The sequence below is a fragment of the Lepidochelys olivacea genome (genome assembly GCF_965140295.1).
Source record: "Lepidochelys olivacea isolate rLepOli2 genome assembly, chromosome: 7".
In the NCBI taxonomy this organism is placed as follows: Eukaryota; Metazoa; Chordata; order Testudines; family Cheloniidae; genus Lepidochelys; species Lepidochelys olivacea.
The window spans coordinates 21615975-21904332 of record NC_140417.1 but is presented as its reverse complement, the minus strand read 5'-3'; the positions used below and the strand labels follow the sequence as shown (position 1 = coordinate 21904332).

The 288358-nt window shown below is 43.1% G+C and overlaps 3 protein-coding genes and 1 long non-coding RNA gene across 5 annotated transcripts; all 4 read left to right on the top strand.

Annotated features, from left to right (window-relative positions):
* Nucleotides 1-88914: 88914 nt before the first annotated feature.
* On the top strand, nucleotides 88915-130201 carry LOC311524111. Its single transcript, XR_014712487.1, has 3 exons — nucleotides 88915-89084; nucleotides 128467-128599; nucleotides 129062-130201. It is a non-coding gene; the product is annotated as an uncharacterized lncRNA (long non-coding RNA).
* Nucleotides 130202-150204: 20003 nt separating this feature from the next.
* Nucleotides 150205-180678, top strand: TXNRD3 (thioredoxin reductase 3). 2 transcript variants are annotated; one of them, XM_084633479.1, is made up of 16 exons: nucleotides 150205-150433; nucleotides 157225-157285; nucleotides 159024-159133; nucleotides 159743-159859; nucleotides 161675-161747; nucleotides 162950-163069; nucleotides 163603-163745; nucleotides 167312-167427; nucleotides 167540-167765; nucleotides 168037-168129; nucleotides 168658-168734; nucleotides 170045-170201; nucleotides 170408-170515; nucleotides 175797-175892; nucleotides 178810-178944; nucleotides 179306-180678. In XM_084633479.1, exons 1-16 carry the CDS (start codon nucleotides 150311-150313, stop codon nucleotides 179366-179368), a joined length of 1818 nt encoding a protein of 605 aa, XP_084489605.1. In that variant the 5' UTR covers nucleotides 150205-150310; the 3' UTR covers nucleotides 179369-180678. The 2 variants fall into 2 exon arrangements, with proteins under 2 accessions (XP_084489605.1, XP_084489606.1); XM_084633480.1 differs by lacking the exon at nucleotides 150205-150433 and adding an exon at nucleotides 154409-154429.
* Nucleotides 180679-191602: 10924 nt separating this feature from the next.
* On the top strand, nucleotides 191603-285405 carry LOC311523331 (uncharacterized protein C3orf22 homolog). The gene is made up of 33 exons (XM_084633201.1): nucleotides 191603-191726; nucleotides 198669-198734; nucleotides 199419-199519; nucleotides 200233-200319; nucleotides 202555-202664; nucleotides 203727-203849; nucleotides 204718-204794; nucleotides 206889-207106; nucleotides 208418-208583; nucleotides 210012-210218; nucleotides 210903-211064; nucleotides 225666-225746; nucleotides 228761-228923; nucleotides 230871-230945; nucleotides 232528-232680; nucleotides 233395-233503; nucleotides 240317-240422; nucleotides 241878-242083; nucleotides 242858-242946; nucleotides 245391-245465; nucleotides 246184-246316; nucleotides 247224-247372; nucleotides 250187-250355; nucleotides 251549-251610; nucleotides 252336-252428; nucleotides 253042-253102; nucleotides 258483-258514; nucleotides 262126-262148; nucleotides 265733-265807; nucleotides 266915-267057; nucleotides 279894-280038; nucleotides 282038-282184; nucleotides 284248-285405. The coding sequence occupies exons 6-33, from the start codon at nucleotides 203769-203771 to the stop codon at nucleotides 284435-284437; spliced, it is 3390 nt and encodes a 1129-aa protein (XP_084489327.1). The 5' UTR covers nucleotides 191603-191726; nucleotides 198669-198734; nucleotides 199419-199519; nucleotides 200233-200319; nucleotides 202555-202664; nucleotides 203727-203768; the 3' UTR covers nucleotides 284438-285405.
* Nucleotides 214880-216571, top strand: LOC311524200 (uncharacterized protein; the record flags this gene model as incomplete). Its single annotated transcript, XM_084635082.1, has 2 exons — nucleotides 214880-215462; nucleotides 216051-216571. 2 exons carry the CDS (start codon nucleotides 214880-214882, stop codon nucleotides 216569-216571), a joined length of 1104 nt encoding a protein of 367 aa, XP_084491208.1.
* Nucleotides 285406-288358: the final 2953 nt, after the last annotated feature.

Here is a 288358-nt window from a genome sequence, read left to right as displayed (position 1 = left end):
AATGATGAGAAAGTAACAGAGCTGGCTGAGGACACTGCTGATATTATTGGATGGCACCAATTGTACCATATGGTCCTTCTATTCCATTCTCTTCCACCGCTGAGTGAACTGCTATAAGAGACCCTCACCTTGCAAGTACTGTGCCACATTCCTTGTTGAGGATGTTGCCCTTGAATACAGCCAGTTTAGGAGTAAAGCTGCCCCAGCCACTTTTTACGTTGTTAAACAAAATTGTGCTCGGATGAAATCTCATCCATCAGGCTTATTCACTGGAACAAAGCAAGAAAGCCACTACTCGAGGCAGAAGTTAATTCTGTGATAACAAAGCTGGAAAGTGCTTGGCCATCTTGTCTAGGCTTTGACATACCAATGTAAACTTTCTCCACCTTCTTCAGTGCCACTCCAGTAACTGTGACATGCTCGCAGGTCTGCTATAACAGCTCTTCTCCAAAAGTTGCAGTGTCAATCAGCTCTCTCATCAGTGCTTTCCATCTGCCTGTCCCTCTAGGGCAGCAATTGGCAGGATTGTGGTATGGACAGAATTGCTGAGCTAAGTGGATAGTCTGCTTGAAGGAAAGGAACACTGGGTGGATTGATGACCATTCATGCCCCTACTGAAAGACTGATAGGTCTACTGTACTGTAATCCTTCTAATGAAATCTGAAGGCTGTGCCCACAGAGAAGAAGCTGAATGAAGGGAATGGTGCTGATCTACTGGGTGGAGATGTGAGGCTGGAGTGAAGGATAGTTAGCAAGTATCATGAATAACAATGGCCAAATGTTTTGTTAGCCACAATTTCAACTGAAAAGGCTATGGTATGCAAATCACCATGCAAATCAGGCTGGCAAAGGCCAAACAAGCACCAAGAGTTGCCAAAGGGTTTGACAACAGCTGAAGCAACAGATGCGCCATGCCAAACAGTGCCAGAAAGGAGGCAGACAAATGGTCCTGGAGGCGGCTTCACCCTCCGTGAAGTAGAACGTGGAACTGGCCATTTGGCAGCACTTTGGTCTGGGCTCCGCGTGGGTCGCTGGACTTGATTTGCAGGGCTCATCTGCATTATGTGCACCCACAATGTGTTTTTTTCCTAATAGACCAGAACCTAAAAACGTGTCAGCATGAAGCCCAGAAAAAAGTGTCCTAATCCTAACTTACTGGGAGACAGTAATGGGTATAGCTGTGACATGTAAATTGGATGAAAATTGTATCATAAAAAGCTATGGAATGCAATTATTTATACTCTATAAATTATATAAAAAACAGAAAGGGAGACTTCATAAACAGGGTGAAAGGGTTACTTTTTCATTTATGCTTGAATAGCCATCGCTTCCTCTCGTCTGGAGCAGTGAGGGTACTTCAAAAGGTTCAAACCTTTGCGCAAGGCACACTGGGTCTAAAACCAGGGTTTGCAGGTTCCCGGGGTGGTACCCACCTCCATGCTGTCATCTAACAGCTTTGGTAAGAGAAACACTCAGCACGTTATGAGTCCTCGGGGCTCACCCAGATCCCACAGGATATGCCACCCCTGGAAGTCCTGATTGATGGGCCATTCCCAATTCCTTATTGGGCCATACATCCTATTTAAACCTGGGGAGGATACAGGAAGTTTGTTCAGCTAAGCAGAACCTGAGCTAGCTGCTGCTACAAACCTTGCTTTCTTGTGCTGCTCCTGGTTCCTGAGCTTCACTTCGCCTCATGGCTCTGACACCCAGTTACCGATTCGGCCTGGTCCTCTGTTTCTGACTCCTGGTTCCTGACTCTGGCACTCGTCTCCTGGCTCCAAGACCTGGTTTCTGACTTGGCCTTGTTTCCACCTCTGAGTTCTGATTCCTGACCCCCAGATTGAGAAACAACTCAGATTCCTGACATCTGGCCTGAGTTTTAGTGAGTAGGCTGGCCACCCTTGGCTTGGCTCAGATGTGTAAACTGCAATGACCTAGAAATTGTGTTGAAGTGGAAGTTGGACTTGCTGAATTTCACATGCCCCTGGAGCTCAGCTCTGAGTGATGGTGAACCAAGCACTGAGGGAATTTAGGATGAGATTTGACTGAGCCTGGGCCAAGCTTTGAGCACTTCTGGGATTTGAGGAAGGATTGTCTTCTGGAACTAAAACATCAGTGTTCTGTTTCCAGCTCTGCCTCAGGCTCCTTGTGTCTGTGGGCAAGTCATTTAATCACAAAAGAAATGGGATACTTACTGCCTCCTACCTTCCAGAGGGGTTGGGAAGTTGTAAGAATAAATTACATAATGTGTCTGAGGTGCTCAGGTACTACTGTGATGGGGACTATATAAGTACCTAGATTAGAGAGGGTGGAAAAATTGGAATTTCCATACTGTAAGAAATTCTGATATTTCAACATTTTGTTGTCATCCCGAATCAGGCCAAAAAAAATCAAAATATCTTTTTTTGATAGAATGGAAAGTTCAAAAACATTCAGTTAGGACAGTGATTCCCAAACTTGTTCCGCCGCTTGTGCCAGTTTGTTTACCTGCCGAGTCTGCAGGTTTGGCCAATCGCGGCTCCCAGTGGCCGCAGTTCGCTGCTCCAGGCCAATGGGGGCCGCTGGAAGCAGCGGCCAGTACGTCCCTCGGCCCGCGCCGCTTCCAGCAGCTCCCATTGGCCTGGAGCAGCAAACCACTGCCACTGGAAGGACGCAGCAGGTAAACAAACTGGCCCGGCCCACCAGGGGCTTTCCCCGCACAAGCGGCGGAACAAGTTTGGGAACCACTGAATTAGGAAATGTCAAAATGTTTCGTTTTGGTTCGGTTTGATGATGAACAGCATCTACCTGAGCTACCACAATGCCTCACGGGAGCAGTAGTTCATGTACCTCATCCCCCATTACCTTTTATGAGCTGGCCTCTCCTGTCGGACTACATCTCCCATGATGCAGCACAGTCATGGGATTCTCATGATACATTGTGGTGGTTCAGCCACAGGTAAGAACATGGTGCATCCAGGGAGTTGTATTTCAGCTACAGAGCCTGAACTATGCAGTATGAGGCACCTGAACCTCAACTCCCATGAGACACTGCAGCACTTCAGCCACAATTCATTGTTGAACTTCTTGATTTTGTTCCACAAAACAAAAGGTTTTGGTTTGGGTCGACCTGACCCACAGCAAAATAATCCATTTCAATTTTCCCAACGAAATATTGAAGCATTCAGCAATATCAAAAATTTCCCATTTCTATTTTGCAGATGCCACATTTTCCATTGCAAAAACATATTGATGTAAAATTCCCAGCCAATACTACCAGATAGATAGGGCCTAATTCCCATTTAGGCTAACACCCCTTAAGTGTGTGTAGATTACAGTACTAACTGCTTGACTTTGGCATGAACCTAAGCTGGTTTACAATTTCATATAAAACATGAAATGTGGGACTTTCCCTGATTGTGACTCTAAAGCGGGCAAAATTTGCTAATTCAGATGAGTGTCCTTTGACTCTGTGGATTAGTCCGAATTCCAAAAATTGAAGCAAAATACACAGCATGTAAACCCACAGGAATTAAAATTCAAAAGTTTTGATCAAAACTCCAGCAAACCAAAATTGCCCAGGCATCATGGCGAGGCCCAGGCAAAACTGGGGCATAATGATAATTGCATTTTCTTTTGAACCTTCAAAGAAGGCTGAAGTTTGACAAATGTGATGGGTTCATATTACTGGAACTATTTCTCTCTTCCATGGGGAAAAAGGAGTTGGGGCCGCTATATTATATTTCAGATGAGAGTGGAACCAATCCTCCCCCTCCAGAATGCACTTGCCCAGCTGTGGTGCAGCACAGGGGAAGGCAAGGAATTGCTTCCTCTCCTTTGGAGCACATTTCCAGAGCAAGCTGCTTTTAAGACATTAGTCTCATCTGCAGGCTCACCCCAATAAGAGACGTAGACACTGGTCTTTGTGGTTCACAGCTGGGGTTTTATTTTCCTTGCCCACAGTTCAGAATCTCCAGCAAATGCCTGAGTAAGGGATAATAATTCATCCCATCTTCAAGAGCACTAATTTATAAAGCTGGCAGTTCTGCTTTGGAGCTCTTGAGGCTTTCACCGCCCTACCAACCTGAAAAAAGAGAGACCCCCTCTAATCCCTTCTCACTCCAGTGGCTGTGCCAAGAGCAACGTCAGCATCTCTGATTATCATCACATCTGTATCTTCCACAGCTGACACGCTGACTTTTCCTCCCCCCACAAAGTAGCCAAGATAGGGGAGGGGCAGCGCTTCAAAATTCCCTTTGAAATCTTGCCTTTGAGGCATGGATTTATCAAAGCAATGAAACATGCTGTCTGTGTGTGTGTATGCACCATCCTTCACTAGATCAAAGAGGAGAACAAGAGGCAGTTCCAAAGGGGCAACTTTGCTACACACACACACTTATTCACTTTTCCTCCTCTCAGAAACTAATGTAGTTCTGCCATGGCTGCTTCATATCTTGTTAAACTCTCTGCTGCTATGAGGGAGTGCACAATCCTTCATTCCAGCTGCACAATCTGTCTCGTCTAGTCAAGGGATTGAACAAGTGAAGCATAGTACTGATTCCTTCTATCCACCAAATGCTAACAAGACCATCATAACCTGTGGCAGCCGTTGGCTTGTAAATGCACCAGTAAAGTGCCAGGTGCTCCTACAATATGATGTTTGCTCCTTGGCCAAAAGGGAAAAAGGATGCATGTATTCTGAATGAGTGACAACTGATCAAACAGGCTTTCTCCTGCTTTGCACTAACTTAGCACCTTTAATCTTGCTGCCAAAGCCCTATACACATATTCAGTTACTAAGCCGCACAATACCCCTGTGACATATTTCAGGATGATTATCCCCATTTTACAGATGGGGGAACTGAGTCGCTCAATATCAGGGTGACAAAATGAAACCATGGCAGAGCTGGGGGTAGAAAAGTCCTTCCTGACCCCAAATATGGTGATCAGCTAAACCCCAAGCATGTGGGCAAGACTCACCAGCCAGACACCCAGGAAAGAATTCTCTGTAGTAACTCAGATCCCACCCCATCTAACATCCCATCACAGGCCATTGGGCATATCTACCACAAGTAGTTGAAGATCAATTAATTGCCAAAATTAGGCTATCCCATCATATCATCTCCTCCATAAACTTATCAAGTATTGTCTTGAAGCCAGATATGTCTCTTGCCCCAACTGCTTCCCTTGGAAGGATGTTCCAGAAGTTTAATTGCTTCTATCCTGGGCGAAGGGGGGCCATGATGCCCACCAGCTTCCACCAGATTTCACTCAACTCCAGCATAACATTATTCTAAATTATTTAATGACATTTTTCACCAAGCTCACTCATCCTATGGATTTGCTTAGTTGCGATTGGTCACATCAGTCAGGTGGTTTTGTTTCTTTTCCTGGAACAAGTGAATGTAACTCTTCTAAGAACATTTCTGGTGGGAATACCCATGGAAAGGGAATATAAAAGTCTGCTCCTGCAAGTATTCAAACCCATGAGCTTCACGTTTACTTTCCACGAGCATTCGTGCTAGTGAAACTCGGCTCTGAACGCTCACTGAAAGAGACTATAAAAGGGGGAGGAGTGAACACGGCCAATGCGAGTGATTAACTGTTTTCAATAGATAGTCTGAGAATGTTTTTGCAACATTACTCCAATTCTAGCTGTCAGGCTTTGGATGAAACCTTGTGAAGTGGGCCAGAAAAAGATCTATGGACCACTTATCCTCAAATCAGGACTTACATAGGGTGTGTAGGACTGTGCTGCCACTTTGCACTAGGGTGACCAGAAGTCCCGATTTTATAGGGACAGTCCTGATTTTTGGGTCTCTTTTTTTTTATATATAGGCTCCTGTTACCCCCACCCCCTCCCCCATCCCGATTTTTCACATTTGCTGTCTGGTCACCCTACCTTTTGCACAGAGGTGAGTTCCACCTTTATTGAATTAATGTCTGCAAAGAGCTGTGAGAACCTTGGGTGAACCTTTACTTCTACCAAGTATCAATTAGTAATATATGGGCGCTCCGCCTGGATGTGTGACCCCCAGAGTGTCACCAACAGGTGTGAGAGGATCATGACAACCCTCCACTTCTCCTATTACTATGTGGGAGCGGGTCCTGGCTAATGGGAGGAGGCCCCTGTGCATGCCTCAGTGTGCTAGAAAAGGGGGTCCTGGTAGGGGAAAGGTTGAGAACCACTGCATTATTTATTATATAATAATGTACAAATGTATTTGTTTCCTTTTAGGACCCAATGTTTTAAATCTCCCTAGTGTTCTTTTACTTAGTTTCTTTTGAGCCTATTATCCTCCAAAAAACACACCTATCTGAGAATGCTCTTCTTCTCTTCACTCCTCATTTTTCTTCCAGAGCTTGGACATCTTTCGTTAAACTTACTGCACCTCTCCTCAGACCTAGGTTTCCTAACTAAGATTATTTATTGATGGTCTTTTTTTTTTTCCCCTCCATGTCCCATCAATTAACTGGAGAGTGTATTGATCAGCAATTGTGTCAGGTTCCCAAAAGCTTTCTGGGAAATGCTACTGCTGCTTCGAGTGATTGTATACACTCTCCTTCTGATTCACAGAGCAGAGCTAAGGAGCAGTTTCACTCAAACGAGGCTTAAATGAGCTGTGCACTCACCATTTACCCTTAGGAGGGTATTCTTTGCAGTGCCTGCTAGCTATGTATTTGACATTAAAAAGAAAAGAGAAAACCCAGAACCCTAACAATTTAATTCCCACTAAACCAAAAGAAATGTTAAATTAGGGTCTGTGGCAAATGCTTCCCTATAGCATTAGACTATCTGGGTGCAAATTTGTTTCTGGTAAATCAAGATTACAGTCGGGAAAGTGATTTGTATTATGGCTTCATTTTGGTCATCCTCCATGAAAGGCTCCCTAAATTAAACTTGCGTTCTCAGCATTCTGCGTGGCACAACTGCTAGCGTAATCCCAGCTGGGTCTCCCAAGTGCTTGCACAGCTCTTTAGGATCTAAATATGGGATTTATTTGCTTAAAGGTATCAGCTATTGATTAATAAGGCCTTTTTTCCCCACCCTTTCCCTTCACCTAGATGATGGATAATTTTGTGATATCCAGCCATGAAATTCCAACGCTGCAAGGTGTTCATGTAGGGCTGTTAAAGCTCTGTCTATGTGCGCGTGTGTGCACTCACCTCCTTTCCCATGCTGAATAGCTATTGATTTTAGTTAAGGAGTAACTGTGTCATTTCTGTGGCCTTTAGGATGATTTACATTGCCTTACAACTGATAAGACATCTCCAGCTCAAGAGCTACAGTATCCGTTTAATTGACAAACACTAGCATGTATATTAAAAAGAAGCTAAAGTGAGTGGAAGTGGAGACAGCTGCATTAACCTATCAGCAAGCGGTAGGCACTATATGTTATACTGGGTAAGAGAGTCACTTTATTTATTTGAATATGGTAAATATTTTACAAGTACATTGCTCCTGTTATGAAGTTAAAATCTCTCCCCTGTTTATATCTTCTGACAAATTCACACCAGGAAAGGACATCAGGCAGATGGTCGCCAGCTGTGATCTCCTCACATCTTGCACTCTGTGCAGGGTTGGGCAAGGTGAATAGTTGAATGGGAGATCCCCAAGGGAAGTAAGATGCTGTAAGGAATGGTGTTGGCTATAAGTGTCACTCTTCTTACTGAGTGAATAACGAGGCAATGCTCCGGCCTGACATCAGGAGGTGCTGTGCTGCCTTTTGGATGGGAAGCAAAAGGCATGACCACTTGTGGTTATTAATGATCCCCTTTCAGTGGGACTGTTAATAGTGTACGGTTCCATTCAATGTAAATGTGCAGAACTGGGCCCTTAGCAACTTTTGTAAAATAAAAAAAAAATTAAAAAAAGCAGCTTTGGGTGTCATTTGCATGAAACATGCTATTGCTGACGTAAATCATTTTTCGTTAAGGCGTAGGTTGTGGCTTAGACTACACGGCAGTGCAAGGGTGTGAGAGGAATAAGATGTCCTCTAAGTGCATTACACAGAAGATGGGACAGGGTGTGTAGGAAAAATGTAGCCTATGTGATGCTTGTTTGTGTTATATAGATATGCATCGAAATGTAAGTTGGGCTGAAAATGTATTGCCTAAAAATAGGCTTGACAATAGTCAAGCAAGGCCTGATAAAACTATGAGACAAGTGAAGTGAGACAGCTCAGAGGCAAGTTAGAGCTACTTTAGAGCATACGCCCAGGTTATGTTGTAAACATGTTCAGTTCTCGCTGGTTTTAAAAAGAGTTTTAGATGAAATATGAATGTTTTAGAGGAATGCGATCTCTAGTGATAGTTATTGGAATGGCATGTACACAGGTGCTAATTAATGATGTTTAATATTAAATAGCCAATGTTTTTAATTATGGTAGATATGGTAAGAGGCAGGCTTAATGCTAATTAATTGTAGGGGGTTATTGTGAATAAGTATAAAAAGGACAGTATGCTGATTTTAGAGAGGTGTGCCCATCCACCATCAGGGTACCCTTAGAAATAGGATTATATACCCATCCTTCTCATGCAGGGACTGATCACCCCTAGATACATCATTCCATCTTAGAATGTGAGTATCAATGCAGTGTATGGTTCTATAGGAATGCCTGTTTGCTTAACTAGCTATTTGATTTTAAATAAAGTCTTTAATTCTATCACTCGTGTCATTCACAGTCCTCCACTGAATTAAATTATGTGTAACTGCCCTGGGTGTAAAGAGCCTTAAAGAATCCATTTTGTTTTTTATTCCTTATCTTTAAATTACTAATTGGGAACACATCAGTCAAAGATTCCAGGAAGCAGGTGCTCCATACCTGCTCATTCCCCTCCCAGAGCAGGTGGGCAAGGGAGTGGGGAGAGAAAGAGAATGGATATCACTTTGGCTTTCCCCTCCCTGCTCGAAGACAATGATTGGCACTGCTGAACTGGCAAAGATGGTGGCATAATTTGCTGTTGCTTTAGGCCAGTAGGACAGGACTGTACTGCAGAGCAAGGAGGGAAGGGAGCAGTGGAGAATTTTGACACAGAGATGTGTCTCTAAGGCACACTGCCTGCCTGGGCTGCTCATGGGGTGGTGCAGTTTATGCATTACCCCTTGCTCAGAAATAGCCCTGGTTTTGTAAACCTATCATAATAATAAAAAGCTTGTTGATGAGACTTGTTTTTATAATGCCCTCCCACGTGGATGCCCATGTTTTTTACTGCTCACAGTTGTTATATCCTGTAGATCTTTACACTGTAGATTTTTTTTCTTAATATTTGTACATTTACCTACACTACTTGCAGCATCAGTTTGAAGCCGTGCGTGTTGAGTCTCTTACAGTAGTTGTTGTATGCATGTACCCATACGGATTATGCATGCACCAGATCTTTTTCACAATTTCCTTGCTGTGCCTGGCACTAGTTCAGGTGAGTTGAATGGGAAAGCAATGGCTTTCTCCCATCACATCACACTACATGAAAATCTTCATTGGGTTGGTGGTGTTCCAGCATATCATACTAGTGTTGGGTTTTTTCTAATCTGTTAGCTCAGGGGTTCTCAAACTGGGGATCGGGATCCCTCAGGGGGTTGTGAGCTGTCAGCCTCCACCCCAAACCCTGCTTGCCTCCAGCATTTATAATGGTGTTAAATATATTTAAAAGTGTGTTTAATGTATTAGGGGGATCGCACTCAGAGGCTTGCTGTGTGAAAGGGATTGCCAATCAAAAAGTTTGAGACCCACTGGCTCAACAGATTATTAGTCAGTTAATGCCTCCATGTATCACAGAGGATCTTTTTATTAGGGTTATTCTTACAGGGTGGCTGGCCCTTTAAAGGGAGATGGATCTCACCTGACTTGTGACACTGCCAACTCTCCTCCTTAGGTGGAGATAATGTGACTGAGTCATGTGACTCAATCCGAGCTCCAGGATAGACAAGGGAAAAACCTGGGTAATGAGATATTGGGACTGGGACTTCAGAAGAGATCCAGAAGGCTCCTGCAGGAGACCCTGAGATATGAGAGAGCAACATCTGAAGAAAAAAGTCCCAAGCTAGGTAGGGCTGGGACTGGCCTGCCAAGGTAGGAAAGACTCCAGCAAGGAAGGCCTGGGTGTGTATTGATGAAGAGTGTGGAAGGATGAATATATAAATTTTAAAATGTATGATGTTGGAGGACCTTATTTTGGAACTGTTTGTGGTTAGATGCCAGCCTGAATCTGGGTGTTATTGGCTCTGAGAAAACCTTTGTGAAATTACTGAGGAGCCCTGAAGAGAGGAAAACAGAGGCAGGGATACTCTCGGGTCACCCTATGCCATAAAGGGGTGCTCCAGAAGTGGTGGCTCTGTTACGTAAATTCCTTTGCATGAGAGGAGTCAGTGTGTGAATTCTCTAGCCACTTACATGGCACCTTCTGTAACTACACTTCTTGTTCTGCCAATTCCCTTGAATCCTGACCTGCAGCGCCCCTTTCTGCTCCAGCCCTGGTGACCTCCATGCTGATTTAGAAAAGCACCTGATTCCAGATCTCAACACATCCTTCTGTTCCAGACCTGAATCTATTCTTAGCAGACACTGCCGGGGAGCAGCGATTTTGTAATGTGAGCAAACATGCACTCTGGACTATGTGGAGATGCCAAACTAATGTGGGGTTTTCTGATCTGAGGTTTTTGTTTGGGCTGGCCTAGATACAGGAATCAACCACAAATCTTGGGCTGGGAACCAGGTTCAGATTGAATTTCCCAAACTATAGTTTTCTTCAGATAGCAAAAGGTCCATACCATGGTTTTGTAAGTCACAACAGATGAGTTAGAGTACGCTCATAATGAGCCCATTTAAAATTTCAGACTCAAGAACAAATGCGTATCCACATTAATTCTTTAATGTGAAGAAACGATTTTATTTCCTCTTAGCATCCCCGCATGTGTGGTGAAAAACATTTCCTCCCCATCACTCATCCTAAGGAGCATATTTGCCTAAAGCAGTTGTGAAGGAAAGTGATGTAATGAAATCACCCTCAATAGCCAGGCTGGGAATTCATCAAAAGATCCAGTGATCTTCTTAAAAACGTATCATTGCCTGTTGAACTGTGGAGCCTAATGGAAGTAAAATTGGTCGACAAAGTCAGTTTTATTGTCCCAGAGTTATGGACTTCAGTGTATTTCCAATACCCTGGTAAACGAAGCTCTGAACCTGTCTCTTGTTCAATTCAAAGCATTTAATAACTGCATAAAAAAACTAGGCTGTTGAAATTTATATCCATAAGTTGTCATCTCTGCCTTATTTTCAGTTTTCCTGTGAAGTTATTAAAACATTATGTGATTGTACTATATTTACAGAACAGTGGGAAATGAGGTGTGAATCTGACTGAAAGCACAATGAGTCTGATAAGATCTAGATAGCAGCAAATACTACTAACATCTAAAGGGGAATACATATATATTCCATACTTGTGTGTGGCTCTTCTCCTCCCAGCTCCCATAAATATTAATGGGAACTGCAGGCATCAAAATCTGCTCAACAAGTTGAACTTAAAACCTCTAATGTTTTTGAATTGCTGCCTGTTCTTTTTCTGCATGTGGCATTATGGAAGATTGAAATATTGGTGCGAACTTGATGGTGATGTTATTCAGCTCACAAGTATTGAGTCCATTAGCATTCTCCCAAGCCTATTAACAGATACAAGTGACTGTATAGAATTCTCTTTTCTTCCAATATAGCATCCATCACTGTGGTAGCTGAACAATGGGACATCTGGCCTGTTCCCCAGTTGGCAATAGAGTTAACTGAAGAGCAAACTATACCTTTTGTAAGAGGGACATTAAGGCCTGGATCTACAAAGGTGTTGCAATGCTGAGTGCCACAGCACCTAAAAGTTAGGTGTCTAGAAAATTACAGGGACGCCACTGTCATCCCGAAAGCCTGGGTTAGGCACCAGGGCTCCCTACACAATGAATGTGGAGAGAGAGGCACCTAAGGATGTGATCCACAAAAGCCAGCATGCTAAATGAGGAACCATCTAAGCTAGCCAACGGGAGATGCCAAGGACAGGAGTGTGCACTAAGCCCCGTCCCTCTCTCAGAGATCAGCGCGTTCTGGGCTGCAGGGATGCACCTATCTTTTCTTAGCAATCCACAAATGGGAACCTGTCTCCTGGAGTCAGGCAGCTCAAAATCCTGTTCAAGTCATTTTTCCCCCTGCTCTGGCAGAGAGGGGAATTGAATCCGGGTTTCCCACATCCCAGGCTAGTGATCTAATTGATGGGCTAAAAGCTATAAACACCTATCTTCCCCTGGTTTATGAATTGTGCTGGGGTTTAGGCAGGAGATAGGCATCCAGACGCCTAAAAGGAAGCAGAAGTGTGCATGCTCAGAGGCGGAAACAGGTACCTAGGGAACTTTTATCCTAGAAACTTAGGTGCCAAGTAAGATAGGTTCCTACAGGATCCCACAGGAGTTGTGTGTATCACACAGAAGCTGAAACTGGGACATAGGTGCCTAAGGCTGTGGTTTAGGTACCTAAATGGCTGTGTGGATCTGGGCCTAAGTGCTTAGACTGTACATTCTTTGGGGGACAGGGACCATCTTTTTGTTCTGTGTTTGTGTAACACTGACAGACCCTGTTCGTCGGTGGGCAGGATCAAACCTGGGACCTCTGGAGCTAAACGCATGAGCCTCTACTGCATGAGCTAAAAGCCAAATGGTCCTTAGCTGAGGCTGTAGAGCAGATTCATTAATCCCGGGGTGGCCAACCTGAGCCTGAGAAGGAGCCAGAATTTACCAATGTACATTGCCACAGTAATACGTCAGCAGCCCCCCATCAGTCCCCACCCCCGCCTCCCAGCACCTCCCGTCCACTAGCAGCCCTGCCGATCAGCGCCTCCTCCTCCCTCCCCACACATCCCGATCAGCTGTTTCGTGGCATGCAGGAGGCTCTGGGGGAAAGGGGGAGGAGTGAGGGCATGGCAGGCTCAGGGGAGGGGGCGGGAAGGGGTGGAGCGTGGGCAGGGCCTGTGGCAGAGCCAGGGGTTGAACAGGGACAACCCCCGGCACACTGGAAAGTCGGTGCCTGTAGCTCCAGCCCCGGAGTCGGTGCCTAGACAAGGAGCCGCGTATTAACTTCTGAGGAGCCGCACGTGGCCCTGGAGCCCCAGGTTGACCCCACCCCTGCACTAATCTCTAAGTGATTTCACTGCCACTCGAGGGGACAGAGCATCACACCGAGGAGTTGTGTGGGTTACATTTGCACAGCACCTAGCCTCCTGGGGTCCTGCTCCGTGACTTGGGGTCCTAGGCAATACTGCAACACAAGTCATAAATAATCATAAAGGTACCCAGTGCTGATACCACACACTCTTCTGTGTCCTCTGCCTGTGTGTCTGGACTTCTAGTGCAGCCATCGCTCTGATAGGTAGGGTCCATATGGTGCCTATGCATGGTAAAATGTCTGACTGACAAAAACACTGGCTCACACCAGCTGAGGAACTGGCCCATCAAATTTATGTCACACCAATGTATCTTATATGAAACATATGTTTAAAATATATTTCTGAGACAGTAGGTACTAAAAGTAATACAAAGCCTTGCAGGAAATATGTAAATGAAGCATTTCTGACACCGTCACATATGTTTTTCATGCACTTGTGCAATCTCGTGGGAGTCATAGATCACAAATATTGAATGAGCTTTACAGACATGCTCAGCCCCGGCCTAACTCTGCTGCCACTGCAGTCAACGGTCCTATAGACTTTAATGGGAGCAAAGCCAGGTCAAGGCCAAGCACTTGTGAAATTCCTACCCGTTGGCGGCTTTGGAACTGGCAAGTGTTTGTTTGTGTCCTTCATCTCGGGCAGCCTAGTTTCACATGCTAGTTTCAGTGACAAATGAAATCAAGTTGACTGATTTCAGCCTAATTCCTGTCCCTGTGCCTAGCATACCATACTCTCTGCTCAACGCAGCATGATTGGCAGTTTCTGCTCAGGCCAGGCCACAGGATTGCAGGGCGGCCTGTGGGCTCAGGGCTGGAATAACAGGGGTTGTTGAAAGGCAGGGCTGAGGAATGCTTGCAGAGCTGTGTCCCAGTGCCAGGGCTGAAAGAAGAGGAGCGTTACGGGTCGGGAATGAAGTGCCTTGGCAGATCTCTGTGGGGAATCCCTGTAAAACATCGGCCTGAGTGGTGCCCGGCTAAAATCCATGCTGTTAGTCTCCTCTCTCTTCTGAGCACTAAATTCACTCCTAAAACACTTTTAATTAAAAAGAAAAAAAGAGGTATGGGAAAATATATGGGGATATTTTGCCCCTGTAGGTGCACCCCACCGCCATGAACTCCAGGTGTTACATCTAAAAAGCTTTTCAAAGGCAGAGGCTGAGTGCCCAGGCACAAAGCGGTGAACACGTTCCAGTTGTGGCAGTCAATGCATTTCTTATGTTTTGAGGGATCTTTTCCCACTGCTAATTTTTCTTTGATGAGAAGCAGGGGGCCCAGTATGTAGCTCTCTGCATGGACTGTATTGAATGGACAGGACAGATCTGCAGTCCCATTTGCTGGCACTGGAAAGAAACTCCAAGGTTTAGTTACATTAGGAGTATTTAAGATGCCCCTGAGAGTCCCTCTTATATTCAGCTTTATTCCTGCTGATTCTGACTGTACAATGCTAGAGCAGAAGCCCAGGCCCAGCATGGTGGTAGGAGAGGGGTTTCATTATTTTCATTCTTAATTTTCATTTCGGCCTGGTTGGTAATGTGTTTTGCTGTTGCTAGTAGGAGGGGAGGGAGTGAGGAGGAGAGATGTTGCTTAGTAGATTTAACTGCATTTATCTGCATTCTTTAGGAGCGAATTTTGTGCTAGTGAAGGATGTCAGATTGACAATCCACCAAGATGAAGCCCCTTTATGAATCTACATAGCAGGATCAGTGTGCAGAAATTTGAGTTGTTTGGACACTGGCCCTAAGGAGCCTCAGTCTTAATTACAGGGATAAGAGGGGGGCTCAGTCTCCATGGCCTATTCAGTCCTTAGCCTGTCTGCTGAGAATGCCAAGAAGGGGCCCAACAAATGCTTGATGAAGGTTCCTGTCTTATGGGAAATTCTCCATTCGGCACTGGGCTGAGACCACCCGCCCATTCCACACAGGTCACCAAAGAGTCTTCAAGGTGGCAGTGGTCACTTGTGGTCATTACCCTGCTGGCTGAGTGCAAACCTGTGATCCAGTGGTGAAAGGGCTTGGTCATTGTGATGGGGTGTCCCAGGCATTTGCAGCTTTCTACCAGAGGCCCCACTGCCTTTTGGAAGAGAAGAACAGTGAGTATGGACCCCAAAGGATTGCCTAGAGAGGCCTCCCAGGATCAACTGCTGGCAGATCCAGCGAGGCTTGGTCCTCCAGCGGCTAGAAGGTCCGGGAGCAGGCAGAGGCCAATCAGGACCCAGCAGGTCAGATCAAAAGGACTGTCTGCTTCACTCAAGGAGCCAGTTCTGGACAAGGCTCTGTCAGGGAAAGGCATCTCTGTCTTAACCCAAGAAACTGTGCCTGCTCAGGGGCTTAACTCGGGCAGTATTTTAGTTGGATCAGCAAAAGACAATTGTTTTATGTTGGGATTTTAAATTCCCCGGTGACCATTTTGAGTTAATTATTAATTTATTTTTTGTTAAATTAAGGAGAGTCAGATCTGTGGGATGCCCTGGTTGAGGTAAGACCTGATTATATTACCAACCCTGCTGCCATTGGTAACATCACGTTTTGCTGCTCTGAGTGGATAGCAGGAAATAAAAGCATTGACATTAAGGTATGGGTGAACTGTTTCAGGAAAATTCCAAATTTGCCCATCCGGGAGCCATGTAAATATTCCCCACAGAGTTAACTTGTGGGGCACAGCTCCAGATACACAAACCAGAAGGAAAGGAATACTTGTGGCACCTTAGAGACTAACAAATTTAGGTTTGTTTTTCATTTCCGGAGCAGAGTACCTATTTTCTTATTGGGTTGGATTATCCTTGAACAGTTCGTTGAACCATTCTCTGTGATTTGGTTATCACAAAATAATAACTTAAATACAGAACATGCCTTTCACTCCAAAGCACTTTGCAGACTGTATACTTACTGCAGCAATCACTTCACCCACTCCAGCAGCTCCGATAGTGCTGGGACAGGAGAGTGGCAGCTGGCATACCGCACATCTTTGGGCAGGGGAGAGTAATTTTGGCCAAGAACACCAGTAAAACCCTCTTCTTAGATACAGGGCTTCTCAGTCTGTGCAGAGCAGAAAGGGCTTTAGTTGTTAAGAGCCCATACACATATAACTAAGTTTACCAGCCCAGAAGAATGAGGAGCTGTCTCAGAACTGTCTGGAGATGAGCTTACGCTGTTACAGAATCTTTGTGTTTAAAATGTGGGGGTCACCGCACTAGCTCATCCCCTCTGGGGATGGCTGGAGACATAATCTATTTGTACATTTTCAATTTAATACAGCATGTTACTGCATATATATATGTGCCGAACTGATATAGTAACAATCCATTCATTATTCTGGAAACATAAGGCAGATTTAGTGCTTTGCTGCAATTTGCTGATCCTCTACTTTTCAATCCATTTGAACCTGTTTCCCTTCAGGTTAAATATCTTTTGAGCAGTGTTGGCTCTGGAGGTTTTGATGACCTAAGCAAAGTTTGGAGGTCATTTAAACAGCGTAAGTGGTGAAGACTGAGCAAAGTTCCAGTAGCTATTGAACAGAGTCCATAAGCTGCTCATAGTTGTGTCTCGTGGACATCTGGTTTGCTTCCTTAATTGGAAGTGCTGGCCTGGCTTTTCAGGATTTTAGCAAAATATGCTACTCAACAGCATCAGTTATATCAGACTTAAAGCATGGATAGTGTAACAATAAAAGATAATATAACTGTTAATATTTTAACTTTACAGCTCAGAATGGTATATGGCACTTATGCTGGCTGGGAAGACATTCTAAAGGCTATTAATCTTCATGCTTCAGGGCATAAAACTGATCATGGGCTGGGCGACAGGAAAAAGTTCCCTTCTTTCCTCTAAAAAGTTTGAGGTACACCGAATCTAATGCTGGCATTAGGTGCACTGGGAGATATGGACAGAATCATATTCTTGATGATGCTTTCCAGGACTTTCCATAAGGACTGACAGGCAAGTTGATCTTGCAAGGAAATGTTCTGTAGGGGAAACTTCGAGATTCTTTGCTTTAATGGAGAGCAGGTTACTGCATGTTATGCGGTCATACTTGGCAGAGAGGTAGAGGCTAGGGAAGTGTTAAGTTATAGTGTAAATTGAGTTTATTGCTGAGTATTTTATGGCAGAGTATTTTGGCAGCCTTTTGTGATGAGCCTCTGCCACAAACACTTTTTGCATTTGGAACTAGGTCAAACAGTTAATCTGCGTGTCTGCAGGGAAACGCACTGTACTGTAGCAGCTCCTACTATCGGAGGGTAAACGTACCTCCATATTCACACTAAATGCCGCTTTCTGGTTGTCTGTAAAAGATTGAGCCTGATTCAGCTTTCACTTTCTCTGTGACACTATAGGCAATGGATTTACTCCAGTGTAAAATGGTTGTAAAAATGGGAGAAGAATGACTGACTCAAAAGGTCCTATGTCAAAAGAAAGTTTCATCAAGTTATTTTCTTTGTGTAGTGAAGCACATGGGTTTAACCACCTATTTAAAGCATCTTGGTAGCTAAGCACTTGAGCCAGATTCCAACACCCTCACCTGAGTTAAGCACAGGGGTGAAAGTAAGGGGGTATGGGCTGGTACGGTGTACCGGTAAAAGGTAATCCCTGCGTAAGATTTCTAGCTTTGCAGTGATATGGGCAGAATCCACTCTTATGATTCAAGAAAAAATAGGATTGAATAATGTATTACTGGGTACAAACATGCTTTCTGACATGCACAAAATACCGCTGTCCACTAGATCTGGGGCCACGAAAAAGATCATTCCACATGGGACCTTCCTTTCTGCGTTGTTTGCTTTTTTTCTGTAGAATGAGCAAGAATTATCTATTAGGGTAGAACAAGTATATCTGACACTATCCCTTCTCTGTAATGTCAGTAGTGGAAGGGAGGGAAAAGAGGGAATTAGCGAACTTTCAGTCCTTTCCATTTTCTTTTTTTATGTTCCAATAGCAGTCCCCGTTGAAAAGAATGGGACTGGTGTTTGTATGTGGTGAGGAGTGGAGTTATTTGTCTAAGCTACAGACTGACGGGTTAATTATATGCCTAAATCAGCCTTGGTATTCAAATACTTTCCTAGATAGCTTTGGAATGCTAAGCCTTTGTAGTTTTTTGGGTTTTTTTAAATTAGCATTGATCATTGGCTGTACCAATTAATGCAATTACTTGGTGCAAAATAAGGCATCCTATCAGATCTGTATCATACTCTAGCCCTCTCAGAAAAACTGTTTGGGCAGAACAGCCTGGAGAAGGGGATTAGCCAAAGAAAACATTTCTGTTAAAATAAATTACCATTTTTTCTGAAGAAATTGTACATGGCCTGCATGCAGAGTCCTAACCCATGTCCTTTTCAATAGGAACTAAATCGTATTAATAACCAGGCTGTCATATTAACTATCTTTGGGTTTTATTTTAAAAACACAAGGGAAATAAATGTTAAAATCTAGGAAATTGGCTCAATATTGGATCTTCCTCTTGGAATACAACTAATATTGTAAGTTACATTGGCAGTTATGGGAGGGGGATGCTGTATCTATCGGTCTGTTTTTTCCCCAATTAATTTCAGTGACCAGTGAAGCTTACAGGCATTAAGTCAGTTTCACAGCTAGTGGACATAATGATAATCAGAGATGTGCACTGAGCAGAGCCTCTAATCTGTACTACAACACCAAGCGCTGAAGGGCAGAAGTGGGACTTGAACTTCCAGATCTGAATGTGGCCCCTATCGTTTTGGTTCTTAAATTGGAACCAAAATAGGAAGGGGCCCTATTTTCCAGATCCACTTTGGGTATGAAAGTTGGTGGAAACATCAACAGACCAGCTGGTGAGAGTTGGCTGTCGAATTTGAACCGGAACCTTTGCTCTGGATCAGCCTGAAACACAATCCTAGTTCTGATTCTGATCTAGATCCAAATATCACCTCCCTGACCTGTCTTGTGTTTTATGGTTAGAGGGCTCCGATGAGATTTTCTGATGATCTTATGCTGTGCTTTCTCTTTGTACCCACAGCCATTAAGTCTGAAAAAGCAGCAAAAGATACCATCTCACTGGCCCTTAGTGGGGCAGATCTTTATCCCCTCCTCTATACTCTTACAGAGTCTCCACTGTGACCATATGAGGAAGATAATCCATCTTGGTAATGAAAAACAGACTTCCTCTGAGAGTGCTCAGAAAATGCAGTGGAACAAAAGCTGGAAGAAAAGACTTCTTAGAGCAGATTTACAGCAGTGCCCGGTTAGGGAGAAGGAACTACCCAAACTCACCTCCGGTGTTTTACGGGCTCTGGATCTGTGAGTTATAGCAAGCAGGGATATGACAATGCTAGATCAGGCTGGATTGTGCCTAGTGCACAGATAAAATATTTCCCTGGCATGTCTCTGCCGCTATACCACACACAAATAGGAGTGCTCCTCTGGCACAATAAACAGGTGCAAAACTCTTCTTTTTCTGTGCCCCACAGGAAAGAACATAATACTCACTTCTGCTGTTACTAGGCTATTACTGGTAAGGACCTGGCATCTTTACTTGACTTTGCCAGTGACAATGCACTTTGCTGCAATTTTTCCCTTGGGTGGTATGGCTGTATGACATGCTTATCCCTATATACAGAATGCACGAGAGAGAGATGCATTGAGCTTGAAAGGGGCCAGTGCCAAAAGTGGAGCTAATGGCGTTACATGAAGTCTGCAGTTGTAGGTCATGTTGTCCAGGGAAATGTCACACAATTTACCTCCAAGAAAGAAATCTGACTCTTTAGTGGGAAGGGAAGGATTTGGGGGTGTGTATACAGGGTGTAGCAGGGTGAGCACCCACTCCAGCCCTGAAGGGGTTGGAAAAGCCCTACAGAGGGCTGGGGAAAGGGAGCAAAACCTTGGCTGATTGGGGAAAGTGGTGGCAGCTGGGGGCCATGCCCCAGTCAGGGCCCAGCTGGCTCTATAAAGGCTTTGAGCCAGAAGTTCCAGTAGAGATTCTCTCTAGCTTGGAGAGAAAGGGACCTGGCTGTAAGGGCTGAGAAAGTATCCAGATTGGGAGCAGGGCTGGGGAAGGCCAAGGGAGCCGGGGAGCTTGGGCCTAGGAAAGCCCCAGGCTGCAGGCCTAGGAAGGCCTATTAGGTACGGAGGTTGCAGGGGCAGCCACGGGTAGGCAGAGGCAGCAGGTCCAAACCCCCTTGCCTGTGATGAGTGGCTTATACTGTAGTCTGCCCCAGGGAGCGGGGGCTAGTTGGTGACTGGCAGTAGCCTAAGACTGAGGCGAGCTGGGGATAGTGGGTGGGGGTTCCCCTGGGAGGGGGAGACCCAGAACTGTGGGGGTACTGCCAGGGGGCAGCACCCAAGGCAAGGGCACTGGGGTCTGGGAGGGACATGGGGGGCCAGGGAGGTGAGACACCAGCCTGAAGAAGGCACTCCGGAGGCTGGATACTAATTCCCTGAGATGACCAGCAGAAGGTGCTGCTTGGTGAGTCTGCACCCCATGACACAGGCATACAGACAGCAATTCAACTCCTGTCTGTGTGGTGGTCATAAGTGGCACAGATGGTCAAGGTCCTAGAGGAGAGAGAATGGAAACCACCATTGATGCACATGGGAGCATTAATGCGAAACAGAAAGGGAGTGGGATTGATTCAGCTGAGCTAGAAATCTTTTGAATTGTCTGACAGGAGATGCAACACCTTGTACTGATCCATACACTGATCAGTTCTCACCCCAAGAACTGTAAGCTGGGATTTTCAAAAGCACCAGCTGCCCAAAGCCCATGGAAATTCAGTGGGGGTGAGTGTTTAATTCCTCTGAAAGCCCCAGGCATAAAGTGTTAAAACCTGCAAGGCTGGAACTTGGGATCATGGGGGTTCAGGCCCACTGACATCAACTCATTGCCACAGGAGGCTTAGGCAGGGCTTGGCAGGAAGTACCACCCAGCAGAACCTGATTGGTGGCCCCTCACAGCCCCCTGATGACCGATACCAGTACTTAAACCAGGAAGCCATGAAAGGGAGCTGTCTGAGCAACAATATAGACAGCCTGACGGTCTCTGCTCCAGGCACTGCTTGTGATGGACCCTCCACTCTGGCTTCTTTTTTGTTCTCAACTTTGCTATTTGATTGCCATCTGCAACCTGGTGCACAGCCCTGATCAGTTGGTAACCTGACCCTGCCTTTTATTTTATTTAAGGTGAATTTTGTAATGTTGTAGTACGCCCCTGTCGGTTCGGCTCTGGCGGCTACAGTTTCAAGCTCAACAGAGTGAAAGTCACCTCTGTTATTTGCTTTGGATTTAGGCCATGTCTATACTTACAAACTTAGAGCATCTCCCGCTGACATAGCACTGTGCACACGAGTGCTTATGTTACAAAATTTATGTCTTTCAGGGAGGTGTTTATTCACACCTGTCAAGGTTCCTCCCCCACTCTCAACTCTAGGGTACAGATGTGGGGACCTGCATGAAAAACCTCCTAAGCTTATCTTTACCAGCTTAGGTCAAAACTTCCCCAAGGTACAAAATATTCCATCCGTCGTCCTTGGATTGGCCGCTACCACCACCAAACTAATACCGGTTACTGGGGAAGAGCTGTTTGGACGCGTCTTTCCTCCCAAAATACTTCCCAAAACCTTGCACCCCACTTCCTGGACAAGGTTTGGTAAAAAGCCTCACCAATTTGCCTAGGTGACTACAGACCCAGACCCTTGGATCTTAAGAACAATGAACAATCCTCCCAACACTTGCACCCCCCCTTTCCTGGGAAATGTTGGATAAAAAAGCCTCACCAATTTGCATAGGTGACCACAGACCCAAACCCTTGGATCTGAGAACAATGAAAAAGCATTCAGTTTTCTTACAAGAAGACTTTTAATAAAAATAGAAGTAAATAGAAATAAAGAAATCCCCCCTGTAAAATCAGGATGGTAGATATCTTACAGGGTAATTAGATTCAAAAACATAGAGAACCCCTCTAGGCAAAACCTTAAGTTACAAAAAAGATACACAGACAGAAATAGTTATTCTATTCAGCACAATTCTTTTCTCAGCCATTTAAAGAAATCATAATCTAACACATGCCTAGCTAGATTACTTACTAAAAGTTCTAAGACTCCATTCCTGGTCTATCCCCGGCAGAAAACCAGCATATAGACAGACACACAGACCCTTTGTTTCTCTCCCTCCTCCCAACTTTTGAAAGTATCTTGTCTCCTCATTGGTCATTTTGGTCAGGTGCCAGCGAGGTTACCTTTAGCTTCTTAACCCTTTACAGGTGAGAGGAGCTTTCCCCTGGCCAGGAGGGATTTCAAAGGGGTTTACCCTTCCCTTTATATTTATGACAACACCCCTGAATGACAAACGTTTTGCCAACATAAGTGCTAGTATAGACATGGCCTTAGAGTATCTAGGAACACAAAAAGACCAAGGATAGGGACTACACATACATTTACAAGTACAAGGTCTAGTCTGTTTTAGTAACTATTAAAGTTACAATTAATGTTATGATTACCCACGCATATAGAAAACCTATAAAGACCTATGCACAAGTTACAAATATAGATATCCTTCACAATATTCTTAAGGTTTGATGGATACCTTGCCAATTGATCATCAGTAGATTCCTGCTTGAGTTTTCTCACAAGGACCTCATTTTACCCAATCTGGGAGCCCTCTTTTATCTTGTGATTCTGACTACACCTAACACTCTGCATTTTTCCTTATTAGTATTGTGATCCCCAAGAATATTGGGGTACACTGTTTTTCATAGGTTAGTTATAGTTCCTTTTATTCTCATTAGTATTTACAAACAACGTATACCCTATGGTTAGGGCATGTGTTAGAACAATGGGACTACGGGGTATCACACCACAGAGACGCTAACCCCGGAACCAATCCCTGTAACAAACCCCGTTGCCTTCTCTGTCCCCATATCTACTCTAGCAACATCATCATAGGACCCAACCACACCAGCCATACCATCAGGGGCTCATTCACCTGCACATCTAATAATGTGATATATGCCATCATGTGTCAGCAGTGCCCCTCTGCCATGTACAGTGGCCAAACCGGACAGTCTCTACATAAAAGGATAAATGGACACAAATCAGACATCAGGAATGGTAACATACAAAAGCCAGTAGGAGAACACCTTAATCTCCCTGGACATTCAATTACAGATTTAAAAGTAGCCATTCTTCAACCAAAAACCTGCAAAAACTGACTTCAAAGAGAAACTGCAGAGCTACAATTCATTTGCTAACTTAACACCATCAATTTGGGCTTGAATAGAGACTGGGAGTGGCTGGCTCACTACAAAAGCAATTTTCCCTCTCTTGGTATTGACACCTCCTCATCAATTATTGGGAGTGGACCACATCCACCCTGCCTGAATTGGCCTTCAACATTGGTTATCTCTTCATGTGCCAATATACATTTATGCCTGTATCTGTAATTTTCACTCCATGCATCTGAAGAAGTGGGTTTTTTACCCATGAAAGCTTATGCCCAAATAAACCTGTCTAGTCTGTAAGGTGCCACCAGACTCCTTGTTTTTGTGGATACAGACTAACACGACTACCCCTCTGATACTTGTAGTTAAAATTACTCTTAGGGTTAGTTTTTTGCAATGCCACCCATTGGCACATCTTTTTTCGTAATTTTGTGGCATTGGGACATTCTTTGGTCACTTACTTATGTCAAGCATTTCTTAAGCCTATGGCCTAGTATGTCTAAGCTGATATTTTACAGACCTCAGCCTGTAGGTTTTGCATTTCAGCATTACTTACTTAAGGTATACTTATCCCTTCTGATTACTGATCAATCTGATACTTCTATAATCCTACAATTTAACTCTATTCCACATACAGTGATTATATATGACATGACATATTAGTTAATCATAATATCACACAACAAATAAATGACAAAATGAACTAATTGTCTACACTCCTGATGCCTGATTCTTGATTTGCCTTTCAGCCTGTCTTGGACTCTAACCTACCGGTAACCTGACCCTGCCTGACTCATGCTCTGACCACTAGGTATGACCACCCTTGTCCCGGTTATGACATATGGTCTCTAAAAACAGAGATCTAGATTTAATGGCTAGGAACTCTTCATCCTCTTGACCAGGTTTTACTACCCCCATTTGGGAGTCAGTTGCTGAAGTGCATGTCACCATCGGGCTAGGGTTGCCAATCTCCATACCTGTATTACAAAATAAAAAAGAGTTAAAAGTAGGTCACATATCCCAGTAGTGCAAACTCTTCCTTCTGAGGTGCATCAAGGCATTATTTCATGTGTTCTTAAGCCAAGGGCCAACGATCCCAGCACATGCTGAGCATCAGTGGTCAATCTTCCTTTTTATCTCTTTGTGTGAATTTTGAGAACCCAGGAGTACAGTGTATTCAGAACACAGCAGTGGCAACAGGCAGAAGAGTCTAAGCAGAGATACTAGTGACCCTGAGCTAATGTGGTGGTCAGTTTCAGTAGCAAATTTCATTTGTCACTGAAACAAGTATATGTGTAAAGCAAGAGAATGTTGTCTTTGCCTATAGCACTGAGAGCAGCGACACTATGGCGAGGATATGCAGATATTAGGACAGGGGTTCTCAGACTTTTGTACGGGTGACCCCTTTCACACTGCAAGCCTCTGAGTGCGACCCCACCCTTATATATTTATATATTTAACACCATTATAAATGCTGGAGGCAAAGCAGGGTTTCGGGTGGAGGCTGACAGCTAGCGACCTTCCATGTAATAACCTTGCGACCCTCTGAGGGGTCCCGACCCCCAGTTTGAGAACCCCTGTATTAGGAGCTCAGGAAATATAATATTGGGATTTGTTTTCGCTATTTTAAAAAGTGTGTTTTTACATCAAGGTAACTATACCCTACCTAGGGCTTAGCTAGCCTATTTTACCTTATTGTAAAACAAAAGTGCTTGTCTTTTCTTGGGTTTTTAATTCAGTGCAGCTCATGTCCTTTAGTTACCTCGGAGTAAAAATGCACCTTTCATTAACAGTGAAGACAAGGCCAAAAATGGATTTACTTTGTATAGTGAGATTAACCAGAAGCTTTACAGACAATAGATGTGCAGTGATCTTTGTATGTCAGAAGATACAAGAAAATCACAAGGCTCACTTGATCGTTTTTTGAGACCAGAGGCAAGGACACCAGAGAAATTACTTGTGTCCTTTCCTTGAAGAAATGAGTTCCTCATCTCATATTCTTACACACACAAAGAGGGTAGATGAGTGCTACAAGCTAGGACTTACCCTTGTCCTCAATCTTGACATCCCAGCCAATTGCTTTGAAAGTTACTAGGGCCGCAGGATGTCCCTTGCCTGAGGCATGGAAACCTGATCACTATCTATGTTGATTTGCTGTACATTTACAGTGCAGTACTGAAACTGGCAGGATTACTACATCATTTAATGACAGTGCTGGTTTTGAGAATTTAATCAAAAGAGAAGGCACGTTTTGTTTACTGCTTCAAACAGTAGCTAATGAATAGCTCTGGCTGGTTGAAAATTTTCCATCAAAACCCTTTTTAAACTGAAAATTGTTCTACTGACTAAACAGAAGTTTCATAGACATTTGTCTGATTTTTTATTATTATTTTTTTTTGCAAACCATTTCAATTTTTCAAATCCAAAACCTGAGAGTCAAAAATATTTCTTCAAAATTGCCCAGTTTTGGAGTTTAAGATTTTTGAGTGAAAGTCCGAATTTTCTGACCATCTCTACTAATGATACTTCGCTCTCATCAAATAGTTTCTATCCACAGATCCCAAGATGTGTTGATAAGTGTTGTTATCTCTTTTTTACAGATGGGGAAACTGAGGCACAGAGACCAAATATCTCACAGCAGGTCAGTGGCAGAGATGGGAATAGAATCTAGGTCTCTGGCTTCCCAGTCAAGGATGGTGTCCACTAGACTATGCTACGAGGCAAAAACCTTCAGCCAGCCTATGCTGTATCATTCCTCCCATTCACAAATACAGTAGATACTGTGGCAGTGATTGTTAGCACACTGGCATGTAATGTTTGTGCTATACATAGGGAATTATACCCAGAGCTCACATTAATGCTTGCAAGAGCTGTGTTCTTATTTTCCCAGATACAGTATCACATTGATCATTTACCATTTGTGTGTGTCTTTATGTGTCAGCCTAGGTGGCGAATGGATAACCCTGAATGGGAGTTCCTTTACTGATCTACTTATACAGCACGGGCACTGAAAGCACCAGCTTTCATTCACCACCCTACTTAAGTGCCTTAATCCAGACAGAGTGGATAGTTCTCTTTCCAGGTCCATTCATTCTTAGCCTTTCTCTGAGACTGACAATGAGCATGCTAATTAGTGATAAGTGTGATGATGCTTTTGAGTCAGAGATGAAACCTCCCTGCCTGCTATGTACTGGGCAGAGATCATGAACTCATTTCATAGGGGTTCCTTGAGTTGGGCAATCATGCAAACAAAAGTTCTGAGTGAGCAGGCATTTTGCATTGTGATAAAACATGCTCCTGAACAGTCTGTTCTGCCGCAGTGCTCCCGTGCTGTGGGAAGGATGGGACTGCAATTTCTAGGAGTATTTCCAGCAAACTTCGAGTTTTTTTGAAAATACATCATAAAGTTTAGGGCCTGTTTATTTTTTTAATTAGGTGCCCTACTTTGTGCCCTAATTTTCACTTGCAATTGCTGATCGCATGTACAACAGGTAGCATGTGCAAATGAATCCAATTAATCATGCAAAATAAGTAACCCAGTTTGCATATGCAAGTGCGTGCAGAAATTAGGCATACCTCTTTCATTAATGAGGGGTGAAATCCTGACTCCTATTGAAATCAGTGGCAAAACTCCCATTGACTTCAACAAAGCCTTCATTTCACCCAAAGTCTTTAATTTTTTTTGCATGCTCTGCTATTAGATTGTAGATTTTTCTGACCATGTAAAAATGTTCTCCAAAGAAGATAAATGAACACAGTGCCCACCCCATAACTCAAAGGTAAACGTTCACTGACATCCAAGCAGTTTGAGTGGGATTCTCCTCTTACTTCTCTGATAGGCCAGCTCTACTGCAGGTGTAGAACACCTGGCAGGATTCTCCTAGTGAATGCACACTGAAGAAGGAGGGAGGCATATGCTTATAGCTCCCCACCTCTTTATATTATAGAAAGCATTGAGAATGGAATGTAGCCCATAAGATTATAGCAATAGCATTCCTGGCTAATTGAATTTCTCCATTACAGGCAATAAATGTTGGATTATTTATTTTACATTATAACTGCCTTTCCCACAACCCCCCACATACCCCTCTCCATCTCTCTCTGTGGTAGGGAAAGGAGCATATGATAAGTGTGATAGAATACAGTTGAATATTAATCTCTTCTGTTCAGTCAGCACATGCATTTATTTACAAGGATGATTTGCTAGTTTTGTTTGAATACACATACATATTTAATAGCAAGGTTTATTATTCAAAAAGTCATCAAATTAACTCTTTTAAAAGATTCCAATACTATTGGCAAGAAATGCATTTTGTTTCTTTGTAAATGCACTGCTTGCTCAGACATTCATTTCTTAGGAAATCCAGTACTTTTCCAAATGCAGAGACACTGGTGATGAGCAACTGTCATTCTCGCATTAGCAAGCAAAACCCAAGCTTGATCTTCCTCCGGCAGATTAGGGAAAGAGATAAAAATGAGACTAAAACCTCAAATGTCTGTTCCACTAGGTTCAAGGCATTCTTTCTGTTTTAGTTCCGCACTCTGCCTCTTTAATTCCCACTGGCTCAAATGCCAATTTTCTGCTATGCTGGCATGACTGCCGAAGAATTGCTTCTGTTAATAAACTGCACAAAATAGCTGAGCAATTAGGCAATTAAACTGTTTTAAATTTAATTTAAAATGCTGGCATTTTGCTAGGAGCTTTTGGGGTTTTTTTTTTCCGCCTTCTCCTTTCCTTTTTATTGTTGCTAGGTGGAAGGCAAGTCAAAACAGTAGAAATGCAGTGGGGCTAGGGAAAGGACTCTTCTGTGATCAGAATTCACCCTCACTTTCATTCCAGACCTGCACAGGGTTGATTGTTAGGGGGAGCACATTTTGTTGCTTGCAGCATATTGGAACAAGTCATTTTTTCCCAAACATTTAACACATAAACAAGCTTAATCTGATTTCTGTCCTGATCCCATATGGGAATCAGGGCATGTAAGAATATGATTGCAGAAGCTGCCTACCTGATCTCCGCTGCTAATGCCAATTAAAGTGGGAAGGAAAGCACAGATAGTATTACGCATGGGCTTGAGCCACCTGCCATGCTCATCCTCATGAGTTCCCATTATCTTAAAGGGGTTTCCCCAGGATCCATGAGATATATGCGAATTTATCTACCCAGTAGTGAAATAGTTTCCTTTTTGACTGTATAGGATACCTCTCCTCTTGCCTTTTATACAAATGTTTTCTTTTGTTTTTGATCATTGACATGAGAGATGGAAAGGCTTCCTTCACCGTGCCCCTTCCAGTACAGCTCTGTCCTGACCTGCCATGTTTCCTCCTCTTCTTTCCAACCCTAGGCCCTTATTCAGCTCTGCCAGTGCAGCTCATTTGGGACCCAGAGTACACACTGCTATTCCAGTCTTGGGCTGCCTTATGGTTCTGCCACGGTGAAGCCATCTTGCAGCACCCCTGCTATTTCTGTGCTGACCTCCATACAGCTCTGCCATTGTACCTCAATTCAGAGGCACAGCCCTATCCATGACTAGTGCAGCCCTGGGTCCCTACACAGTGCTGTCTATGCACCCCAGTTTTGATCCGCACAGAGGTGATGTGTGGGTGGGATGCAGGGTCACATGCCCCCCACCCACCATATTTCAGCCAGGGTTTATATGTGCTGCCCTGAATTGTACTGCATAGTACCAGAACCTTTAAATTGTGCTCCCCATTATCAACAATTACGCATCATCTCTGCAGCCACACCTCCTTCTATTCTTGTCCTGGACTCAAATCAAGTTGCACCACTGCACTTCAATCCTGCACTGCAACTTCCAGCACAATTACTTTCCTATGCTCCAAAAATGCTCTTCCAAGATGCCTCAGTCCTGGTCTACTGCATATTTTGTTATTTCGACCCGTGGTCTACCCATCCACCGCTCTGCCAATGTACCTCATCTGACCCTTAGCACCATCTACTGTTCCGTTCATAGGTCACTGCAGAGCAAACAGTTATCTATATAATTTTCACAGGCTTTTAATCTCATTTCTTACTACAGTTACTGGAAGGAATGTAACTTTCTCCCTAGTGCCCTTCTAGACTTTCCCACACTGAAGACTAGTTAATCAAGCTAGCTACACTCAGCTGAATGATGCCATAGCAAAGCAAAAAAAAGCACACCTTGCAGCGTTGATGTGGCTGGCTGCCTCTTCTGAGACAAAACCGAGAAGTTCATATTTCCATGGCCACAAAATGGCTATTTTTAGTGAAACAGTCATTTTAGTTATTTTCCCCAGTCTTTAAAAAAAAAAAAAATCATTCGAAAATGTTGCAAATCACATATTTGTTGCAAAATTCTAAATGAAACTTCTTCCTGCTGTGCTAACTTGAGAATATCAACATTTATAATATTCATGTCATCATTATAATCAGTGACACATTATCATTGCAACTTAATACACCATAGGAAACAATCCTATGCTGGCTGAGGCATATATACGATGATCTAATCAGTTTTCCATATGATGGTATGATTAATCTAGATTTCCTGTTCCGCACAATGAACTCATCTGTTACCTTCAGAATAGTCTTGGTGTAAACTAATCCCAGGAAAGTTGCATGCTTCATATCTGGCTACTACCTAATAAAGAACTATTAGTAAAATATGCTCCTGTGATGATTGTTAATTAGAGCTGGTCAGAAATTTTCAGATTTGGATGGAATGTTCGTCAGTGGGAAAACGCCTATCTGTCGAAAGCTAAATATTTTGCAGAAACAAGTCAATTTCAACAAACTTCAAAATTTCTGGTTTTCTTCTGATTTGGAATGAAACAAATTTCTAAATCTCAGAATTTCCTGTGAAATGGAAATCTGGTTCCTGCCCAGCTTTAATTAGCAGTCACCAGAGGAGTAATATAGTGCTTTGCATGTGTATATCACATGCCCTCTGAGATTCTCAAGAATCAAAGAGACTAGTGAAAGAACAGACTGCTTAGATCAGGGGTAGTCAGTAGGAGGACCACAGGCCAAACCCAGACCGCCAGATGCTTTTGAACAGACCCTGAAACCTTTTTATTTACTTATCATCGTTGTTATTTTTAAATGATTTTCTCTGGAGTCTGGACCTTGACTATACCTTGACCAAGAACTTTGGATCTTGACAAAAAAATAATTGAGTACCGCTGGCATAGATCTTCTAGTCCATGTTCCCGGCAGTGCAGAGTTATTCCAGTAGATATCAAATTATTTGTATTTAGCACTTTCAGGGCCTGATTTTCAAAATGTATATGCAATTGCTGCCCTAATTCAGCCTATGGTTACTCCAGTATGTCTGCATATTGTGTATGGGAGGGCATAAGATGGCCCGTTTTGCACTTTAGCATTTGCAGTTTACCTGGGTGGCCTTTCATGTGTGCAATGTGCCTTTTCCCCCTCTACCCTTTGTCTGTCTTGTCCATTTAGATGGCAAGCTCTTCAGAGCAGAGACTGTGACTATGCATTGGTACAGTGCCTAAAACAATGGGGCACTGATTTCAGGTTAGGCCTCCAGCTGCTAAGATAATACTAAGAACAATAATATTACATCTTTAAGCCATCTGTCTTTTTAACACGTGACATCCTTCCCAGTAAGAAAGAGATATTAATCACATGCCCTAATATCAAGTAGATGGCATGTAACTCCAGATCATCCTTTGAGTGCCATAGCTATCCTATCTGACACAATCCTGCCATAGAGAGACATAATTATTATAATAAGCTAGCTAGTGGGTTTGTGCATCACTGCACAACTGTGGATGGACTTAAAACTGCTCAGCTGTGTATCATAGTCCTTATATTACAGACAGCTACTGGGGATTCTTCATTATCTCATATGGTAGGGACTTCTGCTTTCAGAACAAGAGGATCCAGATTTTATCTTCGTTACTGTTATGAAGTTCTCAATGACTGTGATGTACAGCATAGCGACAACCATGAAGTCCCAGGAAGTCATGCATTTATTATAGTACTTATAAACTCCAAAAGAGCTCACATTGAAATGTGAGATAAACATGCAGATAAAAAAAGTCACAGTGGCACCGATTGTCAAAATGACTTCACCAATAAATATACAATCACTTTATAATACATTAAATTTGTATATTTTAAACCCTCTAATTGATAAAGGCATGTAAGCATTAAATTAGCATATAGCGAGACAACTATAGCAAGCTACACGTCTATTAACATACATGTCAATCAGTATTTTACCAATTAATGGCTATCTAATTATCTTGCTATAACAAGCTTGTTAAATGCCAATTAAGCTGCAAGATGTTTGAATGCATTAATAAGAATGTAATTACACAGTTATTGGTGACATAATTTTCACTTCATTAACTGGCAACTTATATACTTATTAAACTCAATAAGGCCTCTTTTTTAACATTCCATTGATCACGAATCAGGATACAATAGCTGGCTTGTTAATTCCAAATGAGATGGCTATAATTATTGAGAACATTTGTTTGAAAAGCTTCAGGTCTCAAATGTTATGAATAAACAATAACTAAAAAAGGAAGACTGAAGGTGTAACTATGCACAATGCCATAGGCGCCAACTTCTCCTGGTGCCGGTGGGTGCTCGACTGCCTCCACCCCTGCCCCACCCCCATTCCAACCCCTTCCCCAAAGTCCCTGTCCTGGCCCCGCCTCTTCCCCACCTCCTCCCCGAGCGCGCCGCGTTCCTGCTCCTCCCCCTCCCTCCCACAGCTTGTTACACCACGAAACAGCTGTTTCGCTGCGGCAAGCACTGGGAGGAGAAGCGGGGATGCGGCGCACTCAGGGGAGGAGGCGGAGGTGAGCTGGGGTGGGGCGGGGAGCTTGGCTGCCAGTGGGTGAAGAGCACCCACCAATTTTTCCCCATGGGTGCTTCAGCCCCGGTGCACCCACAGTGTCGGTGCCTGTGCACAATGCACAATAATATGTTTGATTAGAGATGCCTGGTCCTCTTTGAAATGATTGTACAGTGGGCGAGCGGTGCCGGGCTTGTTACTCAGGTGGACCACAGTCTTTATTCACAGAACAGCATAAATGGCGGCCCGTCAAGTTTCCCACACCAGGCATTGTCCCCTGCCAGTGTGCCTCACCTTTTCTACAAATGGACACCAGGGCTAAGAGGAGAGTCCAGTCTCTACAGCCCATTCACTTCTTGGCCTCTCTGCTCAGGCTGCTAATAAGGGGAAGGAAGGATGGTCTAGTGCAGAGGCTTTCAACTTGAGGATCACAACACACCAGGGAGTTATGAACAGGGGTCGTGCCTCCCTGCCCTTCCTGTATTGCTAAGTGGGAGAGGGATCCCAGCTATATAGCAGGGGGAGTGAGGGGTGGGTCCTGAATGAACGAGTGGGTTGCAGCTTAGAAACAGTTGAGAACCTTGGGTTTAATGAATAGGTTGCTGAACTGGGACTCAGGAGACCTTGGATTCATTCCCACCTCCGTCTACTGTGAGACCTTGGACAAGTCAGCTCATCTCCCCTGTGCCTCAGTTCTCCATCTGTAACATGGGGATAATGTTCCCTATCTCACAGGGGTGTTGTCGAAGATAAAACCCATTGATGATGGTGACGTGTTCAGACACTATGCCAGTGAGGGCTGTATGAATTCACAGGTAGGGGCTCATTGTAGAGCTGATATGAGAGCTATCCAAAGCTGGCCTTGAGGAATGGGATTGAGATCTCCACTTCACATCACAGCCACCAGAGGGTAATGACATGCTTAATAAACACTGGGCTTTTGTGTACCCTGAATCCTCTATTTATGAATAGCCCAAAAAAGCACCAGAGATATTTCTAACACCAGAGGAAGCTATTTAATGAAATTAGTGTACGTGAGCCATTGCAAGTATATAAATAGTTCGATGTAAATCTTTTTCCTCCTCCTCAAGTTTCTGTAAATTACTTGGTTCATACCGTATCTACTCTATTTAAACTGAAGAAAGCAAGTGATTATTAGGTACTGAATTAGGCACTGTATTGAGTTATGTATTCAACTGACTCAGCCTTCCTACTCAATGACTTAATGAGCATTTGGTGGCTTCAACACCTATTCATTATCCTTGATAAATGCCTCTCTGATCCTAACACAGTACACAGTATGTCCCAATAAAAGTCCCCTGAGTTATATGCTTGGGACTGTATCTATGGCTATTATATGTACACCTGGAAACTCCTGTACCACGCAGTCTTTAATGGAATCTTGCAGGGAATATAGCATAGACTCCAGGAGACAACAATGTACAAAGCCTCTCAGCAAAAAGGTCCCACCTCAGCAAAGCACATGCTTAAGTGCCACTGGCTTTAATAGTTAAAGTTAAGCATGTGCTTAAATGCTTTGCTGAATTTGGGTCAAAGGCACTTCCTCATCTTTTCCCAGGATATAACATCCCCCTAAAGAACCCTCTTCTAAAGTTTTTCTTTCTTTATCTCCTCAGATACCAGCAAGGTTTGCAGAGCTTCTTTGCTGCATGCTCCATCTCTTAAGAGGGAAGCATATTGTTCCTATATTTGACAAGCCAGATGGGCAAGCACATATGTGTATCTCAGAGTAACATCACCTTCTATTGATTTTCACTGATCTAGTCGCATTGGAATGTGATTTGTTGGTTTAAAGAACTGTTTTCAGTGGATATTTGTCAGGTTCTTCCTCTCCCCCATTTTCATCTCCTTGGGAGAGACAAGGTTTTGTATGAAAACACTAAGCAGCTTTCCTTTTCCTCTATTAAAAAAAAACCTCCTCACCCACATACAGCTTTTGTTTTTCTCCTAGAGAACTATATGAAATTTCACTACGGAGGTGCATTAATAAATAGCAGTGACTACTGTAATGATTTGTCTGTCGTACTGAAATTCCTGGCAGCAAAATCATGACCTGCTCCCCACAGGTATCAAAGTCACTAATTACCCGTCATGCACACAAGATCGGCTGACAGTGTGTTGTTCAGTCATGGAGAGTCTCTTTCAAGTTCCTGCACTATTTTCTTTGTTACGTTGATGGTGGTTATGCATTCTTCTTCTATTTCCTTTCAGTCATCGGGCTGTATATTGCACCATGCTGGCCGGCAATGCTGCAGACCCCATCAAAGTTGAGGAACCTGCAAACTCAGCAGCAGCAGCAGACCCCAGTGACTTCTGGAAATTATTTGGTACTAGAGCATAGATGAACCCCTAGACGTCCACATTCTGCTGCTGCCCACCATGTTCAGTGAAGCTAAAGAGCCTGGACCTGGACTTGGCCACTTCCTCTCAGTCACACTGTAGGGATGGATGCCCAAAGCCAGGCTCTTCCTGACCTTCTGCTTCCCCAAGTGAGTAGAGGTTCCAAACAAAAGCTTATTACCAGCTACTTTCTTCATGGCTAGTCTAGACTGAGTTGGATTTGTAGGGTTCAGTTCAGGTGGGCTAGAGGTAGAGATGAGGCCTAGCTTCTAAATTCAGATCCAGCTCTGGATCCAAAGGTCACTAGCTGACCAGATCTGAGGTTCTGATTTGGGTCCATCGTTATCTGAGATTTACAGCTGACTCATTCTGTAAGCCCTTTTGATTCCAGGGTGGTATTTGGCCAGGTGTGTGGGTGTGTGTGGTGCTCCTTGTTCTGACAGTAGAATTCCAACGCTGTTTGGAATCTCTCCCTCCACCCTCACACACAGCCTAGTCAATGCTGAACTTCCAGAGAGAACATGGAATTCCCAAGCAGGCTCAAACTCCCTTTAGACCCTGTGCATCCTCAGCAGGTAGTACAGGGAGCTCAAAAGGAGGAGCTTCCTCATTTCTTAAAACTCAATCTTGAAAATCTCTTCCACTTCCTTCTCTCTACTCTGTCAAGAATTCTGGAGAACAACCCCCCACCCCCATATGGTTTGGAAACCTAGAGATTAGATGCTTTGGACCTGATATGCTCTATCTGAAGCCACACTACATTTTGGGAGTGTTCAGACCTGGACCTGAACTTAGTGACTTGGGCCCATCTCTAAGCAACTCATTTTGCAATAGGAAGGAAAATATCAGTGCAATGGCTCAGGGACTATACCACTGGATCCATTCTTCTGCTGCTGCTCAATCTTAGCCCTCCCAAGGAAGCTGGGTAGAGTTGAGTCATGTATCATTTAACAGTTTCCTTGTTTCCAATCCAGTTTGACACCGTAGCTTCTCTGCATACATTTGCTGTGAGTGCAGAAAGTGAAGGTCAAGAAAGGTAGGTAATTTTTTTTATTATAAATTAACTGAATGATTTATCTGTGTACAAATTTATGAATATACAATGCCATATATGTGACCAGCATCTACCTGGCCCTATTTCCCATACTTTGTATGCCCCACCTATAGGATGTGCAGCTAGGTAAATATTATGATTTCATTGCCTGCTGTCTGCAGAAGACAGCTGCCATTTGTAAGGTAGAAGGAATGCAGCATGTCACCAGGAAGATGTACACACTGTGCTCTCTCACCGCCACTTCACTTTAGTTCTTTCTTGTTTTGATGTTTTCCCTTCATCAAAAATAAAAGCCGTTCAGGGCAAAGGTACATAGTTTCCCTCTGTATGTGGGGGAAAAAAATAACATTGCCTCTGCATTTAAATCAGTGTGGAATAAAAGGCTTGGCCCTGGCCAGGTGCAGCTACAGCATATAAGGGGGAATAGTTATTGAAATATTGGGAAGCAGTGTTGTTTGTAGGTCTGTGACAAAAGGAGATATATATAAATTAATAATAATTAAAAAACTTTCTAACTGTCAGAGTGGTTAAGCTCTGGAATAAATTGCCTAGGGAGGTTGTGGAATCTCCATCATTGGAGATTTTTAAGAGCAGGTTGGACAAACACCTGTCAGGGATGGTCTAGATAATACTTAGTCCTGCCATGAGTGCAGAGCACTTGAGGTCTCATCCAGTCCTATGATTAATTTGCTAACCTAGGACAGGTGTAATCAAGCATCTCATTCCCCACCCCCAAGTTCATCCAGCTTCTCCCAGGTCCATATTGACCAGAGCCAGCTCCCTTGTCACACCTCAAGCCATAACTACTTTCCTGCTTCCATTTCCATTCAGACCAGAAGCCAGTTTCCTCTCTAACACACTTAACAGTGGTTGCCACAACTTAAAAACCACCATATCCATTTTTGCTTCTCAAAATAAAAGCAATGTACATTGGTCATGGGGTGAGAAAACTGCAAACAAAAATAAATGTTACAAAGACCATAAGCACAGATAAACTAATCACTATGAAAAGCCTGGCTAGCTAGGCTCAGAAATCAGATACATAGGGGACTAGCCACCTTAACAATCTGAATACCAAAATCTCTTCCTTAGCAAACCCAATTCACAAAGACACTAAAGTTACTGGTATGTCTTCCTCTAACCTGAAGCATCTAGCTTTGACTACTGTTGGAAATAGAATACCCAACTAGATGAACCATTAGTCTGCTCTAGAGTGGCAATTTCCATGTTGCATATAGAAGATCCACAAATGCATGGTGCTCTGGGGCTGTGAAGGAACTTAGATACTATGATATTGAGCACCATACAAGAGCTAGACAGACAGAAAAAAGAAATGAGGGAAACAACATCTTCTCTTTTTGACACCATTGTCTGTTTTCAGTCCTCTTCTGTCAGGGGTGACCTGGCACTGTGATTTTTATCTGTGTGTATGTAAAACATTTGTGAAAAGCCAAGAGAATTCCATTATGTTTAAGCTTCTTAAAACTGTGGATCATTTAAGGTTATTACATTTCTGCTTTGGGTTATTTTTGTTTAATTCAAACTCTGCAGTGGCTGAGAGCCGATTTCTCTTTAAACAATCACTTCAGTGCCTTATTGCCATAGTAATCTTATGTATCTACAAAATATGCAGCGTGTGAGAGTAATATAGGCCTCCACACAAATAAATAAATAACACACACACACACATATAGCCCCCCTCAACATCTTTCTGGGGGCAGTCTGTTTTCTATGAATTAAGGAAATGTCTTTTTTTCTGTGTAAGGTGAATGTTATTGAAAGGTGTTGTCGAGCACCAACAAATTAACTCTTTCTGTATTCTTGGACTTAAACCAAGGAACACATTTGCAGTGGCACAGCTCCCCATTTTGGGGGCACGGTTTGAACCCACAAAAAGTTCACCTGACAAAGTGGGGCTCAGGTAAAACCTTATCCCTACACAAGATCCCCTTTGATGTGCTCCACCTAAGGACAGGAAGTAACATATTTATCCCTAGTCCTTGTAAACTGTTCCACATGGATAGCACCATTGATTAAATTACCCACCTGAGCAAGGTGAGCTGGATTTGGCCTGTAATTTTGCCCCGGCCCATAGGAGAATACAGATTGGTAACTACTGGACTAGTTGTGCTAAAGCCTGAATTCCTGTCAGGAAGGGTGTGTGAGGATACCAGTCTGATAGAATCCAGTCTGACCAGCTGTAGGAAACACTGCAAAATCTTCCTCTTCAAAAAGGCCATTCCGCCATTAGAATGACAGTCACAACATTGCCATCCCCTTCCACCTAAAAACCCAAACCACTAAACCAAACTAATAATAATCATCCTAATTAATAATACAAAGTTGAAATGAATTAACCTTAGAAATAAATTAATATTTTTTAAAACCGCATCCCTACCCCACATAGAGTTTTTACTTTAAAAAAGGGAGGAGCGCCAGAAATTCCATGAAGTGCACTGGATACTTCACTGTCACTATTGTTTTAAGTGGAAAGTGCTCAGATCCTACAGGAATGGGCAGCGGAATACAACCCTAAGATAGGTCAGTCTTTTTGCCCAACAGAACTACTGAGAGAGCCTGCTAAATGTGCACAACTATGGCACTGTATACAAATGTCATCCAATAACAAGGTTGCTATTTGAGATCTGGAAACCTGCCCCAGGACTGAGAAAGATGGACCAGAGGGTGCCAACTAGTTGTCAAATGGTAACAGTCTTCTATTGCTGCCTATGTATGCAACCTAGCAAGGAGTCTTAACATGACTTTGAATGGAGTTTGGTGCCTAGCCTGCTTAGGCACTTTTGTAAATTCTACTAGGCATCTATTTACATCTGGGTGCCTATATGCCTTTGTAAATCTGGCCCAAGATGACTAGCACATCTCCCAAGAGAAAAGATAACCACACACATATCACCACCTACACATAAGCACACTCTCAAAAATGAAAGCAAAGTACCATTTAGCTTAGAAGGAATGGCTCATATTCTCATTCTTATGCAATCTTTACTCAGGCAAAACCTTACTGTTGTCTGTGACAGTTTTGCCTAAGGACTGAGTAAAAATTGAGTGTGGACTTCAAAATTTGGCCCAGGGATATTGATGATCTTGCAATTATGTAGCTCCCTTCATCCCAATGGGTCCCAAAACTTATGTTAGGTAGGAGAGCCAGAATTTACTGGGGGGTTGTCTGTAAAGCTTATTTGAAGTGAGCTCAGATTTAGCTTGTGCACAAGAGTCTCTTCCCTGATTGACACATATTTTATTTAGAAATTTGATTTTCTCTAGGTTTGATTTCGCATGGGTGCATGGGCATGTGTTTCTTGTTTCTCCATCATTATAAGGAGGGTCAAGGGAGCCATGAAAAAAGGATTTGGGGTTCAGTAGATGTGTGTGTGTGTGTGTGTATGTGTGGTTATTTAGAATCTAATCCAAAGCTCACTGAAGTCATTTGAAAGATTCTCATTGACTTCAAGCCGTGAGTCCCTTGGAAGGTGTGCTCATCATCTTGCTGAGTTTGGATAACTTCCTGGATCGGTGAGACTCCTAAATAATCCTGTGCAAAAACACAGCAGTTTGGGTTAATGATGGAGTTTGCAGCAAAGTCATAAAACTGTCTTTCTTCTAATACAATTCCTTGGTCAGTAGTAGAAGACAGTGACTCTTTCTGTGGTGGTTTCCCATCATCACATGACGGTTTTGGGGTTTGTTCCCATGAATTCATAGTGGCTGAATTCCACTTTGAACTTAAGGTAAATCATCAAACCTCCAGGGAAAACTATACCCGAATCATCATCATCAGTTCTGCTGCTTTTAGATTTCGTTACACAAGGTTTGCACAGCTCTGTCAGGATCATGATAATTCAGCTTCTCGTTACCAGAGCATGTCTTTATTCCTGTAATTCTACATCTGTTTCTTCTGGCCTCTCTTCTATCTGAGGAAGGTAAATGACTGCTGGCTGTGAAACCATATAAATACCTCTGTGTGTGTGTGTGTGTGTGTGTGTGTGTGTGCATATCTTCAAATTAAAGAGGAAGTGAGAAAGTTTAATTGTGCCCCCCGTTCTGTGTTCCTCCTCACAGATTGATGAAACTGTGGTAGGGGTAAATTGCAAGTACATTTTAATTCTGCCTCATATAAGCTTATCACAAGCTTGGTAGCTCATTATGTCCTCTGTTTTTTCTCCAGAGATGCTATAGAAATACAACAGTGTAACTAACACTTTTCCTCATTTAGAACCACAGGTGGTGGGAGTATGTGTGAGCTGATTGTCTTTACTAGGTAATTATAGGTTTGTGCCTATTCCCATTGTCTCTGCAGGGTACTTGAACAGTACATGTGGTTGAGTCTTTTCAGGGCGGTTATAAGGTGGATTAACATGGAATATTGTCTTGCTAGAAAATGGTACACATTGATACACCTATGATCTCATTGTGTCGATGGGATGGTTGTGGCTGGGGCATGGTTAACCTCATCTATCTATAGAACGGTTGCTGTACTTCTGTGATCTGAAGTAGAATGATTGTAGGTATAGCCTAGAGGTAGACGGAGTGTAGGTGGATCTCATATATCTATAGGTTGGCTGTAGACTCATCAATGACCCCTTTTTTCTGTGCAGAATAGGTATGTGGGTTTTATCATACATCTAAAGTGTAGTTGTAGATACATATAAGTTCATGAGTGTATGGGGAATGGTATATCTATATATCAGTGTACTCCTGGCATTTTCCATCTAATTTAATTAACTTTCTTGTGTACTGAATTTGTTTTTCCAATATAAAAATGTCTGAGGATTCTGTATGGTGATGAATTATCGGTGTGAAGGTGACTGGATTGACATTTCCTCTGGTTTAATGCACATTCCAAGTCCATTTAAAGATGTAAATATTATTATGCTTTGATTTCAACTTCTGATTCTTCCAGACGTTTGTGGCTGATAAGCCAGTCTCCCTTCAGGTTCTGCCTACTTTCATCAGTGTGTATTATGTTTATCAGACAGAAATCAATGTACAGCAGGAATGGATCGTGCATAGAACATCCAGCAGAAGCATCAGTATGTTAACTTTATGTTAATACAGCACATTAATGTTAACCTTTGAAAAGCACACTAGCTGAAGTTGACTCTGCTGCTGACAGAGCAGATCTTTTCTGCATTTCTCTTTCCCTTTTCTAAGTAGGTCAGGATAATTGCATGAAGACCTGGGATCCTATCTTTCTCCCATTAAAGTCAATGACATATCTCACATTGACTTCAGCAGGAGCAGGGACGAAGGCCCCAATTCAGCACCTAAGTATATGGCTAAAGTTAAGCATGTGCTTAAGTCCCATTGAAGCCAATGAAACTTAACCACACTTGAAGTTACTCTTAAGTTTAGCTGCTTTGCTGAACAGGGATGGGATTACATTTGAAGTGACCCAAATTCCGGCTTCCTAAGAGTCCTATTCACCTGCTGCCTGTTTGCTACCTGAAGTCATAATTTTCCCCGTGTGACATCACAATCATTTCCATGGCAACCAGACATGATGTTGTAGCTGAAGATAACAGCTTCATGCGAGGAATGGAGAAGCCACAGGACTAGATGGGATCATGAGAAATAAGAGCAGTGTTTAATTTGTGCCAAGGCTTGCCAGGGCTGAGCCCCGGCACCTCTAGGCTTAGGCAGTTCATAGCCCCGGCACTGCTGGACTTGCCACGTCAGATATGAAAGTAGAACAATTGCTTGAGCCCTGGCACCTCTTTTGTTACAAATGAAGCACTGAATAAGAGTCCTGTTATCGCTTCTCCAGTTGTTCCTGCTTATTCAAAATGGCCAAATGCCATGGAGAGCAGAGCTATCAGTGTAGACACCTGAGCTGTGGTGTTGCAATTTGTTGGGCCCTGAGCAATAAAGCTACCATTAGGGCTCCCAAAATCACAGGTCCTCCCCCCGCTGGAGCTGCTGCTGGAGGTAAGAAATGAACATATATGATGGATGCTACTTTGGGGCCCTCAGAATAGTGAGGACTCTGACTCCAGTCCTCCTTCTCAAGCTATGAGCTGCTGAGGCTGAATGAGATCTGCAAAAGCATGGGTTTCAACTTATGCATTTGTGCTTAAGCTTGGCCCTGTGATTACTGACAAGGCCTGGGTGTTGTTGCTGAGCTTGGCTATGTTGTACTGGTATGTTAAATGGCAGAGATGGTCAAAAGTTAAAGTTGGGGGTCTGAAAACACCTGTACTATGGTTGTATTGGAAATCTGAATCTGGATCCACATTTTGCCAACAGCTTTTATCTGTGTACGGGGATGGCGCACAAACACAGATCCAGACACCCCAAAGTGTCCAGAATCCAGGTGCATATCCAAATATTGCTACTTAGGCCCCTCTATTAAATATGGAAACCTGATCAGTGGCTAATAGATTGAGTTAACCAGTAGGGAAGAAACAGCTGTACTAAATGTTGCCCACACAGATTACTAGGACTGTCAAGTGATTTTTAAAAAAAATAATTGTGATTAATTGCACTGTTAAACAATAATAGAATACCATTTGTTTAAATATTTTTGGATGTTTTCTACATTTTCAAATACCGGAATATTGATTTCAGTTACAATACAGAATACAAAGAGTACAGTGCTCACTTTGTTTTTGCTTACAAAAAAGTAAAAAAGTACAAAAAGAACAAAAGTAAAAAAACAAAAGAATAGTATTTTTCAATTCACCTAATACAAGTACTGTAGTGCAATCTCTTTATCATGAAAGTTGAACTTACAAATGTAGAATTATGTAAACAAACAAACAGAAAAACCTGCATTCAAAAATAAAACAATGTAAAGTTTTAGAGCCTGCAAGTCCACTCAGTCTTAATTCTTGTTCAGCCAATCACTCAGACAAAGAAGTTTGTTTACATTTACAGGAGAAATGCTGCCCGCTTCTTGTTTTCAATGTCACCTGAAAGTGAGAACAGGCGTTCTCATGAGTCTGTTGTAGCTAGTATCACAAAATATTTACGTGCCAGGTGTGCTAAAGATTCATATGTCCCTTCATGCTTCAGCCACCATTCCAGAGGACATGCGTCCATGCTATGACTGGTTCTGCTGGATAACAATCCAAAGCAGTGCGGACCAACGCATGTTCATTTTCCTTATCTGAGTCAGATGCCACCAGCAGAAGGTTGATTTTCTTTTTTTGGTGATTCGTGTTCTGTAGTTTCCGCATCAGTGTTGCTCTTTTAAGACTTCTGAAAGCATGCTCCACACCTCGTCCCTCTCAGATTTTGAAAGGCACTTCATATTCTAACCCTTGGGTCGAGTGCTGTAGCTATCTTTAGAAATCTCGCATTGGTACCTTCTTTGCGTTTTTTGTCAAATCTGCTGTGAAAATGTTCTTAAAATGAATATGTGCTGGGTCATCATCCGAGATTGCTATAACATGAAATATATGGCAGAATGAAGGTAAAACAGAGCAGGGGACATACAATTCTCGCGAAGGAGTTCAGTCACAAATTTAATTAATGTATTATTTTTTGTAATGAGCGTCATCAGCATGGAAGCATGTCCTCTGGAATGGTGGCTGAAGCATGAAGGGGCATACAAATGCTTAGCATATCTGTCATGCAAATACCTTGCAATGCTGGATATAAAAGTGCCATGCAAATGCCTGTTCTCACTTTCTGGTGACATTGTAAATAAAAAGTTGGCAGCATTATCTCCTGTAAATGTAAACAAACTTGTTTGTCTTAGCGATTGGCTGAACAAGAAGTAGAACTGAGTGGAGTTGGAGGTTCTGAAGTTTTACATTGTTTTGTTTTTGAGTGCAGTTATGTAACAAAAAAAAATCTACGTTTGTAAGTTGCACTTTCGCAACAAAGAGATTACGCTACAGTACTTGTATGAGGGGAATTGAAAAATACTTTTCTTTTATCATTTTTACAGTGCAAATATTTGTGATAAAGAATATGCACTTTGACTTCAATTACAGCACAGAATACAATATATATGAAAATGTAGAAAAACAGCCCAATATTTAATAAATTTCAATTGGTATTTTGTTGTTTAACAGTGTGGTTAATCACGATTAATATTTTTAATCATAATTCGTTTTTTTTAATTAATCGCTTGAGAAATTACCACTTTGGGTTATTTGTAATGTTTAATCTTGCTCTCTCTCCATCTCCCCTTATACCCAACTCCCTCAGGAGTGGCTTCTGGGCTGATCTCCAGGCTGTCTTGGGACCAGCATTGACTAACATGAGGCTCTGGTTTGGGCAAAATCTTACTCTGCTCTCAGCCAACTGCCTAAAATTCAGTCATAATTGTGAGCTCAGCTTTGTCTTTCCCATCTGAAGAAACCTTGGTAGAAAGAATATCTGAGACTCAAAAGCTTTTATATGACTAAGACCTGTTCCTAAGAGGCTCTGAGCAGCCCCAACTTCTGTTCAAGTCAAAGGGACTTGCAGGAGACTCCCAGACTAATGATGGGCTCATGAACAATATTTAGATGCAAAGGACATTTAGTATCTCTACAGCACATGGAATAACATGAAAATGCATTTAACTATTCAGAATATGTATAAGAAAGAAATGTTTTACCTCTTACCTTTGCAAAGCAGTCCCTGGGAGCCTATCTGCAGGAGACCCATAAAACGTAATGAACATCAAACAATGAAAATCCAGGCGAGGTTTTGACAAGGTAAGGCTATGTGCCTGCAAATGAACAAGCAGAGGCAGGATTTGGAATCTTCATAGAGATGGTTAAAAAGGCCTGAGAGGCTGCCTGGCTCGGGGGGGACTGGCACTGACCTAAGGCCGTTCATCTCCACATCACCAGACCAAAAGGGTCCTAGACTGAGAGTGACTGAAAATCACCACCTTCTGATGGCTGTTAATGGGCTAGGCGAAATGAGCAGGGGATCTCAGTTCAGTCCCTCCAAATAATTTGCATCCTTGTCTATACTGGTTAATTACAGTATAATCAAGAGAAGCCAAGGGCTGAATGGGACATGGGGACAGAACTCCTCCTTTCATTGCTAGATATCATCACAGCAGGACAGGGCCGAGCCAGGTTAGTAAGCGAAGGTATGCGTGGGAAGCTTGGAGCTGCTGACCATGCTGTACTTGTTGTATGGTTAAATAGAGAACTTCACTTTACAATGCTGATTAGATTCTGCCCCTGTATGAAGTCAGCAGGGTGTAGCTGGCAAAATTTGGCCATATTCTGCCATTTGCATTTGGATGATAAATCATGCAAAAAAGACACAAAGAACCACTATCTTCTTTCTTTTCTTCATAGTAATGTAGGAATTGCCATACCTAATCAAACACATGGTCTATCTAGTCCTCTGTCCTATCTCCAGCAGTGGCTAGTATGTGATAGACTGGTCTTATAACTATTTTCTTCTCTTCTGTATGGGCTTATGTGCCTTTTTTCCCTATATATATATACTCCTTTTTAAATATAACCATAAAAACACACACACGGGAAGGTGCCCTTGAGAAATATTAAAGGTCTGCAATATAATTAGTTTGAATATGGAACTTTATGTACATTTGGAAAGAGTTCACAAGATGTAAGCAAAATGTTGTAATATTAAAGTAAGAATTACTGGCCTACTTTTTTTTTTTTTAAAGAAAAATGCAACTTCATTTGCAAGTGCAAAAATGCACATATTTTTGTGTGAATAACTTGCACATGCAATTACAAAAAACATGCATGCAAATTAGACCTGAAAATAATAACTTCCGTATAAGAGAGAGGTATTTTCATCTACAGATCTCAAATGCACAGTTCAAGATAGCACATACTTAACTTTAAGCATATCGTTAAATCCATGTGAACCAGGTGCTTAAGTGCTTTCTTGAACCAGGGCCTAAAAAGAAAACATGGCAACATTTTTATTGGTCTTAAATTTTGTTTAAAAAATTGTTTAAAAAAGATTTTCTCAAAATCTAAATACGGGTCCAAATTTGAGCTGACAGTACTCCTCTAATGTCAGTAAGAGTTTTGCATGAAAATGAGTTGCAGAACTGGACTCTGTGTGTGTCTGTCTGTGTGTTGTTCCTCATTAGTTCTTGGACCTGTATCTGGATGCATAGGGATAATCTTAGGACAATTCTTTAGCCTGCTTTTATGCATTTAACAATTAAATGGCATATGAATATGCTTTCCAAAGACATATGTGTTTTTGTGTCTGTGCATGTGTTATTATATTTAAAATATCTGGGAGAAAAATGGAGGGGTTTTCCACAAACATTTTCAATTGAAAAAACAATTTGGGGGTTTTTTTGGTTTTCCAACAAAAAGTCCATTTTTTTTTTTTTTTTTTTTTGTGGTAAGCAGACACTTTCCATGAAAATGTTCATTTAGTTGAAATCCCAATTTTTCATTGAAAACCACATGGAGGGGCGGCCATGCCAAATTTGAGTGAGTGGCATTGTGGCTTGGAGCATAGGGTAGCAATGCAGGGGAGCATTTAGGTGGAACAGGAGGAGAGGGCAGTTGTCCCACCCCCGCTGTGCTTCATCCTAGCTCAAGCCAGGCTAACCTATCTTCTGCCATAACATACGTGTCCCTACTTCCAGCTCCCAAGCCATGTGTAAACTGGGTTCACCTCCAAGAGTTACAACTTTAAGAAGAAGAAGTAATCACACCATTACCCTTTTTAGTGTTTTTTTTTTCTTCAGCCTTCTCTGTTCGTTTATCATACATGTGGTCTAATTAAAGCTTCCTGCAGGACATTTCATCCAGAATAAATAATGACATTGCTTAGAAGGGCTCTAGATTACTTTTTCTTCTCTTCCAGCAGTGCTGAAAGGGAGGTTGCTGTTTAAAAACTGCCTGGGCAGAAGAGACAGTTTTATAATTGCATTTGCAGCCTTCTTTGTATCCTTTTGTATTATCTGCATGTACAGGGATAAACTGGACAGGCCTGTTGGAAAGCAGCCAGGCGGAATTGTCAGAGTGGGAGAGAGGAGATTGAAAGTGAAATAGAAAAAGGAAATTAAAAAAATATGAAGAGGTAGCTCTCAGAATAACAGCCCTAGGAAGTAGAGTTAACCACAGGATAACAATTCTGTTTCAAAGCAACTGGCCTGGGATGTAGGAGATCCAGATTCAAGTCCTTGCTCAGTCTGACTCAGAGCAGAGGTTTTCATCCCAGATCATTCTGCATGTCTACATTGCAATTAAAAACCTGCTGCTGCTCTCTACCAGCTGACTTGGGCTCCAGGGGCTAAGGGGCTGTTTAATTGCAGTGTAGATGTTCGGACCGGAGTCTGTGATCTAGGACCCTGCAATGTGGGAGGGTCCCAGAGCTCAAGCCAGAAAGTCTACACTACAATTAAACAGCCCTGCAAGCCTGAGTCAGCTGGCCCAGGCCAGCTGCGGGTGTCTAATGGCAGTATAGACATAGCTGGGATTTGAGCTTGGGTCTTCCACAGGCCAGTGCCCTAACCACCAGGCTATCAAGTGTGTGAGTCTCTGTCTCTCTTCCCAGCCCCCTTTCTCAGCATAACAGCCTATGTCATCAAAATGTCATTTTCTGGCCAACTCTACTAGGGAGCTAGCTGACCGTTAGATAGTCCAAGTCGGACAAACTTTCCTTTGCACGCCTTCTTCAGAAACACCTACAAACTCACGGTCAGTCAGCCTTTATGACCAGAATAAAAAAAGAACCCCCAAAGCTCTGGCATAGGTCTATGTCTGAGCCTGTTGTTTGTGTTGAGGGAGTGTGAGAACAACTGGAACGAGAGGAGAAAAGTAAATGGGATTCATGAAGAAACTTCAGGGAGAAACCTGTCTCCTTTGCCTGTTGTAGGTTACACATCTTACGGTAGTTTATTAAGGAGAAGGCAATTTCTGTTGTTAACGCATGTCTCAGTGTTCCCCTAATTTACAGGGTGAGCCATTCACCCTCTATTTACTGAACTTCAGCTCTTGCCTTTAGGCAGGTATCACAGGAGAAATTTCACACTGAATTCAGTCACAAGATCCCTGCTTGGGCAAAATTTCTACTGGGTCGGATCTTGAAGTCTTTGTGTTTAAGGCTGTGAGACCATTTTTTTTTTTTTTTTTTTTTTTGGTTAAAAAGTGGTGGCCACAGTTTGTCAAAGTTGTGGTTTTGGTCCGGGGCAGCTGTGCTCCACTTCCCATCCTGCCCGCCCGCCCCTCCCAGGGCCCTCAATAGGGGGTTGTCATCGCAGCCTGGAGCAGGCAGGCTGGGCCTCCCTACCCCAGCAGTGGTGCGGACTCCCCTTTTCAAGTCCCCCCCTGCACACTGCAGCTCCCTGCTGGGCTGGGTTGTCAGGGGCTCATTTCGGCGCTGCCAGCCCTTGGATACTGGTGCAAGGAGCAGCCTCTCTGCAACTGGCTTCGTGTGATTCTGTTCCCTGCCTTCCCCCCAGGACCAGGAACAGTCTTTCCTCAACAAGGAGAACAGCCTAGCTTGAGTTGATGTGAGGCATGGGGGTGGAGTCAGATCATGGCCCATGCACAATTCCTATAGATTTCAATGGAGTTAGGCATGTAGCAGGCCTTAGAATACTGTAGTCAGCCTCCTTTATGTTTCCTTACTTCTCTTGTGTAAGGCACAGGCACTGCTGTTTATTACTCCGTTTTATCATCTAACCTGACTAATTCTCCTGAATTAAGGAGAATTAAGGAGGAGTTCCTAGTTTTCTTAGTAGGTAAAGGATAATTAATACGGAATGCACTGGTCGTTAGCTGCAGTAACAATTGGTAGCCAAGGGATTCCTGGCCTGTTAAGCTGTAATCATTTCTGGTTTAATAGCTGCAGAAGCACGTAGGAGAAGTCTAACACAGGGTCAATAAGGTACAGTTCTGAGTAGGGGATGGAGGAGTGATGTACATCCCCAGGGGAGAAGAGAAGGCACAATCTATCCTAGGTTGCTCAATCAATGAACTACCCCTTCAGAAGGTACAGAGTGTACTTGCCTCTGTAGCCAGCTGGGCCTAAACCTGGGTATTGGGGTATGTATTGGTCCTCTTACACCCATTCTAAGATGGGCCTAATGCATCCTGTCGTATGTAGCCAGCATGGTCTCTTGATTATTCCCAGGTTGATAGCAAACCTAGAGCGTAAGTTGAAGAGTGCAGAACTTCAGGGAGGCTTTTTGTTATCGGCAGACCCCTCTCCAAAGGCTTGGCAGAGACATGGGTGATGCATTGTCCAGTGTTGCAGCCCTGGGTACTGCCAACAGGCTCTCCTCCCCTTGTTTAAAGTGCAGTGCTCTGCGGTGCATTGAAAGCCCCAATAACACTGAGCACTTGACACATTCTCAGCTCTGTACAGACATTACCTAATCAATCCTCGAAATCCCACGCTGAGGGGAGCGAGTAAATATTCCTGGGCCCAGTTCACTCCCACTGTACAAGCCAGGCTACAGGCCCACGGTTGCATTAAGTCACACACATTAAGTCACAATGTCACAAGCTTCCCACCACCCCTGCTCCACTGGGGAGGGGGCCTTGCAATGCATCTGAAGTGCATTTCCCAGAGGGATCCTCATGTATAAATAAAGCTGGCCTCTCCCAACAAAACCTCCAGGTACAACCACCATCTGCCTCCCGCTGGAGATCACTGGGATGCAAGGGACGTATATTCCACATCCCTAACTATGCCCCTGGTGATGAATCTTGTCCATCATCTATATTTGCCAGAGATGGAGACTGACCTAGAGAGGTTCAGTGACTTCTCCAGCGTCACAGAGTGAGTCAGTAGCAGAACTGGGAACAAACCCCAGCAGCTCCTGTATGTATTTCAGTCCAGTGTTCCGCTCACTAGACCATGCTTAATATGCTCATTACATATAATTCCTTGGCATTCCATATGCCCAAGCCAGACCTTTCCAGATTCCCATTTAGTCGCCCCTTTATTTTTCATTCTCCGCTTGCATATTGGGACATTACGTATGGCACCATTCAAAGGGGCTTTGTTGGGAAATAAGCACTGTTGGGTAGGGTGACCAGATAGCAAGTGTGAAAAATTGGGACGGGGGGTGGGGGGTATATAGGAGCCCATATAAAAAAAGCCCCAAATATCAGGACTGTCCCTATAAAATTGGTACATCTGGTCACCCTACTATTGGGCCACACCTGACTCCCTGCCTGCAGTATGGCTATAAATGCTGCAGAGTGCTGCTTCTTAGATCAGCTTCTCTCTCCCTCCCTCCCTCCCTCCCTCGCTACGTGATCCTGCTCCTGTGCGCTAATGAGACAGGTGCACAAAAGAGGGTGGTTTTGCAATCGCTTCGGAGATAGTAGCCTGCACAGTACCACAAAGGAGGTTAAGTGAGGATTCACCACCAAGCTTATATAAACAGTATTGCCCTTGAAGTCCATCATTTCCCCACTGTGCTTTGTAAAGATCTCTTTCTGACTCTATATTACAAATGTTCTATTGATGGCAGCCATATTAACAGTCATACTCGTAGCGTGGAATGGCTTTGTGTAGCCTAAAGTCATTAGGTTTGCCTTCATGGATCAAGGATCATTAGCAATGAGAAACATTTAAATGATTGCTTGGTTAATTTCTCTCTAAACAGGGTCTGCAACCTTCTAGCATGACAGAGAGGATGTTTGTGGAGCTAAAGTGTACATGTTTCGTGTTACGTAAGGGGGTGGCACATGAGTACCAGTGGGTTCTGGAGGGGGGGATTCTTGCTCCTCAGGTCAGAAAAGGGTGGGAGGGTCACAGAGTTGTCACTCAGCCTCAGACACAGTGGGAAGAGGATAGAGTGGCTTCCAAGAAATCACTTGCTCCTCCACTGGCTGTTCATGCGAATATTGAGATATACTGGGCCCACTGGTGGTAGCTGTGAGGATGCATCTCTAAAGAAAATGGATCCATGAAGCCATATAATCAAATAATGATAAAGGCCTATTCAATCATCTAGTCCATCCCATGGTGGCCAGCGCAGGACTGTTCCTACAGTGTTGCCCAGAGTGTTGCCCAGTCTAGTTTTAAATGAGTCAGATCATGGGGCTCCTGTTTCTGCATTTTCTTTGATATTTTCCTAAACAGATTTTTACTGATTTTTTTCTTTTGTGTGTGTATATGTGCATTGATTACCCAAATAGATAAGTGCATGAAATGCAAAAAAGAAATCAGGGAAGCTCCCCCTCCACCTACAGAGTCTGCATAAAAGCCTCATAGGGAGAATAATGAAAAGGCGTACTTGTGGCACCTTAGAGACTAACCAATTTTTTTGAGCATAAGCTTTCATGAGCTACAGCTCACTTCATCAGATGCATACTGTGGAAAGTACAGAAGACGTTTTTATACACACAAACCATGAAAAAATGGGTGATTATCACTACAAAAGGTTTTCTCTCCCCCCACCCCACTCTCCTGCTGGTAATAGCTTACGTAAAGTGATCACTCTCCTTACAATGTGTATGATAATCAAGGTGGGCCATTTCCAGCACAAATCCAGGTTTTCTCCCCCCCCCCAACACACACACAAACCCACTCTCCTGTTGGTAATAACTTATCTAAAGTGATGACTCTCCTTACAATAAGAAAAGGAGGACTTGTGGCACCTTAGAGACTAACCAATTTATTAGAGCATGAGCTTTCGTGAGCTACAGCTCACTTCCTCAGATGCATATCGTGGAAACTGCAGCAGGCTTTATATATACACAGAGAATATGAAACAATACCTATTCCCACCCCACTGTCCTGCTGGTAATAGCTTATCTAAAGTGATTTCCAGCACAAATCCAGGTTTTCTCACCCTCCACCCCACCCCCCATAACACGGCTGTTACTCTGAAACCTCTCCTTACAATGTATGTGATAATCAAGGTGGGCCATTTCCAGCACAAATCCAGGGTTTAACAAGAATTTCTGGGGGAGGGGGGGGGGTAGGAAAAAAGAAGGGGAAATAGGTTACCTTGCATAATGACTTAGCCACTCCCAGTCTCTATTCAAGTCTAAGTTAATTGTATCCAATTTGCAAATGAATTCCAATTCAGCAGTCTCTCGCTGGAGTCTGGATTTGAAGTTTTTCTGTTGTAATATCGCAACTTTCATGTCTGTAATCGCGTGACCAGAGAGATTGAAGTGTTCTCCGACTGGTTTATGAATGTTATAATTCTTGACATCTGATTTGTGTCCATTTATTCTTTTACGTAGAGACTGTCCAGTTTGACCAATGTACATGGCAGAGGGGCATTGCTGGCAAATGATGGCATATATCACATTGGTGGATGTGCAGGTGAACGAGCCTCTGATAGTGTGGCTGATGTTATTAGGCCCTGTGATGGTGTCCCCTGAATAGATATGTGGGCACAGTTGGCAACGGGCTTTGTTGCAAGGATAGGTTCCTGGGTTAGTGGTTCTGTTGTGTGGTATGTGGTTGCTGGTGAGTATAATGAAATAAGCCAGGATAGTAAAGAGAGGAACAATCAGGAATCGAGCAAAATGGAAAGGAAAAACAACAATATAAACAAGAATGAAAATGGTATTTCAGCCACGGTGCTACTGAGCAGATCACAGGCTCAAAGCCAAATCTGTGGTTTGCAGATGGGAGAAAAGATCATTAAAGATCACACACACACAATCTAAGTAGTCCTGTTCCAGGTCCTTTGAAACGAAAGCAAACATAATCTGGTTGACCTCATTCTCGGCAGTTTAATACAGAACTTTTAAGAGTCATGGTGTCCACTAATGTTGGTTTGCTTGGCTGCAAGCTCCGGCAATCTTTAGTTCTCTGCAGGGGTTCTACTTCCCGGCAGTTATCTCAGCAAAGGCTGGTTTGAAACATTCATTTCAAAATACAGCCCTGCAGCAGTCTGCTCAAATACATACCAAGATCGTGGCCAGATCTATGCATTATGTTCACTGGGGTGGTGCTAAAGGGTGCTGTCCCTGATTGTCCCAGTCCAGTTGTTTCTTGGAAATACTATTCATTTCAAACGTGTCCCTTTTTTTCTCTATGTGAACCAGCCCCATTTGCCAAGAATGTTTGCTAGTCATAAAGGGCTCAATCATGGTTTTGCCATAAACCCAGTGTAAGGAGCAGCACAGCTCTGCTATCCCAGGCACAGATCAGGAGTCAGATTTTGGCTGAGAGTCGTAATCAGCTTCCCTGTCTGCTGCTGCTACGGGCGAGGAAGTGCCGTGCGTCAGCCCCTCTACCTGGTGTAGCGTAAGTCCCCCAGTGTGCTGGCACAGCTGTGCTGACTGGTTCATTGTGATGCAGAGCCAAGGCCGCACCCATTCTTCACTCCTTCTTGCTCGCACCCAACCCATGTGTGCGGGAGGGAAAGAAGCATCTCCACAGAGTCTGCTGTCCACCTCTGAGTTGCTACCCACAGTATCATAGACACCGACCCCATGGGTTCTCTGGGGCTCAAGCACCCAGGGGAAAAAAAAAGGGAGTGCTCAGCACCCACCAGTCACAGCTGTTCTGCGGGGCCCCAAGGTTTCGGGTCCCATGGTTTGGGGTTTTGAGTACAGAGACCTCAGCCTGTTTAGTTCCATGGCGAACACACCAGAAAACTCATGCCAAAATTTGGAAATGTATTGATTGGGTTACACAGCAGAACAACTCAGCTCGGGGTAGACCGGTTAGATCCCAATTATTTCAATAGCTCCATCGGCCTGGACTGATTGATTGTGGAAAATATAAGCTCCACTGCCTGCTTTTCCAGGGCCATCAGCAGTTTTGGTGCTGCTGTGTTGCCCAACAATCTGAGGTTTCCCTGGCATGACCCACAAATGCCTTTACATGCAATTCTGCTTTTAAAATAAGTAAAAAAAGGACAAGTTTTCCTCAGGTGCCGACAGATGCTAATAAAATCTTTAATTAATTCAGATTCTGATGGGCTCACATTTCTCTCCCTCGCTTACAACTTCAATCAGATTTTTGTGGCTCTGCTTTCATGCCACTTCACGCTGCAGTTCTGATTTATCTAGAACTGTGCTACATGGGCATATTGGCAGGAAAGACTCAGATAAAAGAAGAAATCATGAGGGAAATCATTAATGCAGAATGTATTTAAAAAAAAAACTAAACCAAAAGGTCCCATGCTAATATGAATCCCCCAGGAATGCCTTAAATTACAGACAATTTGCTTGATTGGACTGCATGGGTCCTAAGTATCAGAGAGAGACAAATCGCTCTTAACAAATGTTAAATCAAATAAGATAGACAAGAAATCTTGATAATGTGAAATGAATTTTGTAAAATTAAGACATCTGCAGAATGTTCCATCCATAATAAAGCAATAATCTCCCTGAAATGGGGCCTGTCTCATTATCCAGTTTGATGACTGGTTTGAGTGATCTTATCTAATAAACGAGTTAACTCTAAAGCAGTAAATGGTATTTTTCTTTCCAGACACCAATGGGTGGTAGGAAATACATCTATCTATATTTGTCCATCTCTCTAGTGGCCAATCTCCCATTCATTCTCTGTCACCTGCATCCAAGTTGATCCCACTGGAAGATGGGATCCCAAGGGAAGAACCTTGCTGCTCAGTGATCACCAGGTAGAGATTACATTTTTGGGATTACATTTGCTAGGAAGAGGCTCAAGGCAGTTTCCCTCTTGGCTCTAGAGCTGCCAAGCTTCAGGCAGGGGCTGGATGAGATTTTCTCTGTGCTGGGGAGAGACTGCACAAGGATGAAGGGAAATTTTTCTTTTCTCTCCTCCTTAGCTCTCACTCCTCCTCTCCTGCCCTTTCTCCCATACTTGCACTACTTGTGCCAGAGAAGAGCACCTAACCTCCCTGCCCTTGTGCTGTTTTCACCCCCAACCCATCAACACCCTTTGATCTGCCAGATGCACTTGTCAAGTCAAGAGCCAAGCAGAGAATGAACGAATTGAGTCAAAGGTCTTTTCTCACCACACTGGCCAGGTGTTTTGGCACCATGTAGAGGGTTGGTGAGATGAGCAGACTGCACTCCTACCACATAAGCAGGATCAGGGAGGGGCAAATGAAAAGGGCAGGGTTTAGTTCCCCTCCCATACTGCTCCCCACTGGAGTTCTACCCGAGATTAATTTGTCCTGGAATCTCGTCTCCAGCCCTGTTCCTGTACATCCCTGATCAATCCATTTTTGCTAAACTAGGAGGGAAACATCTACCCATTTAAATTTTCTTTAAAAAAAGGAAGAGTGAGTGGATTCAGTGCTTATGAGAGCGAGGGTCTCCTAGCGCTGCTTCCCCCATGTGGTTCTTGCCTGTGCACCTCAGTCCTGACCTGCCCATTAAAGCGACATCTATAAAGCCACCAGTTCTGAGGGGATTATTTTTATAATAAGCTCTTGTCAGTAGTTCCTTGTGGCAAAGAGGATGTAATTGAAAGAAAGAAACCACTCACAGTGCAGGCTATTCAAACACACCAAGGATCATGTATCATAATGCACCTTAAACTGATTTGCTGTGAGTTACTGCGAGGTAATATACCCCGTGTCAGGTACTGCGGTATAGCTGCAGGTCACAGAGCATTGCCTACTGCACAAACAAGGCTGGATGGCTTGGAGCAATGTTATAATTGAACATATATTGTGGATTATTACTCTGTGTGATATGCAGTGTGGACCTGGGACTGTCTCTAGATCATATTGCATCAGAACTAAGTTGGAAACTGTTTTTAAGCCACCATTCAAATGCAAAACAGAAGTAAAATTCTATTCTAATAATGATAATAAAGCAACACATATCCAGGGCGAACAAGTGTGTTGGGCACTGCAATTCTGTCTGTGATCTCTCATAAAGTTAGACAGTTCCATCAATGGGGGAAGTAAACACCCTAGATAATTAAAGGTGAGTTCGGAACAGCAACCCTTCAATTCCCCCTAGGCTTTATTAATATAATTGATTTTGGAACATTAATAAGGGTATTTGTCAGCCTTAAGGAACTGGAAACTGAGGGTGAGTGAGAAGGCTGGGGGAGAAGCTAGTAGCTAGCTCTCAGCCACAAATTCATGGCCGGGGGAGGGGGAGAAGTGTCTGCTACAAAGAATTGATTAGTTGTGTCAAGAGATTAACTTTGGTCTTACACAGGAATTAAAAATATGTTTTTTGAAAAAGAGCAAAAACATGATGGGTGCCGGAGAAGTTACAGAGCAAGGAGCTCCAAATGCCACATGGCTCTTCTTATAATTTTTGCATAAATAGTTTCCCCTGTGCTTCCATTTCATGATTTAGCATTCCTGAACCAAGATCAAAGGCGAGACCCTGGCAGGTCTCAGTGGAAGAAAGTTACCCTGAAGGTCTCTGCCAAGGTGGCATAGAACTGATAGACTAGGCTTATAATCAACTCTCTGAACGTAGAGGAAAATTTTACTGATCCGTGAGTTTCAGGGCTGAAAGAAGGAGCTCATCAATATGGAAGGTTTTCTTTCTTTCAGATTAAGAGGCTCACACTGTTCTTTAGAAAATTTAAAATGCTGAAATCCTGATTTAGCCTAGGAGAGCACAGTTGTTTACAAACCATCAAGAGAACAAAAATTATATGCATCTTCCTAAAAAAATATTGTGTCTGGATAATGCCATGTTACCTGGCAAAAGTACAAGTATGAAATTACATTTCAGATACAAGCTAGGCCTTATAGGGATGCTTGATGACTTCCAAAGGATTTGTCTTGAACTACAGTGAGTAAATATGTGTCTGCAGCTTCGCTCAAAATTAAAATGAGTAGGATTTCTACATTAGGCCCCAATCTTGTAAATAGCTACATAAATTACTTTATGCAGAGGTCTCGTTCCATTGACCCCAATAAGACTACTCATGAGAATAAAGTTATCCATATACATGAGATTTGCAGTACCAGGGCCTTAAAGATCATCATACTGTTTCTCAAAGAACTGACATCCCCATTCTATATCCCTTTTCATACGAAGGGCCAGACTCTGTTGACCGCTGTAGCTTAACTTTTCAGAATATGAGGCTTCAGGTCTTTGTTTTTAAACTGATGGATGTTTGGGGGGAATGAGTAATTAGTTGGGAGTGAGACATGCATTTTTGTGTAGCTATACTGGGCATCTGACAGCCCCCTGGCAGACAGTACTGTACTTAAAGAGATCACCAATTCAACTTGGAAACACCTTAGCCAGTAAACATACTACTGAAATATTTCATAGGCCATGAATGTGAGCTTAGTAAAATGCTACACCCAAAGTTGCCGTCTTCTGGATTAGGATATCAAATTTCTGTACTCCGCACACTGCCCAAATCCAGCTGGGCATCGGGGGGTCCTGCTGGGTAGATCCATGAAAGATGAATGTAAAATGGCAAAAGAGCTGAGGTGAATGATAGTGGTTCAATCCCTTGTTTGAGAGAGAGAGAGACCACTCCTGTACAGTGATGCTTTTTCCAGAGTTAATGCAAGTAAATGGACCAAGGAGAGTCCTTATGGGAATGATGCTCCATTGGGGCACTGCTCCTGGACCTCTGCCATTTTACTCTTTGTGCACCCCAATGCCACCATCTTCAAACATCCTACACCAGCACAACCAGCCCTCTGAACCTATGTAGAACTTACTGAGCACTGGCCAAAGGCAGTTCCTCTGTGGCCGTATGAGTGTCTTCCACTCTCACAGGGGCTGTGTGTTCTCCTAACCCACAATTCCTTCTGTGCTGCCAAAACACTAACAAATCCATGGCTGTGAAGAAATGTCATGTTTGTCACTATGCTGCATGACTACTGGGAACTTCACTGCAATGGAAGAGACAGAACCTCAGGCTTCCAGCTGCAAAAGCACCAGCCCCTGTTGCTGTAGAGAAAGAACTACCTTAGGTAGATGTTAGCAATGTAGGACTTTAGAGGTGACAGACCATTCAAGAGTTCTTCTTCAGCTTCGTAGAGGACAATGGTGTACAGAGACACACCCACAAACCAGTTTGTGTCAATACTATGTTCACACGCAGATCATCAAATGTGTAATTTGTAAGAAAGAAAGAAAGAAAGAAAGAAAGAAAGAAAGAAAGAAAGAAAGAAAGAAAGAAAGAACACAACCAGGAAGGGATGAATGGATGGACAGATGGATGGACAATGATTATAATGCATAGGTAGTTATAATAAAGAGAGAATGATTGAGAGAAAGAGAATGAGGTATTTCTCTCTCTCTCTCTTCTCAAAAGAGAAATTCTTACACATACATAAATCATCTAGCTCCAGGATGGGAGCAAAGACAAGTTTCCATAGCAACAACATCTATGCTGTAAAGCAGAGCTGCCCTTTGTTATGTATCTCTGTGATATTTCTCTCAGACATGTCATTGGCAATTACCCACAGAAGCAGAGCTCAAATTGTACCATAGCCCAGCGGATCCACCTTACGTTATTTTCTGTAATTAATGAGATTATTGAATTTCCACGCTAATAAAGCGTGGCAAGGAGTCTGAAAACAACTTCTCTTTGAACCCATTTGGAACAACTCCTTTGTGTTATGTACCCTTCACCTTTGAGTAGACCCTTTAAAAATTATTTAAAAATAACAAAGCTTTGTGCAAAGCTCTCCTGCGCTGTTATGAGTCAGCGCGGTATAACGACTTTGATGTCTCTGTGTTGCCAGGAGGTGAAGACCTGTGTAAATGTTCGTGAAAGCAGTTCCCAAGCTATTCATCTTTGATAACATTGTTTCTTGATGAATGCTAGAGCTTCACTTAGCTGCCTGTGTATCATTTTTTGACAGGTCTCCATCTATTCTTGTGTTGCCTGCCTGTGGAAAGCACTCTTTATATACAGAAGAGTCACTCGTATAAATCGTTCCCTTCTGAAGCTTTTTTTCAATGACGTTTCTGTTTAATATTGGCTCCATCCTCCCCTGGACAAGAGCAGATTACAGCTTCTTGTGGAAGGTGGAGGGATTTAGTAGTGCCTAAGTGTAGTGTTGCATTGGGAAGCCCAGCTAAGGTCCTTCACAAATCAGGATACCACTTGTGCACTGAACTGCAATGATTGTGTGCACATGTCGTAAGACTGTTGAGGGACTTATGGTTGATGTGTTCACAAAAGGGCTTTTTTTTTTTTTTTGTTCCAAAAGAGGTAAATCTTCAGGGGATGTGGGATGATCTTGTAGTTAACACACAGGACTAGAAGCCAAGAGACCACCTGGGTTCTGATTGTGGTTCTACTTCAGACTTTATGCTTGAGCTTGGGCAAATCATTTCACTTCTGTCTTAATTCTGCCATCTGTAAAATGAGCTTTGGAACACAAGAGCCTTGTGAAGCTAAATCTGTGTTGGTCTGTAAACTATTTGTGATCTGCCAGTGGAAGGTGCTATATAAATACAAAAATCTTATGCCTGCATATTGGAGAGCATTTGGAGAATCATTACATCATCTTGCAGTTGGTTTTTTCCTACACTAATGCTGTCTCTGGTCTTTTATAGTCTCTTCCTGCTACTCATCCCCTCTTAAGGTTTCTAACTTGCACCTGTTTCCATGGCTTATGGAAGCATTTTGAGAGCCTCAGATGACAGGCACTTTATAAATGGAGAGTATTGCTGTGAATTTTGGAACGTCCTTTTTTTGTTTTCTATCTTTCCACTTTATTATAATAATCACCATTATTTATTAATAAGGTGCTGACTCTGTGCTCGACACCCATACAACACCATTCAGTTCCCTGTCCTTCAAGAACCTGACTTTCAGAATAGCCAACAACGGTTCAGACCCAAAGTGCAATGGGCAGGTGGGGAGTTTCTATCTCAGAGCACAGTAAGTTGGGTTGTTATTGATCGGTGCGTGATGGCCTTTTTTTCTTAGTTGTTTGCAGTCTTGTTGTAGTGCTGTTGGTCCCAGGATATTAGAGAGACAAGGTGGGTGAGGTGAATCTTTTATTAGATCAACTTCTGTTGGTGGAAGGTACAAGCTTTCAAACTACACAGAGCTCTTCTGTTTGGGGAAAGAAATCAGACTGCCTGAGGGCATGTCAACACTGCAATGCAAACCTGTACTTGAGCTTGGGTTCAAGCTAACCCCCACTCATGTCTTCACCGCAATTATGCTAACCCAGACCTTGGACCCAGGGTCCAAGGACCCTGCAGGGCTGGAAGGTCCGAGCTCAAATCAAACTGGGACCCAGAGTCTGAGCCCTATTGCTTTACAATGTAGCCATGGCTCCGCTTGACTTGGGTCCTTGGAGTCATCTGGAAGTATCCCACAATTCCATGGGACAACCTCCTTAGTCCTCTCTATCCCAACGATCTGCAATCCCACTCCATTTTAAACAGAAGCCCACCCACTTTGGCAAACAGCAGCTGCTCTGTTCTGATCACTTATCTGCAAGCCCAATGTCAGAAATTCTCCTGGGCTTGCAATGGGGAGCAAACAGATCAAGCCTTTTGCAAAGCAAGCTCCTTCCTGGTAACATGCAGGGTGGGCAGTAAAGTTTTCCCACAGTGGCCACATTTGGGGGCGGGGAGTGCTAGAGACTCTAGGATATGGTTACAGTGGCTCAGGTCTGCACACTGGCGTGTGGATGCCAGAGCCCTAGATTCAAGCACAGGTTAGAAAAGTTTTAACAGAGGGTTTAAATAGTGTAGATGCTCAAGCCCAGGGTTCCCTAGCACTGGTCAGTTGACTCGAGTCCCACTAACCCTGGACTTACATTGCCTTGTGGAGATACCCTGAGCTTGATACAAGATGGGACAGATAGTTAAGCTTAAGGCCTGGTCTACACGACACAGTTAGGTCATCACAAGGCAGCTTATGTCGACTTAGCTGTGGAAGTGTCTTTGCTTAAATTTGGCTCCCGCTGACGTAAGTGCCTCTCTGTGCTGATTTAGGCCCCGTCTACACTGGCAAGTTTGTGCGCAGTAAAGCAGCTTTGAGCGCTGTAACTCCCGAGCTGCACACGCTGCCAAGCCACTGAGTGTGCAGACACTGCGCAGATGCAGCGCTCTAAAAAAACCACCCCGACGAGAGGCGCAGAGCTTTCTGCGCCAGGGCTACAGCGCTGCGGTGCCAGTGGAGACACCCTGGGCGGTTACAGGGCTGCGATTGGCCTCCGGGAGCTGTCCCACAATGCCTGTTCTCGCCTCTCTGGCCATCAGTTTGAACTCTACTGCCCTGCCCTCAGGTGACCAACTGTCAGCCCCACCCCATACATTCCCTTGCAAATTTGAAAGCCCCCTTCCTGTTTGCTCGGTGATGCGTGCAGTGGTCTCAGCGCATCTTTCCAGGTGGCCATGCTGGCTCCACGCACCAGGCGATCCCCCGCTTGGAGCAGTGCTGAGCTGCTGGACCTCATTGGCATTTGGGGAGAGGAGGCCGTCACAGCTGCGCTCCAGCCATCAGAATTATGGTAGCTACGGACAGATTTCCAGATGCATGATAGAAAGGGGTTATGACCAGGATAAACTGCAGTGCAGGGTCAAAGTGAAGGAGCTGCGGAACGCCCACCACAAGTCGTGGGAGGCAAACCGCCGCTCCGGTGCTGCACCCACGAGCTGCTGGTTCTACGAAGAGCTGGACACGATACTTGATGGCGACCCTACCTCTACTGCGAAGGACCCTGTGGATACTTTGTTGACTTGCGTGACAGTCAAGAGTGGACTGAGCCAGGAGGAGGCAATCTTGGATGAAGACGGGGAGGGGAACCCAGAGGCAGAGCATGACTCAGAGGCCAGAGATGCATGCAGTCAGGAATCATAGAATCATAGAATATCAGGGTTGGAAGGGACCCCAGAAGGTCATCTAGTCCAACCCCCTGCTCGAAGCAGGACCAATTCCCAGTTAAATCATCCCAGCCAGGGCTTTGTCAAGCCTGACCTTAAAAACTTCTAAGGAAGGAGATTCTACCACCTCCCTAGGTAACGCTAGGAGCTCTTTTCTACCCCAGAGGAGCCTAGCCAGTAACAGCAGTCGGAGCTTGGCGAAGCGCAAACAGGAGAGGAGGCCCCTGGTAAGTGGATCTGATTTTAGGAATTGCTGAAGCAAGTTGTTGGGGGCAGGAGGGTTGCCGAAAGCAGGCTTGTCTCCCACCTCATGCCCAGTCTAAGCAGCAGAACAGGCTGTTGATTGACTCCCTCACTTCACGGGAATCTCCCACAAAGATCTCCAGGAAACTCTCGTGGAGATACTGGGCAATCCGTTCCCGCAGATTCCTCAGCAGAGTTGCTTTGTTTCTTGCCCCATTAACAATAACTTTCCTGTGCCATCACAGGGGAGGGAAGACCATTGCTGCACACAGGCTAGCCACATAAGCGTCAGGGTGGAAGCCTCAGGCTTGGAGAAGACCCTCCCTTGATTCCCTGCTCACCCTCAGCAGCGAGATATCTTCCATAATGATCATCTCTTGAGGAAAGTGGGGGGACAGGAATGATTATCAAGCTCACCCTACAGTGCTGGCTCTCCCCAACTGCCCAAGAACCACGTGCCCAGTGTACAGCAGGGTCCTGAAACAGTGATTTACCCTGCCCCTGAGGCTACTCACCATTGTGGGGGTCTTGTGGCTCATGTGTGCTTGCCTGGGATTAGCCAGTTAGTGACAGGTGTGAGAGTACAGGCTATGTTTTAAACCACTGAAACAGTGTTGTCTGTGTGCAAACAATACTGCTTCTGTAAAATGTTGCATTTAAGCTTCACAGAGATGACCTTGGGAGCACAGCCTCCCTCTTTGTTATCGGCAGCAGAACGGCTGTGCAGAATTAGGAAGTGTCCAAGAAGAACTAAGGAGGACTTTATGTGTGAGGTTATGCTGCACTCCACCGCCGAGAAAAAAGAATTGAAGGAGTGGTGGGACAGTGAGAAGAAGGACCGAAAAGAGAACACGGCACACCTGAAAGAAGCCAGTGGCTCTTAACAGTTATGGAGCGCCAAGTGGACATGCTCCAGGTGATACTAGCTCTTCAAACCGAGCAGCTCTGCGGCCACCCTCTCCTGCAGCCACTGTCACAAAACTCTTTCCCATGCACCCCACACACACACCACCAACACACTGTTATCAACCTCCTGGCTCCACTGTCTACCCGCAGCATTCCACTCCTCCCTCCTCACAGTCCAGCAGTGTGGACTCCCATGACCCACTGCACTCAACACTCATCCCTCTGCAGTTTGGCCCTGCTGAAGTCCATCACCCGCTGCATTGTACTCCAAAGGAGAAGGTTGGGTATGATCCCTGGACATACACAAATCTATAGCAGTCCTGGGACCCCTTCTCCTCTTGAGACCTTCCCTTCCCGCATCACCCTCCCTGCTGATGATTTTTTTGTTTGACTCTCTCCTCTGGTTGTTGTCTTTCAATAAAAGAATTGTGTTTGTTTGAAAGCAATCTTTATTCTATTAAGTGAAAGCAAAAAAAGCACTACAAAGCAACATACAATTATGTTAAGGGCCCTTCTTGCATCATGTGCACCAATCACCTCCTAGCATTACAAGCACTGCAATCCCGAGCATAGCAACAAATATTAGTGGCTTTCAGCTTCAAATTGCTGCCTCAAAGCATTCCTGATCCTTACGGCCCCGCGCAGTGCCCCTCTAATAGCCCTGGTCTCTGGCTGTTCAAACTCAGCCTCCAGGTCCTGAGCCTCTGCGGTCCAGCCCTGAGTGAAGCTTTCACCCTTCCCTTCACAAATACTATGGAGCGTACAGCATGCAGCTATAAGCATAGGAATATTGTTATCGGCCATGTCCAGCTTCCCATACAGGCATCGCCAGCAGGCTTTTAAACAGCCAAATGCACACTCCACAGTCATTCTGCACTTGCTCAGCCTATTGGTGAACTGCTTCTTGCTTGGTATCAAGTTGCCCTGTGTATGGCTTCATGAGCCACGGCATTAAGGGGTAGGCAGGGTCTCCCAGGATCACAATGGGCATTTTGACTTCCCCTACAGTGATCTTCTGGTCATGGAAGAAAGTGCCTGCTTGCAACTTCTTCAACAGGCCAGTGTTCCGAAACATGCATGTGTCATGCACCTGTCCGGACCAGCCTGCGTTAATGTCTGTGAAATGCCCACAGTGATCCACAAGCACCTGGAGAACCACTGAGAAATACCCCTTGTGATTTATGTACTTGGTGGCGAGGTGGTCTGGTGACAGAATTGGAATGTGCATGCCATCAATCACCCCTCCGCAGTTAGTGAAGCCCATTTGTGCAAAGCCATCCACAATGTCATGCATGTTGCCCAGAGTCACAGTCTTTTGGAGCAGGTTGCAATTAATGGCCCTGCACACTTCTATCAACACGACTCCAACGATCAACTTTCCCACTCCGAACTGGTTAGCGACCGATCAGTAGCAGTCTGGAATAGCCAACTTCCACAGTGCAATCACCATGCGCTTGTCCAACGGCAGGGCAGTTCTCATTCTCGTGTCCTTGCACCGCAGGGCTGGGGTGAGCTCATCACACAGTTCCATGAATGTGGCTTTCCTCATGCAAAAGTTCTGCAGCCACTGCTCATCATCCCAGACATGCATCACAATGTGATCCCACCATTCAGTGCTTGTTTCTCCGAGCCCAAAAGCAGCATTCCACTGTGGTCAGCACTTCCGTGAATGCCACAAGCAATCTTGTGTCATAGCTACTACGCATGGCGAGATGAACGTCACACTCCTCTTGACTTTGTAGTTTAAGGAATAACTCCACGGCCACTCGTGACGTGTTCGTCAGTGCAAGCAGCATACTGGTCAATAGTTCGGGATTCATTCCTACAGCCCAAAAGAGACAGGGCAGGGTGCGCAGTACACAAACCATTGAAAGATGGCGCCAAATGTGGACGGAAGCACAGGGATTGCTGGGATGTGAAGCAATGCATCACGACAGGACCCAGGATGTCCCATGACCCCTTCCACCTTCCCACAAGTCTTAGTGACAAAAGAGAAGGAGTTGCTCTGTGGGATAGCTGCCCAGAGTGCACTGCTCTGAATAGCCCCACAAGTGTTAACACGATATTGGGCAGGCAGCTGTCAGTGTGAACACACAACAGCGGTTTTCCTTTGGCACTCTCTGAGCAGCACTGTAACTTTGCAAGTATAGACGTGCCTTTAGTAACACTACCTCCCTGAGCGGCGTAGAGTCATGGTTGATGTAATTAGGTCAATGCAGTGTCAGTGTAGACACTGCATTGCTTTTATCAACTGTTACTGGCCTCCAGGAGCCATCCATAATGCCCCACACTGACAATACAATTGGTACAAGTCCACCGACACAAGGAGCCAGGTGTGCACACACACAAAAATGTGATTTAATAACTGTGTAGATATGGCCTAAGGGATAACAAACATTGTAGAAGGCCACTTGTGAGGAAGTGGCCCATAAGAGTTAGATTGTTATGCAAAACCGATTGAAGTGAACCATTAAGGGTTAGCAGGCAGGTGTGTATTACAGATTGTTGTAATGAGCCATGAAACCAGTGCTATGGTTTTTAGTGTCTAGCTATGAATTTAAGTTCCCAGGCTCATCTTTTGAAGGTGTTGTGTAGTTTTCCTTTGAGGATGAGTACTGAAAGATCAGATATGGAATTATCATTTTGTGAAAAGTGTTCACACATGAGTAATATGGTGTTCTTGTCTTTTATTATTTTTCTGTGTGAGTTAATTTGAGAATATGGTGATTGTCTGGTTTTATCCACACAGTTCTTACTGAGGCAGTTAATGCACTGAATGAGGTACACCACATGTTGTAATAGGCAAGTGTAGGACCCATGAATCTTGAAAGATGAATTGTGGGAGATATTTATCATCCAGTAAAAGATATTACCTTACATACCTTGTCTTTTTTCTCAGGTGAGTTATCATTAGTAGGCTTCCCATGAGTACTTTCTTACCACATTTTTGACAAAATTTCAAATTTTCTGAAATTTTCTAACCAGCTCTACAAGTAACTTTGCAGGATTGGGCAGTGTGGCCTAATATATATATACTACCAGTCTGGGACACAGGAGATATGGGTACTATTCCCAACTCAGCCACTAGACTGCTGGATGATCTTGGGCAAGTCATGGCTTCGCCCTGTGCCTCAGTTTCCCCATCTGTAAATGGGGATAATGATATTGTCTCCTCTGTGAAGCACTTTGAAATCTATTGATGAAAAGTTCTGTAAGAACTAGATATTATATTATTTACTTGTGCTTTTTATTTTAGCATCTACTCTCATTCTTCTCTTCCTTCTTAATTCCCCTCATTTGCTTTCTCTTTCTTTCTTTCCTCTTTAAGATCCATCTCCTTCTGATAGCTAAGCAATGTAGTACTAGTTACACTCCTATCTCCAGATTTGTTTTTCTGTCATTAAAATTTCAGAATGGTATACAGTACAGTCAAACCAAATTGCATAGCTGTCTTTTCTTCTCTCAGTTTTCTCAGCTAGCTCACTTCCTCACAGTGATCAGATATTTTTGCACTGCACTTTGTGATTTCTCTTTCTGCAGTTGCTCATTATAGTTCCATCTAATTATGTATTGAACTGCTTAAGTGATAATCTGGCCATCAACAAACTGCTGTTTTTATCCTTCAGCCAGGTATGCCTTGTTGGAATTACTGGCAAATATCCAGATCAGGGGCACCAATGCCCTTTTCTTTAAAGTTGAGCTGAAATGTTGAGTTCTGCTGCTTGAGAGTTGTATAGTTGGATTTCAGCTGATATGACACAACTTGCTGGGAAATTACATCTTCTAGCATACACGATCTCAGAAATGTAGCATATTGCTTCCAAAAGAAGTTCCCATTCTTATGAAATGTCATTTTAATACTCCTAAAGAATTGGCAAAATTCATCCTTGTTGAAACTCTATTAGGGAGGGATTTGATATCAAATATTTTGGGACTTGTTTCTAATTAATGTACCTGAGATTAATAAAAGTAATGGTTATCAATTTAGCAACCATAGTTGGAGATGCAAGCATCAAACATGGAAATGGAGCAAAGCCTTACCACATATCATGTCACCTGAGTCAATGCTCCCCTGAGGCTGGGAAAATCCCCATTATGCAGTACCTAAAGCCCAGATGTTGTGGGGAAAAAGTTCTTCACAATGGGGCAGAATTCTGAGCTAAGGAGACGGACTTTAGTTAGAGATTTGTTAGGTGAAGACTGATTTTTTACCTGTGATAAAAGTCTGTGGTACCCAATAGCTACTTTATAAAAACCCTGAATTGGATGGATAGCTGGATAACATCTAACACTAAGGAACTCTGAAGGAAAAGATCAGCCAGTAACAAGGCTTCTGCCTTTATTAGCATAAAGATGGAGCCAGGGAACTGTGTAGCCTGAAGAACATAAAGGGACAATCTGGATACCTGCTGACATCCAGCCTTGTGAAAGGGCTCATTTTTTCCAGTTAAATAGTGGGAGGAAAGCGTGATCCATAGACTGTCAGGTAACAGGGAATGAAAAAAGTCTGGAAGCAGTCTGATGGGTCTCTTTTCAGCTCTGTGACTCATCCTCTCCCACTGTCCACTACCCACCAGTTAAACATGAGATCATAACGTGTGTCTACGCTGGCTATCGGAAGAAACACTGATTAAATATTGTCCTTGTGAGTTTATCAAGGAGCCATGTATGTGTAAATCGATTTAATGGTTGTAACTATTAATACTGTGGATAAGTGGAATTTGCAAGTGCATGAGAACTTTTTCCAGGTATGAAATTGTAAAATACTGTAGCAAATCTGTGGCAGCAGGTCTGTAACGGTGCGGGACTCACCCCTGTGGCACCTCCTGCTGGTCTCTCCGGGAATTAGTTCTTCCAGCCTCCGGAGCGCCCTCTGCAGGCCGGTGTCTCGCTTCCGCTGGCCCCCATGTCCCTCCCAGACCCCAGTGCCCCTTTCCCTGGGGTGCTGCCCCCTGGCAGTGCCCCACAATCTCAGGGTCTCCCCCTCCCAGGGGAACCCCCAACCCCCTATCCCCACCTCGCCTCAGTATATAGCTACTGCCCAGTCACCATCTAGACCCCGTTCACTGGGGCAGACTGCAGTATATAAGCCACTCATCCCAGGTAAGGGGGGTTTGGACCTGCTGCCTCTGCCTACCTGTGGGCTGCCCCCTGCAACCTCAGTACCCTTTTTGGCCTTACACTAGGCCTGCAGCCTGCAGGGGGTTCCAGGCCGGAGCTCCCCAGCTCCTCTGGCCTTCCCCCAGCCCTGCTCCACCTTAGGTACCCAGGTACACTCCCCAGCAGCCAGGCCCTTCTCCCTCTAAAGGCAGAGAGAGAGTGTCTGCTCCTGGCCCACTGCCCTCTTATAAGGGCCAGCTGAGCCCTTATTGGGGCGTGGCCACAGCTGAGCCTGCTTCCCCCAAGCAGCCTGGGAACCGCTTGCTCCCAGCCACAGCCCTCTCCTGGGCTGTTTTAAGCCCTTTAAGGCCAGGGCGGGGGACCACCCCGCTACAAGGTCATATAGACCGTGGCCCCACTAAGTCGTGGGACCTCCTGGTCAACCTCCTCCTGGCCCTGGCTAAAGTGGCCATCTATAAAACCAGGGTGAGGAGGTTGGCCGATGGAGTCTCCTGCGACTGCGGGGCCTATTTCCGATCCTCTGTCCGTTCACGCCTCCGGGCAGAGTTCCTCTGGGCGGCGTCCACCAACTCCCTTGACGCCTTTGAGGAGCGGTGGGCGCTGTCCGGGGTTCTCTGCTCGGTGTCCCCATCCGGTTCCCTTCGTTTGACCCTTTGACCGCACTCCCGTCCCTGTTTTTCATGAGTTGTCCCCCGTAATCATTTGGCTCTCCAAGCCCTGTGGATCTCCCCCTTAGGCTGGGGGGGGATCCTTTCATAGTGGACAAGCTCCGCCCACCCACTTCCTGGATCCCAATAGGACAAGGTCATATAGACATCCCAGCCAGCAGTTAAGGGGGAGAGACCTCATGAGCTCCTGGTCTTCAGCTAGCAGAAGTTCTCCATTAGTTTTTGGCATATAAGGGATAATATCCTTTAAATTAGGCAGCCTCTAGATGCTGGTTTATTAGCTTATAAGATAAATCAGTAAAACAATAATATTAGCCAAAATGAAAACAAGCCTTCTAACAAGGTAGGGTTCATCATGAAGCCTTTGGTGAGAGGAGCCTGAGACTGCAAATCGTTTCCTCTTGTCTGCCCACACCTAGACTAATTCCTGCAACTAAAGCTGTGTGGAGGATGGAAATTATCTGTCACAGGATTTTGAGATTTAAAAAAAAAATTGTTCAGATTAGCAAGCCCCAACATTTTAAAATTCTCCATGAAAAAAATGGCTTAGGGCCACGCGAAAGCATTCATCTTGACAAAATCGAAATATTTTGTTTCTATTTCAATTTTTTTAAACATGTGTTATCGTGTAATGTATTGTGTAATACTAAATTTAAAAGTTTCAAAATCAAAAATCATCGCAAAATGTTTCATTCCAAAAATATCAAAACGGGATGTTTCTATATCGTTGGAGAGTCTCCTTCCCCCCCCCCCCCTTGTTTTTTTTTAAACCCAAATGAAACTTTTGGTGAAATCAACGTGATTTTTGCGACGCTTTTCAATCTTGACAGAACTGCATTGACCCATGGAAAATGATTCCATCAAAGGTTTTCTCACCAGCTCTACCTTCAGTTCTACGTCAGGCTTTTACAGTCTTAACCATTCCCTTTGCTCTCATCAGACATTGCTTCAATTGGAGGAAAACACATACAGATGGCAACCTTCCGCAACCCCCTTCTTCACAGAGCTACATAAACTTTTCCATTTATACCTACAACTCTCTTGGAGCAAAACCCTGGGATAAAAAAGAATCTCCTTTTGGAAGCAGCTAAGGATTCAGTCCCTTTCTAACCTAATAGCTAGGGTTCTCTCCATGTCATGCCTAACGTTCTCTGAACCCTTTCACCTCTCCTCTCCTCTTATTAGAGCTGGGCAGAAAACAGTGATGAAAATTAGGGGGATTCCAGACATTTTTGTGGGTTTTTTTCTTTCAATTGTCAAACCCCTCTTAGAATTCCAGCCCAGGAGAATGAAGTAAAGCTGTGTTGAAAGAAAGAGAGCAAGTGAGAAAGAATTTGACTAGGACAATAAGATAACAGAGCTCCCACTCATGGTGTTTTTGTGGATACAGCAAGTTAAGGGATGTTCATCTCATGCACGATTCTTCCTGCTTGTGACTAATACCGTTAGTTCCACACTGCTTCTCAATGAATATTTCTTACATTGCTGCGTCTCCTTAAGAAAGTTAAAGGTACGATGCTAATGGGTAATCAGCCAGCCTTTCCCAGCCAGGTTCTCTAAACCCTGGTCTACATTAGGACTTTAGGTTGAATTTAGCAGCATTAAATCGATGTAAACCTGCACCCGTCCACACGATGAAGCCCTTTATTTCAACTTAAAGGGCTCTTAAAATCGATTTCCTTACTCCACCCCTGACAAGTGGATTAGCGCTTAAATTGGCCTTGCCGGGTCGAATTTGGGGTATTGTGGACACAATTCGACAGTATTGGCCTCCGGGAGCTATCCCAGAGTGCTCCATTGTGACCGCTCTGGACAGCACTCTCAACTCAGATGCACTGGCCAGGTAGACAGGAAAAGAACTGCGAACTTTTGAATCTCATTTCCTGTTTGGCCAGCGTGGCAAGCTGCAGATGACCATGCAGAGCTCATCAGCAGAGGTGACCATGATGGAGTCCCAGAATCGCAAAAGAGCTGCAGCATGGACTGAATGGGAGGTACGGGATCTGATCGCTGTATGGGGAGAGGAATCCGTGCTATCAGAACTTCATTCCAGTTTTCGAAATGCCAAAACCTTTGTCAAAATCTCCCAGGGCATGAAGGACAGAGGCCATAACAGGGACCTGAACCAGTGCCGCATGAAACTTAAGGAGCTGAGGCAAGCCTACCAGAAAACCAGAGAGGCGAATGGCCGCTCCGGGTCAGAGCCCCAAACATGCCACTTCTGTGAAGAGCTGCATGCCATTTTAGGGGGTTCAGCCACCACTACCCCAGCCATGTTGTTTGACTCCTTCAACGGAGATGGAGGCAACACGGAAGCAGGTTTTGGGGACGAAGAAGATGATGATGATGATGAGGTTGTAGATAGCTCACAGCAAGCAAGCGGAGAAACCGCTTTTCCCGATAGCCAGGAACTGTTTCTCACCCTGCACCTGGAGCCAGTACCCCCCGAACCCACCCAAGGCTGCCTCCTGGACCCAGCAGGCGGAGAAGGGACCTCTGGTGAGTGTACCTTTTAAAATACTATACATGGTTTAAAAGCAAGCATGTGAAAGGATTACTTTGCCCTGGCATTTGCGGCTCTCCTGGATGTACTCCCAAAGCAAAAGGTTTCTGGGGAGGGCAGCCTTATTGTGTCCTTCATGGTAGGACACTTTACCACTCCAGGCCAGTAACACGTTCTCGGGAATCATTGTACAACAAAGCATTGTAGTGTATGTTTGCTGGCATTCAAACAACATCCGTTCTTTATCTCTCTGTGTTATCCTCAGGAGAGTGAGATATCATTCATGGTCACCTGGTTGAAATAGGGTGCTTTTCTTCAGGGGACACTCAGAGGAGCCCGTTCCTACTGGGCTGTTTGCCTGTGGCTGAACAGAAATGTTCCCCGTTGTTAGCCATGGGGAGGAGGGAGGGTTGAGGGGGTAGCCACGTGGTGGGGGGAGGCAAAATGCGACCTTGTAACGAAAGTACATGTGCTATGTATGTAATGTTAATAGCAAGGTTTACCCTGAAAGAGTGTAGCCACTGTTTTATAAAATGTGTCTCTTTAAATACCGCTGTCCCTTTTTTTTTCTCCACCAGCTGCATGTGTTTAATGATCACAGGATCTTCTCCTTCCCAGAGGCTAGTAAAGATTAGAAAGAAAAAAAAACGCACTCATGATGAAATGTTCTCTGAGCTCATGCTGTCCTCCCACACTGACAGAGCACAGACAAATGCGTGGAGGCAAATAATGTCAGAGTGCAGGAAAGCACAAAATGACCGGGAGGAGAGGTGGTGGGCTGAAGAGAGTAAGTGGTGGGCTGAAGACAGGGCTGAAGCTCAGATGTGGCAGCAGCGTGATGAGAGGAGGCAGAATTCAATGCTGAGGCTGCTGCAGGACCAAACCAGTATGCTCCAGTGTATGGTTGAGCTGCAGCAAAGGCAGCTGGAGCACAGACTGCCACTACAGCCCCTGTGTAACCAACCACCCTCCTCCCCAAGTTCCATAGCCTCCACACCCAGACGCCCAAGAACGCGGTGGGGGGGGGCCACTGGCCAACCAGCCACTCCACCACAGAGGATTGCCCAAAAAAAAGAAGACTGGCATTCAATAAATTTTAAAGTTGTAAACTTTTAAAGTGCTGTGTGGCATTTTCCTTCCCTCCTCCACCACCCCTCCTGGGCTACCTTGGTAGTCATCCCCCTATTTGTGTGATGAATGAATAAAGAATGCATGAATGTGAAGCAACAATGGCTTTATTGCCTCTGCAAGAAATGATCGAAGGGAGGAAGGGAGGGTGGTTAGCTTACAGGGAAGTAGAGTGAACCAAGGGGTGGGGGGTTTCATCAATCAGAAACAAAGAGAACTTTCACACCGTAGCCTGGCCAGTCATGAAACTGGTTTTCAAAGCTTCTCTGATGCGTGCCACGCCCTCCTGTGCTCTTCTAACCGCCCTGGTGTCTGGCTGCATGTAACCAGCAGCCAGGCGATTTGCCTCAACCTCCCACCCCGCCATAAACGTCTCCCCCTTACTCTCACAGATATTGTGGAGCACACAGCAAGCAATAATAGCAGTGGGAATATTGGTTTCGCTGAGGTCTAAGCGAGTCAGTAAACTGCGCCAGCGCGCCTTTAAACGTCCAAATGCACATTCTACCACCATTCTGCACTTGCTCAGCCTATAGTTGAACAGCTCCTGACCACTGTCCAGGCTGCCTGTGTACGGCTTCATGAGCCATGGCATTAAGGGGTAGGCTGGGTCCCCAAGGATACATATAGACATTTCAACATCCCCAACAGTTATTTTCTGGTCTGGGAATAAAGTCCCTTCCTGCAGCTTTTGAAACAGACCAGAGTTTCTGAAGATGCGAGCGTCATGTACCTTTCCCGGCCAACCCACGTTGATGTTGGTGAAACGTCCCTTGTGATCCACCAGTGCTTGCAGCACTATTGAAAAGTACCCCTTGCGGTTTACGTACTCACCAGCTTGGTGCTCCGGTGCCAAGATAGGGATATGGGTTCCGTCTATGGCCCCACCACAGTTAGGGAATCCCATTGCAGCAAAGCCATCCACTATGACCTGCACATTTCCCAGGGTCACTACCCTTGATATCAGCAGATCTTTGATTGCGTGGGCTACTTGCATCATAGCAGCCCCCACAGTAGATTTGACCACTCCAAATTGATTCCCAGCTGACCGGTAGCTGTCTGGCGTTGCAAGCTTCCACAGGGCTATCACCACTCGCTTCTCAACTGTGAGGGCTGCTCTCATCTTGGTATTCATGCGCTTCAGGGCAGGGGAAAGCAAGTCACAAAGTTCCATGAAAGTGCCCTTACGCATGCGAAAGTTTCGCAGTCACTGGGAATCGTCCCAGACCTGCAACACCACCAGTCTGCTTGTTTCCCATTGGCAGGGCCCATGCTTTCAGAGAAATCTGTGTCCATGTCCTGATCACTCACGTGGCCGCGCTGACGTCGCCTCCTCGCCCAGTATCGCTCTGCCAGGTTCTGGTGCTGCATATACTGCTGGATAATGCGTGTGGTGTTTAATGTGCTCCTAATTGCCAAAGTGAGCTGAGCGGCCTCCATGCTTGCCTTGATATGGTGTCTGCACAGAAAAAAGGCGCGGAACAATTGTCTGCCATTGCTCTGACGGAGGGAGGGGCGACTGACGACACGGCTTACAGGGTTGGCTTCAGGGAGCTAAAATCAACAAAGGGGGTGGCTTTACATCAAGGAGTATTTCAGGCAGGACTTCACGGAGGGTTCCAATAAGAAATGGTGCATCTAAGTTATTGTTCTTATTGGAACAAGGAGGTTAGTCTGGCCTCTGATTGATACATGGCTAGCTGTACCTCGCTGCACCTTCTCTGTGAGTGACTGCAGTGTGACCTAGAGGAATGAGTCCCCTAGACGGGGGAGGGGCTGGAAGCAAATGAGTACAAAACAAATCTGGTCTATTTCTTGTTTTGATCCACTCTATCTATCTTCTACATCTTTGGCTGGCAGCAGACGGTGCAGAAGGACTGCATGCCATCCACATCTCATGGCTGCCCGGCAGAAGATGGTACAATACGACTGCTAGCCATCCTCATCTCTTGCCTGCCCGGCAGAAGATGGTACAGTACGACTGCTAGCAATCCGTATCGCCTGCCTGCTCACCATAAGATGGTTCAATAGGACTGACTGCAGGACTAAAGAGAATGACCTGGTCAAGTCACTCCAAATTTAGTCCCTGCGCCCATGTCTGTCCAGGCGCTCCCGGCCGACGTGGCCAGGAGCACCTCGGACATGACGATGATGGCTACCAATCGTATTGCACCGTCTGCTGCCACAAGGCAATGGGTTGCTGCTACTGTGTAGCAATGCAGTACCGCGTCTGCCAGCACCCAGGAGACATACAGTGACGGTTAGCTGAGCGGGCTCCATGCTTGCCGTGGTATGGCGTCTGCACAGGTAACTCAGGAAAAAAGGTGCGAAACGATTGCTTTCACAGAGGGAGGGAGGGAAGGGGGGCCTGACGATACGTACCCAGAACCACCCGCGACAATGTTTTAGCTCCATCAGGCATTGGGATCTCAACCCAGAATTCCAATGGGCAGCAGAGACTGCGGGAACTGTGGGATAGCCACCCACCGTGCAATGCTCCGGAAGTCGATGCTTGCCTCGGTACTGTGGAAGCACTCCGCCGAGTTAATGCACTTAATGCACTTAGAGCATTTTCTGTGGGGACACACACACTCGAATATATAAAACCGATTTCTAAAAAAAGACTTTTATAAATTCGACCTAATTCCGTAGTGTAGACATACCCTTAGGCAGAAGCAGCTCTGTCCTGCTCCCTGCCTGGCTGCCAGGGAGAGCAGCTGAACATGCAGGGGAAGGCACAGGGAGAGAAGGACAGAGCCAGGTAATGTGGGGCGGGGAGAACACGACAGCCCTGGGCTGGGCGGAGGGGCAGGGGGGTGTCACTGGGCAGAGGAGACAGGAGGCATAGTCTCATGTCCTCCCCTTTAGATTGTTCCCCTTTCATATGGGGAGGCACCAGTTGTCTATGATTATAGTTTGCAGTTGATTTACCACCTCTGTGTATTTCAGGGAAAAGTCTTCTTGGCAGTGACATCTATGCACTCCTGTAACATTGTATAAATAATACAAATCATTAAAAATACGGTAGGCTGGTCAGTAGGCTGAAGTGGTGGAAGCACTATTGCTTGGGATATGTAAAACTTGACAGGACAAAACACTAAATGATCTTCTATAAGGTACAATCTTGTATTGAGAAGGGAGGCAGACTGAATAGTCTAATGAGTCTTTTTCATCTCTGATTTCTATAATTATACTGTACAACCTGGGTGCAGCTGTAAAATATTGCCACTATGTATTGCCGTGACAACTTGTGCCATTTTAATTGGGCTAATAATGAAAGTCAAATTCTGCCATCAGAGGTAATAATGATGAAGATGATGAGGATGTTACAAAGCTCTTGTATAGCACTTGTCATCTAAGCACTTTACAAAGGAGGTCAGTGTCATTAAACCCATTTTACAGATCGGGAAACTGAGGCACTGGGCAGGGACATGACCTGCTCAAGGTCACACAGCAATGTTCACACTCAGCTCCCATTGAAGGTAAAGGGGGCTTCATGGACATATCTGGGGGCCCTTCCTGTCCTAGGAATAGCTATTCTACTTATCTGTTGTATAACATACCAACATGACAATTAGCTTTTCCTTATAAATATGTCAAGGAAATGTTAACCTAAGCTGATGTGGAGGATCAAGAAGAGGATAACTGAACGGTTTTGAGTTGTTGTTTTCTTTTAATATAGGTGCAGATAAGGATATTCCTTGGTATTGAGTAATCTCCCTTTACTGGATTTATTTTACAGTAATTTCACCAGCATGTAGTTTCTTTATCAAAATATTGAAGTTTGGGTCCACTCTGCAAATACAGGCAGTAAGCAACACCACCTGCAGCAGACCTCTGCAAAAGATGCCACAACTTTCAGGCAGCCGACTCCCCCACATCACACTGACTGATTCCATATTGCATGGGGCTAAGATACAGTGTGAAGATTTCTTTTTGAGTTGAATTCCCCTTTTGGTTAGTAAATAATGTGTGAACCAATCCTGATTATCTTCAGATGCATGGGTTCTAACCCCTATCAGAATCACAAACAGGCCTAGGGGATTCACTCCACCCACCTCCCTATTCTTTTTGGCTAGATAGGAGGGGTGGGGGCTCTAAAACTATTTTCTTTTGCAACATGAGATCATGGTATGGAAATGGTTGAGAACCAAACCAGAATGATGTAGAAATGGTTCTCATGTGTCTGTTATCTGAAAACACTTGCCAGATAGCATGAACGTACAATTGTCTGACCAAGCATTGTTCACAAATGGTTTACCTCTTTTGTTTCCATTCATTATTTGTGTTATGTGGTTGGTCACCTGAATCACACAGTATTGCTTCTGCTCTCTGATTGGATGATGGAAGTGCTTAAAAGGAGACTAGCTAACCATGAATACTGCAGCACACATATACCCAGTGTAGATTGTTAGGTGAATAATAATTCCTGCTAAAATATATGACATTTTTGGCATTCATTATTATTATCGTGCAATTGCTGAATTCTCATGAATAAAAAATAACATGACCCAGAATATTACAACAAACCAAACTGAGCCCTTTTATTTGTAAAACACAATCATGAATCAGGGCGGGGTTTTTGATTGGTTGGTTTGCTTGGGTTGTTTTAGAAATCAATCTGCTCTAATAATATGTCCCACAGAAATCTTTTCTCCTCCCCCCGCCCCCCCCGGCCTTTCTTCTCCAGTGTGAGTCACTGCAGCGTTCTAGAATTTGATGTGTGCTTTAGCTGTAATTCTTTCCTTACAATTTTATATTCTGGAGATTAGGGCAGCATGTCCAATATGATTTAGGTCACAAGTCTGATTGCCACATTTCTAGTCCCAATGTATTGAGAGACAGGCCTCCTGGAAACTGACCTTTTCATTGCATGCACCTAGGCCTTGATGCTGCACAGCACAAGCGTGGAGAGTGGTTCAGATAAGTGCATGGGAAAAGTGTTGAGCAGGACAAGGAGTGCAAGGGAACTTGATCCTGCAATACTGAGAGGACTGCTGGGCAGCCAGCTACCAAACCATTCCTGCCTACTAGCCAGTGTGAGGCTTAAGAGCAGAGAATGTCGCTAAAGTTCTAATTAGCTCAACAGGATGGTATTTAAGACCATGTCCCCAAAACTCACTCTTTCTTCACCCACGCCCTTCATCTCTTTACTTGAGACTCCACAGACTAAGAGAGGCATGGTCAGTGTGCTTGAAGCTAACTACCACTCACATCAGAAGATTAACCTGAGCACTTAACCTTGTTTGCACCCATGCAAAGCCTCTGCTCACAACCTTGCCCTCCCTCCTGTCCCATATTCCAGGACTTGCAGGATCAAAGCCTTTAATAAATAAGAAGAATGGTGGATAGGGCTCAGTAGGGTACTGGGATTCAAGAGACTTAGATTTGATTCCTGAGTCAGCCGCAGACTGCCTGTCTGACCTTGGGGAAGTTGCTTGATCTGCCCTGTGCTTCAGGTCCCCATTCATACAATGGGCGTAATAATAGCTCTCTTCCTGACAGGAGTGTAGTGGGGATTCAATCCCCTAATGATTGTGAGGTACTCAGATTCTATGGCAGGGGTGGCCAACCTGTGGCTCTGGAGCCAGGTGCGGCTCTTCAGAAGTTAATATGCGGCTCCTTGTATAGGCACCGAGTCCGGGGCTTGAGCTATAGGCGCCAACTTTCCAATGTGCCGGGAGGTGCTCACTGCTCTACCCCTGGCTCTGCCACAGGCCCTGCCCCTACTCCATCCCTTTCTGCCCCCTCCCCTGAGCCTGCAGTGCCCTCACTCCTCCACCCCCATCCCCCAAGCTTCCTGCACCCCATAAAACAGCTGATAGGGAGGTGTGGGGAGGGAGGGAGGGAGAGGTGCTGATCGGCAGGGCTGCCAGTGGGCAGGAGGTGCTGTGAGCGGGGTGGGGGAGCTGATGGGGGTGGGGCTGCTGACGTATTACTGTGGCTCTTTGGCAATGTACATTGGTAAATTCTGGCTCCTTCTCAGGCTCAGGTTGGCCCCCCCTGTTCTATGGTGATAAGAGCCATATCAGTATTTAAGCGGGTATAGTGGATATAAGTATGTAGTTTTATGTAGTTCTGGCCACCAACCCATCCAGGCCTTTGTTAGATTCTCGGCAGTGCAGATTTACTGTAGCAGCTGTATGAGCAAAGCAAGAACAAGAGCAAACTTGTAGTCTGCTTGTAGGGGGAAGAGGAGACATCTGACAAAAATTTCACCGCAGCTGTAGTCCTTTCATAGCGTTAATGCACAGACAAAGGATGCACAAGCCTCGAAGCTATTCAGCTCTTTGGGGCAGGGACCATCTTTTCATTATATCTGGGAGCAATGCATAGCACAAGGTGACTGACATCCTCTAGTGCACTGCCTTAAAAATAATTTATGCCACCCCAGTGGCTCCTTCGGTGCTCTAACCCTGCACTGAACTCCTAAGCTGCGACTCTCCTGTCTTTAACTTCTTCGAGGGATGAGCCTGAACCTTTACGGAAGGCACTTGTGCTGCTTTAGCTATTGGAATAAAGATCCCTTGAACATGTGTAAAGCTTGAATAGACGGCTGGGCGTGGTAAAGCATTTCAGACCTTCACTCAGCCCCTCCCCATGCTTAATTATCTTCAAACTGACATTGCAGGCTAGTACTGATATTGTTGCGTGTATTTGGCATTGTCAGAGTCTCTCTCTCTGCTCCTATTTGATCATTTCTGCATCATCTTTGCAACTTCCTAGTGAAAGAACCCGACAGCATAAGAGTCCACATCCAACTGTTAACATATTTATTATGCCTTTTCTATTTATTGAATCCCCCAGCTCCTTCATGTTGATGTCCCCATATGGGGTTTCACTGTGCAGCCACCTGTGTTTTGTTTGCAGTTGGTGATAATAAAGTTGTTGGGGTTTTTAGAACATAATCTTAATCAAAGAACAAGAGGTAGATCCAGTGCCACTTGGCTCTGGTTCGGCTCTAGCAAAAGCTGCATGTGAATGTAGGCTGCACAGACTGATTTTATCTCCCCTGCACTGTTTCCCACCATTACTTGGAGTGGAACCCTCCTGAAGTGTGCACAGTGATCAACACAGATTCATTGATCATCACTGGTACAAATGGTAGCTGCTCTTTGTTGAATAGTAAACAACATATTTAGTGGCTCTGCAGAGGGGAGGCTGGGTGAATAATGGATCAGTCACTAGTATGTCTCTCTGGGGGCACAGGTGCAAATTAAACTTCCTCAGGTTAGCAGGGGCCCAATTCCCCAAACTACCACACATAGCTGAAAAGAAGGCACAGTTTTATAAGCATGAGGATAATTAACCATTTGAAAAGGGCTATGGTGGAGTCACCATCACTTGAAATCTTTAAATCAAAATTGGATGGCTCTTTAACAGATATCCTCTAGTTCATTCAGACATTATGGGCTAGCTACAGGAATTATTGGGTAAAATTCTATGGCCTGTGTTATGCAGGAAGTCAGACTAAATGATCATAACGGTACCTTCAGGCCTTAAAGTGTATGAATCTATGAAAAATGTCTATCTCATAATTTACTTGATATAGAGACTGAGCTATTGCTTATTAGAGCTGTTTGGAAAATGAGGTTTTTTTTCCATGGGAAATTTAGACTTCATTGAAAAACTGAAAATCTGTTTAGCTTAGCAAAAAGAAGATTGAGAAGTGACTTGATTGCAGTGTATAAGTCCCTTTCTGGGGAGAAAATAGTAGGTACTAAAGCTACCCGAGAAAGGCATAACAAGGACCAATGGTTGGAAGCTGAAGCCAGACACCTTCAAATTAGCAATAAGGCACAAATTTTTAAGAGTGACGGTAATTAACCACTGGAACAAACTACTAAAGGAAAGTGGATGGATTCTCTTTTTCTTGAGGTCTTCAAATCAAGACGGGGCACATTTCTGGAAGATGCACTTTAATCAGAGACAAGTTACTGGTCTGTGGCCACTGGCAAAGCAACGGAGGGAGAGACTGACACTGCTTCTGCCAAACTCAATACAAGGGAAACTGAGTAAAATGTAATGTGATATACAGGAGGTCAGACTAGAAGATTTGGTAGTCCCTTCAAACTCTTTGAAAGTACACCTCACCTCTCAATAGAAAACAAGGAGGTTTCCGGTCAAGAGTTTCAAAAAGGGGTATGATTTGGGGTACCTCCATTTTTAGATGTCCAGCTTAAGACACCATCAAGGGACCTGATTTTTAGAAAGGGCTGAGACACCCGCCTCTGAAAATGAGACCCTTTTAAGGTATCTGTGGTTGCACTCCGCCCCCCGCCTTAACGAATCACTGTTGCAAATCTTGACAGTAGTTTCCCTAAGTGCCGGTGTCTCAGTGTGCACAAACGTACAGATTCAAACACACCTGGTACACACAACATGGTGCTACCAGCAAGGAGTACGCCCTCCTCTGAAGCATCAGGAAATGACCCCTACCGGATGCTGCATCCTGGACTTCCTGGAGCAGTGGTCCAATCCACTATAGGAAATGTTATGTTCTACGTACTATTCCCCCAAACACTCACACAAGCACTTCCTTAGACAGGGTTTCCATGGAAATGACAAAGTTACAGTGAAAAATACCTCTGTTCATTTTGCTTAAAAGTAGGTCAGTCTACAGGACAAAAAGACAGAGCACTGTTAAAAAGAGCTGATATGTGCTGTTTCAGCCTGTGTCAAGCGTTTCTCTTCTCCATACATAACCAACTTTCTTCCTGAAGGTTAGGCTACAGGAACATGCCATTCCAAGAGGCATCTGCTTCAGGGTCATCCAGTCCAGATGCCCAGAAATGTTTATCCTACTGGGGATACTTCTTATCGATCTACATATCTATGGTTTTTATCTATGCCTGTAGCAGGGATATCTAAGCATTTGTGCCACATATTCATAGACATTCCTAGTGCCACAAGAGACCACATTTCTCTTAACAATTGGAATAACACTGGGGATTTATTTGGCCTAAGGAGATTTGCTCTAGTAAGATTAAGGTGTGTAGCATTTTTCCGCATTTTACAGAGCAGGACTCAGCAGACACTTAAAGGGATAGTACCCTGGCCCCAGGGGATTAGCAGCTGTGATCCCATTAGAAATTGCATTGTGAGTTCAGACTATGCGTCTTATTCAAGTCCAGTGTAAATTGGTGCATCTTCACTGGTGTTACCATCACTCAATCCAGGTGTGGAGTTGGTCCTGTATATCTAATCACTTTGGGCCAGATTTATCCATGCTGCTAATCTAGGGCTTTCACTGGAATTATGCCTGCAATGTCTTTAGCCCATCTTGTCTTAAATACTCCTACTAAATCAATTAGTGGGAGTTACAGACAATAGCCTCATGAGTCCTAGACCTCTAGACACACAGGGCTGGCTTTTTAAAGTGATTTAGGCATTGCTTGGTTGAGTGGAGCAGTGCCTAACCCCGACACAACCTGCTGCTTGGTGGAATTTTTAGCTCTGAGTTAGGCAGCTCCATGCTACCGAGGCTCTCCATGGAGTGCATGGGATACTTAAGTGCCTAAGAAAGGGATTTGCAGAAGCCAGACAGCTGAACTGGGAGCCACCTGAGCTTGCCAGACATGAAGTGCTGAGGAAAGGGGTGGGGAGAGGAAAGGGGCTTTAGGCACCTAAGAGAGTGACTTGGTGCACCACGCTGATGGGCCAGAAAGAGGCTCTTCCCTCTGCTCGGGGTCCTCAGCCATGAACCCTCTCCTGGAGTTAAGCACCTAAACCAGGTCAGCTGTTTAGATAGCCCATGCCCTAGCTCAGTGGTTCTCAACCAGGGATATACCATTCGTGTACCCCTGGGGGTATGCATTTGTCTTCCAGGGAGCATCCAAACTCACCTAGATCAGGTTTCAGAGTAGCAGCCGTGTTAGTCTGTATCCGCAAAAAGAAAAGGAGGACTTGTGGCACCTTAGAGACTAACCAATTTATTTGAGCATAAGCTTTCGTGAGCTACAGCTCACTTCATTGGATGCATCAGCTTGAGCCCTGGGTGGCAGGGCTCAAGCTTCAGACAAGGCTCACAAGTGACAAACAGGCTCAAGTATCACCCTGAAATGTAAGTACAATATTTATATTCCAATTGATTTAGTTTATAGTTGTATGGTAAAAATGAGAAAGTCAGCACTTTGTCAGTAACAGTGCACTGTGACACTTTTCTATTTTATGTCTGATTTTGTAAGCAAGTAGTTTTTAAGTGAGGCAAAACTTGGGGTACACAAGACAAATCAGACTCCTGAAAGGGGTACAGTAATCTGGAAAAGTTGAGAACCCCTGTCCTAGCTAATGTGCTCTCATCTCTCTCTCTCTCTCTGTTTCTCTCCTGCTCATGTTTGAGTTCTCTTTCATACTCATTCTTCATTTCCCTGCACCCTCAGCAGCCCCCACCCCCATGTACACTCCCACCAGTCAGTATCCAGCTCTCTTGCTGCAGAGGGTCTGCCAGGTATCAAGTCTTAGGCATGCTCAGATCCCACCTACAGGATTGGGCCCTGCCTAGCGTGAGACTCCTGCTTTGGGGCCTCCGGGGCTTCGGCTTGAGCTCGGGCTCTGAGCAGCTCATTAACTGGGCAGAAGCAGCAGCGCTTAGGCTGTTTTGAAAATGCTGACTGGGGAAAATTAGACATTTAGGGACTTAGGCACCTGAGGGGGTTGGGCTGTGCCTAAACTGCAGCTTTGAAAATGTCAGCAAGGCCTATATGGTGGATTTAGGCACCTATCTGCCTGTTTAGGTGCCTAAATCCCTTTACAAATTTGTTCCACAAACACCACAGGCCATTTAACTACCAGTCTGCCCCCAAGATGCCTAGGTACCAGAATATGTTTCACTGCAATTTTTCAGACTTCAGGCGATTACCCAGGGCAAGTGACACTGCCTATTAACAACACATCTTCCACACTCAGGAACTATTACAGTAGTTTTTTCTGTTTCTTAGCAACAAGGCCAGCAGGAAGCCCTAAACATCGTTCTCAACAAGCTCTGCTTGTTCAGACTATGCACTCATCACTGTATTGCAAACAGTGAATGATCCCCCAGTAGATTATTCATGGGGGGAAATCGAATGGTCCCCAAGTTTCATCAGGGACTTTAATAGCATATTTGTTAGGCAATCAAATATTTGCAGGTGTGGGGAGACATGGATTAGCGATGGCTCTAAATGCTCAGACTAGTCTGAAGTCCTTGTCTGTCTATATTCCACAGGGCTCTCTAATGGGTTTTTATTGATCAGTGTATGGTTACCATGCACCTGAGGAGAATCCCCATTTTCACAGCTCTGTCCACCAGGCCCTGCTTGCAGGAATATAAATTCCCAATTAATTCCTGGCATTTCAGTGCCGTGACATATTATTAGACTGAGTCGCGGTGGTATTACACTAGCACATAAAGGCCCTGATCAAGATCAAGGCCCCACTGTGCTAGGCATTGTCCATATACGGAATGAGAGACCGTCCAGGCCCTGAAACACTAACGACAAAACAGATAAGGGTGTGGGGAGGCACATAGTGGGGAAATGACCCACACAGCAGATCAGCGTGGAGTTAGGGGTGGAACCCAGCTCCCCAAGCTCCCAGTCCCGTGCTAAAGTCAACATGTTGTAATGCTGCTCCACCACGCTCGATCTTTATGCCCTGATGCAATGTCAGCACGGGATGATGTTGTGACAACAACTTTAGCCCAGAGGACAAATTCTGAAAAAAAGGTAAAACTCTTCCTGGATGAATCAAAGAACTTTTCCTAAGTCACAGCCCTGAGAGATGCTAAGCACCTGCAACTCCCATTGATGAAGCTGATTCTGATCTTCCCTACGGTGGTGTAAATCAGGAGCAACACCACTCTGGGCAATGGACTTATACCAGCATAAAACATGTGCATGTAAAATCAGAATGATGACCTCAGGATTTAAAGGGAACGTTAGCTTGAATTCTTTGGGGGCTTCCAATTTTGAATTAATTTTTTTTAAGAGCAGGCTTGCATAGATAATTAGTGATTTTTTCCCCCCCCAAGTCCAATTGCCACATTTATTTTCTTGGCAAGAGGATGTGCTGAAAGACTGTCCTCCTCCAGACTGAGAGATTTTCATTCCATCCACTCAATGGTGATATGTTCTTTAAAGGGTTATGGGTAGCCCTGGCTGCTAACCAATCATTTCCTTTTATGGCTTTGAAGGAAACAAAGCCATGTGACAAATGGGAAAGTTGAACACTGAAAGTTTCCAAGACACATTGAGTAAGAAGTGCCAATAATCAGAAATGTACAAAGCTACAAATCTGAGGGGTGGGCAGTGGAATGTGACCATCTGCCAATGTTGGAAAAGAATAAATACCAAAGAGAGATAACAGGAACTGTTTAGGATGATCTAAGGGGGCAACGAGTAGCAGTGTAATGACATAAGAAAATGAACATGTAGGCTGAATATTTGGAAGCATTTCCTAAAAGTAGGACTTCATAGCCCTTACCTGTTACTTGGTCCTTATTCAGGCAAACTCCAACTGAGTTTGCTGTTTGCTTAAGTTAGAACAAAGTAAAGACCTTGTTTTACCCATGTGAGATTGGATGGTGCCCAGACACCACAGAGATAGGTATATTACATATGGGGGCTTGATTCTGATCTGATGCTGGTTAACACTGGTGTAATTCCATTGACTTCAGTGGAGTTACTCTGGTTTGGTTTACACAGGTATGGATGAGAGAAAAAGAAGGCCTGTGATGTTTAAATATATCTATTGCATCAATGTATCCCAAGAAAAGAGGTGGAATCTCCTTCACTTTTGTTTATTTAATTTATTTATAAATTACTGGACCTCTAAGAATACATATGATCATAGAACCACCCACAGCATAACAAAACGACCAGTATCAATCATAAACTTTCCCCCTCAGAACATCACCCAGCCACTCCAGCCCAAGTACAAAGACAAACCTTACACCAGGCTCTGTACTCAGAGTTGTTGGGGTCTGTTGAATCAACAGGAGAAAGTGAGTTCCGGAGCTGAAGACTCTCAGGTGACTCTAGTCCCTTCACCTTCAGATCTAGTGACGGTCAGCAGAAAAGCCGAGTTGACCTCCACCTTTGGGGTGGTCCAGAGGGACAGAGAGCGTTTCTAGCAGCCAAGTTCTAAACCATGCAGAGCTGCATAAAGCAAAGTCAACACCTTGAATCACATTTGGGAGCAGATTGGAAGCTGGTGCAATCTACAAAGAACAAGTGGGTATATGTTCCATTTGCCTCAGATCACTAAGGGCCTTACTCCCATTGAGTTGTCATTATTTACAGGAGTAGTCCCATTGACTTGAGTGGGCTATTTTCATAAGCACTATGCAACGGAGTAAGATTTGCAGAACTGGCCCCACTCAAGCAACCACCTTCTAGTTTTAAATTATATAAATGTGTGAGTCATTTAAAACTAACCTAGATAGAGCGCTAGAAAATATACCATAGGGACAGGCAGAGAAGAGAAGCGGCTTTTCCACCTCTAAGCTGTTTATTCATTAAATGAGACGCTAGGAAGTTCTGATGAAGTTTACATCCTGAGGCTGAACTCTGGACAGTCCCTGAACAGTAAGTGACAGTGAAGTTAGAATCAGGCAACAGCTGTATTTTGAGCTTGTCGCAGTACTTTGGAAATGTCTGCGTTCTTTATCAACATCAATAACCAGTGAAGGCAAGATACAATTTTGCTGCAGTTGCCATAGATTGGTGTAGCTCATGTGTATTTAATTTTATTTTACATTTTGGCTGCTTCACATACAGTGTAATGGTGGGTGTCACAGCTGGTTAATATTCAGTGGATAGCTTCAAAGCTATTGGAACCCAATGTTCTCCATGTCACACAATTTCAGAGACAATCAATAAACAGACTGCAAAAAACCAAAACTCACAGGTCTGTATCTGTAATGAGAATCTGGCCTCAGTGTTCACAAGCAGAGTCTTCAGGCCTATGGCTGTTGTTTGGATGTGGGATAGGAAGTCATGAAGATCCAGTTCAGACTAAAATAAGAACCAGCCTAAACATTACCCATAAACTTGAACCTGAACTATGAACAATTACTGTGGGCAGAAAACAGATAGTTAAGCTCTAGATTGTTTTGTTCATTTTCACACATCTGGGTTGTGGCTGGAAGTGCTGAAATTAGGGTCTGAAACCAGGAGATGTCTTGCCTCTGTCAAGGTCTGGAAGCCATCCAAACGGCATGCTCAACCCTCCTGAGCCCTGAACCTTTTGAAATTTACCTGTGCTGATTTATTTCTCAGCTCCCAACAAGCAAGTAACATGCCCCAACATCTTCCCACTCCAGTGATCCCTTCATTGAATTTAATCCCCATATATTGTATTTTATGTATTTATTTTGATTTATACAAATGCTAAGACTGGACACCTATCCTTATGTTCTAGGCGTCCTTGGCATGTCTTAAAAATACATCACAAATAATAACACAAAAGAATGTAGCAGTATAATTCAATATAAACCTTCTCCAGCAAGCCTGACGAACAAGCAATGTATAGTTTCACAGATAGAAGGAAGTTACTTTATTAGCAATTACTCGGCAATTTAAAAAGAAAAAAATATTCAGGACTGAGAAGCTTATTCCTTTAGGGCCACATTTTCAAAAAGACAGAAGCCTAGAGTAGGTCAAAATGTGTGAATGGATACCATAGTTGGGTGTGAAAATCTGGTAAATGCATCTGGAAATTGTAAATTAGGCACCTCATTAGCGGTTTACATGCACACTGACCCACTATGCATGAGCAACTGTGGTAACTGCATACACAATCACAACAGCAGTTTGGCACACTCTGACCTCTAACCTTTGTAAATTTGACTCTCAGTGTTTTGCAACAGAAAAGCTTCAAAAACAGACTCCAAGGAGAAACTGCTGAGCTTGAATTAATATGCAAACTAGATACCATTAACTTGGGTTTGACTAGAGACTGGGAGTGCCTGGGTGATTACACATATTGAATCTATTTCCCCATGTTAAGTATCCTCACACCTTCTTGTCAACTGTCTAAATGGGCCATCTTGATTATCACTACGAAAGTTTTTTTCTCCTGCTGATAAAAGCTCATCTTAATTAGCCTCTTACAGTTTGTATGACAACTTCCGCCTTCTCTGCCTGTATATATATTTTTCTTCTTACTATATGTTCCTTTCTGTGCATCCAATGAAGTGAGCTGTAGCCCAAGAAAGCTTATGCTCTAATAAATTGGTCAGTCTCTAAGGTGCCACAAGTCCTCCTGTTCTTCTTTCAGTGCTGTGCTGTTAACAGCAGTGCCTCACCACAGTGTGGTACTAACCTGTATCACCTCCTTCTACACCACATACCAGTGACAGTCATCCCATAGTTCATCAACAAGCAGCTTGTCTGAGCTCTTCACTACCAAGTACTGAGTGTGCTTCTTGTCCCTCTTCTAAAGTTCTTTTGAGAGCACGTGGCATTCTGGGACCACGGGTCCTTCTATTTAATGCAGTGCACACGTGACTCCCCTCCACTGGATACACTGAGTAGCCCAGTCTCCCTCTGATACTAATAGAAGTGAGGTGTGTTTATTGTCAGAAGAACACCACCCTGAAAGCTGAATCAGGTCTAATGTAGAGCATGATGCACTAACTTGGGAGATATGAACTTCTAACATGGCTCAGCAAGTAATACAAATAGGTCCATGACCCAAAATTAGGATCTGGATCTACATCCCAAACACTGCAAAGCATGCAGTTGTTTACAGCCAAGGATTCTGTTCAAGCCAATCTCCATTCAATAGCTTCCTCCTCCTCTGATACCACTGCTGCAGTTTCTATGTCAGCAGTGAGTGTTTATTACCTTTTGCTCTGTAGGGCTGTTTTTAGTTTTCTTACATTTCCAATTATACCTCACAGTTGTCATTGATCTGTTTTTGTTAGCATGAAAATCAGAGCTGTGAGCTGTATAATTTAAGATTCTGCATTCACTAACCCTCTTTTTTGGTTTTAAGATAGACTATTTAAATGGATCTTTATTAAATAATATGACCAGAGCTATCAATCCTCATGCTTCATAGTGTAAACTGATCAGTTGCTGGGCCAGGAAGTAATTGCCTTGGGACTCCCTTGCTAAGGTTCTGCGCAATTAGGTATGTTATGGGAGTTTAACTCCTCCCTCTCTGCATAAGGCACTGGCTATTGTCAGAGACAGAATATTGGACTTTTAATGGATCATGGGTTCATCATGATACCACAGGATACTGGACTAGATGGATCATTAGTCTGTTTTGCTATGGCAATGCCTATCTTCTTATCAACTGCAATTTTTTAGTCTGTACTCTTAGTTTTATTTGTAGGCCAGCTCCTCAGCTGGTGTAAATCAGCAGAGCTGTAGTGACTTCAACAGATGTATGTTGATTTATATAGGGCCAGATCATCAGATGATATAAATCAGCATACCTCCATTGACTTGCATGGAGCTGTGCTGATATACATCAGCTGAAGATCTGGCCCTGTGTCATGTTGCCCCTTTCTAAGTAGAGGGAGCCAGAACTGGTACATAATGTGTAGGTGCAGGAGGGAATAGTCTCATCCCATTTGTGTAATTGTAGAACATCTCTGTTGACTTTCTGTGGAGTTACTGCAGCTTTACTCCAGATCAGAATCTGGTCCAAGGCTCTAAAGAAGCTCTCACTCCAGGATTATCTGCTTTCCCTAGACTTCTCTTCTCTTGCTGCTGCTGTATGTATCCTAGCTTCTTAAATTGACTTTTCACATTGTCTAAACATATTTAGACAAAAGACTTCACTAGTGCTCGAAAGTTGCTTTCAACATCCTCCTACTCTTGTTCAGATCTATTCTCTTCTGCTTTCATGTACTTATCATATTTAAGAATTCTGTGTAAATGAGCATTAGTGAATCAATTTTAAATTATTTTTCTATGAGCAATTTCAGCTGCGAGTTGCTTGCTTATGTGAATCTAAATGACATGGGTGGGGAAGGGATAAATTGTGCCTTTGCTGTGATCATTTTAAGTGCTGGAGCCAGGTACTGAGGAAGGGTTGAGTTGCCCTCCTGTCACTGCACGGAGAAGAGATTGCACAGTGCTGCGAAATTCGCGGAAAGTCACATGATCAGGTAGCATCTGAGAGGAACAGTGCTTCTCTCTCTCTGCTGCCTTGGCATGCTTACCTCCCAGTTCAGTCACTGCGGAACATGGCAACTGTGCAAACTCAACCGCCTAATTTGGACATGGAAAGGGGCCAGCAACATTAACAGCTGCCAGAGGGCAAACGCCAGTGGAAGGCACTAGCTGATTGATGTGAAGCGGTGAGTGTGTGTGTGTGTGTGTTGTGGGAGGAGGGTTAGTAATGACTACGTGAGGTGGGTAAGCCTGTGTAGGAAGGGTAACGATAGTCTGCAAGATGCAGTAACAACTAGGGTGTGACTGGCAAAAGCCTAACAGTTCTGTACTCAGCACCTGCACCAACAAATTTATCCTTTTGCTATGCAAGGTTTATTTTAAACTCCAGTTTAATCAAGAAACAGTTATTCAGCTTTGCAATAAAAAGTGACTCTCCATAGAGAGCTTTGTTCTTTTCCTTTTCCTGAGTGGTGATCTGGAAAGAGGAACTCTGCCATGAAAGATTATAATCACTAATTAAAACACAAGAGTACCAAAGGCCTGCTCCATCTCCCATCAGAGTCAACGGGAGCCTTTCCATTGCCCAAAAATGGAGCTGGAGCTCACCTGAAGTGGCTGGATTGCTAGCAGTATGGCGTATTGAAAACTGTTAAAATTGTGGTCTATCACTTTAATTTTTAAGGGTTTACTTGGTCTTGTAGGCAGGGGGCTCTGTAGGGAAGCCTGACCTGGACCTGGCATCAGTCAGTCTGCAGACAGACAGCCCAGGGTAAGGTGAGTTGAGTTGTGCATCTCAGGGAGCAGCCATTTTTGTCTCTCTCTGTTTTAGGATCTTGTGTGTTATCCTTCTGAATTCTATGAAATAAAGTAGTGTTACACTGTAATGTCCCAGAAAGAGTATTTTATATTGTTTGTCTAATTTCTCTGTTTATATGCTGCGAAACATAATAGGTAGGGATAAGGGAGCCTGAAGCAGCCTTAATCATGACTCTGAAAATCTTCAGGAAGGAGGATGTGAGTGCCTTTGCAAGCTTTGTGTCTGTTTTCAGTTTTGTCTTCTGGTTAGAGCAGGTGACTCAGAGTCAGGACCCTTGAATTCTATTGTAAACTCTGGAAAGGAGTGAAGTCTAGTGGTTACAGCAGGGGACTGGGTGTCAGTACTACTTTTTGAGTTCTATCCCTGAGTCTCCCATTGATTTCCAGTGATGTTTAGGCCACTCTCTTGGGACCCACTACTCGTCCCCCTGAAAGCAATCAGAACTGTGGCATTGAATTCAGTGGGACCAGGATTAGGTTTTATGTCTTTTCACAAGTTATTTTTCCCTTCTGCAAAATGAGGATCATAATGCTTAACTACCTCTCAAGAGCCTTGTAAAACCTAGTCAATTAGTTAATGTCTGAGATCCTTGATGGAAATGCAGACATGTGAAACGTCACTAAATACCTGCCTTATTGGCACTACAACGTTAAGGTGGCAAACTTAAAAATATTTGGGAAATGCAAAAGTTACTGTTCTCACATTGCACATACCACACACACTCCGATTCTGTTTGTCACCTTTTGTCCTCAGTTAGCTATGATTATGAATAATAATATTGTATTGATTACTTACGTAGTTGCACGTGGCTCCTTACTGAACGCATAAGGGCAGACTGCATGTCAGGAAGAGCTTACAATGTAAGGGCCAGGGTATGGCCTTGATTTTTGTTAGGCAGAACCCCTCATTGATTTCACTGGGAAGTATGCTTGGTGTCTTTACGACTTACAATCTGCTCTGTCTCGAAGATGCATTTCTGGCAGCAGGAGCAATGGCATGCAGAATAGAGACTCAAAGCCAGAAGTCTCAGGTCCCATCCTCACAAGGACTCCTCCTATCTCCAGCTGTCTCAGTGACGCCTGAGCTGCTCCCCTTTTGGTAAAAAGAAAAGGAGTACTTGTGGCACCTTAGAGACTAACCAATTTATTTGAGCATGAGCTTTCGTGAGCTATAGCTCACTTCATCGGATGCTGTAGCTCACGAAAGCTCATGCTCAAATAAATTGGTTAGTCTCTAAGGTGCCACAAGTACTCCTTTTCTTTTTCCGAATACAGACTAACACAGCTGTTACTCTGTCCCCTTTTGGTGATGCACAGAGTGGCTGCAGCAGAAGTAATGTTGGTAAGCAGATTCAGTTGCTGGGGACTGTGCTATTGCAGGCTGCCTCTTCAAGGTCCCCAGCACAATAAGGCACCCATGGGTATCCTTACTGAGTATAACCTCCAGCCTGCGAGTCTACCAGGGTGTAGCCACAGAAGTGATGATGAGTTTCGAACTGACTAGAACACCCCTGGAAATAGCACCGCCCTCTTCCATGAGACATTATACTGTGAGGGAGAAAATATCACATGCTCAGGGCACAAGGTGTTGGGCAGATGTAGCTGTGTGTGCTGAGGGCAGGTTTGTCTTTGCTTGGGCAATGGGATACTGGTGTCAGGGGAGTTCCCAGGAAGGAATGGGGAGGCCAGCTGTGAAGTAACAAGAACTGAAGGAAAAAATCAAAATCAAGGAAGCAAATCACATGAGAGAAAGCACAGGCCATAGTCACAAGGCATATAGTCCAAAGGAGGAGGAGCAGATATCTCCAGTGTAGCCCTATAACAAGGTAGTTTGCCCATGGGCTAGAGAGCCTGGGGCTAAGCCACCCCTGATTACAGGATGATCCCCACCTGTGAACAATCAGGTGATTCCTGAATAAAAGGAGCCAGGTTTAAGGGCTGACAGGATACAGCTGGTGACAGAACTGGAGGGAAGAGATTGCAAGAAGCAAGAAATCGCCTGCATGGCCCTGAGACAGAATTCAGGAGAGTCAGAACGGAAAAGGAAGCTCAGAGCAGGGAGGCTTGAGAGAGACTATGATCAAACAGGAAAGAGACTGAGCGACTAAGAGGGGAGGTAGATAAGAAGTGATCCAGGGAAACCTGCCCTATGGGGAAAGGAGCTGACCTAGCTGTGCAGTATAAGGCCCTGGGCAGAACCCAGGATAGAGGGTAGGACTACCAGCCCAAGCAGGAGGCTGCAGGCTGAACCTGGAAGACAGGCTGAGGAACAGCCCCAGAAAGGAAGAAGGATTTTTTTTTTTTTTTTTTGCATTAAGACATTCTGGGGACTCTAGTTTGGGACATGGTGACCCAAAAGGGGTGGGCTGGAGATGGTGACCTGACCAGATGGCTGAGTTACTGGAAGAGAAACCACCACTGTGGCCGTGTGACTGGTGGTAAGGGGTTCTAGCCCTGTGAGAGCTGCAATGTCACACCTGTCCAGAAAGGGGTGCCTAGGGGTGAGTGGACTCCGTCATGAGCCCAGACAGAAAGAATCCCATAAAGCAAAGCCAAGCTAAGCACACTTGTCCACAATGATCCTCAAGTATCAGATGAATAATAATAATAAAAAATCCTGCAATTTGCTTCAAATCGTTCAAGTTTCTTTTCACACCCTTTGCTTTTCTCCCAAGCTACCATGTTCCCCTCATTTCGTTTCCTTATTTCAGGATTTGGATCCTTTGTTTTGCAGCATGTCTGCTCCAAGTAGTCACAAGTCAGGATCAAACTGAGCCTGCTAAGAGTTGCCTGTGTGAGAGGGCCCCTGGAAGGAATGCTAGGGTGTTCTTCACACTAAAGGCCTTGCCCAAGAGAATTATGGGGAGTTGGATAAAAACCAAACTGTGAATTATGCCTCACCTTCTGTGATACCAACCATAAAACATCCCTAATTATAGCCAGCCCATTTTATCCACTATTGCAGGGCATGCGATGGAGGGTGTGAGATATGCCAAGAGCAAATGCCAGCTCACAGAAGCTTAGCAAAGCTCCTACCAGCTCAACCAAGGGAAGGTTCTTTTTGTCTGACCTGGAAAAGCCACTTTCAGTGGACCATGCAGATCTTGGTTTGAATCTCAGCTGAGATAATGGGCCAGTTTCACAGCTGGTACATGCTTTGGGAGAATTGCACCAGCTTATGCAGGCAGCAAATTTGGCTCAATTTGTGTAGGGCACACATACAAATGTATGTCCATCAGATGTAGCAGGGCTGCTACTTGGGTAAGTTCACCCCACAGACGTATCACTTTCTTGTCCATTCCAGAGGTGTGGGTATGTCTGTGTGTGTGCTTGCACCTGATGGCTCCACTGCTCACACCTGCTAGCTTCCTATCCTGGGGTCCCTCTGCCCAGCCACCCTAATGATCTCACAGCAAGCAGTGCACACAAATGCTATAGCAGTGCAGGAGTGACAGTGCCTGGAGACTATGGCATCCCTGAGAGCCCACCATCTGCTTTTAACTAACTGAACTATATAACACAGTTGTACAATGGCAAACAACACTGCAGTCCACTGGCTAGTGTGCCACTGCCCTCTACTGGAGAGAATCAGAAATCCTCAATTGTGTGTCATAGGCCCTACACCCTTACTAATAAAGATTCTCCCTCTTGAGGAAGTGGGTTACTACAGCAACAAAGGGGTTTACGCTATGGTGCTATGGCAGCTCAGCTGCAGTGCCCCAGCTATACTGCTGTAGTGAAGACATAGTCTTAGTCTTTGGTTCTCACACAATGACCAAAAGTAACTTCCATGTGATATCTGTCCAGTGGAGGGAAGGGAGAGGAAGGGGATCCCTAATGATGACATCACCAAAGTGGCCATCAGAACTGGCACTAACTGGCCATCACAGCAGAGCAGCCAAGCACTGAATAGGCCATAGAACAGGAACTGCTGACCCCCCATACAGGGGGATCCTTCCCCAGGGGCAGAGCAGTGTAGAAGGTTGCATTGCTGCCCTTTGTGCAGGACCTGTTTATCAAATGTTGCAAATAGAGGATTCTGCAGTTACTGCAAAGACGCAATTTCAGCCTCCAGACCTGTCCATCTAGCACTAAACTGACATGAAGAGAAAGATGGGAGGTGGTGGGGGGAGAAAAAAAAATAAAGAATCTTCAGATTGTTGAAAAAAGGAGTCCACTGAAAAGACTATCAAGGGTTTGGTTTAAACACACTAAAGTCTGGAAATTCACAGCTAAGCTCCAAGCATCCAATAATCAGACACAGTTGGATAGTGTGAAGGGTGATGGCCAGCTGTGAGCAGATCCTGGGTGCCTGTTATTTTGCTGTGAATTTCCATCCTTTTTGGAGAGTTTAAATCAGAACTTTAATGGCTTTTTGGTGGTGTTCTAGTTTGGTGAATAGTTTCCCGTTGTATCTGCTTATTCAGTGAAATAGCAAGGAAGCGCTGTTACAGTTGAAGATGACAGGAGGCTACAGAAGGCTATCTCAGCTGCATTTGCACAGCAGAAGCCTTTAAAAATCATTGTGCTATGAAGGAGACATTTCCATATTTCATGGCTATTTTTGCCTGGTGCCTAAAGCTGATGATACAGGGAAGAAAAAAAAAAAGATCTGAATGAAAAATAAATAAATAAAAGCCCTTTTGCTTTTCCTTTCTTCCTAACAGTTTACATCCCAACCATGTCGCTCAGCAAACCCGACAAAGCAAAGTGGGTTATGCCTGTAAAACGAGAGGGATTAGGGCTGTGCTAAGGATATCTCTCCTTAGTATTTGAGTAAGGGAAATAGAAATCTGTTCTCAGCTGGAGTTTAAACCCCCTCTTCTCTTTTGCTACCCTGCTGCACCCTAACCAGGTCTCATAAGCCAGCTAGAATCAATAGGGAAAAGGAGGTCAGAGGGATTGTGAGCCATTGATTATCAATGTGTGTTTCCATGCAGAACTCCTGCTGACCTCCTGTGAGAAGATCAGCTTTAGAGCAATTAACCCTTTCCCTGGCTGCAATTCTGCACCTGCTCTACTCCTCTTACCCATTAGTGTCTGTCCTAATGTCTGCTGCATTCAGCTGGGATACCTGATTAATGGCAGTAACACAGCACGCACAAAAATGTCAGTAATGTGTAAGCGACGGCTGTTAAGCATTGTGTAGTGTGGTCCAAAGGAGAGTATAACTAAGAGTAACAAGGGGAGACTGAGCAAAGGAAACTAGGAGCTGAATATCAGGAAAAGTTTCCCTAGGGTGAGATTGATTCGGAAGTGGAACAGCCTCCCAAGAGAAGCCGAGAGAGCCTCATTTGGCTACTCAATTAAATGCAGACTGGACAAAGCACAGTAAAAATCATGGGAGTGAGCAATGGACGAAAGCCTGGGTTTTCTGAGGGTGGATACTCCGAACTTCCAAAATCAGGCTCCGTAAGGCATCTCAACTGGGGCACCCAAAATCATTAGTCACTTTCAGAAATCTTGGCCTGTACTTTCCCATCCCTAACATCTATGTGTCTGTGAGGGCCCGAAAAGCCAGATATTTACTTTCATGTCATTTATATTATTATTGCTAACTGCTATTTGTTAAGCACCAACAACATATTTGGATCTGCTCAAGACACACCAAAGAGAGGCAGTTCATGTCCGAGGGAGCTTACAGTCTGAAACCGAGACACCGAGAAGTCAGGATATGCTGAGAGACTGAGAGAAAGGAGCATATTTATTTCTTATTAACTCACTTCTTCTGGGCATCACAGAAGAGAAATTTTTAGGGGTGATTTGAATGAGACCACGGTGGTGGCTTGGTGGGCTGGGATTGGAAGGTCATTTCATGGGTGAGAAAACATATGGAGATGTGAGTGGGAGAAGGACACCACTGATTAATGAGAACAGTGGCTGGCCCTGCCACGAAAAACCCATGACTATCAAGAAGGAGGCGGGTGGTGGTGGTCGGGGACTCTCTCCTCAGGGGAACTGAATCATCTATCTGCTGCCCTGACCGGGAAAACCGAGAAGTCTGCTGCTTGCCAGGAGCTAGGATTCATGATGTGACGGAGAGACTGCCGAGACTCATCAAGCCCTCGGATTGCTACCCCTTCCTGCTTCTCCACGTGGGCACCAGTGATACTGCCAAGAATGACCTTGAGCGGATCACTGCAGACTACGTGGCTCTGGGAAGAAGGATAAAGGCATTTGAGGTGCAAGTGGTGTTCTCATCCATCCTCCCCGTGGAAGGAAAAGGCCTGGGTAGAGACCGTCGAATCGTGGAAGTCAACGAATGGCTACACAGGTGGTGTTGGAGAGAAGGCTTTGGATTCTTTGACCATGGGATGGTGTTCCAAGAAGATGGGCTCCACCTAACAAAGGAGGGAAGAGCATCTTCACAAGCAGGCTGGCTTACCTAGTGAGGAGGGCTTTAAACTAGGTTCACCGGGGGAAGGAGACCAAAGCCCTGAGGTAAGTGGGGAAGTGGGATACCAGGAGGAAGCACAAGCAGGAGCGCGCCAGAGGGGAGGGCTCCTGCCTCATACTGAGAAAGAGGGACGATCAGCGAGTTATCTCAAGTGCCTATACACTAATGCAAGAAGCCTGGGAGACAAGCAGGGAGAAATGGAAGTCCTGGCACAGTCAAGGAATTATGATGTGATTGGAATAACACAGACTGGGTGGGATAACTCACATGACTGGAGTACTGTCATGGATGGATATAAACTGTTCAGGAAGGACAGGCAGGTCAGAAAAGGTGGGGGAGTTGCACTGTATGTAAAGGAGCAGTATGACTGCTCAGAGCTCAAGTATGAAACTGCAGAAAAACCTGAGAGTCTCTGGATTAAGTTTAGAAGTGTGAGCAACAAGGATGATGTCGTGGTGGGAGTTTGCTATAGACCACCGGACCAGGGGGATGAGGTGGACGAGGCTTTCTTCCAGCAACTCACGGAAGTTACTAGATCGCAGGCCCTGGTTCTCATGGGAGACTTCAATCACCCTGATATCTGCTGGGAGAGCAATACAGCGGTGCACAGACAATCCAGGAAGTTTTTGGAAAGTGTAGGGGACAATTTTCTGGTGCAAGTGCTGGAGGAACCAACTAGGGGCAGAGCTCTTCCTGACCTGCTGCTCACAAACCGGGAAGAATTAGTAGGGGAAGCAAAAGTGGATGGGAACCTGGGCGGCAGTGACCATGAGATGGTCGAGTTCAGGATCCTGACACAAGAAAGAAAGGAGAGCAGCTGAATACAGACCCTGGACTTCAGAAAAGCAGACTTTGACTCCCTCAGGGAACTGATGGGCAGGATCCCCTGGGAGAATAACATGAGGGGGGAAGGAGTCCAGGAGAGCTGGCTGTATTTTAAAGAATCCTTATTGAGGTTACAGGGACAAACCATCCCGATGTGTAGAAAGAATAGTAAATATGGCAGGCTACCAGCTTGGCTTAACAGTGAAATCCTTGCTGATCTTAAACACAAAAAAGAAGCTTACAAGAAGTGGAAGATTGGACAAATGACCAGGGATGAGTATAAAAATATTGCTTGGGCATGCAGGAGTGAAATCGGGAAGGCCAAATCACACCTGGAGTTGCAGCTAGCAAGAGATGTTAAGAGTAACAAGAAGGGTTTCTTCAGGTATGTTAACAACAAGAAGAAAGTCAAGGAAAGTGTGGGCCCCTTACTGAATGAGGGAGGCAACCTAGTGACAGAGGATGTGGAAAAAGCTAATGTACTCAATGCTTTTTTTGCCTCTGTCTTCACGAACAAGGTCAGCTCCCAGACTACTGCACTGGGCAGCACAGCATGGGGAGGAGGTGACCAGCCCTCTGTGGAGAAAGAAGTGGTTCAGGACTATTTAGAAAAGCTGGACGAGCACAAGTCCACGGGGCCAGATGTGCTGCATCCGAGAGTGCTAAAGGAGTTGGCGGATGCGATTGCAGAGCCATTGGCCATTATCTTTGAAAACTCATGGTGATCGGGGGAAGTCCCGGACGACTGGAAAAAGGCTAATGTAGTGCCCATCTTTAAAAAAGGGAAGAAGGAGGATCCTGGGAACTACAGGCCAGTCAGCCTCACTTCAGTCCCTGGAAAAATCATGGAGCAGGTCCTCAAGGAGTCAATTCTGAAGCACTTAGAGGAGAGGAAAGTGATCAGGAACAGTCAGCATGGATTCACCAAGGGCAAGTCATGCCTGACTAATCTAATTGCCTTCTATGACAATATAACTGACTCTGTAGATGAGAAAGCAGTGGATGTATTGTTCTTTGACTTTAGCAAAGCTTTTGACACGGTCTTCCACAGTATTCTTGCCAGCAAGTTAAAGAAGTATGGGCTGGATGAATGGACTATAAGGTGGATAGAAAGTTGGCTAGATTGTCGGGCTCAACACGTAGTGATCAATGGCTCCATGTCTAGTTGGCAGCTGGTGTCAAGTGGAGTGCCCCAGGGGTCGGTCCTGGGGCCGGTTTTGTTCAATATCTTCATAAATGATCTGGAGGATGGTGTGGATTGCACCCTCAGCAAGTTTGCAGATGACACTAAACTGGGAGGAGAGGTAGATACACTGGAGGGTAGGGATAGGATACAGAGGGACCTAGACAAATTAGAGGATTGGGCCAAAAGAAATCTGATGAGGTTCAACAAGGACAAGTGCAGAGATGGAAGAATCCCATGCACAGCTACAGACTAGGGACCGAATGGCTAGGCAACAGTTCTGCAGAAAAGGACCTAAGGGTTACAATGGACGAGAAGCTGGATATGAGTCAACAGAGTGCACTTGTTGCCAAGAAGGCCAATGGCATTTTGGGATGTATAAGTAGGGGCATTGCTAGCAGATAGAGGGACATGATCGTTCCCCTCTATTCGACATTGGTGAGGCCTCATCTGGAGTACTGTGTCCAGTTTTGGGCCCCACACTACAAAAAGGATGTGGAAAAATTGGAAAACGTCCAGCAGAGGGCAACAAAAATGATTAGGGGACTGGAACACATGACTTATGAGGAGAGGCTGAGGGAACTGGGATTGTTTAGTCTGCGGAAGAGAAGAATGAGTGGGGATTTGATAGCTGCTTTCAACTACCTGAAAGGGGGTTCCAAAGAGGATGGATTTAGACTGTTCTCAGTGATAGCAGATGACAGAACAAGGAGTAATGGCCTCAAGTTGCAGTGGGGGAGGTTTAGGTTGGATATTAGGAAAATCTTTTTCACTAGGAGGGTGGTGAAACACTGGAATGTGTTACCTAGGGAGGTGGTGGAATCTCCTTCCCTAGAAGTTTTTAAAGTCAGGCTTGACAAAGCCCTGGCTGGGATGATTTAGTTGGGATTGGTCCTGCTTTGAGCAGGGGGTTGGACTAGATGACCTCCTGAGGTCCCTTCCAACCCTGATATTCTATGATTCTAAGTACTGCTGTAGCAGGTGTTTGATACCCATTAGATCACTGACCCATGTTTTCTACTGGGTGAGACTTCTGAGGGCAACCTCGCTGATGTCACTTCACCAAGGGCATGGCTTTTGTGACATGATATTCTAGAGCCTCTCTAAATGCTCTCTCTAGGAAAGGCCTAATGAGGCCCCTGAAACGTGGCATTTCAGGCCCTTGACCTGCCTTTAACAGCAGTTAATTGGGTTTGCTTTTTACTGGATCAGCAGACTTGATCACAGCAAAGAGACCTGCAGTACACTAAGGCACCATTACCCATTACTAAAGGATTAAAGTGTAACTGGGCTGCTGTTGTTATGGTGACCACAGGGAGTCCCAAAATGGTTAAGGGACTTCCAATGGAGACACAGGATTTCAGACGAAGACTCAGGCATCACATTAAAGACATGTTGGATACTGAGAACTCAGACATGTCTAGGCTGCAACATGGAGGAAGGACAGCCTTGAGGCTAAAGCACAGAGCAGGTGTCCGGAAATCTGCATTCTATCCCTGGCTCAGCCTTTGGCTCGGGGCAAGTCACTGAATCTCTCTCTTTCTCACTTTTCCTATCTGTAAATAGGACAATACCACATGCCTGACAGGGATATTGTGAGGGTTAATGTTTGTAATGAGTTTTGCAGTCATTGGCTGCGAAATGCCATGGAAGCGCTCCATATCATTATTATGGAATCATTCTTTGCATATGACCAACAAACTGTAATGAGCATTTCACTTTGGCATTTACAGGAAGGTAGCTCCAGGCAATGTACATTAAGTGGAAATTTCAGGATGAGCCAAATGGTTCCAGTAAAACACCACCTGAGCCAAGCTCTCTCCCTAAACTTGGAACAAACATCAAGCCTGTTTGACTGCGTTTTTGGAGGACAGGTTGTGTTATTTTTTAATCCCATGTGTTTCTTGGTTCTGACCAGGCCTGGAAGCCCTGAAAAAAAACACATGCCAAGCTAATGTCAATCTGACCCAAACCAGGATGCACAAAGAGGGGACAGTTCTCTTCAGATTTCCAGAATGAATAAATTCATATGAGAGCTGGGAGCAATTCTGGAAATAAACCCCAGAATTAGAGATTGGTCACAAACCCAATCTGCTGAAACATTGGCAAAAGTTAACGACCCTCTCCAGGACTGGGATTGGGTTTTGAGGGAATATAAAGCCGGGTTTTGATTTGGGATGGAAACCATATAAAACGTACATTGGTTTTGGCAGCATATGGGTTAGAGTTTGGGCGGGGGGGGTCCCCAAACTCAAAGGAAAACTCAGGTAGCAAGAATCCACATAAATCAAAACTGCACAGATCCATACAGAGTCCTTAGATCCAAAATGAGGATGATGTGGATGTGTTTAACCCAGATACATGTTGCCAATGTGAGATAAGACTCCAAATTTCTGGCTGTTTATCTGAATTAAACTGAGTCACCAAATCTTTCCCTTCCCTTCAAGGCCCACAGTAGTTTGGAGCTTTCACCCTGCTACAAGAGGAAAACTTTAAAATTAGGTCGTAGCTCTGAACTCCTAGTAGAGACATTCAGGTCATTGCTATTGTTACCAGAAAAAAATCTGAAACCATAATCAGGACACAGTGAACACTTCAGAGGAGATATTTCCCCACCACTTCTCTGGCCCTAGTTGTGGTATAAAGTTTAATCAGGTTAGCCAGGTTTTCTCTCCTGATTTCACAGCCTCCATTCAGCACACCAGATTATAAACTTTCAACATGTAATTGAACCTGACTCAAGAAGCCAATTGTATTACAGTGAGCTTTAAAAGGGGGAATGGTAAGGGCTAAAGTTTTCATTCAACGAATGCAATTTCTATGCGCAGAAATCAATTCCATTGACATCAGTTGAGCTTTAATGCTGAATTAAAGAGCTGCCAGGTTTCCCCATGGGGCTTTTACAGTCCGGGTTTTATGAATTCATTAAAATGCACACACAAACTTTTAGGTAAATAGCATTACGCTGTAATAAGGGCTACAGATCGACACTATTCCTCCGAGAGAAGATCTAATTTGAGTTGCCTAGTTGGCAAAATTGTTTTCCATTGCTCTGCATCTATTAGCGGAGGGTGTCATATTTTCCCTTGTTCCTGTTCTGCTTTCTCTCTGTTGGCTCAGCAGGGAGTTTTGTAGTGTTTTGAGAGTTCGTAGTGTTTACTAACACTAGAGGAGGGCACGGTACTTTAGAAAGCAGGCAACAAACTGAGGAGCCATTGGGCTTAGGGCATGTAAGGTACACAGTGCAGCCCATCTCCGATCCACCCAACAGATCTGGGTTGGAGGTTCAAAATGTTCAGTGGACATGGGAACATGGTGGACATTTGCACAGCTACAAAATTTATAACCCCAACGAACTGCAGTTAGGATTCACTCAATCCCAGGTTGAAGGAGTTATGGGGCAATCCACTTGGCGCTGATGAAGGCATCTATGTTAAGAAAAAAGAAAAGGAGTACTTGTGGCACCTAAAGACTCAAATAAACTTGTTAGTCTCTACGGAGCCACAAGTCCTCCTTTTCTTTTTGTGAATACAGACTAACACGGCTGCTACTCTGAAACCTATGTTAAGAAAGTGAAGGTGCCATAGCTTTTGGAGAGGCCAGGGGGAGTAGACAGGGTGGGTTCTCTTTGGATGTTGGAGTTTACTGAATTCAAGCCTCCCAGCAAAACCTTAGGCCACCCCTTTCCAAACAGAATAGCAGGGACTGCGAGGACCTGAGCTGAGGCAAGTTCAAAGGTGAGTTAACGGAATGTGCTAGACTAATACTTTGCACTTTAGCAGCTCCTCCTATCAGTTAATCTCAAAACAATTGCCAGGCCTTAGAGAGGTGAAGTTACAACACAGTGACTCAGGAGAAGAGCAGATAATGAGCCCTGGAAGACCTGAATGCCATTCTCTGGGTGTAACCAGTAAAGGACACTGCATTGATCCCCATTTTTAAAAGTGTCCCCCTGGCTGCATTCACTACTGACAGCGGGCACAGTTAGACGACTGACTATCAGTCTGCACCTGCAGGCCAGTAACTAGACAGCCAGAGTGCTCAGAGACTACGATGGGTGCAAAGTTGCAGGAACAAAATTAACCAAGTTATTTGAGCATAAGCTTTCGTGAGCTACAGCTCACTTCATCGGATGCATTCATCGGATGCATTTCCACTGAATGCATCTGATGAAGTGAGCTGTAGCTCACGAAAGCTTATGCTCAAATAAATTGGTTAGTCTCTAAGGTGCCACAAGTCCTCCTTTTCTTTTTGCGAATACAGACGAACACGGCTGCTACTCAGGAACAAAATTGGAAGCCAGGTTTAGTACCTTTGAAAAATGTGACTTTATTGTCCCCAAAGCTGTAGAGAGGGTATTTGAATGGGTCAGCATCATCTCAGCTTGGATGCCGCTGTGCTACTGTGTCCCATCCATTCACATGCAGCATGGAGGCCCAGGAGACAAAACCCTCTGTCCACAGAACAAGTGAAGCACAGGCAATGGGAGTGCAAGTTTCCTGCATGAAGCTGCCTTGCTGACATGTGTTGGCACATGGAGGGATTCCCTTTTGGGATGAGAGAGGCTCAGTCCTTGGCATCTCTCCAGAGACCAAGGAAAAAAGATGAAAGATCCAGTGAATGTCAATTGCAATAGTGAGCTTTTGTGAGACGGACACTCATCCACTAAGGGCTGGACTGAGAAATCCAATGGCACATTTCACGCAGTTCACTAAGCAGTTGGCAGATGGTAGCAATTTTCAGTCACTACCAGCCTATCTCAGACTAGAATCAGTGACCTAAAGATGAATGATTCCATATGCGATTGCCAGCCCTGGTCTCTCATCCCTTGGGTTGGTAGGACCTGGGGAACAGTGGAAGCAGCACATCTTATCCTTGAAAGACCAGGCACAGTGGGAATGCCTAGAACTACTCAAGAGTGATCTCTCTGGCTTATTAAGGAATACCATTAATGGGCTCTGAAGAGACTCCAGTTCAATCCTCCTCTTTGCTGGATGTGGGGGCCTTGAGCACAGGACTCTGAAGTGCAGAATTTCCTCCAGGGCAAAAAAACCAGACAACATGGCTGCCCTCAATGACTGCTTGGTAATGATACCGAACAGTTTAAAGATACCTGTTAAGATCTACATCTTGTTGTGCAAAAAGCTTATGCATCTCCTGGGCTTCCTTCACCTGACCCGCTGTGTATTAAAATAGCCAACAGATCATAATGCAATAGAAGCAAGGTAGGCACAGTGTGGCCGTATTTTTGCTCCCTTCTGAGTGTGTTGCATTGACAAAGCTGCTGGTAACTATTCATATGGGGCTGCCTGAAAGGCACCTCGAAGCAGAACAGTATCATTGCCTTTTGCTGGAAAATTATTTACTATTAAATAAACAGCATTTTCCATTTTTTTGAAAAAGCATATTTTTTTCCACTAGGGTTTACACGCCATCAGGAAAAAAATGCAGTACAAATTCCTGATGAGTCAGCCTACATATTAGAAGCTTTTCTTCTCTCTTTTTTTTTTTTCCAGTGGATCATGCTGAGCCTTCCGAGATGAAAAGACAAGCTATCATCTCTTTACACTTAGAGAACTCCCAGGAGCAAATGAGGAGGAAGATAATTAGACCAAATGTTGATACAATAAACCCCAATGGAATGCAAACCAGGAAGAAAGTGTTGCATTTGCCCAAATCCCAAAATGTTGATAGCATCCTGGTGGGAAATGCCATCAGAGCAATATGATCATTCCCCTCCCCCAGTCATTGCTGGGACCCCTTTTTGTCCTGTAAATTAACCCAAGTGAGCAGACTTTGGATCCTAGTTGGTGGGACTGTGTCTCATGCAGCTGGGATCTGTCTCCTGAATGAATAACAGTTTGAGAAAAGGTTCAGCTTCCCCAGCCCCTCCTTCTAAGGTCAAGAAGCAAAACTCATTTGAAATACCAATTGCTGCAGCAGGATACAAATCCTTCCTTGGACCAAGTGCACTGGCTGTGGATTGCAGGAACTGCCAAAAGACAGGTGCTGAATCAACGTTACTGGGCCCACATGGTTAGCATGCCAGGAGATGTCAATTTCAACTGTAAAGTTTTCCTAAGAGAAAACGTTAGGCATTTGACAGTGCACATATAACATGTAAAATAGACAGAACACAGCACCTTATTAAGAAGATCTGGTACAAAAATTCATCTGGACCAAAACCAGGACATAAGAACAGCCATGCTGGGCCAGACAAAAGGTCCATCTAGCCCAGTATCCTGTCTTCTGACGGTGGCCAATGCCAGGTGCCCCAGAGGGAATGAACAGAACAGGTAATCATCATGTGATCCATTCCCTGTTGCTCATTCCCAGTTTCTGGCAAACAGAGGCTAGGGACACCATCCCTGCCCAGTCCTGTCCTAATCCCATTCCAACAGTGGGCCTTCAGAAATTGAACCCAGTAGGTGCATAAAAAGCTGAGTAAATATTCATGCTGTGGGTTGATACAAACCTCCATTCATTTTTCTTAACTACCCCAGAACTTCTTGTGTCTGCAATGAACTATGGTAGTCAATCCACTGTGTGTTTTTCCAAAAGGTCTGACTGTAGTGGACAGGGGGAAATGCTGTCTGAAAAATCTGGGACAGTCCTGAATAACGATGCAACCAGTGGCCCAAAGGTTTAATTTTCCTTTTCCGGGGTGTAACTATTACAGCTGTTTCCATTCCCCCTGGCATAGGGTATCTTTAGAAGTGCCATACCAGTGCTGTTCAGTTGTTTTCTTGTGGAACACTAGCGACACCCAGTGGCCAAGTCTTTTTGTCTCTCAGGGTGAGCACTGAAGGATCAGGGAAGAACAGCCTGTGGGAGAAAACTGATTTCACTTTCCAGCCTAATCTAGTTCTATAGCAGGTCTTGCGAAAACAGAGGTTGATTTGAAGGACTGGGAAGATGATTCAGATCAAATGACAACTCACCCTGAACCTTCACCCGGAACTCAAACCAAACCCAAACCTTTTTAAGATTCAATGCAGTTTACCTATCTTCCCCTCAACACACTACCTTTACTTTTCACTGCACAGCTCATCACTAACTGGATCTGGCCAAAATGCCATGAGAGGAGCTGTTCTTTCAACACCTCTGGCCTGGCCAAAAGCAGGAAATACAGAATATCTCCTCAAGAAAATCTGTGCATGTGATATTTCCAGTTATGTATTGCAGATCCAGGGTGGGGATAGTTTGGATGAGGGTTACAGAAGCATCTTCAACTTGTGGAAGTCAATCCAAGCTACAAAGAGGACCAAGTCACATTTGGATCCAGTTCCAGATCCCAATTTCAAACACTCCAGAACTCAGATCCAGGGGTTTTCTTTGGCCAATTATAAACACGGAGAATAGAATAGCTAGATACAGGATCCAGGTTAGGATTCCAAACCACTCTCACCCAAAGTTCAGGACGGTTTGGATGTAAGATTTTGGTTTGGGTCCATTTCTAATCTGACCCAAACCTAGCCTCCAAGCCTTTTCGCAGTCTCTCATCATTGGTTATTGTGAGTTTGGTTTTTAACTTTCTCAGTGATTGGGGGTTAAAATTGTACTTACTGTGCAGCTCTTTACATTCCTGAGGACTTTCTTCCCATTAGAAACTCACATTTCTTAGGTAGGTCAAGCTTGGGGGTCTAAACTCCTTGACTGAGAGCCTTTTAGTATAATGATTTCATATCCCTTGTACATTAACATTTAAAGTTATTAAATGAACTCAGTGTTCTGCATGTTCATCAAATCCGATACTGCTTAATTGTGAGGATGCAATATGTTAAACATTTTGAATGGCTATCACAGGTGGTGGGGAAGAATACCTTGGTTAAAAAAAAAATTTTTAAAAAGATGGCGAATCCTACCCTGCAATCATATAATAGCTGTATTGTTTGTCTGGATCAAGTATTGCTTTGTGCAAAATGTCAATGCCTGGGTGCTTGTATCTGAGCAATCCAGAGAGGAATTAGCTAGAAAATCATCCTTCTGTCACTGAATTTCCAAATGACAGAAAAAGCTAGTGCAATGAGCTCCACTGTAGACTTGCCAACTCCTTCAATTTCAGCAGCAGGCCACCAGTTTTCACATTCAGTCAGTGCCCACAGCCCAGTTAGATGTCTGTGATTTTAGCTTTTCCTCCTGGAGGAGGGAAAGCGACTAATTTCTGGATGGGAGATCGGGGTGGGGTGGGGAGAGAGAAGACCTCACAAAAGCACAGCTGCATTTAAATAAATACCCAAACTTTGGGCTTCTAAACGTTCTGACATTCTCCTATCGCTCCTCTTGATTGGATAATTTTAGATCTTTTCATACCTGCCAACATCCTCAAGGGAAAAAAAAGATAGCAAATTTGCATACATTTGCACATATTTGCATACATTCAAGCATATACTCTCAGCAGCATGTGCCTTCCCATTAAAAAGTTATTCTGCACTAAACCCTACTGTCAAACCACTGCTAACTCCCATACTGAGCACTGAGCCCAGCATTGGAAAGAAACAATAGATTGCTCAAGCTGACTTGTACCTGCCAAAAATCTATGGTCAGCGAGGAAAACCAGTAGACCCAGCAGGTCTTATTTTTAGGCATGTGCTAGTAACTGCTCAAAATAGAGCTTAGGATGCACACAGAGCCACGCACACACATACAGAACTGGTTTCAAATACATGTCCAAAGTTGCAGGCATCCTTCAGACCTTCTAACATGGGCACTAACTCTATATCCATTGGATTGCCGTCTCCTCAGATTTGTCTGAATTGCTCCTGATGTTCACCATGCCACCAGGACTTCACTCGCCATTGTATAAATTCCTTGTGGGGAAATGCGAATGTCTGAAATGTCAAGTCCTTAACCTCCTCCCACAACCAAATTTAAGCAGGCAGCACCTAAGCAGCCATGGAATCCCAAAGGATTTGAGTCTGCCAGGAATTTTCCAAGCCAACGCCCTAAGCAGAACTCAAGTCATCCAGCCCCCAAGGTGGGTGATGATTTTACAGCCTGATCCAAAGCCAGTTGAAGTCAATGGTTGTCCTTCTAAAGGGCTTTGGGTCAGGCCTTTATTTTCTTAGGAATCTTTGTTTAAAAACAAAACAAAAACACTGTTTCTAGCCTTTCTTGTTGTAAACATAACCTTCCAAAGGTAAATAGCTGCAGTAATTAGGTTTATTGAATATATAGTGCTGGGGAATGTGCAATTCATGACATTTTCAATGAGAATGTATTAACTTACACTTTTGATATCCCTTGTTAAAATGTGAAATTAGCTAATTTGTAGGCACTAGATGCACATGCTAACTTTGTCTGCACATAGCAAATGAATTTAAAATAACAACACTTTCTCATTGAATTTTGAGTGGTTTTTGCTAAAAATCGGGGGTGGCATAAAGAAAGCAGATGGTTTGGGTGTATTTTGGTAGCGAAAATCTGAGAGCTCCTATCACTGTTGCTTTGAAATTGTCCATAAAGTGATTTTCCCATTCATCATTTTGTGTCCATATGTGTGGTACCCAGCTCCTTGTGGACTTGTAATTAATTGAACTAGGTACTTTGGGCCAGATCCTCAGCTGCCTTGAAGTCAATAAAACTATGCTGATTTACACCAGCTGAGGTTCTGGCCCCGAGACACAGTATTGTGTAAAGAATGGCTTTATTGTACATGGTGGTCTGCTTGGAATGGTGACTTCCTCAAGTGCTTTGTCCCAGCATGCACTCCTTCTCATGCAGATAGTAGGGTAGCTTTTCAGGGACTGGCGAGGAATGGAAATGGAACATCCTTCCAGGACATTACTCTTTAGGAAAGTCCATTTTCTTTTAACATGGTCAGTATCATTACTGCACATGTTTCCTCACAATCACAAGCCTTCCCCTTGGCTTTGCAAATATTTTTAGGAAGGGCTAAATCTAAGATGCCATCTTTCAAAAAATGGGGTCTTCCTATGGTTCTGCTTGCAGGCTAGGGGGTTCTGAGGGAAGCCATGTGACCTGGGTCATCTGAATCAGTCAGAGACAGACAGTCTGAAAAGAGCCAGCTTCAAGCAAGGTGGGATGAATTGCATCTCACTGCCTTAGGGAGCAGCCTGTTTTGTCTCTCTCTGTTTTGGAGTTCTTGTGGTGTTTTGAATTCTAAGAAATAAAGTAGTATTACGTTGCAACTTTCCAGCAAGGGTATTTTATGTTTTTATCTAATTTCTCTGCTTGTTTTCTGGGAAACATAGTACTCCCTTTTAATATTCCATTTGATTTCTAAGTGGATGCCTCCTGTTGGTGCCCCTACTTGCATTCCAAAAGGTCTCTCTCACTCTCATATCCAGCTTCATCTTCCTAAGCATCCCTCCCTAGTCCTCTTCTGCTTACAACCAGCAAAGGATAGGCAGTTGCACTGCAGTTCAGCCTCAGGATAGGCAGGATTGGTAAAAGCTACCCTTAATGTGGATCAAACACAGTCTGACCTTTTCCTGTGACTATAAATAGTCTCCCAGATTATTTGTGTGTCCGCTTCCTACCCACCTTCATATGATACGAGCCTTCAGCAGCCCTCAGCACACTTCCACAATAATATACACACACACCTTTCCAGAGAGCAAGCATTTCCTCCACAGAGAGCTACCAGGTTGTGGGTACATCTGTCATCTTGCTTCTACTCTAATGTCATACAAAGAATAAGAGCATCAGGAAAAAGAAAATAGAAACCTTTTCTAGTGAGGCCAGACTTGCCGGTCATGCCTATGGTAACTAGTGCAAGAATTAAGATGAAGAACTTCAAGCATGATTTTTTTTTTTTAAAGAAAACCATTCTGGAAGACAGATTAAAGCACCATACCACTTTGTAATAGTATTTGTAGTGCAGATAAAGTGTTTATACTTTAATTTCTAGCACCAAGAACAAAATAAGGAAGTGGGCTGGGATTGTATTTTTTTTTCCTTTTAAAAACTGCTACAAAAATTGTTTGTACTGAAGGAAAACAACTCAAAGTGGAGTTAGAAAAACAACTTAAGTGGGAAAGTTATCAGCTTCACAAGTGTAACCTGTTTGTTTGATACCTGGTGCTTGAAGAAGATACAAAGCCAGTCTGCTAAAGATCACTGTGTTTTAAGTTTAATTAAGTAATGAATCAATGTTTGCAAAATGCTTTGAGATTCTCGGGCGATGGGTGTTAATAGACATGCCAAAATATTGTTAGTATGAAAAAATCTTGAATTTACTAACCCCTTCATGTCTTTCTGAAAGCATGAGTTGTTTTTCAGGCCAGATCCACAGCCCACTGAAAGCAATTAAAAGACAACTTCAACATGTTTTAGATCAGGGCCTTTGGACATGATTCAGAAAGGGACTTATATGCATGCTTGCCTTCAAGTATGTAAGTTGTCCCACTGAAGTCAATGGGAATATTCTGAGGCTTGAAGTTAGGCACGTGCTTAAGTACCTTGCTGAATAGGGGCTTTAGAGAATAGATTATGATATTTATATTATTCACAGATTCATAGAGTTTTAAGCCAGGAGGGACCATTAGATCATCCAGTTCAGTGGTTTTCAACCTTTTTTCATTTGCAGACCCCTAAAATATTCTGAATGGAGGTATGGACCCCTTTGGAAATCTTAGACATACTCTGCAGACCCCCAGTGGTCTGCAGACCACAGGTTGAAAACCACTGATCACTACATAAGAGGCCATTAAATTTCACCGTGTTATCCTTTTATTGAGACCCGTAGTTTATGTCTGGCTATCTTCCAGAAAGGCAATCAGTCTTGAGCTAAAAACATTAAGAGATGGGCACCCCACAATGGTCTCAATGTTTAATCACCTTCATCGTTAAAAATTTGGGCCTTATTTCTAATCTGAATGTTAGGCTTCAGCTTCCAGCCATTGGCCTTTGTTATGACTTTTTTTCCCTTCTGAGGCAGTTATCAGCTGCAGTGTCACTGGCTAAGGTAATATCACAAAAGTTATTTTCAAGTTTCCTTTGAGAAATTGATCACCAGCTGGAATCAGGAATTTTTTTATTATTATTATTAAATCCAGGTGCAGTACAAACCTATCCAGAGACGTGCTCTGTGCCCTAAAGATCTTGCAACATAGACAAAAGCAGTCACGTGAAGGAACAGGAGAGGTCAAAGATTACAAAACAGAAGACAACTGGCACACATCTCCTTTGCTCTGTTTTATTGCTCTTTGAATTGAGGAGGCTGGAGCTACTCAGCACCTTGCAGGATCTGGGCCTTTGTGCCTAAGCAAGATTTGCCCTGGCTGGCACTGCTGTGTAATGGAAAAGTCTTTCCAGCTACATTTGATGCTTAGGATTTGGCCTTCAATGACTGGGTTAGGTATATAGTTTATAGATGGAAAGACCTCTGCAAGATGAAGCTGGTTTAACGTTAAGGAGATGCACAGTAACATGCTTCCATACTAGGGCGGGGCCCTATTGGTTCAGATAAATGGACAGTCCTCCTGAGGCTTCACACAGGTTTGGCAGCAAACTTGATCCAAACCTTTGTGCAAGGTTCTGAACTTTTCAAAACCTGTTTTACAGGAGTTTGGAGTGGAATGAGTGGAAGCTGCAGGAGCTCAGAGATTTTTATTTGCTAAAAGCCCAGTTCCGCTCCTCTTAGGGCAACGGAGATTCCCACTGATTTCAGTAGCAGTTGGATCGTGCCCTCCCAGTGTTGTCTTTTTTGCACAACCTGTTAGCTTCACTTTGCAGTGCACTAAGCCAGGAGGCTGAATGGAGGGCTCTCCGAGAAGACTGAGGACCCCCACCTCCAGATAAATGTACAGTACATAAGAAGCCAGCAACACAAGCCACTCCATGATTTCGCTGCCCATGCTTTCCCACAAAAGCCTCCTAGAGCTAGTGCCTATCCTTAGCAGAATCTCATAGCCTCAATGCTGATGCTTCGTTTGTTTTACTGTTGGCTTGGTAACAGCTGCTGTTACTGTTGGAGGTGGCATAAGGGCAAAAGCAGTGCTTATCACTTTAGAGCTCTTCATGAAAGCCTCGCCATGTCTTTGGCAGTCTGGCAGAGTTTAATAACAGCAAGGCTCTCCCTAGAGCAATGTTCCAGCGCTCCTCCAGGGTTGTGCTCTTGTATGTTACAGTTCAGGCCTTCTACATTATTAGCATAACAAAAGCCTGTGAGGCAGAGGCCGGGACTATTCTGTATTATTGCAGCGGCCAAAGGATCTGCGGGGAATAGGCTCTGGAAACAATCAAACTTTGGCATAATAAATAATGATGATAAACATTTTTGCAACAACTTTTCTCTCTGGCTGTCAAACCCAAACATTTTTACAGACACTTATTAATCAAAGCTTACAACCCCTGTCCCCCACCCTGGTGAGAGAAGCAGTAGAAATGGGCCCAAACCAAACCCCCACAGCTTAACGCACTCTCTGTCTTGGGTGGGAGAGGGATTTGGAAGACAAGCCTGAATCTATATCCAAATTTTACAGCTGTCTCCTAGTTGTGTAATGGAACAAACCAACCTCCCTGAATAGTCTTGAATTTGGAGGGTGCAAGAAATCCAGATGGAGACCCCAGCTTTACAGCTCAGGCTAATCTCTAGTCAGCAACTATCCCATTTTACAGACAGGGAAACTGAGGCATGGAAAGGGATTAAGGATGAACAGATTCCATTTTATTCTACCGTAGTTGTACACAGTCTGCTAAGTTTGGTTTCATCTGTAGAGTGAGCAGTGATAACTCTCAGCCATGCAGGGAGTAGATCGGTTGACTAAGTACAGGCCATTTCTCCATAGTCAGTTTTAACTTCACTTTCAAGGCAGTATCCAGCCCTTGAGCCATGTATGAAACTCCCAGTCTCGTTGTAAGGAAATGTCTAGTGTGTTGTGCAGCACTTCCCCCTGCTGAAGTCAAATCAGAACTGCTTACATGTGCCCTATACTGCAAGCAGCTAATAAAGATTATCCTGAAGCCGATGTGGAAGGAGCCTGTGCTTTTGGAGTGAGAGTAGCTGGATTCTATCCTATTTGCCTCATGAAGTCCCAAGTGGCCAAGATATGCAGTATAGCGATAACCATGAAATCCTTGGTGGGCACAAATTTGTTATAGCATTAATGGCAGGTGCATGTACCGATCCATGACAGCTTAAGGCCTGTTAAGTTTCACCATAAAAACACGATTGCAAAACAACAACAGCATGAAAACCAAATTACTTCACTGGGCCTGACATCAATGGGAGTTGGGGACTTCACTCCCACAGGCCCCTTTGAAAACTTCAGCCTCAATCTTGGGGTGCTGAGACAAACTGCACAGAGCACAAAATGCCCACACTTCAGCACAAAATGCCCACGAGGGTGAAAGAGGTGATCCCACTACTGACTACAAGTATGAAGCCATAGAGGAGATACCTCAAAGAGTTGCCCCTCCCGACAGTTCTTGTTGGAGAAGGGCAAAGTGGGGTCCTGGGGCTTACAAGCCTAAACCATATGATTCCTTGTTGATTTCAGCTGATAGGAACACTTTGTTAGAGGGATGGGGAGTGGTTCCGTTCTTTTTGTTTCTTTTTCATGATAATTAGGGTTGTTGATTAAGTGCAGTTAACTAACACGATTAACTCAAAAAATTAATCATGATTACAAAAATTAATCGTGATTAATTGCACTTTTAATCGCACTATTAAACAATAGAGTACCAATTGCCATTTGTTAAATATTTTGTACGTTTTTCTACATTTTCAAATATATTCATTTCAATTACAGCATAGAATACAAAGTGTACAGTGCTCACTTTATATTATTTTTATTACAAATATTTTCATTGTAAAAATGATAAACAAAAGAAATAGTATTTTTCAATTCACTTCATACGAGTGCCACAGTGCAATCTCTTTATCATGAAAGCACAACTTTTGTTACATAACTGCACTCAAAAATAAAACAAAGTAAAACTTTAGAGTCTATAAGTCCACTCAGTCCTACATCTTGTTCAGCCAATTGCTGAGAGAAACAAGTTTGTTTACATTTATGGGAGATAATGCTTCCTGCTTCTTATTTACAATGTCACCTGAAAGTGAACAGCATGGCACTGTTGTAGCCGGCGTTGCAAGATATTTATGAGCCAGATGTGCTAAAGATTCATATGTCCCTTCAGTCTTCATCTACCGTTCCAGAGGACATGCGTCCATGCTGATGATGGGTTCTGCTCGATAATGATCGAAAGCAGTGCGGACCGACACATGTTCATTTTCATCAGTAAAAAGAAAAGGAGTACTTGTGACTCCTTTTCTTTTTGCAGATACAGACTAACACGGCTGCTACTCTGAAACCTGAAATTTTCATCAGTGCGATTAATCACGATTAATTGCTATTAATTTTTTAATTGCTTGACCGCCCTAATTATAATCATAACTAAGCACAGTTTTTCAGACTTTTCTTTTAAATTCTCCCTCCCTGCCCTCTGCTCCATGAATCCCTCAACCTGCCACCGTAATACGCTCGTAAGGAAAAGTAATTGTGGGAACTCTTGGCCTTTCTTCCCCATCCTGCGTTCTGAAGGACAGGACTATCTGCATGCTGCCATTCATCCCATCAGCCACTGCTCCGGGTAAGCACAATTTGCTGCATGCTGATAGCTACACGTTGACACTTAACGGGACAGCTACGTGCTCCAGTCTGACAAGGAGCGATCACTCTTGCATTAAAAGAAGAAGGAGATAGGGAGGGGAGTGGAAAGGAGGTAGAAGAGAGGGAAAAGGGAGTGGTTAGCTGTTCTGAAGTTGCCCCGTAATCTGAGTGTCAGGACTAAAATGTTAGGTCAGTTGTTTTGATTGAATGTCAGAAGAAATTATATGCCAGGGACTCATGCCGTGTACTTTACTGACAAAGAGAACTAATGGGAAAATACTCCAAAATGACAGATTTTGGTGCCAACTCTCTTTTACTGCTGCATCAGACAAGCACAGGAAATGTCACTGCATTTTATATATATATGTATATATATAAAGCATTTAAACATTTAATAAAAATTCCAAAGTACATTCAAACCCAACTGAAAGGAAAGCAGTCCCTGCAGTCGAATTGCAGAAGCTGACAAGTCCATAAAAAAAATTAGATTTATTCTCCCAGCAAGATCACTTCATGATCTTTTCTCTGGGGTCTGCATCTGTAGCAGAAGAACAGCATTGATAATTTGCTCAATCACATGACTGGATGTAATACACTTCTTTAACCTTCTAACATTTTGCTGTTCATGTGGAGTACCCACGTCTTACTTATTGCTGATCAAATTATGCAGGGGACTCAAAGCCCTGATAAGATGTTTTAAATACATATGCATCAAAAATACATCTTTGTAATCCATGTAGCAGAAAATCATTATCACAGTCTCATATGCATATTTGGATTTGTTTTCTCAGCCTTGGAAGGCAGCACTGAAAGATCCAAGCATAGAAGAGCTAGAGAATTTTCCTCAGGTGGCATCACATAAATCATCAGTTTCTGATTTACGGATTATATTTTTCCTTCCAGATCTGTTTTATCTTATCTTCCAAAATACAGAGTAATTATATTAACTCCTCCATGGCCAAGATCTGTTCTGAGTCATTCAGTCATTGTTTCTCAGCTTGTGAGGAAAGGGAGAGTTCTGGTGGGGCAGATGGTCCTGTGCTCACGATGCTGGATGAGGACACAGGGAACCTGGGTGCTGTTCCTGATTCTGCTTGAAACATCCTGCATGACCTTGGGCAGGTCACTTACACTAAAACTTTCAGAAGTGCCTAAAGGCCATTGAGACTGTCACTTTTGAAAATGGGACTAAGACTCCTAAATCACATGGGCAGGTTTGAAAATTTTACCCTAAATCATTCTCTGCCTCAGATTCCCACCTGTCACACTGGGATAATAATACTTCCTTTGTCTATCTTGTTCATTTGAAGTGTAAGCTCTCAGGGCAGGGACTGTCTTTTACTGTGTGCTTGGACAACAGCTAGCACAAAGGGGCCTCGATCTCCTCTATGCACTAAAGCGGTGGACGTGGAAGACTCAGGGTTTGGAACCTGGAGACAAAGGACTAATTTTCGAAAACTAGTGATTTTGAGAGCCTCTATTTTTGGGTGCCCAACTTGACACAACTTAAAGAGGTCTGATTTTGAGAGGGCAGCTCCTCAGCACTTTCTGAGAAGCAGGCCCCATCTAGGTGACTCAAACTGGGCACCAAGAATCACTAGTTAAATTTGAAAATTAAGGCCAAAGCTCTATACTTCTAGGTCCCCTGTTCAAATCTGGGTTGGGCTGCTCATGACCTGAACGTTCAAATCTGATGGTTGTTCAGTGCAGTGGTTCTCAACCAGGGGTCCGGGGCACCCTGCTGGGCCACAAGTTGGTTTCAGGGGGTTTGCCAATCAGGGCTAGCATTAGGCTTACTGGGGCCCAGGGCAGAAAGCCCGGGGCCCTGAGTCACACCATCCAGGCTGAAGCCGAAGCCTGAGCAATGTAGCTTTGTAGGGTCCCTGTGGCGTGGGGCCCCGGGCAACTGCCCTGCTTGCTACCCCCTAACACCGTCCGTGGTTTTTATATGCAGAAAAACAGTTGTTGTGACACAGGTGGGCTGTGAAGTTTTTATAGCCTTTTGGGGGGGACTTCAGAAAGAAAAAGGTTGAGAGCCCTTGGTTTAGTGGCTTCTATGAAATGAGCTGATGACTCTTGGTCCAGTTGCTAGTGGACTCATCACAAAAACGCCACACAAGAAACACATACCAGTGCATGCCACGTGCAATTGGCTATGAAACCACTGCGATACTGTTGAACAAATGACGTTACATGAAAATAAATTGTGTTCTATTGTGCTCAAAGCGGGAACCAGAAACAAACTCACGCAAAGGATTCTACTTCCCAGGCTGGTGGAGGCTGAGAGCACAGAGGGAAATGAAACAGGCACAGGTTTCAGAGGATAAAGCTAGGTAGGGCTGTTCATGAGACTCCTAAAACATCCCTGCTTGATGGTTTGTAGATTGACATAGACAATGGCCTCCAGGGAAGGAGAGGAGGGGAAATTAATTACATTGCCAAAGTCAAACCAGAGCAAAAGTGAGGGGGGCAGTGTATGCAAAGCCAAATGAACCTATTTCAAGCTGGAATTTTACAGCAATTAATAGCACCATGCCCTGATAAAGGTTACCTTGTCATAGCTAACAGTATGTGATTTCCCCTGCCCTCCCCCCCGACCCATTACCTATAGCTATATTGTTTGTCAGGAATGAACTTTAATAAGCTGATGCTGTCAGAACTCATCACCACAGTGGCTATGTGCATGGTACAGTGGGTACATGGGAAAGATGTGCTTTGATTTCCCTATGCAATGCTCAGGACTTTTCTCTTTTCCAATTTGGATCATGCCTGCCAGCCACGCGATAAAGCTTAAAACAGGGCAAGACCCCTCCTCCAACACCGCAGGTGTGAGCATCTTTAGAAACATGGCACTTTCCTGGGAGTCTTCTTGTCTTCTTATAGCAATGGTTCAGGCAAGGGAAGGTGACGTGGTTTGGTTTCATTCGGGGCAGGGGGATGAGAGCCTAGGCACAGGTTTGAGTCCTAGCTCGGCTGATGACTTGCTACGAAACCTTAAGTGAGCCTATTAGGGCCTAATTTTTCCTAACTGCAGACATGCAATTAGATGGACAAAAAAATGTTCATACAATTGTGTAAATAGTTTGCACAGTTACTGTGCTTGAGCGCACCAATAGACATGTGTGTGTGCACGTCAGTTGGGTATGTGTGCAAACTAGCCTCACTGTGCCCCTAGATATGTGTTCATAATTGTGCATGCAAATTAATCAAAATTAGGCCCTCAATCCCTATCTGTCTCAATTTCCCCATCTCTAAAACAGATACATTCTTACCCACCTCGCAGGATTAGTTTGAGAATCATTCCATGCTTGTAAAGAGTTCTGAGAACTTTGGCTGGAAGGTACCATAGGCACAAAGATTATCATTAAACTAACCAACTATGCTGTCGGATTTACTCAACACTCTCTGGCTGGGACAGTGTGCTGTGCCTCCAAGAAGTGGAGCTCACACTGGCCCAACTTAGGGGATGGCTTTAAGCCATCTATGCACCCTCCAGATTCTGGATCAGTCGGGGTTCACAACAGCAGCCAGCATAATTCGGGCAGTTGGTCTAAACTACAGCAGCTCTGTAGCCCACAGCCAACCAGACTGGCCACAGCAGCATGCACAGCAGTCCTGCCCCCAGCCTGTCCGTTCTAAGCCTCCTTCACAGGTCCTATGCCTGGGCTTGTGAGGTAGCCCACACCAGCACCAGGCAGCTTGTGTTTGAGATAGAACCCTACAGTGGCCCTACAGATGGGGAGAATCCCTCCCTCTCTCTTTCCTCTCCTGGCATCACAATGCCTTTGAGGAGCACTGAACATATCCTGTTTGCAAAAAAGAGTGAAAAATAGCATCTTAAGGAGAAAACATGCTAAGCATCTTAGAGACTAACCAATTTATTTGAGCATAAGCTTTCGTGAGCTGCATCCAATGAAGTGAGCTGTAGCTCACGAAAGCTTATGCTCAAATAAATTGGTTAGTCTCTAAGGTGCCACAAGTCCTCCTTTTCTTTTTGCGAATACAGACTAACACGGCTGCTACTCTGAAACCATGCTAAGCATGGATTTTTAGAGCAATTGGCAATAACTGTGTGTTTACATCCATAGGCAAAGCCATCATCTGACATGATTGATAAATTCCAGGGCACTGAACTTACTAAGTTATTCACGTGGGGAAAGCAATGCAGATTCAATAGCTTCCTTGGTGTGGAAAAAGACCACACGCCTGAGCCAGAATAGAAAAGTGCAGTGGCAGAGTACATGCGTCCTCAAATGTGCCTCCTTATAAGACTCTATCCCAGCCTCTAGCAATGATCTTTAATGATGTCCATTCTGAATTTCCCCTTCCAATTACATCTGGCTGAACAATGGATTTTCCAGTTCTGGTCAAACTCTCATCCCCCCACCCCACCCCAGATTTTCAGCAAATCTAAAAATTGAAAACGTTTCCAGCTGGGTTGAAACCAAATGTCTCATTTTGGCACTGCTGAAACATTTTGATTATTTTATTTTATTTTTGTCTTGGTCGACACTATTTGGCGAACTCAGCATGAAGTCACAAATAGTTTTGGGTGGATCGTTGCTGCATTTTCTCAACAAATAATCTATTTGCCAAAAAAAAAAAATTTGCCCAGCTCTACTTCTACTTAACAGGGCATAGGGGAAGAACCATTCACAGAAATCTTCAGACAGACCCAAGTTCACAAGTGCTAATTCCCCCAGATAAGCTTCTGGGCTCAGAAAGTCTGAATACAAATGTTTGCAGTACTGGTTCAGCCCTTTTCCACAACCCCCCAATATTAGGACCATATTCTCTGTGAGTTCAGGTTGCCACCAAGAGGCTCAGCAAACTGTTGGATCAGCCCTAAAAATGTCCCCTTTCTACTGCCTTCCCACTACTCCAGATATTCATAGACGGCTGATCCTGCAATGAGCTGAGTGCCCTCAACTGCCATTCACTTCCCTCTGGGTTAAGGGTGCTCAGCACTTTCTAAGTTTGGAAGCCACTCTGAGACAAAGCTTTATATTAGCTGGCTAAGTTACAGCAATAGGAAATGACAGGCAAGGGATGCAGGAAGGACTTTCACATTGCCACAATAGCACATGTGATAGCAGAAACATCTGGAGGGGGTTATTTATTGTCTCCAACTTCGCAATCACAGTACATACAATTACTGTTTGACAAGGACTGGTCACATGACCAACATCTGGAAATGTACTTGGGTCTTCAAATGAGTACAGCTTCACTGCCATTATTATCGGCTTCTGCTGAAATCAGCAGTAAACTGTAGTTAATAAAGGAAAGCCAGCTTTTATGGGCTAGAAAGACAGTAAATATATGCAAAATGGTTTGTTGAATCTAGCAGTGGGGTGCCATAAGAGGCTTCATAAACCAGAGTTAAAGTTTCACATCATTCTTCTAGTCTTGGGCATGGTACAGAATAACTCTCCAGGCACTTCTTGCTGGTACAGTTTGGCCATATACACAATCACAACATCTCTGTCTGCATTTAGTTCACCATTGCTACTAACCCTAGAGCTGGACCAATGATGTGCTTCAGATAGTTGAGTGATGGGCTCAGAATAAAATTTTGACAAATACTCATTTAACTGTTTAAATGAATTTGTTTGGGCTGTCTTAATGCCCCTTTTGCATTTACTTTCTACATGCATCTGAGTTCTGAGAAAGATTTTGCTGGTAAACATATACAGAGAGTGGATGAGTATGAGATTGGCAGAGATCAAATTGAAATTTGCATGCCCAAGTATTCACATCAGAAGTGCATTTACTTGTCCAACCAGATAACAGAAACAATACCATGTTATTTACCCAACCAATCACAGCTAAACAACTGATCTTGAATTTCAAATATTCACAGTTAATCCCTGGGTAAAAAATTAGAAAAGAGCTTCATTGAACAAACTCAAACAACAAATGAACTGGAAGAATGTGCAATATCTTCTGCCAGCTAATCCACCATCTGGAAAAAGAGGCTAAATTCATCACATAAATGATTGTATGTGCTCAGCTCCGAACAGATCTTTTCAAACATACTGTTTAGGGTACCAGTGTGGGAACCTTATATAAACTACTGTGACACCCTTAGTGCATGTCAGCTAATATAACAAACTATGGTAAAATGAGGGTTACCCAATGGGAATGCAGTAAATCTGGAGCAAACCTTCTGCAGTGGAAACAGATGGCATTGAATATTAATGTGCCTAACCCCTAGTGTCCAGAAACAGCAATGCGGCTCAGGCTCATTCAGGACTGCAGTCTCAGAACATGGAGCCACTGCATGACCACTGCAGTCCCATCCTGCTTCTGACAGTAAAAGATGCTTAATGATGGAACATCTGGCACTGGATAAGTGTCACTCTATTAAAGCAGCTGTACCCCACATAGTTAGCAAAAGGAACACTGTGAAAGCTTTGAACATAATAGACATCAATATCACGCAAGAGGAGCAAATAGAACTCATCATTTAGTTCCACCATGAGGAAGGACAGTCCAGTGGCTAGAGCACTAGCCTGAGAGACTGGGGTTCAATTCCCTACTGTGCCTCAGACCTTAGGCAAGTCACTTAGCCTCTCTTTGTCTCAGTTCCTCATCCATACAATGGGGATAATAGAATTTTCCTAACTCCTATGTCTGTTGTCAGGATAAACATGTTAGAGATCATGAGGCACTTGGTTAGTACAGTCATGGGGGGCTTGTATATCTTAGATAGAGACTCACAGTGTACTAATTTCAATTGGTTGCTTCTTGTTAATGCTGGGAATCCACTGTTTTCTAGTAGTTTGAACAACAGGTTGTAAGACAGGATTTGTCCATAGACATATATTGAATCACTAGTAGAGCCCTGATGAGAAGCCGGGATTTCCTGACATCTAACTCCAAGTTTGTTCTTCTAGAGCACTCAGACTCTTATTGTTAACTATATAGACCTCTTGGACTTGGGGGAGTCATTTAAAACAACCCAGCTCATTCTATGTTTTCAATTGATTCGCTGGGGGCAGGAATGTAACGGGCATGTGTGTTTCATAAGCTGTGAAATATTGTAAAGGCAACCACGTTTTTGTTCAGAGCAAGGTGTGGGGAAAGAGGCTGTGCTAAAATGATGCAAAGTTTCACTGTAAATCAGATCCAGAAATCCATGCAAATCATCCTCTTCTCAGCTACGGTCAGTGTGGGGGTGAAATACACAAACCCCTGGGACATGTTACTTCATATGTCTGAGTGTGCTTTACATGGATGCCTGTAACGTGGCTTTGATGTTTAGTTTGCAGGCACTACTGCACGTCAGTCCTGCTTTATCTGATAGTGGTGTTCCGATTCTAAAATGCCATGGCTGAGAGAACGCTCTTCATAAGACTTTTTTACTGTACAGTAACTGCTGTCTTGGATATCATCCCTGAACACAGACACAGACTCTGGCGCACATAGAAGTATAAATTCAGCACCTGGTAACTCTGATATTTTGGGCTTTGGGGATCTGATAAGAAACATAAATGTGATTCACTTAAGCTCTTGCAATGTAGCAATTTGGGAAATTCCCAGGTTCCAAATTGGGGAGTTGGATGTCCATGCAAAGGGATGGATTAAGGGATTGATCCTGCATGGAGCTGAGTACTCTCAATGCAGCAGACTTCAGGGGGAGTTAGGCACTGAGCACCTCACTATGGGAGCTCAGCTGTTGGATGATTGAACCCTATGAGAGACTACAGATCAGCCAAAGGGCAAGGCAAATGACATTAAAGCAGCCAAAACAATGGTGGGTAACCTACAGACTTGACCCTGTGCTAGCACAGTGGTTTCTTTAGCTGAACAGGCCGAACAATCACCTGAAGACCTGAGATTTAATCCCACCTTATATTGCTATTAATTCAGTTAAATTGTAATGGGCAGGAATGCCTGTGTATTTAATGAGGTGCATGTACCCATCACTGCTATATACCACCATAGAAAAACACCACACTAAGAGCTGGGCTCTCTGTCCAGAAGTTTGGAGACGAGGGCTAAAGTTAGGTCAAGCGTATTGAGAGCAGTGTGTAAGTAACTGAGCAAAATATACATATTTTTCTGATGCCTTGCAAGAGTAGAACTTTTTAGTCCCAAATTGGCTAAGCAGGCTTGGCATTCCAGGGACTGTAGTGTTCAGCAGAGAACTAGTGCAGAAGTCCTATCGGAAGCGTAGCAGTGACTAACAACCAGAAAGCCACATCCCAATGGAAAGGAAATCCACATTGCCTCTAACACCTGCAGTCCTGAGCATACTCCACTTTGTGGTATTGGAGTACATTTGTTAACTATACACACGGTAGCAGAGGCCGTCAGAGAAAGCCAGCATCCATATGGCATGTGTGGCAAATTGCCGGCACTACTATGATGGGTCTCATGCTTTCTCTTTTGCGGGGGGGAGGAGGGGTGGTTTTCAGGGCACCCTTTCGTGCCCCTGAACTGGGGTATTAACTGCCCCACTAGTGTCCTAGAGGAGAGGAGTGGAGAGGGAGGGACCCAGGCCCACCCTCTACTCCAGGTCCCAGCCCAGGGGGCCTAGGGATAGCGGTAAACCACTAGAACTAGCGGTTCCTTCCCCTGAGCTACTTCCCTCTCCTGCCTTTCAGCTTGTGGGGCTTCCTGATCTCCCTCTGCACAAACCAGGTGTCCCTTTACCTAGGGTCTTGGACTTCTTAGCCCACCACAGCACTTCTCCAAACTCTCCTCTGCTTCCCTCCAAACTGCTCTCTGCTCTAACACCAATCCACTCTACTTCAACTCTTCTAAACTGCTCTCTGCTCCAACACCAATCCACTCTGCTTCAACTCCTCTTGTCTGATTGAAGCAGGGGTTTTTTATTATGTGACTGGCTTCAGGTGCTTTAACTGGCTTCAGGTGCTTTAATTAATTTATAGCAAACTTTCTTCCCGGTACAGAGAATAAGGCTCCCTTCTAACACTCTCCTGCTGTCCTATCACACGTGGGTATACATCCCCCCCACCCCCAAACCGCTCACCCCGCAGCCGTGCCCATCTTGTCGGGCACTCTCAGGAGAGGAATAATCGGTGACACTGGGCGTGGCACTAGGTAACTCAAGGGGGTGGAAGACCACGAGTGTCGAGGAAGCCCCCCGGCTCTGGGCCCAGGCTAGCCTGAACACTTCTCCCTCCTGAAGGCTGCTGTGTTATACCTTGCATTTGCCTTTGTTTTGTTGCATAGTTTTGCTTTATCCTTTTTGGTGATTCTTTGTAAGTGTTACACAAATAAAATTCTTTTCGGCTTCAAAAAAAAAAAAAAAACCGCTCTCCTGCTGCCCTCTGGCCGTGCTGTATCACACATGTCACATCTAAAGAGACCTCCCTGGAATAGCCATGGGCTCACCATGGGCATTCCCCAACAGGCCAGTCTTCAATTGCTCTTCTCTGGATAGAGACTTTAGAGGTGGGGGCAGAGTTTAAGAATCCAAAGGCAGATCCAGATTTGAACTTTGCAGCTGATCCCTATAATGAGCTAACGTGCTCTGAACACCCACCTACACCTCACACAATGAACTTCAGAGGGTTAGAAAACAGTTCTAGATCCAAGGCAACTTCAAAACAGTCTATGGGTATCTGGACAAGGGGAAGCTATCTGAGATCAAAGGTCCCTTTAATCTAGTAGTCAAAGGCATAACAAGACATAATGGCTGGAAGCTAAATTTAAAAACATTCAAACGGGAATAAAGGTGCAAATCCTTAACAGTGAGGGTAATTGTCCACTGGAACAGCTTACCAAGGAAAGTAGTAAACTCATTGTCACTTGATGTATCTAAATCAAAACTGTTCACATCCACAGCAGGAAAGAAGAATTCCCTTCACTGCAGCAGGAATTACTGGATTAAATTCTATGGCCTATCCTATGCAGGAGGTAAGATTTGATTAGGAGAGTGGTCCCATCTAGCCTCAAAATCTATGAATCTTTACTGGCTTCCATGGCTCCTCTTTGAGACACTGCTCCAGCTGATGGAAAAGATCTGGAAGCACATGTGGAGAACAAAAGAATGTGGGTGTCCATTCCTGAGTAGAAACAAGGAGCTCCCTTTTGAAGGAGTAGACAGACAAAGAACCAAGAATGTTGTTGGGGTAAGTGGGTGGGGAGCCATGGTTGCTAAATTCCTCCTTGCTCAGAGCACAAATGCACATAGGCCCAGTCCCAGCCCTGTCAGGGAAACAAAATAATCTCGTGAGATCTGAAAGTAAGCAAGACCAATTAATGCACAAAATGACTCTGGCTAGCAGAATTCCTTAGCAGTACTTGGAAACCATTCAGAACTGTCTGACTTCCACAGTACTGTGCGGTTTGCCAAAATACCAAAACCAATGGCCCAACTCCCTGGCCAAAGAACAACCAAGTTGTTTCTGCCATCACCAGCAGAGGGCACACAGAACAGGAAGCAGCTATGAGATCTGTAGCATTGGAAAGGGGCTGCACTGTGTTAGTAATGAAGGATGAGGCTGGGCCATCAGCACCCATACAGTGGAAGACTCAGATCTGTTTTCAAGGCCAAATTCCATGACAGCACAATTTCTTTCAAGACCCATTAGGCAGGAGGAGTCTCTGTTGTTATTCCAAGGATCTCTTTGGGTTGCTCCTGTGAAAGCTTCATTGGCTTGGCAATGACTCACTAAATTATTTAATCTTTCTTACTCACTTCATAAAGAAAGGAATGAGGCAGCCGACTTATTTTTTCTCTTTTTATTTGGTGGGTGTCGTTCCCTTTCTCTCCTCCCCTCCCCCATCCCCGACAGTCACAATAGCATGGGACTTGAGCGCATCAATTTCTGCTTGATCAAGTGCAACCAGGTGCTGTATCACCATTCAGTGTGTGACATCAATGGGGAAATGCAACTGGGAGTGTGAAATCCTTTACGCAGTAGATGAGTCATTTGCTGTTATTTTGGATAGGATCAAAATGTGAGCTGATGAGATGTTGAGATAACTTTATAAGCTGCAATTTTTTTTCCTTTAGAAGATTTTCAAAGTATTTGCGGGAAGCGACGGAGGGGTGCTTATGTCAGATGACTATAGCACTCTTGCATGTTTCATTTTATGACGTCCCAAGAATTGATATCCGTCTCTTGGCTCCAGGCCTATTGCACTGCACTCATGTCTGTGCTTACCCCTCCAGAGGTGTTGATTTGGCATAAATTGAGAGCAGTTGTTATCCACTGTAATAGCATTCACAAGTGTTTACTGTGAACAAAGCGTTACTGGCCCAAAATTTTATGTTATGGCTTGTAATATGTGGCTGGTATGTTTGCAGTTTTCTGCATGCAATCACTTGCATATGCAAATAATAGAATTTACATATGCCAAAAATTTTCAAAAGCAGGAGGCTGACATCGGTCTCCTAAGTAGAGCTGGGTGATATTTTTCGTCCAAAATGTTGTTTGGGGGTAAAAAATGCAGATGTAGCACCACCAAAACACAGTGCCAATTCATGTCAGTTGTGCCAAATTGTTTATGTTTAATTTTGTTTTTACTTCTCAAATCACCAAAATTAAAAAAAAAAAAAAATTTCAGTTTGACCCAACTCAATTTTTTTCAGCATTGCCAATGAACAAAATACTCCATTCTTCACACAGCTCTACTCCTAAGTCCTTTTTAGGCACTTAAATAAGTGGCCTGATTTTCAAAAGTGCTGAGCCCTCAGCATTTCCAATGCAAAATGAAGAACTGGATTTCACATTCGCCTGCCAAAGTATGAAGGTGATCAGACCTGGGAGCTTTGTTCAGCTTAGCACAGAAATAGGGGCAGCTGTGAGATTTGAATCCAGATCCAGGTTAAGATTCCAAACTCCCACCCACCAAAGTTTAGGGGTGTTTCTTCCAGAGTTTTGGTTTAGCCTTTCTCTAATATACAGATGCACAAATGTAGCATAGGTACTTTCACTAGAAAACTAGATCAACTCCGCAATGTCACTAAGGCGTGTGAAAAATCCACATCTCTGAGCGATGTAGATTAGCCAACCTAAGTCCCTGTGTAGACAGTGCTAAACGGACAGAAGAATTCTTCCGTCGACCTAGCTACTGCCTCTCAGGGAGGTAGATTACCTATGCCAATGGGAGAACCCCTCCTCATCTAAAACTTTAGACAATTGGCTAAGTGAAACTAGTAGGTGGCCTATTCTCCTTTCCCAGGATCATCAGGCATATTGTAAGTTACTACCAGACAAGATGGACCGGTGGTATGATCTGGTGTGGCCAGAGGCAGGGTATTGTACACTGGTATGTTCCCAGATGGCAGCTCCTAAGGTTAAGGCTACGTTTTAGTCATGGCTATTTTTAGTAAAAGTCATGGACAGGTCACGGGCAGTAAACAAAAATTAACAGCCCGTGACCTGTCCATGATTTGTACTATATACCCCTGATTAAAACTTGTGGGGGGCGACCCAGGGGTGCTGCGAGTGCTGGGGGGGCAGCAGGTGCTCAGGGTGGCCCAAGGGTGCCACGGGTGCTCATGGGGGGAGCAGCCTGGGACCCCCACTGGTGCCTGGGTGGGCAAGCAGCGGCGCGTGGCCCAGAACCCCCACTAGTGCTGGGGGGGTGGGCGGCGGCGCGTGGCCCACGACCCCTGCTGGTGCTGGGGGAAGGGTTGCCGGGGCTGGCAGGCTCCCTATCTGGCTCCACGCACTGCCTCCACCCTGAGCACCGGCTCCGCACTCCCACTGGCCGGGAACCGCAACCAATGGGAGCTGCTGAGGCAGTGCCTGCGGGCAGAGGCAGCGCACGGAGCCGTCTGCTAGGAGCTGATAGAGGGGGATGTCACTGCTTCTGGGGAGCCCCCCAGGTAAGCACCACCCAGAGCCCTCACCCCCTCCCACACCCCACCGCCTGCTGCACCCCACCCCCTGCCCTGCGCCCCCTCCCACACCCAAATTCCTGCTGTTGCTGGGGCATGGGGGGGTGCAGTGGCCCGAGTCTGCCCCAGCAGCTACCGGTGCAGCTGGCCCAGGGGCTGCCTGTGCTGCTCAGGAGGCCCCCGGGCCAGCCGTACTGGCCACTGCAGAAGTCCTGGAGGTCCCGGAAAGTCCCGGAATGCGTGACCTCCATGAGAAACTCGCAGCCTTACCTATGATCCATCCTATTCAGAGGTGAACTCCTTGCTGTGCATATTCCTCCCTGGTTTCCTCCTTTCTCCTCTCTCAAGTAGATTACAACCTCATAGAATGGGGTGCCTGTCCTAACATCCCTTTGCTTAAGAGCTATATTAGGTATTATAAGCTATATAAGAACTAGGTATTATTAATTATTATTATAATTCAGTTTGTCTAAACTTGCTTGCAGTAACTATGGCCCTTTAATAATGTATCTTGTTCACCACTGGCAGTGACGCCATGCATTTCTCTGTTACAGATGTTGTGGGATATTTATGATGAATGAGCTTCCAAGAGCTCAGATATTTAATTTGTAACTACCGTGGTTATTGATGATTAAAATCCTCTTGTCTTTGCAGTGTTACTTATTCAGATATTAAGAGAAAGTGCTTCCCATCCGATTATGTTAAGCTATGATACACAATGCGATTCCAGGGAAACTGCTGAGAAAGAATTTGAATGTGGCCACATATAGATATAGAGAGACACACACAGAGAAGACAGAGAGAGAGAGAGAAATATATATATATATATATATATACACACACATACAGCTGCAAGAACTATAACTAAAATTTATATAACTAAAATTTACAAACAAACAAACAAACAAACCTGTTATACACTACAATTGCTTCATGAATTTATAACATATGGCAGCAAAGCACTATAAAAACTGTAAACTATAAAGAGGGTTACACAGTTCCGTTCATTTATCAGTTACAATGAGTAATTTGTGCACCAGGCAGGAAAAAGAAAACCCACACAGTTGGAGAGTGCATATGTGTTTCTGAGGTTCACAGTAGAGAGCCTTTTATAAAGCATACACATGATTTGAATTCCAAATTGAAAGCACTGAGCGGCAATGTGCAGGGTAGTATTGTATAATGGTACGTCCAGAAAGCAGTGATTGGAGCCTAGGTCAGCTCAGGATGGGAGGACTTCAGAAGGGTCATAAGTTCAGTTCAGTGACGCATAAGTTTGGAAGCTGATGTGAACTAGCTTGAAACTTGAGTCTGCAAATAAAAAATCTCTCTCAACAGACTCTTCAGTACTGTGGGTCACTGTGAAGGAAGGGGGTGGGGAGCCTTGTGGTTAAGACACAGCCCTGAGGGAGAGCAGACCTAGAATCTATTTCCAGTTCTGCAAGTGACTTGCTGCATGACCTAGGACAAGTCACTTCATCCCTCTGTGTCCCCAATCTCCCCAGCTGTTCAATGAAGACAATAAAACTGAGTCACTGCACAGGTCAGTGGGGAGACTCCATTTATGAATGGTGCGATGAGGTATACAAATCCCACACTGGACAACATGGGGTTGAAGAGCTCATATGGGCTCAGCTGGCTCTGCCCTGTTACACCTGTGAGAAATGTCAGGATTGGAGGGAGGAGCTTAAGAGGGAGACCCCAGCTCAGTGGATGCTAGACCAGAGAGGAGAGCAGACTTTCAGCACTCAGCTCCTGAAAAGAGGGCTGGCTGAAGGCAGGAGCTCCCCAGCCAAACTCTGTCCGACAGCCCCTCCCAAAGGAAAGGGAGTGCCAGACGCTGACTCACCTCAAGCGGAGGAGGCCATTTCCCACAATTACTGGTGATTTCAGTTTATTTGGACTCATTCCCCTTGTTTTTGTTTGTTGACTACACCGGAAGGGGAGAGACTTTAAAGTGACCTGGCCAGAGGGCCAAGTCAGAGGAAGACGCAGACCACTTCAGGCCCAAAGCAACAATCGGCAGGAGGTACGTGACAGGCTATCCCATGCCTGGCCACAAGGATGCATTAACAGTAAGTCAATCCCTTCACAATAGCTTGTGGTGAGTTTTACTCTAATCCCTGTATTAAATACAGATTATATAAAAGGCAATTGTGAATTAAAGGACTATATTTCTGTTAAGGGGTTCTGGCCAGTTTAGCCTCTGTCATGGTTTATTATGAAACCACCAGAAACGTCTGGATGGAAATACAGCCCCAAATTCACAATAGCCTGTTTCTGATTTGATTTTTTTTTAATTTCTTTATTTATTGGAATGCATGTTTCTGAAGCATATAACACCAGCCATGTGCTATATCTGGAAAACAGATTATTTTTCCCAGCAGGGAAAGCAAATGCATAATCTTTGTCCCCACCACCATGTCCCAGTGCAAATGGTTCAGATCTTTTTGTTTCAGCAAATGCCTTGTGGAGCACTCGAGCTGGGTTTAGGCCCTAGGGTCATTGCTAAGCAGTTTCTCTTTCATCCCCTTTAGCATCAGCAGACGCAGCTTGAAACGTGTGTACAAGGCACTGCTTTACAGCATCCCTTATTCACCAGCACCTTGGAGACTCCAGTTCATTGAAAGTAATAAAACCAGATCATCAAAAAGAATTCTTTTGAACAGGCTTTGGGCTCTGCTGTGCTACTCGGTTACGGATATTCATCTTCCTGGAAACTGCTGTTTGATACAGCACAGCAGCATGAAAGCACCAGCCACCTCCCTGGTGCATTAACCTCTCAAGTGTTGCAATCACACTCCCTGAATAGCAAAATATCTATCATTTTATAATTGCTTTAGGGTGAAGCAGACCTCATTCTTCAGGACATAAGCACATTGCACATGGGTCAAGGGAATCCCTGTCACACCCCAATGGCCCACCCCTCAGGGGGTCCCCTGGAGGAGGCAGATCAGCATTGTATATGCATTGTATATTGCTAACGCTGTTGCAAGCATCGCAGGGCAATTTGGGAAGGGTCAAAGGTGTGAGTGGGGAGTGGAAGATTCTTTTGCAGGCTACGAGAGGCCAAAGGGGGAAGGAGAAAGAGAGCAGAGAACTCAACATTGCAGCTAGCAAGCTCAGTCCGACGATAAGACGCTGGCCCCAGTCCAAGGTCACGGCGCTAGAGAAAAAGTCTGAAGCTGCGTTTATCTCTCACCCAGCCACAGCCAGCCATGAAAAAAGAAAAAGTACACTGAACCAGGACTGCAGAAATGGAAAACACCGGTGAGACGTCAAGTGGGGGAGCAGAGTTTTGCGTCCCTGGAGCCGTTTGTGTTTTGGGAAAGCAGAGAAGACCACAGAAAGCCGATTTGGACTGGCACAAAGAGGACTAGGAACAGAGGTCGTGGAATGGAACACCCCCAAAGGAACCCAGGACTTCAAACCCTCCAGAGAGCTGGAGCAATTCGGAGATCAGCAGCAGACCCCGGATGACCCATGCGCACAGGACAGAACTCCCGTCCACCCTTCCCCCTCTTCTTTTTACGTTACACCCAGGCCTGGCCAGCCTCGGGTAGTGAGTGTGTGAGTATGAAAGTAGGTTAGAAGTTGGGGCACTAACGCTTTCTTCCTTCCTCTGAGTGACGTGGGGAGCACCCATCACTCTCCACTGTTATTTTATTATTTTATCAATAAAGCTTTAAAACTTAGACACTTGGTGTGTTCTGTCATCTCCTCCCTTAACAATCCTGTGGCCTCAGCCTGATCACCTGATGCCTCAGGCAGATTGGTAACAGAAATCTGTCACATCTCCACCCCCACCCCACTCCAGGAATGCAGCCTTACACAATTGCCCATGCAGAAAACTGGAGGAGAGATCTAACTGAACCATCCAACCTTGGCAACAGCTAGAGACAGGATCCCAAAGGGGATGGAAAATTTGTCCTTTCCCATAAGGTGACTCACAGGGTTACCATGTGTATAGGAACTGTCCCAAACAGAAACTATTGATGCTGATGGCCCTGATGCTGGGGGTTTCGATGAAAAGGGTCTTAAAGCCAAACCAGCTCAGGTTTGGATTTGACAGAACAAAACCCTGACTTCTTGTTTCCCTCCCACCCCCACAAATTCAAACCATCCCTCTCTCTGTCTGCCTCTATTAGAAAGAGAGATGGATCCAAATTGGAACTACAGGCCTGATTCTTGGATACCAGCCCTCTCTGCTCTGCTCTGGCAACAGAGTGGGGCTACATAGCCAATTTATTTGCAAAATACTTTCCCCCAGTTCCCACCCCAGATCTCCTAGCCACAAAATTCTCCCTTCATATTCCAGAAAGCCCTAGCCAAAACAAAGGTCAGAGAAGAGAACTTTGCCCTCATTTACCTCCTACCTATGTTATGCCACTTCCCTTGTGATCCACAATGGTGTAACAACACATGGTGCTATGACTTGCGAGACAAATTTCCAAAGGTGGCACCTAAAGAATAAACGGACAGAGGAGAATCCACGCTCTTTCAGGAGAGAGAGGGGAAGTGAGGAAGAGGTAGTTTTCCTTTCAGGTAGCTAAGGAACTGGTTGCAGGCCCCGCTTTCACTAGTCAGGATACAAGCTACATGAGGCAAGAGTTTAGATGAGGGCTGATGTTGAAGTGACCCCTTCTAAAGCTATTTACCTGCTCCTGTGCTTGGTCACTTACTGTTTCATGCCTGTTTGCCCTGAAGAGTCCATACTGTCACCGGAGCGGCAGCTGGATTCTTTTTTAGGTCATGTATCAACAGCATCATCAGCTATGTTCTGATTCCACAACATTCACTAACAGTGGTGCTATTAGAAACAGACGGAACACGGCTGAAGGTTCAGATCAGTTGAGAGATGATCAATGACCTCTCTTGAGGTCATTGTACAGTCACTCTACTGGCTCTGACTAGAAAAGTAGATGGAGCAATAGGTACATAAACACAAAAGCCAGTGTTGATCGTACCTGTTAATGTTTGAAAGTTATCAGTAGGGACATTTGAGAAGGAAAACAGGTAGACACCTTTTAGTCTTATTGAAGTCCATTGGACTAGGATAGGTTTTTGGAAGGACAGAGTGAAAAAATGGATCAAAATTGTCTAATAATTAGATCTGAAGATCAATGCCTAGAAGGCATCTCCTAGTGTGTGTACGAGTACATAGGGGTGTGTATGTCTATGCACATGTATGTATGTACATACATCTCTCCACATGTGTGTCTGTGGGCATGATTTTTTCTGTGTATATATGTGTTTGTCTATGTCCATTTGTTTTGCATCTGCACAAGAGTGTGTGTCTGTATTCATGTGATTTGCATCTGAGTGTTCAAATGTATGTGTGGGTGTGAATGCATGTACCTAGGTCTGCGTGTCACTACACAAGCATGTATGTATTTGTGATTGTACACATCCCAAACACTAAAAAGGGCATTGAGGAGGACTGGTTTGTTTGCAAAGAGCCAAAGCTAAAGGGGTACTCTGCAGAACAGCTCATAAGCTATTGCAGTGTTAGCTGAGAAAGCAACATCTCTTTATAAAGCCTCATGTAAGCTCTACATCAAAAACAGTACAAAACAACTCAAAACCTCCAGGCTACTTTGGGATTATACAGTGGGTGAAATACTTTATCCAGCCTTAAAACCTGTCTTTGACTTTCTGCCTGGGGCCATTTAGACAGCCCAGACTACCAACTATATAACACAAAAGTTGAGCTTGCAGCCATATCCAAGAAGGCAAAACGTGGAAGTCCAAGTTCTCTCCTAAGAGAGGGGGTGATGGGATTATATTAAACTCCTCATTTTCTATCAGAATGGTTCAGTGGAGAATTAGCTGCTGTTAAAATAGATCTGTTGTTTGGTAGCAGAAGAAAGAAAACCAAGAATCTCAGGACTCCTGGGACCAAGTCGAAATAAGGGCATTGGGAGCTGACATCATGCATCAAATGCCTGGACACAAGAGGACTACTCCTTAACAATAAAGAACCCAGGAACTCTTACCGTATTTCCAATAAAGTCTTTGAATGGAACCACAAGTAGATTTTTCTGTTTTAGCCATTTCAGATATACCATTCTCAGCATCTAGTTATTGTTTCTGGTTAGCCAGTCAAGCTTCTAATGGAATCTCCTGTTGGACATTATCTCTGAGACACACTGCGGCTGAAATATGGGTAGCCTGTTACCTAGCCAATATATACAAAGCATCAGTCATCTTCCTGCCGTGGAGAGCCAAGAAGTGAGACATCTATATGCAAAAACTCATCCAAAGCACCATGTAGTCATCAACTCACAATGAGCTGTTTACACCTTCCATCCCAGAGTGGTGATAGAACCAGCCAGTCCCGCATGACTCAACTTTATTGGCATATATGTTTGGTCTTACACGTGGGCACTCTTGCCTGCCCATCCCCTTCCCTGTCTCTTTCATTCTCATCTGGGAACCTAGACAGATGGCTCAGATGTCCAGGGAGGGCAAGGCAGCCTCCGTTAGCCTATCAGCAGTTTAACCAAGTGACAAGACCAGAGGTGAATCCAAAGCTTACAGCACAACTCATTCCAGCTTTCCCCGGCCAAGCAGCTGGTTGCATCAGTGGGAGAAAATGTCTTCCATGGACCTTGGCATCTGAAAGCCTTCAGTCAACATTAGAAATGTTCACAGGGAGAGCTCCTGGGGTTTTTTTAAAGTGAGGGACGGTTTCAATCCTGGTCCTATTTGATGTAAATTGCTAAAGCTGGGTGGCATCCAGTGGGAAAGATGGGGTGCTGTATAGCACTGCATGGAAGAGGGGGCTTCACCCAGGCATTTGGCTTTAGCTTTTTTTTTTTGTGGACTATAATGATAACATGTGGCTTATTTGCCATTCACTTGGGGCAGCATGAAGGCAGATGGATTAGACAGCATCTGTCAGGGTTCCCTCCCCACTCTGAACTCTGGGGTACAGATGGGGGACCCGCATGAAAGATCCCCTAAACTTATTTCTACCAGCTTAGGTTAAAAACTTCCCCAAGGTACAAATTCTTCCTTGTCCTTGGACAGTATTGCTGCCACCACCAAGTAAGTTAGGCAAAGATTCAGGAAAAGGACCACTTGGAGTTCCTGTTCCCCAAAATATCCCCCCAAGCCCTTTCACCCCCTTTCCTGGGGAGGCTTGAGAATAATATATCAACCAATAGGTTAACCAAGTGAGCACAGACCAGATCCTTGGGTTTTTAGGACACTAAAAACCAATCAGATTCTTAAAAGCAGAACTTTATTATAAAGAAAAAAGTAAAAGAAGCACCTCTGTAAAATCAGGATGGAAGGTAATTTTACAGGGTAATAAGATTTAAAACACAGAAGATTCCCCTCTAAGCAAAACTTCAAAGTTACAAAAAACAGGAATAAATCTCCCTCTTAGCATAGGGAAAATTCACTAGCTAAAACAAAAGATAATCTAATGCATTTCCTTGCTTTACTTACAGTTTTTGTAATCTTAGATGCTTATTTCAGGTAGGGTTTTAGGAGAGGTTTTTTTCCTGCCTGGTCCCTTTCTCTGTCCCGAGAGAGCACAACAAAGAGAGCACAAACAAAACCTCCCCCACAGATTTGAAAGTATCTTCTTCCCTTATTGGTCCTTTTGGTCAGGTCCCAACCAGGTTATTTGAGCTTCTTAACCCCTTACAGGTAAAGGAGGGATTTTATGCTATCCTTAACTGTATGTTTACAGCATCTTTCTGCTAATGGCTGCAGTGAAGGCAGTTCAGCAACGTCTTCCTTTCCTTATGTATTTATACTCCACTATCTGGGCATCTGACAATGTATTTGTCCCTACCACACCCCTGTGAAACAGGGCAGTGCTATGATCCTCCATTGCACAGATGGGGAACTGAGGCACAGAGAAACTAGGTGCCTTACCTGAGCTCACACAGGGAGGCTGTGGCAGAGCAGGGAATTGAACCGACAGCTCAGTACTAGGCTAACCTCCTAACCATTCCATCACTGCAGTCATGTAAAGGTTTCCCTTTGCAACAACATCCTTGGCCCTCACACCACCATATCCTGGAGGCCAATTATTTTTATTATTATGGGAGATGCACAAAAATTGGAGTCTAGCTACTGCTCCCTACTGGGTGGCAGATTAACTGTCACCATGTAATGTACTAGCTGATGTGTACGTGTCATCTGCTGCCTCTACTGGGCAGAATCGAAACTCATCAAAGTGTTTGTGATCATACTGCCCTCTAATGGCTGGGGACTTGCAAAGACAATAAGCCTTAACACTACTACTGACAGGCAATGGAGATTCTCCAATAGCCCATGTGTTATTGCTGGAGCTGAGATTCCTGTATTTGCTTCACTATGCATATGTATGTGTGCAGTTGGCCACTGTGGTGTCTCTGTTCTTGTGACCTGGGATTCCTTATAACCACTGAGACAGCTAATATGTTTTTGTTAACATACGCAGGGGCAGATTCATTGTCAGTCACAGCAAAAGACACCAGTTGGGAACTCAAACCAGGGAGAAAGAATTAGGGGAAGAAAATTCATTAATTTTCTCTGTGCAATGAGCATGTGCATTCCACTCACTTTTTTCAAATGACATTTTACCTGCTATTAGTTCACTGTGAGCATCTTCAGCATAACCTTCGCACCCCCACAACCCAGTTCCTGCAAGAGCAAAATTAAATTTAAGCTACTAAAGTCGGACCTTTCTGAAGCAAAGAGAATCTTTAGAAATGGATTTTTTTAAAGGTCATTTTGAACTGTATGTGAGCAGACAGGGAGACCCAGGTCACTCAGCTAAATAATGCCACCAACAAGCATGGTCACTGTTATTAGGATAATCTCATCATTACCTGAAAAAGGCGGGGGGGGGGGGGGAAGACTCTCTCTCTCTCTCTCTCTCTCTCTCTCTCTCTCTCTCTTTTCTTCTTTTTTGAAGACTTCAGAGGTGTTTGTTTTTGTGGCTGCCTCTGCATTTTCTGTTTCCAGCTGGGGCCAGAAGGAGAAGTGCTGAAATTATGTTGAAAAGAGCAAGGGACATAGTCATAGAATCATAGAATATCAGGGTTGGAAGGGACCTCAGGAGGTCATCTGGTCCAACCCCCTGCTCAAAGCAGGACTAATCCCCTTGCAGGACATCCAACCCTTGACCAGAACTAGGAAGAACTGGCATTCTCTGTTCTTGTCAGATCAAGCCCAGTTTAACACACTCTACAAGTTTATACATGGCCCGATCCAGCGGAGCTCTTTAACACACACTCAGCTTTGAGTAGGCCCTTTGACTTCAATGAGACCATGCATGGGTTTAAAGTTAAATACATGCTTAAGTGCTTTGTTGAACTGGGGCCACTGTTCAGAGAAGGTTCAGAGATGCATGGTGCTTATCTCACCAGACCTCCTAACCATTTGAGATTCTCCCATCACTGTACTGAGGCCTTCATTAACCATTTTAATGAAGCTCTCCTAGTGGTAAAGGCCAGCAAGGGGAGATGGCTTTGTGGTCTAAGCCTCAGGTCTCAATTAATAGACTTCCTAAAACCACAGGCTTGGTTCCCCACAGCATCAAAGCCATTCTTCTAAAGAAAGTAAACTGGTGTTCATGCAGCTTACTGTCTGGTGATAGATTCTATGGCAACTGGTGTGTTATAAATACCTTAGGTTATTTGCGGACGGAGGTCCTTCTGAACCACAACCATGCTTGTTGAACAAAAACATTAAAAAAGCCCATAACACATTTCCTATGACTAGGGATTTGCTGCAGTGTCGTCAGCCATAATGTCATCTCCCACCCCACTACTGTGCAGTGCACGGTGTGCCAATAGGTTACTCCCCCACCACAGAGCCAGCTGCATTTCCATGCATACATATCTAATATGGGATCCTTCAGGTTTAAAAATGCTATGTTAAGTAATTGATAAAACATTACATTATTATAGGTAGCCAGCCTGCTTTATGCCATCTGTGTTCCAGGATCCCTTTTTAATGAGGCTGCCTTTGAGAACCATACATACTAGAAAAAGAAACTGATGGTAGCACTTTCCTATGACTATAAAAATTAATGCAGCCAAGTCATTACAACATAAAGAAGACTGCTTTTTAAACTCTAAAACCCTCATGTTTGGTGGAAGTGGTTTTAATTTTCCGTTATTTTGTTCTACGGGCAGTAAAATGAGCCCAGCTTCCATCCAGGCAGCATAATTCAGTCAACATTCCCCTAAAACCTAACAATACACTGCCCTCTGCTGCATTTTTCTCTGACATGTTAAAAAGGAAAATGGAAAAGAAAATAGTCCTGCTTTGCTACCTATTTCAAAATGAAATAAGCAGATGGTTTGTTAGCTCTCATCAATGAGTCAGTAACATCCAAGTTAAAACACTTTTGCCGGCGAGAAGTCAAAATAACAAAACGGATTCCGTAAACGGGACAGTAAAAGCAATTGCAAAAACTAGCAGTGAGTGTCCATGTGCCAGGAGTTCCTATGCCTTGGCCCTGCTGTCTCTCAGCTCCTATCAGAGTTTCAAAACCAATTATGTAACTTAAATAGCTAGTTACTATGGTGCCTTTTTTGGGGGGGCAAGTTCTCCCCAGTTTAAGGCTACAAAACGTTGCACAGGAGCACAAGACTCAACATGAGACAAAACTGCATGAACTTGCAGTGCTCTCTAAACTTTTTCTGCCAAAGGGCCACACTGGCTACCTGCCCGGACTCCCAGGCCATGCCTAATTTGCATAAAATGGAGTTGATGGCAGCCATCCTCACCTTATGATAGAGGTATGGCCTGGGGAGAATTCAGGTCACAACATTCAGTGCTTCCTCTTGATTGAGGTGCTAGAGCATGGCATGCTGGGACCAGTAGTCCCTTTGGACCATTGTTAAAGAGAAGCGTGGACAAAAGGTCCCATTGTACAATGCTGAGGACCACAAGTTGCACTTTGACTCTCCTTGCCCAAAGCTGCTTGCATTTGATTCTGCTTGACTGAAATCAGAAAGTGCATTTGCTTAGATTTAGATTTTTAGATTTGGTCTCACTGTAGAGCACTTAGATTCATCTTGATAGATGAAGAATAAAATAAATTAGAGAGGTGATGAGAAACCCTCATGGAGATGGGATGTGCTTCTGAACATGCAGGCCCCAAGAAGTACAGCCAGTATCCAGGAGGCAGCACCCCCTTTGCTTTGGAGATGCATCAGGATAATTATTTCAAATTGCACTCAAGCAATAGGGTTCAGCTCTTGAGCTAGACTGCAAAAACCTCAACACGCAGGGATGTTTGGATTTGGATTTTTGGTTTAACCCACTAGAGGAGTGGGGGACCAGGTACAAACTCTGGATCAGAGCCAGGATCAGATGCCAAACTCTAACATTTCAAGGGTTCAGTATTGCCAACCCCAAACATACAAAAATCATGTCAGTCCCCACACAATCATGAGATGGGCCTGAAAATCATGAGATTTTTAAAAATAAAAAATGTTTGGTTCTCTGTATTTGCCATTTGGGTGGTTGTGCCTTTAAGGGTTCATGTCTTCAAGTTTTTCTCTGCAACCAGATGGGCTACAAACTTAATTTTCTAAACAAAAATTGAGATTCTCAAATAATCTCCTGACTCCAGAAGCTTGAGCTTGAAGAAAAAAAAACAAATACTGTAAGCATCATGATAAAATTGTGAGAGTTGGTGACACTTGTATCTGGGGTTTGTGATAATTAACAGGGCTGGTCAAAGCAGTTCAGAATAAATGAGAATCTACCTGAACCTTCACTCAAATTTGAACTGTGAAACCTTTCTGAGTTTGGAGAAAGTTCAAGTAATGTCATTTCCCGCCCTCCCCCCTATTTCACCTTTTTGTGCTTCTTCTGCATGCCTCAGTTCTGGCCGGGCCTGGAAGTGCCAAATAACCACAAGAAAGGCTTATCTTGTGGGATTGCCACCCTGAAGAAGGAGGTACTGGCAACCTCATAAGCAAGCCTGTTCTTACTGGAGATCCAACCCCACTTGGCAGGCTTGAGAGATTCAGAAAAACATCCAGAATTTGAGGTGCTTATCCAAACCTCTGATCCTTTGAACTTTTACCCATCACTACTGAGCAATTCATTTAACTCAACTGGGCAAAGTCACAGAATGGTGGCCTTCTTTGGTGTCTGTGATTTGCACTCCTGGACCTTTGGCCTGCTCTGTACAGAATAGCATTTAATTGCCTAAAGGAAAAGCCATGTAAGTACACTTTAAAAGACAAACTGCTAATAAATCTGTGACAAAAGACAATGTATAAATCTGTGCTTTTGAATTTATGAGACAGCCCTCCCCGTTGTGCATTCTTATGCTGCTGCAGGATAAAATAAATTGGTCTAGTTACAGGAATGGCAGGAAACATGTGAATATTCCCTTCCCTGTAATATTGATCTTTGATGCTACGGACCTTCTCTCCCTCGAGTTCAGTGGCATAGTCACTGAGGACGGATAAAGAAATTCACGGAAAGCAAGGAATGCAGCTGGGAGTAGAACCCAGGGCCGTGACTGCTGCATTGCTAGTGTGTCTGAGCTACCTCACCATGACTGACTGGAATAAAAAAAACCACTCCTGGGAAATGTGCAGAATCTGACTTCTTAAAGGAACTGGGATTGCTTAGAACTATAGCCAAATTCCTGTATTTCTAAAAGATTAAAGACCTTTCTAGTCTTTCTTTTTTTCTTTTCTCTTTTTAAGAAGCTCTTGTAAGAAACTTAGCATAAGAAGGTGACTTTGGTAGATGGAAACAATATAGTTTTTATAACATAGATAAGTTATCCTGAGATAACTGAAATAAGTTGAAATAAGGTGCTATTGGGCTGTTAAGAATACAATCCTGTCCTGATAAAGCCTATCACCTTCAGAGAAAGGGAAGTGCCTAGAAGATGTAAAAGGAAACTTAGTTTGATAGCATCCTGTCTGGCAAGAACTCACTTATCAATAGCTGGGATGTGAAATCCTCACTTCTGTATTGTTTTGTCATTATAGTTCCCACTTTGCTATTGTTTGTCTGTATAATCTCTGTCTGATTCTGTGATTGTTCCTGTCTGCTGTATAATTAATTTTGCTGGGTGTAAACTAATTAAGGTGATGGGATATAATTGGTTACATAATCATGTTACAATATGTTAGGATTGGTTAGTTAAATTTCAGGAAAATGATTGGTTAAGGTATAGCTAAGCTGACCTCAAGTTTTACTATATAGTCTGCAGTCAATCAGGAAGTGAATGTGGGAAATGGGGGTGGGAATATTGGAATCATGTTTTGCTAAAGGGGGAAATTGGAATCATAGAATATCAGGGTTGGAAGGGACCTCAGAGGTCATCTAGTCCAATCCCCTGCTCAAAGCAGGACCAATCCCCAATTTTTGCCCCAGATCCCTAAATGGCCCCCCTCAAGGATTGAGCTCCCAATCCTGGGTTTAGCAGGCTAATGCTCAAACCACTGAGCTATCCATCATGTTTGGCTAAGGGCAGAAATGGGAACAGGGACACAGGTGTAAGGCTCTGTGGTGTCAGAGCTGGGAAGGGGGACACTAAGGAAGGAAACTGGAATCATGCTTGCTGGAGGTTCACCCCAATAAACATTGAATTGTTTGCACCTTTGGACTTCGGGTATTGTTGCTCTCTGTTCATGCGAGAAGGACCAGGGAAGTAAGTGGGTGAAGGAATAAGCCCCCTAACAACTACCTTCTGGCAAATCTAACAGCGATGTGTTGTTCAATAAATTAATCAAAAGATAGTGCTCATCCCCCAGAGCTTTCCATAATGCACCTCATCTTTCCTGGGCTGCAGAGTAAGTGCCAAGTGTCTGGGTTTCCTGGGTGGAGTACAGTTGCAAGATTGAACCCAGCCCTCATGATAAGTATTCACAGCAAGCTTTGGCAGTTTTAGGCAACAGAACAATGTTGTGCCTTGGATGTCTAAGTTACTGCCCTTCTGGCCATCCCACTGAGTGCATTAGTAGAGCTAAGGTACAGAGTGTTGCACGTAATTCCATGGAGCCAAAGATTGTCAGGTGATAGTGAGATCCCTGGCATGTAACTCTGAAGTGTCAGTCAGAGTTCATTTCATGGCCCAAATCATATAGTTGTGCACATATTTCTTGAAGCTATGCTGGGTAAAATAGTGCATAGTATGTATGCACTGTGCACAAGGTACAAACAGTTAGTATTTATTTCTTAGCTCACCATACCAGGGATGTCTCTATAAAATGCTCTACTTCTGTAAAAATACATATCACTAATAAAGCCCTGTGCAAAAATTAATGAATTAATCAGTGCAACACTCCAAGTCAATATTATCTCCATTTCACTGATAGCAAAACAAGCGGAGTTTAAGAAATGTTCGCAATGCCACATAAGAAGTCGGTGACAGAACTTGGGAGCTCCTGGCTTCCGACGCCGAGATGAAATCCACAAGACACTGTTCTCTCTATGCAGAATCCCTATATGTATCCATCTTGGAAGTACAAATCAGCCATTACAAAAAATACTAGTTAGATAGTCAGTTTCCCACCCCAAACACTATCAATAAGCTTCTGTTAAATTGAGCATTAATAAATATATATTGTACTTCATCCTAAAGGTGACCAAACTTTGATTTTAGGAAACAGAAGATGGGGACTAGTTCCAGAGATCAGGACACTTGAGCAAAGTATGACTTGTTGTCCGATTCTGCAGACAGACAGCTGATCATAACTGCCACTCTGGGACATGGGTCTCCGAGGCTCCTGGGTTGCAGGCCATTTTGGGCTATAGAGATAATACATGTTGCACCTCTTGAGTTGTCTTTAAAAATAGCCCCAAGTAAAGCATATTGTATCTAATCCAATCTATCTAGTATCAAGAGAATGCTCACCATGTTATTAGATCAGTCTACCCTCTAGGTGACAGTTACAGATGACTGTGATGAGCATATCTTGTCCTGTCTGTATATTATGTTTTTTTATTACAAATGGGCTTGAGCTGCAATCTTCGGGTCCAGTTTCAAACTTTCCCAAGGTTCAGGGGTGTTTGGATCCATCCTTGCCTCTAATTTTCAGGTAGAACTTGATGTGCTTTACTGGGAAGCACATACATCACTTTTATATGTTGTTGTAATGGTGATAGAATGAGAAAGTATAGGTTCTGACATAGGGGTCATTTGGCAATTTCCTCCTGCTTTTTAACCTTTAAAACACTAGTGGCTATATATGGTCCTGGCAGCATATAACTTCCCATGTTTCTGTCCCTAGGTAACCGGTGCAAATACCATATACTACACTGGCATATACTTGTACTACTAGGGCTGACCTTAAGGGCTCTCAAAATATTCAACGAGGTGGACAACATGATCAAAGAAGTAAATGTCCCTGGGTTTGACTCCACATAGGACCTTAGTAGCCTTTCTTGACTTGAGACACCAGAAGCTTTGAAAGTCAGCTCTGAATACATTCTACACTTGGAGCCCTGCACACTTTTTCAGTGAGCTCAGTGCCGTTGACAGGAACTGGATTGACAGTCTGGGAGACTCAAGTCTGCTTATCCATAGAACAGGTACAGAACTGGAAGCAGAAAGGAAATTTCTTCTACGTTGCCCTGCTGATGTGTCTCAACCCCATTCCCTCTCTAGTGGTGAGAGCGGGGAGTTCAGACTCCCTGATTTATTCACCATTAATTACATGCACTCCCTCCAAGCCCTGCCACCTCCTGTCCATAGCCTAACCCTTCCCTATACACAGATTCGTGGGCCTGTGGAGAGATGGGGTAGGAGAGAGTGCCTGTGGAGTGGGCAGACCCTTTGCCTCTCCAGAGTGAAATCTAAGTCCCAGCTGACATATATCCTTTTAAAGTACCTGTATACCAAAGCCAGCTAAGCCTGTCCCAGTCTGGGGAGTTCTGCTTCTTAGCTGAAGAGCTTTTCTTCCCATCTCATCAGTGTATGGAGGTTCAGCCCTATGCCAAAGTCTCTCAGGGCTTGTCTACACTACTGCTTAAGTTGATGTAAGTTATGTTGCTCAGGGGTGTGAAAAAGCCACCCCACTGAGTGATGTAACTTACATCAACTTAAAGTGGTGTCCACACCATGCTATGTCAGCAGGAGACACTCTCCTGCTGACATAGCTTCCGCCTTTTATTGAGGTGGAGTAATTATGCCGACGGGAGAGCGCTCTTCCATTGGCATAGTGCATCAGCTGCGCTGATGTAGCGCAGTAGTCTAGACTAGCCCTCACTGTCTGAAAGCCTTTCAAATCCCATCCCAGTCCCTAGCTTGGAGTGCACGGTTATTATGCGAATCACATGCTGTCGCAGTCAGTGATAATTTACTTAATGGTGCCAAAATCTGTGAACTTGCCTAAAGGCTTTTGACATTATTTGCCACGAACATTAGTCAATACATTCTGGGATGGAGGCAATTTGCATGTCACCCAAATGACTAGATATCAAATTAGGCTTCCGACGGTCTCCAGAATGGCGCTCTCCTTTCATCATTAATCTTAACAAAGGGGGGGCCCAAGGCCCTGGATAGGGACCTGAGCTGTTTCCTTACATATGACTGATTGATGTGGCAATCTAAGGTTGGCCAGTTATCATCCATTTTGAAGAAGGCACCAACTTTCTATTTCTGCCTTCAGCTCCAAAACTGCAGTGTGATTTGGAGGGACTGGGGGGCTGATCCCACATAACAGCACATGTAGTTTGTTTTCCTGTGAAATGTTAATGCTAAAAATCCCATGTGCCCTATTCCCCTCCTACAGGACTGGCAACTTCCACAGAAGTCAATGAGGGTTATTGGCACACTCGTGTGGCAGGAGAATAGGGCCCCAGTTTAGGACTTTTGTACTGCTCTGTCTTACTCTCTTTCATATTAGAGAGACAAGGTGGGTGAGATAATAGCTTTTATTGGATCAGCTTCTGTTGGTGAGAGAGACAAGTTTTTGAGATTACAGAGAGCTCTTCTTCAGGACTGGAAAACTTACTCAGAGTGCCAATAAAAAATATTACCTTCTGTGTCTCTCTAATATCCCAGGATCAACACAGCTACAAAAACCCTTTCTTATTCACCGTCTTTGGGGAAACTCTCTATTCTGTCCCAGCCCTGTTACACCACTCTGATAGCATGAAGGGAGCAGAAATTATCATTTTTATTACCATAACGCGTAGGAGCCCTTAGTCATGGAGAAGGACCCTATTGTGCTAGGTGCTATACAGAATGTCTTCTTCAGGAATATCCCTGGCTGTCAGGAGCTATGGGCCTCAGTTCCCTCAGCTGAACCTGGGGCTAGCTGGCCTCAGGCCTTACTGGAAATCTTGGGAGGTGGGTAGGCACAAGCCCACCCATATCTAAAGGCCCCTCCCCCAGCCTTGCAGGAGGGACTACTGGACCCGGAACCAAATGAAGACGGGGGACAACTAAGGAATAACAGGGTCAGGAGTGAGGGACACAGGTTCAAAACTAGGGATCCAGAGGTGGACACTGAGCAGAGAACCCCAGACAGCACCCACTGCTCCTCAAAGCTATCTAGGAAGCCAGCGGATGCCACCCAAAGGAACCCTGGCCAGATGCATGAGACCAGGGAGGAGCGGAAATAGGCCCCACAATCACAGAGCACCCCCTCGTCTCACATCCTCCTCCTGGCTACTTGTTGTAGATGGCTACTTTGGCCAGGGCCAGGAGAAGGTTGATGAGGAGGTCTTGCAATTTGATGGGGCCATGGACAGGGTGTGCAAATATAAACAGGTGTGGGGAAAAGTGCAGCCAGAACCTCAGCAGGAGGTTCTGAAGGAGCCGGAATAGGAGCAGCAACCTGGCTCATTCGAGATAAGCATGAGCCAGGTTCTCCCTCACACCGCAAAAGGCTCAGGGGTCAGGGATGGGGGTGAGCTGCGCCTCCGGCCAATTAATGAGCCCAGCTGAGCTGCAGTAGAATCACCTGATCGGCCAGCCTGCCCAATTGGGTGCAAGGTGCCTACAAGTCTGCATTTAAGATCAACAGCAGCATGTTGCTGGTTACTTAGTACTTATACCCTGTATCTGCCTTGTTCCAGCCCTGTGCCCTTGTTTGGTTTGTGACTCCAGCTCTGACTCTTGGCTTGTCTCCTCACTCCAGTGCTGACCCTTGGCTTTGACTCCCTGTTCCCATCTGTTGGGCCAGGCCATCTGATAACAATCTCTGATAGTAAAACCTGGTTACTTTAATCTCTTTTAGAGAAAGAGAGAGAGAGAAACTTACTCACAGAGAGGAACTAAACAGGCAATTCTGGATAGTTGTGAGGAAGGGTATGGTGGATAGTTTTAGTACCTGCACCTTGTATCAGAAACCCACAGGTTTCAGGGATTGTATCTGTCTGTGTTCATAGCTAACTTGAAATGGAGGCTGCATGAGAGTCAGCAAAACTTAAACCAAGGGATATTTTTTTCTTTGTGATGTGGCTAGAAACATTCTCAATCTAGGACTCTTCCATTATTAAGACTAAAATAAAAGTAATAGACAAATCCCATTTTTCAAGGCTCCTGGAACAGCAATGATATATACATATGGTCAAAAAGAAATAAAATCACTCATGTCAGATGTCTCCCATTAGGTCCATTTCCATCACTGGTGGGATTACTGCTCTTGCAATTATTTTTTGACGTTCTTAAATAAGAGTAAGGATGGTCTTGTGCTTAAAGCATGGGACTGAGAGTTGGGCTGTATTATCAGCTATGCTACAAACTTCCTGGGAGACCTTGGGCAAGTCACTTCACCCCTCTCTGTGCCTCAGTTTCCCCATCTGCAAAATGCAGATAATATCTATCATACAGGGATATTACGAGGCTTGATGCATTAATAGCTGCAAAGTGTTATCAATTTTTATATAAAACTGTCAACATACACAATGGTGGGCAGTTGATGAATGTGCTGAGCCAATAATAGTAACTGCCCCAAAGAGCTTATAGTTTAAAAACACAAGTGGGCGCAATAAAGAAAAATGCAGAAGGCCCAATCCTGTTTCAAATTAAGACAACAGCTAAACTACTTGTGGGAGCAAAATCAGACCGACAGTATATTGGCTATGATCCCTGAGCTTTATACCTTTGGTGCTTCGAGGAATAGGAGGGAGGGCACATAGCAGACACTGCTTGGGGACTGTTCTAAGTGTAAGGGTAGAATGAATGATGCTCAAAGGCATGTGTGGATAAAAGGAAAAGTCAGAAGACAATCCTGGGTGGAAAATAAGGATCAGGAGAGATATTGGAAATAGAAGAAGCCCTCCAGGGCCTAGCAGAATCTTTTTTCTAGGATCCAAGAAAAATAATTTAGAATTATTGGAAACCTCTCCACACAGACTAAGCTTGATAAGTTTATGGAGGGGATGGTATGATGGGATTGCCTAATTTTGGCAATTAGTTGATCTGTGACTATTAGTGGTAAATATGCCCAATGGCCTGTGATGGGATGTTAGATGGGGTGGGATCTGAGTTACTACAGAGAATTCTTTCCTGGGTGTCTAGCTGGTGAGTCTTGCCCACATGCTCAGGGTTTAGCTGATCATCATATTTGGGGTCGGGAAGGAATTTTCCTCCAGGGCAGATTGGCAGAGGTCCTGGGGGTATTTTGCTTTCCTCTGTAACGTAGGGCACGAGTCACTTGCTGGAGGATTCTCTGCACCTTGAAGTCTTTAAACCATGATCTGAGGACTTCGATAGCTCAGAGATAGGTTAAGGGTTTGTTACAGGAGTGGGTGGGTGAGATTCTGTGGCCTGCGTTGTGCAGGAGGTCAGACTCAATAACCATAATGGTCCCTTCTGCCTTAAAGTCTATGATTCTATGATATAAACAAGATTCAAGCGAGAGATGTCAATGCAGTTTTGGGCTGAGCATGCGGGGGCATTAGATCAGTCTGGAGGGAGAAAACAGCCCCTACTTTTTCATCTTGGCCAAGTGATGTGTCCTCCATTACTCCAGACGAGACTGTAGATAGGGGTGTAAGCAGTTCAGAAAGAGAATTATTATTTTAGGTGGTGGGATGAAGACAGTGGTGAAGCTTGCTCCTTCCCATTTTCCAACTTTGACTTCAAGTTAAATTGTCATTCTCTTTAAACATGAATGGGAAGCAAGAGAGTCAGCAAGAATTTCCAGTCATAGGGATCTCCCCACCAAAACACAAGTCACCTTTCCATTTTCGGAGCTCTTTGCCTGTTGAGGGAAGATGTGGGTTCTTGAGATTATATTGGGGCATTACCACCTATCAGAAAACTATCCACCAAAGGTGAGGAAATAACCAGATCCTGCATTGGGTGGTTCTTGCTGTTCTAGGGTCATCAGCTTTTATTCATAGCAACACGGGAATTGCTATGATTCTTGAACAGACTGATAGTCTATTTAGTTGAGTCTGGAATCCTGTGCCCAACAGGGGCCAAGGCTAGATGCTTCAGGGTGAGATGTAACTACTCTGCGGGGGAGGGATAGCTCAGTGGTTTGAGCATTGGCCCGCTAAACCCAGGGTTGTGAGTTCAATCCTTGAGGGGGCCATTTAGGGATCTGGGGCAAAAATTGGGGATTGGTCCTGCTTTGAGTAGGGGGTTGGACTAGATGACCTCCTGAGGTCCCTTCCAACCTGGATATTCTATGATACTCTGCCTCTTTGTGCACCTAATTATGCAATAGTATCCAGGAAAGAGAAGGGGAATTTCTTCCTGACTCCAGCTGGAAATCAACTTATGCCCTGAGTAATGAATATTGATAGCGCGGATAGCACTGGTAATTATATCTTAGTGCTCTCATGTATCTGCAAATTGCTATTCTTATTCAGAACAATGTTTAATCCTTGTTTGAAACTTAGTGGAGCCTCCCAGCTCTGCCCTCACTCGATTACACAGCAATACTGATAGAACAAAGAATTATAAGTTTAAAAAAAAAAAAAAAAAAAGCAATGCTCCACCACTGAACTATCACTGCCAGAATTAGGCAAAAAACCCATCTACCTGATGTTGTAGCCAGGAAGAATGAAAAGGTTTTTGAAACATCCATCATCTTAATTTATCAATAATATAGGACAAAGTATATAATATTTAAGACCGTCATTCTCAGACTTTTCCATACAGCAACCTCATGCTACAACAGAAATATGTTTCAGAATACTCCTCCCATAAATTTTAGGATCTCTCCCCATCAAGTCATAACACATAGGAGGGTGTTTGCGAAACCTCTGGGTGGGGGAGTCACCATTTGCAGGTTGAGACCCCATGATTAACTATGTATAAGGGAGCTACTTTGAGCCTATCTTCATATAACCTGAGAGTTATGTATGCAAGTCTTTTACTCTCATTTTCCAAATGATAGATTAAAGGCAATGGAGATATGCAAAGATTTTTTCAAGTTCGGTTTACACCCTATTTTGTTTGTGATGTATAAAGAGAACATGAAAGGTTTCTTTTGGGGGGGGGGAATGTATTTTCCTGTCTGTGTTTTACTTTAGAGAGACAAAGTGGATGAGGTAATATCTTTTACTGGACCAACTTCTGTTGGTACGAAAGAAAGCTTGTCTCTTCCACCAGCAGAAGTTGGTCCAATAAAAGATATTGCCCCACCCACCTTATCTTTCTAATATCCTGGGACCGACACAGCTATAACAACACTGTTTTTGCTTTATCAAGAATGTCAAGTCAGGTCTTTACTGTATTTGCTGGAGGACTTCATAGAAGTCTCAGATGTGTGTTGTGAGCTCTCACATCTTAATTGCAGAGACATGTGGGAGTATATATATTTAACAATGATGTCCTTTACTCCAAATGTTCATTAGGCATTAGAGTTAAATGAATGCTAACAAATACTATAAATGTTTAAACAGTCTTAGCAAATATCTTCCTCTCTCAATGTTCAGTTATCACTTGCTTGATTCTTGTTATTAGCCTTCATTAGTTTTCCAATTTACCACAAAGTCTTCCAGGGTAGGTAAGACCTGAATTCCTTATACAGAAAACAAGCGGGGCCTTCTTTACGCATCCTAAGTAAACCCATTTTTCCCATCAGTGGGTCATCTTTAAGAACTTGACCAATACCACAGAGTAACAGAGTTCCTGGCTCTAAGCCTCCAGCTCATTCTATCAGACTCCCTATCCATTAATATAACAACTTAAAAAATGATTTCACAAGTTTTGCCTGACCACAGGAGTGTTTTTTCAGGACTTGACTGTTTTAAAATGTGTTTTTATATAAGGAGCTTTGACTGTAAAGAGGTCGAACACACATCGTGTATACAAGCTGCTTTCTTCAATCCATCTGCAGGATTTGTCCATTTCCCCTTACTTTCCCTCACTCTCCCTCAGGCCCAATCTTTTTAATGAATCACAGCGACCACACACAAAGACTGCGCTGTTAGAATCTGTCCTGTAGATGGCAGCTTCTCCCAATTTTCTCACTCTATAGGATTCATAAGCAAGATATCTTTACAGCCCACTATTTACAGGGTCTTTTAGACATCATCTGCAGCTAGTTATCTAGGTGTAAAGTTGCAGCTTGGCCATCTGTAGCAGCAATCAGATAATTTTGCAGTTGGTTGCTAAAAAGAAAAGAAAAAAGCACAAATGATGTGGGTGTTAAATGTGTAGCCACTTCTTTGGGTGGAGACTAGGCAGATACAAATAAGCTGCTAAAAAGCAAAGGCCCAGTCACCTGAACATTTAGCTTTTATTGGTCTCTAGTCTCTTTTTGTGTATCTCTTTTTTTTAACCAAAACCCCATTATTCCTATTTTACAGATGGGAAGCTAGAGGAACACAGGACAGAAGTGATGAGTTTGCACAGGGAGTAAGTGTCACAGATGAAGTGGGCTGTAGCCCACGAAAGCTTATGCGCTAATAAATTTGTTAGAATCATAGAATATCAGGGTTGGAAGGGACCCCAGAAGGTCATCTAGTCCAACCCCCTGCTCGAAGCAGGACCAATTCCCAGTTAAATCATCCCAGCCAGGGCTTTGTCAAGCCTGACCTTAAAAACCTCTAAGGAAGGAGATTCTACCACCTCCCTAGGTAACGCATTCTAGTGTTTCACCACCCTCTTAGTGAAAAAGTTTTTCCTAATATCCAATCTAAACCTCCCCCACTGCAACTTGAGACCATTACTCCTCGTTCTGTCATCTGCTACCATTGAGAACAGTCTAGAGCCATCCTCTTTGGAACCCCCTTTCAGGTAGTTGAAAGCAGCTATCAGATCCCCCCTCATTCTTCTCTTCTGCAGGCTAAACAATCCCAGCTCCCTCAGCCTCTCCTCATAACTCATGTGTTCCAGTCCCCTAATCATAGCCTCTAAGGTGCCACAAGTACGCCTGTTTTTTATGTTTTGGGGGTTTTTTTTGCGGCTACAGACTAACACGTCTGCTACTCTGAAACAGACAGAGAAAGCGCCCAGGAGTCCTTCCTTTCTGGTTCAAATCACTGGAGGCCACTCCCTTCCCAGAGCTGGGTCTAGAATTCACGAGCCCTAAGGACAGAAGCTATACTATCTGCAGGTGACGACACCACCCAGACAACGGGAGGAGCTTGCTGCGTAGTGCGCATGCTCTCCCTTCTTGGGCTGTCCCAAGTTTTCCTAGCGGGGCGAGGCGGGGCTGATGTTGGACTCTCCCTCCTAGGCTCAGTCTATTGGTCAGTCTATGGACGGTGTAGGTTAACGCACACCCCGGCCTCATCCCGAGTAGACTCTTCCAGCCTCCTTCTTCCTCCCCCCCCGCCCTCTCCGGAAGGAAAGAGGCGGGGCTAAAGGGCCACTAAGTACCGGTATCTGCGCGCGTCGGCTAGTGCGAGCAGAGCTGCCTTTTACTCGCCCTCCTGCTGCCATGCCGCCCCCGGGCCAGGTCCGGCTGCCGGACTGGGATGCGCTGCGGCTCCGCGTCCGGACTCTGATCAGCTCCCACCGGGTCGTGGTCTTCAGCAAGAGCTACTGCCCCTACTGCAACAAGGTACGGCCCGGCGGGTGGGGGGCGCCTGGGGTGGGCCTTGCCGCGCACACGCCCCGCGGGAGGAGGCCTCACGGCGGCTGCGCCCGGCAGTTGCCCCTGAGGGGGCTCGCGCTCTGCCGCTCGGGCCCGGCGGGGGCGGGGAGGAGCCCTAATCACCGGTTCTGGGGCGGCCGGGTTCCCTCAGGGCGACCTGAGGTGGGCTCTAGGCCCGGTGCAGCAGGCTGGTGTGAGGGTTTGCACTGAGCGCCCCACGCCTTTTCCTGAGCGTGGCCGGGAGCCTGGAGGCAAATGTCTCCCTCTCTTCCCCCCCCCCCCCCCGGAGGGCAGGGATTGGTCGCAGGCTGCCGTTCAAACGGAGCTCGCGCTCCAGAGCTTGGACCTGGCTCCCAACTTAACGCTGGCGCGAGGAGCCGGCCAACTGCAAACGGGAGCTCGCGCCGCTTGCGTTAGCGGAGACCAAATGGGCGGAAGTGGGCAAATGCCACCCAAGGCACCGCTTCGTGTATTACGCCCAATCTTAAAGCCACTATTCAGGGATATCGGGTTTGTGGGGTTTTTTTGGCTGTGTTCCTCAAATGCTCAAGCAGAGGGCATCTCTTTAGTGACCAATCTGGATGAAGCTAAGCTGTCACCAAGCTTGAGCTTCCTGTCACCTGTGAGCTGTTAGAAAGGCTGACTTATCACTGACTTGCTTTTATGTTGTTGAATGGTAATTCTGTATTATGGCAATACTGTAATCAGTGTTATAATAAACAAAGAAGTTGCTGAGCATTGCAGTGGCCAGAACAAGGATTTTTATTTTGGCACTACTTGGTAATACTTACCTATGACTTTCTAGGTCTAGTCTGCTTAGCTAGCTGACAAAGCTAAGCTTGAACTGGAGAATGAAAGCTAGAAAAACAAACGTGCAAGGCCTTCCCTATGCATCATAAACAATTGCCTGTCAAATTCTAACTGCAGAATCTTGGTGCAGATTTAGGCACATCTTGATTGATTCTCAAATACTTGTTGAATTGACACTTAAAAGTGAAACCTTTTTAAAACTTGAAAATCTTGTGTGGTGAGGAAAAGCAAAGTTGGAATATTAGGCAGTAACTTCTAGTAGCATTTTTCTAACTATGTATTTTACATTGAAATTGGTTCCTTGGTAGTCATTCCTCTGGTTTCATACCCTGAACTTGGATCTGTGTGTGTAAGTGGGATGTTACAATGGAGTCTTGTAATATTACTGTAGAAAGAAGAATCCCAATGATCATGTTTTTGTTCTAGCTGACATAAAATTACATTTAGACCTTAATTCAGGTCCAAGGTAAAATGTCAGAAATGTAGTAGGTACTTCAGATAAGAACATCATCTTGGGTCCTGAAAATATCATCATATGTTGCTAAGTTTTATTTAGACTTTCAAAAATCTTTCTAATAGTCTTTTTACAGAATTTTGAGCAAGTGAAGTGATCATAGGGTGGTAGATGAAATCTCTTTTTAGGCATAGCAGAGTTTTTCTGGAGAGGATTCTTTTTCTTGGTGAGTCTGTATTTGAAATAGAAAAGGAGTACTTAAAGCTTATGCTCAGATAAATTGGTTAGTCTCTAAGGTGCCACAAGTACTCTTTTTTTTTTTGCGAATACAGACTAACACGGCTGCTACTCTGAAACCTGTATTGGAAATACCCAGTAAGAAAGGAATCCAACAATTGATGCTCATCTGCCTCGCTTTGTCTACTATTTCGCAGTTCTGTTTGGTCTATTGACAGTTGCAATAGTAGTTGTAGAGTGTTAGCAGCCTTTTTTAGGAATGTATTGGGGTCCAGTTAGATGGTATTGTCTTTTTTTTTTTTTTAATTTTTTTTAAAGACTCTCTTTTCTACCTTACCGTTTCACCTGTTGCTGGTGCTCCAAGAGCTATTCCAGTTGAGGGGAAATGGCTACAAATTAGGGCTGTCGATTAATCAGTTAACTCATGCGATTAACTCAAAGTTAATTGTGATTAAAAAAATTAATTGCAGTTTTAATGGTTCTGTTAACCAATAGAATACCAATTGAAATGTATATTACATATTTTTGGATGGTTTTTCTACATTTTCCAAAATATTGATTTCAATTGCATCACAGAATACAAAGTGTACAGTACTCAATTTATATTATTTTGATTACAAATATTTGTACTGTAAAAATAAGCAAAAGAAATAGTATTTTTTCAATTCACCTCATACAAGTAGTGGAGTGTAATATCTTTGTCTTGAAAGTGCAACTTACAAATGTAGTTTTTTTTGTTACATAACTGCGCTCAAAAACAAAACAATGTAAAACTTCAGAGCCTACAAGTCCACTCAGTCCTACTTCTTGCTCAGACAAACAAGTTTGTTTACATTTGTAGGAGATAATGCTGTCCACTTATTATTTACAATGTCACCTGAAAGTGAGGACAGGTGTTCGCTTGCTACTTTTGTAGCCGTCATTGCAAGGTATGTACTTGCCAGATACGCTAAACGTTCGTATGCCCCTTCATGTTTTGGTTACCGTTCCAGAGGACATGCTTCCATGCTGATGATGCTTATTTAAAAAAAAAAAAAAAGTGTTAACTAAATTTGTGATGGTCTCCTGCTCTGTTTTACCCACGTTCTGCCATATATTTCATGTTATAGCAGTCTCTGATGATGACCCAGCACATGTTCTTCTTAAGAACATTTTCACTGCAGATTTGACAAAACATAAAGAAGGTTCCAATGTGAGATTTCTAAAGATAGCTATAGGACTCGACCCAAGGTTTAACAATCTGAAGTGCCTTCCAAAATCTGAGTGGAACAAGGTGTGGAGCATGCTTTCAGAAGTCTTAAAAGAGCAACACTGGTGCAAAAACTACAGAGCCCAAACCACCAAAAAAAGAAAATGAAGCTTCTGCTGGTGGCATACGACTCAGATGATGAAAATGAACATGCATTGGTCTGTACTGCTTTGGATTGTTATTGAGCATAACCTGTCATCAGCATGGATGCATGTCCTCCGGAATGGTGGATGAAGTATGAAGGGACATATGAATTTTTAGCGCATCTAGTACGTAAATACTTTGCGACGTCGGCTACAACAGTACCGTGCAAACACCCGTTCTCGCTTTTAGGTGACGTTGTAAACAAGCAGCAGGCAGCATTATCTCCTGCAAATGTAAACATACTTGATTGGCTAAACAAGAAGTAAGACTGAGTGGACTTGTAGGCTCTAAAGTTTTGCATTATGTTGTTTTTGAGTGCAGTTTTTTGTACATAATTCTAAATTTGTAAATTCAACTTTCATTATATAGCGAGTGCACTATAGTACTTGTGTGAGGTGAATTGAAAAAATACTATCTAGTTTTTTACAGTGCAAATATTTATAATAAAAAAGAGCACTATATCTTTGTATTCTGTGTTGTAACTGAAATCAATATATCTGAAAATGTAGAAAACATCCAAACATTTTAAATAAATGGTATTCTATTATTGTTTAAGCGCATGACTAATCACAATTTTTTTTAATTGCTTGACAGCCCTACTACAAATCTGTGTGGCGTCAGTCTAGAACTTTGTTGCTGATTAGTGTTCCTTCCTGCTGAGGCAGATTCCCTTTTAGGTAGCCTTTTTGGCTCCATGGAAACAGCCAGCTCTTGGGAGCACTATATTTACTGTCCCAGAGAGAGGAAGGGCAAGTACTGCTGCAGGTAGGCTGGGGAGCAATGTTGGCTCTGGGCTTAGTGCGGGAAGAGAAGGAGGAACATGCATGGAGCTGGATTAAGGGACAGGTGGTAAATCTGGAGCAAGGAAAGATGCTTGAGGAAATTTAGTGGAATAAGGGTCTCTAGTGTGTGTCTTCTCTTTGGCAGAGGAAGAGGGTGGAGAGAGTATGTTGAAAGAACAAACGAGGTCAAGAAAATTCATCTTCTGTTTCTCCTTTGGCTCTTTTAGGAGATTAGATAGGAGCAGGAATAAGAAACAGTGACCCATTGCAGCGGAAAATCCTTCATGGTAAGATGAGAAGGAAGGTGGTAGACAGGAATGGAGTTATCAGAATTTAACTTTCTTGCAGTTACTGCCAGTCAAGAAAAACTTGCATGTATTTTAAATTCTTGCAACCATGGAGAAATTGATACTGGATGAGATGGAAAAACTTTTATAAATGCTAGCAGTCTCTATACTGACATGTAAAAGCAACTTGATACACAGAATAACCACAACTTCACATGACTGCTGATTATGATATGCCCTCAGCTAGTATATTATGCATCTATACAAATGCATAATGACATGTCAGGTCAGCTCAATTTAGATTGTTACATAATGCTAATTGACTTATGAAACAGCAGACCCAGGACACTGCTTATTAGCTAACTCCACCTTGTGGAGTTTAAAGTAGCTAAACAGGTTGAAGTAATGAGAGCAAATGCTGCCAGGAAAAGTTTTAAAAAGTGCATTGTCATACTATAGTGCCTTTGTTCCAAGTTATTTTCCGTATGAAACTTAGTGTTAAGTAACTCACTAGTAATGTTTGTCCCCTAACTGTTTGTTTCCTGTGTAAGAATTGTAAGGAATTTCTTGTCTGTGTACAAATGCATTAGTTGAATTCAAGTGTGATGCATATTTGTATACTACAAATCAATATACAGACTGCAAATGTCTTCCTTCTGTACAGTTTAGTTAGATCTTGTAGGAAAAGTACCCTATGGCTGAGAATAAAGATGGCAAAGTTAAAAAGTCTTAAAATTAAAATTTAAAATGTTAAAGGACAAATGTACCTTCCCTTCTCGAGTGTAACTATTTGAAAACTCTTCTGTTCTCTTGTTCTTGCTATACTTTAGCAGTAGAGCAGTTCAGTGGTGTCTTTTGCCGCTGCCACACTTGAACTGTTTGTTCTACAGTAGAACCTCAGAGTAACAAATTCAGTCAACCTCACACCTCATTTGGAACTGGAAGTACCCAATCAGGCAGCAGCAGAGACCCAAAAAAAAGCAAGTACAGTACTGTGTTAAACGTAAACTACTTTTCCTTTTTTTAAAGGAAAGCAGTATTTTTCTTCTGCATAGTAAAGTTTCAAGGCTGTATTGAGTCAATGTTCAGTTCTAAACTTTGAAAGAATAGCCATAACATTTTTTTCAAAGTTACAAACATTTCAGAGTTATGAACAACCTCCATTCCTGAGGTGTTCGTAACTGAGGTTCTACTGTATTTATTTCATGAAAAAGGTGTCTGTCTCCTGTAGGCTGCTTTAATACAAATTTAAAGTAAAACAGCAGCTAAGCAGTTATAATTCACTGGCATCACCCAAAAGACTAAAGACCCCTACTCCATAAATATTAGTCCCATCAAGCTCCGCTTTTCTAAAAGTATACATAAACAGCCCTTTCAGAGTGCCCAAATACTCATGCTCCTTTGGAACCAACATAACAAAATTGAGAGCCCCTCATAGAGAAATCTGCGATCAGCACTCTTTCTTAAATCCCTAATTGCCTCTCCCCATCTTCCCTTCCCGGCAGTCAGAAGTTTAGGGTTGCCGCGGGTATGGGGTTGCATCCCTGATCATCTTGGCTAATAGCCATTGATGGACCTATCCTTTATATAGTTATTGAGTGAGCCCAGTTATACTTTTGGCCATCAACATCCCGTGGCAATGAGTTCCACAGTTTAACTTGCCACTGTGTGGCAAAAGTACTTCTTGTTTGTATTAAACCTGATGCCTATTTTTTTAAAAAAAAAATTGCCTCTCCTTTGTTCCATACGGTCATTGTTTCAGTCTCTCAATAATGCAGCTACCTAGCCATGTAGGATTTTATAGGTCAAAAACAGGAATCTTCCGTTTATTTTTTTTGCATGCTTTTTTAAAAAAAATTGATGTCCGTCATTTTGAGGGTCACTGTTCATTTCCAAGTCTGAAGATTGAGAGAGATGGCAATTTGTGTTCCTAATCCTGGTGTGGGTTGTCAGCCAGGGATCTAGTAATTTTCTGTGCAGTTAATGGTGAAAGTACAACTTCTAGATTTCAACCTAATTTTGCTACTTAATAGCTTCCTCACAAAACTTTCCCATCCCCAAAGACTCTTTGGCCATATGTGTATATCTGTTTACCAAATGACCCTTTGGTTTTCTATCCTCTACATCTACTTCAAAGCAGCTACCTCAAGATGTCTTGGTCTGGTTACTTCTGACACGATATAAGGGGTTAAAAAGACAATCTGCTACTAAGTTTTTTTTGGTAGACAAAGTTCTCCCATCTCCTTCAGAAGAAGCATGGGGTTGGATACCAAAGTCTGAATCCTGTTGATTACTTAAACATACTTCTACACCAAAAATGAACATGTGATTGTAGCACAGGTATTGCTTTAATCCAGCTAGTGCAGCCATAAGTTCATTGTAGGTGAACCATCTCAGGAAGCTTGCCAAGGACCCTGAGTATGTACTTGGATTGCTAACAGGTGGTGAAGTACAGGCTTCCATGGCTTTGCTGCTATTGTTAACCACAATAGCTAGAATAAAGCTAGGACAGACATGCCTACTTGCATTAGTCACACTATCGTTTGTAGTGTGAATGTACCACCTGTGGTGGTGAAATCACATGAGATAGCAAAGGGGCTGCTTCTGAAAATTAACTTGGAAGTAATGACTTAGTATCTGCATAACTCAGTGTCTTAAAACAGTTGTATCTAATGCTCAATAGCAGATCTTGGTCCTAAACTACATCGAAATATCAGATCTTTGACTTGTGAAAATGCAGTGCCCTTGTGTTCACGATAGTAGATATCAAATGAAACTATTCTGGTTTGTTACAGGTGAAAGAACTTTTTCATTCTATGGGAGTAGACTTCTATGCTTTGGAACTTGATTTAACTGGTAAGTAAAAATGACAGCTCGTGTTGAGATGCATAGATATATATTTCATCTGACTTAAGCCACTCTTTTCCTATAAACTTTCTTGTACTGATCAGAGACACTAATTCTCTCTTGAATGATGCCTCGTTTGGTGCAAAGTTACAATAGCATTTAAAATGCATGCTAAATTCTTATATCACAAGGCACTTTTTTTTAAAAATCTTGATTTATTTAATCAAATAGAAGTTTGATGGCTGTGTCAGGAAATTACCCACTGTTCTGTCTTGCAGGGAAACTAAGTTACTTTTTTTGTGTTCCCAGATAACTGTTAATGTTTTACTTGACTTAGAAGCGACCTTTGTGAAGAAATTTGCCTAGTCATTGGAAGTTGGGGGTGGGGAGGGGACACACTAAATTTCATTGCTTAGGCTGTAGCCAGTGCCAACTTTTATTAAAGCCAGGAGTTTTGAGGTTACAATACGGTCTTACGTTAAAATTACTTTTGTTCTTGAAAAAACAGTTAAGGGGTTTACTGGGCATTAATTGGCTGTAAAGATGGCTGATTGGTTGTAAAGATTCTGAATATATTTAGAAACTTCAGTGGTCATATATTTTGATTTTAAAACTTCGCTATTTATACTGTTTACCAATTTAATACTTCATAAAACGTCCAAAAATAACATTGTGTTGAATAGTTTTTAAATGTACTGACTGACTCTCACTGAAGTTTCCCTTTTTGGTTTAGCATTCTCTCCAAACTAGAGAGGTACCCGCACAGTAAATGGATCCTAGTCTGACAAAGGGAACTGTAATATACATATGGATTTGCTGAGTCCATCTTACGTTTTGGGATGGTGATTGTGTGTTAAGGCTCTTTAATAATTAAGGCTGTACTTCATTTGCAGCTCCTGAGATTATTGGCACTGTCTCTGGGAATAAATAACACTAAAGTGCATTGTATATTCCCACAATTAATTGCACACACTTCCTGTACTGGCTGGACTATATTAGATTTCATAAAGCCACCAAGAAGGTGCCTATCCAGAGCACGTTCCATGTTGACAGTTGTTTAAAAGGACAACTGTTGTCAAAACCAGCAGTAATTGAAGCTTCAAAAGAAAATACTCTGCCTTCCCTAAAAACTAATCTGAAGTAACATATCTAGTCTCCAAAAGACCTATGAAATTAGTGTAGTACCGTGCCCAGAAGGTCTATGGATTCTGGCTATTTCCAACAAAGGGGTGAACAAATTCCAAAGCCCAGGGGGCCTAATGAAGAACACCCTGCCAGCAGGGGGTGTGTGTGTGTGTGTGTTAGCTCAAATGCCTCCACTGATATTGACTGTGGCAATATACATAGGCAGGGAGGTAGTCTCTCTCAAATAACCAGGTCTCGAGCAATGTATGGCTTACTTCTAAACTCAGTGACTTAAACACCACCTGGAAACCATCTCGCATTTAGGTTTGTGAAGCTTCAATTCATTCCATCTATCAAGACACATACTCTTGTGGGGAGGTACAATCTTTGAAAAATCTTCTTTTGTTTCAAAGCTTGTGCTTTTGAAGAATGTGTCTACAAACTTGCCATGTCTGAAACAAATACGTTGATTTTATGGAGGCCTTGTGATGTGTTTTTTCAGTTCTAGTTTTTAAAAAAAAACCATACATTTAAGTGCACTTTCAGTGAGGATTGTTTCAAACTCTCTCATAGTGGTGTATGTTTTTTTGTGTGTGTGTTGTTTTTTTTTTTTAATTCTTAGATGATGGACCCAATATTCAGCAAGTGTTAGTAGAAGTGACTAGCCAGAGGGCTGTGCCCAATGTGTTTGTGAATGGAACACACATAGGTGGATATGATAAAACTTTTCAGGTAATCTTGCTTTTCTTGAGTTTGAAATTAGCTGTGACTAGAAATGAATTGACTAACTTATCTCCATTTTTAAATACAGTCTAGTCACTTGATACCTCTTTTGCAACCACTGGTTTCAAAATATGCTAGTGAACTAACTTAATGCATACTTATTGCAGTCCCATAATGTCAAGAAGGAAACGAAATTAAAAAAATCAGTATTAAAAGGAGAGACAGTTGTTCCATCCTGCTACAACCTTTTTTAATTCCTGCCTGCTTGATGTTCTATACAATAAGTAGAATTACAAATGGAGTGAGCAATGGGTCATCAGTGATTTCTTGACTTGGTTTTTTGGTATGTAGCTTTTGCTGTGTGACTTAAATATAACTTTAGAAGCAGAAAATGAGAACACAGTCCTGTGAAAGGTTCTATAATTGTGAGCTTTAAGTATCATGTGAGAACTCCCTTTCTAGCCCTCAGATTTGAAAAACTGCGTGCTAATGATCCTCTTTAATAAGTAATCCAAAATTAGGGTAGAAGCATCAGACACTATGACCTAGGTCATGAAGAAGCTGTGTAATTCACACTTGAACATATAGCTGTGTGAGTAACCCATATGTTTATTACAGGCTTCCCAGAGTGGCTCATTGCAGAATGTGCTAGGGAATTGCATAGATGATGCAGAAGTTTATGATTACGATCTTATTGTTGTTGGTGGTGGCTCTGGTGGACTTGCATGTTCCAAGGTATGCACTTGAGTTTGCACTTGTACACTGAATTTTGCCTATATATCAACTGTACATGTAAGATTTCTCCTGAAACTCTGTTGCTCTGTGCACCTGTCATTCTAATGCAATATAGTCTACATTTCAATGAGTCTTTCCATTCATTTGAAATTTAATGGGCTGAACACTGATGTAACTGTAGTGTAACATGCACTCCTTCAGGAGCTCATAGTTCAGAACTTTGGGCCAGATTCTTTCCCATAGGATAGTCACTTTTTGCTTCAGTCTTTCAACTTTGTCAACTTCTTCCTGGACAAGTAAGGAACTTAAGGAAACAGCAGCCTTTGTTTCTGGTAGCTTGTTTAGAAGGGTTGAAGGTTCAAAGTATTGATAGTACTTTTGGCTGGGCAGTGGAGGACAGGGGGATGACAAACACATATGCATAACATTCTCTTTAGATAATTACTGTTGACAGTGCAGGCTGTTGTATAGGGTTGCTTCTAGATATTTCTTCTCCAGGTGTGATACATATCTTCAGATGGTTGGAAGTGAAAATCCGGCTGCTCTGCTCCTCTGCAGCTTCTGATTGAGTTAGGTGCTGTCATAGATTCTCAGGGTCTGGTCTATGCCCCAGCCTGTAACCAGTCTCTTCGAAGTAGCCCTTCAGTGTGCCAGACCCAAAGGCTCCACATAATTCCACAGGGAAAGGCCCACAGCCTCCATGATTCCGAAGCTGGTACCTGTAGGCCCAGTTATTTGTGGTTCCCTTCAATAAGTCCAGCCAAGCCAGATTCCTATGGGAGACGTGTTCCTACCCCTTCAGAGCATAAAATATCTGCAAAAACAGTAAGAAGCCTTTTTAAAACAAGATACCAATTTTAATAACCTGGAATACAGAATCTAAAAAGTCTTTAGGTTAGTGTGAGATGCAGGCTTAGGATATGATTCCTGTTGGTAGGAGCTAGGGTTCTGCCAGGTCCTGTTGCCCTGACATTATCCTGGCCCTCTGTCCCCTTTTGTTCTTAGGGCATGTCTAAATGTACAGTGACACAGCTGTGCCAGTGCAGCTGTGCCGCTGCAGTGCATCTGGTGAAGACTCTCTATGCTGACAGGAGAGAGCTTTCCCATCGGCATAATAAAACCACCTCCATGAATGGTAGAAGCTATGGCTCTACCACCAACATAGTGCTGTGCATACAAGTGCTTATGTTGCTGTAATTTATGTTGCTCAAGAGGATGGTTTAGTCATACCCCTAAGTGACCTAAGTTATCCTGACATAAACTGTAGTATAGACATACTGTTGGTCTCCAGGTTCCTCCTGTGTCCGTGTATCCAGCTCTGTCAGACATTTGACACCTTCACACATTCTTCAGCTTAGGGCCTTTGCTGTGCTTACCTGCAGAGAGGTGGCAGGGAATCTCCTCTTGGCTGTAGATTGCTAGGTGTGAGTGTCCCAGCCATTGAGGTTTTCAGTTTCTTCCAGATCCTCCATTCACATGCATAGGCTCTATTCAGTTCATTAATTATTCTGGTCTCTTACCAGGCAGCCACATGAGTCTGACACAGAGTCCCTTTTCCTTTGCATAGTAGTACAAAGCACAGGGGAACTGAGGTGCACAAGAACATCGTAAAAGTATTACCAAAATTCCCACACTTATCACAAGCACTGATGGCATTACGGAGAGAAGGGTAAGTGGTACTACGACTGTCATCAGAATTGCCTTCCATCAGACAAGCACATTGGAGGACCTGCTTAAATGATCAAGGAAAGCTTTTAGCATCAAAAAGCAATGGAGAAGTTCATCAGTTCATATCTGACTTCTTTTTTAATACAGGAAGCTGCTGCCTTAGGAAAAAAGGTCATGGTGCTAGATTATGTTGTACCAACACCTTCGGGTACTTCATGGGGTAAGCGGTCCTAGCCTCAAATCACAATATATATGCATAGATTAAAATGCTGATGTCAAGCATTGCTTAAATTATTTAGTTTCAAGGTTTTGCATTCGTGTAGTATGGTAGTTGTATGGACATGAGGTTGTGATTCTACAACGTAAATGATGGAGGAAATAAACCTCACTCAACCTGCCTGTTCGAGATGGATTTTTCTATCCAGCCTGCATTTCACTATTTACTTCAATTTCTTATTAACAACTCTTGGATTTCACGTTCTCACTAAATTCTTTGCTACGTAACCTTCCCTTTTTAAATCTTAAACATTTTAATCACTTATAGGGAAGCTGATATCTGTAAAGCACATTTTGAGCTCCTTAGATGAAAGTGTTAGTTTGAATTGGCTTTACACTTGAGTGGCTGAATTACAGTATCATCTCTTATCATTTTAGCTGAAGTGCTTAGCACTGTGATACATTCAGTATTTCATAGGCCCAAGGGGACCATACTTCTACAGTAGGTGTTACAAGCACCTCGAAGTGGATGCTTTTCCTGTGGTCTCCAGAATTCCTCACTTTCCCTTGACCTTGCTTTTTGCTGTTTTTCACATTTTTTTGATCCTGGCTCCTATAGAACAGATTAGTGGTGGTCCTTTCCATAAGTAAACTCTGTGTAGAGAAGTATTCTTCTTTTGTTCTGAAGAAAGCACATGTTGAATTTCTTACAGTCACTCATAAGAGGAATGTTTGCCCTTCATTTCTTTTTTGAAATTTAGCTCTGTCTCTGACTCCATAGAATAGGCATGGTTAACACTGCAGACTGTGGTCTCTTGCACTTCTTAGGTATCATGAAAGTGTCATTCTGTTTTATCTGACTACAGAATAAGTGGCAGTGAATTAATCCAAAACTACTTTATATATGTGAATGTGTTGGGCCTATGCTTAAAGCTTTACTTATGTAACCTGCTTGGTATTGGAGTTAAAATGTTATTGCTTAAGTAAAAAATGTTACTTTGTCAACCTTGTCCAATTACATACTGCATTGGAAGGTATGTAGTTGTAAAGGAAGTTCTCCATCCATTGCTTGCATGTGTACAGAAAGTAATACTAATGGATGGCTAGACAGTGGAGTACATAGAGCATGTCATAAAAGACAGAAGTGCACATCTAAAGTTAATGCTGGTAAGAACATTAAATAAACTTTCTTTCTTTCCATCACAGGACTTGGTGGCACGTGTGTAAATGTAGGTTGTATTCCTAAGAAACTCATGCATCAAGCTGCACTTCTGGGACAGGCACTTCAAGATTCAAGGAAATTTGGCTGGGAGTATGATGAGCAAGGTCAATAACACTGAACACTGGTGGGGGAGGATGCAAATCAGTACTCTTGTTTGAGCTTAAATAAGAATTCTTTTAGTATTGAAGTGACTAAATAGAATTCAGTTTGCCACTTGAACAACTTTTCCCTCCCTCTCCCCCAAGATCTCTTTATGAAGACGCTTAAACCTGTTTTGAGGCTTGATTCCACCATAACTTGCATAACCTAGCTTGTTGGGTTACTTGTAGTTGGGTTTCATAAACCCAGATAACTTTGCCAGTAGTGCTAAGAGAGAAGCCATTTTTTATGTCTGATGGATATGAAGTATCCCTAGAAAAACTTTAATATGTTACTTATTACATGAAATGTGTATGTGTATTCTACTTGGGCTTGCTAATTTAGTGAGGCATTGCTTAACCTATAGTATTGCCATAATTTGAGTTATGACTAATTAGCAACTATTTTTACAATTTACTGTAAGCCTCTGACGTTCATGAAGTTAGTGTGTTTATACTTGTTTCTTTTTAACTGTAAAGCTTTTTGTTTCTATTTTTAGTTAAACACAACTGGGAGACCATGGTAGAAGCAATTCAGAACTACATAGGCTCTTTAAATTGGGGTTACAGGGTGTCCTTGAGAGAGAAGACTGTGACATACCTCAATGCCTATGCAGAATTTATCGAACCACACAAAATAAAGGTAGCTGCTGCATGTTTAGCTTTGGCTTATTTTCTCTGACCTGTTAAGAATCACTCCCCATATGTCCTAAAACTACTCTTTAGTTGAAACCTAGTATGTAAAAGGTTTCAGCTTAATACAGTAACTCCTCACTTAACGTTGTAGTTATATTCCTGAAAAATGTGACTTTAAGTGAAACTATGTTAAGCGAATCCAATTTCCCCATAAGAATTAATGTAAATGTGCCAGAGGGGAAGATGTTAAGTTGCAGTGGGGAAAAAAAATTGACAGACAAAAGGCATTATATACATTTTAAACAAGCAATTTAATACAGCTATAAGTTTTTTAAACAATTTTAAACTAAGGGTTTTCATAGTTTTCTTGGTGCTACTGGTACTGCTAGGCACTCCACTATCACTTGCTGGACGTTTTTGACTCGTGATGCATGCACGCACGTCCGGAGGAACATGTGCTACTCCTCACTCCCTTCAGCCTGGAGTGGCCGGGGTCATGCAACATCAGGCAACTATTGCAAGAGAGAATTTGGAAAACCGTGTCATTTCTCCATGGTAATTTTGCTCCCCTTCTGGAAGCCCTGTGGGTTTAGGCTAGGACTAGTTATGGAGGCTCTTACTTTCACAGGAGCCCTGCTGGAGGACCAAAGGCCTCTCTTCTAGGGTGCCCTGGAAAAATGGCCCTGCTGTATCTCCCCTAGTAACCATGCACTCAGGATCCGGGCAGCATTGCAGCCAATGTAGTAAGAGGAGGAAAATTAACACTTGCTGCAGGGCTGTGCCCCTCTCTGCTGTGTGCATGCAGGGGTAGAGACATGCAGCTGGCATTAAAGTGAATGGCAAAGCTCCTGTGTATTTCACATGCTTTCATGGAAGCAGGGCCAGGTTCTGTGCATCTCTACGCCGCTTCTCTCCCTTGCTACAGCGAAGCAGGCGCTGGAATGCTATTCCTGTAACTTGCTTTGGGCAGGCTGCTGCCCCCTGTGTTCTTACCTCCCTCCAGCAAAGAGGAGGGAGCAGATAAAACATTATTTATTGTGTAGTAAGGCAGGGCCTCTGCTGTGCACCACCCGCAGCTGCTTTGCAGGCAGCTGGTGGCCTCGCAAGCACTTGGTGTAGAGCCCTATTCCCAAGCCGGGCCGTTGGGCCTTAAAGCAACAGTGAATCACTGGCAGGGGGAGTAGTTGCATGCGCTGTGCGTTTACAGCAGTACAGTACTATAGTTGGGAGGTGCCCATGTCTTACTCTACACAGGCACAGCCCACTGGCACTGGAGATGAGGCAGACAAGGACGCTGAAGATACTGTAGGCTAGGAGAAGCACATTGCACAGCAGTGGCGGCAGCTTCCCCTACTCTGCAAGCACCAGGGGCTGGGGGCTCAACCCTCAGCCCACCCGCTCCACCCCTTCCTCCAAGCCCCCACACTTGACCCGCCTCTTCTCTCTCTCCCTCCCCGCTTCCCCCACCTCTTCCCCCTTTACTTCGCAGGCAGGCTACAGTCCTTCCCAGGGCAATCAATCAGCTGGCTTGCTGTGTTTAGGAGGGAGGAGCGAGGACTTCCCTTCCCCCCCCCCCCCCCCCCCCCCCCCCCGGTAATCAGCTGGTTTGCGTGTTCAGGAGGGAGGGGGGAGCTTGTGCGCTGAGCCCTCTCTCCTTCTCTTCCCCCCCCACCCCCCCATAAGCCAGCTGATTGCCCCAGGCAGGAGGGGGAAGGTGCTGATCCGTGGGGTCTGCCGGTGGGTGGGAGGCGTTGGTGGGGGGAGGGGGGAAGAGCATAGGGAGGCCACCAGTTGTGGAGAAAGCAGGCAGACAAACAACAGAATAGTGGAGCATTGCACAACTTTAAATGAGCATGTTCCCTAATTGATCAGCAACAAAACAACATTAACCGGGATGACTTTAAGTGAGGAGTTATTGTATGATACTTTACTTATCTCACTTAAAGAATTAAAATTAGAGGAATAATTTACTGATTTAAGTAGATTTATACTCCAGTAACCACTGTCATAATACTTGCATACTAATACCAGTTATGTAGAAGTAATGTGGGGATCTGCAAATAGAGAATCTTGCATAAGTAGAGAGGTAGAGCTTGAGTATGTAACAACTGTGTGACTTGATTCCAAAATTTTAAATGAAAAGCTATGAAACATAACTCTTAAATTGCCTTAATGTTTATAGATAATTGGTGTTAACTTAAATCTATAGCATGTAAGAATCAGGAGTTTACTGTATCTTTTATTCAAAATCCCTGGATAGTTGATTCAAGTTAAAACTTACTTTCTTCTTGTAACTTGCCTCTTGCCTCATAACGTCACTGAAAATTGGATCTTAATCTCAGTGAGTAACTATGAATAATACTGCATACTGAGCCAAGAAAACATTAAAATTAGTTTGGAAGAGGAGTGTTAATTTTAGAAAACACACAAATGGCCTACCGATCAGAAACATAGAGCCATATCCAAAACCTTGCTTGTTCCTCAAGTTCAGATCCCTTCCATGATATTATGGAGTTGGAATAGTATTCTGTGTATTGGCATAGGAATGAAACCACAAGACAAGTATATACTTAATTTGTACTGCACAGCGGGTATTATAGCTGACTATCAGATTGGACCAGGGTTTACCCAGGTTAGGGATGCAGCAATGAATAAAATTTTACATCATGTAGGTTCACTGGATACAGCTGCTTGACCCTGATGTAGTTAGTTTGATTTAGTCACACAATTTAAATCCAGGTTACACTGAATGAGGAGTAAAACTAGTTGGCTTATTTTTTACCAATGTTATAGAAGAAATTCAATTTGCAGCTGTTCATTTAATATAAGTTTGGTACTGAGCTGGGCCATCAATACAGGAAAGTAGAGCAGACTTTTTTTAAGCTGCTACATGCAAGAGGACAAATCTGACCTTCCTTTTCGCCCAGGTTTGACTTGTAGTTTCTCAAACCCCTTTCAAAAAGAGGCATTTAGCAATATGAAGTCCCAAAGACTGACTGTCTTTGAAGTTGAGGGAAACTTAAACCATCCTTTGTTTTCTTCTCAACTGCGGTATCAGCCTGTCTTAAAGCACTTTTCTAGTCTACTCCTACACAAGCCTCAAAATTACTTGGATAACCATCTGTTTTGCTGCTAGCATCAACATCGAACTCTTATTTCAAGTTCTTTAAGAAACTTTCAGTCTAAGTTATTAGCTTAAACCTTCTGAGCCCTGCCCAAGTCAGCTGATCACTGTTGTTCAATGCAGCTAGTGTGGGGAGTGTAGTCTAGTGTATTTTCCCAATGTAAACCCATTAACAATGGATGTTACCATATAGTTCAGTAAAAGGATTTCTTAAGAGTATCTCTACAGTATAATGGCTTTTCACTTGGCTCCATCTGTTATCAAGACTCCTTTCTAAATCCTATTGCATTTATCAGCTGCTTGATAAAGTTGAGGCTTTTATTGTTGGCAGTAGGCCTTGTGACTCACAAGTTATTCCTGGCATCTAAGAATACAATAGTTCTGTAATTCTGTTTTTTTGTGTTTGTTTTTGTTTTTTGGTTTGTTTTTGTTTTCCTGTGTATCTCCAGGCAACCACCAGGAAAGGACAGGAAACTTTTCACACAGCACAGACATTTGTCCTAGCAACAGGGGAAAGGCCCCGATATTTGGGTATCCCTGGAGATAAAGAATACTGCATTACTAGGTGAGATGAGATGTTAGTCTCAGTTAATAAGACTTCCCTTCTGTCTACTTTTGCACATGCAAATTGAAACACAGCTGAATTGTAAAATGGTGTTTTCTGCGTTGCTTTTCAGCGATGACCTCTTCTCCCTGCCTTACTGCCCTGGCAAAACTCTAATTGTGGGTGCCTCTTATGTGGCTCTGGAGTGTGCAGGATTTCTTGCTGGCATTGGTTTGGATGTCACAGTTATGGTGCGCTCCATCCTTCTTCGAGGCTTTGACCAAGAAATGGCAGAGAGAGCAGGTGCCTACATGGAAACTCATGGTGTTAAATTCATCAGGAAATTTGTACCTACTCGGGCAAGTACTTTCACTTGTTTCTCTTCTTTCTTGCTAAATAGCCAGCCTGAAAGGAAAGGATTACCCAGAATGCAAGTGTCTTGTGATAAAATGTCTTCCAGAAAAAAAGTTCAGCTCTATAGCAGATAAGCTGAAAATTCTGTATGGCCAAGCTTTTATGTTAAAAGCATTTTATTGCTGAACATTCAGCAAGGTGTGTAGTGTATATGTTGTGTAATAAGGCTCTGCTGGTTAAGGTAACTTGGCTAAGATTATTAATTCTTTCCTACAGATTGAAAGGTTGGAGGAAGGCATGCCTAGAAGACTAAAAGTGGTAGCACAGTCTACTGAGGGACCAGACACTGTTGAAGGAGAATATAATACTGTAAGCAATTTTGTACTACAAATATATCCCTGTTATCAGGCACTAAATGATGCCCACAAATATGTATTTGTATCAAAGTAAAATGCATGTTAATGATCATTAAAACTCTTAAATCATTTGTACTATTTTGAAACAAAGGAAGGGAGGTACAATAAGAAATTCAATAATTCTGGCAACCTGCCAGCGTTGTCAACGTTCCATAGAAAAATAACAAGACTTTGATATTCTGTCCTGTTGCAACTCTATCCACAGAATTGCTGAAACTTTAACTCTGCTACGAGGGGGTTGACTGTTTTGTAGATGGTCATATGTTACCAGTTGTCTGTTCTGACTATTATTCTAGTATCAAGGTAATCTTTTTGCTGCTAACTACTGACACCTACACATTTTAAGCAACTTTAGGAAGTGTGGCTTCAGTTGTTCACTTGCTTAGTTTTCATTGAAAAATTGAAACAGAATACTTGGAATAACATTGATAGAAAGGAGTTCTTGATAGCTTCTTTTTTTGTTTTGTTACTTTTTTTGTAGGTTTTGATGGCTATTGGTCGTGATGCCTGTACCAGAAACATTGGTTTAGATAAGATTGGTGTCAAAATCAATGAAAAGTGAGTATCTTAATTTGTCTGGCATGTTCACTTCAGAACTGCTCTCAGCTTCTTAACCCTACCAGTAACTATTGATACTGATTTTTGAAATTCCTGCTTATGATACTTGTCAGTTGAGCATGGAGATTTTCAATAGCTTTTGTCCCAAGAAAGGGAGCATGAGGTGTTATCTTTTTCTAGAAACCACTATTTTTAGTGTGTGTGTGGGGGCTCCTGTAAAACTGGACTTTGAAGCACATATAAGTGTTGGTTTTTTTTAAATGATAAAACTACAAGCAACTACTTTTACCTCAGTTACTCTGATGTAGTCTGTAATGCTTTTGCTTCACTGACCTATGAGTAAGCTTGGGAAACTTGAATGATATTATCTGGCGAAATTATAAAAATGTGTATGGTTTTTGAGCGTTTTTTAATGTTTCAGTTGTGGGAAATTACAGGGTGTTAGACAGTGGGGTGTTCGTTTAATGACAAGTTGAGATTCAAAAAGTTACAACTGTTAAAAGATGTTGTCAACATCACATGTTTAAAATATACTGAGTAAACATCCATAAATCAGACTAAGTTCTCAGGCAGCTTTTCTTACTTTGCCTGTCTAAACTTTTCTAATTGTCAATAGAAATATTTTTTCATCCATATGTGTGTACAGTTGAATTACGGTTTACCAGCATTTACTGATTAACAATCTTAGCCTGTGTATGAGAGATTTAGCAGGAATACATCCACTAAACTGAGGCTTTACACTTGCATTTCTTAGAGAGGGCCCTTAAAATGCTAAAATAGTTTAATAACCTGCTTGTGTAAGGCTGACTCATGTTTCATTTTTCTGATTGATTGAACCTCATTAAATTCACTTTTCTGGTTTAACCAGATTTAAGTTAGCATTATGAACAAAGCAACAGTGCCCATTGACTGAATAGTTCTTAATACTTCCCTTATCATCTGTGCTGATTAGACTTTTGCTTAGGAGGGAGATGTCTATTACTTCAGCAAGCTATATAATAATCAAATAGAAGGACAGATCCTGATTTCTGTCCAATGTCAGTGGTGGTGTTCATATTTACACTTGTGTGCAGAGGTGAAAATCTGGCCCCTTAGGTACTGACTGTTTGGCATTGTATGGGAGGGAAAAGGCAGTAGTCTGTGGCCCAAGGAGTTTATGTTCTAACTAGAGCTGGCATAAATACTTTCTTTTCTTAGAGCAGTGCCTGAAAGTATTCTAGTGTCTCTGTGTAGCAGAATAGGTCTTTAACTGAATTGAGAAAGTAAGGTCAGAGTACTGATCTACACTTTGTTGGGCTTTTTTCCAAAAGGAATGGAAAAATACCTGTAAATGACGAGGAACAAACCAGTGTGCATCATGTCTATGCTATTGGAGATATCTTGGATGGAAAACTTGAACTTACCCCAGTTGCAATTCAGGCAGGCAAGCTTCTAGCTCGCAGACTTTTTGGGGGTAGCTTTATAAAGGTAAGATCATATTCTGTGGAAAATATGAACTTCACTTTCACCATGGTATTTACCTCAAGAGATTAGCAGGTGCTGGTTGAGAGTCTTGGGTCTTGTGCTACTATGACAATGATTTGGTGGTGCAGCTTGTTCACTTTTTTTAAAATGTCTCTACATAGGCATATGAATATGTAAATATAAAGAAAACTGAATTCTTTTAATTTTAGTGTGACTATGTCAATGTACCAACTACAGTGTTTACTCCTTTGGAGTATGGCTGTTGTGGATTACCTGAAGAGAGAGCCATTGAAGAATATGGAAAGGAAAACGTAGAGGTGAGAAGCTGAAGTCTTCATTTCATAGCTGCCTGTTTAAATGTGCTATTGTACCTTCTCAAGAAGCTACTGGTCTAAATGAACATTACAAGTATTGAGGAGATCCCTATTTAAACACTTTGGTGTAATCTTACAGCATTAGTCAAGTATTTTCTTTGACAGCTGACAATTTCTAAAGCTTGTCTCTCACCAACAGAAGTTGGGCTGATTCAAAGATTTTTCTCAGACACCTGGTGTCTGAAAAATCCAGAAGCATTTAACTTTAGGGATATAGTTCCATGTGGCTCTTGGAGTTCTGGGAAATCCAAATTGGATGAGGGAAGGTAATTTCACTTCACTGGAACAGCGCTGTAAAATTCTTTGAACCAGTACTCCAAAAAGTTATTCATCCCCTTGTGTGCCACAAGCCTTTGCATGTTCATTTTAGGTGATGAGGTCCTAAGTCGTCCCCTATTTTCTGTTTTTTTTGTTCACTCTTATTTGCCCTGTTCCTTTGTAAACTGTTTCACTTTTCCTCCCTGGCCAATTCTTGGGCTGCTGGCATGGGCTTTAGACTCTGATTTAATCTTCATTCCAGTTCCTTATGTCTCCCTCCTCCTAGTAAGGTTTTCACAAATGTATTTGCAATAGAATTGTTTTTGTAGACTCAAATCTGGAATTCATGCTTGTAGTGCCAAATGTTTCCCTCTGATCTATAGAATCATAGAACTGAAGGGGACCTCAAGAGGTCATCTAGTCCAGTCCCCTGCACTCATGGCAGGGCTGATTTATCTAGACCATTCCTGACAGGTATTTGTCTAATCTGCTCTTAAATCTCCAATGATGGAGATTCCACAACCTCCCTAGGCAATTTATTCCAGTGTTTAACCACCCTGATAGTTAAGTTTTTCCTACTGTCCAACCTAAACCTCCCTTCTTGCAATTTAAGCCCATTGCTTCTTGTCCTATCCTCAGAGGTTAAGAAAAACAATTTTTCTTCCTCCTCCTTGTTAGTCTTTTTACATACTTGAAAACTGTTTTCATGTCCCCTCAGTCTTCTCTTTTCCAGATTAAACAACCCCAATTTTTTTTCAATCTTCCTTCATAGGTCATGTTTTCTAGACCTTTAATCATTGTTGCTGCTCGTCCCGGGACTCCCTCCAATTTGTCCATATCCTTTCTGAAGTGTGGTGCCCAGAACTGGACACAATACTCCAGCTGAGGCCTTAGTAGAGTGGAGGAATCACTTACAACACTCCTGCTAATACATCCCAGAATGTTTTTTTACTTTTTTTGCAACAGCATTACACTGACTCATATTTAGCTTGTGGTCCACTATTACGCCCCAGATCTCTCTCCACAGTACTCCTTCCTAGGCAGTCATTTCCCATTTTGTAAGTGTGCAACTGATTTTGTTTCTTCCTAAGTGCAGTACTTTGCATTTGTTCTTATTGAATTTCATCCTATTTACCTCAGACCACTTCTCCAGTTTGTCCAGATCATTTTGAATTTTAATCCTATCCTCCAAAGCATTTGCAACCCCTCCCAGCTTGGTATTATCTACAAACTTGATAAGTGTACTCTGTATGCCATTATCTAAATCATTGATGATGAAGATACTGAACAGAACCAGACCCAGAACTGATCCCTGTAGGACCCCACTTGTTATACCCTTCCAGCATGACTCAGCCACTGATAACTACTCTGTCTGGTAGTGGTTTTCCAACCAGTTTTGCACCCACCTTATACTCTCTATTTGGAGCTGCTATGTGGCACTCTGTTTTTACTAGTTTCTGTTTTATAATTCAGCACTAACTTGGAAGTTACTATAATTTTAGTGCCAGCTGACTGAAATACTTAGGATGCTGCATATGCAATTCAAATTGTGTGTGTGAGAGGGAGAGCTCTAAAGGACGGTGGCAAGCCCAGGATCTACTTGATGGGGGCTGTGAGGGCATACATGGTAATAAGACCAGAGAGGGATGGGCCCCTCTTTATTCACACTGAAGGGAGTGCCCTCACAACATACCAGTTTGTTACAGTTTTAAGATGGGGACTGGTGAGGTTGGGGCTCCCAGCACATGAATTTGGTTCCCACTCACTTGGGATCACGGCGGCAGCAACAGCCTCAGCCCAGTTGGTCTGGGGGCTAGTGCAATTCAGGCAATGGTGCATTGGCATTCTGAAGTATACAAAACATATCTGAGATCCCAGGTAGGGAATCAGTATTAATTTTTCCATTATTGTTCTCCTCTTCTTTCCTCTTTCTCTTTTCTCTCTCTCCCTTCCCCCCTCCGCTCCCCCCCCCCCGAAAAAAGAAGGGAAAAAAAGATAAGTCCCAGGCAGTCTGCGAAGAGCTACAAAATCTCTCAAAACTGGGTGACTGGACAACAAAATGGCAGATGAAATTCAGAGTTGACAAATGCAAAGTAATATATGTTGGAAAACATAATCCCAACTGTACATAGAAAATGTAATCTAAATTAGCTATTACAACTCAAGATCTTGAAGTCATTGTGGATAGTTCTCTGAAAACTCAATGTGCAGCGGCAGTCAAAAAAGCAAACAGAATGTAGGGAATCCTTAAAGGGATAGATAATAAGACAGAAAATATCATATTGCCTCTATATAAATCCATCGTATGCCCACATCTTGAATATTACATGCAGATGTGGTCGCCCCATCTCAAAACTGATATATTAGAAAAGGTTCAGAAAAGAACAAAAAAATTATTAGGGGCATGGAACAGCTTCCATATTAGGAGAGATTAATAAAACTGGACTCTTCAGCTTGGAAAAGAGACGACTAAGGGGGGGATATGATTTGAGGTCTATTAAAATCATGACTAGTGTGGAGAAAGTAAATAAGTGTTTACTCCTCATAACACAAGAATTAGGGATCACCAAATGAAATCAAAACAAAAGGAAGTATTTCTTCACACAACACACAGTCAACCTGTGGAACTCTTTGCCAGAGGATGTTGTGAAGGCCAAAACTATAACAGGGTTCAAAAACGTAGTAGATAAGTTCATGGAGGATAGGTCCATCAATGGCTGTTAGCCAGGATGAGCAGGGATGGTGTCCCTAGTCTGTTTGCCAGAAGCTGGAAATGAGTGACAGGGAATGGATCACTTGATTACCTGTTCTGCTCTGTTCATTCCCTCTAGGGCACCTGGCATTGACCACTGTCGAAAGATAGGATATTGGGCTAGATGGACCATTGGTCTGACCCATTATGGCTGTTCTTAAGTAAAATACAGTATTTTAATTGCATATGCGGCAACCAGAGCATCTTAGGCAGCTGGCACCAAACAGAAACTATTGAAGATACACTTACAAAACACCAAAACAAAACTTATAACTGTTTTTAATTGGAATGCTAAACAAAGCATCGCAATGGCCAAGCTTATACTTTTTTTATTACTCTTAAACTATGTTAAGAATATCAAGGTTTCACAGTCAAGTGTTCAAAAGTTAGAAAATGCCAGAATTAGTTACCTGTGCAACCATAATTCAGCTCCTTTATCATGTATATGCATGAAGTCTTGAAGTACATGATCATGTACTTTTTCCACACAATCCCAGTCTTATTCAGTGGATAGAGTGGATGGTTGTGGAGCTGAATAAGGGTTATGTAGTGAAAGACTAGTCTGTAAGATCCCTGCCTCATTGGTGGCAACAGTTGGAATGTGTATAGTGAATGAGATGGGAGTGCTGAAAAAAGGACTATACCACTGATCTCATAGGCATGTTGTGAAAATAAACTCAATGTGTGTGAAGCACTCACTGTGGTGATGAGCACCATAGAAAAACTTATGAGGAAATTTAATAATTCAATCTTCAGAATAAGGTTTGACCAATGTGTAGTGAATGAGACATAGGGATATGCGTTGAACAATGAAGATCAAATATTTGATGGATGCTCATTAAGTGAGCAATAGCCATTACTGCATAGAATAAGCAGGAGTTCTGTAGGAAAAATAGTCTTGAATTATATGATCAGACTATCATAATGCATATGCATAAGGGTAGTGAATTTAAAGATACACAGGCAGCCTTTTCTATTCTCTCTTTTTTAAGAGCTTGATTTTGCAACTTCACTGTTCTTCTAAAGTAGTTCTTTTGTAAAATTTCCTATCCTCCTTAAAAGGAAAAACGAAAACTGAAATCCCATCATGTGCACCAAACCCACATGGTTCAGCAGCAGGATTAGAACGTATAGACCTCTGCCACTTGAGCTAACTGAGTAACTGATAGCAGTATTAGGTTGTAATCATCTGTGGACCAGCACTACAGAGGGGTGGGACACTTTGCCTATGGATTACACAGATATATACTGATAGAGGAAATAGTGCGACTCTGGGATATTGGGTTCCATTTGAGGCTCTGGAGGGCAGTGTCCTCTAGCAGGCGCCGTCTTCTGCCCTTTCCCTTCCAACCTGTTCTAGTCTTTTTTTCCCCACCACTGGCTTCTGCTATTAGTCTCGTTGCCCAGTAAATCCAATTGCCTGTCCCAGTTCTTCCACACTACCTGGATCTGTCATTGTCTCTTCTCCCTTCCCTTCCCTTCCTCCCCCCCCTCCCCCCCAGCCTCTGGTTGCCCACTCATGTTTTCAGTCTCCACCTCTCCCAGTCCTAGTTTCCCTACACACCCATTGGTTTCCTGTTCTGCCCATCTTTCCTCCCCAGCTCCCAGACCTTTCCTCCTTGCCCAGCCAATTAGTCTCTGCCTCGGTTCTTCCCCATAATGTCATAAGTCCAGCTTTTGTGCCATCTGACTCAGACAGAGGGGACTTCTACACTGCCAGGGTGTCAGCCAGAGGGGATCATTGAGAGCACAGAAGAGACAGACTTCCTGCATCCCTAACACACAGGCCATACTTGCTCTAAAGCATGGGAAACCACTGGTGCTTTCCAAAGACACCCTTGCCCTCAGAAATGGCTGAACTGGTTTAACTGAAATTGTCCCAAAATGTTCAGCCTGAGGCTAACACCCAGCATGGAAAACTCCTGCCCAAATAGTTGGTTATAAGCAACTGGAAAACAGGATGTTTTGGGAAATGTCAGGCAAACTCAATAGGTAATGCTACTAGCCCTACATATAAACTCTTTGATTTGGAAGATGGAGAGTGGATGGAGCACTAAGTCCAGTTAGAAACTGGAGAGTAGTGCCATCAAATATCAATGAGAAATGGGTAGCTAGTAGGTTAGAGGTTTGGTTACAAACTAGGAAGCTTATAAATAGAATATATTAAAATAATTTAAATTTAGTCTTAACACTACTTCCTCTTGATCCTTGCAGGTGTATCACACTTTGTTTTGGCCTCTTGAATGGACAGTACCCAGCAGAGACAACAATACTTGCTATGCAAAGATAATCTGCAATAAACACGACAATGTATGTATTATAAATCTGGAATTTGTCTCCACTCTGAGCATGTGTTAACCTCAGAAGTAAAAGTCTGAGGCTACAGACTCAAGAACATATATTTAGTGATTGACTTGAGGCCAGAGTCTCAGTTTATGGCCAGTTCCAGACACACATTCTATTAATGCAGAATCCAAGTACATTTTATTAAGAACTTAAACATGTTCTTTTGATCCACCAGGTAACATTTGGTTGTGTCTAGCAGATTGAGCAGTTGGTAGTTGGCACCAGATTAATGCCTTATGAAACTTGTCTCAATTTGATAACATTCATTTGGGGGTGGATTGGTATAGTTGTGTTTGGATTTTTCTCTAGAGTGAGTTTTGGGAGGTGGTTGTTCCTTATTTCTGGTACTTCAGAAATTCACCTTTCATTCGGTTCCAGTTAAATGACTTTTCAGAGTAGCAGCCTTGTTAGTCTGTATCCGCAAAAAGAAAAGGAGTACTTGTGGCATCTTAGAGACTAACAAATTTATTTGAGCATAAGCTTTCGTGAGCATCCGATGAAGTGAGCTGTAGCTCACCAAAGCTTATGCTCAAATAAATTTGTTAGTCTCTAAGATGCCACAAGTACTCCTTTTCTTTAAGTGACCTTGTGTTGCATGCATTTTTGCGCCGTGTTTAAACTTGCATATTCTTAAGTCTCTAACTTTCTTAAGGAAGTATACCCCTTTCTGTTCAGTTTCTGCCTCATTTTGAGGATAGAAAACTTGCTTCTGGTTATAAAATTCTGCACTGTACATTTTTAATAGGAAAAACAGGATTTTGTCATATGCCCAATATGCTTTTAGCTGCAACAATACTTGGTACCTTCTAATACATAACAGACCCAACCCTGAAGACTTTTTTGGAGAAATATAAAATACTCAAGCAGGGAAGATAATTTGGCATAAAAATGACTGGTGGCTGGGAGCAGAAACACTGTTTCTAAATACTATATTGTATCTAGCTATATCAGAGGTGGCCAAACTATGGCCCGCGGGACTGTCCTGCCTGACCCTTGAGCTCCTGGCCAGGGAGGCTAGCCCCCGGCCCCTCCCCTGCTGTCCCCCTGCCACCACACAGGCAGCACAGCTGGCTCCAACTGGGCAGCAGGGCTGCAAGCTGCCGCCGCTCTGAGCAGCATGGTAAGGTGGGGGCGGTGGTGGGGGGGATTGGGTAAGGGTAGGAGGTCCCAGGGGGCAGACAGGGAGCAGGTGGTTGGATAGGGTATGGGAGTCCCAGGGAGCCTGTCGGGGCAGGGCACTCGGGGGCGGGGGGGGGGAGTGGATGGGGGCAGGGTCCCGGGGTGGGGGAGCAGTCAGGGGAAAAGGAGTGGGGGGGGGGGGTTGGAGGTTCTAAGGGGGGCAGGAAGTGGGAGGGGCAGATGAGGGGCAGGGGCCAGGCTGTTGAGGGAGGCACTTTAGTTTACTGTAACATGTTCAACTTTACGGTAGAAACTATATAAAAACACCTGGGAAAGGGAGTACCTAGTGTAAATTTCAGATACCTCTTTTGAAACGCAAAGTAAATGGATGTTCGCATACAATTAATATTGTATTATGAGGTATTTGGTATCCTGCCTTAAGTATTGTAGCCAGACTCAGTGTGGCAATAACTGTTAACACTGACACTTCTTCATGGGAAATATACACATTCTACTTTGAAACAATCCTGTTGCTGAGTCATTTATATTTAATAAAATACACAAGGGAAATTCATACAGAATTTTTGTTGCTTAAAGATAACTGCCAGTTTACTATTGCCTACAAGTTATTCTTGTCTGCAACCTCATTTGCCACTGCAGCCAGCGGTGACTTCAGAAACCAGTTAAGTTGATAAACTGAAACGTACAATAGACATGACTCACATCAGTAACAAGAGGGGAAGAAAAATAGCCAAAGTTCTCTAAATAGAACTTTTGCAGGCATCATGAATAGGTATTTAAATTCTGCCTTCGTATAAAGAAACACTACTATTTCACACATCAGCAACAATCTGAATGCACTGTATGTCTCTAGAACAGTGGTTCTTAACCTGGGGTGCATGCGGCCCCTGGGGGTGCAAGATGCCCCCTCTGGGGGTGCGAGACATGCCAGATTTTTTTTAGAAGGTAAATCATCTAAAACAAAAATTAAGGACACGCACGTAAGTACAACTACTTTGTTTCATCAAACCTATGTATGTATTAATATTATACCTTTTTAACGATTACCATAATATACAAACAAATATATATCTAGGTTTAAAGAACTGACCTACTTCAACGATATTTGGTAAGGGTGCAAGAACATATTTTGAGAACCAAAGGGGTGCAGGCTGCAGTAAAGGTTAACTACTGCTCTAGAATAATGAGCCAGCTGGTACAGAATTAGGCTTTGTCTACATTGGCAAGTGAAAGACAAACCTTTTGTCGGTCAAAGGTGTTAGTAAAACACCCTCCCGAAAGACACAAGTTTTGTCGACAAGTGCCAATGTGAACAGCACTTTGTCAGTAGGAGAGAGCTCTCCTGCCGACAAACAGCAGCTACACTGCGCACCTTTTAGTGGCACAGCTGTAGCAACGCAGCCATGTCGCTAAAAGCTGCATGGTGTAGACATCGTATGTTTCATCTTGAGCTGTATTTCTGAATTACAATGCTTGATTTAGTAATTCTAAAATGCATTCTGGGTATTGCTAATGAATACCCCCCCAGTGGTTAATTTGACTGGAAATGAACTTGAAGCTTTCATTTACTGACTTAACTGATGCTTATAGATGCCTCAGAGCATCTGTGCCAAGTGTACTGTTGACTCCGTTCATTTCGAGACAAATCTTCAGTGAACGGGAAGTCGCTCTTCAAATATGAATATGAAACTTCACCAATACAAAACCTATTTTGCTCTGACCTAATTTTCTTTCTTTAAAGAACCGTGTAATAGGATTTCATGTTCTTGGACCCAATGCTGGAGAAATTACCCAAGGTTTTGGTGCAGCAATAAAATGTGGTCTCACGAAAGAATTACTTGATGAAACAATAGGCATACATCCAACATGTGCAGAGGTAAGGGGGATACTTCAACTTTTTCAAACCAAGAGTTAATTAATACTTAATATTGAGGGAAGTTACCCATGTGCAGGAAGAGAATAGACCCAGGGTGACTTAAATCTAAAATGTCATCACATTAAACATTTTTATTTTATATTTTGATGGAAGTCCAATGTTACTTTGGCCTTTTAATATACAAAGCATGACATTTCTTGTAAATAAGTAATTATGCAGTCTGCATCTTGTCTTCCTAGTTAAACATTTGTAGAAACCTAGCTTGTGGTATACTATAAGGGCAACCAACAGCCATTTAGACTACTGCATAAAGCATTAATAAATCCAAAAAGTCATTGTTTTTGTTTTTGTTTTTTTACAGGTGTTCACTACAATGGAAATTACAAAATCTTCTGGAAAAGATGTCACTCAGGCAGGATGCTGAGGTTAAACCCTGCTGTTTTTATCTTTCTCTTGTCATGTACATTTTTCTCTTTGGATGGCTTAAGAAGTGTGAAATACACTTGAGTAAAATAAATGAAAGCAGCAGTAGCATCAAACCCCTATTACAACTAGAAATGATGCATTTCTTAAGCTTCCTCAGTAGATAATGTTGGCAATGGAAAGAATACAACAGCAGGGAAAACGCAAACTATAAATCCTGACTTGCTTGGAAGTGGCACATGAGTGCTTTTTTGAAGTTTTGGCTCAGAGCCCCATTCTGAGGTGAGCTACAACTGATGACTTACCTTGCAAACTTAGGAAACTTCTTTGTATGGTCAAAAAACTGAGCTTCCTTCTGAAGGAGCTTTTGAGTTGCATAATTAATTTAAAGTTAACTCATTGGGTTCCAGTGTTTTTTGTATGAATGCTTTAGATATAAGGATGACTGTATAATTGTATTACTCTTGCCAGCAGCTCATTTTACAATTCATGTTGGGTCACTTTTTTGTGTTTGCAGTGACTAACATGGATTTTAATGCTGTTCTTGACTTAGTTTTAAAAAAAAGTTCATAAATCAAATACAGATGCTAGGCAGTGCAGCTAATGCACTCGCATTTAACCTCTAAAGACCTGGCTCAAGTACCAAATAAGTTACAGGTGAGAGAATTTTGTGATCTTTTCTTACTTCATAGTTGCTTTGCTACCATAACTAGTAATATCTTCCTGAAGCACAGGATTTTAATAGTAGGAATCTTGTGGGTCAGAGCTGAAGTATATTGAAAAAGCTCCTAAAACTTGTTGGTTGTCCTTGCAATCTGTGAGCCTAATCAGTGCTGACAGTGTCAAGTTTAGTTTCCACACCAATGTGTAAAATATTACATCATGTAAAAGTAATCTAACCTACAGTTCTGGCCTATCTAATAAAATTGGAGTCTCGATTATGGTCTTCTCTCCCTGTGTTATCTGTTCCATTAATACAGTAGCTAGAGAAATGGCTACACCACTAGGCACTAGAATCCACTTTATGGACTTTAATGAACAACTTACTACTACTTTAAATTATATTTTGCAGCAGAGAACAGTGACTCGTGCTATCATGCCCTGTGTAGTTCCTGTATAGTCAGCAGCTTGAAACCGTTCCCCCTTGTTCTCATGTTAATTTGGGGAAGTGTGTGCTTGAATTTGGTGCTTCAGTTTTGTCCAAATATGTTTTGAAAGACTATTTTGAACACTGTCTTATATAGTTTTTAACTGTTTAATCTATGGTGTATCATGACATTTAAAGTTCAATAAATGAACAATTGCATATGATATGTCAAATACTTTGATCAAGATACATTACATACATTATATGGCACCTGTCCTGGGTAGAAGGGGTTGTGTATCTTAAGCTTGTTCAGGAGCCAGTGAACTAGGTCTCTTGACACTTCTGGAAGATTTTTCTTAAGCAGTTACAGATGCAATCATATTTATTACTCAGTCTGTATACATGGAAGGACCACTCTTTGCATACTAAAGTTTAGTGGAGAAGAAGACATCAATTTGGTACCAGGAACTGTATGCACTTCAGGAGGAAGAACTAAGCATAACTTTGGCAATTGAAAACTGCAGAAATGTTGAGTATATAAAATATATGCATAAGGAATTTGACTAGTTTTTTAGCATCAACATTTGTTGCAAAAGGTGCTAGAATACTAACAGTTCTTGGTTTTTTTTATCACTTGGGATTGACTGTGGGGGTGGGAAGCACACTGCAGTACCCACAAATGCCGTAAAGCCCTAGCTATTATTAATTCAAAAATAGGATGGTCTACTGAATTTAACAGTACCATCTACCTGCAGAACTCTCTGACCTTTCTTTTTCATTTCTCCCATATCAATATTGCCCAAGCCCAACCCTACTTGAGAGTTTAGATCACTGCTGAAGTGATGATTGCAAAGTATGTACTAGAAACATACTGAGCATAAGTCTTGTCTGGGCAGCCTTACATGGATACCACATGTGCAGGGGTTATCTGTGCTTTGGATCACTCAGTTGTAACAGCTTAAAAGGGGACCAATGAAATTATACATTGCTTTGTGTGGCGCATGTGCTTGGATGAGTTGAGTGGCAATATAAATTCTAATTTACAACCAGACAGAAGATCTAAGAATGGAGGAGCAAGCAGAAGAAACAGATTCCAGAAGTTACTACTCTTAAAATCATGATTTGATAAGCAGTAAATGACAGCATAAATTGCTCAGGTCACATGTTACACTATGATTTTATTTATAGTTTATTAAAGGTTAATTATTAATAGATGATGCATTGTCCTGGTGGACTCTAGTCATAAGCAACCTATTAAGATCTAACGTACAAGCACGCTGTTTATAAACTCTTACCTATGTCTAACATGCTTATCAATCTATTATAAACTATGGCCAATACTTGTATAGTTAGCCTCTACGTATTAACTGAAGAGGTTGAGAGATGTACAATAAACAGTTTGTACAAAGAGGAATGTTAAAAATGGTATCAGTCTGCTCACAAGGAACATTCTGCTTGTAGCAATTAATCAGTGGCACTTCTCTTTTGCTTACAATGAAACCTTGCTGCCATTCTGATCTCTGCTTTAAAGATATCAGGCTTGCATCAAATGTGATTGTGTAAAAGAATTAGGATTCGAGAAATAAAAACTCAGTCATTCTGCTGAGCGTGGTGTTAATGGGCTTGTTGGTCTTCAACCTAATTATCACCAGGACTGGTGTGCCAGTCTCTGCAACAGCATTTTCCTCTAACAAGCTTTGTGTTTTACTTTCCTGGAGTTTGGATGTTGCATGGCAGCTCCTGAACCTCTCAGGAGAGGAAATATCAGACCAGCAGCAGCATAATATCCTCAGCAGGCCCTTCTTTCCAGCATCAGGATCCTCATCCCTCATAACCAGGATCTCTCAGGCATGCTGTATGTCAAGAAGCATCATGAAAGACACAGCAAGTGGGGATTGTGAGTCACACTAGTATTGTCAAAATACTCTAGTGGCAGGTTTGGGAGCTTCACTTGTGCTCTGCTAGATTACAGAACTATACCTGGAATAAATTAAAGGCTTTGATGAAGCCTGATTCCCTCAGAGAATTGAATTGGGTACCTGCTAAATCCTCCCCTTTTGTTGACATGTCTGTAGCTCCTATTCCTCTCAACTACTAGGTATCCTACAATAGAATGCTGCACTTCACTGCTGGAGCATATCACAGATAAATTACAGACATGACTGCATTAATATGAGCAACCAAAGATTTCAGCATAGTGTGGGAATATGAGTCAAATAGGACTTTCCCTTCTCATGCCAGGTAAACAAAGGATTCTAAGTACTAGGTACTTTCTTTTCATATTCTCTGTAAGCACAGGATCTAAAAAGTATTTTCCTTGTTTTGATGGCAGAAAAGCCTGTCCAGACAAACCTCTATTCATGTTTGTCTTGAGTTTCCTTTGGTAAGTTGATGGAATCTGCTTTTTTTTAAAAAAAAAAGCAATGTGGTAGTCTCATGTAATGGCAAAAAAGTGAAATACATTAATCCAATTAAAATACTAGACACCTTAGCCTGAAACTTACCTGAGAAAGCATACTTATGTTCCAGCTCCGTTGCAGGGGCAGTATTCATCCAACATAAGGCCATACTGTGTCAGACCAGTGGTCCATCTAGCCCAGTATCCTGTGTTCTGATCAGGGGCCATGCAATGTGCTTCAGAGGGCATGAAACACTAGCTCGGGCATCAAATTCTCTCTGGTGCTAAGCCCTGCTCAACATGCTCTGAAACATTTCAGTGACAATCTGAAAACTTAGTTCCTGTAACGTGGATTTAAGTTCCCTCTGTGAGCTCATGATTGTCTCTACACTGGTCACTACAACTACCATCTCTTCAAAGAGAAATACCTGCAGTTCTAAGAGGCTATAGCAAAACATTATAGTATTTTTATATGGTAAATGGCTGAATGAACCTTGTTCTAGATTGTGATCTCACTATTATCAAAATAGAAATGACATTTCTAGGCCCATTCTTCAAAATGGATGGAGTGAGATGAATTCTTCCCATTCCCTATTTGTAAAGAAAATACTAGCATTTAGCATCTTACGCTGCTTAGTTTCTACAGTTAATGTCTACTAGGACAAAACTCTTAACAGAGCAGTCTAGTAATTGAGGGGATAAATCTTAACAAGAAAGTGAAATTTACAATCTTTATTTTTATCTCCTTAGAAAATGTTCCATAGTTGGGGAAGTAGCATAGAATTCCAAGCCTGTTTTGGTAAACTAATCTAAGCAGTCATTCATGATATTAAGCCATGTCAAGATCTCTGCTAGTAGATTATTGGTATACTCTCATTCAAGATAGCACTCTTGACCTTCAGCAGTAGTTCACAGGAGAGTAACCCCCTTGTCTGGTTTGTTATATTTAAGTTCAATTTTCAAAGCAAATCAATCTAGGCTACATCTAGCTTAGGGGTTGGTTATGGATGCCAGTCACTGTAGTATCTGATTTAAGTTCAGACACTATAGCATTGATAGTAATGGAGATGCATTTATTTCCTTATTAGATGCTTCTCAAAACATTTTCCTTTCATGTTGCACTTTCATATTAGTAAATCTACAAAGTTATTTGTAACTGGAAACAAATTCAACTATATTACTCAGCCTGCTGTTAACCAAAACAATGTCTGTGTCTGCTTTATAATTAAGGTTGTGTCTGTATGTGCATCATGTCTCTTGAAGCAGTGAATAAACACCAAAGCTGCACATTTTACTAATAACTGGAAGAAATGTCTCCAAATGCAGGAATGGTAGTAATTATAGCACATGCAAATATGAAAATAAATTAGTTTGTGCAACATAGTCTTTGACTCTGACTGTAATTACAGCTTGAGTATTGTAATTTGTCATTAGTAACACTTGAACAGGTAGTTTTACCTCTGTCATCGTTTCACAAGCTAAGCTGTGTTTGAGTCATGAGGAAAAGGCCAAGGTTTTTCTAACAGATACAGTTTGAAGTATCTTACTGTGACTTTAGAAGGATAACTGTTTGTTTAAAAAATATTGTGTGATATTTAAGTGGGACTGGCTGAAAAAATTCCGTCAAATTTTTAAATGGAAAATGTGTTTTGACATGGTGCAAGTTTGTGGAAAGTCTATTTCCTTGAACACTTCATATTTTTTTATTTTAAAAAAACTTCTGGCAATGGGCAAGGACTTTTTTTTTTTTTTTTTCATTCAAAATTGTTTTTTCTTTTTCTGCAAAACCCCAAAAATTCCAACAGAAGATTTTGATAAAAACTGGATTTTTCATTTTGTCAGTGCTCTACTTTGGGGAGGGGACACATTTCTTGACCAGATGTACTTTTTACTTAGTGTTGCTACACATACAAGATAGTCCAACTAAGAGTAGAGAATAAAATTCTCAATTGTTACCGGATATGTCTGTTACTTCGAGGTATGCCCATTTATAAGGGTTACTCTTCTGGGGAGGCTGGGGGGTTTTAGTAATTCTATTGATGTACTGCTTGTGTCACTTGTGTGTTCGTATGGATCTCTACTTCTCCCTTCTGCAGGACCTAGGTTCCCCAGGGCTGGATTCCTCCAGTCCCAGAATCGGATGAACCCACACTAACAGCAAGTCTGAGTGGAGCGGGTCAATCAGCACTCTCAAGCTGACCCCCATATATGCCCCTGGGCTCAATAGGCTCGGCCAAGCAGCACTTTCAAGCTGCCACCCTTATGTGCTAAAGGTACCGCACTGGAATAGCGTAAGCCTGGGCAGAACAGCACTTCCAGGAGGCCACCCTTATGTGCCCCTGGACTCAGTAGTCTGAGTCAAGCAGCACTTTCAAGCTGCCACCCTCGTATGTCACATGTTCAGCATGTCCCTATCCCCACCTTTACATCATAATTGTACTGGTAGTAACCCACTGGATGAGCAAACCCCACAGTATTTTATCTTAGGTAAATGAAGCGTTGCTGCAGAGTAAATGGGGAAGCTAAAAACACAAGAGTAAAGTTCAGAGAGAAGCAACAGACTTAACCATAAAAGTTATTTATTGAATAATAGTGATAACTACACAAGGAGAGCCTAAACCAACATAAGTTATGTTATTAAAGGTTAATACCTGGGGTTAAAAAAAAAAAAAAAAACTCACCACTCCCTGAAGCTTGAACTGGTTGGGGTTCTCACGTGCTGGTGGTAGCTAAGGGTCCCAAGTGCTGGAGACAGGCAGAGCCCCCAGCACAATCAGTCAGGAGAAGATGAAATCCCAGTAGAACTGATGCAGAGTTTTGATCCGTGCATCAGAACACTTATTGGAGTGTGAGGAGGGCTTTTTGTAGGGAAAATACAATGGATCAAGGGAGGACATTAGATTTGTTTAAGGGTAAACTGATGACTTGGGTTTTCTTTAGGCTAGACAGTAGGAGCTGATCACTCTTGGCTATGGATGATGTTCCTTCCAGGGAGCTCACAATGCAATTAGGCTGCTTCAGTATTTTGGATATCAATTAAGGATTCATTACTAGAATTGGTCTGATAACTGCTGAGCTGGGTGTGTGCAGGCGTAGGTTCATTAACATCTAGAGCAGAGATTCCCCATGATGGAGTGCTTCCCTGCTTTTCTGGTCCCAGAGTTCAGTGCAGTTCTCTGTTCTCCATTCTGTATGCTCTCCAACACCACTTTCTACAAGCCATTACCCTCTGATCCCATTGAGAGTTACCGAAAGCAACTACAGCATTTGCTCAAGAAACTCCCTGAAAAAGCAAAATATCAAATCTGCACAGACACACCCCAGAACCCCGACCTGGGATGTTCTATCTACTACCCAAGATCCATAAACCTGGAAATCCTGGACGCCCCATCATCTCAGGCATTGGCACCCTGACAGCAGGATTGTCTGGCTATGTAGACTCCCTCCTCAGGCCCTACGCTACCAGCACTCCCAGCTACCTTCGAGACACCACTGACTTTCTGAGGAAACTACAATCCATCGGTGATCTTCCTGATAACACCATCCTGGCCACTATGGATGTAGAAGCCCTCTACGCCAACATTCCACACAAAGATGGACTACAAGCCATCAAGAACACTATCCCCGATAATGTCACGGCTAACCTGGTGGCTGAACTTTGTGACTTTGTCCTTACCCATAACTATATTACATTTGGGGACAATGTATACCTTCAGATCAGCGACACTGCTATGGGTACCCGCATGGCCCCACAGTATGCCAACATTTTTATGGCTGATTTAGAACAACGCTTCCTCAGCTCTCGTCCCCTAACACCCCTACTCTTCTTGCGCTATATTGATGACATCTTCATCATCTGGACCCATGGAAAAGAAGCCCTTGAGGAATTCCACCATGATTTCAACAATTTCCATCCCACCATCAACCTCAGCCTGGTCCAGTCCACACAAGAGATCCACTTCCTGGACACTACAGTGCTAATAAACAATGATCACATAAACGCCACCCTATACCCAAAACCTACTGACCGCTATTCCTACCTACATGCCTCCAGCTTTCACCCTGACCACACCACACGATCCATCGTCTACAGCCACGCTCTGCGATACAACCGCATTTGCTCCAACCCCTCAGACAGAGACAGACACCTACGAGATCTCTATCAAGCATTCTTACAACTACAATACCCACCTGTGGAAGTGAAGAAACAGATTGATAGAGCCAGAAGAGTTCCCAGAAGTCACCTACTACAGGACAGGCCTAACAAAGAAAATAACAGAACGCCACTAGCCGTCACCTTCAGCCCCCAACTAAAACCCCTCCAACGCATTATTAAGGATCTACAACCTATCCTGAAGGATGACCCAACACTCTCACAAATCTTGGGAGACGGGCCAGTCCTTGCCTACAGACAGCCCCCCAATCTGAAGCAAATACTCACCAGCAACCACATACCACACAACAGAACCACTAACCCAGGAACCTATCCTTGCAACAAAGCCCGTTGCCAACTGTACCCACATATCTATTCAGGGGACACCATCACAGGGCCTAATAACATCAGGCACACTATCAGAGGCTCGTTCACCTGCACATCCACCAATGTGATATATGCCATCATTTGCCAGCAATGCCCCTCTGCCATGTACATTGGTCAAACTGGACAGTCTCTACGTAAAAGAGTAAATGGACACAAATCAGATGTCAAGAATTATAACATTCATAAACTAGTCGGTGAACACTTCAGTCTCTCTGGTCACGTGATTACAGACATGAAAGTCGCTATTTTACGACAAAAAAACTTCAAATCCAGACTCCAGCGAGAAACTGCTGAATTGGAATTAATTTGCAAATTGGATACAATCAACTTAGGCTTGAATAGAGACTGGGAGTGGCTTAGTCATTATGCAAGGTAGCCTATTTCCCCTTGGTTTTTCCTACCCTGCCCCCCGACGTTCTTGTTAAACCCTGGATTTGTGCTGGAAATGGCCCAACTTGATTATCATACACATTGTAAGGAGAGTGATCACTTTAGATAAGCTATTACCAGCAGGAGAGTGGGGTGGGAGGAGGTATTTTTTCATGCTTTTTGTGTATATAATAAGATCTTCTGCACTTTCCACGGTATGCATCCGATGAAGTGAGCTGTAGCTCACAAAAGCTTATGCTCAAATAAATTGGTTAGTCTCTAAGGTGCCACAAGTACTCCTTTTCTTTTTGCGAATACAGACTAACACGGCTGTTACTCTAAAAACAGGAATATACATTTCATTCAGCACAACTTATTTTATCAGCCATTTAAACAAAACAGAATCTAACGCATATCTAACTAGATTGCTTACTGACTTTTTACAGGAATTCTGACCTGAATTCCTGCTCTGGTCCCGGCAAAAACAACACAAGGACAGAGAGAAGCCTTTGTCCCGTCACCCCACAGCTTTGAAAGTGTCTTGTCTCCTCATTGGTCATTTTGGTCAGGTGCCAGCGAGATTGTCTTAGCTTCTTAACCCTTTACAGGTGAAAGAGTTTTTCCTCTGGCCAGGAGAGATTTAAAGGTGTTTACCCTTCCCTTTATATTTATGACATCATCTTTTTAAAATGTATATTGTTTATAACAACTTTGATTACGCTGAGATTGAGTGGGGAAAATATTGTTTGGGCATTTGATATGACAGTGGTGCAAAATAATGTTGCTGGTCAGTTGTACTTCCTGTTTTATCAACTAGCATAACATCATATGTAAATTCCTCATCAGATTCTCTCTGCTAGATATTGTTTTCCAACAGCACTAAAGCTGAACATGAACAGGCATGAAGCAGACTTATGTAGGGAGGGAGGAAAGGAAGTTGAGAGGTGGGTCTGAGCCTTTTTATTAGTGACCTGCCCAAAAGGTCCTTAAATGTTAGTGAAAGAGAAGAAAGTCTTCTGAATCTTCTTTCATAGGCTTTAGAAAAATTAAAAAACATCCAACAAATCACCCACAATACGTTATTTAAAAGGAATTCATTAGAAAATATTTTTGTAAATTAGTCAATTAATGTTTCTATTTAAAGGAACTCTTAAATAGAAGTAAATAAATCTGGCCCTACATTTAGATTTTGTAAAGACTTGTAAAAAAACTAGGTCTAGTAAAAATATTCCACAGAAAAAAAAATCACTTAACGCTTCCAGTTGAAACAGCAGATTTTTAAACAAACACTCCTCTGCAGCGTTTGCAGTCCAAACCTCATAGCCATGAGAACCTGGAAACCAACATTGATTCTGAATGACCAGATGGGAAAAGTAAACAACGAGCCATGAAAAAAGGAACTAGATTTTTAAAGTTTACAGTTTTAATGAATTAAACTGCCCATAAATCAGTTTAGCAATTTGATTAGATTTTGTCTTTTTAACTAGGAACAACTATTATTTTTTTTCAAAAATATCCTAGGTAACTAAATTATTTGTCACACTGACTTTCAATAAGACTCAACCCTTTCAAAAAGTTTACTCCTACATATGTTAATTTAAGAGGATAAAACAGAAGAGTAATGTGTACATATTTGTGCCATGATCCTTGGTAACTTACTTGTGACTTGGTAACTTACTTCCTAAACTTACTTCAGTTTAGGAATACTTTGTATTTTGCCACAATTATCCTATTCTGCAATATTTTTATAATCATACAAAAATTGTAGCAATATTTTCTTATTTGGCATAATTTCCCTTATGTTATAAAAATATTATAAAATATAATGGACACTTTTTGGTGTGGCATTTGAAAACCTGTCTTTATCTACATTGATCTGTTTTAAATAATTTGAACACGCTAAGGGTGAAGGAATTAATACATTAGAAAGCTGCTATAAGTTCTCCCTAATGTTGGGATGGACTATTTTGATTAAAATTAAGTTAAACTATATCTCCTTTGCCAGGTCAGGAGCAGTAAAAAATTTATTTGCTGCTTTATGGACAGGCAAGCAAAATTTGTGCTGGCACCTTTTTATGACAATACACTATTGCAGTGCTTCTGTACTTGCATGTATGTTAATCAGAGAAACAGGTGGTTGCATAGAAATGGCAGCTGCTACAACCTGTTCAAGATTAATTTAAGAAAATCAGTTGCACAGTAGTTTTTAAAAGGGGACAGCAGTGGGATGGAATTGGCAAGGAATTCTGTGTGTAAACAAGAGGATATTGTCACAGAAGTTGATGGCTTATAAGGAAAGCCTTACGCTTTTGCCCCACTACAAAAAAAACCCCACATGTGCATGTAGAGCACATTTAGGGCTGAATCATGTCAAGAATCATGTAAGTGACCTTTATTCACTTAAGTAGTTCTGCTGACTTCAAAGGGGATCTCAGGAATGAAAGTACTATATGCCTGTGCCTTGGCAGGACTGGGCTCTTAAAATACAAAGTTGGTGAGATGAAGAAGGATCCTGTGCTTGTATTTAGGCTCCCCTGTTAAAAAATAAAATATTTTAAAAATAAATTGAAAACTCTCCTTAAAAAAAAGTTTCAATAGGATTCTGAAAGTGGCATGTTGCCCTAGGGTCCTCAGGAGGAGAGGGGTAGCAGGGATGTTGTCTGGGTTGGGTGGAAATAGCTTACAGCAGTGGTTTTCAGCCCTTTTTTAAAATTTGCAGACCCCTACAAATTTTCAGTTGGAGGTGCAGGCCCTTTTGGAAATCTTAGACAGTCCACAGCTACCCCAGGTTGAAAACCACTGGCTTAACAATGAGCATCCAGCAACTCATTGGCTGGAGAGTAAGGTTTGGGGGGATCTGCTGGAGAGGGTGAGGGGAGGTTTTGGGCGGGATCAGTGATGGAGGGGGTGGGAGGAAGTTTGGGGGATCTGTGCTGGAGAGGAGGCTGATGGGGTACAGGGGCGGTGAGTTATATCTCCACCTGGTGCCTTAACACCAGCAATATTTAGAGCCCAGGGGCCCAGCTCCACCAATATTTGGGGCTAGGTGTGTCCCTCCCCCCGGCCCCACCTGCCACCTCCCTGTGCCTCCCCTGAGTGTCCCCATAGAAACAGCCTAATCAATCTGTTTGTTGCCTTGTGAAATAAAGCTCTTAAATTCACACCTAACCATTTACATAAATCTGGTGTGTCAGTGTCACTCCCTGCGTAGGCCAGTGGGGACTCTGAGGAGAGGAGAGGAGGGATGAGGGGGGGTCTCATGATGGTGAGGGATTGTGGTGGGGAAGGTTTGGGGGGATCTGCTGGAGAGGGTGAGGGGAGGTTTTGGGCGGGATCAGTGATGGAGGGGGTGGGAGGAAGCTTGGGGGATCTGTGTTGGAGGAATTGGAGGAGATCTATGCTGGAGAGGAGGCTGATGGGGTACAGGGGCGGTGAGTTATATCTCCACCTGGTGCCTTAACACCAGCAATATTTAGAGCCCAGGGGCCCAGCTCCACCAATATTTGGGGCTAGGTGTCCCCCTCCCGGCCCCACCTGCCACCTCCCCGTGCCTCCCCTGAGTGTCCCCCAGCCCCTCTTGCTGCCCCCCCCCCCCGCACCTCCCCGGGCCCAGAGCAGAGCATCCCACCTCTGCCTCTTCCTTGCAGCTCCATGCTGCCTCCCTGCTGCAACTGCTACGGCAGGGTCCTAGTGCCCCCCAGCTCCACTGCCAGGGCAGACTGACTGAGCTTGCTCTTCCACCTCAGACCCTTCCCTTTTCCGGTGGGACGCTCCACCAGCACAGGGCCCCCCTTCCGCCAGCCCCCCCTTCCGCCCCCCCCCCCGCCTGCAGTCACTATTCCTGCCCCATGCTGGGCAAGGAGGCAGCCCCATCCCTCACCCCCAGTGAGGCTACAGTCAGGGGCAACAGCAGGGGAGGAGGCGCACGCAGCACCCCCCCGCCCCCGGCACCCACCACGTGGGAGGTGAGGGAGATTCCTGGACCTGAGAGGGGCCCTAAAAGTATATGCAGTGACAGTGGTGGGGGTGAGTGTGCTACTGGGGGGGGCAGGAAAGGGGGGCTCCTCTCCCAGAGCTCGCTCCTGCCAGGGATGGGGGGAGTCCTCCTCTCTGGCCCCTGTCCCGGAGCAGCCTGCCTGCACCCCAAACTCATCCCCAGCCCTGCCCCACCCCAGAGCCCACACCCCCAGCCAGAGCTTTCACCCCCCCACCGCACTCTCAACCCTCTATCCTAGCCCTGAGCCCCTCCAACAACCCAAACACCTTATCCCCAGTCTCAGCCAGAGCCCTTGTCCCCTTGCACTCCAATCCTCTGCCCCAGCCCTGAGCCTCTCTGACCCCCCAGCCCCAGACAGAGCCCTCATCCCCCTGCACTCCAACCCTCTGCCCCAGCCCTGAGCCTCTCTAACCCCCCAAACCCTCCAGCCCCAGACAGAGCCCTCATCCCCCTGCACTCCAACCCTCTGCCCCAGCCCTGAGCCTCTCTAACCCCCCAGGCCCCCCAGGCCCAGACAGAGCCCTCATCCCCCTGCACTCCAACCCTCTGCCCCAGCCCTGAGCCTCTCTAGCCCCCCAGGCCCCCCAGGCCCAGACAGAGCCCTCATCCCCCTGCACTCCAACCCCTGCCCCAGCCCTGAGCCTCTCTAACCCCCCAAACCCTCCAGCCCCAGACAGAGCCCTCATCCCCCTGCACTCCAATCCTCTGCCCCAGCCCTGAGCCTCTCTGACCCCCCAAACCCCCCAGCCCCAGACAGAGCCCTCATCCCCCTGCACTCCAACCCTCTGCCCCAGCCCTGAGCCTTTCTAACCCCCCAAGCCCCCCAGGCCCAGACAGAGCCCTCATCCCCCTGCACTCCAACCCTCTGCCCGAGCAGAGCCTCTCTGACCCCCCAAACCCCCCAGCCCCAGACAGAGCCCTCATCCCCCTGCACTCCAACCCTCTGCCCCAGCCCTGAGCCTCTCTAACCCCCCAAACCCTCCAGCCCCAGACAGAGCCCTCATCCCCCTGCACTCCAACCCTCTGCCCGAGCCAAGCCTCTCTAACCCCCCAAACCCTCCAGACAGAGCCTTCATCCCCCTGCACTCCAACCCTCTGCCCAAACCGAGCCCCTCTAACCCCTCAAGCCCCCTAGCTCCAGACAGAGCCCTCACCCCTACACCCCTACTCTTGCCCTGAGCCCCTCCCATATCCCCAAACCCTCATCTGCAGCCACACCCCACAGTCCTCACCCTGAACCCCTTCCCTCTGCACCCTTCCCATCCCCAAACTCCCTCCTGGAGCCTGCACCCCAATCCTGTGCCCCAGCCTAGGGCCTGCACCCCAGACCTCCTCCCCCACCCAAACTCCCTCCCAGAGCCTTAGGCAGGTGGGGGGCGGAGTTTGGGCAGGGGCGGGTTCTGGGCACCATCAACATTTCTACAAACCTGCCACCCCTGGGGGGGATCTGTGGTGGAGGGGGTGGGCAAGGTTTGGTGGGATCTGCTGGAGAGGGTGTGGGGAGATTTGGGGGGGGGGATCTGTGCTGGAGGGGAGGGGAGTATCTGCGCTGGTATCTGTGCTGGGAGAATGGGGAGAAGTTTGTGGGGGATCTGTGCTGGGGAAATGGGGAGGAAGTTTGGGGAATCTGTGGGGGGGATGGGAGGTTTTAGGGGGTCTGTGCTGGTGGGGGAGGTTTGAGGGGATCTGTGCTGAGGGAATGGGGGAGCTTGGGGGATCTGTGCGGGGGGAAGGGAGGTTTGGGGAATCTGTGGGGGGAAGGTTTGGGGGGATCTGTGCTGGGAGAACGGGGGGAAGTTTGGGGGATCTGTGCGGGGGCATGGGAAGTTTGAGCCTGTGCTGGTTGGGGAGGCTTGACCGCTGGTCTGTGGGAGGCAGAGGGATCGTGAGGGTCGCTGGGGAAATTCCGCCCCCCCCCCATCAGAAGCTTCCCCCCGCCACCACTGTGGGGCGGGGAAGCGCCCAGGGCCGCAGGCCGGATGGGGCTCGTTGCCAGGTAACGCAGCTGCCGCTCCCGGGCCAGGCTGCCGCGGGGAGACCCCGTTCTGGGCAAGGAGGCGGAGGCCAGGGGCGCCGCTCGCACCCTGCTGCAGCCGCGTCCCCGGGCGCGAGGGTCGGGGCGCAACCGCTGGCTCCCTCCAGGAGCAGGCCCAGCCCCCCTCTAATCACCCCCCCGGTTAAATACAGCGCGTCTCCCACCACCTGCCCCGGACCAAAATTAGCGCCCCCCTCCTCCGTAAGAGATCCCCAGCCTCCCACCTGTCTAACCACCTCCGGAGCCTCCCATCTACTCACCCCCCCCATCCCCCTCCCGAGCCTCTTGCCCCTCCGGAGCCTCCCATCTACGCACCCCCCCCATCCCCCTCCCGAGCCTCTTGCCCCTCCGGAGCCTCCCATCTACTCACCCCCCCATCCCCCTCCCGAGCCTCTTGCCCCTCCGGAGCCTCCCATCTACTCACCCCCATCCCCCTCCCGAGCCTCTTGCCCCTCCGGAGCCTCCCATCTACTCACCCCCATCCCCCTCCCGAGCCAACCATCTACTCACCCCCCATCCCCCTCCCGAGCCCCTTGCCCCTCCGGAACCTCCCATCTACTCACCCCCATCCCCCTCCCGAGCCTCTTGCCCCTCCGGAGCCTCCCATCTACTCACCCCCATCCCCCTCCCGAGCCTCTTGCCCCTCCGGAGCCTCCCATCTACTCACCCCCATCCCCCTCCCGAGCCTCTTGCCCCTCCGGAGCCTCCCATCTACTCACCCCCATCCCCCTCCCGAGCCTCTTGCCCCTCCGGAGCCTCCCATCTACTCACCCCCATCCCCCTCCCGAGCCTCTTGCCCCTCCGGAGCCTCCCATCTACTCACCCCCAACCCCCTCCCGAGCCTCTTGCCCCTCCGGAGCCTCCCATCTACTCACCCCCATCCCCCTCCCGAGCCTCTTGCCCCTCCGGAGCCTCCCATCTACTCACCCCCATCCCCCTCCGGAGCCTCCCATCTACTCACCCCCATCCCCCTCCCGAGCCTCTTGCCCCTCCGGAGCCTCCCATCTACTCACCCCCCCCCATCCCCCTCCCGAGCCTCTTGCCCCTCCGGAGCCTCCCATCTACTCACCCCCCCCATCCCCGTCCCGAGCCTCTTGCCCCTCCAGAGCCTCCCATCTACTCACCCCCATCCCCCTCCCGAGCCCCTTGCCCCTCCGGAGCCTCCCATCTACTCACCCCCCCACCCCCCTCCCGAGCCTCTTGCCCCTCCGGAGCCTCCCATCTACTCACCCCCAACCCCCTCCCGAGCCCCTTGCCCCTCCGGAGCCTCCCATCTACTCACCCCCAACCCCCTCCCGAGCCTCTTGCCCCTCCGGAGCCTCCCATCTACTCACCCCCCATCCCCCTCCCGAGCCTCTTGCCCCTCCGGAGCCTCCCATCTACTCACCCCCCATCCCCCTCCCGAGCCTCTTGCCCCTCCGGAGCCTCCCATCTACTCACCCCCCATCCCCCTCCCGAGCCCCTTGCCCCTCCGGAGCCTCCCATCTACTCACCCCCAACCCCCTCCGGAGCCCCTTGCCCCTCCGGAGCCTCCCATCTACTCACCCCCAACCCCCTCCCGAGCCTCTTGCCCCTCCGGAGCCTCCCATCTACTCACCCCCCATCCCCCTCCCGAGCCTCTTGCCCCTCCGGAGCCTCCCATCTACTCACCCCCCCCCATCCCCCTCCCGAGCCTCTTGCCCCTCCGGAGCCTCCCATCTACTCCGGAGCCTCCCATCTACTCACCCCCCATCCCCCTCCCGAGCCTCTTGCCCCTCCGGAGCCTCCCATCTACTCATCCCCCTCCCGAGCCTCTTGCCCCTCCGGAGCCTCCCATCTACTCACCCCCCATCCCCCTCCCGAGCCTCTTGCCCCTCCGGAGCCTCCCATTTACTCACCCCCCATCCCCCTCCCGAGCCTCTTGCCCCTCCGGAGCCTCCCATTTACTCACCCCCCATCCCCCTCCCGAGCCCCTTGCCCCTCCGGAGCCTCCCATCTACTCACCCCCCATCCCCCTCCCGAGCCCCTTGCCCCTCCGGAGCCTCCCATCTACTCACCCCCCCCATCACCCTCCCGAGCCTCTTGCCCCTCTGGCCTCCCACCTGCCTACCCTCTTGCCCCTCTGGCCTCCCACCTGCCTACCGCCCATCCCCCTCCGGAGCCTCTGGGCCCTCTGGCCTCCCACCTGCTTACCCCCATCCCCCTCCAGAGCCTCTTGCCCCTCCGGCCTCCCACCTGCCTACCCTCTTGCCCCTCTGGCCTCCCACCCGCCTACCGTCCATCCTCCTCCGGAGTCTCTTGCCCCTCCGGCCTCCCACCTGCCTACCCCCATCCCCCTCCGGAGCCTCCTGTCCCTCCAGCCTGCCACCTGTCTAGCTCCCTCCCCCATCTCCTCCGGAGCCTCCCATCTACTCACCCCCATCCTCCTTCAGAACCTATTGCCCCTCCAGCCTCCCATCTGCTTACCCCCATCCCTCTCCAGAGCAAGAGCCCCCTGCCCCTCCAGCTGCCCCAGCTATCCTCACTCCCTCCAGAACTAGAACGTCTCTGCCCTTCTAGTTCCAGCATCCTATCTACCTTCCCCCATTCCTTCAGAGCAATAGCCCCCAGCTTCCCTTCTCCCAAAATCTCCTTCCTGCTCCTCCAGTTTCCTGTCCATTTTAGCAGAGTCCCCCAGCAAGGACAACCCTTCCTCCCATCTACCTAATCCCCACTGCCAATTCCAGAGAAAGCACCCCCCCCCTTCTTCAAACACATCTCTGTTTCCTTCCCACTTTTCCACTGCCACTTCCAGGCCTCTCATTACAGCCACCATTGCTCGATTATATTTTTATCACTCTTTTAAAGTTTAATTTAATTGATGTTTGATGATCCCCCTCCCAGCTGGAAGGAGAAGGATTATCCAAGTCACTCCTTTATTGCTTAGAGTGGCAGCTTCTTTGCATTCCAGATCCTTGCTGGCCTGGGGAGAAGGAGACTGGAAAATGAAAGTTGGATTGCAAAGTATTTACTATCAGGCTATTCTATTTCCCCGCCCCTCCCCCAATCTTTAGCAGAGTAATAAAATGGTCAAGAGCAGTAAACCCCGGATTTCTCTGTGCCTGAATTTGCCACTGATTGGCTGGGTGACTTTAGGGAAGTCATTTCACCTCTCTGGGGATAATGATACTTTCCTAACTCATAACAGTGTTGAGATGATTATTTAATGTTTGCACAGCACTCCTAAGATTTCAATGGTGTATAAGTGTTAAGAGCCCTATGTAATTGAAAACAATTGTTTGGTGATAGCCAGAAACTAATCTACATTAGCATTATGTGAGATCCTGTTTAAAGGCTGTTGAGAAATTACAGTAGCTTTTTCCTGGATTTTTCTTTTAAGATGACAAAGAGAACTTAAAAGGAGTGAAAGAATCTTAAACAGGAATGACTAAAGCCTTAGTCCCACTAGCTGATCTTTGCAGAGTGTCCATTCAGGTCCAGAGAGTTCTACCTGGGCAGAGAGGTTGGCCCATGTGGTCAGAGTACAGGATGTGGAGTTGGGGAGAGGAGAATGGTCTGGTTAAGGCACAGGACTCAGGTCAGGGTACCTTATTTTTGTGTTCAGCTCTGGCACAGACTTCTTGTGTACCATTGAGTAAGTCACTTGCAGTCTCACTTTTTAAATAGGCCATTGATTTTGAGTGCCTGGTTTTGCGCCTGATTTTTCAAAGGTGCTGAGCACCTCTAGCTTCCATGTACTTGCTACTGCAACACAAATGATAACATGACTTCTGAAAATTGGACTCAGGTTGAGCACCCAAAACTATTTCATTTGGCAGAAAATCCTGTTTTCTCTATGTACGCTAACATTTTTACTTTTAAATTTCAGATTAACCTTCTGTGGGTTAATGACAGAGAGAAAACTACCAGAAATCAGACAGAAACTTCTCAATGATCTGATTAGTTCCACATTTACTGGCTAACAACTTTCCCAGATGGAAATAGACAAATCAATCAATAGTGCTGTTCATAAAAAGCCTAATGAATATGCTGCAGTGAGTTGCAGGAAAAGGTGAATTTAATGGATAGAATCAACATGCAAATTAAGAACATGGGAACATTTTCCCTGTGTCCTTTTTGGATTGCTATGACTTTACCTTGAATGAGTATGATTTCATAGAATCATAGAATCATAGAATCTCAGGGTTGGAAGGGACCTCAGGAGGTCATCTAGTCCAACCCCCTGCTCAAAGCAGGACCAAGCCCCAATTTTTGCCCCAAATCCCTAAATGGCCCCCTTGAGGATTGAACTCACAACCCTGGGTTTAACAGGCCAATGCTCACACCACTTTTCTGAGATCCGTATAAAACTGCTAACTTTGTGTAACAGTGAGTGAACATACAGTATTTTATCCTGATGATGATGATCTTTTAAAGATAGTATTTAAATACAGTAATCACTTAGATATGCAAACTGGCTGAATCAGTAGCAGCTTAGTTTGTTGTCTTCATGCAACCTCAGTTTGGTTCCTTTTTCTGGCCTTGGATTCTGCAGGAAGCAGTGGTTGAGAGCACTGTAGAAGCTGTTAAACCTCTCAAAGGAAGGAAGCTTATTTCTCTGCAATGACCCTTTTGGCTGCTTAAAAGCAGCTTCAGCTCCTAATGATTTCCATCCAGCCCTCCTGGGTCAGAAGTGTTAGAGGACTGGGGTGATACAATATATGTGGGCTTCTTATGGGAATCATTAGCAATTAATAGAACTGAAAAATTAATGACAAAAACCTAAGGCGAAGAATCCATTCACAGGGGGATTATTTGTCTTTGGAGTTCCTGGAGGGACTTTGGGTGTCGATAAATTGAAATGTATTATTTAAATTACCCATTGTTGTAACCTAATTCTAATTTGTTGTTGTGAAGATTATCTTTTCTAGATGATCTAAATGTATCCGAAGATGACCAGAAATTAAAAGAGACCTTGAAAGTGTACGTATGTATAGAGATGAGGGATGGGCTGGTCCGGTTCCCTGATGAGATATAGGCCCTTTTTAGAGGACTTGAACATCCACTGTCTTCTGGTGGAGCTTTGGGTACTAAATGCTTCTTAAAACGGGGCCTATAATGCTTTACTGGAACCAGAGTGGAGTCTTCAGTCCAACGTTTGGTCTCTCCGCAAGCCTGGAATGCTTCAAAGGCTCCACAGTGCCCTCGGGGCTAAGACAAATGAATTATGAGCTACAAAGTCCAGTCTCATCCTGCTCTGCTTAGTAGGATTGTGGGTTCCAGGATAGGAAGACTAAAGGGAGGGGAAACCAAGGGCTTTTCAGAGCTCTATGTAAGCTCCAGAGAACATCTCCACCCAAAGAGAAATGAGAATGGATATTTGTAGGTATAAGGCCAGAAGGGACCACTGTGGTCCTCTAATGTGACATCCTGCATAATACAGGCCACAGAACTTTCCTAAATTAATTATTATTTGAACTAGAGCATCTTTTAGAAAAACATCCTATCTTGGTTTTAAAATTGTCAGTGATGGAGAGTCTACCACTACCCTTGGTTAAAATGTACTCCATTACTGACTGCCACGTTTTGTTGTCATCTTTTCAAGTACCCTTTGATATCCTGTACAATTCTAAATAGTGAAATAATAGATCATTCTCCCTATTGCAGAATTGCAGGAAAAGAAGTAACTGCAAAGGCCGTTTGCTTTCTTACCTTTGGCCTCTACTTGGTTAAAAGCTTTACCCAGCAACACTTAGATATAATAGGAGGTAAGAGGCAGCAAATTCTAGTCAAATAAAAGGGGATAGAGGAACATTTAAATAAAAAGGAAAACCAAAGTCTGACAATATGATGATGGAAAAATATACTGAAGCATCTGGTGTTGGGGGGGAGTGAGTCAGATGGGAGGGAGAGGTCACAGAAATATGGAAAAGAGAGAATTTTACTCCTGTATTAACAAAGTGTTTTGCCGGTGGCTAGCCATGCAACTCCCTAGCACTTGGCATAACCTCTTGAAAATGGACCTATAGATATAATCAAAGTTTAAATTAAATCTTTATACGGTGCCCGTGCAAGATAGAAACAAGCCACCCACTGGTATCTAGTTTGAGGCCTTGGTTTAATATGTGTCAGTGAGAGCGTTTCTCTGTATAAGCATTATGTATAGTAGTAAAGACAAAAATGTCACATATTCCAAAGACTTTTTTTTGGTTTTGCTTACCTTTAATTGCTGGTTTAAAGTAAATGCCAAGTTCAGTGAAACATTTTAAGGTATCAAACTGAGGTGTATTAGTCCAACAGTTCTGAACATCTTAAAGATAAATTTGCTCTTCTACCTTATCTTAAATGCTTCAGCTGTTCATAAATAATGTTAGGGAAAACTTGTTAGTTCAGTAACACAAAGGTATGTTTTGATCCAACATTCCTAGAACATTTAGCCACAGTCAAGCAGTAAAACTGTCCTCTTCACAATTCTGTTTAGTGACTTACAACAGCAAGACTAGAAGACTGATCCTCGTGGATGGCAAAGGGTTGTTCAGCTTGGATTTACTTGCTTCTAAGACCGTAGGTGAGAGAGATCTTTATCTGTCAGGCTCAAGAGGTCAGTCTGCCTTGAACTCCATAAAAGATTAAAGATGTAGCAAATGTCCAAACTCTGTTTTGTAGTTAGGACATATTTTCCTGGTGTGATCATCTTCCTGTTCCATTCATTTTGATTTACACTCACTTGCCTTCATGAAAAAACCCTTGGGCTGCAGCATACTATTATACATTCATTACCTACAAGCAGCATATATAAGTAGGCATTGGTTACTCTTGGTTTTGTTTGCACATCAGAATAACATAACTGTGATTTTTAAAAACATTTATTGAGGGGATGGGATGGGATCAGGAACTTGGAAATAGAATAACAGAATATTTTACTTATTAAGTTAACAGTTCAGCCCAGGTTGATAGCAAATGCCCTGAAATTGTGATGACTCTTCTTTGAAATGAATTGGGAGATTCAGTTCAGTTTGCAGTGGACAGGTGTCCATCTATCACTAGCTACTTCAGTTGGCATTAATTGGCTCTTTTGACAGTAATTTCAATAGAGGCACCACAAATTGGATGGGCCACAGACACTGAATTCTTCCGTCGTCCGTAGATGTTGTCCCTTTGTTGTTGAGGAGCATTATTGGGGCAGCGTGTAGAAAGCTTCCATTGCTGTGTTGTTCATGTTGCACCTATTTTGTAGAAAGAAGACTTCAGTCTCTAGGTTTTTCTTAATCTATGAGCACTAAAAAAAATTATAATTTAAAACGCTTAATAAAAATGATTTTCAAAATTAATGGCATTAAAATTTCAATATAATTTCCAATGAAAAACAATTTAGTGTCCCTTGCGGTTCTTACAGTTACTCATCCTTTATTATTATTATTATTTTATTATAGTAATAATTCTTAAAATATATTAATATTAATATGACAACATAAACCCGATTATTATAACCCTGAATTTGAAGAGTTTCTTGCCTATTGGGGAAAGTCTACTGCTACTTTATTTATTTATTTATTTATTTTATTTGTATTGCAGTAGTGCCTAGGGGACCCCAGTTAGGATCAGGGTGCTATTTTGCTTGATACTTTACAAACGCAGAGTAATGTACGGTGTCTGCCCCAAACCTAAGTCATGCTTTTCATTTGCTGTTCTCTTTTGAATGTGACTGAAGATCAAGTATGAGCTTCTTTCCTCTCAAGCTATGTCCTCTTTCCCATGGATCCAACAATAAACTGACAGGACAGAATTCTTCTATGTAGTCTACAACTCAGAATTGTAATGTGAATCTTGACTGCATAGTCTTCGTTCATTCAGTGAATGGAACGTTCATTGGTGTTTATGGGAGCTTTGCCAATGTAATTAGTGCAGAATAAGCAATCAAAACTACGGGAACTGCAGCATGGCTCAGAAAGAATTCAAGCCTTCATAAGAATTTGTGTGGCAACAGTGGTTATTAGACTGTCCTGTTACAAGAGATTGTTACTTCAGTGCAAGAACTTTCCACTGGATACCATTTGGGAAAAATAGTCTTATTCAAACCAAAAGGTCCATGTTTTTAAATGTCCATGCTAACTGTGCTTGCAAAATGTATATGTTTTTAGAAACACACATTTGCGTGCACAGAAATGGGGATTTTTTGTGCAAAGACTGAAATGCATGAGCAAACTTGTATTTTGCTTGTGTTTTTTCAGTGGTCACCTTTAAACATCCGTAGTTCCAAGTTACCATATAATGGTATCTGCGACACCATAGTTCCAATCAGACAGGGAGACGGTAGGGAGATGTTTTTTTGAAAGTGTAGTCCAGTGTCTGAAAAGCAGTAGGAGAAGCCTTGAAAAATACTGATGGAATGTAAATGACTTTTTTTTGCTATATACTTTTTTTCCATTTGTGTTGTGAAAATGCTTCTTTAATCCTTTAGAAACAACACATACCCATAATTCCCCTAATGATCTATTTGCTTAGCCACCAAAAGGCTAACCTGTGGCAATAACTCCTGCCCATATATTTTATTGCACCATGTATTTTCCCATACCAAAAAAAAAAAGACATTTTAAGTAAATTTGCTAAGATAAGTAGGATTATATATATATATATATATATATATATATATATTAAAAATAGTAGGCAATTTTTCACCTGCACCAAAACGTTATACTTTATAAAATATTCTGTGCTGGAAAAAGAACATGACTGATTTATTAGACATTGTTTCAGTTTGTGTTTTGATTTTGTATTTTGGGGGTTTGTTTTGTTTTTCTAGTTAAAAGGGAAATAGATTTTCACAAGTACCAATTCAACACAGTGAGAAGCATCACTTACTGTGAAAAATTCAACGTTTACTTTGTACTGAGAAGAGACTATGCTCTTAAGGTAAAAGCACCTACTATCTGCTGTGTTTATTTTTTTCAGCTGTTTTGATTTTGAGTTTATTTGTGAGCTCTGTTGGCAGTTTGAACTAATTGATACATGAAGGAGGAGGTCTCAAAACCCTTATATGGCACTGTAGTATCCAGGATTCAGGTAGGAAGGGGATAGTGCAGAGTAATTACAGACCATTCAGGATATCCTCCTCTGATTGTCCAATAGTCCACCAGAAGTTGCTGCTGGAGTAATACAAAACCATTCTGCGGCCACTTTCTCCATCTCTTGAGCTGTTTATTTCTGTTCTGCAGTACTTGCACCTCTGCCATTTTAAAATCAAGAACCTGTGTTCATGGTGTGAACTCAGTTCATCTGTGCAGCAAAGCTCAACATTGTCACTGTGCCAACAGATTGACCCAGTTGTTTCTCTCATCATAGTTTATTAAACTAGTTCCATTGACATTTAGTATGACATTACACATTGCAAGAAAACAACAAACTCCTGAAGGAGAAAGAGTGGCTGATTTTTGCATCCATTATTGGCATGGAAAGCAGTACAAGTTCAGTAGAACTACAGTGAGAGAAATATGACTTTTATCACTTTGTGTGATGACTCTATTTAGCTTAATCTATCTAACCTATTTTGGGTATTTTAGGATTCATGTCATCATAGTAGCTGAAAACCAATGGAGGAGATGGAAATACAGCCCAACTTACCCCATAAGTGCCTATCTCCATTAATTGTATGTCTCTGATTGTCTCCATCGCTACAGTAAAGTTTACAAAGAGGAAAAAATTATAATTCCTGCCATTTGTGAATTCACCGTGGGGGATGATGTGCATTTATCTGTTGTTTATAATTTAATTTTAAAAATTCAAATAAATAGTCTGTCAGTGAGGACAAAGTTTCTGAAAAGTTTTGTACCATATATTTTATATATGGTACATATATCCTTGCTCTCAAAGGCCTTAGTCTAGAAAGAGATGACTTCAATGCTTTGCTGGATCAGGGCCTTAATTACCCACAGCCTTTTTGGCATGATTTGTGAACATCACTTTTCTTTTCATCAGGTGTATAATAAGAATTATGAAGAGATCTGCTCAGTAGAAAACATGGAGTCACGTCTGTTAACACGTATGGTATTCAATCCTGTGAGTGATGAACTCATTACAGGAGGAATCAAAGGAGTAAAGGTAAGGGAATACCTCAGATGAGGTTTGAGTTTTCTCGTGCAACATTTTGGAAGCACAAGCATGAATTTAATGTAGGGCAAAGGGAGACTGTAGGCCTTGGTGGATTGAGCAGGGGAACTTTCACACTTAATTCACTGGTTTGAGCCCAACATTGGTCAACAGTGACTGAAGGATGTTACCATCTGATGACTGCGTGGTTGTGCCAATTAATTTCCTAGTGGTCAGATATCCAGATCACAAAAACACTATCATAACTTAGTGGCAGTCTCAGCAGAGAGACCAAGGGCTGAATGCACTATGGTAACTAAACCCTTCCCACTCCACTAGAGGTGATTATCTTCCAGGATAGAGATCAGTTAGATCACTGGGGCTGAAACTTGCATTGCCACCACCCTTGTTGTACTTGTTATGTGTATATATAAGTACAGGTCTATAGAATTGTCAATTCAGCACCTTTCACCAATACTCTATTTACTCTGAAAAGAAAATGAGGAGAAAATATTGTAGATTGGCTGGTTTATTTAGTTTCACTAATAGCTGGGTTGGCATGATGAACAAAGAGAACAGTCAATGCAGCGGAGAAGCATTTCTGAGGTGATGAAGTTTCTTAGGTATTATCTCATGTGATCATCACTTCATTTTTTTCTGTCAAAACAAATTAAAAGTTTCATAAGTGTTTTCTCGTTAATGCTGCTCTTACTTTAGGCTTATGTCTTTTGAAGTATCCAGGTCTGTCAGTATGGAAGTAATGGGAGAGCTTAATGGCTTATTGAAAAGGTTTTGATAGTTGACATTCAGATTTCCAGTTCTAGACTCAAGTACCAAATCAAGCTTGCAAAATTATCTTTGTATTCTTTTTTTCTTTTAGTTTTGGAAGTTTAAAGAAACAGAAAATACAGATTACTCTGATGCAGCTCACATGTCCAATTACAAGCTTTTCCCCAGGTAAACGGATTATTTGAGTTTAGAGAGTGAATATATACATGGGTTCTCGCAACAATTTTTTTGGTGGCCTCAGAGTGCAGCCACCAATTCTTGCTGGCTGACACTTTTTCCTAAAATACTTAATTTCCTAAAATAATTAATACTTAATTAACTTTAGGAAAAACAAATAAATATGCACATATACACATCCAAAACATTATAATTAATTTATGTAGGATTTTTTTGTGGGGTTTTTTTTTTTTTTTTTGCTGACTCAATAAAAACAATGCTGTGAAAAGTGATATTTGTATGTTTGTTAGTCTCATTTTTCACAGCAGACTTACTAGCTAGCTGGGAGGCTGTGAAAAGTGATAAGTGATATTAACAAACATACCAGATGACAGATTTCAGAGTAGAGCCGTGTTAGTCTGTATTCGCAAAAAGAAAAGGAGTACTTGTGGCACCTTAGAGACTAACCAATTTATTTGAGCATGAGCTTTCGTGAGCTACGATGAAGTGAGCTGTAGCTCACGAAAGCTTATGCTCAAATAAATTGGTTAGTCTCTAAGGTGTCACAAGTCCTCCTTTTCTTTAAACATACAAGAATCACTTTTCACAGCTTCCCAGCTAGCTAGTAAGTCTGCTGTGAAAAGTGACACTTGCATGTTTGTTAATATCACTTTTCTTAGCAAGCCCCAGGACAAACTGCTGTATCTTGTGAAAGCTTTTATAATGTTAATATAACTTATTATGAATTATTGTACATTGTGTATATTCATAGACACATACACTGCATATCTGGAAGTAATAGCTATGTGATTTCTATTCAAAACCATGTGCTAAGTGAGTTTATCATGCACCTTTGAATGCCTCACCTGCACTCTGCCCACTAATCCATCTCCCCTGTATTTATTCCAACATTCTGAAACTCTGAGTAGCTTCAACCAGCAGTCCTTTTTTTTTTTCAAATCACCCTTCCAGAAAAATATTTCCCCTTCTCCTCCCAAGTGTGAAATTCCTCTCCCCACCTCTGTGCGCTTCCAAAAATTATACTGGTCTGAGGCTCAGGACAAGTAAATTCTATCCTGGGCCAGTGTCAGCTTTTCTCTCTATATAAACATCTAATATTACAATCCATTTACGTATGGCACTGAGAACTAGAAACAGTAGCTTTATATCTTTGGAAAGTAGATATTCGCAGGTTCTCGATGGGATCAAGGACTAGCTTCTAGTCCCGGAAAACTGAGATCTTGCACTTTCAATTTGTGTAATTTGTAGGTAGAAGAAGGTATTTAGGATGGTTTCATGGCTCTTTCTGAACCCAGTAGACTTGGACTTATAATAAGTAGGGCTCTTGGCTTTACAGCAGTGGTGGACAACCTGCGGCCTGCAGGCCACACGTGGCCCATCAGGGCAAGCCACTGGCGGGCCACCAGACGGTTTGTTTACATTTGCATGACTGCCCGCAGCTCCTAATGGCCGCAGCCAGGCCCGCGCTGCTTCCCGCAGCTCTCATTGGCCAGGAACAGCAAACCATGGCCAGTGGGAGCTGCAGGCAGCCGTGCAAATGTAAACAAATGGTCTGGCGGCCCATCAGCGGCTTACCCTGACAGGCCGCAGGTTGCCCACCACTGCTTTACACACAGAGTAATACAAAAATAACCCCTGTGACCTTTTTAAAAACTCCAAACATTCCTAACATAGTTTTTATGTAAACTTATTTAGCCTGGGATGGTATACTATAAAAGTTTTATTGGCATTTGTTTGGAATAATCAGATTTGCTTAACCAGTAGTAAATCCATGAGTTAGTTATGTGGCCATGCCAAACAAGTGTCAATAAAACCTTTAAAACACACCATTATATATTCCCAACATAGTGTGTGTGATGATTAGACAATTGTTTGAACACTATAATCAATTGAAACGTGCTCATTACCAGCTTCTAGGAAACCATGCTTTTTAAAAAAATAAAATATATCCAGCAGCTTTCATAAAATGAACTGTGTAGTCTTGTAGTGTGCAAAAAACTTCACAAACCAAATGACTCTATCATTTTATTTAAATGTGTACAGTAGTGTTGCCGTAGTCTTAATCATGTTTTTTTTTTAATATAGTGCAGAATTCCCACACATGAGGCAAATCTGGTGTACAAATATGGCGCTTGATGTCAATATGCAAAGACTTTATTGCTTTTCTAATTGCGATCTCTTCTGCTATGATACCAAAGGGAATCTACTGTTTCAGCTAACCAATGCTCACCAAAGTACCATTCTCTCCTGCGTCTATTCATCATACTCCAATGCTTTGCTTACCTCCTCCAGGGACTCTGAAAGTAAGGTGGCACACAGGAACAAAGCATCTGAGCCTATGATCACACTTCTTTGTTTCTTCTTACTTTACCATATGTTTTTAATGAGACAGCAGTGATAGTAGTTTAAAACAGCAGTAGTGCTTCAGTGTATAAATGACATTCTAATTCTAAACCTAACTACAGCAATTCTTGCTCCCACATTTGAAGGCATGAAGGAAATTTTCTGTAGGCCATACTGGCAGAGAGTCTCGTAGTTATTGCCTCTCTGGAGAACACACGGTCCAGGTCACGTGTTGTGTCACATAATCAATTTCTTGCAATAACAGGTGGGCCTAGAAATTAATGGACCGCAGTCTTTCCTATCATCATCATCTGTGTTTCTCTGAATTTTCATAAATAGAAATGTTATCTGTTAACATTTGAACCCAAACATAAATCTTAACATATAAAGTGTGACTTCTTTATGAATGTAGATCTCCTAGAGCTTTTCAAAAAAGTTCAGCAGATGAATGTCTTATCCATTATTTATTAATATTTAATCTCCCAAAAATATCTTCCCGTTATCCTCCACTGAATCCAGGAATCACTTTCTGGGATAATGGCAAGGTGCTGAGCACATCCTAAAAGATGCAAAATGCCTTCAGCTTCATGGTATGGAAGGACGTGGTCCTTTGAAGGATTGGGCCCTACAGTACGTCCTGTCAACTTAAATTTTGAAGGAGCAATTCCTCCAAGCAGTAGTGTTTTTCATTCATCATCTTACCAACTCTATGTGATATAGTTTTTGATTTGACTATTTTCTATCAGCAATCATTCTTTCTTTTGTAAGAATAAGCAGGCACATTCTGAATGGTAATTGATAATGTTACTTTCCAGACTTTTCCAAATAAAGAAGCATCTGGCCTCCTTTTCAGTACCCTGGCTAAAGCATGAGAAAATGCCCAACCACTCTGTTTTGATTTTCTCATGATAATTATTAGGAAAATCAGGGATGCTCATGATGAAAAGGACTAAAGTCATAAATGTTTTTCAAAAACACAGAAATCATAGTGTTCATGACTCCCATGAATTGACTTCCTTCGTTAACTAAGTGCATTTCTTCACAGTGGAGTATATCATTAGCACTCGGGAGAGAAAATACAGTATTAGATCAAAAGCAAAATTACAGGGTGTTTTTTAGTGTTTGGGGGTGGGGTTTTTTTGAAGAATAATCAGGTTTTTGGTGTCCTCAGTAAAATAACCAGAGACAAAGAAGTGTAGTTTATTTTGGCTTCTTCATAATTTAATTCTCATTTATTTACTGATTGATGGTTATTGTTTTATTTTAACCAGTAAAATCTTGGAATGACCAGGGCAGTTTGTTGCATGTATTTCATGGCCATACCAGGTCTGTCACACACATCCTCCTCCACCCAAACACTTTGTCTTTATTTATCTCTGGATCTTTGGATGGGACAGTGAAACTCTGGTCCCTGGATACAATGCAGCTGTTTTACAGGTACTTTAAAGGCCATACTATTTATGTAAGTTTCACCGCTTACGACTAATGAAATATAATCCAGTTAAAATGCATTTCTAGCATTAGCATTTGTAGCATTTTATGGCATGTTGGATGAATTTCAAAGGAAAAATAAGGAATCTTTAAGGAGTAAGATAAATATCTCTGTAGATTATATGCCTCTAAGAATATTGCCACAGTTTGGCTCTATTTTCCAATTCTTTTGGGGCTGAACCTGTGAGGAGTTGAGGCTACTCAACAACTTGCAGGAGATGATCATCATCTCAGAGCATCAGGGCGCAGATCCTCAAAGGTATGTAAGCAGTTAACTCCAATGGATTTTATTTCAGTGGGAGTTAGGCACCTTAAAAATCTTTGAGGATCTATGCCCAGGTGCTCTGACCATAAGGCAAGAAACCCCGCTAAATAGAAAGGTCTGTATCTCCGCTATTCTCAGCTCATTAGATGGTGAAGATCTCTTTAGCACAGCTTCTGTTTAGAACTGTGCAAATAATGGATTTTTCAGTTCACTAGCAATTTGGGTGAAACCCAAATCAAAATGTTTTGTTTAGCTTTCGAGCATTTAATGCCTTTGAATTTTTTAAAATACAATTGATGGAAAATTCAAAACAAAAAGTCATTTGGTGAGTAAAGTTAAACACATGCATAAATATTTGCAGCGCAGGGCCTTATTCATTAAAGGGTCAGTTCACCTTTAATAGTGAGTTCTACTATAATTCCTTGACTATTTATACAAGAGCTACAGTGTGCAAGAAGTGTTTAATTTATAAAGAAAAAATAAGATGTACAGTTCATGAGCTTGTTGTACGGTTATGAATAAATAAATCTTTACCTCTTAAAAAATGCTTAAAGTATGGCATTTCCCAAGGCATAAATAATGTATACAGCTCTGAATCTGCTTTGAGGTATTGGCCCCATACCATATAATTGATTTTTAAGGAGACCTTCACATCAATTACTTGATATTTAAGTGATTCAATAAGATACATAATTTTTACTAACGTCTAAAGGGATATCATGAGATCTAGAAATGAAGGTTGTGTCCCCTTGAGTGTTATAATTTCTAGTAACATTTTTATATAACCTGCAGGAATTAGCTCAGTATTTACTTATCATGTAAGTACATGGTAGTTCCATATCTTTGTGGCATGCAAAACAGATTCACCAAGGTCACTAAAGCAGTCAGTGTTGATTGGAATTGGTTCCAGTTTTTTTCCCTCTGAGTTCCCCAGGGAATTGTCAGAATTTGAGTCTGGTGTGAAGAATTCTTTTTAGCTGAACATGGCCAACATTGAAAAATGTCCCGTGTAGTTTAACTTGGACTCTAATGTAATTGATGTAACTTGCTTCTGACTTACTTTAATTCATAATTTTCTTTGGCTTGTGGGGACTTTATCTTTTGTTTAGTTTATCATTGTTCACTGAAGGAATTGTTTGGATGGGCCTGGCTGAGGATAAATTGCTGTACTGCTCTTCCGCCCGCAATCTTCATGTGTATGACTTGAACTATTTTACCAAATTCTGGACTCGTGTCAGCAGTCAGATTAAGGATCTGTCCCTCTGTGGTGCCAATGGGAAATCCAGCAGGGTGGTAGCTATGGGCTCTGATAACAGGTATGTCTGACTACATGTGCTAATGAAAGTTTGAGGTGGTTTGGATCCGGGTTTTTGGTTGGATTGCACCTCCACTAGTAGTAATAAACTTCAATAGAAAAATGGTAAAGTGTGTGTATTAATAAACACCACATTCAACCATATCAAAGGGTTTTAGCTGCTGCCTGTTTAAAACTGTAAAGTAACAAACTAATCAAATAGAGAAGATATCTGCTTGCTTGACACAATATGGGCTACAAATTTTCACTATTTCTGAGATTTATGTTCTATTAGTCAAAATAAATACCTGTGAAATATTCTTAATGAAAATCACGCACACAGGAAAAAAGTATCAGTGTCTGGTTTTGACCTCCAGATTGTGCAAACTGAGCAGAACAGCGTACCTGCCCGTGTTTATAATGGTCAAATGTTGGCATTACAGTACTGGAAAAAATAGCACCACAACTTTTAACTCCATTGAAGTGTATTAGCTTATGAGAGCTTTTAACTTTGAGTGAGTGGAAAAATCATGGTATTTTTCACTTTAAAATAACAGGGCCCATCCATTTAAAAGGGGATGTTTGCACGGAACATTAAAGTTACTGGGGGACGATGAATTGAAGTGTCATCCCTGTGTCTTGATTAAACAACAACTCTTCATTAACCTTTTCCCTTTACCACTTTCTTCTGTTTTTCTTTCCTAAGTTTACGAATTTTCTCTCTGAATAATGGGACAAAGTTATGTACCGTGCTGCCGCCTCCCTATCCCTCTCCGCTCCAGTCAGTTCTCAGCTTTGCCTATAATCGAACCAGTGGAACAATTTACTTCCTCCTGACTTCTTGGGATATATGGATCTACACAGCGAGGTACTACATCCATTTTACTAAACATTTACTGCTTTCTAGCCTCTTTCATTTCTCACTCTGTTGTATTCGTTTTTTTGTTTGTTTTCTTTTCATTACACTGGATGGGTAGGATGTTTTGGTATTAGGTGAAGACAGTGTATTCTGGAAAATGTTCAAAGTGTTTTACAAATCTTAATATTAATGAATATTGGGTAGGTAGATCAGTATTATTACTGCCCATTTTCCAGATGGCAAAAGTGAGGCCCAAAGAGGCGAAGTGACTAGACTGAGGTCACACAGAAAGTCTGTGGCAGAGCTGCTTATAGAACCCAGATTTCCCAGCTCCCCATCCATTAACCATAAAAATAGCCTTTCTTCATATTTGAAGCACTGTATTTACAACAGCTACTTAATCCTGAGAGTCCCCTGTGAGATAGATAACTAGAAACACCCCCATATAGGGAGATACTGAGGCTACACCTACAGTTGGAGCTGGGGATGAGATTCCCAGCCTGTGTAGACATACTTTCTCTAGCACTGTTCAAGCTAGTGCGCTAAAAATAGCAGTCTAGCTGGGGTAGCACAGGCAGCAGCAAGTGGCGGCATGGGCTATTGTAGCCTGCAGTGGGGCATAATTGTCAGTGTTGGGATTGTAATATGGGAGTTCCTGGCTTCAAGTCTTGTCCACACTGCTTCTTCCTCTCTGAGAAAGTTTGCAAGAATTCTCTTTCTTTCTTTCTCCCACAGCCCCATTTCCTTATCAGCAAAACCTGTTTCTGGTGAATTAGTATGAAAGCCTCAACTTCTTTAAATGTGTTGTGATTCCTGTTAGTGTGAACCTCATTTTACAGAGAAATTATTCTGTAAAAGCCACAATTTCACTATAAAGGGGATGTACTGCATTAACCCTGTGTTTCCCTTCCTATCACTGCTTGAAAACCAAGGCATTTATGTGTAATAGACATTTTTCTCCTTTCTAATGATGCCGCTTCCCCTGCCTTGATTATAACTTAGGCTATGACCACATTAGCACTTTTGTCAGCAAACCTTTCGTCGGTCAGGGTGTGAAAAAGCACCCCCTTGACTGACATAAGTTTCACTGACAAAAACTCCAGTGTGGACAGGTCTGTGTCAGTGGGAGACGCTCTCCTGGCGACATAGCTATTGCCGCTTGTTAGGGGTGATTTAATTATGCCAGCAGGAGAGCTCTCTCCCGCCAGCAAAGAACAGCTACATGGGAGACCTTCCAGTGGCGTAGGTGCAGTGATACAGTTGTGCTGCTGTAAGCTTCTTAGTGTAGACATAGCCTTAACTGAAGGCAGGTGAAGCAGAAAAGAAGAAAGATTCAGCTACAGAAAAAGGAGTGGAAAAGTACTTTTTTATTTTAATAGGGCTTTGCTTACCTATTGGAATTGTTTAAACTTAAGGCTTTGCCTACACTGCACTTTCATCTTTAAAACTTTTGTCACTCAGGGCGTAAAAAAACCATCTCCCTGAACAACAAAAATGTTAATGACACAAACCACCGGTGTGGACAGTGCTTTGTCGGCGGGAGCTATGCTCCCGGTGAGAAAGCTACCGTCCCCCGTTGGAGGTGGTTGTACTTTGTCACCAGGAGAGCTCTCTCCTGGTTAAAAAGAGCAGCCACACAGTGCACCTTTCAACTATGCAGCTGGCACAACCATGCTGTTGTAAGGTTTGCAGAGCAGACATAGCCTTAGTGTGGTGCTTAGGAAGCTCATATGATAAATAGGGCTACAGTTTCTGCAGTTGCCACACTGTCCTCCAAGGAATTCCCCCTGCCAAGCAACACCTTACTGTCTGATTGGTTTAGGCAACTGTGAGAGTGCAGTTTTATTACCTTTATTACTTGTATTGCTGTAGTGCCTAGAGGCCCTGATGAGGGCACTGTACAGAGAGAGCTTATAATCAAGGATTGTGTCAAGATGCCATAGGCAAATAAACAGCAAACCAGAGTTGGAGCAGTATGGGGAACAAGGGAACAGAAAAGAGAGGTGCATTTGCATAACCAGCCTGACCAGGTGCAAATACTTGTGTGAGCATTTTAAAATATAGATTATTTCAATTAATGTCTTGCAAAACCTGAAGCTGGCTTGAGGCAAGCTAAAAAATTGGCTTATTTGTTTTTGCCTCCCCATTTATCCCATTCTTATAGCCCTCAAAATTTGGTGTTTTCATTACTTGTGACTGTACTCCATTTTCGTCATTTGAAGGGACAAAATGGGCAGCATTACCAGATAGTCTATGGATTTCAATTAATAAATGTCTTCATACATTTTGTTTCCTATATAATTTTAATTAATAAAGTGATTTTTCAGCTACTTTTCACTTTGTTTCACATTTGGAGCTGACTAAATAGCAGACCATAATAATCTGAGGCCAGGCAAACACTGGAGATAGAGACAGACAAATCCATTATCTACTTTAAATCTCCAGTGAGCAAAACGTGGAAGAGACCACACTTAAGGCAGAAACTGTAGGCCTGACTTCTTATCACAATATAGAATGGAGCTGTTGTTTGTGCTTTCTTTCCCCACCACATTAAGCCCTCACTCCCCTTTCAACTCTGAGGCCTATTGTTGTGAAATCTTAACTCTGGCCAGGAAAGCATTGCTTCCAACAATGTGCTCAGCGAGTTGCAAAATTTCAGTTAAAATATCAGCCAAGTGATTTATAGGTTTATCCGCCCTTAATGCCCAATGATCAGTTTGGATTAATACTTGGGAAATATTTATCCCTGCCAGTTGGGTGAGCTGAACAACTGGCATGCAGGCATTTTGAAGCATACAGGAGACCAGGTTTCTGATTTTGTGATGAAGTGGGGGTTTTAAGGAATGAAACAAATTTGCTGGTCTCAACTGAAAACAAATTTGCTGGTCTCCTACCAGATAATTATAACAGTCTGACATTTCTATTGGGATCTTTGGGCATGAAAGATGCAAAGAGTTTATAAGCTTAAAAATACACAGACATCATTTCATCCACCATCTGAGGTGAAGAGCAGAACCATATAACCACAAAAACAACATTGTGTGGCAATTTAGGTCAGGAAATGAAGAAGGATAATATATTCAGCTGAAACCCTGAAGGGAATTTAGGTCATTAGAACCTTGGCCACAATGTGGGTAGGACACCAAGGTTAACAATCCTATTCTTGAGAACAGTGCAATGTGATCTTTAATAACAGCGAATAGTCAGCACCAAAAGAAGCCTATGATGCTTAGTTTATTGTTGGTATCTTGTAATTACAATGTATATATAGTCTGGAGGTTTTTACCTATAAACATTGGGTGCATTATAAAAGGAGACAAATTAAACTTTAAAAAAAAAAAACCAGTGACCAAGATAATTTCCCTGCTAGCCTGAACCAGTTTAAGGAATTCATCACAGTTTTAATTGATGATTGAGGATACCCAGGTAGCTGTCCTAAATACTTGTTAAGTAGGCTGCCCTTGACTAAGCCCTGGTCTACACTAGGACTTTAGGTCGAATTTAGCAGCGTTAAATCTATGTAAACCTGCACCCGTCCACACAATGAAGCCCTTTATTTCGACTTAAAGGGCTCTTAAAATCGATTTCCTTACTCCACCCCTGACAAGTGGATTAGCGCTTAAATCGACTTGCCGGCTCAAATTTGGGATACTGTGGACACAATTCGATGGTATTGGCCTCCGGGAGCTATCCCAGAGTGCTCCATTATGACCTCTCTGGACAGCACTCTCAACTCAGATGCACTGGCCAGGTAGACAGGAAAAGAACCGCGAACTTTTGAATCTCATTTCCTGTTTGGCCAGCGTGGCAAGCTGCAGGTGACCATGCAGAGCTCATCAGCACAGGTGACCATGATGGAGTCCCAGAATCGCAAAAGAGCTCCAGCATGGACCGAACTGGAGGTACGGGATCTGATCGCTGTTTGGGGAGAGGAATCCGTGCTATCAGAACTCCATTCCAGTTTTCGAAATGCCAAAACCTTTGTGAAAATCTCCAAGGGCATGAAGGACAGAGGCCATAACAGGGACCCGAAGCAGTGCCGCGTGAAACTGAAGGAGCTGAGGCAAGCCTACCAGAAAACCAGAGAGGCGAACAGCCGCTCTGGGTCAGAGCCCCAAACATGCCGCTTCTATGATGAGCTGCATGCCATTTTAGGGGGTTCAGCCACCACTACCCCAGCCGTGTTGTTTGACTCCTTCAATGGAGATGGAGGCAATACGGAAGCAGGTTTTGGGGACGAAGAAGATGACGATGAGGAGGAGGTTGTAGATAGCTCACAGCAAGCAAACGGAGAAACCGGTTTTCCCGACAGCCAGGAACTGTTTCTCACCCTAGACCTGGAGCCAGTACCCCCCGAACCCACCCAAGGCTGCCTCCTGGACCCAGCAGGCGGAGAAGGGACCTCTGGTGAGTGTACCTTTTAAAATACTATACATGGTTTAAAAGCAAGCATGTGAAAGGATTACTTTGCCCTGGCATTTGCGGTTCTACTAGATGTAGTCCTAAAGCCTTTGCAAAAGGTTTCTGGGGAGGGCAGCCTTATTGCGTCCTTCATGGTAGGACACTTTATCACTCCAGGCCAGTAACACGTACTCAGGAATCATTGTAGAACAAAGCATTGCAGTGTATGTTTGCTGGCATTCAAACAACATCCGTTCTTTATCTCTCTGTGTTATCCTCAGGAGAGTGAGATATAATTCATGGTCACCTGGTTGAAATAGAGTGCTTTTCTTCAGGGGACACTCAGAGGAGCCCATTCCTGCTGGGCTGTTTGCCTGTGGCTAAACAGAAATGTTTCCCGCTGTTAGCCACAGGGAGGGGGGAAGGTTGAGGGGGTAGTCACGCAGTGGGAGGAGGCAAAATGCGACCTTGTAACGAAAGCACATGTGCTATGTATGTAATGTTAACAGCAAGGTTTACCCTGAAACAGTGTAGCCACTGTTTTATAAAATGTGTCTTTTTAAATACCGCTGTCCCTTTTTTTTTCTCCACCAGCTGCATGTGTTTCAATGATCACAGGATCTTCTCCTTCCCAGAGGCTAGTGAATCTTAGAAAGAAAAAAAAACGCACTCGCGATGAAATGTTCTCCGAGCTCATGCTGTCCTCCCACACTGACAGAGCACAGACGAATGCGTGGAGGCAAATAATGTCAGAGTGCAGGAAAGCACAAAATGACCGGGAGGAGAGGTGGCGGGCTGAAGAGAGTACGTGGCGGGCTGAAGACAGGGCTGAAGCTCAAATGTGGCGGCAGCGTGATGAGAGGAGGCAGGATTCAATGCTGAGGCTGCTGCAGGACCAAACCAGTATGCTCCAGTGTATGGTTGAGCTGCAGCAAAGGCAGCTGGAGCACAGACTGCCACTGCAGCCCCTCTGTAACCAACCGCCCTCCTCCCCAAGTTCCATAGCCTCCACACCCAGACGCCCAAGAACGCGGTGGGGGGGCCTCCGGCCAACCAGCCACTCCACCACAGAGGATTGCCCAAAAAAAAGAAGGCTGTCATTCAATAAATTTTAAAGTTGTAAACTTTTAAAGTGCTGTGCTTAAAGTGCTGTGTGGCATTTTCCTTCCCTCCTCCACCACCCCTCCTGGGCTACCTTGGTAGTCATCCCCCTATTTGTGTGATGAATGAATAAAGAATGCATGAATGTGAAGCAACAATGACTTTATTGCCTCTGCAAGCGGTGATTGAAGGGAGGAGGGGCGGGTGGTTAGCTTACAGGGAAGTAGAGTGAACCAAGGGGCGGGGGGTTTCATCAAGGAGAAACAAACAGAACTTTCACACCGTAGCCTGGCCAGTCATGAAACTGGTTTTCAAAGCTTCTCTGATGTGTACCGCGCCCTCCTGTGCTCTTCTAACCGCCCTGGTGTCTGGCTGCGCGTAACCAGCAGCCAGGCGATTTGCCTCAACCTCCCACCCCGCCATAAACGTCTCCCCCTTACTCTCACAGATATTGTGGAGCACACAGCAAGCAGTAATAACAGTGGGAATATTGGTTTCGCTGAGGTCTAAGCGAGTCAGTAAACTGCGCCAGCGCGCCTTTAAACGTCCAAATGCACATTCTACCACCATTCTGCACTTGCTCAGCCTGTAGTTGAACAGCTCCTGACTACTGTCCAGGCTGCCTGTGTACGGCTTCATGAGCCATGGCATTAAGGGGTAGGCTGGATCCCCAAGGATACATATAGACATTTCAACATCCCCAACAGTTATTTTCTGGTCTGGGAATAAAGTCCCTTCCTGCAGCTTTTGAAACAGACCAGAGTTCCTGAAGATGCGAGCGTCATGCACCTTTCCCGGCCATCCCACGTTGATGTTGGTGAAACGTCCCTTGTGATCCACCAGAGCTTGCAGCACTATCGAAAAGTACCCCTTGCGGTTTATGTACTCGGCGGCTTGGTGCTCCGGTGCCAAGATAGGGATATGGGTTCCGTCTATAGCCCCACCACAGTTAGGGAATCCCATTGCAGCAAAGCCATCCACTATGACCTGAACATTTCCCAGGGTCACTACCCTTGATATCAGCAGATCTTTGATTGCGTGGGCTACTTGCATCACAGCAGCCCCCACAGTAGATTTGCCCACTCCAAATTGATTCCCAACTGACCGGTAGCTGTCTGGCGTTGCAAGCTTCCACAGGGCTATCGCCACTCGCTTCTCAACTGTGAAGGCTGCTCTCATCTTGGTATTCATGCGCCTCAGGGCAGGGGAAAGCAAGTCACAAAGTTCCATGAAAGTGCCCTTACGCATGCGAAAGTTTCGCAGCCACTGGGAATCGTCCCAGACCTGCAACACTATGCGGTCCCACCAGTCTGTGCTTGTTTCCCGAGCCCAGAATCGGCGTTCCACAGCATGAACCTGCCCCATTAGCACCATGATGCATGCATTGGCAGGGCCCATGCTTTCAGAGAAATTTGTGTCCATGTCCTGATCACTCACGTGACCGCGCTGACGTCGCCTCCTCGCCCGGTATCACTTTGCCAGGTTCTGGTGCTGCATATACTGCTGGATAATGCGTGTGGTGTTTAATGTGCTCCTAATTGCCAAAGTGAGCTGAGCGGCCTCCATGCTTGCCTTGGTATGGCGTCCGCACAGAAAAAAGGCGCGGAACGATTGTCTGCCGTTGCTCTGACAGAGGGAGGGGCGACTGACGACACGGCTTACAGGGTTGGCTTCAGGGAACTAAAATCAACAAAGTGGGTGTCTTTACATCAAGGAGTATTTCAGGCAGGACTTCACGGAGGGTTCCAATAAGAAATGGTGCACCTAAGTTATCGTTCTTATTGGAACAAGGAGGTTAGCCTGGCCTCTGATTGATATATGGCTAGATTTACCTCGCTGCACCTTCTCTGTGAGTGACTGCAGTGTGACCTAGAGGAATGAGTCCCCTAGACAGGGGAGGAGGCAAATGAGTACAAAACAAATCTGGTCTATTTCTTGTTTTGACCCACTCCATCTATCTTTTACATCTTTGGCTGGCAGCAGACGGTGCAGAAGGACTGCATGCCATCCACATCTCATGGCTGCTCGGCAGAAGATGGTACAGTACGACTGCTAGCCATCCTCATCTCTTGCCTACCTGGCATAAGATGGTACAATACGACTACTAGCAATCCTCATCTCTTGCCTGCCTGGCAGAAGATGGTACAGTACGACTGCTAGCAGTCCGTATCGCCTGCCCGCTCACCATAAGACGGTTCAATAGGACTGACTGCAGGACTAAAGAGAATGACCTGGTCAAGTCACTCCAAATTTAGTCCCTGCGCCCATGTCTGCCCAGGCGCTCCCAGCCGACATGGCCAGGAGCACCTCGGACACGACGAGGACGACTACCAATCGTATTGCACCATCTGCTGCCAGAAGGCAATGGGTTGCTGCTACTGTGCAGCAAAGCCGTACCGTGTCTGCCAGCACCCAGGAGACATAGGGTGATGGTTACCTGAGTGGGCTCCATGCTTGCCGTGGTATGGCGTCTGCACAGGTAACTCAGGAAAAAAGGCGCGAAACGATTGTCTGCCCTTGCTTTCACGGAGGGAGGGAGGGAACGGGGGCCTGACGATATGTACCCAGAACCACCCGCGACAATGTTTTAGCCCCATCAGGCATTGGGATCTCAACCCAGAATTCCAATGGGCAGCGGAGACTGCGGGAACTGTGGGATAGCTACCCACAGTGCAACGCTACGGAAGTCGACTCCAGCCTCGGTACTGTGGAAGCGCTCCGCCGAGTTAATGCACTTAATGCACTTAGAGCATTTTCTGTGGGGACACACACACTCGAATATATAAAACCGATTTCTAAAAAACCGACTTCTATAAATTCGACCTTATTCCGTAGTGTAGACATACCCTAATACTCAGATGAAAGACAGGCAGCAGGGGTCAAGTAAGAATGACTAGAAAGTGATAAGGCCATGGTGGCTTAATTAATTTTGGCAGAGTATTGTCCCTTTCTCACCTAGAAGTGAGAGTCTAATGTACATACTGGACAGTGGAGTGGAAAGTTAAGGATAAAATGAGGGGAAGAGTAAAAACAGCCATAGGAGGTAAGAAAAGAACAAAACAAGTGCTGATGCATTTGCCTCAAGACCAACGTGCTAGTGTATATCTAAAAGTTGGTAGAACATGGTCCTTATTGTCTCTGATTGTTTTATGCTTGAGACCCTTAGATGAAATGAGAACAAAATATTATGAAAGTGTGATTCTGATCTGGAAAGGGATTTTATAAATAATTGGGTACATGTTTAGTGTCTCTCATGGTATGTCTGTGCTGCAGTCGGAGGTGTGAGTGCAGCACATGTAGACCTACATGAACTAGTTTTCAGGTACCAATAGCAGTGAGGTTATGACAGCATGGACTTCAGTGCTAGCTAGTCGCTCAAGTGATTACCCAGGTATAGCCTGTGACCCAGGGTGCCTGGGCAGCACTCACTAGAAATGCCAAGCTCAGGGCAGTCTGAAAAGGAAGAGCAGATACTCCCCAAGATACTGGTGGGTAACACTGAAGTTAAACCTCCCAATCAGTCACAAACTGCACTTCTGATCCTGGTTATCAAGAAGCAAAAAAAGAAATCACACAGCCCCCTTTATTGCATTCCAGTCTCTGGCTCCCAATCAGCACCTAGTTGAGAAGTTATGTTAAACTCTGCTCACATATACAAAATGTTCTTCTGACCCCAAAGGGTCAGCCACATCACCAGGTCAGTATAAGTTTGGATCTTACCCATAATACCACGCTGCCAGCCTATCCTTTAGTGTCTAAAACTAAAGGTTTATTATCAAGGAAAAGAAAGAACAAGAAGAGAAATGTTAAATGGTAACACAGTCACATACATACAAAAACTTCAAAGTCCATATATCAGGTTCCTAGCTGTATTGATGATTTACTGGCTTTTAAGTCCCTCTGGAATACATCCACAGCTTGGATGGGTCATTCAGTCCTTTATTCAGAGCTTCAGTTTGTAGCAAAGTTCCTCCAGAGGTAAGAAGCAGGACTGAAGACAAAATGGAGAAGATGCAGCTGCCTTGTATAGTCTTTTGCCATGCGGCCTGTGCTTCCTTTGTTCCCAAAACAAGCTGCTCAGCACATGGCTTGGAAGCCTTTTCTGTCCATGGGCATGTCCCATGCATGCCTTGCTGAGTCTGTATCCTCTGCCTTCTCTCAGTGGGTCAGTTGTATAGCTGATGGTCCCTTTTGGGCCATCAAGCAGGCTAGGCAGAGCTGACACCAAACTGTTTGGGGCGGGGAGGGGGTCACCCAGAACCATGGCACAAGTTTTGTAATACAGACATAGATACATATCTATAACTCAATATACAAATGTGATACAAACACATAAATGAGATTATCATATTTGGCAAACTAACATTTTTACAGATATCTTACATGGCATATCTGGCACAATTCATTGCAATTTTACAATATTAGTATTCATAACCTCAAGTGTCCCCCAGAATTCATACAGCATCACATAGCCTACACAGAAACCCAGGCTGCCATAGCTTCACTGCTATTAGTACCTGAGCTAACTATATTAAAGTTAGCTCAGGTATGCCTAAACATGCTGCAGTCATACACCACGATTGCAGAGTAGATGTGCCCTCGGTGACTCTATTAAATCTGCTTAGTTTCCAAATAGAAAGTTAGGCCTGCAAGCGCGACCTTTGGTCTGAAAGTCTAGCTCAGTTCCTTATGGCTTGTACTCATTGCTGGTAATAAAGATTGTGCAGGTAGAATTTAGCCTTGTACTTGAAACCCAGTTAATAATTCTATTGATGGTTCATGAGATATTATAGAATCCAGCTCATGGCTGTGTTGGCTCTCCACTGCTGATTTGAGTAAAAGGTATTACTCACTTCTGTGACAAAAATAAGGTTTTACGTATGATATGGAATACAAACAAGGAACAGATCTTCTTTCAGAACTGCACTTAAAATGTATAGTACAAACCTCTGCCTTTAAATCATCTGTGTAGCTGAAAGCATTCAAGTACTTTTCTTCTAACTAACAATGGTGGGACAGTGCTCCATGTGGGCAACAGATGAATTAGAGTTGTTCTTCCTCCCTGCATTTCCAGCATTAGTGGGAGAGCTTTTATAATAATCCCTTTGCTGCTCGAGGTTATGAAATCCAGAGCCAATAAAGGAGTCCCATCATAGATTTATGTGAATAAAAGACGTGGTAATTTTGGAATTCATAGCACTGTATGTTTGGTAAGAACTGGCACATTATCCTGATTTAATAGATGAGCAGGGATAGAGACACGGACATTAATCATTGTTCCTTCATCACAGGCGTTAATTTGCTTACGCATGAGATTCTAGCACACCTGACCAAACCTGACTTTTCTGCTCCTTTATCTAACTTTGCGATTAGGTGAGTGGGAGATGGCTTGTTGTTTTGCAGCTTTCCCCACAGCTCAGTGACTAGGTGTTGCATACTACTGATGATAGAGATAGAGGGTGTCCTGTTGTGCAATCATCGGTCTCTTTGCATTTCAAAGGCTGAATTTCCATAATATTTAAAACCAAGAAGTACATACACAGAATAGGTGTGATACTTCTGGGCATTGTGATATTTTCCCTTCAGTAGTATTCAGTACAAGATCTTTTTCTTATTTATTGTTTGCATTACAGTAGCAGCTAGAGACCCCAGTGAAGCTTAGCACCCCATTGTGCTAGGTTCTGTACATATGTAGTTTGCCAGTCCATGCCCTGAAGAGTTGACAATTCAAATAGAGAAAACGGACAAAGGATGGGAGCGGGAAAGGAAGTTTAATATTGCCATTTTATAGATTGGGAACTGAGGCACAGAGAAATTAACTTGGCTGAATCACTCAGGAAGGCTTCGGTTTCTAGAATGATTCCAAGAGAATGAAAACTCCTATAGGAGAGTTTGGGTTTTATTTTTGGATCAACAGGATTGCACACAAAACAGTGCAGATCTAGCCTTGCGTCCTGTTACCTAGCAGGTCGATGACTTTGTGCATCAATATTTAATTCGTCTCATTTTTTCTTTTCTGTGCTGGAATGAGTGTTCAAGGCATAGGGTATGGATTCCATGTCGGCCAGGCATGGCAAGAGGGCCCTCACTTCTCTGAGAGTGGAGCTCAGAACAACACATCAGACCAAATAGGGTTTGTAGAGTTTTACCCAACCTTTAGTTTTTTTCTGTGCTTTTTCGTTTACTTCCTTGGTGTGCTGTTTTAAAACTGTGAGAATGCTGTGACCTGCAGCTCTCCTTATTCTGTTCATATGCCCGACACACAAACAGCTCTGCTTAGTCCTCTGTCTGTCCATTTCAGTTGTGACCTGTAGTACTGCCACTCCATTCCTGAACCTATCTTAGGGTGATCAGACAGCAAGTGTGAAAAATCGGGACAGGGGGTGGGGTGTAATAGGAGCCTATATAAGAAAAAGACCCAAAAATCAGGACATCTGGTCACCCTAACCTATCTTGAGTGATTGTGCTGGGAGAAAACATCCACCATAGGCTGAGATCATCAAACTTATTTCTTTTGTGATTTACACCAGGGTTTAACCTGTATCTCCAGAAATGAAAACAGTGCATTAACCCACAGCCTCATCTTACACCTAGTTCTCCTCTGGGTTTAGTCTAAATTTCCTCTGAAATGGCCCTTACAAAATACAATTTAAAATGTCAGGTGTTCTGTGGGGATGGAGAGTTTCATGTTGTTTCTGTCATTTCTCATCTACCAGTAGGCTAGTAGTCATGTTATGAAGCTTTGAAGATGCACAAATGTGAAAAGTGTTTGGGGTGGGAGGAGATGCAGGTTCCCCAAAGCTCTGTAATGGAGAGGTGAGGAACTATGTATTCATGTGTGTTTGTACAGCACCTACCATTAGTGAGGATTCTGATCCTGATTAGGGTATCTGAGCACTACTGTAATGTACATATTAAATACTAGGGCTGTCAAGTGATTAAAATTAATCACGATTAATCGCACTATTAAAAAATAATGGCATACCATTTATTTAAGATTTTTTGGATGTTTTCTACATTTTCAAATATTTTTATTTCAATTACAACACAGAATACAAAGTGCACAGTGCTCACTTTATATTTTTGATTACAAATATTTGCACTGTAAAAAACAAAAGAAATAATATTTTTCAGTTCACCTAATGCAAGTTCTATAACGCAATCTCTTTATCATGAAAGCACAACTTACAAATGTAGAATTACGTACAAAAAAACCCCCTTCATTCAAAAATAAAACAATGTAAAACTTTAGAGCCTATAAGTCCCATCAGTCCTACTTCTTGTTCAGCCAATTGTTCAGGCAAGCAAGTTTGTTTACATTTGCAGAAGATAATGCTGCCTGCTTCTTGTTTGCAATGTCACCTGAAAGTGAGAACAGGCACTTGCATGGCATTGTTGTAGCCGGCATCTCAAGATATTTACATGTCAGATGTGCTAAAGATTCATATGTCCCTGGATGCTTCAGCCACCATTCCAGAGGACATGCGTCCATGCTGATGACAGGTTCTGCTTGATAAGAATCCAAAGCAGTGTGGACTGACGCGTGTTCATTTTCATCATCTAAGTCAGATGCCACCAGCAGAAGGCTGATTTTCTTTTTTGGTGGTTTGGGTTCTGAAGTTTCCTCATCAGAGTGTTGCTCTTTTAAGACTTCTGAAAGCAAACTCCACACCTCATTCCTCTCAGATTTTGGAAGGCACTTCAGATTCTTAAGTCTTGAGTCCAGTGCTGTAGCTATCTTTAGAAATTTCACATTGGAACCGTCTTTGCATTTTGTCAAATTTGCAGTGAAAGTGTTCTTAAAATGAACATATGCTGGGTCATCATTCAAGACTGCTATGACATGAAATAAATGGCAGAATGTGGGTAAAACAGAGCAGGAGGCATACAATTCTCCCCCAAGGAGTTCAGTCACAAATTTAATTAGCGCATTTTTTTTAATGAGCGTGAGTTAGCTATGATTAATCAACAGCCCTATTAAATACTAATACTCAGAGATTGTTCTGGTGCAGCAATAGCAAAAATTTGCTTCCTGGACTCTGAAAACATCACCTTAATAATCTTTCCATTTGCAGATTACTTGAGAATCCAGGGATGGTTCTGGGATGGCTGACAAACTCAGGTGTAGTGTTTGAAAATATAAAGAGTGATGTATGAGTTAGGTATTCTCATCATCCATGTTGTACTAGCCAAATCACATGATTTCCCAAACCATTAACAGTGATAAATGTTGACAATTGTAGAATACAAACACCACGGAGGAAGAGGAATTATTTAGGGTGACATAAGGGAGGGGTCACTAGGAGTAATAAAAGGAAATTAAAGAGGAGAAACTTCCTTGTAGCAGGACCTTTTAAATTTTGAGATATTTGGGCAGAATACTAGAGAATGTACCACAGGGGTGTAGACAGCTTTTATTACGGGGTGGAGGGGAAAGGGAAGAAGATGTAGCTCCTGTTCCAGACTAAGTGTTTCCTTTATTAATGCAGTCTCTACATTTCTGGGGGGTAAAGCCTCCAATTGTGTACACCCACATATAAGAAACAATCCTGCGTTGACAGGAGGTGCATTAGATTAACTCTAGTACCAGTTGAGGAAAGAATTTAAGATCCCATTTATGCATTGGAGCCACAGTCTCTAACTTCTGTGGACCAGATCCTCAGATCTTCCTCAGTAGAACTGGTGGGAAAATGGGAAGTACCAATTTTTTCATTGAAATGTCAACCTTTGTGGTATTTTCTGACCAGATGTATTACTAACACAAAACTTCCTTTGGCTCCAATGAAAGTTTTACCTCCATACATACTGAGAGAGGATTTCAATATTTATGACTAGGTCTGCTCTGGATCTCAGCCCAACTCAGCACACAAGGCATGTTCAAAGATTTACGGGAAATAAGTACATTACCCTGGTTTTCTCTCACTCTCTCTCTCATCTTCTTTATTGCTTATTTACAATTCCAGAATATTGTGTGTTGTAGTGATCAGGCTTTTCAATCGTTTCATTGGAATAAAGATATGTTACTGCTGCAATTAACTCATAAGCGCGTTCATACTCCAGATGTATTATCCCATTAAAATTTTCACACTGGGGTATTTTTTATTTCAGAACTGATCCTGCATGTAGGGCAGCAGTGTGGACTATTGAAGAAATACACCAGCACTTAAACAGAAAACACCCCTTAGCCTCGTGAGTTTCCTTACTTTGCTGATGGGCTTCTGTTGCTTTAGCAGCAGAAAAGGTTTTTTTCTGATTCATTCTTTATTTTCTGAACTAGTTGTATATTGATGAATTTTTAAAAATGAGGTAGCATCAGTCATTTACAAAGGTAGATAATACATTCTTCCTGCCCCATACAGCATACAGTGGGCTGTAGCCCACAAAAGCTTATGCTCTAATAAATTTGTTATTCTCTAAGGTGCCACAAGTACTCCTGTTCTTTTTGCAGATACAGACTTACACGGCTGCTACTCTGAAACCAGTCAAAATAAAATGACACACAGTTCAGAAGAAAATTAATAAGGTGACAAGAGGTGTTGTCTGGTGGATAAGAACAAGGAAAAAATGGAGTAGTCTGTAAGAAAGTACGAAAACAAGAATGGGAAAAAGAGAGCAGCTGAGGAATAAAGTGAAAAGATTGGGATGAGCATAGGGAGTGGGATGGAGCTAGGGAAAGTGAGAGCAGTAATAAGTGAGGGAGCAAGATGATAAGGTATGGCCAAGGAATTTGAATTTGTAGTGGTAAGAGATGGGAAGTCAGTGGAAGAATTGAGGGAGGACGATGAAGGGGTCACAATGGCAGGAGAGGAAGGTTGATTTGACAGTGACATTTTGGACAGATTGGAGCCAGTGAGAGACAGTGAAACCCAGAGAAGAAAGTTACAACAGTTAAGGCAGGAAATGATCAGGGCACTGACAAAGGTATTAGCCATGGGTCAGTAAGGAAACTGCACATCTTGGGATTATTAAAGAGGAAGAAGAGACCGAATTTAACTTCAGCTGGCTTTGTTCATGTTAGGAGTTACATTAAAGGTTGCCTTGCATGGGCGTCACCTAAACTAATGGTGGATATGTGCCATTAAGTAGTATTGACTATTATTATTGCTACTTTCTTTTCCTCAGTAAGCACACTGCTACTTTAGTTAGAAATACTCTCAAGAGTCAGGTTGCTAATGCTGAATTTTTAAATCATTATTTTCAAAGGCTTTTTGCAATATGAGATATCCGTTATCACTAGAACTGGTTGAAAAATTTTCAGTGGAACAGTTTTCCATCTGAAAATGGAGTTTTGTTGAAATGGAAACTTTTTGTGGGAATGTTGATTTGTGGCCACATTTTTGATGGAAAAGTGTTAAAATGAATTGTTTTGACTTAACATATTTACCATATTTAAATGAATTGCTTCAAATTTATTATTTTATTTCATTTATATGTATATTTATGTATTTAATAATTGATAATATATATTATATGTAATGTTTAATATTATTTTATAATTTATCAGAATGAAATCTTTCAATGTTTCCAAATACATTTTGGGGGGGAATTTCAACTTTTTGTTCCAATTTGGAATGCAAACAAATTTCAAAAGGTTAGAATTTCCCATAGGACAGAAATTCCACTTTCTGACTAGCTTTCATTGTAACACTGAAAGTTATAAAATATAATGTTGTCTGTCTTGAGTACATCCCAAATCTAGAATGATAGTGAATCTAATAAATGGATCAGTGTCGTATCAAGATTTCGGAATGACTTGAGCCAAATGTTCTGTAAATTATTTGTTTGCTGGTACTAGGCAATGGCATTTTATTGTACATTGTACTTTCCCCGTATATCTAGATACAACATCTGACATAAAGCACAAATGAGCCTCTTCAAGTATGGCATCAGTTTAAAAAAACCTGTGATCCCACATTTCAGCTGTTATTGTCTGAATTAGGCACCAGTGATAGAAAGTAAGAGTTTGTACAAGATGTTCACAGGTGGTCAGAGCCACACTAATTGTTTATATTCATCACAGTGTTAGGAATTTTCATTTTTAATAGCCTTCAATTTAGCATCAGATCACACCAACACTAGATTTGTTTTTAACACAGAGACATGTAATCCATGCAATTCAGCAGCAAGCATCTCTTTTCATAATGAAATGTATGTCCAGTATCTATGTGAACTGAGAAGGAAATGGGACTTTGACACAGGCCAATATAAAAGAGTTTGTGTGTTTAGAACTGAAAGTTAACTTAATCATATGGGCTGTAGAATAGGAAAAAATAATGGTACTATTGTCTCACGAGTAATATCCCCCCATGCTGGTGTGTTGGCTGGGTAGAACTTTCATCTCTCCTTCAAAGGATAGAAGAGCATTTCTAAAGAGGATACATACTACTATGATATATGCCACAGAAATAACCTGAAATTGATTACTTTAAATAGAGGGCTTCTGCTTTGTATACATATACTCCTGCGACACTGAACTGAGAGCACCACTGAGCTGTGGAATAGCTAAAATACTTTTTCAGCCTTGCCATAGCTAATATTGCCATATACTGTACCTTCAGCTTAATGCCCACTTAGCAATGTCTGTCTAAGGTGTGGCTGAGTTTAACTACTAGCTAACTTTTACTAAATTGTTTTCCTGTGTTTTAATAATATGCTAATGAAATTTTTTAAAATATGTGAACTTAAAAAATAAAATTAGCCTTTTATAAGATGGCCTGAAATGAATGTAGAAGGGATTGTTAAATTTGGGCTAATTTCTGTCAGCCCACCTCAGAGGGTAATGGATTCTGATTGCAGAGGAGGTTGGTCAGGAGTGAATTAGCAGTTTCTGCAGCAAGTCAAGAGCAAAGGGAATTGAGACTCCTCATACTGAATATTGCCACGAGGTAGCTGACAATGTCCATTGTGGACCTAGGGATGCCAAATGACCTAAAGGGTGCTCCTCCTTGTTACATCATGTATAAACAGCAAATTAGATGCCCAGAATGCAGTAGCTGAGCATGCAGTCTCTAGAGCATGTGTATATGTAAAGATTTCTAAAAATATTGCATGTCTCTATATTTAAAAAAAAAATAGGGTTGGTGTGATCTGCTGCTAAGTTAAATGTCATTAAATAATTCATTAGTTGCCCTCTGATGTGTGGGTCTGACAACCTGCGAACATTTTTTACAAACTCTCTTTGTGCTAATACAATGTTTTCCTAGTTATGTACAGAAGAATGAATATTTTCAACATACTCGAAAGGAGAGTGTAAGAGATCCAGTGAGATGCGAATGTCTCTGCAGCCTGTCCTCCCCAATATGCTACTGGATAGATGAAGGGCTGGTGTATGCAGATACCCAGGAATTTCTGGTTCTTGGTATGCAGGTAAAAAGCACAACAAATATTTCTGATTAATCAGAGATATGCAGATATTAAAATTAACTGACTTGACAATTCTGAAGATACAGTGAGGAGTGCACGCTATTCCATCAGGGAGAGGCACTCATTATGTAAAAGCCACTAGGAAACTTTAGAGTTGATGTAAACATTGTGATTAAATTTGAGTGCCTAAAGGGAGGTACCTAAATTTGGGCCAGGTCAGCCCATTGCTTTACATGTGGATTATGGGCTTAATAAACTGACTACTTTGAAAATGTGTATGAAAATACTCTGTTCCGACTGTCCTACACAGAATTTTCCTGTTTCTGTACTTGAGGAATTTGCCTGAAGCTGGATGGCATGTGAAAAAGTGGGTGTGAGTGTATAAATAAGAGATTGTAATAAAGGCCCTCAAGAAACACTATGTCATGCCATCTAAACCCAGAGCAATATGCAAAATAAAAGACCTTGCAATCAGTAGAATCTGCAGGTGATCTGAAAAACAGGTTCTTTGGCATTAAATATTTAAATATGGATTTAGAAGCCTATCATTAGGTACCCAAGTTTGAACATTTGGTCAGTGAGTGCTGAATACACTTCCTACAAACTGATGGTCACCAAGGGCCAGATTTTCAAAAGTATTTAAGCATCTAAAAATGCAGATAGGCACTTAGTAGAGTTTTCAAAACACCTGGGCACCTAACTCCATTGAAATAATGTGTTCAGCTTGTATTCATGGCAACCCCCCAAAGATTAACATTAATAATCTTATATGAAATCTTGTTACTGTCTCCTGGTCATAAGCTGTAAAAAAATCAACTTGATCATAAGGAGGAAAAAAGGCAAAAAGAATGAATTTATAGTAAAATGTCGATGTCATGGGGCTTGTTATTTTTATCGCTGTAGCCTTCATTTTTCAACAAAACTTGTTCTAGCCCATTTAATAAAATATAATTACTAGTTTTAAAACATTTAAAATTACTATCCTTGTTCAACTCCATATTAAGTGTGCAGGCAAAGGCCAATACTGCCTTTTTGTCAGCTTTCAGCCTTGCCAAAGGCAACAGGAGCAGCAGCACTGACTTAAACCAGCTTTATTACTGTTTCTAAGAACTTGTCTACATCAGGAATCTGCTTCAATTCCAGCCACTGATGGCTTGAATTGAGGCAAATCCCCAGTGCAAGCAAAGACTAAAAACCCAGGAAAATTACAGAATCTGTGTGCCCCATGAAATGACTTTGTGACAAACTATTTCTAACTGAGAGTTCCTGTTCTCTTTTAGCCTCCAATGAAGATTTTAACTTGGCAGCTTTCAAGGTTCCCAGTGAATGTGCTTTAATTTTTTAGTATCTCATCCACCTACCTGCATGCATATCTCAAAAGTCAGAGATGCCATTTTTTAAAAAAACAGTTAAAATAATTGAATCAGTATCTCCCTGAGCAGAGGCATTCTTATATACATGAGCAATTTTCTGCATCTTCCTCTAGATCTCTTATCCTATGTAAGGAAAAGGAACCTTGTGAAATGTACTTCCAAAAGTGTGAATTGATTATAAATGGCCTTGTGTTCTTACAACTATTTTAAGCAAGGTGTCCAGTGGAAGGGGAATAGCAGAAATCTCTGCAACTGCTGATGTGTGATGCAATTTAGATTCCGTGGCCTGTTCTTTAGTAATGGAAGATCATTACATGCAGGTGTTACATTACTGATTGACAAGATGTGACTCACTGAAAAGCTGCATTGGTTTTGGTTCTATTGGTTATATTATATTAACAGTCATTAGGAAATGAGCATGTAGAATAAAGTGTTTTCTGTTCACTCTTTTTTCCAGTTGTGTTAGTTTTGCCAACATGGTCTTGGTCTAGTTTTTCAGATTTACATGTGCAATGTGTTTGATAGTATGATCTGTTTTTTTCATCTGTGGGAGTATAATGCAATTCTCTTTGAATAGGATGGGAGAATCCTGTTTCTCCACACATCAATACAAAATCTAGTATATTATGAGATGAAGGCCTATAAAGATCCTGTAAGTGTACTTTGAATTTACAGCCTTTCTTTTATTAAAAGAGTTTCATAACAAAACATACATAGCTGGATAAGGCTAGATATAAAAATAAGAAACTATCTCTTCTCTTGTACTATGGCTGTCCTTAATACCGAATGTACAGACCAATCGGTTGTCTTGCTTCAGAAATGTAACCTACCACACACACAACATTACAGAATAATTCTGGGTATTCTTGCACAAATTCGCCAGATTCTGACTCAGAATATTGGTGTAAATGCAAAGTAGCTCCATTATCCTCAGTGAAGTAAGTGTGCTGAATTTGGTCCACTATTTCCAAAGGCAGAGCAACTTCACTGTCAAATACAAAGGAGTTCAAGAGCTTTTCACAGTCTGGAATCTTCTCAAGGGAGCTACATTACTTACATACACTTCAATATCTCACTCAGAAACTGAGTCATTATTACAAATTGTTGTCGTTTCAGCTAGGATTTCTAGATGCGTCATTGAGTCCTGTACACAAATTCTATACTAATTCTTCCATCTCTCTGTTTTTCCCTTGTCAAGAAGGGTTTAAGCAGATACCCTGTCCCCTGCTGGCATACTTAACTGGTAATTATAGTAGAGTAATGCTGTAGGTGTGTCACCCCCATCTGGCCAACAGTGCTAGCATATGAAATGACAAACCTCATATGAGGCATAGAAGAAAGGTTCCTGGCCTTTGGAACTTATTGTGAAAGCAGATATGTGTTGAGTCTATAGTGGGTAGGAGGAATTAGTGTTTGTAGCCTTTGTGGGAAAAGTGAGTTTTGAGGAGCAATTCGAAAAAAAGAGAGAGAGGCTGGGTCTTTTGCATTAATATAGGAAGAGAATTCCAGGAATAAGGGATTGTGTGGCAGAAATGAAATGAGAGGGAGAAGGATAGAAAGGGAGTAGTGAGGCAGGGTTCATTGGCAGAGCAAAGGGATGAGATTGGAAGTAGTAACAAATGTAAATTAACATTCCTTTACTTTATATGGTAATATGGTCCAGACTGGAGCCCTGCACGGGACTATTTTTTTAATCCTACTCTGGTCCAGCCCCCCTTTCCCACACTCCCACCCTCTCCCACATTGTTTCTTGCATTTTTATCCCTCTCCCACCCACAAAAACCTTAGATCCGCAAATCCCGGAAGAGATACAGATTCCCCCATGCTACTGAAAAAACAAACTGTCAGTTGATATATATAAATGGAATTCAGATATAATTTATACCACTAAAAGAATAAAACAAATCTTGCTTAAACCATGTAAAAAATAATGCCTGTTATAATAGACATCAAATCTCTTTCTATCTCTCGCTTACACGTACGTATTAGAACCTTTATTTTAAAAAAAATTAGTATTTTCCTGCAAATTACCAATCTGTTTCCACCCCCCATCCAATCCCAACAAAGAAAATTTTGCCCGTTCCTGCTATTTTGGCAGCTGGTCCTGTGGGACCCATAGGATCCCAGTCCCACTGCAGGGCTCTGGTCCAGATTTGTATATTGATTGGTTTATCTATCAAGTATGTGTCTGCCAAAGAATAGCCCCTATTAAAGACCAGCACTCACTGTTTTAGGTAATTGAATTAAAACATGATAGAGATCACCATCAACTGATAAATATGTGCCAGGAGTTGGAATACAAATTGGTGCAGATCTGGAGTTTACCTGCCCTGCAGTTGCTTCACCAGATCAATATCTCGAATGAAACTATGGTTTTCACCAGGATTGTGAGTATCAAGAATAACTGTGGATTATCAGCGGGTATAAATATACAATATATCACTGAGGGGATTGTTGTTATTATTTTATTATTTAACTGCTTACTGCTGGGTTTCTGGCATCTCCTTCAAAGTTTCTGGTACTGGCCACTGTTGATGATAGGCTACTGCGCTAGAGGGACCGTTGCTCTGATCTGGTATAACAAATCCCATGTTCCCTGTTTATTTCTACAAAGTGTGCCTAAGTGCTTTTCAGTTGGGGCTGGGGAGAACCCTGCCCCAGTTAGGGAAGGATCTAAATGTAGATGTGATGTGATCAGTGGGGTTAATGAACAGTAGGAAGTGAAGTAGGGTGAGGAACTGCATATATTACTGTGGTTTTTCAGATTTGGTATGTGCGTGTCTTGATGCTACATTAAAAGATTTCTCTGGTAATAATCACTGTTACGAACAATACTTTGGGGCATCATAGAAGAGGTGAGTCATAAAGAGAGTCTTGAAGGGTGGTATTTTGATAGATCAGAATTGGGAGGGCATTCCATGTATCATGGGTAGCAGTCTTTTTAGGCCTCCAGGGTGGAAGATGGCACAAGAGTGGGCCTGTACCATCTCACTTCCTGGTACAGTATGTGTCTTCTGGAAGAGCTTAAAATAAGTCCATTCGTAAATGACGGCAGGAAACCTGTAAATGCTAACAATTAAAATAATTTTAGATTTTTGGAGTTTCAGAACAGTTCACTGTTCCTTGGCCTGCATTCTGGAGCTGTAAATGTCTTTGATGTTCATATTGAAGGCCCAGTGGAGTTGTTGGAGAAAAATGAGAAAAAACCAGGTAAGGTTCATTAAAAAAACAAAGGAATAATAGTTCTCTGTCATCACAGGTTGGAAGTCGTGGGTGATGGTTTCATTGCTGATGAAAAGATATAAACATCAGATGGTATCTGATGGTATTATTCATAATGGGAATTGTACTTTTTCTATTATTAAGTGAATCACTGTAACTGAAGGGTCAAATCCTAAGACACTTGCTCAATTTTTACTCAGTAGTTTTTTGCAGTATTTATTCCTTAATAATATTTTCCTGTTTATTTGGAGTAATTTTCCATTTGACAGAGGGAGTGGAATTAGGATTTTGCTATTCTCGTCTTTCAGAATTTGAGCCAAATTCTGAAGATCGTACTCAGACTTTAATAATCATAATCATACCTAGGTATTAAATAGTGAGGTTAGTGGAAAATCTCCAGAAGCAGAACAAAGAAACCAGGTTTTGTTAGGGGAAACATATAAATGCAAGAGACTCTCAGAGAAAGACATAGGAAGCTTTGGGCAGAAGAGAGGAGCTTGCTTTTGTTGCAGGGGTGTCCCTTTTATTAGGGGAATCAACCAAGGTCAGAGAAAGCTAGCTGACCTAGACAAAGACAGAGGCTCCATGGTTCTGAGGAGAAACCACGAGCTGCAAGAGAAGGATCCTGGACGCCCCAGAGAACCCTGTCCAAGCCCAGAGAACTCTCCAGAGAGGGATGAGGAACCTGAGGTGGGGAAATGCGTATGGTTTTGTTTTATTATTTTGTCGATCTGTTGTGCTAAGTAAGAAGTAATTTTGTTTAGAATTCTGTGCAAAGTCAGTGTGTCTGTTGGCTTCGCTATTAAATTGTAAACCCAGACCACCATGCAATTCTGAGAGGGGATGTGTTTAAGCTATGGAAAGTCTGAGGGGTCGTGTTAGTCCCAGCATCTAGGCAGTTGGACTGTGGGGTCTCAGCTCTCAGGAGGGGTACTAGACAGAGGATCTGCACCCCAAAAGTGTGCCTAGAAACACAGGCAGCTGCCTAGGGTGGCAGATTTCTGGGAAGCTGCCTAGGATGGCAGATTTGTCCCAGCCACCCCTCCATCATGACAGAGGGGTGGCTGGACTCAATTTAAGTGGGGTTATAACCTAGTTTGCCAGGTCACAGTGCCATTCACTCCAATTTGGCTTGGCCATCCCCTTTCATGCTGGAGGGATGGACAAGCCAAATTTGAGTTGTGTTGTGATCCCATATGCCAGGTTGCAATGCCACTCAACTTTGGCCTGGCTGCCCCACCACTACTCATGACTGAGATGGGGCCAGGCCAAATCTGCCTCCCTAGTTTATGAAGAGGGTGTCAGCAAACTGAAGTTTTACCTATGGTAGTAGATTCTCTTGAGCGGCCTCTTCCTAGAAACTTCAGCCAGAGGCAGTGCCTGGACTCTGTTCAGACTCAAGGGCTTAAAGAGGTGGGCTCCAGACACAACAGCCTTGTGACTGTCCAGCCAAAAGGAACTTTACCAGGGCTTTGTGTGTGTAATCAGAAGTTGAACCTTGTGCACTCTGTGGTGTTCGTGCTTCAGGCAGTATTCTTGAACAGTCACTGAAATAAAAACCTCCAATTCACTTCAGCATTTTGGGCCCTTTTAAAGTTGCTTTATACAGCATTTGTAGTGGTGATTTTTTTGTTATTCACAGTAATATTTGAAGATGGCAAAAAATTATCTGATAAGTATGTGAAAGTTTTCCCAATACAGGTTCATCCCAGAAATGTTTATGGGTAGTTATTTTGACATTGATTGAACAGCCTGAGTGATTTATTTGAACCCTACTCTTATTTTTAAAAGTTCAGTCATCCAGGAAGGGAGCAGAAAAAATAACACATGAGATAAGTGACCAGGCACACAGCTTGAATTGCAAATACTCAAAGCAAAAGCCTCCGTAAAGAGTTGTGAGGAGAATCCTGAGGTGGAAATATATTTGCATAAAACATTCATTAGCTAATTTTGAATAACAAATGCTTAGAAATTGAAGTTCATTCATGAATTATTCAAAAGTAGAAAAAAGGTCTTTTGTAATCAAATAAGATTTTTTTTGCTACAAATACTTCACCTAGTTTTATTCATGCTCTTGTATCAAAGAGCATATACAAGTTCTACAGAGGGGCAAAGTTTTGCTGAAACCTATGTTGGTCCATGTTTTTGGTTTTGGGGTCATGTTCTATGCTCCCTACTTCTCTGCATAGTACCCATTAGCACTCTTCTCTCTTGTTCATATAACTCATGTGACACAGAATATTTTAAACTATACTACAGTAGGCTGAGTTCTGGATATTGAGCTATGGATAATGATTCCCCAGAAAGACAATCAGGGGCTCAGCTGTGGCATCCTGATCTGGGCCCACCCAAAACAACCAGGTTTGGTTGAGGGGAGTAAGGGTGTGGTTGGCATATACTGGTGCAGACCCCACCACCTCCGCACCTCATTTGCCTGCAGTCACTAACTCACCCTTCCCTACTTGAATTACTCATGATCCTGGCACAGTTAATCTGTGCAGGTGGCTCTGGTAGGGGCATGCAGCCAGCCTGAACAGAGATGCAAAATAACACTGGTGTTCAAGGCAAAAACAAAAAGCTCGAATTTAGCATCCGCAGTCTTATTATGTTGTATAGATAGAGGTCTCCCAAATTTATGGCCATGAAAAATGTGTCACAGACCATGAAAGCTGGTCTTTTGTGTGCTTTTACCCTATACTATACAGATTTCACAGAAGAGACCAGTGTTTCTCAAACCTGGGGTCCTGACCCAAAAGGGAGTTACAGGGCAGTTGCAAGGTTATTTTAGGGGGGTTGTGATATTGCCACCCATACTTCTTGCCCCACCTTCAGAGCTGGGTGGCTGGAGAGCGGCAGCTTTTGGCCAGCTGCCCAGCTTTGAAGGCAGCGCCCTGCAAGCAGCAGCACAGAAGTAAGGGTGGCAATACCAGACCATGGCGTCCTTACTTCTGCGCTGTTGCTGGCAGCTGCCTCTCTCCAGCTGCCCAGCTCTGAAGGCAGCACCACCACCAGTTGCATCGCAGAAGTAAGGGTAGCAGTACCACAACCCCTCCTATAATGACCCTGCAAACCCCACAACTCCTTTTTGGGTCAGGACCCCTACAATTACAATGCTGTGAAATTTCAGATTTAAATAGCTGAAATCATTACATGTATGATTTTAAAAATCCTATGACTGTGAAATTGACCAAAATGGACCGTGAATTTGGTTAGGGCCCTAGACAAAAGTAAAACTCAACCCCACTTCAGCCAACCCGCAGTGTGAAGACCACATGCTTAATTAGCCCATTTAGTATTCTCTGCTACAACTACTGAGATATTTTTCCTTCTCAAAACAACTTGATGCTTAGATCCTGTACCTAGTCCTACACAGCATTGAAATATCGTGTAAAGAACTGGAACTCCATGTCTGAATCCCCTCAGACTTTGGAGAACTTGGCTCCTGATTCAACTTCCCAACTTTGGTCAACCTCTGTAAGATGGATATGAACCCCTTTCAACTTTGGGGAAGTCAGTATTTGATTTTCACAGCTCAGAGCTATCTCTGTTTGTAATATCTTTTGTTTCCGCAAGGGTATTTTGCCACTATTCAATCACTTTCTGGAGTAATGTTTACAACAAAATATCCAAATTGTATGTGATTTAGAAATTTAATGTAGAAAGCAAACTTTTTAGAGCTATTTAGTCTACACAGCAGGCTTAACAGCAAGATCATTACTGAGACATAGACCTAGGGAGTATTGTTTAGTAAAGAAAAGTGAAGTGCTGATGCTTATCTTGTCAAAAGAAAAAAGATGGAAACAGAATAACAACACTGAAACCTTCTTTAAGAAAGATGTAGGTAAGTGGTTCTCAGACCTGCCTCGAGCCCCCACTTCTGTTGTATCCCTACCCGATGAGACAATCTGAAGAACTAGCTTGCTAAGAGATTTTCTTTCAAGTATTAGTTGCTGTGGTAACAGCATGAAGAGAAGATCAAATGGATGCCAAAACCAGACAGGTCTCTATGAGAATTCCTGATATGTAAATGATTGATAGCAACCCTAATCAGAAAGGTTAACAAAACAGATTTTCATGGCAGCTAAGGTAGGGCTTGTCTATACAGCAATTTAGTGAGAGGCAAGCCAGGGTGTAAATCTAACTCTAGCCTGCCAGCACTAAGGCTATGTCCGCGCTACAGAGGTTTGCTGACAAAAGTAATGCCTCTTTAATTAAAGCGCGTTAATTAAATGGCTCTTGCATGTCCACACTATTCTCCTTCTGTCAGCAGAGTGCTGCCAAGCTGGCAGCTCTTATATCGACACAGAGAGCAGTGCACTGTGGGTAGCTATGCCATTGCGCAACTAGCCACAGGGTGTTTTGGGAAAGGTTTGCAATGCCTCATGGGATAGGTACAGCATCACATGATGCGGGTTTCTCATGTTGACCCAGCTACTGCAGTGGTGTAGTGGTACAAAAAAAGTGGATAAACTAACTGTACTAACCTCCATATTCCCCAAATGAGAAGTAGGTAAAATCATTTTATACCAGCATTTATCCCCAACTACACTACTGTGCTTTGATATACTGCTGTTTGAAACAGTATGTAGTAGTAAGGTCCACATGGCCTTTTAGTGTATGGCAGGCAAAAGTGCCATAGATTTACACCCCAGCTTGACATGCACTCTCTGTATAGAGTAGCCCCTAATTTTACCTTCTCCAGGGGACCTGGACCTTGTTTACAATTCTCATGATGTCCTGTGAACTGACAGTCCTGTGGTTTCATCAGAACTGAGCGCATGCACTTTTCATAAAGTAAACATCGATAGCTTAATAAAATAAGTTTCACATTCACATTTATATTGCCTTCTCATCATAAAGGGCTGGGCTGAGCCTAGGGCTCTCTCGAAACGTTGAGTAACATCCACATGATTGGCAAAATGGAGTTTCTTCCGGGTCTAACCTGATTTCTGCACATAAATGGCCTGCTGCCTATGTAAATGCCACTCCCACACACTTTGATTATTAGAAGTCTTCCGTTTTTCTTACTGAATCACATCTGTATTATACATGAGATACAAAGGTACATTTTATCTCATCTGTTTTTTTAATTGGCTCTAAAATTGGTTGACCCTTCCCATGCTGTAGTTGAAATCATGCAAGCAAAAAACGCATTTAAACAGTTTATTGCTTATTAAGGTACTAATAGTTTCCCTCACTGGTTTGTACCAGGATTCTTTTTCTGAGAACTGTGTTCTTTAGTCCTATTCAAAACCATAACATAGACTTTGTAGATGGGTAGGGCCTTTCAGCATTCCACTTACACCTGTGTTGTGGGACCTGTTTAGAATCCTGTTTTCCCCTATCCTGGTACAGCATAGTTATATTTTTAGTGTAGATAAGACTTAACTCTGTCCCTGAACTGAGCCTGGACATCTCCAAGGGCATCATTATATTAACATGTCCAAGGCTTTAGCATGTAACTGCTCCCCTAGACTGACTGTCATTGTGGTATTGGTGGTCCAGTAGTCTGTGGATCTACTGTTGTTATTTATTTATATAACACCAAACAGCATGCTAAATCCTTTGTAGACATATAAGAAGGTAAAGGCCTTGCCTCAAAGAGCTTATCTAAATAAGCAACATAGAAATGAAAGGCCGGGACATGGAAATAGGATATAAGAAAAAGCAATGAGGTTGTATTGTGCACACTGTTGGCCCACCCACACCCATCACATGCCTGGAATCATAATTTTAACAGTGCATTCTGGGAAGGCTGAGTAGCTCTTCCATGCTGTTTCAGCTGCAGGTGCCAGGGGCAAAGGATTGTCTATTTTGAAGGTGTTCTGAATAATACTATGCAAATTGAAGGCTGTGGGAGTAGAGTTGGCAACGGCCTCTGCATGTAATAGGATTAACTCTATTCAGTCTTCTTTTTATATTATTAATTTTATAAATATAATTTAGAGAATTTTATGGTGGTGAAAGGTACCAGATTGACAGCCCTGTAATGACTGTTTTGATGTACTCCTGTAGAAGAAAGTTGGAGTTATGTTAGGAGGATTGACAAACCTGGTTACACTGATGTAATTAAACAGTGCTCTTCACATAGCAGCAATACCGTATTATAACTTGGCTTTAGGTCGACAATTATGCTGCAGCTCTGCTCATGAGTGAGGTCAAAACACAATTTGCCTGCTCATTTTAGGAATCATGAATGATATTCTGGCTCTGTTGAAGTCAATGGGAGTTTTGCCATTGACTTTGATGGGGTCAGGATCTTACTCTATGTGTTAACCATCTGATAGTATGGAGTCAACCATGTTACATCCTTGTTAAAACCTCAGTAAAAGTCCGTAATATAGGTGGGCTTAATAGCACATATTTGCTAACATGGTTCTTGGATTGAGGAAAAAAACTCCATGATCACAATGGTCAGGAAAATTGCTAGAGCTGTACTAACAAAATCCATGTCTAAACAAGGTTGCATCTATCATGGGAATATTGGCAGAACTCTCGACCCAAGGAGCAGGTCTATACAGTGGAAATAACTTTGATTTTAAAAATTGAATTCTACGAATTGAGTTTAGCCTTGTACATTAATGCAATCTTAGCAAATGTTGTGTTTCCCTGTACATTACCAGTGTAGAGAGCATTAACTCCTCATGATGACATGGTTATAAGTGAAATCCAAGACTCCATTGCAAATCTAGGGAAAACTACTTATCCAATGACATGTGGGGTGACCATCAATACAGTCAAGGGAGAGGAATTCAAAGTCAGGTATTCAGAATGTCCAAATTATATTTCTCTGTCTCTAAGGGGAAAATGAAGAACCAGATTTCAGTCATGATTCTGCAAATGATCACAAGGGCCCTGTGGTAGCAGTGGATGCCTGCAAGACCCTCTCTCTCTTTCTAAGCTGTGGGTAGGTGAAGCACTGAACATCGTCTCCTTATTTATACGGTAATCAGATGGGTTTTGTGCAGGACGGAAGCTCAGGTACATCCATATGAAACGTATAAAACCTATCATTTGGCTGATAACATGTTTCATACTCTTACAGCTGGTGCAATAGGTTTTCCACGCAATAAACTCAAGCTTGGTAACATCACTTTGGTATTGGTATCACGGTAAAATTATGCTTTATTAGACCCCTTCCAAGCGAGATGCTGGGAATACTACTTATGGACATAATGGACCAAATTCATCCCCATTTTCAATCTAGCAAATACCTAGGAAATATCAGTGTAAGTAGAACTGCAGGAGGATAGGAACAATGTGGGGGTGAGATTTCAGAGATAATCAAACCAGTCCAGGGAAGCGTCTGAACAACCACATATACATTTCATCGTGGTAGCCATGTTAGTCTGTATCAGCAAAAACAACGAGGAGTACTTGTGGCACCTTAGAGACTAACAAATTTATTTGGCCCACGAAAGCTTATGCCCAGATAAATTTGTTAGTCTCTAAGGTGCCACAAGTACTCCTCATTGTTTTCACATATACATTGTCAATGGAAATTTCATTTGCAAGCTAAGCTATTGTTTAAAGGAAATAAAATATAAAGAAATTGCACCAGTATTGGTGGGTTTCAGTTCAGTTCCTATTGGCCAACATAAAACCTTCCTTCACAATTAGCGATTAATTGGAATCTTTGTTGGCAATTTTAGAAGAGACATCAAAGGCTGACAATGAATGCAGAGACTGAACACTCCTCTTTCTCTTTGAGGCAAATGCTTCAGAATAGGAATGAGGTTTACTAGATGGTGCATAGTTTGAGGAGTTTGCACGGCAGCTGCCTGTGACACAGCAAGTGTATGATTATTCAGATGCCTTCTGTCTTCAGGACATTCAGTCATCTGGAGTACATTTTTCCTTTAAAAAAATCTGTTGGAATTAAACCCATTCTCAGAAATGGAGGAAGGGCTTATTTCCTCATTAATTTATTACATTGTTTTTGACGTTGTAGATGCTATATTAAGTAAACTCTTTCACTGCATGAAAGTCCCTATGATAAAATGCTGCTCCTTCCTGAACTCTGAATGTCTTTGCTTTTGTAGTGTTAATTTGGTTATTATTGGTTAAAGAAATCTACTTGTTTGTGACTGGAATAAAATTACTAGGTAACCCAGATTAATCCCTCTCCTTATGGATTCTCATTGATCCTACAGGGTAAAATTCTTCCCTGGGCAGAAATCCACATGTAACCTTTGCACCACTTATGTCCCGCTTAAACCCTACTTTCATGATTTAGTGGGATTAAGTGGTACATAGAACTCATGTTGGCCCTCTGTACAAGGGAAAATTTCACCCACAGTGAATTACTAAAATCAGCATTAAGACTATTTCACAAGATAATTCTGATTCCTTTATTTTCCAGTGAGGACTATATGGTGAAACTCTGGGATATTCACAAGAATTTGGTGGCCGACATTTTTCTTGATAACACTCTCAGCTCTGCTTGTTTCCTGAATAGTTCTGGAGATATTTTAGTGGCTTTCAGAAATGATCTTTACATCTTGCCTCACAGTAAGGCACTGGGTATCTCAGCGACAGATACAGATGTCTCTGGAATCTCAGCAACAGGTATGACATCAGACAGTCTTACGTGGATACATTTACTCTCTTGTTAGGAATCAGATTTTTTTAACCATTTGTTATGATTTTCAGTGTCTGTACAATATATTGCACCATATTAGCTGTGAACAGTGCTTTAACAAAAGGGATAGTCATGAATTGATGGTAATTTGGGTCACAGTTAGATTTAAGTCTAACTTTGGTCACTTTACTGGGTGTTGCTTTCCTACATGAGCCCTTATTTCACAGTGACATAGTATCTGCAAGTCAGAGTTGAGTGCCTGACTTCTTTTAAAAAGAAAATTATAAAGAGCTTATTCTTCTAAAAGTCAAGCAATCTTGGGTCATTTAGACCCAAATTTGACTTTTGTAAAAAAAAATAGTTTTACAAATCTTAATGTTATTTGAAATGTTTTCATGATTTTTTTGCACATTTAAAAGAAAACACTTTTTTTTTCACTTTAAACTTTTTCCTACAACATTTGTTGTCCAAATATAACAGCATTGTTCTAGTTGTGCATAGGATCCAGAAATGAATCCAGAAACAATTCAGTCTATGTTTACTATTTGAACTGAATGAACTCAAAGGATGAGTGAATGCAAAACACAGCTAGCATCAATTGTAAAAAGTACATCAAATTTGTAATTTTTTTCATTTTTAAGTAATCTAAGTGTAGTAACACAGATAAGGATATTATATATATAACTTTTTGTCTTGGCAATGGCCCTTTTAAATATATTTATACAAATACCACTCTTGTGATATTTTGATATCTTCACCAGAGTCCTTCATTTATGAAAACCAAGCTTTAAATTACCAAAAGGAAGGAAAAACGGATGTCTCCAAAGTCACTGACATGGACTCTTATCTGGTATGTTCTAGTTGCTTGAACCCATACTGCTATCAAATATACAAGGGAAAACAATTCTGAATGAGCCATAGCACTCATAGACACAACATAAACCAGCTCCACTGAAGAACGTCTGATACTAGCAGCTATGTCTGCTACCATGTGCTAGATACACTGAAGAACAATAATTCCTGCCCCAGTTCCAGGATTAAGGCAGCTTCTTCTCTGACCTTCTGTAGTAGGAAGTGGTGGTGGAAAAAATATTATGTAAAACCCAGAGCTGGGATATGTATTTCCTAATAAGAAAACCTGTTCAGTTAGCAGATTTATTGTCTCAGTTTATTTCACTAATAAGCATTACCTCTAAAAGTAGAAATGGTTGCATACTCCAGAAAAGTGAACTATTCCTATTACATGGGACAGAAAATGTGTTAGACTGGGTGAATGAGTTAGCACTTGACTGTGATCTCTCTCCATTTGTTGGAGTTTGTATTTCTGAACATAACTCCCTGTATATATACCAGATTTATTATAATTCACTAACATGTTCAACTACCCACATTTATAACTATTTGTACTTTCAGCTAACCTGAAAGTACTCCAAACTGACATGTTCTCTACCTATTAAATATAGAATACAAAATTTCAATATTAAATGAAATTTTTGCCAACATTTTTCAATTTTTCAAGTTCCACCGCTATGGAATTGATTTTTTAAAAAATTCAATTATGAAATGTTTATCATTTTTTCACTGAAGTTTGGAATTTTAAGGAAAAACAAAAGTGAAATGTTCATGAAAACTTTTGGGGAAAAAAGTGTTTTGGTTTTTTGACCAGCTCTAATACAGATTTATATACTTATCACTTATTCTTTATTTATCTGCTAAGATTTTATTCTGAAAACTGTGGAGGAAAATTCTTATAGGTACGTTTTCACAGCACTGTATACTGGTGACTAGGACCTTACACATTGTAAATTTAAAAACACCCATCCAAAAAAACATTCTGGATCATAGTGGTATGGAAGATAAAATAGCCACATTTCCTACAATTTAACAATTGAGCAAGTATTGAGTTTTTCCTCTACATTCTTAGTTAATATGTCATAATGGTGGCTCTTCCTAATACAAATGATATAGAGTACTCCTGGGGGAGTACTCATGCACCAAAAAATTTAAAATTCTGCACATAATATTTTCAAATTCTTCATATTTTATTTATCAAAATAACACAATATAATCACACCAGTTTCAATTTTTTTGGTCATTTATTTCAAAATATCTGTCAGCAAGTATGTCTGTAACAATACAGACAACAAAAAAGATTCAGGAATTATTATTTTTTTTGACAAATAGATTTCTTACTAGGCATATTAATACAGAACTCTGAGTAATAATTCATTTAAACTACAATACAGGACCATGTTTCCCGCACCCCTCAGAAGCACAGCAAAGGCTTGGGGTAGTCGGGGTAACAGAGGAGCTAAGGGAGAGGGAAGTAAATTGCTGGGAAGGAGCCTGGGTGTGAACTTGGAGGGTTGTTGGATATGGGTGGGAAAAGTATGGAACAGGTTTTTGTGGGGGAGTGTGGAGGGATTATTAGGGAACTTCCCCCATGCAGACCCTTGCTGACCCCTAGACTCCCCCAGTCAGTCAGGCACATTTGTCCCTGTCCCCATGTGACCCTGCATCCCCTTCCCCTGTCCCCATGTGTGTCTGTGCCCCACCCACCACACACTGTCCTTATGTAGCTCTGCACCCCCGCCCCAACCCCATCTGGCCCTGAATCTCCCTCCCCCTTGTGGCCCTGTGCCTCCACTCCCATTCAGCCCCTGCCCCAGTCTGTCCTCCCCCACTAGCCCTTATGAACCCCTTTCTGATGCCCCCCCAGTACCCCACACTGTCTGGCTCCCCATAGCCCCTGTCTCCTGACAAGGTCCATTGCGAAGAAGGCAGCTCTTTCTCTTCCCTCCCTGGTGGGGAGCTGCTGCTGTTCTTGTGCCACAGTGCCCTCTGGTGGGAAAATGGTGGAACTACATCAGTATTTTGGCAGAAGCTTTTTTCTGTGCAAAAAAAAAAGTGGTGCTCATTAATTATGCACGTGTGCAGTAGCTCAGAATTCTCTCAGGAGTTATAGAGACACTTTCCAGCACTTTCCTGAGAGCATTTAGGTCTATGCACCACTTGAGCTTTGGGTTAAACCTATGAGTGGCATATAGGTCTTGTGCCAATAGGGGGGATGAATTTCACCCACTGAGAATAAATGCTTCTTCCAATGAGACTTTGCATCTATGGACCATATACAGTGTTTTTATGTGACATAGCTGATGACTTGATGACTAGAAACCCATGCATATGAGTGGCACCAAAAAGAATGCCTCACCAAGCTGTGTGTATGTGTGTAAGGGAATCATTTTCCTCACAGGTTTATGATTACTGAGCGTCAACCTTTTCCCATTTCTCTAGGTGCCTTACATGGGATTTAATTTCACCAGTGACTTCACAACAGAATTGCTGGTTTCACCAATGGGCGGAGAAAAGGTTAGACTTAGTTGAATACTTAAGTTTCTTTGAAATCTGAAAATGGTGTTGGAAGTAAAGACGTGTTGAGACATTTTGATCCCTTTAGGAAATGTAAGTATCTCTAAGGGCTTGTACACAGTACCACTTATGTCGGTATAACTTATGTCGTTCAGGGGTGTGAATAAGCCATCTCTACAAGCGAGGTAAGTTACACCAACCTAAGTGCCAGTGTGGACAGTGCTATGTCTCCCACCAACATAGCTACTGGTTCTTGTGGAGGTGGTTTTATTATGCCGACGGGAGAGCTCTCTCCTGTCAGCATAGAGCAGGGGTTCTCAAACTGAGGGTTGGGACCCCTCAGGGGGTCGCGAGGTTATTATATGGTGGGTCACAAGCTGTCAGCCTCCACCCCAAGCCCCGCTTTGCCTCCAGCATTTATAATAGTGTTACATATATTAAAAATACAGACCATTATTATACAGAGCATCTACATCAGATGTGCTACAGCAGTGCCACTGTAGTGCTTCTAGTGTACACTAGCCCTAAAAACAGAGCATCTGTCAAAAGGGACACAATCAACCTAGGTAGGACCCAAAATATAAAGGAGGGTGTTCTACTGAGTTGGTTGGGAAATTCATTAATGCAATGTGAACCTGCAAGTATTGTGTTAATTTAACATTTTATTACCTGTACATTACCTGTTGCTATATGTGTATACTCCTCTGTCATCCACCAGCTGTCCTGGAAGTTGCCACTGGCCCCTTCCCGGATTTATTGTTCTCCCAGTATCTCAGCGACTTCATTGAAGGTATTTGACTTCCTGTTTCAACCTGGACCTCTCAGCATAGATGAGCAAGAGAAGGCAGAACGTAAGGGATTCTTTCTACAATTCTACCTTCTTTTACTTCTGTTTATTCAAGAACTAAAGTAAATCTGGTAGCGTCCTAAACCTTGAACCAGATCCTCGGCTGGTGTAAATTGACGTAGCTCTGTCGACTTCAGTGGAGCTAAACTGATTTATACCAGCTGAAGGTCTGGCCCTATAGGCCAGATTTTCACAGTACCCTGCACACCAGGTGTCTGCTGTACACCCAAAACTCCAGTTGAAGTCAATGGGAGCTGCAGATGCTCATTACCTCTGCAAATGGTCCGGGGGGAAGTAAAACCGCACTATCTTTACCTCCTGAACATCTGCCTGTTGTTAGATCCACAGTAAATTTTTTAAAAGCACATAAGTGCCTTAGTTCCTAAGTCCCATTTTCAACCGTGATTTAGGCACTTAAGAGCCCAAGTCCCATTGACTTTCACATACCCACAAATGGTAGTTCATGGACGAGTGGGCTTTCTGGTTGCCCTCTCCTCCTGTAAAAACACCAGAATGGAGGGGAGTGGGGAGCAAGTCATCCCTTAAATAGGAATGTAGATGTTTGGAGAAGGTTAGCTGGCTCAGAGCCTCCTCTCTCCTTCCAGCGCCCCCCCTCCCCCTTCCCAAATAGCTGCCACTGAGCTGGGTGTGGAGAGTTAAGCCCATTAAGAGGAGGAAGTTTGTGTGTGGACCAGGGAGGGAATGTGTGGGAGCATCAGAGGCTCTCAGGTGCATTTATTAAGCATCCTGTCTTTTGAAATATTGATTCTCAAACATCCTGAGATCCCTTCTTACTCTAATAAGGACTGTTTTCCAGCCTGTCATAAAGCTTCCCTATAACATTCTCTTAAGGTGTATAGGGTGTAGTAGCAAATGGTATAACTAAAGCAGTCATTTCTCTTTTCTCCCAGTCTCTGAAAGAATGATCCTGACTGATTATATGAAATACTTGCCTGGCCCCAGACCTGCAGAGGCTGTGGATTTGGAAATACCTGAGTTTGGAATCTCCCCATGTTCTTCTCCACTCAGTGTATGTTCAGAGGCCCAGCCTGAGGAAGAGGTTTGTATGAAACCATTTCACACTTCTGTACAGAGTCCAGCAGTGTGTCGTGTCTGACTTCCTTCAACACAACACCGCCTTTATTAAGGTGACAGATTTCAGAGTAGCAGCCATGTTAGTCTGTATCCACAAAAAGAAAAGGAGGACTTGTGGCACCTTAGAGACTAACAAATTTATTTGAGCATAAGTGAGCTGTAGCTCACGAAAGCTCATGCTCAAATAAATTTGTTAGTCTCTAAGGTGCCACAAGTCCTCCTTTTCTTTTATCAAGGTGGAAAGCAGAAATGCTGATGACTCAATTGTATATTGGCAAGTCATTTTGAGGTCCCTTCTCAAGTGCATTGATTAAACTCGGGCCTTCTAACACACAGCTAGTGTACTTAGAGTTCACAATAATTCATCATAATTCTGTTTTGTTATGGGGACACCTGCTGGAAGAACTCTGAGCACAAGTAAATTCTGTGCCTGAGAATTTAGCCTGACATGCATCTCATCAAGAATGCCTATTACTGCCTTGTACATTTACCATCTCAGAAAGTAATTTGGGAATGTTTCTATTTTAATCCCTGGGATTACATCTCAAATACAGGGTAGAGTTTAATAATATAAATGTTTTTTAGGGTTTTTTTTCTTCACAGCACTGGAATGAAACCACAAATACTAGCCCTTTCACCAAATAAAAGTCAGTGCAATTGATACTGTTCAAATTTGAACAAAAATTAGAACACATTTTGAAAGAGAAAGTAGTTAAGGACATAGAGGTGAATGGTAATTGGTATAAAATACAACATGGTTTTACAAAAGGCAGATCATGCCAGACAAACCTGATCTCCTTCTTTGAGAAGATAAATAAATTTTTAGACAAAGGAAATGCAGTATATAGATCTAATGTACCTGGATTTCAGTAAGGCATTTGATACAGTTCCACATGGGAAATTATTCGTTAAATTGGAGAAGATGGGGATTAATATGAGAATTGAATGGTGGATAAGAAACTGGTTAAAGGGGAGACTACAATGGGCCATACTGAAAGGTGAACTGTCAGGCTAGAGGGAGGTTATGAATGTAATTCCTCAGGGATCGGTCTTGGGACCAATTTTATTGTATTTCTGACCGTGGCACAAAAAGTAGAAGTGTGCTAATAAAATTTACAGATGACAGAAAGTCGGGAGGGATTGCCAATACGGAGGAGGACTGGAATATCACATAAGAAGATCTGGATGATCTTGTAAACTGGAGTAATAGAAATGGGATGAAATTTAATAGTGCAAAGTACAAGGTCATGCATTTAGGGACTAACAACAAGAATTTTTGCTATAAACTGCGGATTTACCAGTTGGAAGTGACAGAGGAGGAGAAAGACCTAGGTGTATTGGTTGATCGCAGGATGACTATGAGCTGTCAATGTGATGCGGCTATGAAAAAGGCTAATGTAGAGCTAGGATGCATTAGGTGAGGTATTTCCAGCAGAGACAGGGAAGTGTTTGTACCATTATAGAAGGCACTGGTGAGATCTCATCCGGAATACTGTGTGCAGTTTAGGTCTCCCATGTTTAAGAAAGTTTAATTCATTCTGCAACAGGTGCAGAAAAGGGCTATTAGGATGATCGAGGAATGGAAAACCTATCTTTTGAGAGGAGATTCAGAGAGCTTGGTTTGTTTAGCCTAAACAAAGGAAGGCCATGGGGAGATCTGATTGCTCTTTATAAATACATCAGAGGCATAAACACCAGGGAGGGAGGGGAGTTACTTAAGTTAAGCACCAATGTGGACACAAGAACAAATGGCTGTAAAGTGGCTATCAACAAGTTTAGGCTCAAACTTAGGCAAAGGTTTCTAACCATCAGAGGAGTAAAGTTCTGGAACAGCCTTCCAAGGGGAGCAGTAGGGGCAAAAAACCTAACCGGCCTTAAGACTGATCTTGATAAGTTTATGGAGGGGATTGTATGATGGGACTGCCTATGTTGGCATGTGGCCCATTGGTGACTGCCAGTAGCAAAAATCCCCAATGGCTGGAGACAGGACGCTATATGGGGAGGGCTCTGAGTTACTCCAGAGAATTCTTTCCCAGATGTCTGGTTGGTAGTTCTTGCTCATATGCTCAGGGTCTAACTGATTGCCATATTTGGGGTCAAGAAGGAATTTTCCCCCGGATCAGACTGGCAGGGACCCTGGGGGCGCGGGTTGGTTGCCTTCCTCTTCAGCATGGGGCATGGGTCACTGGCAGGTTTAAACTAATGTAAATGATGAATAATCTGTAACTAGTAGTATTTAAACCATGATTTGAGGATGTCAGTAACTCAGCCAGAGGTTCGGGGTCTATTACAGGAGTGGGTGGGTGAGGTTCTGTGGCCTGCAATGTGCAGGAGGTCAGACTAGATCATCACAATGGTCCCTTCTGACCTTAAAGGGCATGAGTCTGTGATACAGCTGTGGGTTTTACAAGCAGCATTGTAGAGAGTTATGGAAAGGCAGCCAAAGACTTTTTTAATGGAATATTGTTCTAATTGCCTGGATTTAGGGCAAATATTTTTATTTCATCTCCATATAACAGATCTCAGTTTGCTTATTGGGCTTTCCTTATGCATAGGAACTCCTGACAGTGTGATCCACAGTGATAGAGACCACAGAATACTGAAGGCAAGATCCACAATGTGGTTCTGAAAGGAGGATTTTGCCCTTAATCAGTACTGACTGGATTTGCCATGTTGCAAGCTGATAGTTTCAAAAATAAGGGATAAGAGAGGGATTTTTTTTAACTGGGCATTTTCCTCCCCCTAACAACCAACACCTGCCTGCTTTATTTTTGTTCAGGTTGCTGAAGCTGAGAGTGAATCCACTGATACAGAATTGCTACAGCAAATCCCAAGCACTGAACAGCAGCAAGTCAGTGAAGAAACAGACAAGGAGAGAAAAAATCTTCTAACAGAGGGAGATTTCTGTTTGGACAAAACTCAGACTTTACAGATGAAGAGAAAAACAGGTATTAAAAGTCTTCTTTTATTGTTGGCTTTTATTGTATATCATAGTTCTACAGATATTCTCCCCAGGCATGAGCCTACTCTTATCAGAGGCAAAACTTACATTGACTTTCATAGTGCAGGTCCAGGGTCTTGAGCTCTATTCTTGGGTCTGCCACTGACTTCCTGATAGCCATGGCCAAGTCATTTAAACTGTCTGTGCCTCAACTTTTCTGTCTGTAAAATGGATACATAATGCTTATATGAAGTGTTATGAGGATTAATTCATTCATGTTGGTAGTGTTTTGAGATCTGATGGAAGATGCTACAAAAGGGAAAATTATTATTATACTAATATGTAAGTACTTGATTAGAGGTGGAGCATGAGCATTGTTCAAATTCTCCTTGCTTTACTCATGCAAGACCTGACTTCAGTGGGAGTACATATATGAGTAAGGAGCAGGATTTGCCCCATATTTGAAAAATGCCTTCTGGATCTGTTATTCACTCAGCAGTGTTGTTGAAGCGTTGTTGGTGCCAGGATATGAGAGAGATAGGTGGGTGAGGTAATATCTTTTTTACTAGACCAACTTCTGTTGGTTCGAGCTTACATAGAGCGCTTCTTCAACACTCAGTGCATAGGTTTCAGAGTAACAGCCATGTTAGTCTGTATTCGCAAAAAGAAAAGGAGTACTTGTGGCACCTTAGAGACTAACCAATTTATTTGAGCATGAGCTTTCGTGAGCTACAGCTCACTTCATCGGATGCATACCGTGGAAACTGCAGAAGACATTATATACACACAGAGACCATGAAACAATACCTCCTCCCACCCCACTGTCCTGCTGGTAATAGCTTATCTAAAGTGATCATCAAGTTGGGCCATTTCCAGCACAAATCCAGGAAATGGCCCAACTTGATGATCACTTTAGATAAGCTATTACCAGCAGGACAGTGGGGTGGAAGGAGGTATTGTTTCATGGTCTCTGTGTGTATATAATGTCTTCTGCAGTTTCCACGGTATGCATCCGATGAAGTGAGCTGTAGCTCACGAAAGCTCATGCTCAAATACATTGGTTAGTCTCTAAGGTGTCACAAGTACTCAGTGCACAGTTCAGCTCTGCTTTCTCTTTCCTGATCCACGCACTCATGCCCACACAGACAATCCTCACAGAAACAAGTCACATTACAGGTTCTTGTTGTCCCTGTTCTGAAGGTTCTGAAAAAAGGAAGAAAAAATCTTCAAAGAGCGACAGATTTCCATCCGGCAAAGAAAAGGTATTCTCCATCACCATAAATGCTACAGTTGGTATTAGTGGGGCATTCACAATGACGCATGTCATAAACAGTGATTACTATTTCTGAAGGGTTTTTATTAAGTTCTTACAACAATCCTAAAATTGGTAGCTAAGATACATTAATGATAAGTGCCATAGAAAAGTCCAGGAGGAATAGGATGTGAACAGTGTGCAGTAAATAAGTCCTAGTGCCACACTTTAAGCAGTAAGGACTCGGAGAACATAAAATATTAAATAACTGCTCATCTTCATGAGCACCATGAATTCTGTGCACTGAATGAGGCAGGGGCCTTGTGGAAAAAAATGGCATAGTATGTGATCATGCAATTAAAGACTGTATTATAATGCAAATGTACAAGGAAGCCAGATTGGGTCACACAGACAACCTTAATTTTGGTATATTCTAACTTTGAGTGCTTGCCTTTGCAACCTTAATGATCTTTTAACATAGTTGGTTGTGAGTAATAGCCTACAGATGGGCTCAACTCACAAAATTCCAAATTCAGATTTGGATTTTGAGCATCCCCAAAACTGAGGGGTTCAGATCTCAGGTTCTGATTGGGCCCATCTCTAATAAAAACCCATAGCAATTTAATATGATTTTAAAAATATATTCCTTGCTACTAAACAGGGTGTTTCCCTACTTGTGGAGTTTGCTCTTATATAATATGTTCTTAAACTTGCCTTATTTTAATTATGATTTAGAAGCTTGTGCCCAGGAAATTATCCAGTTCAGAAGGTGCTGGTCTGAGAAAGACACGTACTCCAAAACATAAAAGATTTTCCTCAGAGATGCAGGTACCTGTTGTTGCAAACATAGGTGCTCTCCCAAAAATGTTACCAGTTTACCTCAACTGCTGTTGGATGGCAGGATGGCAGAGCTCGGTGATCAATTTAGATTCCAGTTTCACAGTGGAAGTTTTTTATTCATTCAGAAAACTCATGAATATTAATAATACACAGAAGCCTCCTTTAAATTGGTGATTCTATAAGATGATAACTCAGAAGAGAATCAAGTTTTGCTAAATACAAATCTTAAGTCAGATTTATTAAACAAATTATTAATGTTTTCATGTGAATCAGGCTATCTCGCAGATTTTTCCAGAATTGCCCATGCCAATAAAATTGGGGGAAGAGAGAGAAATTCTGTAGCTAATATTAACAAACTTGGCAGATTAACAGTGCAAGGTCCCAGTATTCAAGTGGAGTATTACATGCTTGAACCTGTAGTCTCCACAGACCTCTGTACTAATTGTCAGACAGCTACAATCTGCCCCATTTAATACACATAGGTTACTGTGCTGAGGCTCTTGTGGTCTGTGCTGGGTAAAGTTTGGCCAACCTACTGTAGTGTATCTCCCCGCTTGTTTATTAAAAAAAGAAAAATGTTGATTTATTTTTTTTAAATCAGAACGCCATGATGGCTAGAGACCCCAAGACTGTCTCCCGGGCCCATTCAGCTGTTCCTATAGGTGAGGTCAGATATTCCAACTCTATTATAAGTTTGCACTTGAAATGGTAGACATTAACATTCTCTTTTTCACAATGTGATCCCAATAAACATTTTGCAGTAATGAATCAAATAGCTCATGATAAACCTTATAGGAACTAAAATTCTTTTATAATTAAATAAACAGTATAAATTGTTGAATATCATCATACCTGATAAGACTGCAGGCCCAGAAATCTGGAGCCTTATACATCATACAGTGATGTAATTTGGATGTTTGAACATACAGTGACTTATTTGCACACTTTCTCTTTTGCCCCCCTACCAAGTATCTACCCTGCCCCTGCTTTTCTTTGGCTCCCCAGGGTTTCCTCACTAACCTTTCCCCCTCCTTGATTTTCCTCATCTCCCCCACAGTGTACTGCCTGACAATAGCAGACATTCCTAAAGCATGGTCCTCAACTGCCCACAGTCATAGAAATATGGCTAGAGTGAATGCCTACTTAGCTCCACTCTATATATCATATTGCCTAGCCACATATCTATAGTTTTGGATGAGCTGGAAAATATGCTGTAGGCAGGATCTCTATAGTTAGACTCTTAGGAGGACTCCTTGGAGTGTCCCTGATTAAGTGTTTATCTACACATGAAAATTAATCTGGAATAAAATAGGGTGTGGATTAACTATTCTTGATTTACTACATGTGTGGATGCTCTTATTGCAGAATAAGAGTGCCTTATTCTGAACTGGTTTAATCCATTTATGAATAAGGAACTCTTAATCCATTTTGGAATCTAATCTCATTCAGAATAAAACACTCTTATTCCAGAATAAGAGTGTCCGCACAGGGAGTTAACCTGGAATTCTTATTACAGAATAACTCCCCATATAGACAAGACTTTCAAGTCCTAGGGCAATCCTTCAAGAACTCTAACCAGAGTGATGCAGCCAGAGCACCTTCTCCACATAGCTCCCCTGCTCTCCCAGTGACAGCAAGAGATAGGAGCAGGTGCCAATATCAGCAGTTTACTGACAAATCTAGATGATTTTAACAGCTCTCTATCCCAAGTCATTGCCACAATGGAAGCAGGACTGTTCAGTGTTACAGTCAGACCCTATAGTGCTAACAGCTAAAGAAGGGTCTCTATGAGTTCAGGCGGTAGGGGCCTGTGCTTTTGGAGCAGGAAAATCTGTATTCTGTTATCTCCACTGTTGCTGGGATGTTCTGAATGACCATAGTGGAGTCTAGTGACAGCCATGAAGTGGACATGTGGCAACTGTGAAATTCTAAAGGGCCTCAGATTTGTTGAAATATGATGTATTCTTTCTAAATTTCTCTTGGTTTACAACCTGTTGTCTCCAATGTGATTGTCAGGTGCATAAATGGGGCCGAATTTAACGACCAGTGTTTAGTAAATTTGTCACTCTGTTTTTGAACCAGGAATGGTCTGTTTCATTGACTAAGAATATTAGTGTTTTAGAAGTTTCCAACAAATGCCTTTGCCCTCCCAAGAGCTGTATTAATTCTTCAGCCAAATATTTGTCGAAACATTGTTGCCATGCAATGTCCTTCACTGACCTGAAGGTGGAGCAAAGGCCCTGCTTGTTTTTAAACTTTGTTCTAAAGCCAAATCTTTCTATATTACTGGTTTCAGAGTAACAGCCGTGTTAGTCTGTATTCGCAAAAAGAAAAGGAGTACTTGTGGCACCTTAGAGACTAACCAATTTATTTGAGCATAAGCTTTCGTGAGCTACAGCTCACTTATGCTCAAATAAATTGGTTAGTCTCTAAGGTGCCACAAGTACTCCTTTTCTTTCTATATTACTGATCTTGAACGCTGACCATGAGGCCCATTAGAGTCAGTGGGGATAAAGCGGGGGCAGACTGGAGATTACATTTACAAATATTTATATTACAGAAAAATTCAGTTATTTGGCAACAGCCTATTGCACATTCAGAAATGAAGCTTGGAGCAGGGGATCCTTCACTCTTTGTGCTCTTGTGAGCACCCCTATTGGCTAATGCCCATGAATGAATTGATTGTACCTTCTTTTTCAAAGAACTAGGTCATTGTATTCCACAAGGGTTTGAATTAGAGGAGAAATAAAAGGTTAAAGGGGAATATAATTGAACAAAGGCAAAGCATCCCATTCAGCTCTGTTTGCCTTTATTACTGAAATTGGGGTGGGGGAAAGTAGTCAGGTCATGAAATTCAAACCTCGTGGCTGAAAAGGCCCCATCATAAAATACTTATTTTTCTATGTTACCAGTAAGCGCCTGGCAGCAGCAAACGAGAGAACTGGGTTTGATGTGGGGCAAAATTCAGAGCTTATTAACAGTGTAAATTCAGAGTAACTCCATGTATTTGAGCTTAATAGAGTTACTCTGGCTTTACTCAGCTATTCCTGAGATCAGAGTCTGGCCAGAGTCTGCAGGGTGTGCTGCAAAAGTAGCAGACTAATCTTCCAGAGCGGATGCAGAAAGCATGATGGTGCTCAGCAACTGCTGGTCCAGCTGGAGTGAGCTTAATGGAGCTGCAATGAAAGCTCTGATTCTGCTAGGCTTATATACTGAGAGTTATGATATTCTAGAAAAAATAAGATATTTATGAAGGGGACTTGTGTCTCTATGTCCCCAATGGATTTGGTGCTTCCTAAAGTTAGTTTTCTGGCTTCAAAGTAGATGGTATACATTTCTATTGATCTGTTATCTAGAAGTATGGGATAACGGTGGCATTCAGATTTTCAGAAAGTTCCATGACAGCATAGAAATTTCTTTTCATAGAATCACAGGACTGGAAGGGATCTCGAGAGGTCATCTAGTCCAGTCCCCTGCACTCATGGCAGGACTAAGTATTATCTAGACCATCCCTGACAGGTTTTTGTCTAACCTGCTCTTAAAAATCTCCAATGATGGAGATTCCACAACCTCTCCAGGCAGTTTATTCCAGTGCTTAACCACAATGACAGTTAGGAAGTTTTTCCTAATGTCCAACCTAAACTGCCCTTGCTGCAATTTAAGCCCATTGCTTCTTGTCCTGTCCTTAGAGGTTAAGAAGAACAATTTTTCTCCCTCCTCCTTGTAACAACCTTTTATGTACTTGAAAACTGTTATCATGTCCCTTCTCAGTCTTCTCTTTTCCAGACTAAACAAATCCAATTTTTTCAATCTTCCTTCATAGGTCATGTTTTCTAGACCTTTAATCATTTTTGTTGCTTTTCTCTGGACTTTCTCCAATTTGTCCACATCTTTCCTGAAATGTGGCACCCAGAACTGGACACAATACTTCAGTTGAGGACTAATCAGCGTGGGGTAGAGCTGAAGAATTACTTCTCATATTTTGCTTACAACACTCCTGCTAATACATCCCAGAATAATGTTCCCTTTTTTTTTTTTTTTTTTTTTTTTGCATTAATGGTATCACTGTCAAAATTCAGCGCAAATGCTATTGGAACTAACATCCTTTATCCACCCTAAATAACTAATTATTATTTTACAGTTTATAAAATGCACCTCTTGGTGTGTGCACAAAAGTATCAAATCACATACATCAGGATCTAAAATGACATAAGGAAGCAAGTCTTAGTCCAACTCAGGCTCTGTCAGGCCAATGAGGAAAACAAACTCCAGAGTCAAAAGCCTGTTACTGAGAACCCCATTGCACCAGCTCCCAGACCTTTTATCTAGGATTTGCTAGCTGATGCACCCCTGCTGATCTTAACCATTGGGATAAAACATGATGAGAAAGACAGTGGCTAAGGTGACAGTGGCTAAGGTAGCCAGGATCCAAATTGCATAGTGCTTTGTAGATCGGAGATATTGTGCAAAGGCATTTCCTTTTGTATTTTAAAACATGGGATGTGAAATACTTAGTCTTATTCTGACAGGTTTCAGAGTAACAGCCGTGTTAGTCTGTATTCGCAAAAAGGAGTACTTTTTTGTGGCACCTTAGAGACTAACCAATTTATTTGAGCATAAGCTTTCGTGAGCTACAGCTCACTTCATCGGATGCATCCGATGAAGTGAGCTGTAGCTCACGAAAGCTTATGCTCAAATAAATTGGTTAGTCTCTAAGGTGCCACAAGTACTCCTTTAGTCTTATTCTGATAATTTACACCTCCATGTAAGCTCTGACATATGTCATGGACTGTCTACTTCTCAGAGTTAGGCACTACTCCGTTCCTTTGTATTGCTGACATTCTAGAAAGCAGCACAAACATCTCACCAAAATTAGCACTTTGAGAAGAGAAATAACATCTTGGCATCAGTCACTGATAATATGATGCCAATTCTGACATTTCTGCCAACGATGTAAAAGCAGGTTAGTTCCCCCATGTTTGACAGCCTAGCCTTTAGGTACAGTAAGTAAAGTACACATCAGGTAAGGTCCTTCATTCTCCAGCCTACTTTTAATTATAATTGCTGTCATCCTCATTTCTTTTGTGAAAGCTGCAAATCCACTTGGGGTTCTGGCAAGCTGATCTCTGACAATATCAAATGTTCTAAGAACTCTTAATCGAAGGCAGCTCATGAAAGCACTCCAGGGAACACTTTATTCTCTGTGTTTAAAAGGACATGAAAGTACAATAGCTCTCTTTATACTGGTATAAAAGCAGCCGATTGAACTTGTCAGTTTAATAAATAATACAGTTGCTTCCATCAGACACTGTTAATAGACTCCTGCCTGGACTAATGTTGTATTGAGTTGTTCAAGTGCTTACATGTTGTCTACCTGTGTCTTCCCTGGGTTAATCCCCTTTTATCTCCTGAAGGTAGAGCTTTCAGTAATAGCCTCCGAAGGGCATGAGGTCCACCACTCTTCATCTCCCACCCCATTTTTGTGTGTAGTGTTGCAGCAGCAAACTACTTATTTTCCTGGATAGGCCAGTTGGCTGGCTCGCATCTCATGTTTGGAGAGATTCAAATGCACTTGTACATGTAGAATCACTGACATTTTGTATTAGAGGGGGTCAGAGTAGAGGTGGTCGCAAGATGAAAAATTTGGATCAGGATTTTCAAGCACCCCAAACTTCACGGGTGTTTCATTCCAGATGTTTATTTCAGTCCATTATAAAAATATGGACCAGCTGCAAAATTCATCTCTATGTTTGGATTTCAATCCTAAATTCAGGTTTTTTTGGGCCCATCCCTATTTTTGTGTTAACATGAGCAAAAATGCCATTTGTTTTATATGGAGAGTAACACACTCAGTGCTTTATGTTTCTAAAAGGTCAGGCCAGTGTCTGCACTATTGTGAGTGATATGCTGGGGAACACGAGACAGGGCACAAATGCAAAGGCAGAAGAAACGTACAAGTAACATTAATAGCTAGAGATTATAAAATCTTTTGTCGTGTTGGCTCTTGCTTATTTTTCTATTTTTTTTCCCTCTCTGTGCCAGCAGAAAAAATGATTCCTACTCCTCCACCTGAGGTATGTGATAAACAAGGGGGGGAAAGACGCATTTATCATTGGGAATATGTTCCAAAGACTTTCATGACCAGAATTTCTGCTTTGAAAATATGGCTCGTGGTATTGATGTTACGCATGTTCAGATTTTTTAAGAACCCCAGAGTGCTTCCTGTCTGACTCCCTGAAGATTGTGTTTCTCCAATTTAAAACCCATTTCCCTTAGACAATGATCCATGCAATGCCACCCTTGTCCCTGCTGACACAGATTGGACAAATTCCCTTTGGGGTCCAGCAGAGCTCCAGCTTCACTGGTTACAGGGATTGCTGTTGAGGTGGTATGAATTGGCTTGGCACCTATTTGCAGGATCATTCTGATTGTAGTGGATGTTTACTGGTCCTGGAGTCAGTAATTCATTTGATTCATAGCACTCTTGCTGTTTATCTGTAATAATCTATCTGGGCGTGTTTACTGGAAACATGCAAGAACAGGGGAGCCAATATCAATCAAAACGAAATGACTCAACCTCAACATTAGCTGTTAAAAATAACAAATGTACTTATGTGGGAGTGATGGAGCAGTGGGTAGGGTTCTAACCTACCACTGAAGGGAACAGGGTTCAGTTATCTGCCGTGCTATAAACTACCTGTGTAATCCTCAGCAAGTTACTTAGTATGTCTGTGCTTCAGTTCCCCACCTATAAAATGGGGATAATATAGGCCTGCCCTACCTCACAGGGTTGTTGTGAGAAGAAATACATTAAAGCAATGAGGTGTTTAGATACTGCAGTAATGGGTACCATGTAACTAACATAGAGAGTCTGCTCAAATAAAGGGGATTTACATTGTGTGGAGAGGATCAACAGATTTGGGTTCTTTCAGACCAAAAGGGGAAAGAGTTCCAAACTAAAGCTCTTTTCCCCAGACTCCTATGTGTTCAAATCCAGCAGCTATAACCTGTTAGCAAGAGGACTTCTTCTGGTTTCAACTGTTGCAGCAATGCTTGCAAAGAGGCTTTTCTGCAGCCCTTCCACATTGTAATTGAAAGTTGAACTGAAATGCTTTTCATTTTAAATATCAAAATGATTTGAAATCCAAAATCCTGGGCTGGAGGCATGTATGGGCTTCAAAATGATAAATACATGCATTTAAAAAACAAAATGCTCTTGTTGAAAACTGCCAGCTCTGAGTTCGGGATTCTGCATGTGCGCAGCTAGAACTGATAACGTTACCAAAACCTAAATGAGTATCAGAAAGGCAGCTTGTTGCTCTGCATTGAGTGCTATTGATCCCTTCATGATTCCTGTGTGAAAGACACAGAACTCTGATCTCAGGGCTAGTTAAGTCATTCAGTTCATTTTCAGAACCATGCTGCTGTGAAGCTTTGCTTTTTTTTTTTTTTTTTAAATGTTCATAAAGGTAGGGATTATTTCTGTTCTCTGCAGCCTGTGAGTAATTGCTGCTTCTGTCAGTAAATGGACTGGTTTCTTCCTGTGCCCAATATGTGCAAAGACTGTTAACGATATCTGCAATAAACACCTGAGTACTAGGCATACTCTGCACGTTTTGCATCTGAATGACGTGTCAGGGAACTAAGCCCTCCTTGATATTCTGTTGCCTTTAAACACCATCTAAGCACTGAATGTAGGAGCTTGGGAATGAGATACAGAGCCTTTCCCTTTTAGATCACCAGATTACTGATTGAGGCACATTAGCAAGGGGTATTGTATGGGAAGTTTGTCCTGCTGCTTCTTATGTTGTACTTACTCTTTGCAGAGATGATAAGGTTTCCAGTGTTGTCAAACTGGCATCTTTCATGAGCTCATGCTCATGTGGATATTCCCGACTGGATTTAAAGAAGTGATTATTTCTTTTCATTAGCAATTGAGGTCATTTGGTTAAAATGGCTGCCAAAACATAATGGCATAGAGCAGAAGAATTAGGAAGCTGGGATTTGCAGCCATGTGTTCCAGTTGCTAGTTCCCCATTCATGCAATAACACAGCACGATAAACATGAATGTGTCATGTGTGCTAAAGAGCATGTTGCCACAGAGACCAGGAAGCTCAATGTTCTTAGCAACAATGCGGTTAAAGGATACAGCAAACTTTTTCTCTTGGGCCTTTTTCTCTTGGGTCCTGGTTGCATCTCAGCTGTGCTCTACCACTAAGGCTAGCAAGGGAAAGGATCTGGCATTGCAGATGGGAGCATACCAGGTATTCCAAGCAGGAAAAATTGTAGCTCCGTGTGTTAACCGCAGCTGATGAAGTGCCTGCGGTTAATCAAAGCACCGTGTTGTGTGTTGTCACTGACTAGCAGCCTGTGCGTAGAGAAAGGGGAGTTATTCTTTAATTTATTTATGATTTGTATAGTGCAAACAGTGCACTCGCTGCTTTACAAAAGGGTTTGAAGACCAGGTCCCTTCCCTGAAGATCTCATAATCTAGGTGGGCACTATACAGACAAATAACAGGGGGATGGGCTGCAGCCAAGGCAAAATGAGTGAACAGTGACTTGTTAGCACCAAAGAGAAAAGGAGTACTTGTGGCACCTTAGAGACTAACACATTTATTTGAGCATAAGCTTTCGTGAGCTATAGCTCACTTCATCGGATGCATTCAGTGGAAAATACAGTGGGGAAATTTATATACCTAGAGAACATGAAACAATGGATGTTACCATACACACTGTAAGGAGAGTGATCACTTAAGATGAGCTATTACCAGCAGGAGAGCGGGGTGGGGGGGGGGAGAGAAAACCTTTTGTAGTGATAATTAAGGTGGACCATTTCCAGCAGTTGACAAGAACGGCTGAGGAACAGCGGAGGGGAGGAGGGGGATAAACATGGGAAAATAGTTTTACTTTGTGTAATGACCCATCCACTCCCAGTCTCTATTCAAGCCTAAGTTAATTGTATCCAGTTTGCAAATTAATTCCAATTCAGCAGTCTCTCCTTGGAGTCTGTTTTTGAAGTTTTTTTGTTGAAAAATTGCCACTTTTAGGTCCCCACTGTTCCTCAGAGGTTCTTGTCAACTGCTGGAACTGGCCCACCTTGATTATCACTACAAAAGGTTTCCCCCTTCCACCCCGCCCCGCTCCGCTCTCCTGCTGGTAATAGCTCATCTTAAGTGATCACTCTTCTTACAGTGTGTATGGTAACATCCATTGTTTCATGTTCTCTATGTATATAAATCTCCCCACTGTATTTTCCACTGAATGCATCCGATGAAATGAGCTGTAGCTCATGAAAGCTTATGCCCAAATAAATTGGTTAGTCTCTAAGGTGCCACAAGTACTCCTTTTCTTTTTGCGAATACAGACTAACACAGCTGCTACTCTGAAACTTGTTAGCACCAGTCATTTTGCCCATGGGTCTTTTTGCATGTTGTGGATCTTTGTTTGAGGGAGGGAAGTTACTTAAGAAGATAAAGATTTTTAGTTATCTAGCTTGGTATCAGTTCAGGGGAGAGGGCTCCCTTTAGGCCCAATCTTGCTAAGTACTAAGCACCCACACCTCCCAGAGAAGTCAATGGGCATTGAGGATGCTCAGCCCTATGCAGGGTTGGACCCTTTGACTCCAATCTCTTTAGCTAGAAATCATGTTGTTTTATCTAATGCTTGTCTCTGTCTTTTTCAGGCTCTGGCACCAGCTGAGAAAAGGTATGCATAATGGGATGATTAAGTCATGTGTTTCCAAATAATCAAAGGCACGCTGTTTCTGCTAGGCAAGAATGTGGTTTCTTTTATAAGACATCTAGCCAGATTCAGGATTTCTTTGGGATTTTTAATTTCTTCGAAGGATACTGAAGGAAAACTGAATCTGGTTAAGGCTGGTTCTGCTCTCTTATATACCCAGGGCCAGATGTAATCTCATTCATATTCTTTTCATGTTTCAGCAGACAGAAAATAACTTTGCAGTCTGATTTCATTCCCTAGAGAAAATTGTTCCTATTGTGACAGTGTTTCAAAGCATTTCACACTGACATCGTATTCTGTGTATGTTTCTGGCAATGACTGCAGCTCAGGAAAGACACTTCAGTGAAACAGGTGGGGAGGAGGACAGATTATTCATTGTTACTATTTAGTATTTGTATTATCATAGTGCCCAAGAGGCTCAGTCATGGACCAGGGCCCCAGTGCACTAGGCACTTTACAAACACAGAACAAAAAGACAGTCTTGCCCCAAAGAGCATATTCTTTTTTTTTTTTTTTTTTCCAAAACCATTCTCTTCCCTCGTCCCCATGTAATGAATTCCTAACTCAGTAAGTGCCTCCAGCTTGGGGTGTCTCCCCTTCACTTCACTGTACTCTTACAAACATTGAAGCCAATTGGACTACTCATATGCTTAAAGTTAGGCCAGTGCTTTAATACCTTGCTGAATTAGGGCCAAATTGTGCCATTTAGGGACTGGCCCATGTTTGGATCCAGCAGAGCTACAGCACCTGGGGGAAACTCCAGGACATCACATGCTTCCAATATTTGCGCTCCCAGTAATGCAGGAAACAGTGCATGCCCGTCCCCAAACAGAAGGGCTGTGATGGAGCCTGGCTCTTACACTGCCCTGTTGGGCTAGACACAGCCTGGTCCTTATGGGGCATGTTCTCCCCTCTTCCTGTGAACATACTAGTTTTGTCTTGGTTCATGAGCACCCATGTGCTGGTTGCGATCCCTGCTTTTCGGCTTCGTTCTTATGAGCCAGCATTGTATTGAAATGCACAGGAATCTATTCTTGAGGATGTCTACTTTTCCTCGTCGGGTCATTTAAATGACACAGAGATAGTGAGTTAATTGAGGCTAGTGTGCTCCTTGTAACAAAAAGGATGTGTTTGTAGAGAGGGGAAGGAATAGCAAATTTGGGCAGCAGCATCACAGCATGGTCTTCTAGACAGCATTTTGCAGCTCCAAGATACAGCCTCAGGGGAAAGAATGACGAAGAACACCAGGCTTCCCTTAGAGCATCCTGCTTATAAAACTGGGGAACAATGTTGCCCTTAGTAGCCAACCTCAGGGAGCAGAGAATTTCTTGTGGATATTGAAAGGTCAAATACTGTCTTTCAAACAGAGGGATTGTACTTTTAACCATAGCATGGTGTTTAACTTTGGTCAAAGGCATCATAGGGGCACACCTGATTTGCTGTAAAGGAACCAGTCACAACGAGCCTCATTTTTCATATGAAGGAGTAGCTCAGAGACTGCCATGGTCATAGGCCAGAGAATGAAATTGACTCTCTGGCCTGGTGGCTAGGGAACTCACTTAGGAAGTAGGAGACCCAAGTTTGAAACCCTGTGCCACAGGTGCCGACTTCTAGTTTTCCCTGGGGTGCTCTGCCCCGAGGCCCCACCCCCACTCCGCCCCTTCTTCCGAGGCCCCGCCCCTCCCCCCGCCGCCCCTCTCCGCCCTCCCCCAAGCACCTCCCTGAGCTTTTTGGTGGCGCAGCCACTAGTATTTTCCAGAGTCAGCTTCTATGCCCTGTGCCAATGACAAATCATGTATGTGCAGTGGAACAGCTTCAGCAGAAGAGCTTGGGAGTGCTCCACCCCTGAATACCTCATAACCCAGTGGCTAGGGTATTGTCCTGCAGAATTTTCAGTCTTACTGTAATTCTCTTTTTCGATATTGAATGTGGCCATAAAGAATTGGATGAAATAATGAGAAAACCCTACTAAACAAAACATCTAGGGGGCCATTCTGCACCTGAAGACCCATGACTTTCAGTGTAAGATTTATGCTACTGTCCTTTTCATCCCCTCACGTACAAGAGAGCCAGCATCATGTGGGAGTCACCCTCCCAGCCAGAACCCAGCAACTGATCTTTTATGTTTGAAGGGCACCATTTCCCAGGTTGGAATTTATCCTTGTGGAGCCATATAATCTCACTTTGGATTGTATGGCCCATATTTAAACACAGCGTTTTTTATCAGTAGCCAAAGGAGGAAGAAAAACAGTGTATGGATTAAAGTTAAGCGTGCTCTATTTGAGAAATGTTTCTGTTAGAAGCTGTAAAGCTTTTAGCAATAAAGACTAGAATGACTTTGTGTAAATAAATTTTATGCTGTTCTGTATTGATTCTCTCTCTCAGTGACTCCTGGATCAAATGTGTTCCTTTTGCAATTCAAATGGTGATTTTTTCTAACAGCCATTACTCCAAACCCTGAGGATCTGAAAACCAAGCTTTTATCTGCCTCTTATATCATCTCTTGGTATAAAAATCTTCCCATCAACATATAGCTGATCATTTAGCAGATAATCTGTAAAGCACGGTAAAAACTAGCTTCCCTAGCTCCATTGGCTCTGCACCATAAAAGGAGCACTCATGTTTTAAAGAACCAGTTCTGTTTAGTGCCAGTTATTCTGTTCCCTTCGGTTCCAAAATGCTTTTACTGAGCATGCTTATCTCCTTACAAACCTGAACAGTTTCCTGAGAAACAAGGTCTTCACACCACATTCCCTCTGCTTGAATCAAATGGTAACAGTGGTGACTATGTGTATACAAAGTTGACAAATAGTACAGGGCAGCTCTGCCCTGCCTTTGAGTGCGGGGGAGCTGGAGATGAAAACGGCTTTTGTTGAACCTGTGTAAAGGTTTGATCTGCCAGCTCTGCCATTGAATCGCTGCTTGCACAAGCCACTGTGCCACCTTTAAACAAGACCTTGTTAGATGATCAGATTTTATTTTAATCACTCGAACACCCAGTTTTCATTCTTAAAACCTGTCAGGCGCACACGGTCTCTGCTGAGCTATTAATGGTTTGAGAGCCCCTGATAAGGTAAAACATTAATGATGGTTCAGGTCAGATTGGGGGATCGGGGTTGTAAAGAGAACTAGAATGGCCTCCATGTCATGAGCTTATAGCAGTACTGCCTCAAGTGACATTGCGCAACCAGGAAAAAGAAGCAACTTTGGAAATTAACAAAGTAAAAAGGTGAGTGAGTGGCTACGGGATTTTTATAAAACATCCTATGCTGTCTTTTTCACTAACTTAATAAGGCTGCCATTCCAAAATGAACATAGATAAAGAGAGAGGGTTCCTTATGAGAGAGAGAAAATTAGGTTTGTTTTATTTGAGAGGTAAAAAATAAAAACTTTAAAAAGAACATTTCTCTTAGTGCATCCTGATTCTGTCAATTTCTTAAACAAACAAAACGACTCAAAAATACAATCTCTAAGTTTCTATATTAAAAATAATTGTCAGTTTCTTGATTATAACTCTCAGTTGAGTCATGCTGAATTTTTCTCCCTAGGACCTTTCTGAGGAAGAAAATTTATCAACAGAAAGATGGTAGCAATGTGAGCTGGAGTGATAAAGCCCTAGTGAGGTGCAGTATTTTGAACCTTAAGCCATGTTACAGTATCTATTGCTGCTTCTGTTTATGTTGTAATACCCAGAATGTGCTAGGTGCTGTACAAACACAGAACAAAACATGTAGTCCCAACCTCAAAGAGCTTCTGCCTAAAGGTAATGCTAAGAGGAACAGGTTTTTGCTGAATACTGCAGAGCTCTGAGGCCAGTAGAGATGTTTAATAAAATAATTTGTCCCTTTGTGACCCAATTTCTTTTCATAGCTACCAAAGTTCATCCTTTTCAGGATACTGGGCCAGTCACTAAACAGAATCCTCCAGGGTGGAAATACCTTGTTTTACTCTAGCATCTGAAAAGGAGCACTTGTGGCACCTTAGAGACTAACAAATTTATTTGAGCATAATAAGCTTATGCTCAAATAAATTTGTTAGTCTCTAAGGTGCCATAAGTACTCCTTTTCTTTTTGACAATATAAACTAACACAGCTGCTACTCTGAAATCTAGCATCTGAGGATCTCAAACCATGCCATTGACATTGCAGCACCCCGTGAGATAGGCTAGCATTGTTTTAGCTGTTTGGGACCTGAGGTAGTACGGATGAGTTAGGTCTCAAATTTAAAAAAGTGTCCTTTAATTTTGGGTGCCCAACTTTAGCCATCTGGGGCCAGACTTACAGAGATACTGAGCACCCACAACTTCAGCTGAAGTCAGTGAGGGCTGCAGTTGTCTTGTTTGGAACAAATTACACCCTGCTTTTGAAAAATGCGCCCTATGTGATTTGCCCAAGATCACATAAAGTGGCAGAGACGGAAACAGACCCCAGCTCTTCTAACTTCTAGTCCTGTACTCGAACAACAAGACCCATCCTTGCTGACGATAGCCTGTAGACAGAGGAACATACCGATTCTAACACCTCGTTTTTGTGATGTAGGTGTGGCAGAAGCAGAAAGGGCAATGGCTCTCTCAGGGCATGGTCCTGTCATAGTGTTTGTAAGGAGACTGAAATTCACTAGTCTAATCCTAGCCCCTTGTTATTATGAACAAACTGGGAGAATGGAGAAGATAAGATCAGGTGTACAAGCATCCTAGCTGAAAACACCATGTGTCTCTGTCTCATCTCCAGATTGGAGACCTGGAGAAGAAAAGAAAATGAAAGGACTGAGCATGCAAAGAAGAAGCGAGCAATACTGGAGCTCCAGAAATTGCAGCACCTCCACTTTCCAACAAGCCACTGGTTCTGTACTCAACCAGCCACTTCCCAGCAATGTAAGGCTCTTTATTCCCAATAACATGTAATATTTACACATGGGACAAGCGTAGGTAGGGAAAGGACTTGTGAATAAGGAGAAATCAGCACCCAAAATAAGTCTATTTTCATAGGTATGTCTCTAATTGAAACAGATATCATATGCATCATATTTACGGCTTGATGCAAATGATGGGTGACATTTTTTCAAGCCTGCACTAACTTTTTGAAAATCTTCATTTCAAGTGTGGAGCAAAGCAAACCACATTAATTTGTAAAATGACTGCCTGGAACTAACACCAAGTTCTCCATAAGGCTGAAGTCCCCAGAGTTACTGTACACAGCCAGCCCTAACATTCACTTTTATGACAGTCATTTGGATGAGTGGGAAGGTTTGAAATGTAGAAGGGGAGTCCGTTCTGGGTCAGTTGTTGCTAGGGAGCATATAAAGGGGGGTTGATGGAGTGCTTTATTGTGGTGGTAGATACTCACCTGTAACCTCCCACTATGCTTCTCCAGATCTCATTTTTTTCTAGTCTACCAGCTTTTCCCCTTCTCCACCATTGACCTTCATAGATATTTAGGTCAGAAGGGACCATTATGATCGTCTAGTCTGACCTGCACAACGCAGGCCACAGAATTTCACCCACCACTCCTGCAAAAAACCTCACAACTATATCTGTGGTACTGAAGTCCTCAAATCGTAGTTTAAAGACTCCAAGGAGCAGAGAATCCTCCAGCAAGTGACCCGTGCCCCATGCTACAGAGGAAGGTGAAAAACCTCCAGGGCCTCTTCCAATCTGCCCTGGAGGAAAATTCCTTCCCAACCCCAAATATGGCGATCAGCAAAACCCTGAGCATATGGGCAAGATTCATCAGCCAGATACTACATAAAATTCTTTCCTGGGTAACTCGGATCCCACCCCATCTAATATCCCATCACAAGCCATTGGGCCTATTTACCATGAATATTTAATTACCAAACCATGTTATCCCATCATACCATCTCCTCCATAAACTTATCGAGTTTAATCTTAAAGCCAGATAGATTTTTTGCCCCCACTGCTTCCCTTGGAAGGCTATTCCAAAACTTCACTCCTCTGATGGTTAGAAACCTTCGTCTAAGTTCTAGTCTAAATTTCCTGGTGGCCAGTTTATATCCATTTGTTCTTGTGTCCACATTGGTACTGAGCTTAAATAATTCCTCTCCCTCTCCGGTATTTATCCCTCTGATATATTTATAGAGAGCAATCATATCTCCCCTCAACCTTCTTTTAGTTAGGCTAAACAAGCCAAGCTCCTTGAGTCTCCTTTCCTAAGACAAGTTTTCCATTCCTCGGATCATCCTAGTAGCCCTTCTCTGTACCTGTTCCAGTTTGAATTCATCCTTCTTAAACATGGGAGACCAGAACTGCACACAGTATTCCAGGTGAGGTCTCACCAGTGCCTTGTATAACAGTACTAAAACCTCCTTATCCCTACTGAAAATACCTTTCCTGATGCATCCCAAGACCGCATTAGCTTTTTTCACGGCCATATCACAGTGGCAGCTCATAGTCATCCTATGATCAACCAATACTCCAAGGTCTTTTTCCTCCTCCGTTACTTCTAATTGATGCGTCCCTAGCTTATAACTAAAATTCTTGTTATTAATCCCTAAATGCATGACCTTACACTTCTCACTATTAAATTTCATCCTATTACTATTACTCCAGTTTACAAGGTCATCCAGATCCTCCTGTAGGATATCCCTGTCCTTCTCTAAATTGGCAATACCTCCCAGCTTTGTATCATCCGCATACTTTATTAGCACACTCCCACTTTTTGTGCCAAGGTCAGTAATAAAAATATTAAATAAGATTGGTCCCAAAACCGATCCTTGAGGAACTCCACTGGTAACCTCCCTCCAGCCGGACAGTTCACCTTTCAGTAGGACCCGTTGTAGTCTCCCCTTTAACCAATTCCTTATCCACCTTTCAATTTTCCTATTGATCCCCCTCTTATCCAATTTAACTAATAATTCCCCATGTGGCACGGTATCAAATGCCTTACTAAAATCTAGGTAAATTAGATCCACTGCATTTCCTTTGTCTAAAAAATCTGTTACTTTCTCAAAGAAGGAGATCAGGTTGGTTTGGCACGATCTACCTTTTGTAAAACCATGTTGTATTTTGTCCCATTTACCATTGACTTCAATGTCCTTAACTACCTTCTCCTTCAAAATTTTTTCCAAGACCTTACATACTACAGATGTCAAACTAACCGGCCTATAATTACCCAGATCACTTTTTTTCCCTTTCTTAAAAATAGGAACTATGTTAGCAATTCTCCAATCATACGGTACAACCCCTGAGTTTACAGATTCATTAAAAATTCTTGCTAATGGGCTTGCAATTTCATGTGCCAATTCCTTTAATATTCTTGGATGAAGCTTATCTGGGCCCCCTGATTTAGTCCCATTAAGCTGTTTGAGTTTCGCTTCTACCTCAAATATGGTAATGTCTACCTCCATATCCTCATTCTCATTTGTCATGCTACCATTATCCCTAAGATCCTCTTTAGCCTTATTAAAGACTGAGGCAAAGTATTTGTTTAGATATTGGGCCATGCCTAGATTATCCTTGACCTCCACTCCATCCTCAGTGTTTAGCGGTCCCACTTCTTCTTTCTTTGTTTTCTTCTTATTTATATGACTATAGAACCTTTTACTATTGGTTTTAATTCCCTTTGCAAGGTCCAACTCTACTTGACTTTTAGCCTGTCTCACTTTATCCCTACATGTTCGGACCTCAATAAGGTAGCTTTCTTTGCTGATCCCTCCCTTCTTCCACTCCCTGTATGCTTTCTGCTTTTTCTTAATCACCTCTCTGAGATGCTTGCTCATCCAGCTTGGTCTACAACTCCTGCCAATGAATTTTTTCCCCTTTCTTGGGATGCAGGCTTCCGATAGCTTCTGCAGCTTTGATTTAAAATAATCCCAGGCCTCCTCTACCTTTAGATCTATAAATTCTTCAGTCCAATCCACTTCCCTAACTAATTTCCTTAATTTTTGAAAGTCAGCCCTTTTGAAATCAAAAACCCTAGCTGCAGATTTATTTTTGTAAATCCTTCCATTCAGTTTGAACTGAATTAGCTCATGATCACTTGAGCCAAGACTATCCCCTACAGCCATTTCTTCTATGAGGTCCTCACTACTCACCAAAACCAAATCTAAAATGGAATCCCCTCTAGTCGGTTTAGCAACTACTTGCTGAAGGAATCCATCAGCTATCGCATCTAGGAAAATCTGAGCCCTATTATTATTATTAGCACTCGTCCTCCAGTCTATATCTGGGAAGTTAAAGTCTCTCATGATCACACAGTTTCCATTAGTATTTACTTTATTAAAAACATTAAAAAGGGCTCTATCCATATTCAAATTAGATCCCAGCGGTCTATAGCACACCCCAAGCACTATCCCAGGGGAGGCTCTAATAGTTTTCTTCCCCAATGTCATTTTTGCCCAGACGGACTCTGTATTATCCATTTCATTGCTTCTTATTTCTTTACATTCTACCTCATCCTTGATAGACAATGCTACTCCACCACCTTTACCTTTATTTCGGTCTTTCCTAAACAGCACATACCCTTCAATACCTGTACTCCAGTCATGACGACTATTCCACCCTGTTTCTGTTATCCCTATAGTATCTGGTTTCACTTCCTGCACCAGTAGCTCTAGTTCCTCCATTTTGTTACCTAGGCTCCTCGCATTGGTGAACAAACATCTTAATTTTTGCTGTTTGGCCTCACTCACATTCTGTACCCTATTAGGCACGGTCATTCTACAGCCAGTATAACCTATTAGACTGGTATCTGCACTGCCCTTCCTCTTATCCACGGCTGTATCCTTTCTTACTTCGTTTTCTTTCCTCTCAATGCTAAAATCCGGTGTGGAGATTACCTGGACATCTCCCAACCATCTCCCCCAAATTCCTAGTTTAAAGCTCTCGTAATCAGCTGTGCCAGCCTCCATCCTAGAAGTCTATTTCCTTCCCTACTCAGATGAAGTCCATCCTGAGAGAACTGTCCTCTGTCCATGAATGCCTCCCAGTGGCCATACATCCCAAAGCCCTCCTTATAGCACCACTGCCTAAGCCATCTGTTGATAGTTATAATCTTGTCACACCTTTGTTGCCCTTCTCTAGGAACAGGCAGAATCCCACTAAAGATCACCTGAGCCTCGATTTCCTTTAAGCATCTTCCCCAGCCTAGTATAGTCTCCCTTAATACTTTCCAGCGAGAATCTAGCCGTATCATTTGTTCCCACATGAAGGATAATTAGGGGATTCTTTCCTGCTCCCTTTAGAATCCTTTTCAACCTCAGGTCTACATCCCGTATCTTAGCACCTGGAAGACAGCACACCCTCCTATTCTCTGGATCAGCTCTGGTTACAGGCCTATCTGTTCTTCTCAGTAAAGAGTCCCCAATCACATAGACCTGCCTTTTCCTAGTGACGGTGCTATTCTCCAGTCTATCCCCTGTTCCCTCTGGTGCAAGTTCTTTCCATTCCTATTTTCCGTTGTAATCCTCTTTAACCCATCCTGTATCCTCCTGGGGCTCATATTTGGTGTAATCTCCATTAACTCTTCCCCTTTTCCTATAGGACTAGCCGCTCTTCTCTTCTTCCTTGCCCTTCCACCTTCAGTGACTACCTGCTGAGCCCCTTCTTCATTTTCCAACTCTGCAAACCTATTCTTGAGCTCTATTTCTCCTTCACTAACCCGTCTTTTCCTCTGCCTGGTTCTTTTAGTCACATGCTTCCACTGACCACTTTCCTCACCCAGTCTCCCCTCAGAATTCCCCAGCCCTGATTCCACCTGCAAGTCTGAGCTTTTCCCTTCAGATACCTCATGTCTTTGCTCCGTAATCTGCTCAAACCCCTTCCTAAACTCTACTAGACTTTCCACCTGCATCTCCAAACCTCGGATCTTTTCCTCCATCAGCTCTATCAGACGGCATTTCATACAGACAAAACTCTTACCAGGTGCCCCCTCCAGGATCATGTACATTCCTTCTCCCTTCCACTCTGAAAATTCTCAGAATCCACTTCCTACTTTAAAGAAGAACTTGAAATCCAACAGCCTCTGTGCGAGGCCCGAGCACAGCTCTTCTCTAGTGTACAGCCCATGCACTGGTATGCAGTGGAGTCTGGGAACCGTATATTTGATTCTCGGGTGATTTGAAGCAACCCAACAATCTCCATTGAACATCTAAGAATGCAGATTTTAACAGGGAAAGATATCATGTAGGCCACATACAGAGGCAAGAGGGCCCTGAGTTCCATTTTTATGGAAGGACAACAGTGCAAGAGAAGGGGGTTGCTTTGGAGACTTGGGTAGCAGACAGGCTGCATTATGAATTCGAATGAAACAATGGTTTCAATAGGCCAGGACATCAGGACGCCCCTGTAAAAGTGGGATGTTCATTCCCCATATTATTAGAGATGGAGCAGAGTCATCTGATCCAAATCCAAACTTCCCCACAATTCAGAGAAAAGCCCAAGTTGCAACATTCATCTCTGATTCCCCACCTTCCCCAGAGTTTGGATGGTGCCTTAGATCAGAAGTTCCTGTCTGTACCCATCTCTGCTATTTACACTGTGCCCTTCCAGTTCAGAAATCATGCTGAAACTTTCCAGAAAGACATGAAGATAAATTCCTTATATAAAACATGTTTCTATTTTTTTCTGTGTGCATTGTCTCGCCTTACTTCGTTCAAGCGGTAGCTGGTTCTCCCTCCCTTCTTATGATCACCTATAAAAAATATGTATATCTCCAGGCACAGAAATAAAGCTGTAGTCATTCTGAGTTGCTACTGGAATGTAGGTCTACCCAGTTAATTTCTTTCCCATTGTACTGGGTGGGGCAGTGATACAGTTACACTTAGACACACACCCTTCCCTTTTTTGTAGTATTTTAGTTATTTTTACTTCTGTCAAGGCTGACAACACAGCTTATTAGTAAGGAAAATAAGTAGTTTCTCTCCTTTTGTGGTGAACAGTAAGTTCTAAAATAATTTTTTGGAGCTTCTGATTCAGACATTCTGTGCAGCAACTCCTGCCTTGTCTAGCTGATTTATTGTCTATACTGCTTTAAAACATGCCATTTAAACCAGCACTGTAGTAGTGAATGATTGGGACAAACTTCCCTACCATAAAGATACCTTAAAAATAAAAATATACACTTCTGAGTCTGTCAGTTATTTCAGTTGTCCTGAAACAAAGACAACAATGTACAATTGCCAGCCCAGAGTACTGGATTCCTTATCCCAGGCATTTTGCATTTGCTGGGTACCTTGTCACAGGCACATAGCATTATCCTTCCACTCTGCTTTGTTGTTAGGCTCAATCAGTGTATTGAAACATACAAAAGAATTCTGCTCTGTCAAGTGCTCCAAGGACAGGACTGTTGAGTACTGTGTTTTAATAATCTACCTATTCATACGAAGACATCCAGCAGCAGGCAGGCAGAGAGCAATGTGTTGGCCAACCAAAACACAACTTGTGTATCTCATTTGAAGCCTACCAGCCTTTGTGCTGCCACTTTAAAGGGTTAATCTTCTGTATGCGAGGCTCATGTCACCTTGTTACAGAACAGTTTCACTAATTCTCTCCCTTCTCTTCATCCCATGTGGTTTTGGCATGGAAATAGTACTAGTAGAAACATAATAAATCTTCCCAAATGACATGCAAAACCGCATTAAACTTGCCTGGTTCTGTTGCCTGCTCAAAATTCAGACCAGCATCATGTGCCAAAAAAAAAAAAAGGTTAATTTAGAATTCACAAACCTTGTGAACAAACCTGGGTTGATTTATGGTTTGACATCAAAACTAGGTGAAATTTGCAACTTTGCCTGGTTTCAGTATGGGAATAGGTGAAACTGAGCTTTCCTGTAAGCTTTTGGCTTTCTTTGAACCCCAAACTCAGCTCTAAATCTGGGGACAGGGAGCAATTGTTAACCCACATGGATTAAAACCCAACAAAATGTTGAGTGAGTTTTTGCAGAATGAAACAGCCGAGTTTTACTTGCTCTACTCTTTGTGCTCCAGAGTCAGAAATAAATATCCACTACTGCCCAAAAACTCATTGCCTTGGTTTATTTGGTAAGGGTGTCTCTTCCAAGAGTAGCCGTAAGTATATGGGTTATGCATAAGTTCTGCTTTTAGAATGGAGCAAATCCTGGCAGAGCTGAGGGTCTGTCTCTAGTTCTGTAATTACTGTACAAAGCAAAAGTTTGGATCTTTTGTTGCTTGCGTGTCACAGCACTTTTCAAGTTACCACTGGTGGATGAATCAGTAGAATAAATTTCCTAGATTAACTGCTGGGGGATGGGAAAAACCTTGGTTAATGATCTGTTATTTCTACAGTATTGTTTTTATAGTTATGTTTTAGTTCTGCCATAGCTGTGCATGGTGCTTTACAGTTAAATGAAGCAGCTCCCTGCTCCAACTAGTTTACAATCTAAGGGCCACATCCTGCAAACCCTTTCTTATTTGAGTAGTTTCATTGGACTTCATAGGGCTATTAGCATAGGCCCATATATTTAAAGACATGTAGGCATTGCTGTGCTCATTTTCAAAAGAGATTTAGACACTTGGGAGCCATTCAATGGGATTTAGGCTTTGAAGTGCCTAAAATCCCTTTTGAAAATAAGATTTAGGCTCCTAAATCAGTTAGGCATTGCAACACTGAGTGCAGCAATGCCTGAATACCTTTGAAAAATCTGGGTCAGAAGGACTACTAACCTGAGTGAGGCTTTTGTAGGATCAAAGACTGTAAGTTATGGGTTTTAAAAATCAAGAAAACATTGTCTGACTCACCCTTAATAACTTAATTATCTGTCTGATGCATGTCCAAAAATAATCCAAATAAGATTAAAGAACAATAAAAAGTTTTTATTCCCAAAGGGAAAGAACAGTCAGACTTTCAACACCACAGATGTTTTGGCCTGCAGTTACCCTTTGTGCTGTGTCAGAATGTAATAATTAAAGGGACATGGTCAACCAAAAACTCACTTCTTTGAATTCCTTACCTGTGTTAAATAGCAACATCTTAGATTGTTAAAATGGAAGGAATTTTAAAAATCAATTTTGCTTTGCACCATTTATGCTATGAACTGAATGCAAAGAAGTAAAGTTTGAAGTGTAAAACTAGGTTGGTCTGTTTCATTCTCATTTCTAATCAGTCTCATTTTCTGGTTCTCAAGCAATAGCACAGTGCTTTTGTTTTCTGTGCATAGGCTCAGACTTTAAAAAAAATCACTTCACCTTTGCTTTCACCTCTGCCCTTTTGTCTTTGCTTTCCATTAACGCTGTATTAACAGGGGTGTCATATGTAAGACACAGGAGGTAATTGTCCCACTCTATTCAGGAGTACTCAGATGGGGTACTGTGCTCAGTTCTGGGCATCACATTTCAGCAAAGATGTGGACAGACTGGATAGAGTCCAGAGGAAAGCAACAAAAATGATAAAAGGTTTAGAAAACCTGACCTATTAGGAAAGGTTAAAATAACTGGGCATGCTTCGTCTTGAGAAAAGAAGACTGAAGGGGGGACCTGATAAGTATTCAAATATTTTAAGGTCTGTTATAAAGGGTGGTAATCAATTGTTCTTCATGTCCAGTGAAGGTAGGACAAAAAGCAATGGGCTTAATCTAAGGCAAAGGAGATAAAGGTTAGATATTAGGAAACACTTTTTAACTATAAGGGTAGTTAGGATCTGGAATAGACTTCCAAAGGAGGTTGTGGAATTGCCGTCATTGAAGGTTTTTAAAAACAGATTGGACCAACACCTGTCAGGGATGGTCTAGATTTACTTGGTCCTGCCACAGTTCAAGCAGCTGGACTTGATGACTTCTCAAGATCCCTCCAGCCCTACATTAATACAATTCTGTGATTCTATGAGCACACACACGATAGAGTATTATTTGCGTGAATACTCAAAGTGAATTTGAATTTTGCACACTAAAATAATTGCCGATTGTTTTAAACTGACAAAACCCTTCATGAGAGCCCTGATGCAGAGACAATTAAAAGATCTGACTTCACCCTTTGCAAGTAGTACAGTGCAAGCATCTGCAGTTAGTCTGGGTAAACAACTAACAATTTTCAACTGTGGTGAAAATTACAAATCAATAAATGCAAAATGCCTAGTATATTTTATTGTGGATGTCTCACTGTTTGACACAACAGTTAGTGTTCCCTAAACTCATGGCCAGATTCCTGGCACATGAGCCGTACTGTCAGCTCACTGCCTCCTTCACAGCTAGAATCACAGACTCACTTACTTTGTGTGTATGTGATAAGAAAAAAAATTATGTAACCTCAGAACCCCTCCACTAAATTTTACAGTAGACTGTTTTTTCTAGGAACGATGCCTTTGGCAAGGTCTGGCTGATCCGGAAGGGAAAACGTTTAATGTTTCAAAAATTTCCCTGATCCTGTTTATCTACTCCAAAGCCCAAATGGCTTCCTCGCTCTTTCTTTTGCATATAGGAGTTATAACCAAGGAACAGAAACAAAGCAATGGGACTTTTGTGACTATGGGACTTTTGTAACCAATCACAAAAGTGGAATATTGAGTAGCCAATACTTGCAGCAAACTGTTTGTGATCAATCCACAGAGAAAAAAACAAACAAATGTTGTGGGGTAAATTTAAGTTAAAAACAAATGTGAGGGAATCATGATCTGCTTGTAAATTGTCCTCAAGCAGAAAAAGAAGTTACATGTATCAAGGAAATTACTCCCAAGGAAGCATTCACTCAGCTCTAGCTACAGCACCACAAGGGATATAATTAATCAGAAAAATTAAGAGTAATTTACTGAGATTTTACAGGTTTCAGAGTAACAGCCGTGTTAGTCTGTATTCGCAAAAAGAAAAGGAGTACTTGTGGCACCTTAGAGACTAACCAATTTATTTGAGCATGAGCTTTCGTGAGCTACAGCTCACTTCATCGGATGCATGCCGTGGAAACTGTAGCAGACTTTATATATACACAGAGAATATGAAAAAATACCTCCTCCCACCCCACTGTCCAGCTGGTAATAGCTTATCTAAAGTGATCACCAGGTGGGCCATTTCCAGCACAAATCCAGGTTTTCTCACCCTCCACCCCCCCCCCCCCCCACAGATTCACTCTCCTGCTGGTGATAGCCCATCCAAAGTGACAACTCTTTACACAATGTGCATGATAATAAAGTTGGGCCATTTCCTGCACAAATCCAGGTTCTCTCACCCCCTCACCCCTTGGTTTTACCAGCAGGAGAGTGAGTTTGTGTGTGTATGGGGGTGGGGGGGATGTGACAAAACCTGGATTTGTGCTGGAAGTGGCCCACCTTAATTATGCACATTGTAGGGAGAATGGTCACTTTGGATGAGCTATTACCAGCAGGAGAGTGAGTTTGTGTGTGTGGTTTTTGGGAGGGGGGTGAGGGGGTGAGAGAACCTGGATTTGTGCAGGAAATGACCCAACTTTATTATCATGCACATTGTGTAAAGAGTTGTCACTTTGGATGGGCTATCACCAGCAGGAGAGTGAATCTGTGGGGGGGGGGGGTGGAGGGTGAGAAAACCTGGATTTGTGCTGGAAATGGCCCACCTGGTGATCACTTTAGATAAGCTATTACCAGCTGGACAGTGGGGTGGGAGGAGGTATTTTTTCATATTCTCTGTGTATATATAAAGTCTGCTACAGTTTCCACGGCATGCATCCGATGAAGTGAGCTGTAGCTCACGAAAGCTCATGCTCAAATAAATTGGTTAGTCTCTAAGGTGCCACAAGTACTCCTTTTCTTTTTGAGATTTTACAAAAATCCATCTTTAAATACATACCACTAATATTAGATTCTATAAATCCCTTCTTCGGTCTAAAGCCAGCTGAGAGTAATCCTTAATAACCAATCCGAACAGTCCTATATCGAAAGTCTGTTGAAAGCAGGCCAACCAATCAGCAGCCTAATGACATCAAGAGAAAAAATATACCCTGCACTGAAGATTTAGTCCTGATTGTGACGCCAAAGGTATATCTTCTGATGTCATTTCTCAGGCTCTTTACTGATTGGCTGCCATGTATTGAATAGGCCCTTTAGATGGATTAGCTGTAACCATTACTTTGGCCCATCAGTGTGGGAAGGCCCTTTGGCCAAACCATCAGTGCTGTGGGGATGGCAGCTCTCTCTCGTGGGTAAATAAAAGCTTGGCTGAAGCAGTATAGGTTTGTTTGGATTTTTGGGCACATTTTAGACTTGGTTTGTAGCTCTTTAGGGTGATTATTTTGCTGGTTTTACCTCTCACACTCAGTGACTATTAGCAAAGAGAAAAGCACATTCTTTCAGTGCAAAATAATATTTTCCTTAATCTAAACTAATGTAAAGTCTCCATGGCAGCATCTACTAGAAATGTCCTTACTGACTATTCCCAAGGGGCAGTGCTCTAGGCAGGGTTACAGGACACTGTGATAAAAACACCTGAGTCAGCCTGCACTAGCTCTTTTCCATTTGTGCAAGCACCTGTGGGGAAGTGCTACCTTTTGGGAATAATGGGTACATAGATGCTGGAACTATGGGTGCTGGGGGGGCTGCCGCACTCCCTGGCTTGAAGTGGTTTCCATGTATATCCATTACAATCCCCCACTATAAAAATTGTTCCAGCAGCCCTGAACGGGTAACAGCATTTCTACTGCAGGCAAGACCTGTGTGAGAGAGAACTCAATGTGTCTTTCACTGTAAGATCCTCCATTTTAAATTCTCTCTTAGCCCTAACAGGCAGGTAAGTGGACTTCTTTCATAGAAGACAGAATACCACTGTCCTACAATTTCCTTTAGCTCAGTCTATTGCTGTTTGCAATTTTAAAGGAAATAGTTTCGATCTGTTTCAGTCTCAGTCGATTTCAATCTCCAAATATTCAGTTTATAAATGCCAGATAGAGAAGATCTATCAAACAAATCTCACACTCTTCCTTAATTAAGATAGTATTAAAGCATAGAGAACGGAGCTGTCGAGGCAGGTGTTTAGGTTAGGGATGTGTGTTTGAATAAAAGAATACACTGCCAAAATCATGTAATCCATACTCCCATAGATACTGTGTTGCTGCAGTGATTCCCCCAAAAGACTAGGCCAAATTCAGAGGTGCTGTGTAAGATTTACCCTTTACTCTGGAAGGGAGCTCAGATACCTGGTGATGTGCTTTGCCTAAGACTCTGTATGGAACAGACTAGAGAGAGACTAGAATAGGTAGTTTAGGTTACATATCAGGAAGTGAGTCCAAAGGAGTCTAAGTTGGCTTAACATAAATAGCAAGGAGCCAGAAGAAGCTGTAAGTTAAAATACACGGTAGTTATTTTAATTCCCACCTTTATTACACTCTTTGGAAGATGCTTTTCCTATTACACTCCTCTCTTCTGGCCCCTTGGAATGTGACACCAACCTGGGCTCCCTTAAATCCAATTACTCCTTTTTCCTGACATGTAAGGTATGCTCCTTTATGCATCACCTCGGAATCTGGCCCTCTATGTAGAACCCTGCATGTAAGCAGTATTTTTTAATCAATGCAATGAGCCTTTCAATACATAAGGATATAGAGTGCTAGAGAGGGGCTTAATAAACAAAGTAAAAGAAATGTGTTAAGGGAAAAGAATGCAATAAAATGCTGAGTGATTTAAAGTTTCCCCAAATGCTTGGAGTTTAGTGTCTCTCTCACTCCCAGGCATAGAGACCCATGCAGGTGAGATGTGGTAGTTTAGATATATGTCTGAGTTCATTTCTGTATATAAAAATACATTACGAGCCTTCTAGCTTTCTCTTTCCATTCCCTAGATCAGAATTTGCAGATTTCTGAAAACCTCTTTGAAACGGAGTTTGCTGCTTGGATGCAGCCTCACAAGAAGTCCCATGTCCTTTCCCATCCGTGTGCTGTGATGCAGGAGGCCCCCATCAACTTTTCCAGGGAATTTCCTTACAGGTAAACAAAACATTCAGTAAGCCCAGAGAAATCCAGGTTCTGAGCCAGCTCACTCTTCCTTTGCAAGTGAATTACTCAGCGGGAAACATTAATGCTTCACAGGCTGAATGTAAAAAATAAAGGCCTTTTCTGAGTTGCATTAGCTTTGTAATAGATTGATTTGAACATGTGGGGAGCAGCAGCACCATCCTCGCAGCATTCAGTCATTTTTTGTTTTTTGGAAGACCAATGAGATGAGTTCTGGGTGCAAGCCAAGGGTTTGAATGGGACAGTGCAAGCACTGGAGAACTGTTTTCCCCCCCTCTGCATTTCCCTCTTTCAGTGATTCCTTTAAACCCTCTCCTCACACTCAAGCCTCCAACAGGCAGCCTCCCAGCTGAGGGGAACTGGGCAGGAATCCTTTTAGAACTCAGCAACGCTGCACTTTGGTCAAGAAAGGAGAATACACGGTGCTTCATGAAAAAAAAAGGAGTACTTGTGGCACCTTAGAGACTAACAAATTTATTTGAGCATAAGCTTTCGTGAGCTACACCCTAGTGAGGTGCAGTATTTTGAACCTTAAGCCATGTTACAGTATCTATTGCTGCTTCTGTTTATGTTGTAATACCCAGAATGTGCTAGGTGCTGTACAAACACAGAACAAAACATGTAGTCCCAACCTCAGAGAGCTTCTGCCTAAAGGTAATGCTAAGAGGAACAGGTTTTTGCTGAATACTGCAGAGCTCTGAGGCCAGTAGAGATGTTTAATAAAATAATTTGTCCCTTTGTGACCTAATTTCTTTTCATAGCTACCAAAGTTCATCCTTTTCAGGATACTGGGCCAGTCACTAAACAGAATCCTCCAGGGTGGAAATACCTTGTTTTACTCTAGCATCTGAAAAGGAGCACTTGTGGCACCTTAGAGACTAACAAATTTATTTGAGCATAAGCTTCATGAAACACTCTCTCCCAACACTGTGCAGGCACTGAGCTTGCTGCCTCTGCAGCACTTTTCACCTTTTGCTGGTTGTAGGATTTCCTAGTTTGACAAGTGATCCAAGAGTTCTTGCAGAGCACTCCCTTTTATGGCAAAAGTTTCACTTGGAGTCTTTTTTCTATAGGAAGGGGAAGGAACATGGGCTAGCTGCTAAAGAGGGGACTGGGAATCAGGACGCATGGGTTCTGTTCCTTGGTCTACCAGCGACTCACCATGTGGTCATGGGCAACTCACTTCACCTCTGCGCATCAGCTGCTCCTTGTGCAAATTAGGGACAATGTTTATATTCCTCTCTGCCAGAGAAGAAAGATGCCCATTCATTGCCATTTGTCTTCCTCTCCTGCCTCCCCTTGCACTCCCTGAGATCAAGAACATTCCAATGCACAGAGGGTTATGCCAATGGAGAAGGGGATTCCAGAATCCTGAACTCAAGTGTATATCCGGGTTGAGGATTAAAATCCAGTCCTCCTGTAACATGAGACTGTGAGGACTGTTTCATATTGCAGTTGCTTACCTGTGTCTGATGCCTCACTTGTTTAAATCAAATGATCATGTTTTTCACCCTTGCAGACAGAAGCACTGAACAATAAGTGTAGCCCTATAACCAAAAGAGGTTCTGTTCCAGGAAACTCATGGAAACTACAAGGAATTTTCAGTTTGGGGCAGGAGGGAGCTACCCGATCTCACTCAGATATTTGCGTTGATTCCGAACATTGCGTTCCAGCCCTGGGCTGGAAGCAGAGGCTGCCTCTTCCAATGCCACTTCTAGGGCAGAGCAGTATCACTGCACAGTATCAAGCAGCCACTGAATCTGATTTTGGGAGAAGTTTAAATCCTTAGGCAATAGTTTTCCGTTAGAGATCAGTTTCTTAGGGGAGCAATGGTCTCCCCTGAACTGAGATTTCCAGCTGGACCCTATATTTTTTGATTCTTAAGTATGCCTTAATAACTCATGTTTTCATCTTGTTTTTTTAATCTTCTTTTACCCCCATTATTTGAAAGTAATCTAATGTGATATTATAGACTAGCCTGGGGACCTGTGACCACACATGACCTGGAGGCAAAACTGCGTTACCCAAGGACGATGCAGGGCTTGTTTAAAGACGGCAAAGCAAGCAGCCTCCTTGTAGAGAGAAATCTGCAGCCAACAAAATCAATCCCTAGCAAAGGGTAAGTAGAGAAGCCCTCTGTGTCTGCCAACCCATGATGAATAATCACTCTGTTCCCCCAGGCTTTTCCTATTCCCATCATGCTTCACTCACTGGCTACAGTCTGATCCCATCATTCCCTCCGTAAAGATGCGTATAGCGGTCTCACTGCTGGCAAAAATCCAGGAAAGGAAAAAATTGCATTTCATAAATGTGTAAAATAGTAAAACGGTTCTCATGTTCACCCTGAATTTTATTTTATTTTATTTCAAAAGTAAGAGTCAGATTTCTCAGCAAAAAACGGAATTTCTGTTTGGGGCAAATTCACAATTTTATCTAAGGTGTAATAACAGCAGCACAGAAAGCTGCACTTCTTAGCAGAAATGACAGGTGTTTACAAAGCAATCCAGGAAATTATCTGCCAAATTACCAGGTGTCATGAAGTGAGAATAGGTCATTTCAGCCAGCACTATGCATATGCAGCAGAGACATGCAGAGCCCAAGTCTGAAAATCCCACCCCTTTGAACACTACTCTGAGAGCAGAGAACAGGCCTTTAGGGTAAGTAGACAGCAGCCTAGACAGTTGGACATGCAGGTGGTGGCTGCCTGCACCTATGAATGATTCAATGGGCACAGAACAAAGGTGGCTGAGAAGTACCCAACAAAGAAAACTCTGATCAAGATATTTTCAGAATGTGTGTGTTATATAGACACCAGGTTGGTGTCTCCTTCTGCCCAACACTTTGTTGTGGCTGTTTGTAAAGCAGTGATGCAGAAGGTTGCCTAAAAGAGAGAGTCTGCTTTGTGGCTTGATCCTCCAGAGATATTTGAGCTCACTCTGGTGTAGTAAAGGGAGCTGTTGTTTGATAACCATGTCAAGCTATTAGTATAATTCTGATACGACTGCCTGGCTTATTCAAGAGCTCTTGAAGAGCATGCATAATGTCATGGTTACAGGGCTAGCTGCATCACTCTGAATGCACCTCCACAAGTGATGAGCCTCAAGCTGTCACCTTTTGTGGGGTGAAACCCCGTGATTCTCCCTTTCTTACACCAGGACCTCAGTTGCAGACCTCTGTGTGCTAACCACAGGCCAGAGTTTCAGTATCTGCAGTTCTACTTCTCAGGAGCTGTGAACAGTGGTATCCTGTGACCAATCAGCCTCTTCAAAATAAAGTATCATTTATTCTTAACAGTAGGAACACCACATAGCATAGGAAGAAAAGGAGGATTTGTGGCACCTTAGAGACTAACCAATTTATTTGAGCATAAGCTTTAGTGAGCTACAGCTCACTTCATCGGATGCAACTTATGCTCAAATAAATTGGTTAGTCTCTAAGGTGCCACAAGTACTCCTTTTCTTTTTGTGAATACAGACTAACACGGCTGTTACTCTGAAACATAGCATAGGAGAACAGTGTGGCTTATGTACCTAATGCTTACTTTCCCCCCTGATGTGAGTCAGGTAGGCCTACCTTCTTCAGACTTCCTCCACAGAGCCTCTCTTTGTGTCAGGCTCTTTCTCTGACAACTGGTCCCCATTTCTCTTCAAAGAGGGACTTTTTAACTGTTTTGTCTCCTTCTGACCTTAGTCTGCCAGCCCTGGGAGGCGGGCCCTTCCTAATTAGCAGCCCAGCCATTGTTTTCCTAATGGTCCTTGTGGCATTTTCCCCAGAGGTATCTTACCTCTAGTCATTATCTCATTTCCTGCTTGCTTTTCCTAACAGCCCCTTTTGACTTAGCTCCATATAGTTGACAACAACTGCCCTTTCTGCTACTGGATGATCATAGAGCATGGAGCACAGAGCATTGCATCCGATGAAGTGAGCTGTAGCTCACAAAAGCTCATGCTCAAAAAAATTGCTTAGTCTCTAAGGTGCCACAAGTACTCCTTTTCTTTTTGCGAATACAGACTAACACGGCTGTTACTCTGAAACCTGTCATAGAGCATGGATAAATGAATACAGAGTGCCCACCTCCTCCAAGCATAGTACCTACAGTATTAGCATTCGGAAAGATTGACATGTATCTTTACCTTAATATCAATCACTTGGAGATGACTCTGTCTCTGTTTTTCTTTTCAGGAGGTACATCTTGGTGAATGCTGAGACTCCTTCAATATCCTCTACCCCGCCTGTAAGCAGCCCACTGGAAGAGAGGTTACTGAGTGTCCGATTCCCCAAACAAAAAAAAAGGGTGCTTCAAACTCTGCCCCACAATGTGCACAAGCATTCTCAGCCTCCTGCAGCAATGCAACACCTTCTCGCTTTATGAAGGCATTTCCAGGGGTGGCTAACACCATAACAAGACCACTTTTCTAGTCCTGCAGATTGCATTTTGTAATGTGATCTTTTTTCCCAAGCTATATTGTTACCTGTTTTCTCTCTTTAATCTTGTGTTAATACTCCATGGTTGATACTCGTTAGCACCAAAGTGAATATTCAGTGAGCAATAATAGCCAAAGGGGGGTCGCATTTTCTAGCTGTTAATTACCAGATAGGCTGAGAACTAGGGAGTAGGGTCGTGGAAAACTTTTATGCCAAAATCCAGCTTTTCTGGTTTCATTACCAGAGCAGAGCTCTCAAGGGTGTGCACTGACCTCTAGACCATTTCATGTGAACCTGGGACTGGGCTGGGCCTCCCAACAAACAGCATACGGTCTCCCTTAACCTGTAGCCATTTTTATGCGAGAGGGGACCTTTACTCCCCTAACAAAAGTCTTTGAGGAGGAGCTAGATGGTCCTCTCTTCCCACCAGACATTATCTGAGGAGCCGGCAAGCAGGCTTGCTGTGCTTCCCAATAACAGAAAGGTTTCTGAAGGATGCCTGGTAGCTCTACGCTACCCACCATCTGAGATCTGAGGTGATTCAGTCAGCCCAGAACTACTTGACAGGGCTTGCCTCCATCTAAAGATCTTGAGAGGGGGAGAGTGGCCCAGAACCCACTATGTGGAGACTCCAGAAGGCTGGTAAAGTCCACTAGCTCTTGCCCCCTCCTTGAAGATATCTGAAGTAAAATTTCAGTGTGGAGAGCCGGGGTGAACCCAACACTGAGGGCTGCAAAACAGATGAACTGAAATTCTCCCCCAACCCCAAATTGTTTTTTGTTCACTGAAGCCAACAGCTTTTATGTAGTCCTGCCTGAAAACTCAAGCCCTCAATCCAACCACCCATTCATTAATTGCCAGAAACTACCCAAGTCAGAGGTCAAATCACTCCAGTAAACTGTAAAAGTAATAAATGAATGGAATAGAAAATATCAAAGGTTTCACTCTCTGGTTTTGTCTTTCATTTGCACACCCAGCTTTTATTTCTTTGCAATATCAGCCTTTTCATACCAGCGAATTATGCTACAGTAGTGAACAGACAATGATTCTCATCATTAGGCTAAGCTAACAATTTTATGTCTGTTACTGTCCAAGAGTCCTGCTAAATCAAAAAGAAAAGGAGTACTTGTGGCATCTTAGAGACTAACAAATTTATCTGAGAATAAGCTTTCGTGAGACCTGGTCTACCCTACAAATTTACATCGGTGTAACTGCATTGCTCAGGGGTGTGAAAAATCCACACCTCTGAGCAATGCAGTCATACCGACCTAACCCCCAGTGCAGGTCGACAAGAGGGCTTTTTCCTTCGACACAGCTACCGCTGCTCATGGAGGTGGATTAACTAGGCATGGTAGCACCTTGACTGAAGGGCTGCAGAGGCACAGTTGCACCAGTGATGCTGCAGCGCTGTAAGTGTAGCCACGCCCTCAGCCTGCCCTGAGACCAACCTTAGTCCTTTCCCCTCTCCCCCAACTAGGTAACTGTGCAAAGTATAAGGGAAACTGAGGCACACATAGGCTTCAGAAGAAACCTTACCAAAAATGCTCACTTTATCACATTAGGTAACGTAGACTGTGATTTTTCCAATATGGTTATAAGATGCTTCTCAGAAGAAAATCTACCTAGAACCTAGCTATATTTACATACAGTTGTTTCTACAACAGCTTCAGCAGTGGTGTGGACAGGGCCTCGGTGTTTGAATGAGGGTGATCAGAATGTGGTTTAATGAGGCTATGAGCCAAAGTTACGGTAACTAGCCGTATGAGAGAAGGTTTTTGAAAAAGAGACTTATTCTAAGCAAGGAAGTATAGTGAAAATTAATCCATTGCTACCAGCAGGGCATTGACTGACAGGTTCTCAAGATTCACTCTATACTTGGCTGCACCTGTCTTGCCATAACAAACCATAAACTTCCATAAACTGTTGCCTGGCAACAGTGCCTCTTCTCTGAATCCAGTCTTCTTAAACCCGGTCATTAAAACCCTTTTGGTTTTTAGCTACGCAGCCTCAAGTATTCCCTTTACTAAGCATAAATGACAATCGCCACTGCAGGCTCTTTTCTCTGTTTGGATTGCCTCATCTCTCTGCTAATGCCCGGAGTTGGCTGCAGGAAGTTCTGCTGCATGTGTGATCAGAGCTCCAATTTCATGTCTGGTTTTCTTTTGCTTTCACTGATGATGCACAGAATGTGAAACCGGGACCCTGAGCCTGCTAAAGGCACGTGGATTTCTGAATCATCATTGCTTTGGTAAAGCACTTCTTCCTTTGGAGCAGTTGGTTTGCGTGTGGGAGGTGCTTGGCTAGCAGTTCAAGACCATGACCCCTCAGGTCAGCAGAACCATTTAACCCAGAGAGCAGTCAGAAATTCTCACTGCTTAATTTATTTTAGATTTTAGATTGAGAGTCTATTTAATGCTCATAAAACTGAAGGCCCAAGACCTATGGCGGAAGCCAGCTGCAATGTGGGCAGGGTGTGTACCCCTATGCAGCTATTGTGATGCACCCCCTGCTTTTCCAATTGCAAGCTGCTGCACAGCTCTGTCAATGCACTGGAGACTGCAGCATGCTTTCATATTCATTTTTGGGCACCACCACCTCTGCTGCATTTCCCAATCCCTATCTGTGCATTACCTTCGATTCCAGCCCCGGACCCTAAACAGCTCTACCAATCCACATCCGTGTCCTCTACTACTCCGTTCCTGTGTCCTCTGCCTCCACACACAGCTCTGCCAAAGCACCTCTCTTCTGACCTATGAGCCCCCTGCTATTCCAGTCCCGCTCTCTTTGCCCAGACTGAGTATCAGAATACCATTCATTTAACCTTTATTATGCATTATGAAATGCTTTAAAATGATATTCTCTCTATCTGAGGGAAGGTTGCAGAATGCATATGTATAGCTAAAGATCACAGATTAAAAGCTATCAGAAGGGTTAAAACTTCAATTCAGAGATCTGTGTTTATGCAAGAGAGGATGAGATCACTAACATCTAAATCCTTGTGCGGCGATGCATTTCCTGAGTTTCATACACTGCTTTATATGTTAGTAAAGCGTCTGGCTGGCTGCCTTTCTAACGTGCCCGCCAGAGTGCCTCGGCATCATGTTTATTATAGGTGGCGCATGTAGCTCTATCTATAGGTGAAGTTTTCCAACACTTCCCATTATAAGAATCCATCTTCAGTTGCTTATAACTCTGCCAAACTTTAACCATTTGGGCTGAAATTTTCCATGCTGAGTGTCTACCTCAGGCTGATTTTTTTGTGGAAAATTTCAGCAAAAACGGTTTAGCCATTTCTGAGAACAAGATTGGGGGAAATACATTTTTTTGCCCGTGTTAATTAATTGGTTGTAAGACTTTTTTTTAGAAGCTCTCATGCCTCTATGCTTTGGATCAGGGACTCGAAATGTGGCAGGGGTGGGGGTCTTTCTGGTGTTAGGGTTGTGCCTTTTGCTGTTCCCAGGAAAAAGTGCCCAAATTTGGCCTCTGAAAAATCACCGTTTGCACATGCTCAGTAGAGACTTATTAGAGTCTGGCAGCCAAATTCACTTAAGGTTCCATCTTCTGTCCGGGTCCTGCAAAGGCTGGGCAGGACTTTTCCTGCAGTTGCTGCTGTCAGCTGCTGTGATGCTGGGCAACAGAACTGAGAGTAGGGAGACGCTGTCTCCTGGGCTGTCAATGATCTCCCTGTTACAAGCTCTACCACCGCTCCACCTATAATTAAGAATATCACTGTAGCATCTCTCTCTATCCAGGGTATTTCTATGGCACCAATCACCAGAGCATCCGAATGACATCTTTTGTGCCTGGAGAAGGTCCAAACTCTCTCTGCTCCTTTGCTTGAAGCTGATTTTCAGGGGATGGTCACTCT

Excerpts from the sequence above, each read along its gene's own strand:
- LOC311523331 (XM_084633201.1), top strand. The coding sequence starts at position 203,769 with ATGGAGTCACGTCTGTTAACACGTATGGTATTCAATCCTGTGAGTGAT. Across the intron at positions 246,317-247,223 it reads TGAGCAAGAGAAGGCAGAAC|TCTCTGAAAGAATGATCCTG; the intron begins GTAAGGGATTCT and ends CTTTTCTCCCAG. Across the intron at positions 265,808-266,914 it reads AGTGATAAAGCCCTAGTGAG|ATTGGAGACCTGGAGAAGAA; the intron begins GTGCAGTATTTT and ends TCTCATCTCCAG.
- TXNRD3 (XM_084633479.1), top strand. The coding sequence starts at position 150,311 with ATGCCGCCCCCGGGCCAGGTCCGGCTGCCGGACTGGGATGCGCTGCGG. Across the intron at positions 163,070-163,602 it reads CTGGGAGTATGATGAGCAAG|TTAAACACAACTGGGAGACC; the intron begins GTCAATAACACT and ends TTCTATTTTTAG. Across the intron at positions 167,428-167,539 it reads AAAGAATACTGCATTACTAG|CGATGACCTCTTCTCCCTGC; the intron begins GTGAGATGAGAT and ends GTTGCTTTTCAG.